This window comes from Accipiter gentilis, chromosome 16, assembly GCF_929443795.1.
Source record: "Accipiter gentilis chromosome 16, bAccGen1.1, whole genome shotgun sequence".
Taxonomy (NCBI): Eukaryota; Metazoa; Chordata; class Aves; order Accipitriformes; family Accipitridae; genus Astur; species Astur gentilis.
Window position 1 is genome coordinate 3,668,656 of NC_064895.1, and position 288,358 is coordinate 3,957,013.

The 288,358-nt window shown below is 39.6% G+C and overlaps 3 protein-coding genes across 5 annotated transcripts; 1 reads left to right on the forward strand and 2 right to left on the reverse strand.

Annotated features, from left to right (window-relative positions):
* Positions 1-50,560: 50,560 nt before the first annotated feature.
* HMGCLL1 (3-hydroxymethyl-3-methylglutaryl-CoA lyase like 1) lies at positions 50,561-138,433 on the forward strand. Of its 2 annotated transcripts, none has more exons than XM_049819408.1 (9): positions 50,561-50,726; positions 73,942-74,010; positions 75,023-75,130; positions 80,146-80,241; positions 82,020-82,168; positions 95,328-95,391; positions 99,872-100,060; positions 128,074-128,199; positions 133,085-138,433. In XM_049819408.1, exons 1-9 carry the CDS (start codon positions 50,604-50,606, stop codon positions 133,196-133,198), a joined length of 1,038 nt encoding a protein of 345 aa, XP_049675365.1. In that variant the 5' UTR covers positions 50,561-50,603; the 3' UTR covers positions 133,199-138,433. The 2 variants fall into 2 exon arrangements, with proteins under 2 accessions (XP_049675365.1, XP_049675366.1); XM_049819409.1 differs by having other exon boundaries at positions 50,592-50,722.
* A 3,135-nt stretch (positions 138,434-141,568) lies between these two features.
* GFRAL (GDNF family receptor alpha like) lies at positions 141,569-170,949 on the reverse strand. The gene is made up of 10 exons (XM_049819398.1): positions 170,845-170,949; positions 167,398-167,532; positions 159,843-160,001; positions 157,910-158,338; positions 157,139-157,195; positions 156,104-156,431; positions 153,784-154,043; positions 148,667-148,765; positions 142,634-142,715; positions 141,569-141,656 (listed from the first exon to the last, which is right to left on the reverse strand). Exons 1-10 carry the CDS (start codon positions 170,864-170,866, stop codon positions 141,569-141,571), a joined length of 1,659 nt encoding a protein of 552 aa, XP_049675355.1. The 5' UTR covers positions 170,867-170,949.
* Positions 170,950-176,278: 5,329 nt separating this feature from the next.
* Positions 176,279-211,941, reverse strand: HCRTR2 (hypocretin receptor 2). 2 transcript variants are annotated; one of them, XM_049819400.1, is made up of 9 exons: positions 211,775-211,941; positions 211,051-211,238; positions 195,792-195,970; positions 194,106-194,349; positions 186,768-186,883; positions 181,162-181,382; positions 179,671-179,792; positions 178,358-178,558; positions 176,279-176,714 (listed from the first exon to the last, which is right to left on the reverse strand). In XM_049819400.1, the coding sequence occupies exons 3-9, from the start codon at positions 195,939-195,941 to the stop codon at positions 176,521-176,523; spliced, it is 1,248 nt and encodes a 415-aa protein (XP_049675357.1). In that variant the 5' UTR covers positions 195,942-195,970; positions 211,051-211,238; positions 211,775-211,941; the 3' UTR covers positions 176,279-176,520. The 2 variants fall into 2 exon arrangements, with proteins under 2 accessions (XP_049675357.1, XP_049675356.1); XM_049819399.1 differs by lacking the exon at positions 211,775-211,941 and having other exon boundaries at positions 211,051-211,279.
* Between the last annotated feature and the right edge of the window lie 76,417 nt (positions 211,942-288,358).

A 288,358-nucleotide genomic window follows, 5' to 3' on the forward strand; every position in this document is an offset into this window, starting at 1 on the left:
GTTTGTTTGGACCTCTCTATGCTGAGTCATTTCGGCATGCAAATCCAACAGAAAATGGATGTGAAAAAAGGTAGTTGTTGCCTCAGCACACTGAATGGGCTCGGCGAAATGCTGGTCAAATGCTCGAATCAGTCTTGTAGAAAGGGGGGGAGCAAAGGGTGGGCAGGACCATCAGCTGGCTCAGACTGCTGTGGAAACCCAACATCAGAGCATGCTGAATTAGACCACATGAAAATCTTAGGAATGAAAAAGATGTTTTCTCCACCCCAGTGGTTATGAAGGTTCAGTTTCTAGTCACTTATACCGTGGAAGATTTGCACTTTTATTTTTTTTCATCTGTCCCTATTTGCTTATGAGCACTTTAATTTGGGCTCCTGTCTGGAGGCCAAATCACCTGACTTTTATCACACGAGCTACTGCACATCCAGAATTGTCTCTGTGGTAACAGATGACTCAAGAACTGAAGCGGACACTGCCAGTTCTTCCTGGGAGCTAGCCGAGCACCCAGTCGAGCCTACTCCATCCCATGGGAGTCTTGGCAGCCACTGTCATCTTCCACCCATGGACTATTCCTGCAGCTCCTCCTTGTCCTCTCTGCTTTCCCAGGTACATGGCACACAACCTATCATTCTTAGCCATATATGCCTTAACTAAGTATTACAAGGTGGCTTTCGGTTCTGAAGGATATTTGGGGATAAAGTGATCTTAATGTTGTCTGACAGAATTGTTCTTCTTTCAGTAGCATACTTAAATCTTTGTGTAGGAGAGAAAATATGCTTATGATTATGAGGGTCATTACCTTAATGGCTGAAGAACTCACGTGGGAGATGTGGGCTGTAATCCCCTCCAGCTACTCTGAACCCCACATTACCACATTTTGCTCTAACACTCAGCTTTTTAGGTAAAAGGGAACACTGACATGATTACCTTTTACCACCAATACTGCATTTTGTGTCTAAGACTGCAAAAATATTAGTTCACAAAGGAATTCATGGCATGAATTCCAGCTACATGGAGCCTTCTTTTCAGGCAAATCTTCCAAAACTGCTTTAGCAGTATCTGCTCATTAGCTTAGTCAGGTTTCCATTCAGCTTCTGGACCCAGAGACAGCAACTTCACTCTTGCTGAGCACCCTTGGGGATGGTTAGATATGTAAACCACTGGGGTTGTGCTCCTCAGGTTTTTGATGACTGTACCCTATACAGACGAGGGTCCTGGCTAGAAAGGGGACTTACACTTTTAAGTCCCTTCGAAGCCTTTGAAAGTATTATTGCTTGCTGTATTAGCTGAAAAATATTTTATACAGAATGTGATACTCCCTGGTTGCTTCAGGATATGTAATCTGGACTCTGAACCCTGTGGTCACTGTGAAGCCTCCCATTCACAGACATGTTAAAGGGATGTAGACCAAGAAAGCTTACTGCATTTCTCTGGTGTATGTAATGTGAGACCCTCACATAGTAGCTGATCTAATTTTCATCGAACTCAGCTCACTATTTTGGGGGATCTCACTGTAGAAAAGAAAGGAATTGCTTCTCCAACTGTATTTCAGCAAACAGCTTAAAAGTACATCAGGTTTTTCTCCTTGTCTTGCATTGTTAGCTTTAGTTCTGTTCTACAATGGCCAGTTAAAATTGTGTTTTCCATGTGACTGAAAGAATGTTTTTGTAACTGCAGTGCTTGAGAATAGTCTATAGCTAAAAATTAGTAAGACCATGCACATCAGATACGCAAATGCTTACAAAAACTTTGTCCATTTGCTTCACCAATGCATTTGAAATATATCTCATGAAACAGGATGGCAATTTTAGTCACTCAAACTACGCTTACTCTAACTTAAACAAGGACAGGGCATGGGTTTGTCTTGTTTCTGTGTCCATCCTGTTGTCCATCTCCAAATTGCTGGTTAATAATTGCTAATATTCTCTCTGGACATAGTTTTAGCTCATGCTACTTAGCACTCTCTCATATCTAGGCTCGGTTCAGGGGTATTATGGGCTAGGGGACTGTTCCCAACGGGCTGTATGGGTGAGGTCATCTTGCACAGGACTGGAGTGGACTTAGCTCTATGGACATGCACCATGCCAAACCATTTGTCCTTCGAGCCGCAGGGTGAGCCCTGGGTCATTTTATTCTTTACTATGGATGTAGCTTCTACTGACAGGAGATAGACCCACCTCCAGTACGAAAAGAGCATTCAGCAAGGATGAGAAGTTTGTTTCAGCCAGACAAGACCAGTCTATCCAGACTTCTCAAACAGCAGAGTACAGAAAGAGTACCCAAGTGAAAATGGCCATTTAGCAACAGGCCATTTCAATTTTTTTCCCCCTCCAGGTTGTTTTCCCACTTGATTTCACTCCGGTGTTTTAAACGAAGAGAGCTGGGAGAGGTGCCACTGTCAGCTGGAAAGGGTGGCAGTGGTGACCAACGGAGCGGCGACCCAGGACTGGCCATGCTTCCTGCAGAGACCAGGGAAGACTGAGGTTAACAGTAAAGAGCTGTAAAGGAGAGGAAAAAAATATCAACCTAATTGGGCAACTCTTCCCTCATTTAGAGATGATTCACATTTTCTGATTGAATCCTACTGATTTCTGAATTAAAAGAAAAAAAGTAAATTCAAAAGATTAATTATTCAGACTGCTTAACATCATGTTCCTTTTTCATTTTGAGTTGCACATGTCATATTGGATCAAATTCGTATGACATTTGATCTCAAGGGTTTTTTTTAAAATGTTCTTTAATATGAGTTGGCTCATTAAATTGGCTTTTAAGGTTTTTATATTCCTCCTAGGATATACAACTTTGCTTTTTAAGCTTAACTCTAATAAACTGTTTATCAGTAGCCATGTAATTGATTGTGATTAGCTTGCGATATTGAATTTCACAAGTCAAAGTTAAATTTTTTAAATCTATTTTTTCTATTTTTGTTCTCCTTTAAATTCTTTCTCTTTATTGCATCATGAAAAAAAATTGAAATACATAATTACCCTTAATCATATTGCTTATTTAATATTCTTTTTTTCTAATGTAGCAGAAATGATACAATCTTTCATATGATTAAGGAACAAAAAAACCCAATGTCTAAAAGAACCATGAAGGTAAAATTAAGCGAAAACCAGAACCAAACACTGAGAGAAATGCTTAACAGAAAAAAACCTTCTTTAACTGAAAAAAGGAAAGATATTAGAAGTCCTTTGTGTTCCACAACAGTCAGAAAATGCCAGGTTTCTGGAGAAAAAAAAAACACAACAAAACCCTGATTCCTCTGAACAGAATACCATAGTCTGGATGTCTTTGTACAAGCAAAAGGAAGATTTTAAACATTGTTTCATTAGCCTAGCACAGGATTTGAAAATTGACAATGCATTCCTTGAATCAACTTTTGCTGAAGATGGCAATAATGTAACTTTTGGAGTGCATTTTTTTGCTAATACAGCTACTTAAGTTTGCACAGCTGGGACACTTCTATTTTTTCCTGCAGCCTTTTCTTCCCCTCCCCCACTCTGATTTGTTATTGTTTGAAATTCTGAGAATGTTTTACACACATTTCCAGTGTACAACATTTGGATGCTGATAAACGAATGACAAGTATGATATAAAGCCTTGTGGAAGACCCTGTAAGGTCTACCCAGGGAGAAGAACACATCTGTCTCCAGCTGTGCAGCTATTTAGAAGTGAAATGACTTGTCCTGGGTTGGGCAGAGATGGTAATTATTTTTTTTGTTGATGTGAAGATCAAAGGTTATTCTCAGGAAGTAAGGACAAGGACTGTGGTATTTAGCAGGAAAGATTTATACAGGACATAATTTAGTACATGGTTTGCACATTAACCTGGTGCTAATGCATGTAGATGACAGAGAAAATGTAAACAGTCCTGATGTAAGATAAATTATAATTGGTGAAAAGCAAATTAATCTACTGGTCATGAATCTCCCACAAGTTAGCAGAATCTTGAGCAGCTGTTACATTCCACAATCACACTTTGAAAAGAGGCTGCTTGATCTGAGGATTTCTTGCTACAGTGCAAATAACTTGTTCCTCCTGTCCCAGCATGGCTTTTTTTTTCTTTTTCTTTATTTTTTTTTTTTTTTAAATGAAATCCCTGCTTTTAACAACATCATCCAGTCCTAGACTAATATAACTCACAGATTTCTTCCCACAAGAGTGAATCCTTTGGGTTTATGATTTTCAAGGTGCAAACGAAGAATACCCCACCCCCAAAACCACAGAGGTAGTAGTTTATAAGTGATTTTTCATAATCGAGTGTACCATGACCTCATGGTCAGTAGATGAGATGTAATGTTTACTTCTCCACAGTTTCCTGATACCAGGCCAGAAATCCATGAAATAGCTTTCTCATGTTTCTCGTTCCTAAATTTGACTTATATATGCAAATAGTTTTTCTGTGTTATAAGTTACTCAGTATAAAATATAAACAAATATACAAATTAAGTGAGCAAAAAGAAAAGAAAACTACAGAAATGAGGTGGAATAAAACACTAGGACCCCTTAGAGCAAACCAAGATTTAACTAAGATCAATGCATTAAGTATTGTTACACAAAACATTTTTCAATAATATTGACATGTGCCTTAAAGCTTTTCTGTCAAAAAACTATGAATTTCACTATCCATAGGACCTTAGTTCTCTTTGCTAAGTCAGATTCTGCTCAGATTTGTACTGTTTTAAATAAGGAAAAATGCCATGAGCTAAAATGAGCTATACTGATGTGAAACCAAAATAAATGAGCTTAAATTTATGCTTAAGCGTAAAATGCTCAACGCAGATTCCTATGACAAACAATAGTCTGTCTAGAGGACGTTTGGCCAAAAAATCATAGGCAGCAAAACCATTTCATAATTGAGCTCATTCACAAATACTCATGGAAACATGTTTTGCCATGTATATTAAAATGCAGGCATTTATCTCTTGAACACTTGCTAGGCTATGGAGAAACAATGACGAGAATGAAGTTCTAGACTTTTCCCCTTCTTTGTCTTTGTTTCCATTTCCATATGTGCAAGAAGGCCCATCCAAGGGATCAAAATATATGTTCTTCTCAGACGGCTTTGCTATGATCCAGGCATCAGATGTCTGAGGAAGGCAGGTAGTGGTGGATTGCACAGAGAATTCTTAAGCAGGCTTTGACATGGTAGAGAAGTTTTCACCATAAGCAGATTTGGTTTTCTAATTTTGTGCAGGCCCCAGTAAATCTCGCAGCATAGACTAATCTGCTATTACAGCAAGTGCAGCCAAAACCCAGAAATTCTCCAGCTAATTCCGGCTGCAAGCCAAACCTCACTGTTTCCCCACTGTACTGCCCTCCCACAGAACAAAATCTTACTGGATTCCCTTAAAATAGCAAATGAACTTTGAATTTATTGAGGGAAAATCAGGTCCCGCCAATGAAAGACAGGCTACCAAGTCTTCCTATGTGTTACTTTTAGTTTAATATATAAAGCCTTAATATAACATATATTTTAGCATCTTTCAAGAACGTAGATAGATGTAGCATTTCTGTATAGTTAAACCGGTGGGATGGTGTGGAGCAGTGGGTCTGCAATGAAAAGTCAGCAGAAGTATGGCTTGGAAGAGGAGACTCCACCGCTGCTCTTTTGCAGGTAGAGTAAGCAGAGACCAGCAGGTACAGTAAAGCTCAAAGTGATGAGATTACCAGTCATTACAGGACCGAGATAATTAAAAGCTGACCTGCCAGGAGCTTCAGCTACTGAAACTGTAGCTTCCTTATTTACCTCGGTGATAAAGAGCTTTCACGTTGAAAGATTTGGGTGCCAGCGGTCCTTAGTGTCAAATTGCTAAGAAAGGAGCGTGGTGAAATCAATAGCAGTGGTTTGTGGGCATGCAGAGATCGCTTCTATCGAACAAAGCTAGGTCATATCAGGTGGAGTAACTGCCGTGGTATCACTAGGAGAGAGACGGCTCTATGTTCTTTCTGGCTTTGCTGACAGTAGTTGTGATACCGTGCCAAAACTACAATAAAGGTAATAAAGATTGCGGAAGGGTTATATGTACTCCCGCTGATTAGTAGATATAGAAAAAGGTTCATCTACATAACTATCAATGATTAATTTTTAAATACCCTCTAATATGTCTTACATTGCCTGTAACTGTAACACTTTGGTGTAGAAAGTTTAAAAAGAAGCTCAAATCTTTCCTGTTCTCTCTTTCAGATCTTTTTTTTTTTTTCCAGAATGTTCTAATGCATTTATTTTTAATGGTTTTGCTCCATTTTACACTTATTACTCAGTTAACACTATTTTTAAAGTTTCCCCTAAGTAGGAGTGAAGAAAAATTGTTTTGTATTAATGTTTGTTCCACAGAGATTTATTTCTAGGAGAAAAAAAAAAGAAATTCCACACTTCTCTCCTTCAAATGTTCCACAATGACAAAAGGGCAAAACCTTCAAAAGAGATTTTGGAAAAAAAAAATTTAATCTTTAGCTTTCAAAAGATCACACAATGGACATTTATATAGAAAAGCATGCTGAATAAATGTATGCACAGTTAACATTTCAAGTACAAGGTGGATATTTGCCATGTACATCGTGTTTTCCAGGATGAATCTATTCCCTATGATTTTACCTTTGTTATATATCTTGTGGTAGAAGCTCATAAAAGTCCACAACATTGTTAGTCACTTAATAAAGACTAATAACATTAGTTGGCCAGAGCTGGGGAAAGCAACTGAAACAGTCCATGCTACTGACTAAGCCAGATTTCACAATAACTTTCAGCAAATGTGTAGAATGTGAATAAACTCCTTAGAGAACAATTTGATCTTAAAGAGAAAGAGAAAGAAAAAAAGGAAAGAAAAAAGGAAAGAGAAGGAAAGAGAAGGAAAGAGAAGGAAAGGAAAGGGAAGGGAAGGGAAGGGAAGGAAAGGAAAGGAAAGGAAAGGAAAGGAAAGGAAAGGAAAGGAAAGGAAAGGAAAGGAAAGGAAAGGAAAGGAAAGGAAAGGAAAGGAAAGGAAAGGAAAGGAAAGGAAAGGAAAGGAAAGGAAAGGAAAGGAAAGGAAAGGAAAGGAAAGGAAAGGAAAGGAAAGGAAAAAGAAGAGTGGCAATATAAGCATCCAACAGATTTGGAAAAACTTTTTTTTCCTATTTTCTTCTTGCAAATCTAGTAACTTCCGAGTGTCACAGAAACATAGTTGTTTCATAATGTCACTGGGGAGAGCATATTAAACAAATAGTGTTATTAAACAGAAAAATTTAACAGCCACTGCATCATCACATTCAGTCCACTAAAAAAAAAAAAAAAGGGGGGGGGGGGGGGGGAGAAAAAAGCCTCTTTCCTCCAAGCTCTGCAGCTCATACATTTTTTTTCTTTGCAAAGACGATGGCTGTAGATCTGTTAGTGAAGACTATTATGTATGAATGTTTACAGTCATTAGCCTTCAGGCAAAGTTCATCAAAGGAATACAGACAATTACTTTAAAAATACCTGTGGCACTTAAAAATTCCCTCAATGGCACTTAACGCATCCACTTTCAAACTGTAAACTAGTTCTACAGGTTACTGCAGAATTTGACTGCAAAGTAAGCCGTCCTGTGTGTTGTCCATCACCCTCCAAAACCATGGGTCTGCTGCTGCCTCGGTACAAAATTCCATGTAACACCACATTCCTCACCATGTGAATCACAGCAAGTCGCAGCTGCTAGATTTGGGTGGATCACCTTGTTTAGTAGCAAGATCAGCTGGCTGAAAGAAAGAAGGAAAAACAGGGTGACTTCTTGGCAGCAGACGTAAGTGACGTATGGAAATGTTTCTTCATACTAGTCATGGTTAGCTGGTGGAACTCATTGCTGCAAGAGTTCAGTGAGACAGGATCTGAGGGAGGTTGGATGTCTACTAATATATTTCTAACCCCCAAGAATTAGACTAGTAAAGCCTAAATATACAGGTGAGAATGCTAGGAGACATAAAACATCACCCATTTCAGGAAATAAGCCGGCTTATTATTCTAATAGATGGCTTGCAGGAGAATCTTCTGACATACTACATATTTATTTCACCAGTACTTGTAATTGGCTGCAAAACTGTGATCGGACCAACGATATTAGACAACCGATAGCGTGACAATTTGACAGCTGCTTACAATTTGGGTACATTTTGGAGCTTACCAAAAACTTCTGCAGCAGTTTATATCGAAAGTGAGTTGGTATTGTCATGTACATATCCCACCATTTTTGAGTCCTAACATTATTTTTAATGCTATGGTGTTCAGCTAGCAAACCATCTTAGCTTCCAGCTTCTGTGAACAATCAGTGTTTTATTCCTTAGTGACACAGAACCTTTGATCCTGATGATAACCTGATTTTGTCTGCTCTGCATGCCTGGAATAAGATCACTGAATGTTAGAAATGGTGGAATTCATGTGGTGAACTTATAACCTAGTTCACATTGCATTAATTAGATCTAGGAAAGTCAAAAGGATAAAAATCTCTTACTTTAAAATGCAAAGCAGTAAGAATAATTCATACAGAGGTATTGATGTGTATGAGAGAAGAATGTGTCAGGAGGAATCCTTACAGTCACAACACACTGTTGACACTGCTTTCTGAAATCTGATGTTCCTTCTAAAGTTATTAGTTTATTGCATCCATAGCTGTTTGGTGTTAAAAGTAGATTAAGCAAATTTCTATTGCATTTGGCCTGTGGATATCTGATGTGCATTACTGAACTATTACAATGAAGCAACAGTTAAATCATTAGTAGAAATGAAATTTGAAATCTGAAAAAATCTTAAGATTTAGCGTCAAGATACCATTCAGTCTTTGTGGCTATAATTATTCACGACACTAAAATATAACACTGGGGGTCTTCTCCTGTCCTGGTCTTGTAGTCTTGTTGTTGGCAACTCTTCACAATGGGAAAAGGCAAAAGAAGCAAGTTTTGCTCCAGAGCAGAGCCCTGCTTCCCTGCATCCCTGAGCAGAGTGTGGCTTAGAGAGAAGCATAGTTAAGAGTTCCTATGTTTCATTTTTTTACTCCTTTCTCCCCACATACAAAGGCCCTTTAATTTCTCATTTTTAAAGGATTCTGTCTCCAAATGATCACTCTGGGTCACAGAGGTTTAAGTTAACTTTCCAAAGATTTAAGAAAAAAAAGTATTTTCAGCCCTCCTCCGGTACAGCACTTAAATCTTTCTTACAATACCTGAGCACGTAAAATGGGGGAAAACTTATACATAATTGAAAACACAGGATCTAGCACTAGCAAGATTTTTAGGCAGCCTTATATAAGTAAGCCTCTGCATGAGTTTATTGGCTGTAACTTCAATGCCGTTCCAGAGGGTTGTCTGGTGGTGCAGCCTTCCCCATCACACCAGCACGGTCCCCTTTTCTGCTGCAGTGTATTTATCCCAACTCCCAGTCTCCGGCCCTCAGCTGTATTAATAGATACCATCTTTGAGTAGATATCCATACTTATTTTCAAATTAATCATTTACTGTTTATGCTTCTTTAGTTTTCGTACTTCCACGGACGAAAAGAGAACACAAATAGTTGTTTTCACATTTTGGTTTTCACATGTTAGCTCAGTGATTGCTTGGCAAATATTTCTTTGCTAGAAGGAGAGTAGGAGAATACCTAGACTGGGTTTACCATAAAACTGTATGGAAACATTGCAAAATCTATGCATCTGGGCCAATCTTCAACTGGTGCTGTGCAGCATAGTGGCATTATCTGGCCCAGCAAGAAACTTGCTTTAGAATAGCACTTCCACTGAGTGGTGGAAATTCTGTATTTCCCACTACCAGGGAAACTGATTGCTGTGTCCCAGTCTTCGAGCACGTTATAAACAACACCACACAGTCTGAACTGGGCAGCACCGTTTGGCTAAAACCAGAGAAGAAGAAAAGAAAGACTGACTGATGTGTTAAATAGACAGAAAGGGAAATTAGGTGAAAAAAATCCTTTGGAAATATTCCAAGAATAAAAGAAGCACTATAAAACCCCTCAAAAGTGCCCATTCTGTAGCTACGTGATTATTTGATTTGGTTTGTATTGTAATTTTATATTATGACTCTTGTATTGCAAAAAATGCTAGTGCAAAATGTTAAAAAGGTATTACTGTAGACTTAATGAATAAAAAGAGTTTATCTGGAGGATGAGAGTTAAATATGTGTATAATTCAGAGTGCAAATATACACTCACTTTGGTGTAGCAGAAGAAATCGAACATTTCGAGACTAAAATACAGCTTCTCAAGTTGCAATTTTACAATGATTTTCCATATAGTATATGGATTCAGATTAATCTTAGTTTTAAATTGGTTAGAGAGCCCTTCATTATTAATCAACAGATTTTTCCAAGTAATATATATTTTTTCTGCCTTCCTTTCTTTGAGTCCTTGCATTTAATAATGTTGGGATTTCCTCCTCCAAAGATGGATCTGCTAAATAAATTTGAATGAACTCAAACACTTAAAAAAAGAATGAAACCCGTGAAAAATACAGTCTGATAAGATCAGGAGTCTGACTCTATAATCCCCAAAACATGACAATTTGAAATTAAATCTGAATTGACGTCCTCTACAATTGTTATTCAGAAATGTTACCTCCTTTCTTTAGAAACCATTTCCCCAAGCCCATAACCTGAACATGAAGTTCATATAGGAAAATATTCTAGAATAAGGCTATTATTATACAAGCCCCATAAGTCCCACGGAATTTCCCTTACGAAAGGGAACTCCAGACTGGCCAGTTGGCTTTCCCGTCATCTTTGCTGGTAGAGACATTCAGTGGGGTTATTATCGTGGGTAATGCCCCATATGCTTCCTGCATTAAGAAGGTGAGGGGAGATGAACACCTGCCATGACATAACTCATAATGAAATTCACTCCGCAAGGTAGAAAAGTCCTAAAAAATGAGTGGAAAATCACTATTTCTGAATTTGAGAGTGGAGTTGGAGAGGGCACTTCCAGCCAAAAACCAATCAGGTTTTGAAATTAATGACAGGGACAGTCTGTATCTTGCATTTGCAAGATCACGGAAAAGGTTAGAAAAGAAAAAAGAAAGGAGTTGCCAGATTTTTAAAACAGGCTGGTGAGTTCTGGTTGGATGGCAGCACTGACAGGCCTCACCAGTTCCTTGGTGTTAAGTACCACGCAAACACAAACGTTCAAGAGTAAAAGTACATTCCCGTGCGCCCTACCACAGCTGGTTTGTAGAAATGGCATAATGAACTGACAATAATATAACTGCACTTAGAAGCAGGTTTTATGATGCCAAGTATGGTATGCATCTGCTAAAATATGACTGTAAAAAAAACCCAAAAGGCACAAATTACAGATCTCAACTCATTTATTTGACGAACGTGTGGGACAATCCTATGGCAGTAGCCGGGAGGCATGGCAGGAGAGGGCAAGGGAATCGCTTTTCCCTAAGCATCTGCTGTAACTCCTGCTGCAGGCAGGTGCTGAGCTGGACAGACCTCCGGGCTGACCCAGCCATGGGTTTTAATATTTTTAAAAATGAGCAGACAAAAAGGACATGGGAATGGAGTACTCCTCTGGTTTAATTTTAGTTGGTTCGTGCCGCATTTGAAACAGAACGACACGAATGCTTTTCTTTTTTTTTGAAAAACAAACTATGCTTTTACCTCTAAACTTTTTGCAGGTGTGATAGGGTGTATTTCACAGTGTGAAACTGAGCCAGTGTGAAAGTGCCCTAGGTGTGCAGAATGGAAACGCTGACAGGCTTTTAGCTATGGGTGTGCTAGCAACCCAACTGAACTGTAGTGTCATTAATTAAGCAAATGAAACAGCAAACAGAGAGAAAAATTAGCTCGATTTCAGTGGTCGCTTGTTGCGAATTTGTAAATGGGCTCTCTACCGTAGAGATATGTAAAATAATCCTCCTCTTAAGAGTTACGTGGAAAATAAAGTTTCTCAGCGAGCTAATTTTCCTCTGTTAACAAAGCATGGTTTCAAGCTATTCTTGTTAACCATCCACCCACTTTCTTTTCCTTCACCACCTCAGATTTGCAGATAGGAGGTACAATTACAGTCCTTTGTTTCATCCTGAGATCTCTTTCAAAATAAAGTCTGCTTTTATCCTGTTGAAACCTATGTGCTTTCCTTCATTGTGTAAAGCCAAAGGAGCTGAGGTCTAACTTTAAAGTAATCCTTTGTGTTGCTTTTTTTCCCCCTCCCTGCTTCTTTGTTGTACGTATAGCCGAACTCTGTGCCTTCAGCTGAACTTTTCCCCTGCTAAATCACACACTTCAAGCAGGAAAAAAGCAGCTGGGGTGAAATCCTGGCCCCACTATGCTTAATGGACTTTAACAGGGTTAGGCTTCCACTCTAGTGACCACTGCCCTTTGAGTTGCTCCTTTTAGTCCTACCCGAGATGTTTTTCCCTTCCTGGACTGGAAGTGCTCCAGTGCAAATTTCTAGTGTAGATGGTCTGCTGCAGCAAACAGAACGGCACGAATTTGCGCGATTTAACTGGCTTTGACCCTGGCACCTGACACAGTAGTGGGGTCATAGTCTAGGAATTTAAGTACCCCACTCCTAACATACATGCATTTCCTAATATGACTCCAAAAGAGTGAAGCTAAAGAAACCATGTATTTGTATTTGTATTTGTATTTGTTCTCCTCTACTGGCCTTTTTTCATCTGCCAGAGCATGCCAAGCAGACTAATTTTTCCAGTGTACTTCACGGGGTGTTCTGGACACCTGTAGCAGAAGAGGATGCTGCAAAAGATAAGAAAGGGGTGTAGAAATAAGGAAAGCCAGTCAAAAAAAAAAAAAAAAAAAAAAGAAAAAAAGAAAAAAGCAAGACAAAAATGACTAAGATCAGGTTGACAACTGTGGTGGGGATCTTGGCCACAGAGCTCACCAGGGCAGAGGAAGGGGTTTGTCTGCAAAATCATGTAGTGGGGTTACAGGGACATAAAGGTTGGGATGTTAATGGTGGAGTGCTTTTCGTGGTAGATTCTGCTTTTCCTTTCCTGCCTGCGATGCAGCTGTTGCCTGAAGGAGCCACGGGAGGTGGGATTGATGGCAGGCTTGTCAAAAGAGTGTGTGCCTGAAGTCTAAACCCTTCCCCCTTCCTCTGCCAGTAGCTTCAGACTGCTGATTTCCTGACCATCTCCTTCATTTCCATTAAGTAATACCACCGAGTGCGCACCGAGCCCTCAAGGCAGGACAAGCTTTGTGTTGGAATGAAATCCACAGGGGTGTGGAGATTGGAGTAGATACGCTTGATCAAATAGAATGGGCAGTTTCATATTTCTGTATCTTTCTCCTCCTTCCTCAGGGAGACCCAAGACGTGCACGATCACCATCCTGGGAGAAACTGCTTTTTCCTTACTCAGTATCAGCTCCTCCCTGCGACTGAGGCAGCCCCTTTCTGAAATCAGTGCTGTAAAAAATGGTTCAACTTCTACAAGCCTTCCTACTTCTGCCAATGAGATGTGCAGGGCATTCTGAACTTGTTCACAGAAAACTGCTTCATTGTCCATGTTCACAGAAAACTGCTTCATTGTCCATGGACGTAGGCATAGTCTTCCTACCGCCTATACTCATCTTCAGCTTAAAAGGAAGAGTAGTGAGTTCCACTGTGATCACAGTATCTTTTCTTCCTTTGCATTTCTCTTCAAATACTTTTCTTATTCTATTCTCCTGACACGCTAGGGAGCTGATTTTTTCCTTCCAAATCCATGCATGAGATTGATACTAACAGACATAGTAGACAACTCTAGTGTTTGCATTTTGCATAGGATGTTGAGAAGTTGGAGAGGCTGCAGTATGATTTGAGACCTGGAGAAACTGTCTAAACCCCCTCAATCTGCTTAGGTTATCAAAAAGAAGACAAAGTGGTGACTTGATTACTGTGTTTAAGTACATCTGGTGAAACGTTTTGACATTGTAAACTCATCCAGAACAGGAGTTTCATGAGGACTGAAACAACTAGCAAATGTCAACGAATTCAGAGCATACTTCTGGCCAAAAGTGGAAAATCTTTTTGGTTTGGCACTTTTAAAGCTAAAGCGTATCCCTGCATTTCAAAAGATTTTAATTTTAAAATTTAACTGCATGAAAAGAGGTTAAATTAAAGAGCCTACCTAATAATTTTGTATTGACCCGACCCTTTTGTTTGTTAAGGCAAATACTGGGCTGACTCATGTTGATAGTAACTGTTCCAGCAGTCCAGCCATCATTGTGTTAATTATCCATCCCCTGCAGTGGGCTTTGTACTCTGAAGCTGATGTAACAAAGAAAAAGCAACAAGACTCTGGAACCATCTGAGCATTCTTGGGTATACAAATAACCACTGTCTTCTACCAATAGGAAAGTTAGAGAATGGCCTACCCACGTTTTAATCTGCTAGTTTGCCTCCCATACACTGAGAAGGAGAGGGAAAATTTAACCAATTGTTATTATCATCATTGTTTTTCAGCCTTGGAAATGATTTAAAGCGTTCCTATCAGAACCTTCCGATGTTAGCAGTGACCTGCAGATGGAGTTTTCTCACACCCTCTAATTTTTATCGTTTCGATTTGAAGATACTCAGCTTTATAAAAAGTACTTGCTGAAATAATTATTCTGAAGATCCCTGCAGAATAACCAAAATATTTTAGTTCATTTAAACTCTCATGTACAAAGTTGTAGGAAGTGCAAGAAAAATAGACATCCAGGGCGAGATTGCTGAGGCAGTCAGGGAAATGGGTCCCTCAGGGAGATGACCCAAACTTTTTTCCTGAATGAGGAATCTCAAATTCAGGATCTAGGTGAGAGAAGGAAAAATTGTGAAATGAAAGGACGCATTTTCAAAATTCTTAGGAAGCAAAGTCACTTTGTGCTTACGAAGCTCTTGTACCTGCACTCTGCTTTTTTGGAATAAGTATTTGTCTCTCACTCCATAGAATACCAAATTTAAAGACAATAAAGATTAACAATATCCAGCAGCGTCTGCTCTATAGGCCAGCCAGCAGCTCCGGACTCCTCCAAGCTGTTTTGAAAAAGAAAGCATTTGGCTAATTGGACAAAGGTGCTTGGTGGAGCTCTAAAATAATCACTACCATCCCTCATCTTTCCCAGCCCTAAATATACATTTGAACTCTATCTTTTAATCCTGTTTTTTTTGGCAGAACATCTTTAATCTCCTGCCCTCCATACTAAGAAAAATTCATCTGCATGTGAGTTTAAGTAAAAGGTACTATTTATAGTAGTTTTAAGTGGTTTATATTGTCTAAATTTTTATTATACTGTCATGATAAATTCGCAGGCGTTTTTCCAGTGTTTTGCTTTGAATAGAGACTCAGATGTGTGCTCTGCTTACACTGTCTAACTACTGAAGTTGGATGATTTTTTTTTCTTCCTGTAACAAATATCTTTACCCCTTCCTATTCTTTTATAAAATACAATTTGAGGAGATTCAGAAACAGTTGCAAATTTGAATCGAATTTTCTTTAATTGTTCCCACCAAGTGAAAAATAGAGCCAAATTTTGGAAGTGAGAAATTTCCAAATGCTTTAAATCCTATGGTTTGGTTCACAGCAAGTCTAAGATTCCCTTCATAACCCCATTTTGCCACTGCCAATGCACCCATCGTTAGGATGTAAAGTGGTAGTTCGGATATTTGCTTAAAAGATGTCCTGCTCAAGGCATCTACCTGATTCTTTTTTTGGAGTGTTTTCAGCCTTTTCATGTACAATATAGTGTGATGGTTCTCTCTGCCACTCTTTGTGAATTCCTGCTTAAACTCTTAAAATATCTAAGAAATAATTATTTAATGTTACTTTGAGAGGAAATAGGAATTGTATTGTATTCTGGTTCTGTGGTCATATAGAAAAAGCAATTGTTTGTACAACCCCCTACCCACATGCTAAATTTTTGGGTGATGATTTCCTGGATACATTATGTTGAGTTAATAAAGAAATTTGATGCCATAGGGGGAGGTCTAAAAAGCTGGCTGGGTTAGTCACTGGCCTAAGGACTGCTTACTTCTCCCTGATCATTCCATAGGATCACCTGGTTTCTTAATGACTGTTCTATTTTGTTTTAATTCCATGGTTGTTGTGACAGAATAAATTATCAGATGTAGGAACAAGCCAAAGCATCTGGGTTCAGTTAATCATTGACCCCCTCAAGGTTTGCAGGGGGAGTGGCAGGAGTAGGGAGAAGGCTCTGTGGCCTCTGTAAGCTGGACTCAATTCATGGTAGGGCAAGTTTTCAGGAGTTTCTGAGGTATCAGGAAAGGACTTTTCTAATGAGAGATTGACAGACTGCAGGACACATTAAATAATCCTTCCGTTCTGATCAAGCCTTGCTGTGCCTAGTTTTGGGCCTCACACTTCAGGAAAAAAATGTCGTTCAAATAAAACAGGACAGCAGAGTGAGGAATCTGAGAGCTTGAAGACATGGTTTATCCGGAAAGCATGAATGAATTCTGTTAAGCTTTAAGAAGTGTACCTGGTGGGAGGATTTGAGATATACAAAGAGGAAGAAAAAGATCTGATTTCTCAGTCAGTGAGGGACTGGTCAAGAAGTAATAGGCTGAAACCGAAGTATGGAAGGTACAAGTTGCCAACAGGAAAACTTTCCAGTGATTAAGAAGCGAAGGACATGTTCTCACATGCCTGTTGGTGACAGGACACGTACCTCAAACAAGCTAGGGCTGACCCTCCAACACTATCCAATCTTTTACCGTATGTGCTCTGAATCAGGGAATTTTAAGTTTTGGTCATCCTCCTCCAGATGAATGCAGTAAACAGACCAGCGGCTTCCAAATTGGAAGACAAGGTGTGATCGCAAGGAATATGAGCTACCAAGCCCAAACTAATAAGCTCTATTTCTGCAGGACAGTATCAATACTGGTCTTGTGATTGGTCTGGGGAAGGGAGGAGGCTAAGGAGCCAGACCCATTCATGCACGGGACAGAGCTGATTTTCAGTTCCTGATACTCAGTGATATAAACACTGGGTCTAGTTAAGTTACTCACCCATCTGGTAGATGCTTGTGTTTCAGTCCCTGATCTAGTGGGAATGCGTTTACATAAAATAGAGCTTCAACAGAAGAAGCTGAGTCTGCTCACTTGCTCCCAGAAGAATTTCTAACTTTCAAGCCCTCCTTTAAAGGTAAGGGTTAAAATCCTTTAACCCAGAGAATTCATTAGTTACCGTCTAGATTAGTACTTTAACCCCTGAGCTACTGGATAAAAAGAGCAGAGGAACGCTCTTCACACCCGAAGTTTTGTGAAAAATTTAGCTTGAAGAAAACCAAATGAAACTATTGTATGAATTCAGCAGAATTTATACATAGTTTTAGAGTGACCGCAATTGAACTTGTCTGGGGAAAGGAAGACCTTCTTACCACTGTAAACTGTTGCTAAACTGGTCTTTTAGCACTTCTGATTATATTATAGTGTTAACACATTTAGGTATACAAAGTTAGATTTAATGTTTGCACATGATCTCTGCGAATGTGTAATGTCTTCCTTCTTTTCTGGAAAGATATGGCCTGACAACAGCTGTTACCCTTATGAGAACAATGTCTTAAGTATTGTTTAGATGTTTGTTGCTGTTTTAAATGGTTTCAGGAGACCACTGGACAACGATTCTCTATACTTCCTTTTACAAAGGGACCAAAAAGTTAACGGTGTCATGACCTAGAAGATAAAGAGCAAAATCAAAAAAAGACATCCTGTTTTATATTTAGGGCACAATATGCGCAAATACATCTTTTCGACTCAGCCTGCTGATATTAAAATGCCATACCAACTGCAACAGACATAAATGTTTATATATGACAATCCTTTTCCTTTTTCACCCATTTATCAAAGTGCCAGAGTATTAGAGCAGTCTCCCACACTATTTATGAATGATAAGAACAAGTTTAAAATAATATCTCCACCTTATTTATTGCTTAGCTATTTGGAGAGCAAATGTGGTCTAGTCCAAGTACTAAGTACTAGTAAACAGTACTAAGTACTAGTAAACAGAATATTGATTCCAGCATATAGAATCTACACATTCCTCAGACAGCCCAAACAAGTACTTATCCACTCCTTAATTCCCCACTACCCAGAGCAGAGAATGCTTGTTTTCTGAGCCATGGATCTGACTATTGTCCAGATTTCTTTTTTCTTTATTTTTTCTCCTCAGAGTAGATCTCCACTACGTGCCTATCAGTGATGGCATTGAAAACCAGCAATGTGAGGAAGGTGAGGCCACCACTGTAAAAAGAGAAACACAATAAGCAACGTAAGTGGAAGCCAGGGGAAAAAAAAAAAGTCTGCAAAATAGAAATAGAAGAGTATTTTTGGTATTTTCTCTTTCTGTGTTAGCATTTGTTGCTGTCACTCCTCATGTCAAGCAAGAAGTTTGCCCAGCTTAACTTACTTTTTTTATATTAAAAGAAAACAAAACTGGCACTAGTAAAGAGCTCTATGCGCAGTTTTTAATGGAAGAAAAAAGTTGTAAGAACCTCAAAAGCAGACGAAGGGCTCTTGAAGCCTATAGCTGTGACAATGCTTGTGGGAAAGTCTGGAACAGCAGGGAGGAAAGTGTCAGCCAAGAAACCTGAAAAATAGTCCAAACACTATCATAAAGTCCTTCTTTTAATAATGTGGTTTTAATTTTAATAATATATTACTATTTGGTTTGTTTCTTAGGGACCTGTGTTTATTATAAAGCATTCCTTGAAGCTGTCAGTCTATGGGAGCTCCCCTAAACTCCCTCCACATGCAGCTTTAGTGGTTTTCCTCTGTTTTGAGAGGGTACATTAATAACCACATACTACTATAGGCATTAAATAGGCCACCCACCCTCCAAGAAGTAGAGTCCACATTTCTATCCGCTCTTTATGGCAGCCAGCCTAATGGGAACAATGTCAAGGGGTTCAATGAAACACTCTGTGCGTTTCTCGACTTCTATCTTAGGGAGGATCTTTTCCTCTTTGACAGCTATTTATACGGTCAAGGAATATTACAGAGGAGCTGATTTAGTGCTGATGAGAAAGGAAGGGTGCCACCCGCCGTATTGCCATTAGCAGAACTGGTGTCCAGCCTATGCTGTTGCCCTTTGGTCACATCTGCATACATACGACCTGAAAGCTGCCCTAATTACTCATAGCTGTCGACTTTATCACTCACACATGCTGCACGACCACGACCTATGAGCAACATCTGCAGCGGTGGGAGCCTCATTTTCTGGCTGACTCCAGAGAGTTCATGCTTGCTCTCATAACTCTCTGTTCTTCCCGTCTGCGTCTGGCCAGCTCTGCTGGGTCTGTCCAGGAGCAGACACATGGGCAGAAACGAGATTTTTGAGGAAGTGCATGTGTGTGCATATGTGTATGTGCAATTTTTTATTACAAGCAGGGCTGGCAGCTCTGTTTATTTAAAGTTGCCTGACACTTTCCACTACAACATCTTATTTCCAGTTGCTGAAATTAAACTATTCGATCTGAAACGTTTCAAGTCAACAGCCCACCTCAGATTCAAAAGATTGTAAGGGCCGTGTGCTTATTTATTTGAACTTATCAGGCAAGCCCCTTCAGTGGTTTCCTGAAAGTTAAGGACACCAATTCATGGCTTTACAAGCAGTACGTTTCTTTTCCCACATTAAAAAGCACAGTTCTCTGGTGAGAACTCATGTCTTCACAGTAGCAGGCATGACTGCCAGCTCAGCCAGCATATTGGTGGCTGCTAGTCTACGGAATACTCTTTCGGTGATAACGTGTCCAAATCTGGCTGAGATTTAAGCCAACACCTCAGAAATTGCAACCTGCCCTGTAACTGCCACTTCGTTTGCTGTTGCTGCAGTTGCATGAAAGAACATGAACTGGTTGTAGGCTGCTCTCTAGTGTCTCTTGATTGACAGGGCTCCAGACCGTATTGCTGGCAAAACTCATGTATCATCTGATAGCTATCCTACAAGTCCTTGGGACGTGCCTTACAAGGCATTATGCATTCACCAAATATACTCATTAACTGCAGATTATGCTGGTGACCACCTTTCAATGATCTAAAAGGGCCAGGGACCATCCTCTAGCTCTGAGACCCGGTGACTTGGCTGCATCCATACCAAGTAACACTTGGCCTTGGGTCCCAAAATATGTGCAGTATATATGTGCACCTAATGTAAAAGGGGTTTTTTTTCTGGTATACCAAAATTACTGTACTGAGCTGGCTTTCTCTGCTGTACTGAATTCACCACACTTCCTGATGTGCGCAGGCATAGTAGCCATTTCTTTGATATTTCTCAGCGTTTAATAGCCCAGAACAGCAGACAGATGGAGCATGCAAATCCCTCCAGGAAAAAGACTCTGCGTGGAAGAAAGAAAGAAGGGTATTTATAGCGAAACTCAGATGTTGAGTAACCATCTATTCAATCAGATTGGTGAAGAGGCCAAAACCAAGGCACCTTAGAAGGACCAGAAGAGGTCCACCACAGAGGCAGAAAAGTTCTTGCTTACCAAAGCCCACCCTTCTCCAGCCAGAACCCAACACTCCTCCCTGCTACGACGCTGCTATCAGCAAATGCTGACAACATGACCTATCCCTTCTAGTGATAATCAACAAAGAAGACCACTCTAAGTGTGTTATCAAGTTACTTCATTTCTTCAAGTGGAAGAATTTTTGCCTCATGTACTGGGAGATCAAAAGGCAGTTACATAAGGTTTCTGTTCTCTTTTCTTTTCTGTTTTCTTTTTTTTTAAATTTCCTTTAAAAGAAAAACCCCAGACCTTCTTCACACATAAAAGAATTGTAATCCAATAGCATATTCAGATATTCAGAATTTAGGAAATTCCAGAACAAAAGGCATTCCCTGTTAGTGTTTATATGAAAAATATTATTTTATAAATCATAAATATAGAAACTACTGTATAGTTTACATCAGTATAAAACACAACCAGGTTTTTTTTTTTACAGAATTCTTAATCACAATATGCATTATTCTCTGTTTCCTAGTACGTCATCTTTTATTACTGCGTCTGCTTTAGAAAATTTTCTTGAACCGGATTTTTTTTTTAACGAGCTCTGTATTATTTGCCTAATATTGTTTTCCAATCAACTGCTAAAAAAAATCCTCAGTTTGATCCTTCCTTCTTTCTAGAATTGCTATTCATAAATAATGAACCTAATCACTTAGGTATTTTCCTACTTTATTTGACATTTTCTTTATGTAAGTATACTGAATTTTAAACCAATAAATTAAGAATTCCTTAATCATACAAGAAGAAAGTTACATAACACAAAGTAATACCAGACTGAAAAGCCAATCAATGGTTTCTAATAATTTTTAGTGTTGTGAAAAAATAAAATAAAACCAGTGCATGATGTTTTCAAGCAGAGCAGCTTTTAGAGAGCTTTTATCAACAGCAGCTGTCACAGATGGGTTATGTTAGTTAAGAAGATTCCAAAACAGGAAAAAAACCCCCATGCTTATATAAATGAGAAGAATATCAGCTTGATTATAATACTCTTTCACTAAGAGAATATATAATGCTGGGCTCATCTGTGTTTGCTTAGACATGAGTAAGGAAGTATAGACCATAAAAGTATAGTTCAGAGCACTTTTTACCATCTAAAAAACTTGCATCTATTCACATGCTCAATGATTAAACAGAACACAATATATCATTCTGCATATTTTGAGGACTTCGTAGGAGCCTGGATGAGAGAAGTGCTAAGAAGATCTTGAAGCCAAAGACTGAATTCTTTAGTCAAGGATAACACTTCATTGCCAGATTCATTTCTGAACACTATAGATATTTTTATCTTAATGTATTACAAATTGATGTAGTTACTCATTTTTATTCAAATCTTTACAGAACTTTAATTAAACAAAACTGTTCTCCATAGCATTAGCATAGACAGTCACAAACCAAAAGGTATTAATAATCTGAAAATGAACAGAACTTTGTCTGACATGATCTCACATTTTCTGTTTTTAGTCACGTCAGTAGAATTAACTGGAGCGTACACAGTGATTCCTGTAACCTGTGTTATAACACAGCTCTTCATGAAGTGAAAATGATGATGGTTATATTTGTCAAGTTCACTGCATAGTCACATGGAGGAACTAATTAGCATCAGAACACTGATTTAAGAAATATTTCTCTAGCCAAATCCATCAGCATAATCTAATAATAAACTCTCCATTTCAGTCTTTGAGATCAAAATTGTTCTTTATTCTGTCTATGTAGCGTAAAGCATATAGATGGAAAAACTCAAGCATGTTCTTGCTCTTACGTACAGAGTGCTCTCAGAATCACAGAACGGTTTGTGTTGGAAGGGACCTTTGAAGACCATCTAGTCCAACCCCCCTGCCATGGGCCAGGACATCTTCAACTAGACCAGGTTGCTCCAAGCCCCATCCAACCTGGCCTTGGACACTTCCAGGGACGGGACATCCACAACTTCTCTGCGCAACCAGTTCCAGTGTCTCACCACCCTTATCGTAAGACCTAGAACTCCTTTAGGTTCCACAGTTTCTGTTCTTGACAGACCAGCGGTGCACCTTCAGCGGGACAGTCAGTAAATGGTTTCATCTTCTGGAAGAAGGTAAGGATTCAAATCACTCGAGGTTAAGGTGGGACCTTGCCTGCATACCCTAGGTGGCAGAATACTCTGTGAATGGTGGGAGTACTACTGTCACTCCTTATCTGAAGAACAGGCCAACCGTTTGTATCCAAAGAGCAAATGTGATGCTTTAGGTGCCAACAGTAGTTTCAGCATCTGAATCCATCTTACAGAGCAGGTGAAGTACGTGTGAGCATCAGGCGTTTGAACACTCTCCTTTGGCTGCACCCCTCACACTCAACTAGGCTGATGGTATCCACACTCTCCTAAGGCAGCTAACTTTCTCCATTTATTGTATAGGGAATGCAGAGCCTTGACTCAGTGTTATGAATTCCATTTCCTAATACTGGCACCCGCAAGTCAGATGTATTTAAGCCAAATCAACGTGCTCTTTTCAGAATGTGCCCAAGCAAGAAAACCTCACTCACATGAAGTACACGTGACGCTATACTGGAGTTTGAACTGCACAAGTTGCCGGGTGCAGAGGATCAGCTGGAGAACAGCTCATCTCTGCATGCACTTAGCCATGGCTATACAGCTTTCCAAACTACTTTTTTTTTTTTTTTAACTTATAGCTGATATTTTGGTATCCGGACTATATTAGAAAGGTTTCTTTTAACTACCTGCCTGACATAACCATTGGCTTGCTTTGGGCAAGGAGGTGTTGGAGGAATCTTAGGAGAGTAGTTGTTGACTGTAATATGTAGGATAGAATGTTTAAACCCAAGGGATCCCAGTTTTGATAATTACCTTGTAAACTGGTATTTCCAGTATAAGCATGAAAGCTGAAAATGTGAAAAAAAAAAAAAGAATGGGCTTAGATGTCTCTGAACTAGAATCCTTTGGAGAACTCGATTCCCTAAAATGTGTCTCTTGGCTCTTTAAGGACTAAGAACTTAATCAGCTTTCCTGTTGCTGACATCCTCCCTTATTCCAATGGTCTGAGCAATACAATTAATTCAGAAGAGCTATAATCAGTCTGCACTTAGTTTGAAGTTAGCCACCTGCATTTCAGATCAGCCAAGTCCTGTGCTCCTAAAAGCATATCTGTTATTTCTAACACTTTTGATCTAATAAATACAGACAGTCCCTGTAAAATCCTGGCCATGTGTTATTGAAAATCCCAGCCTAAAGGAATCTGTTGGAGATCTATTCTTCTAAGCATGTCTGTAAGTTCTTTTTGGATATCTGCTAAGTATAGAGAGTTTTCTAGACTCTTTGCAAGATAAGGCATGGGCAATTCTATGTGGGAACTGTCATATAACACATTGTAAAACTTCTAAAAGTTTAAAATGTTTCACTGTATCAAGAGGTCAGAAAGATAGGAGATTTGGGGAAAGGAATGTGTTAGTTTGCTTTCAATAAACACAAAAGGAAGGGCCAGTAAGTAATGCATACTAAAGCTACTAAAGGATTAAAAGGTGCAAAATTATAAATAAAACTATAATAATACTTAACAGTAATTGTATCTTCAGTCCTAATGATTTTGTATATTTTATGTTCTTTATGTGCACAACAGCAATATATTTAAAACTAAAAGTAACGTTATTTTGATAAAAACTATTTCACGAAATTATAATTTAAGAATCATTCAACATTCAGAGATAATACAAAAGATAGGCATCAATAGGATCTGACCTAAATGGCTCATAAAACCAACAACTAAACAAAATAACAAACTTCAGTTCAATCTGATGGTAAAAGTGAATTTGTTTGTGAGGCCTTCAAATAGCCCAAAGAACCAGTAAAACTGAAATCAGCTATTGAATGTACATCAAGACATCATCAAAAGAACTCACTAGAATTAAAAGTGGAAGACATTATCAGTGAATTCTGCTTAGGAGTGAATGATGTAAATAGCAAGAAATCCAAACAGAAATGTTATTTATTTTTATTAATCAGTGTTAATCAAACACAGAGTAAGAATATAAGATGGCTATTTCTCAAAATATATTCAGAATGAAATATTAACACAACCCATCCTTCTGCCTAACAACAACTTTCTTTTTTTTCTTCTTTCTTGTTCGTACTGCGGGAGGATCTTAGCCTAGGTCTTACTAAGTACTAGCCCGGACCACAATGCTCTTTTTTTTTTTTTTTTTTTTTTTTAGTTAAGCTGCAATTTGCAAAGGTCTAACAGCTACATTTCCAATCATGTATCTGTAGTGGAAAAGCTAAGAAGAGCATATGTGAGAGGGAGCAAAGACAGCAGCCTTCTTGTTCTCACTTCCATCAAGTAAATGCTGTTTGGTAGACCAGAGGAGGAAATTCAGACTGAATGTAACATTTTCACCCAATCTCCTCTTCAAAAGCATTAACTTAGTTAGCAGAGTTGAAGTCATTCTGCCAAAACACTGTGTATCTTTGGCATTCCCAGATAATCAGACACAGAATATATTCCTGTAGGTATAATTGAATTCTGAAATAAGTACTTACTGTAGTATAAAATACACTTGGGCAGCATTTTCATTACAGCACTTAATCTAGCTGAAATCTGTATGAGTGCCTCAGAATTCCCCCAACGAGTATCACATTTTCAAAAATAGATTTGACAGATGTACAATAGGTCATGAAGTATTTAACAGAGATAACACCTCCAAAACATAATTACTTCCACAATGAAATGAATAAAAGAAAGGTGGAGAGGCTTCAATAAAATAAGTCTGAAACGCTGCACATTTTATTGAAGCACCTAAGAGAGACCGATCTTTCCAAGAAAAGAGCTGAACCTTATTACAAAGCGGAGGTGGAATATCTGCACTCAGGACATGGCTTCCAAAATGCCAATTATTTTAATGTGACTGTAGGACTTTTAAGACATAGATTGGTAGGAGAAGTATTTTAGTTGGGTTTTAAAATGAATTCCTACAGTCTATGAAAATGATTCTAATGATTTATTTTCAAAACCACCACACCTCATTACAAGACATAACAGAAAAATTCTGAACAGGTTTTCAATTGCCAAATTGGTTTAAGAACTAAGATAAATCTGGAACTTTTGGAACTTCTGCTGTCTTTCTGAGATTTCAAAATTTTGGAAAGCCATACTTAGAGAGACACTTATTTCCATTCGATCACTTCAGATGGTGTTTCTGTCTTCTTTGCCGAAGAGATTGTAAACTATGGAAAGCATATTCAGGTACAAAAAAATGTGCTAAAAAGACAGGCGCCTGACAAGATGTCTCATTAAGTATATATATGAATTCTCTTATGTCCAAAAAGAAACATTTAATAATATATGAAACAGAGGTTTTCAGCATGGAAAACTGGAGGGATTTTATACAAGTACCAAAATTAACTGATATAGTGTCCTTTTTCTGTTTATACCGTATCAAAGTGCTCCAGTGCCAGGTGTCTGACCTGTATAACCACTTATAGCTGTTTCTTAACTATGCAGTTTGTAAATTTGTTGGCTCTTATTGCCTCGTAACAGCTGCCAGGTGATCAGAATAGATTAATCTGCATGATCATTATCTATTTCTTCTTCAATAGCCATCAGCTGAATAGAGACATCTCTACTCGGTGTGATGCCTCCCGTCTTGAAGCTCTTCAGAAACGTCAAGACCCTGGCCAGCAGTAAAGCTTCCATTTCTCTCCTCCTCCCCTTTCTTCAACACAGGCAACCACCCCCAACCCACCCAAACCCACGGTGGAATTTACATAAAAGAGAGAGAAAATGTCTTGCCCCCCAGGCCCTGCTCTTCAGCAAGTGGAGTCAATGGAAGTTTTGCCAATGACCTCAGTGGGAGCAAGTACCTAAAAAATTCCTTTCTTCTAGCAGGTCAATAAACTTCTTGTCCGCACAATGGCCGCCACATATTGGGACCACGTATTTTTGCGTTCAGTTAGACTAACTTAACACTGGGAAAAGTTACATAGCCATAAATTTGGAAAGCTTTTTAATAGGGCTTTTAGGCATATAACCCCCTGCAAACCAGCAGAAGGTATCCAGCTGAAACCTGACGTTCACTCTGGAAGTGCTACTGAGGTACCATTTTCTTGTATGTTGGTGTGACTGCTAGTAGACATATGGGGGTTTAGATCAGAATAATGAAAGAAAACTAAACATTGTTTATTTGTAATATATGCTGTTGAGCATCTGAATTAATGAAACGGAATTTGTGGATGGATGGCATGTTAAGAGAAGCAGAAAAACATTACTGCTTATCATTCATCCTTTGACATTTATATTTAGAAGTGGCTGCGGCGGAAGTTTGATATGTCGCTGGTGGTGTTGTCTCTTACACGTTTCAGTAACAATTTCGACTTTGGAGGAGAGAGAGCAAATATCCATGTTATGCGTATAATTACAATGTAGACAAATTTAGGCAACGCTGTTTTCTAACTATCGGCCTACCTCGGTGCAGATGGGAAAGGGCACCGTAGACTGAGATTCCAGTCTGATGCAGTCTCTTCTGACTAGAGGAAGAAAAAAAGGCAACTGTGATGGAGTTCTGGGATGATCACATCTGCCCATAAGGGGCTGGACATCTATCTCTCTTTACGCTGAGCTACTGAGCAGCCATCATTTACATTAAAACTCTCAGTCCATTACCAACAGTTGACCTTGCGACCTGAGTTTAAATGCTTCACATCCCATTACTTTCCTCCCGAGTCATCTCCTTTCCTAATATTTTACAATAATGCATTTCAGCATTGTCACACATTTCTGGCTCCAATTCCAGAATGTGTTTCGGTTCAAGAAAACACTCTACTGTGTGCTTTATTTTACTTATCTCCTGAAATTAAAATGAAGCATGCCGTTACCGTTTGCTCTCCATAGAGATAGACTGAAAATACACTTATGTGCTTCTCTGTCCTGGGCTCTGAATGATGGCAGTTATTTTTTCCAGTCTGTTTCAAACAGAAGAACTAATGTAATCATAAATTCATTGAAATTAAATCCTAATAAAGGGTCTTCAGAAGAATGCATATATTCATGTTCCCACTTAAAAAAAAAAGGTTTATTATACTTGAAAAAGATATTTGAAGCATTCCAGCTTTCTAAAGCATTGCAGTATACTTTTGCAATAGCTTGTTACCCATTACTGAATAGATTTAATTATACTTTCTCTGTAGTAGAATTACAGTTACAGATGTTTTTTTGCTACTGATTGGAACGTCAGTAATAATTTAATTAGGTATTATGACAGTTTCCATGGCTTATACGTTAACACAGTTAAATTCTCTCTGTAAACTAATTTTGAGAACAAATGTTTCTGTTCAAAATCTTTTACAGTGGAAATGTTTCAAAGGTAGAAAAAGTTAATTATAAGGCTTTTTTCCCCTTCTAAATCCTCTGAAGGAGCAAGAACATTTTCCATGGAAATATGGTCAGTCACTGAAATGTCAAAGAGGCTCTAACTGTAGAACACTGAATGGTATATGGAAAGTATATGAAATTTAAACTACCTTACAATCTAAGTTAAACAGTACTATTTATTTATATAACTATAGTGACCCTCAATGTGCAGAAGATATGCTTTTTACTGTGTGGTTTTCTTGTATGCAAGAACATTGAATGGCTGTATTATTTTTAATTAAAAGCAATAGTGGGCCTACCCAGATGTTAAAAGGGCTTGATCTGAACAGTGTGTTGACATCAGATGAATAGAAGAGGCCACCTGCTAGCTCCACTTTTGGCTTTGTGGATGATTTGCATTCCTGTGGCCTGTTGCTCTGCATGATTGCTCTCAGCACTTCACAGCCCCATGAACTGTTTAATATCATGGATACCTTCCAGCCATGCAGGCTATCTCCTTTTGTAATATCGGTGCAAAAGAAAGAATGACCACTTGCATGATTCTGATGGGTAGAGCATGATGTTTTCACTTAGCATATACCACATCAAAGAAGAGGAAATGCTTTTCTATAAACTGGATTAAGATAAAAATTAATCCGTTCTTGCCTAAGAGCGCTAACAGACCTTTTTTTTTCTCCTTCTGAAAGATAATGCTTATCAGTTGAATCTGAGTACAATACAGTTCAGACTGTAAGCGGTACCTTTGTCTTTTCACTTGAGCACAGAATGTTTCTAGTGTAAATATGTGAAATTTAAATAATTTACTAAATATGTGTACTGTCTGAACACTTAGAATCCCTAAGTAGCATAAATGTATTCATGAACCCAAATGCAACTATTAGCCTGCATGTGCTTTATAGCTATCAGACTGCCAGTGCAGTCCTGATTTCTGTCAACTTTCCAAAAAACTATAAATATTTGAAAGTGAGAGGCAAGAAAAATGGAATCAAAAGGAAAAAGAAATCATTATAGCATTTTCCAGTAGGTAATGCAGAAAGAAAAGAAAGAAAAATTTCAGATCCGTGTTTTCATATATTGTCCTCTCTTGAGATTATACTTGCTGCATAAGACTGAGTGAAAATTTCTTATATGCTTCCAACTTGAAGGTTATTGTATCCTCATTCAAGGAGTGGAAGGATGCCATTATCTAAAAAAAGTCATAGTTTTTTTCCAGATTCTTTTGTATTTGCAATCTATATTTATTGTTGCAGTGATGACTTGACTTCATCCTTGTAGTAGACATAAAAGTGCATCCTGTTATGCTGTGATAAAAGATACATCCATTTATTTAAGTTCTAGAAGCAAAAGGTAACAGTTACTTTAAGTTTTAGTAGACTGCTGAAAAATATGTTTGTTTTTGTGGTTGATGTATCTTTTTCATTATGCAGTGTGATGATTTAAGGCACAAGACAGAAAAATAAAATGCTAATGCACAGCAGATTTACATACAAATTGTGCGAAAATTCAGTTCTAACTTGATGTTAAAAGATTTTTAAAACTTTGAACATATTAAATCGACTTTTTGCTATAACCAGACAATGACCTTCTTGCCAAATTATTTAGTTACTTAAAAGCTGGGATAGCTGAGACTGAAGCAGAATTTATATACCTAAACGCCTCTTTAGAAACCTAACTCTAAAGCACAGATTTTCTGACTCCTTACTCAGCCAACTGCAGTATATAGAATTCCTATGTATTTAAGCTTATCATTTCAAAGTTGCTTATGTATCACAAATTTTATTTCTCAGCATATCCACAGACGACTCAGTCTTAATGCTTAGAGAGAGCCAATATTTCATTTTGAATTCCAGAATATAAAGTGCACCTAGCACTGACGAGAAGCGTGGTTTCAGTTCCATCCTTTGGCTGAAAGGATCCGAATCTAAGTGTTTCTAAACTACCAGACTTTAGAGGTTTCAGGGAATAGAAGCTGTCAGTTTCTTCTGGTTAATTCAAGTTTTTCACTGTCTGATTAAATGTTTTCTAGTCAGTGGCTGTGATGAAGAAAGTCAGTAAGTCCATGGCCTGTTGATTGGTATTACCCCTGGAAAAACTATAGTGATGGTTTTAGGGAACTTCTGCAGTCAAATACAAGGGCTCAGCTCTGCTCAGGCAGGATGTGGACCACTACCACTGGACTACTGGCTAAACAGAAGGTACTTGGTTGTTTTTGGTTTTCTTGAAAGAAAAAATTGCCCCCAGTTTCCAAATTGTGAAACACCATCAGAGAGAAGTTCTCTCTTGAACCTGTAATTAAGCATCCAAAACTTTAAAAAGGATGAAGATGAAGATAATCTCCCACTCACAGCATTTTAATTTGGGTGCTCAGGGGTGTCCAAGACATCTGCAGCAGGTTCCACAGATGTCACAGGGAGACCTCTACTCCTCTAGACTGGCGGCCAGGGGACGATGGCATCTCAAATGGCACCCGGTTTTTGTAAGCAGGCATATTAAGCTTAGGCAGCTGAATACCAATAAGGGCGTTTAAGCTCCTGTGACAGCACTTATCTAATCAGTACAGTCTAGAGAGTGATTTAATTCACTTTGTGCCTGGAGCTGGGAAGGGCTTTTCCAGCTCCATGGGGTGCGTTGGCTAAGTCTTCACCAGCCGCCGCTGGAGCTCATGTGTCCAGCACATATGGAGACAACTGCATGTAGCCACATAAATTCAGGTGTCTCAATCATGCACTGAAACTTATCATTAATTGTGATATTTTCCTTCACTTTCACTGTAATCGGTAAAACTAGAAAGATTTAGAGGACACATGGCTACAAATGCAGATGTTGTAAACCACCTAATTGTAAGGTAACCATGGAAGCTGGGTATCGTACACGTGGGCTTCCGCAAAAACTGCAATTATTTGTGCACATCTTCTCCACAGCACCGGGGAAGTGCAGAGAGAAGAGAACAGACTGACATTATTCCACCAGTGAGCTGGCTTGCAGCGCTGGGTTTAACTAAGAGCTAATACAGCTCATGTCCACCACGCTTCTGGAGGGGCCCTGCAGTCCTTAAAAAGCTGAAGGACTTGAGACTGGCAGCAAATTAAAGTTTAATATGTACTGCAATTTGTATCTTTTAGAATCCTACATCACTTCCCCATCATAACTGTGTGTTAACTGCCATTACATCCAAGTATATGAAGTAATAAATAGGTCCCAAGTGCCAAGTAAATGCTAAAAAAAATCTGAGGCATTTCTTCTCCATGTGGGAACCATCTCTAGTGAACTATACTTCTGTAAAAGGAAAGTTATTAGTGTTGTTCTACAAGTGTTTTCCTTCACTAGAAAGCTGCTATGGAAAATGACAAAGAGTTTACTCTTTTGTTGAGTGCTCTGTAAATGCTGTATGCCTTCTCCAGATACAGCTTTGCAGATGGAAATGTTTGAGGTGAGGCTGAATGCTTTACTGAATTGGGACCTGCTATAACATGAGTTTTCTTCTCAGGCTAATTCTCTCTTGCTTTGCACTACTCAGGTGCTGCGAACCAGCTGCTGGACTAGCTGATCTATGCGGATTGAAATTCTCCTGCGTGCACGAATGCCCATGTCATGGTGATGGAAAAGGACTGAAAAGCTGTGTACCGCCTCACTTTTAGCCATGAAAAAGAAGCGGGCTTTCCCTGAAGAGGTGATAGTCCCGAGCGTTCCTGCACGCCACTGATCCCTGTATCTTTGGGTCTATGCACAGATTTGTGTAATTTTGAAACAGAGCTAACTTCTACCACAGTCAAAATAGTTTCTGCTGAACCTCAGGAACACTAAAAGTGACATAAAGTCATCTCTGCCATCCATACATAACAGAGGCTTAGGTTTAATCAGCACTAAGTAAGGAATTTAAGTAAAAGAGAGTAAGATTATACAAATTTCACTTCTAAAACAAACTAGATTATAATCCCTTTGACAATATCACAGAGACAGCTTTATGATAATATCTCTAAATATATCCAAAACACGATAAGGAGTGGATAGTGGATGTTTTTGTTGTTACAGCAAATGGAGTGGTAAGGCATGATGATAACTACTGCTATGCATTGCTATTGTATACATAATGATGGGGTTGTGGGGCACCACACTCTTTAGGGCTTATCTTTGTCTATTTTTAAGCAAAGTGTTAATTGAGTGCAAATGTGGCTGATTCTGTGATGTGAAGAACTGTTCTTTGTTGACAGTCCTTAGTCTCTGGATTGCTTGTTTGGTATTGGCCAGCTGTGGCCTTGAGTGATGAAATACCTTAAAATATGAACTGTGCTTTCTTCAAAGTATGTATTTTGCCTTCAGTATGGTGAAGCAATCAAACACTTAGACTTAGCTTACAGAAGAGAACAACTTTGCTATAATAAGTACTGGGGGGCCTCAGTTCAAGCAAAGACGATGCTGAGGAATGTTAAAAGCAGACACTGTTATCACTCCCTTTGAGTACTGCATTTACCTTCACCTATAGTTGCTTCAGATCCTCCCGCTCTAACCCTGAAGAAAGCCTTTCCTAAGTATAGTGACATAAGTTAAGGAGAGTGTAGCACTGGGGAAGGACAGAAAAGGGAATATCCCTATCTTCTCATTGCAGTATTTTTACAGAAAGTATATAGGCAATCCTCTGGATTCCATGAACATTTTAAATGATCTGCCTTCTTGGTAACTATTTGAAAACAAAACAAAACCTACCCCCACCTCCAGTTACCTCTCTCCCCCCCTAGGAAAAAGTCAGGATAGTTTCACGTGTGTTCCTGTGTTTGGAAAATGAGAAAATGTGCTTGTAATTCTTGACTGATGCGTGTTGACAACTTCTCCCCCAGCTAACTTAGCAGGGGATCAAACCCAGTGTCACTGATGTTCTGACATGAGATGACTATCACGTATAGATTCTTTTTGAGAAAGACCCTCTGTGTATCTTTCCACAATTTAAAATCTTAAAAAATTAGGACCTTCCTGCCTACAAAATACATGTAAAGAACTGGCCCCAACCTTGACCACACCCCCTTTCCCCCCTAATCCCCCACTCAGGTTGTACGTGAAAGCCCACTGAAGTCTATGGCTTCCCTGGATCTGGGATAAGGCCACTGAGGCATTAATTTCAACAGAGCTACTCAAAAGCGATGCAAATTCACAGGACTGAGCGCTACTTAGGTGCTTGTCCCATGCAGAGAAAACATCTTTCCTTCTCTCCCAGTAACAACTTGTGACCTGTATTTTCTCTTTAGTGTATTCTCTGAAGTATCTCACATTTCTTCTGTGTCCTTGAAAAACAAATGTAACGGCCATATTTGTGGTTCACGTTCACTCCAGTGGCATTCTTGCTTTCTAGCTCTTCTAAAATACTGGTCACCTATTCCCAGCTCTCTGACCTGCCCTCTTACCTTCATTTCACACCACTGGGGGAGACTGAAGCCTTCTGTGACTCTCTCCTTCTGAGAAGCATTTGGTTCCCTTATTCTCTGACTTGTATTTCTTACCTGCTGAAGGCGAGAAAGTTCTTCTCTCCTGACTTAATAATTTCAGCAGCTACTCTTAATGCTGTCTTCCTTCAACAGAAAAGGTGACCTCCCACACCTTGCTCACTAGTGCTTTGCAGAGATCCACTGGTGTGGGCACAGTGCAAATCTCAACAGCTGGAAATGGGTTGTTATGGGAAGAAGTTAGGTCCAGCTCTTAACTCCCTGAGCTGTGAAAGACAGGTGTTTAAAAAAAATTGATTACGCTTTTGAAAAAAAAAAAAGTCACTACATGACTGCCTCTTTATTTGTAGTGATCATATGAGCTGGTCAACTTTAAGCTGTATACATTCAAGTTGCAGTCGTTCTCTTTCACATACACAACATGGATTTATATGCATATATGAGGCTCCATCTTGTACCTGGTAAGGTGGTACAGACAATAAAGCTAGAAAAAAACAGTATTTGATACTTTTTTCTTGGTTTTCTGCGACTCTTTAGTTATGGCAGAAGACAGTTAAAGACATTCCTTAGGTAGTTCACTTGAGATTATGATAACAGGTTTGTTTCTGTTGTCGCTGGTGAGAACCAGTAGGAGATACAATAATTCAACAGTGGGTATAGCTTGGGTGGGCCATACCCAAGTTTCTTGCAACTGGTGACTGGAAAAGGGCAAAGAAGGAAGGAAAATGAGAAGGGATTAGAAATGGAGCATGTTATTCCTTTTCCTTCCAAAATGAACTTTGGAAAAACAAGACTCTGCTCTCAAGATCGTGCTCTCAACTTACAGTAAAGAGCCTGGACTGCCAAAACAAGGATCATTTTCCATCTTTAAGCCTCCTGTAATTTTTCAGCAAAACCAACACAGGGGAACACCCACTGAAAAAAGCAACTAGTACTGAGTTTGAAAAAAAAAAAAGGAATTTAAAATTCTGTTATCAGAATGAAATGTTTTTCCTAGACCACTTTATTGTGGTTAATTACCCAGTAGAAATAACCCAGTTACCTTTGAGGAGCTGATTTTTTTCCCCCTCTGCTACTTATATGCACATTAGCAGGTATCGTGAATCTGGAATATCTCTTCCTGAAGCATGATTATGATTATCTACAGTCCTGAAGCACTGCACTCTTCAGAGTTAAGAAGACAGAGCAAAGGTCAATGGAAGCTCAGCTCATGACTTTTTACAATCCAGCTTTTTCTTCAGCACACGGCCTGAGGAAGTCCAAACTGTGGTGTTTCAGTCTCGTGAATGGCTTTTGGCTTTCACTTCAGCTTGTATTTAAATCTGGATAACTGTTTTAAAGGGCACTTGAATTCAGTGTCCTTTGTAGCACACTGATCTGCATCTGTTTAAGAGGTGTTCCGTGTGCTTTTGGCAGATATTTCCAGCCATTCTGAAATGTTTAAAAAAGCCAGTTTTCTGAACTGCCTGCTGCTGTATATGCTGTAATTAAAATTTGGGCCTCTGAAGTTATGGATAAATTCTGTATTTTAGATGCACTTTGTTGTGAAAATAATAAAAATAAAATACCCCTCCAAAATATAAATAGTGGAGGAAAAAATATAAAAATATAGGTTTAATATTTTTATGGTTTATCTTTCTAAATTTGGAAAATCAAATTTTTGCTTCTTTTTGATGCTGCTGGGAGCCAACAAAATCAGTTCTCGCTGCAGCAGTATGGCAGTCATAAGGCCCAGAAGATATAATTTTAAAAGAACAACATCATTAATTTGGGGTAAACAAAACCACTGAGGATGTTTCTCAGAAAGAGAAGATTGAATCTTTAGGAGCTTATAGATTTTGACACTCCCCACTGCCACATGAAAGACATGAAATCAATACAGAAAGGCTGTTTCACCTTGCTGCATTATGCAAAATATATAGCTGAATAAATAAGATGGGGTTATATATATGGATGCCTCTTCTTTCCTTTCCGTTTTGCTCATTAGAAAATAAAAGCAGAAGCTGTCGTGACAGAGCACGAGACAGAGCTTGAAATTCGGAGGGCCTGAAGCTGCTTGTCTTTATGTTAACCTTAAACCACTTAGAGCAGATGCACAGCCATTCTAGAAAGGCACAGGTCACAGTCCCATACATCTGCCAATCCCATACAAAACACGTATCATCTCTTATTTCATATCTGTTAGCCTTGTACAAATGTGCAGTGCTTAAAGATATCAGGCATCCATGTTTATGAACCTGAATCACTGCTCAGATGATCTAATTGTGAAGAAGCCATAAGGGAAAGTGTTTTTTTGAAAATATTTAAAAAGGATCATTCACTGGTTGTGTCTGGTACTGCTTTCATGAGTAAACAAGTACCCTGTGTGTAATTTAGGTATAGTAGGTGTAGATACATCAGTATTTAAATACTGGTAGAAATATATGTGAACGTTGTGCAAGTTCATGTCTCAGTATTAATAATAAAAGATAATCTCAATGTGTGTGTGTGTGTGTACGCACACACGTGTGCAAATTTTCTCCCTAGAAAATATAGTCTTGGAAATCCTAATCTAGTACATTTTCACACGTATAGAGGAGGAACTATTTCTTCCAACTTAACATACATTATTAATATGCATTACACATCATCCTTCAACTCATATGCTTATAAAATCCAACTGGGATCAATAGATATCCTTTCTATGTAGGAACTGCTACATTGATTTAGATTTCTAAATTTACATTAAACAAGGTAGCTAATGTTTTTTAGTGTAATATAGGCTTGTTCTGTAGAAAAAAGTGGTGGTAACACTTCAACTGCTCAGATACTGGAGGTGTTTAGGGACCTATGGACTCAAAGCTTTTAAGTTTCAATAGCTTTCATATAAAGTTGGCATATAGGATATTGGGGTGTTTGCTCAAGCACTGTTTTGGCTAATGAGACCTGATAACATAATGAAATGCCTTTCTTTTTGCCTTGTACAGCTCCTCATTTTAAAATATTATGTGTCTTAAGCTGATAGTACTCAGCACCTCACAAAACAGAGTCCTTAAGCAGCACAGTCATACAGTTGCATTTCATTATGCTAACATTCAACATACACTTTTCAGACTTGATATCAATTTTATACTGTTCACATGTTACGGTGGTTTGCTGTTTTCAGGTTTGTCGCTTTTGCTTCACAGTAAGAGGCCAGTTTACAATATTGCACAACCGGCTGCACTTCGGTAAAAAGAAATATATTGCAGACATGTGCTAAGCAACCATCCCTCATATTGCTTTCCCATTGCACTTTGTTTCTGATCTGCCACGCCAGGGTTATTACAGGCCTGAGCCTCTTTGGAGCAAAGCCTGCCAAATGTGCTGAGCTCTGTCAAACTTGTGCGGCAAGTCTCTGAAGTACTCGACCGATGTGAGGGAGGTTTCATCCATACGGAGGCTTTCCCCTAAACAAAACGGATCAAATTGAAACCAGTTGTAATTTAGAGCATAAATCGTACATCACTTAACCGAACTGCAGTTTGCCTGTCATTTTTCACGGGGAAAATATGCATAACTGGTATTTCGTTGAGAAATACATAAGTAGAGTATAAATATAAAAGAAAATGCTTGCTTTAAGGAGAGACTGGTGCTTCATTTGAGAAAATATACTTTATCGTTAAGATTAATATAGGTATCCAAAACAGTATGTGTCTGCAAAATTCCAAAATAGTTTCCAGTTGGAGAGCAAGGCCTACCTCAGACTGGTTTTCACACTCTGTGACTTGTGGATCAGGGTCTAAAAAGTTTACATCTCAGTGGGAAATGTCCTTTATCTCCTTTCACAGCAGGTGAATCTGTCAAAGGTGAAGAATGATACCAAGAAAGCTCCTTCCAGCCCACTTTATCTTTCAGTCTTGTTTTGCTTTATTAAATTTTTTAAACAGTTCATCAGGTTAGTCACCAAGCTTTAGTCTCTATTATTGCACTAATTTTAAAATGATACTATTTTGTCTGCAGGAATAATGAGAAAAAGTCATTGGGGATCAGCTGTGGATATATGGCCCCTCCTTTACTCATGCTCTCATGGGGCCGATTACTCATGTGTTGGTTTAACACATCCCTACAGGCAATGTCTTATTGCTTAAGGTTCAGAAATATGAATAATAAAACTAGACCATAAGCTATTTAGCTTGCTAGAAATTAAATTTAACAGCTTCAGCTCATGAATCCAGCTGTAAAAGTACATACAAGGCATTAAATTAACAGGAACACATGGAAATCTACAGGATCATATTCCAGAGGAACCAAGTTTTGTGTTTGTCTTGCCAGATAATCTGGTAAGACTAGACAAAACAGATTTCTTTTTTTTTCTAACATTAAACTTCTTATTCCACTAACAAAATCCTTCTTTGAAGAAACTTTACTGCTGCAGAACAATATTCATAACCCTGACTTGTCCTCCTCTCATAAAAACACCAAATCTCTCAACTACGCAACTTCCTTGTCCCTGTAGCAAAAAATTGATGCACTTAGGAAGGATTAATTTCCCCAAGGGATTATCTGGGTTTTTTTCCAAATATACTGATAAATCCCACTAACAATATTGCATCTGCCTACAAACTTCTTGTGCATATCCTTAAACCATCACAGTCACAGCAGTGCTTCTAATGTTAGTATTTGAGAATATATCCATATAAAAACAAAACTAAGGACTAAAATCTTACATTTCAAGAGCAAATGCCAGTCCAAAGGGAGTTTATTTTTTTCCAAAGTAGAGACCTTGCAGCTGTTACTGATTCTATACAGAAAGCATTCAAACACTGCAGTAATAGGCAGCAGTATACAATCTCAGGGTAGATACAGGGGGTGTTCACTGCTATCATTGTAAGATACATTTTAGCCTTCTGTGGCAGAAGTTTCATGTAGGAAATTCCTGTGATAAATGCTATGACTGCTCTTAAGACAGTGATAAGTGAGGAAGTATGGGTGACAGTGTAGTGGGCTTCACAGAAAGGTGAACTTTGCATCTATTATGAATATATCAGTGAGGACATATTGGGGTAGGCCAGGTTAAGAGCAAAAGTGAGTATCTGGCAACTTGTCTTCCTCCAGAGCCTACACGCAACACCTGCACAAAAGCCAAATACTTTGTCATTACACAGGATTTCTTATTGTATGAGGAAAATAAAGTGCTGCTTCTCCCTTGGGGCAAATCCTAATTCTGCTTCTGAGGCCAAGATGCCTCCTTCTGCATTGCAATTGTATTTTGGCAGCACAAGTCAAGACAACAGACCTTGGTGGTACATCTCTGTACAGACCAGTGCACCAGTAATGGCTAAGAATGGGAGCCAGGCCAATGACCAGCTGCTAGCCAGCTCTCTTCCTTCTGCAGAGTACTGAGTGACACGAGGAATAGGATGTTCTGCTTACTTACCCCATAGCTCCCCCCAAAAGATGAACTGCTATCAAAGTCTTAGGTCATATCTTGTATGAAGTCAGTTGTCCCTTGTTGTCCAGATATTCTTTATATAATTACTGCTAGGCAGCCTTTTTAGGAGAAAGTTGATTTAATCACAGCCACATATCCATCAAATTTATTGTCTTCTGACATCATCTCTCATGCCCCTATATTGCTGTTGCTAGGTGACATGCTACCTATTGTGAAATCACAGCTGAGTAAGTGTTGTTCAACTTATCACGGTTACTGTCTTTTCAGCTATTATATATGGCCTTATCTTTTGTAGTGGTAGAGTTGAAGAGGCTTAGTTATGGCACTATAAGAGGGAGCAATTAAGTATTCCTTTAAAATTATGACCTGATTTGTATTCATATTAAAAACATAACATCACATATTGGTGCACACAATGTGTTTTGTTTACACCAGAGGTATGTATTAAGATACTTCTTTATGTACCTATTAAGATACAACTACACCAGGTGTAAGGTCTAGGTAGTAAGTAACCTGTCTCAGGATCTGCAATGCATTGGTTATTATAAGAAATCAGACAGTGATGAATAATTAAATCTGCTTCTAAGTGAAACTCTCTAATTCTACCTAGTGCCAACTGGGTAAATACTTGTTATGTTTTCTAACCTTTCCTTTACGGTTATCTTTTCATGCCTATGGACACTAGTCCTTAGAATTCTGCAAAGCTCTTAGCTTCCATGATATCTTATGCAAAGATAATAATCCCTACTAGTTAAGAATTGCCTAAATATGTATGGTATGCATGAATATTTTTATCAGTTTGAAATGTTCTGCCTGCCATGAAATTCATCCTTGTTTTTTTCCTATAAGGGAAAAATGTGACATACTCAATTTTAACCTTGGTTAAAAAGTCATACTTTTCTGATTTGTCATGATGACATGTGTTAAGAATCAAAGGAATAATTTGCTTTCTTAATGGTATGGGAATATAATTTGCAGTTTGTTTTTAAAAGCTGAATCACTGTTTGCAGATATCATTCCTCAGGAAATATGTTTTCAATTATACCCCCTCCCCTTTTTCTCTCAGACTAGCTACACAATCTATTTAAGCAAGATATATTAATTTTTTTCATAGAGATATTTCTCAAGCAGCTTCTTTTTTGAGTCTCCATTTTTGTTGGAATTGCTTACGTAATATGTAGAACAATAGGCCACTTATTTTAATGATGCTCAGTTAATCCTGAAGGTGTATCTCATTGATTGTTGACTTCATTCACTCTCACTTTGATTTGTGCTTTGAAAAGCCCAAATCATTGGTGTTATTCATAAAGACTGGTAAAACCCATTGACAGTAAAAATTTCATATTACTTTAATGCTTTAATTAATTCTTGTATTCCATGTCTGTGTACCAGCTGTACAGTAATTCATGACAGCACATTCCAGATAAACCACATTTTGAATATAATACAATAATTACCACCCTTAAAAGACCATATATGCGTCTACAGAAGGGTCCCAAATCTGCCTAGGCAGACTAGAGGATTAATAAGGGTGGTGAATTATTCATCATGCAGTGAATCTGCTCCTTAATTTAGCTGATTGCTTCACCTTTGCCAGCAGAAGACGCTTCAGCTGGTTTTGCCTCTTCCATACAACTCTTTTCTGGGTGGAGCGTTCATCAGTATTGACATTTTGTTACTTCTGGTTAGATTACGTCCAACTTTGGAGACCCCACCTATTCTTCTGCTCCTAGAGCCTGACTTTGATCTCCCTTCCATTTAAGAAGAGCTCATCTTACTCCCTTGGCACCATATCACTGTTCAAATCCCATAGCAACGATTTGCTCAGACATCTAACCGTGACAAAGAAAGCTTATTTCTTGGTTTTCTCAAAAGGTTTTCAGCAATGCGTCCGCTTCTTCATAATTAATATGGGAATTCATACAATCCAGTCATGACACAGATAACCAGAGAACAGCAAAAGATTTGATACTCTGCCTACCACATTTTCCTAGCTGTTTCTGTCTAAAAGAAACAGGGCTGGCTATTTTGTATCATTTTTTTGTCAATAAAAGGCTTTAAAAAAGCTGATTATTTTGTGATTACCTTTTAATTCCCGTATTTCTGTTCTCTTTTGTCATTTTGATAAATTGGGATAGGAACCATGTTTTATTTTACATCTGGATACAGTCAAGCTCAAGGCAAACATGCAAGTATTGTAATATTTTTGTATGTTCATAATTAGCATCTTATATGCATTAGCTGAATGATTGCTTGCTGGAAATCACTGTTTTAGTAGAAACAAAATGGCCCACAGGTACAACCAAATTTCTTTGGAACCTGCATTCCGTGAATTAGCATTCTGCGAACTTTCTATCCATACCATAAAAAACATATGAATCAGATGTGTAATCTATGAAGCGCAGCATCCTGTCCGTGACGGTAGCTGGCACCAGATATTTTACACAAAGGTGCAAAAGACCCTTACAGTAGGCAGATGTTGGATTATTTCTCCATTAAGGAGATCTCATCCTAAACCCTAATACTTAGACATTGTCTAAAGCCCTAAAGGATGAAGTTTTGTTTTCATTCCAGAACTCTTCAGAGTCTCACTAAGGTTTGCTCTTTGAGATTGTTTGTTGTGGAGCAGTGGCAGGAATTGAGTTATGTGGGCTCCAGATGGAGGTGCACTGTTGTTTCCCATACTGCAGCAATGTGCAAGAGCAAAATCTGCTCAGAGCAACTGGAATATTAAACTGCCTAGCTGTTAGCTCCTGGCAAACATAAAGGAGCAAAACATAGCTAGAAAATGACATTTCTCAACTTTTTAGAAATTAAATCAATATTCACCAGGACAGTAGAGGGCATGTTCCTGACTCCAGGCTATCCTGCTGCTAAACTCCAAATTCTTGCTACAAGACATGGGGAAGTCTGTGCATTTAGAAACAGTTGGACATACTTTTGTAATGGAAAAGCTTTGGCAACTTAAATGTAGTGGTCACTACTTCAGGCACAGATGTACCACAAGTAAACACCACTGTGTTTACAACGGGAACACAAGTTCATTGTCTCATGAACATGTGTGGTGACAACACGATGGCAAGGAGCAGAAAATGGATCTTAATGAGGCTGAAGAGCCAAAGTCTCTCTGGGACCAATTGTGAAAGAAAGTTAAAGTTTCCCTTCCTGGCTATCATGCACTGGAGCAGTCCTACCGCCTCTGTGGCTAAAATGCTGCCTCTCCTGTCTCTCTTGGGTCTTCTGGTGCCCCACGGTGACATGTTCCTCTTCTCTCCTGTTCCTCAAAAGGCCCACTAAAAAAGGAGTAGAAGAACTCAAACTTCCTCCATTAACACTACGCTACCTCACATCTTTGTTAGCTCTCTCCTTGAGCTCTGAATTACAAATCTGATTTATAATAATTGAAGATTTGGGTCAAATTATGTTCCTTAACATGGTATGTAAAACGTCAAAAATTTTAATGGAAGTTCTGTATGTGTGGGAGAGGAAAAAACTTTTTACAGAAATAATAAAGAATAGTTTTAAGTCCAAAAGACTATTTACCTGTTGTTGTCAAGGGAAACTACAGATTTTTAAGCATCTCTCTGCACTAGGACCAGCAATACTTAAAGGTCAAAGAAAAGTGAGAACTGTAACACTAATGTATTACTATAGAACTTAATAAAATACCCTATGCATTGTTTTTAATTCCTTATTACTCGAATTCCTGTCTCTACAGTGATCCATTGTCAACATTTGGTTTGGCATTTAGGATTCTCTCCTAGAAAATGGGAACTGTGGGTTCAATACTCTGAAGGCTTCTCAAACTCTGAGCTAGGAACTTCACGACTATTCCTCTGTGCTTGATGTTTCCTACTCGCCAAACTTCAGTGGCTACCTGTTCAACATGTGGACGTACTGCATAGCCTATAGGAGACATGTAAGCTTCCTTCATCGGAGTGGAGAAGCAAGTCTGTAGCTAAGCTGCTCCAAATAGGTAACTGATAGTGATGCGGACACCTACCTCTCTCCACTGACTGCAGAAAAACGCAGCTTAGCCGGCCTAAATCTCTCTAAAGGCTCATAAATGGTGCAATGCCTAATTTAAATGCCTAAAGTAGGAGGTTTGACTAATGCTGTCCATATCTATTTTAATCCTCTGCAGTCTCATGCAGGTAGACTGCTATATCTGTTTGTTGTGGATTAACCCCAGCCAGGTTAATCAGCCCCACACAGCCACTTGCTCACTCCCTCCGCTGTGGGATGGGCGAGAGAATCGGAAAGGTAAAAAGGAGAAAACTTGTGGGTTGAGATAAAGACAGTTTAAGAGGTAAAGCCAAGCTGTGTGCGCAAGCAAGGCAAAACAAGGAATTCATTCACCACTCCCATCGGTAGGCAGGTGTTCAGCCATCTCCAGGCAAGCAGGGCTCCATCACACGTAATGGTGACTTGGGAAGACAAGCGCCATAACCCTGAATGTCACCCCCCTTCCTCCTCCTTTCCCCCAGCTTTATATGCTGGGAATGACATCATATGGTCTGGAATATCCCTTGGGTCAGTTGGGGTCAGCTGTCCCGGCTGTGTCCCCTCCCAACTTCTTGTGCACCCCCTCTGGGAGGACACGGTGAGAAACAGAGAAGGCTTTGACGCTGCTCAGCAATAACTCAAACATGGCCATGTTATCAACACTGTTTTCATCACAAATCCAAAATACAGCACCATATGAGCTGCTATGAAAAAAATTATCTCCATCCCAGCCAGAACCAGTACCCTGTTGTACTAGGACCACACTGTCACATTTTAAAGCCATTCTTTGCAATCAGAAAGATGAGAAAATTTTGAATGTTCTTAAGAAATTCTTGTGTTTTCACATAATTCTGTAAGCTGACACAGACCTGAAAACCCCCATATGTACTACGTGAAACAAATCCCTTCTTGCCCTGCTATACAAACATCTGCTTTGGAGATGAATTGTGTTTTAAATTGGGGAAAGAAATCATTAAGGGTAGCATAGAATGGCTGATACAGCAAATGATGTTGTTGTTATGAAAAAGAAGAATATTGTTTTCTTGCACAGAATATTGCTTAAGCAACACTGTGGGTCCCTAAACAACAATAACGTGTTCTGCTTCACAATATGGCATCAGTATATTAATTAAAGATATTGGTCCCCCCCAATGAAGCTTACAGATACTTTCTTGTTTGAGATGCTGTGGACTCAAGAAAGTGCTTATTATTGCAACTCTAGCATGAGGTAGTGCACATTAATTTTTATGTGATTACATCTTGCATTAGTGATGAAGACAGAGAACGAAGCTGTAAAAAACCTAGAGTTTTTCCAAGTGTTTTACTTTACTGTGGTGTTGCTACCATTATGCTGAAAAGGGAATCTCTGAATGTTGATACCATTCCAGTATTTCCTATGTCAACCTTTCCTCTAGAGTCACAGTATTCGTTTGCTTGGTTCAGTCTTTGCTATTGAAGCCAAAAATCACAATCCTTTGTCCTAACGTGCATGCTACCAAAGACGATTTTAGATCACAGGACACAGCTGAAAAGTGCAATCTGACTCTGAAGTTAAATACAAACAGAAATGGAGAAATAAATGATGCACACATTTACTTGATGACCTCAGATTACTTGGTGTTATGGTGCATGTCATATTTGTTTTTATTCCACATGAAGCACTATTTCAATTTATTTTGCATTATTTAGTAGTATATCGTCCAAAAGTTTTTGTTGTGTTGATAATTTAACAACTGCATTCGGTTATTGGGGATAAGCATTTTAATTGTGCATTGTTTAGGCAAAATGATATGAAGTAAAATGAAAAACACCAAACTGCCATATTAAACACGAGTAGACTACCTTGGCAAGCACATCCTTTATGTGCAAACATAAACTTTGCTTTGTCTGTTCAGTAATACCTCTGCCTCTTTTACTGTTTGGTTGCCAAATTAGGCAAGTTTATACTGCACCAGAAGACTTCTCCTCCATTTATTTTTGGTCTTAGGTTGAATAATGTCGGTGACAAGAAATAGAAAAATTCTAGTGACAGACAGGTCACTATGCTATAATTTAAACAGTTACTATTGCTCTCAACAATATACTGCCAGGGACATAGCAGTTGAGTACCCCAAGTCATTTTTAAAGGACAGTTAAATGGCAAATGCCTAAAAAAAATTTTCAAACAGGTGTTCCTGGTATGCCCACAAAATATTTTTGTACATTAACTTAGTAATTAGAAGAATTATACCAAAAAGAACAGGAAAATCTAACTTTTAGGTTCATATCATCTACATATATTTGTGCTTTATTAGATAGTGCCTAATTAATTTTCACTTTCTGGGAAAGTTTGCAATAAGGAAATTCTATATCGGATATTGGTATGTTAGACATTAGTGTATTAGATCCTGGGGTTTGTAATAAAATCACCCCCAAGCAAGATAGCAACTAATCAATCTCTATTTCTCTTGTGATTTCATTGCCTAAATACACAGTTCCTTGGACTATCTGGGCTTCCCAGAAACACTCCAGTTCCACTCCATCTTCTTCCCTCCCCTTAATGCTAAATCCGCATCCTCCTCTGCCAGAGGGACACGCTCTCTAGTTATCTCTTTATCTACCTGCCTCAAAGCTATTGTCATGTAACCTTTAACAGAAAAATTTTCTGCAGTATATGATGAGATTTTATATTCATATTTGTAGACTGCATTTCATTTGTACCTTCCCTTTCAGTCCACTTCTAGCTTCCTTGGTGAATTTTTCTCTAAAGCTGGCAACAAATTTGCTAAGTATACTGGTACGAGACTTTCCTTGTCCGCACAGGTAGAAATCAGGTACAGTGCCAAATGTAGTGACAATGTAATGGACTTACTGATGTTAGCTGGCGTGGGACACATTCGAGTAAATGTAATCAATGCAGCTATCTACATCTGAGTAATTACCCCAGGCTCTCTGTAGTCAGCGGGGAGACAAATGCACACATTAGAATATGGCTCATTTGATACTAAAATACATGTTTAAAATGAATCAGAAGAACTGCTCCCTAAGAAAACACAGAAAAGGTGCAGGTCTTTAACTCTTTTCCTGTTTGGAAAGCACTATCCCCAGAATGCAGTGCAGGTACACTTGCCAGGTGGTTATTTTGTGCTGTTCTGCCTAAACTCTGATAAATGCTTTCTAATTGAGAAGAAACAGATATAACACAAAAGCTGTCCCAGCATCTCCTTATTCAGTAAATATTTCCTAAGCATGAGTTGTAGTTTCTCTTTGTACTACTTGATGTAAAGGGGCCACTTGTTGGAAGAGCAAGAAAAGTGGCCCCACTGATGATCAATACAATTTTGTTGGCTCTTAATAAACATAATGGGAGGAAGGAAATCAGAGGTTACTGTATATTGCACCTTATAATCCATGTAAGAAATCACATCAGTATTTATTGGCAAAAAAGACTGGATGGAGAGGAGAGGGAGATACTAACTGCATTTATGTGGAAAACAGAGATGGAAACATAGTCTGTGTAACAGTAGGCAAAATACTTGCTCTGAAAAGGAAAGATTTTCTTAAATATCATAATAGCACCTTGAAAATCCATTCAGGAACTGGCTCATAGTTTCTCCTGATAATGCCAAGTGGTAGGTCAGGTCACCGAGACGAAGAAATTACAGTCTAAACGATGGAGTCAGACAAGGAACACATTTGGTTCATCAGCATTTCTGTCAGTTATGGAAATATCTCAAATGGAAAATGTTATCCAAAAATAAGCACTTTCTGCTACAATTCTCTGCTGTCTTTGATATGCTTCATAACAATTATGTGTAGCTATGTAGTGCTGGTACTCTGGAGATCACCCAAAGGGCTCCAGAGTACCATTCTTACCAATGTAAAAGGCAGTGCCCTTTATAAATATAAAATAACATAGTTTATGATACATCCCTTTCTTTTATGATTCTGTGTATAGGTGTATAACTGTTGTGATTATGAAACTAGGTCTAAGCTCACAGAATTTCCTTCTTTTCCTATTTAATGCTGTCTAGGAGTATGAGAAAACAATCAAATTTTTTCAATTTTTTTGTTTGTGTGTTTCACATTGTAATCTAGTTGGCAAAAAACCTGCCATCTGACTGAATTAGTGAAAGAACAGAAAAGAACAGGATCCAACATCTGGCAAGACGTAACTTGGCCTTTCTTCTTGATTGTGTCTGTTTCAAATGCCAGGTGTCTATCACCTGGGGTGTAGTCTTACTTTGGCAAAGTAAATCTATTACTAACGCTCTGAAGAATGCCGTCTCTGAATGATGCCGCTGCTAATGGAACACTGATTTACTGCCACAACTGTAAAGAATCTTTTTAACATTGTGTTACACTTCCCATCAATTTAGATCAACCAGACCTACCATATGTGAGAAGTTATCTGCATTTTTCTCCAATAAAACTGAAATGATGAAAGCTGTGCTTTCCCTGAGGTATGATCCACTATTGGTAGCCCCATTGTTTTTTCTTTAGCCCTCATCATCTTTGTCAGGGCTGGAGCATATTATTCCTGCAATGCTTGCCAGAATTCTATGGCTTATTTGTTGTTTGAGACTCACCATATGTGTCTTTGATCCCTGTCTAGTAGGCACCTTGGCTGCTCGCCAGTTTGGCACTTATGATTATCAGCAGCATGAATAGCTCCCTTGCTTCTGATTCTGTCCTTCTTGCTGTCATCAAATCACTCTTTAAACAACTTTCTTATTTTCTTTTAGATGCTTGTAAATGATCAACCTATTTTTACCATGCCTTTCTTGGCCAAGGTTTTGTGTCACACTGCAGGAAATCCAACAGCTTGATGTTTCCATTCCTAATGATCTGACTGCCAACTACCTGTGTAATTGCATGGGAATAATAAGGAGTACAGAAACATCTCTCATGGTAATATTTGAAGTTTCTCTGCATATTACACAGATTTGCCTGTTCTTCCCATCTAGTAGGCTTGTTGGCATGACTTTTATGGGAGATTATTTATTTTAGTGAAAAGCATTCCTTTTAATAAATGTTTTAAATCCTTTGACCAGAATACAGTGTGAGCCAATGACAATGATAAATTCAGAGGAGTATCAGAATGATAAACAGTTTTAAGAGAGAGATGGAAAGCCAAAAGCCAGTCATGTGCAATTTCTATTCACTACCCTGATGCAGCACTAAACACATCTGAGTCCTTCCTCGTGTTCTAGTAAACTGAAGTTGTTCCAAAATGCCATTGTTGAACAAAAAATATGCGGAATCAAAATAAGGAACAGCACAGGGCTTATAAAGGTCCAGACCACAAGAGGCCCATGTACTGTTGCAGAAAGATCTGCCAGAAGTCTCCATTATTCATTACATGAGTTTGCAAGCTCTGGTATCAGTAACTATACTGGTACTACCACTGAAAGCAGACAAGGTTAAACAGCATATAGTACCATACCTACCTTTGTGTTAACTCACAAAGTTGGGTGGAGTAAGTTTTGTAGCCCCTGCAAGCAAAGAACAGTGTCGGCATGATTACGCCTGCCTAAGACGCACTCTTCTTGGAGCGACTTTCACACTGTGCTGTCCCACGTGACTCTTGTTTAGAAACAACAATTTGGTTTAGCTCTAAACCTTTTAACACACAGTGCTTTTTCGATAGATAAATTACCATGTCTTTCTCCCAAGAAACATGGGAGCTTCAGATGAATGTGTTTTATTTATACGTCTCTTGATTTTGAAACAACTGCTTACATGGAATTAGAAGCACTAGTTGAAATATGAAGTGCTAAATTGGCAAGGGTGAAAAACAAATTCTGATTTCAGGGAGAATGAGAGGTACAACAGAAAAAAACAGTGAGAAATTGTTGCACAAGAAGCCAGTTGATTTGGGATTACTTTGTAATGTATCACTGTTATATTTTCCTTCTCTGCTCCACAACACTGGGATTTCTGATAAAGATACTCCTTTCCGGCATATTTGGTGGCAATCTGAGTCTTAAAGCAGGTTTGCGTCAGAAAATGTTGACAGCGGACTTAGGCTGGAAGAGCACGCTGAAGCTTTAAGCCCCACAAAAATGGCATTCAATTTTGGCAGTATGTTTTATAGTTATGTTTATAATAACAGTGACAGACAAAGAAGCAACACTATTAGAAAGGATTTAATATGGAGAAGATAGCAGTTTGATGGCGAAGCTACCTGCAGAGGGTTATAATAAAGCTAATTTCAGAGATATTTGCAAGAAAGATCATTAAAGGCCATACAAAGTTTGACTCCATTACTGGAGTAACTTGAGAATAGCTCAGGTGGGTAGGAGAGGTATACTTTATACACACACATACTCTAACTCCTTGTAATTGCATTTTTCACCCTATTTCCAACTCGCTATGAAATGTACAGAAAAGTGGAAAATGAAATTATTTACCTCAATAAAGTGCTTTTCCCTTCCCATGTACCACTTCATAGATAATCTGTCTCTCACTGGGAGACAAAAGAGAAAGGCTTGATTTTTTGGCCAGCCTTTGTACATTTTATTCCTAGCTTCACAGGTAACAAGGCCAAAGCAAGTACCCAGAGCCAGCATTGAACAGTATCCTAGTGGAATTTTGAACTGTGAAAATATAAGACTTTTGAATTCAAAAATATTTTACTGGAAGAAGGCAGAAAAGATACTAACTACCTCAGATAGCGGTCAGCAGAGAAACCTCCTGGCACTTTTCTGTGGCCAGATTTGAAATGACAGAGATGCCCACCAGCAGTATTTTAAAATAAATTTTGAAATTGTAATTTAAATATTCCTGAAAAGCTATTATCCTCGAAAAACAAAAACTTCCCGGCCAATGAATCAGCATCCACTTTTGGTTTACAATGACATTCAGAAACAGGGAGGGTTTTGGATGCACAGAACAGCAAGCTTGAAATGCAAAACAGCAAAAGAAAAAGACACTGCTTGGAGAGCATCATGTCTACCCGTGAAGGCCTGAAACAGACTTGGCTGTAAACCTGATAATCTTTTGCAGAAAATGACTGAGGGAAAGTTTAGTGAATTTAACAAACTCCCCTCCCCCCGATACCCCAGAAAAGGAATGATCCAGAAAAAATTTCCAATGCATATGGTATTTCGCTTGAGAGTAGTCTGGAAAGTTGGCTGATGCACTGAACGCTGAAGGACATGACAAAATATAACCTGCTGCTTCTGAGAGCGCTGTCATAAACCTGAAAAGTACGCTATTTGCTACGTTCTAAACTTCTGCTACCCAAATGAAAAGCATAAAAGCAAGCGTGCACACGAAGCCTCTCGTCAAAGACCTGCTGCTACCTGAACGGCCGAGTGAGCAGGGCCGGTTTTATTCCCCACCGTTTGCACAGCTCCAGGATCCCAAACGGGCTTGGTCCCCAAGCAGCCCTGTCCCTCCTCCTCACTCCCCTCTTTCCCCTCAAGCCTTCTGCCAAAAGCACTGAAAGCCCAGGCCGGGCCCCATTTCCCCCGGGTGTGCGGCCTGTCAGGAGGGATGTGGGGTAAGACGGCTGGCTGTCCCCATGCTCCTGTCCGCCCCCCCCCCCCGAGCTCTGGGTCCCCGAGGAGGCCCCGATTTCTCCCCAACCCCCGCCCCGCCATGGCAGGCTGCTGTGGCGCTGACCGAGCCCGGACCAAAAGCCCCGGGCAGCCCGGTAAGGTGCGGAGGGGGAGAGGAGAGAAGACGCCGGCTGACCCGCCTCAGCGCCTGATGGCGGCGGGCTGAGAGGGCGGTCGCCACAGGGAGTGTGTGTGTGTGGGGGGGGGGGCGCGGCGGGGATGGCGGCGCGGCGGGCTCCCGCGCTCCGCCAATCACAGGCGCCGCTCGTGGGCCGGGCTGCAGCCAGTGGCTGCGGCGGGCGCGGGACCGACGCACCCTCCCCCCCCCCCCCCCTCGGCGGGCCGGGAGGCTGAGGCGACCTTGCGGCTGGAGCGCCGAGCCCGCCGCGCCATGGGTACGGTGCCGTCGGCGCTGAAGCACTGCCTCAGCTACCAGCACCTCCTCAAGGAGCAGCTGTGGATCGGGGATCCGGCCGTGCCGCCGCCGCCGCCTGCGGCTCCGTACCCCGGGCAGGTATCGCCGGGCGGGGGTGAGGGAGATGATGGGGATGGTGCCGGCCCTGTCAGGCGCGGCCGCCGCCAGGGGGAGGCCGGGGCCCGCCGGGCGCGGAGGGGCGCCGCCGCCGCCCCCTCAGCGCCGCCCCGCCCGTCCCCTGCGTCCCTGCCGCCCCCCGCCTGTTGTCTGCGGCCGGCCCTCGCCCCCCCCCCTCCCGGCCCGGTCCGGTCCGGTCCGGTCCGGTCCGCCGGTTCTCCCGCACGGAGGGGCGGGAGCTTCTCATCCTTCCCCCCCCCCCCCCCCCCGCTTCTGGGCCTTTCTTGGTCAGTATGTCAGAACACGGCTGGTTTTAAGCCATCTGGCCGGTTAGTGCACACCCGGCTGGGCCATCTCTAGCGGCGCTGCGGGCGGGGATGAGGCGGCGTGAAAGGAACGCACTCACCTCTGCCTGCCCTCACCTGTTACAACCCACGGTGTGAAATGCCACAACATTGTAGGGTGACATGTATTTTGGCGAGGCCGCACCATCACCCCTGCTGCCCGGAGTTTGTATTTCTCAAACTGGAGCGTGGTGGGCCCGTCTGCTGTCAGCTGGAAAGTCACTACAGCTGTAAGGGTGCGGAGGCTGAGCTGTCAACTCCTCTGAAGCAGCTGTACCCTCCTTTTGGCCTGGGGTGCTCTGAGTACTGGTAGCTGTACCCTCCTTTTGGCCTGGGCTGCTCTTGAGTGCTGGTGGGATTGTCACGGAGGGATGAGTCAATGTGGTTGCTCACCCTCCGGCCTGGCCTGTCAGCCATGAACAGGTGGGGAGAGTGGCTGGAGATAGTGGGGACCAGGAGAGGAAGTTTAGATGAGGAGGCACGTGGGTAGGCAGCCAAGTGAAGACCATAGGCCACGACTGTCCTAATCATGGCTGGGGAAGGAAAGAAATCAAGGAAAGGGAAAGCTACCAGTGGCTTTTAGGGAGAGGCCGCATAAATCTGGAAGGATCTTGGAGGAAGATGTCAATATGAAGTGCTCAAAGAAGGAAATAATTCTGAGCATGACGTTGCCTTTACACTATAACAACATGCTTATTGTTGGGGCATATTGTGTCTGAACTGTCATTCATTCGGCATCTAACTCCAGTAATCAGTTGGTGCTTCCAACATTAAAAACCATGAGCCAAGCCTAGAACAAAATTGGTTTAAAAATCATGTCTTAAAAAAATGCACTTCTTGTTCATTACATCCTTCTTCTATTTTTCTACCCCTTTTAGATATACGGGAGGTACACCTTCCATTTTTCTCCACCATCTGGAAGTGAAGTTTAATTATTAGGTAGCACGTAACTTCAGAGGTGGGGAGATCATGAAAAATACAAAATTCTGAGTGCCATGAAAGCTGGCAGCGTTGTAATTTGGCTTCATATGACCTAAGCTTGATAGCTCAAAAGCTACATGTTTGCAATACCCAAAGCAATACTGTGGTGAGCACAGAGCTTTGTATAGGTAAGCACCATACAGCTTCTAGCTATTGTAATTCCTTGAGAATAGTGTCTATCCGTCATTGAAGTTTGGGGAAAAAAATCAAACAAATTCCTTCAGTTGTTTCTGTAATAGTAGAAAAATGTTTTCTTGCCGTAAAAAGAAATAAGATAGAATGAAAGGACTGCTGTGTGTTAGGCATGAAACAAAGCACTATAATCCTCTTCATGTGCCCTTGCTACATTTTGGTGCATCATTTTCTTTCAAAAGATGTGAATGTTTTTTAAAAATTCCTTCAAAATACCTTGATATGTCACTTGATTGCTTCAGTCTCTACCCCCTGTCAAAGCATCTGAAAGGTTCAAGGGCTTTTGCAACAGAGAGGGTGTGAAGTCAAAGACAAGCAGTAATATCTTCCCAGAAAACCATAGATAAAAAGAAAAAAAAAAAGGTTTCTTTATTGTAATCGATGCCTGTAACTTTTGCTTCATTTTTGCAGTGCTCTTTAATTTTCATCACTTTTTTTCTTCCTCCAAGGATACAGAAAGATGGCTTCCTCAGTAAACAGCAAACATGAGAATTTGCTGCTTATCCTCCCTGTGCACATTGATGAGGTTGTAAGCTGCACAGTCTACTGAGCCCATTGACGTTAATTAAGTCTGGAGTAGGTCACTGTTAATGTTTTAACATTTGCTTCTGCATTACCTTGCTGTGATTTTTATTAGATGTTTTTAATGATTTTCTTTACGCAAATCTGTTCAAATTTCCATTTTTCTCACGTGGGTGCTTAAACAACCCATAAAGGTTTTCCTTATGCTTGAATGCATTCTGTACCAATCCTGTTCAAGAAAAAATACGTTCCTCTTTATGTGATCTAGAAACTATACTAGTTTAAGAGATTGTTGTAAAAAGTGGAGGTTTTTTGTTTTGCTCAATGTATGCAAGACAGTTGTGGGGGCACCACTGTAACCACGTTTATGTAGGTACACTAAGAAATAAAAAAGGGGAAGGGGCTTAAGGTGCAAGAACAGTTTTCCAGAAATAATTTAGTGCTTTCATGGCTGATGAAAATAAGGAGTTAATTTTCTTGCTGAAATCTTTTCAGGAGTTTTTCAGGATTTTTCTTTAAACACAAAGTAATATGTAGGTGTTACTAGAGTGTTGCTACCAGAGCTCTTCTAAAACTAAAATAATTCAGTTTTGTCTCAAAAATCCCAAATATATAAAAATTTGCTTATGTACTGTGCTGACTAATTTGTAAAGGTCCAGGTTTAACCACTTGGAGCCATATTGGAGACCAAATAATAGGTCCTAGAGTGAGTAGTGGGATGTCTTAGTCTTTGTTTTCCCTTCATTTTCCTGTTTCATTTAGCCAACAATTTTGTAGTATTTTTACAACTGTATTTGACTTTAAAACATAGGATTGCTTGAGGAGCAAAGTTACTGAAAAGGAGAGGTGAAAAACAAAAGGTAATTGGGCTAATGGCTAGACAGAAAGTAAATAGAATTTTCTACTACCTATTAGGATTTACTAATATCTATTTCACTCTTATTTAGGTTAGTCTGTTTTACGTTAAAAAATTATCAAACGCCTGACTAGTCAATGGGACACCACATTCCTGTTGCAGTATCTTCATCTTATTCTATTTTCTTAGTGCTTAATCTTGTTTGCTTCAGAAATACTGCCTTATATTTCATACAAGGGGATCCTAGTTCTGCTTCATTCTCTTAGCATTACCCCAGTGTATACTGTTTTTATTAATAGGTCTGATTAATTTAATATTAAAGGTCTGAATAATTTTACTAAAGAGGAGCTATAGCTACATGAGAACTTGTTAAAGACATGGATTTATATCAGAACTGTGAAATGTGCTAGAATCTACCTAGAAAGGAGATAGCAGTACATGGTGCAGTATTAGGGAGATTTCTACAGTGATCGAGATTGCTACTGATAGTGACTCATAGCACTTGACTGGAATTTGTAATGTATTTTGTGTTCTGTTTTGTAAAAAGCTAAGGCTGAGCAGGAGGGTGGAAGGCTGGCTGTTCATCCACTGCTGATGGTTGTCCTCTATCTTAGCAGGAACCTTCTGGCTAGAAGGAGAGATGGCCTGAGAGCAACTGACATTGGTCTCATCCTACAGACTTAATGTTATGTTTTCATGTAGGTTAAAATGGAATTTTAATGCATTAGGAATATGCTAAGGACACAGCAGGGAAGAGCTGGATGGCTAAAGAAGTGGTGTAAAAGACTGGGATGAAATTGAAGGATGCAGAATGATTAGGTACTTTGAGACTGATAACCCAAACTAGAAACTGTGGCATTATCAGTTAGAAGCAATTGAAGAAGAGAAGAACCTTGGAATACTCACAGACCATAGGAGGACTATGAGCTGCCAATACAGTACAGCTGTTAAAAAAAAATCAAGTCCTTGGATATATCAGATCAAGTATTTTGAGTCAAACAGGGAATTGTAGTGCCATTTCAAAAGACTGTATCTGAGGCTTGTTCAATTTTGGTTAGTCATGTTCAAGAAATTGAATTCTAGCTGGAACAAGTTAGTCTTGCACCACTGTAATGGTCAGGAAAATGGAGATGAAATGTAAAATGACTTTGGTTCAATTGATATCTAGTGTTAAGACCTGGAGGATGGGCAGGTAGGGAGGGAAGAAGAGCAAAGAGCTGCTTACAATAAAGGAATATGTTGCCAAACACAAACAAATGCTTATAATCTGTCTATATATTAGATACAGAGTAGAAATTTAAAAGCTAAGTATCGAGTGGTGACATTCTTTAATAGCTTTCTAATCAAAATAAGGAGTGTGCGTAACCTACATGATTTAGGTTTAGAAAAAGGATTATATGATGTGGTTCCCATAGTAGTGAAAATGGTTGGACTCTTAAGAGATTTTAAAGTTTGTATAATAAGGAATAGAGGACTAGATTTAATGATGTAAAGTAGACACAATTCCAAATCCAGTTTTTAATTACATTGCTTGTGTCGTGGTTTAACCCCAGCCAGCAACTAAGCACCGCCCAGCTGCTCACTCATTCCCCCCCCCCCCAGTGGGATTGGGGAGAAAATTGGGAAAAGAAGTAAAACTCGTGGTTGAGATAAGAATGGTTTAATAGAACAGAAAAGAAGAAACTAATAATGATAACACTAATAAAATGACAACAGCAATAATAAAAGGATTGGAATGTACAAACAATGCGCAGTGCAATTGCTCACCACCTGCCAATTGACACCCAGTTAGTCCCTGAGTGGCGATTCCCCGCGCCCCCGCTCCCCCCAGTTCCTATACTAGATGTGACGTCACACAGTATGGAATACCCCTTCGGCCAGTTAGGGTCAGCTGTCCTGGCTGTGTCCTGTGCCAACTTCTTGTGCCCCTCCAGCTTTCTTGATGGCTGGGCATGAGAAACTGAAAAATCCTTGACTTTAGTCTAAACACTACTTAGCAACAACCGAAAACATAAGTGTTATCAACATTCTTCTCATACTGAACCCAAAACATAGCACTGTACCAGCTAAAAGGAAGACAATTGACTCTATCCCAGCTGAAACCAGGACAGCAAGGCTTACAATACTTTGGAAAAAATAGAATTAGTTAAGGTCAGAGTGTCAACTTCAGTGTGAATATTCATCTTCTGCCACTTTAAATCAGTACATCCTACTCTACAACAGGGTTGTGGCTAAAAATAGCTAAGTAATAAGCACCTTTCTCTTAGACCCATGTGTTTTAATGTACCACTAGCTAGGTGTACTAAGAGGTATAGTATATTAGGAGTATATTAGGAGTTATATGTTTTGGTGAGGGCTACATACATCTACCACAAGCAAAGCAAAAATAAGTCAAAAATGAAACTCTAGTCTCTTGCTCTGCTGGACGTGGCTGATTCCAGGAGGTGTGTATCTATCTAAATAATGCTAATGTGTGCTACGTTAACTTGTAGGATTTTTGTCACAGATTTAGGCTATCATATGGGATGCACTACCCAGAATTATTAACAGTTGTTCAGTATATAATCATTGGAAAGCACAGTGTACATTATTGTCAGTTTTATAATTGAAGAGGAACAAAAATCCTACATGCTAAATACGTATAATACGTACAAAAGCTTGGGTCCTCTAATTTAGGCAGCTAACTTCTGTTTCAGTGCCTAGGTTGCAGAGATTTATATACTACATGCCTAAACCTCCAGATCTAAAACACAGAGCCCAAGATTCCCTCATCTCCTCACTGCATGGCACTCTTGGATCAAGAAATGCACACAAGTGTCTTACTTTTGCAGTTGTAATTTGCTGATTTAGATTGTGCAATATACTATCACGTTTTAAACATATACTAGAAACCTCTCAAATTTATTTTTAAAGTTACTCCAGAATAACAACGAAAAACCACAGTCCATATGACAATTATGTGTATTTGTCTTAACCACTTCTTGTATTTGATGGTTGATTCTTGATTCAAATTACAGCACAAAAAATGAGGCATATGGTGGCATTATGCTACCTGGGAGGAGAAGGCATGTCTGTGTTATTTGAATCTTTTAGCTACACCTCAGAGCAACTAATTTGAGATATACTATATTTCATGTTCTTTTTATCTCCTTGTAATTGTGTTCCAGGAACAAATTCATATTTGGAGGCTCTCCTTAAATAACTATTTTAGCTATTTTCCTTTTTTATTTAATGTATTTAGTTTAAGAAGTACTACAAAAATTTGCTGTCAACAATATTGCAAATGTATTATTACGACAATTACAATATGTAAGAAATACATCATAAATTACATTCAGTTTTTTTATCTTCTGAAAATTGCTTATAAAGTATATTTTTAATAGAGGAAAAAGAAGCTAGTTGTCCTGAACTTTATATTGCAGAATCCTTGTTTATTGACTTTTTAAAAGGATGATGTTATTTAAAGATATTTAATGAAATCAGTATAGAGAAAGTATATTAATAACATGGGGCAAAGATCTTGTATGCTTCCCCCCCCCCCCCCCCCCCCTTTACCCTCCATTCTTACTTCATCCTGTGTTTTCATCATGAATTTCCAAGGTATTTTGTCCTTTGTGTAGTTTAAGACTAAATAACTGATCATGAAAGGCCTTTGAAATTCCTGACTTCCAGCCCTTCATATTCCTCTACGTGCAGAGACCTTGTCAATACAGAACTCGGCAGATGGATCTTTTTCACAACGAATACATCAAAAGAATGGGACTTCTTTTGTTTTGTTGCAGATTCCCAAGGAACATTTATTTTCTTAATGTTCATAACATGTAAAGCATACAATGTTATTAAAAAAAGAAAATAAATAGAAGAATAAAGTAGAAAGGATTCCTGTAACTATAATTTAGAATCAAATTATAAACTATTAAGTTTGTATCAGGATGCTGTATCTTTTCTTGATGGCTTTGGAGAGGATCAAGACATTTGATACATCCTGACACTGAAGGTAATAAATAGAACACAAAAACACACTCCCACTGAATTTAACCAGAGTAGAGAGAGTTCAATGCTGAGCTCTTTCCAAAATGTTCTTTGAAGTTGAGAGGAGTTTCCCCTTTAGAAGATCCAGTCAGTAAACTCATGCCAATTTTTTCAGCCAGGTATTATTTGTGCTGCAGAATAACAGCTCAAGAACATTGGTGGATAAAATGTTGAAGAGAGAAAGTCCGAAAAGGCTAAGTGGTTGCCTTGCTAGAGGTGCCAAACAGGATGTTAGAAGTTAAGAGGCTAATAATAAAGTGTAAGTTTGACCTAAATGGAGCCATGACTTTTAGTTCTTTTGTGCCATTTGATTGTAAATAGTGGAAAGATAACAGGAGCTTTTTATTTGGTACAGATTTGTGCTATATTGGGATTATTATGTGGGTTTAGAACTTTATAATACAGCTGGAAATGTTGTAAAGGATTTTACAGATCTTGCTCTGCAAATTTGGGAATTAAAAAAACGCACAGGAAATTTTTACTCAGACCCAACATCTGGTTTTTGGTGAGATCCTGTTTTTGACTCGTCCCACCTCCACCTCCTTCAAAGCCTACATATGGGCACAGTGATGTTCATTTCCTCTCTTGCCAGCTCAAGGAAAAAGATTAATTTCAGACACCCCATGTGTCAAATCATCATTTTAAAATTCATACATCTTGAGATCATTCTTCTTAATTCATTTTCTCATTGCCTTGGCTGAGAGTAAAGATAAATGACTTGCCTAAGATCAACTGGATCCAAATTTAATTCCTGCTGAAATAAATGGGAATATTATCTTTGTCTCAGGTTTTAATAAGGATTTTATTTACAATTTGTGGATCTTCTAGCTTCTAGTTTGGGTAAGGAAATCTCACAAGTGCCTTATAAGACTGCTGTAGGACTTACCAGTTGGTCAGACATAGAAGTTTTCATAAAGCAAAATATTTACTTCTAATTAATCAAATTTTGTACCTTTGAACTGTCTGACAAAGTGACTAATAAATAGTAGTCGTAGTCATCTCTGTAGTGGCTTGGATCACGAATTAGTTTTTTTCACTATAGACTTGGCTTAAAGGTGGAATGCTGGCAACCTAGAATGAAGTTACACTTATTTTCTCAGTTTTAATGATAACACCTTTTTTTGGTATTTCAGAGGAAAAAGTTATCTCCAATTCTTGCAGCATCTGGGCTGGAAGATTCACTTGTTTATGAAAGCGTGTGTGAAAATCACACAATGAGAAACTGGTACAGTGTAGGTACAGTCCAGAGATAAAGCTGAAATGAGTTCTTGTCACTCTCTGCTCTTTCACAATGTAAATATTTGAGGTGTTTAACCAAGGTGATGATTCTCTGAAATTTTAGGAGTTGAAGGTTATTGAGATCCTTTGATGTGTCAAATGTGGAAGGAGTTACATTTAAAGAAGCTGTGGGGGACTTCAGAGAAGTAGTTATTTAGTACTTCAGGCTGTGTTTAATTCTCTTCTATTGTTTAGCTCTCATTCATTTAACAAAGGTGAAATATTTTCTTTAGCATTCTTCTTTTCCCCCAAATGTATGTTTAAAAAGATAGATGAAGTATGAAAGAGAAGTATTAAAGATGTCTTAAAGATGGTGTGTGGTATTGTGAACTTGCTGGGGAATGTGTACCACCTTACAATGTGTGCCAATGCACATCATAGTGCACATCATAGTGCATATGTGGACCTTGACATACAGTGTAATGAAGTACTGTGCACTCAGTAAGGCTTATCAATTAACTGAACCTCAGAAAATACTGGAACAGAAAAATATTAATTTTAAGAATGGAAATAAAAAGCTATCAGGCACAAATTTATAGGAGAAGGTTCTCTCTGGCTATCTAATCCATCCATCTTCTGGCACATAGAAAAACTCATCAGGATGTTCAAACTCTTAAGAAAATTTGCTTTATTGGCTGATCTGGAATTTCTGAGATATGAGCATGTAATACGAGGCCTGTAGCTCCATGATCAAAATCAGGCTTTCATACTGTGCTAAATACCAGTAAAGCTAATTCAGCATTTTTGCGTTTCAGCAAAAGGGAAGTATTTTATTACTGCTGTATTAATATACACTTATATAGTCCTTTTCGGGCAGAAATGTCAAAGTGGTGCACACACTTCAAAACTAAGTACTGCAGCGGAGATGAAAGTTTATTCTACTTTGTAATATGTTGATAGTGACATAAGTTGTAATGAATAATAAAGAATTTATTAAATATGAGATTATGAATCATATACAGACTTTATTTTTCTGACTATCTGGTCTTTTAATCAGTCGCTCACTCCAAAGGAATCAGAAAACTGATAAATTCATGATTTACATTTCAGGAAAATACTTTGAGGGATACTTTTAAGAGTTGCTTTTCAATCTTATGTTGGAAATAATCAGCTCATGACTTTTCAGACTTTTACTGGGTTAGACATAATAACTGATGATGAAGATTTCAATCACAGTTTGGGACAAAATTCTAAGAGATTGCAAGAGATGAAAAAGATGCTGCAGGTGATAAGAAGGAAATTATACTTACTGTCAGAATGTTGTTGTAGCTGATATTATTTTTAGATAATTCCCTTGTTAAATGGAGATTTATTTTACAGTTTGGTGTAAATGAAAGAAAGTTAATCCAATTGCTATATTACATTTGAATTTGTTATTTGGATTAAATATACTTATGAGGGTGTTTCTCAGCAGTTCTTGCAACAAAAACCCAGATTTATTACATGCAAAAAATGCTAAAAGGTGCATTAGTAAAGAACTGTGCTCTGTAGACATTTCTTCTTTGTTTGGCTGTTTTTTTTGTGCACAGATGTTAGCTGTTTAGTATGGGAATAAAGGTGTTAGTTTATGAGTTTCTTGGAAAAAAAAGTTTAAAGTCTTTGAATGCATGAGATGTGTGGACTGAAGCGCCAGAGGACATTGGTGGAATGTTAGGTGAAACCCATAGGGAAATAATTCAACAGCAGCATCTGGAAAGGAACTGTATGTGGCTTTAGGGTTTACTTTTAATGCAAGTAGTTAAGATGAGATTAAATATAGGTGTTAGTATGTGAGAAATGGGGGAGTAAGGTAAGTGATGAAGGCATATCATGTGGAATAGTGGGATTAGGAAAAAGATTTAACAGAATCCACAGCTGATCATGGCTGAATTTTTAAAAGCCTGGAAACATAATTTGAATTGAACTGTATGTTGGCTTCACATAAACCAAAACAGCTTACATGAAGAATTTATTGGGGAAAGAGAAGAGAGTGGATAGGCAAGTTCCTTGGCCCTGCCGTGTCTCATTTTTGCCTGAATGGCATGAAGAAGATGGAAAGTTAAAATGCTAAGGCAGATGGCTGTTGGCTATACAGAGAGGAATCAACTGGTGATTGAGAATTTTCTGTTGTTTCCTTGCCGTTTTTTGATATTTAGGACTTGATTCAATTGCCTAAGCACAGTTCTCTTGTGCCATGTGAGATGCCCTAAGGTAGCTGAGATGGCTTATAGGGCTGTCAGATATCAAACAGGATCTATGGGAGACCTGTGCCCTCTGGTGCGATAGCTGGAAGTCAGGCGGGATGTGTCTCAAATGCACTGGGTTCCTGTAATTAGCCTTCTGACTTGTGCCCTTAGTACTCAGCTGAGTTGTTTCATATGCTTTTGGCCATTGCTGACAGTGCTGAGAAGTGGCTTGATACAGCCAGCCATGCTTCATTGCTGATGCCATTTAAGATGCCCTATAATATCATACTTTACCTGCAGCTGCCAAAAATGGCACAGGTCCTGTGCCCTACACAGTGTGTTTAGGGAACCTTAAGACATTGTATGTGAATATATAAATTGACTGTATTGGGATACCTAGCACACCTGTAGACATAAATGTGTAGATAGCTAAGTTCAGGTGTTTCAAAGTCCAATTGAATCCTGCCATTAACAACTTTTCAAGAAATTTTGAGCTTAGTGAGTGGTATGTCTGGATTGCCATTTAGTCCCTAAGTGTTACTATCTGTCATCAGAGCTTAGAACAATCCTTTGGTCAAGACTATGTGTCACAGTAAAATGAAAGTACAGCAAATGGTAATACTATTAGATATTTTTTACTTATTCTGTGCTTAGTTAACACTGACCCAGTGGTCTTATTACATCAAGAATGGTGTAACATTCAAGGTACCATAATTTCTGACCTACTGTTGGGAAGTTATTATGGTAACACTTTGCAGATGTTATTTTTCTAATGAGCTTTATAAATTTTAAATTATCGTGAATGATGAGTTGCCAACAGTAGCTAAATAAATAACCATTAAACTACTGTCACTTTTATCAGTGTCTTTTGGGAAGAGACCTATGGAAAACATAGTGGTGAGCCAGCTGTACTTGAATTAAAGATTTCCTTGATCTTTTAGGCACAGCCTTTGGACACAGAAGGTGATTTTGATGAGAGTGATAATTGAGAATAGTTGATTTACTTCCAACTTCTTACTTGAGACCTTAAAGATCTATGCATAACTCACTTTCATTGACAATGAGGTATTTAAAGAGACTTACCTGATAGGGTGGATGGGCTGGCTTGTCAATGTATTCGTTTTTCCCCCTATTGATATCCCAAAGTACTATAAAGGGCAAATTACTTTCACATGTTGGTCTTGTAAGGATGATCATGCCTCTGCTTTTTCAGTGTGTGTGGAAAAACACCACTCTTTCTGCCTTCTAGAATTCTGTCTTCAGTCTTGCCTGTAAAACACCATACACACCATAATACTATTACCATAAATAATAGTAAAGGAAAGTGTGGGAGGTTTTGGCTCCAGTGTCATCAGTATGCTGTTGATCTCAGTTCTCTGTATCCTTTTCATCCAGCCCAGATGGCAGAGTATAATTGCTTTTCCAGGCTTTGACCAAGATAGGGATATGGATGAAAGTGAGTTGGCTGCAAATCAACTTGGTTAATGGAGAAATGCTGCTTGTTAGCCAAGGGAAGCATTTAGGGAAATAGAAAAAGGCAATGTATACACCATGTCCTGAAAATACATTTTTAATTTTTGCTAAAGTGACTGGCTGTGGCCTCTTACTAACAACAGAGGCCTCTAGTACCATTTATTATTAATGATTCCATTGTAACACAAGTCTAACTGTGGTTGTCTATGCCTCTGCTACCACCTGACTCTACTAATACATTCCCTTCATGATTATTTTGCTAGTTATTCAAAATTATCTGTGACTACAGCACATCTGTCTGCTTTTAGGGTGCATGAACTGTTAGCTGTAATTGACACTTTTATTCAAACCTCTGCGATTCCACATGCTCCTACATTTGTTGAAAATAGCATCAAATGTTTTTTAGAAGATGGGAAGTCATCTTGTCAGTAATAATTCAGAAAGTTCAGACTCATCCAGGAGACTGTTATTTGACAGATTTGGTCTATTTTTTTGTTCAGCCAAATTGTGCATGATTTTATGTAAAATACAGACATGAATATTAAAGAAGTGGTTTCTTTGTTTTCAGAGATTGTGAACAGTCTTTGGGCTTGATTGTATCCTTCTGAGTATTTGTCCTGTAATGCTACTACTTTTTTAGATCATCCAACATCATGGCAGAGAATTGGACATGGTTTGCAGTTGCTCTTAGAACTAGCTGCTCCTTCTGTTAGACATTCAGTCCCCAGTTCTTGAGATTTCCTTTGCAGGGCTGTCTAAACAGCAGTTTCAGTCTGCCTGTGGAATTTGCTGATCCACTGGAGCTCGCATTCAGCAAATTTTAAGCCATGACCACCAGAAATGTTTTGTGTGACTCTCTATTGACATGTAATAAGTTGTTGTCCTTGGCAGTATAATTAGAATGTAGCATGGACTGTGGTGATTTTGATGATCACAATTTAAAATGAGTAACTTTATGCAATTCAAGCATTCACATTTCTTACCTTTGCTTATTAAAGGGAAAAGCTTCTAGGGGTCTGTACCTACCTTGACATCATAGTAATTTTTATACATATTTTCCAGTATACCTTCACTTGCTTTATTTAAACTATCAAAATATTTGAAGAACAATAAGATTAAAAAACAAGAAAATATGTAAATTAATAATAAATCTAGAATGTTGATATTTATATGCCTATATTTCCCCTAAATATCTATTTCCAATATTTGAAATAATACTAATAATTGTATTTTAGGTAATAATGATATTATGTATGTTTCTTCATGAATATTTTTATTTTGAATAGGTAGGCTTAATAGATTTTGCTCTTTATCATTATGTAAGCTGGGAAATACAGCTTTTATTCATTTTTCTATCCTGCATAGCCATTACTGTGTAGGTGAGATAAAAACACTGGTTAAGTTGTGTTCTATCATTTCACTGTATCTGTGCTTTGCACAATTTTGGGGGTTGAAAGCAATATATGAAAAGTGACAAAGCAAGGACTTAATCAGTACTGAAGCTTAAGAATATAGGCAAGCAATTCATGGTTTTATATGCTGCTACTGGGAAGAACACGTGCCTAGTGTAGTAGTTCAGTGTAGATCTTCAATCTTGGAAGAAACACTGTTACATTCTGTGTTGTCTTCAAATAGTAGAGAAATCAAGAAGAAAATCTAGTTTATGAAGAAACTGAGAAGATTATAAGAAATACAGGATAATACTGTTGCAAGATCAGTATGGTAACCCATGTAATTTGTTTGACTAAGAGTAGTAGTTTCAGAATGCATTCCAAACCCACGACATGATAAAATAACAATGAGGAATCTTTAAGCCTGTTTACTACTTCTGAACTTGGCACTTCCTCACAAAAGGGGAAAATGAAGAGTAGTCTAAGAATGAACGCCAGTTTAGTCTTTGATGTGATATGAAAAGTACATCAGAAAACAGCTTTCATCCTTTCATGTATTTAAAAATGTATTAATAAATTATTAGAGCTTATTCTTATGCTTTTAAAATAAAATTGAAAGTAGATACCTCCAAACAGTATTAAAATATATGACTACCCTTTCAATTAAACTAAATGGAAAGAGCCAGGGTTTCAGTGCGTGTGTATGCATAGTTCAAGCCAAGTTCACCTGAATTGGTTATACAAGGCAAATTATATGTTGGAGGGAGCTGCAGGTTTTGTTTGCATCTCTGAGTGACTAAGCACATCCACTGTAAGCGAAAGGGTAAACTCCAAATCATAGAAAGCAATATTCAGCAGGTGTTTCACACAAAGTATGTAAGAGTTGACCTCTTCTGATCTAGTATAAAGGAAAACAGTCTGAGAAGTAAGGAATTCCTTCTCTTACTCCCTCTGTTAGACTCCTGCGGGCAGAGATCATATTGATTTATTAATTCTATAGCTCCTTTGGAAGAATGTGCTATTTTGTGTTTGGCCTGAAAGAAATGTCCTTTTATATAGAAAGGAGTTGCTTAATTTATTTGCTACGTCATGTTACATTTTGCTAAGACCTGGGAGATAATGTGCTGTGAAATCCCTTTGTACGCTTAGTACCCCTCCAGTGATTCTCGGTGCAGTAAGTGATTTAGCACAAGTGTATATCATGCCTCAGTTTTCTCTTTTATAAGTGGAGTTGTATTTGCGTATCAGACAGAGCTCTTTTACTGTTAGTTGGATTTTGGTGTATTTTTTTGTGTCAAACCCTTGTTTGTTTCTTGAACAAGGCATTATCCTTTGGGATTACTCTCATAGCATCTGGTAGCTGTAGCCTCCACTGGGTAAGGAGATGGTGCAGCAGTAATGAAAGAGAGTTAATGTACAAAGCACAAACTTTCAGGCGTAGTTTATGACTGCTGCTGCTGTAATCTGGAACATGTGATATTACTGGCCTCCATCAACAAAGCTTCTACTTAAAGCGCTAGTCTTTAACAACTATTGCACTTTCTTTTTAGGTACAGCTGGTGAAAAGGGGCAAAGAAAGGGAGAAATAGGCTGTGTTCTACTCCCAGCATGTATGACTTGGGGTAAAGAAATGCTCAAGGAGTATATATCTGAACTGGATGTCAGGGAGCAAGGATCAGATATTGCAATGAACTCTAGAATAAGAAATTCCTCTCAGTTCGATTGTCCGGGAGCAGTGAGGGCTGGCAGCTCCCTAAGGGAGGGGAGCTGAGGGTGGTAACAGGGCTAGCAGGTCACCAGCCAGGGCCCAGTCCCATAGTAGCTAAGTGAGGTGAGTGGGGTAGACCTAGAGGTGGTAGCCAGGTTCAAGCAAGAGTCCAGGTCCTTGGGCAAGTTTGTTGTGATAAGGGAGGTCCAAAGTTAGAGCTGGGAGTGCAGGTCAGTCAGTCAAGGTCAGGATTTGGTGCAGTGGTGGTAATCAGGGTTGGCCACGCAGCACAGTGACTATCAGGCAGGTCTGTAGTGATGAGAGAGGTCCAAGATCAAACTGGAAAGTCAGTCCGTGGGTGAAGGTCTGGATCAACATTGATCTGTTTACAGAGGAGTTACAGGAAAACAAGGAGGCAAGAATTCAGTTGATCTGAATTGCTTCTAATGCGTAGCTTGGGCAGAAGAACAGAAATCATGCCAATTGGTCCAAAGAGATGTTCTGAAATGTGGACAGATGCTGCTTAAATATCCATGTGCTATGTGTTGCCCTTCATATATATACCTGGAAAATGGTTGATGCGTAAGGCATCAGTTGCTGAGGGTATATTTTTAATTGAAATGATCTGCTACAAGGGGTAATGTTATTTCCCCTCTCTTAAATATTTATCTGTATTCCAGTGTTTCAGTGAGGAAGACCTTAGAAGCAAAGATGTAATGTGGCAGCAGGATGGATTGGGAATCATAACAGCGAGGAAGGGTGAAAACTTAATTTAGAGTGATGAAAAGAATACATCACCCACTGAGCTCTTGGAGGAATTCAGAAGAAGTTCCTCTGATTTCTCTTGATAACTCATTAATGATATATAGTTCATTTGAGGCAGATGTCTGCTTGGGATTAAGACATCTGAATTAGGACATAAGTAGGTGTCTACAGCCCCTGAAGTTCCTGTGATAGCCAGTGCAGACCTAGGACAGGACTCCGTTGCCTAAACATAGGTCCCTATTGCCATTTGAAACACATAGGATATACGAGACATCCTTAGGCGGTAGGCATACCCTGTACATTGTAAAATGCACAAGAGACCCATTTCCTGCTGGAGTGGTATTCAGTCCCCAAGCAGTTATACAGACTTGGTGATTGAGATCATCAGCCACTAGGTATGAACCTGAGGATGACCTGAATTCTTTATCTCTGTCACCCATATTAAATAAAGCTCCTTCAGCTGCAATGGAAAATTAGACAGCCAGCTTGCCTTTAGACACCTGCATGGGGGGAACCATATAGAAACTCAGTTCAGTTGCCTAACAGATGTGTCTAGTGCCATTTAAGATGCCCTGCAGTGTATAGACAACTTGATAGATTTGAAATGAGACCTACAGTAAATGGGCGAAGTGGGACCCATGCCCTTCCTGAGCAGCACTTGGAGGCCAGAACTCTTTTAAGTCATCCAGAATGGCTCCAGGTACATATCTTTAGACAGCAGGAATGAGCTGAGTTTTCTTAACCTTGAGCTGAATACCACTCTTAAACCTCATCTTCTGTTGCTTTGGAAGACCCATTCTAAAGGATTTCCAAAAGAAATAGTAATATATAGATGGTATTTTTCTTTTTTAAATTTATAACTGTATGGCCAGTAGTAGTGTAGTTAAGAGTGTGACTGGAATTTTCTAGTTTTGTGTAGGAATATTATTCTTAACACAGCAATATTTTTTTACAATGTCTTGAGCATTCCCTATTGTCATTTGTTACCTTTTGAACTGTCAGTTCATCAGAGTTCTGCTCACTTGGTAGAATTCTTTTTATGAAATATTAATTTCTAATTTCTAAATAAAAGTCATATTTTTTCTTATTATTTGTTAGTTAATATTATTTGCATTTCATGACCTTTGTCTTTACTATTGAAGTCCTCTTTGTAAACAGGATTACATCAAACAACTGGCCACTCCAGCAGCATAAGCATGTATAGTTTAGTTGAATTCCCCTGTGTTTAAAATCATATTTCTTCTGTTTTCATATGAATGACTTGTATTTTATTGTAAACAGCCTTGCAACAACTTAATAATTGTACTAGCAGATTATATTAGAATTTAATAATAATGGAAATTACAGTAGAAATGTTAGAGCTATTACTTTACAATAGAAATCCCTACAGTGAATTCTCAGTTAGTTCAGATAATTTCCTGATATATGTAAATCACTACTCTTTCATGAGCTCACACAAGCCCTCTAATAAAAGTTTGAAGCACATTCAAATTAGATTTGAAGAGATGGACTAAAGTAATACCTGTAGGTTTAATCCCCAGTATAAGAGAGACGTAGACAGACTGGATCAGATCCAGCAAAAGGCCATGAAGATGATTTAATTGATTGGAGCATCTGTCATATGAGGAGAGGCTGCGAGTGTTTAGCCTGGAGAAAAGAAGGCTCAGGGGGATGTTGTTAATATGTACAAATACCTCGTCGGGTGAGTAAAGAAGACAAAGTCAATGACAGGACAAGAGGCAACGAGCACAAACTGAAGTACAATAAATTCCATTTAAAGATCAGAAAAGTCTTTTTTACTGTGAGGACAGTCAACACTGGAACAGGTTGCCTGGGAGTCTCCATCCTTGGAGATACTCAAGACCCAACAAAACATGGTTCTGGGCAACCTGCTTTAGCTGACCCTGCCCTGAGCTGGGGTGGTTGAACTAGATGATCTCCAGAGGTCCCTTCTGACCTCAATAATTATTTGGTTTATTCCAGATAAGTTAACTCTGTATTTAACTAATTTCTGTAGTGATTTACTTGTATTTTATATTTTGCCCTCCTATGGACGATCTCCAATTGATTGAATTATTTTTTGAAGTAGGAAGCCCAAAATGACATCATGATTCTACTCATTAAGTGCCAGGCTACTGTCTTACCTGTGACATATCTGTTTATAGCCTAGGATTAGATTTGGAATTTAATTTTCTTCCTTTTTTATTTCTTGAGAGCATGATGTTATTGACTCAGTTTGTTATTTGTTTTAATATCCCAGTCCTTTTCTGTAAAATGTTTAGTCAGGTACTCTCTAACTTCTATTTTACAAAAATCTTTTTTCTGAGGGTCAAAATTATTAAAATGGAGAAATAAGCATGATAGAATTTGTAGAGGACAACATACAAAGATTCTTTTAATTAGTCAATCGGCATCAGATACAATAAGGATAGTCCTAAGTGTTGTGTTATGTATTGCTTTTATTGAAATGCATCATATTTATTTCTCTAGTATGTCAATGAAATTTTGAATTCCAGTCCTGTTGTCTAAAGCACTCACAACTCCTTTGTTTGTGGTATTTCTATGTTATCATTCAGGTCATGAATATGCAATGATATGATAAGAAAAATGTACTTAATGAAAACTTCTCAAGTGCTGATGAGTTTTTTGGCCTGTTCTGGGCTATCGTTCTCCCAGTGGTCATGTCAGCAGCATATGACAGAAGTTCTAGGACGAATACTCAGTTATCTGTACTGAGGTATATCTCTCAGGTGAATCTTCTTCATTTTCCCCCTAGTTAACTTGGGAATGAATATGTTTTATATCTGCCTTCCAGTAGCGTGAACTATATAAACAAGTCTCTGCAATACCACTTCAATCATTATTTGATTATGTACGAAGATTTTAATTTCTTCCTGTTTATTTCCTCTATGCCTTGTAAAGTTTAGAGACATCTATGTGTTCAGAAGATTGACCACTGTTTTCTTTGTTCTCCTTCCAGCAATTGTGTTATTTATCTCAGAGCATTCTCCCAGTTTTTGGGCATTTGTCCATGTCACTGCACATATACATATGGAGTTGTGATGCCACCTCCCTGCTGATCCTTGTTTAAAACTGCTCTGAATAATTCTTCTGGTGCAAGATGGACCTACCTTTGTTCAGTTGTCCTCTGTGCCAGAACACCACCTTGTGGAAAAGGAAAGCAGAGCTTCGTCTTTGCTTGGTTAGAATGAAAAGACCTGAACCTCCAGATTCTTCTCCCTTACTTTTGGGTCCTTTCAGTTACTTTGGAGCAGCTCTGGGTAATACTTGCCTGTGCTATTAGGGCCCATATGAATGAGCTGCATGGAATAAAAATCAGAAGGCTGAAGGAACCTCAGCACCTTTACTAGATGTAGTGAAGCAGTGACAGAGCTTAAAAAAGTGTGTTTACTTAATTTGATTACATTTATGGTTAAGAAGATTATACTGCTCTGACTAAAGGTTACTGGGATTTTCTATAATAAACTTGAATTTTCAGTTATTTATAGCTCAGGGAAAATGTTTCCATACAGAAATTTGGCATTCGGTGTCTCAAGCTGAATGGTATGGTTTTCCTTTTTCTAATTTTTTTTTAAAAAGACTCTTTGGCTGCATTCTGTTTTGAGGGAGGCAGTTTTTTGTGTTTTTATATGCTTTTTGTTCTCCCTTGGCAAGGCTAAGATACGTGGAAAAAACAAATTTTCCAAGTTCTTTGTCTTTTATGTCAACTATTTCCTTTTTGATATTTCAAACATTGTACTTTGGTAGTCATTACTTTTTAACAGAGCCACTAAATAATTCAGTAAGCAGTCACCTTGAAGTATTACCATAACTACTTTTTATGCTTTGTTACATGAAAATACTTCATATAATACAATTTAGTAATTTTTCTGAAACAAAATGATTTACCTGACATGTTTAGTGTTTAATGTAAGTACTTGTGTATTTCTGTAAGGTTTACCTTTTTTGGATTCTCTTAAAAGATAAAAACTATTTTTCATTTTTCTATTTATCTCTATTTGTATTTTCTATTTATTATCTGTAGACCATTTAATGCCATACTTGAAGGCATGGAAATTCTCTAAGTTTGTCTCCTCGTTGGTTCTGAAAATCCTTCCTTTTACCCAAGGGGATGGTGCACATTTGAGTTAGAGCTCAGGGAACTTGATCCCTCAATTCATGAAACCTGAGTCCTGGTTAAGGTCTACTGCCATCCAGATAGTAAACAGAGAAGTGTTTAAACTCCGCATAAGTTCTTAAAGGCTTCAGGCAGTTCTGTGGATTTGAAGCTTGCCTAGTGAATGCAGATGGCATTGAGCCTGGCACAGAATGTGACTGGTGGCTCAGGTGACTTCAGCTGTGTTTCAGGTGATGTCCAAATACTCTGCAAGTGTGATATTGTGATCAGAAGACTTCCCAAGAAAGCAGGGAGTCTCTTTTTTTCTTCCCGACAACACTGTTAAGTACCTATCTCCAACATATTGGAAGAATGTCCTAACAGCTAGTTTCTGAGTATTCATTCGTAGGACAGGTGAGATTAAGGTGAAAAGGTACTCCTCTACTCCTCTGATTCAGCTTGGGCTACAGAATGGAAAAATGCTAGAGTCATTTTAGCAGAAGATGGTACATGTACTCTTATAGTCTGTATCTGAGTTTATGCACTGTAAAATGCATAGATAGTTCACAGGGGCCTGAACCTAAGTATTCTGCCTCCCTTTTACTTGCTTGTTATCTGAGCTTCAGCAATGCAGCACAAGAGAAATTATTAGTTATGTTGGGGAGAAGGATGATCGGAACAGAATTTGTGAGATGAGTAAGAAACAGGCTGAGGAGGAAATAAGAGATAACGTTGAAAGCAGATTTATTAGACCAAAGAGACATTGCTGGTGGACTTCCCAGGTCTTTTTTTAAAACGTGTTTCTTCTATAGCACTAACCCAAATTTTTTGAGTTAATATATATTTGTATTAAAATAAGGTAATCATGTTAGTCCAAATGTTTTCACAAGATAATATCAAGGTGTTAAGATCTGCTGATGACAGAAAGACAGGAGACAGTATCAGTACCACACTGGATGCCACACAGGAGGAACTGAGTGACCCTGAAGACGCGAGGAATCAATGTAGTATACTATAGAGGAAACTAGATGAAATTCAATGCAAAGCAAGACTCTTCTGGACTCAGAGCCAAGATGTTTACTCTAAGCTGTTAGTTCATCAGCTCAAAGAGTGTAAGGATTTGTTTCTAGTACTGCCTTGAGTTTCCGCTGTGTGGCCCTTGTGAGAGTCGACCTGTACATGGTTCTCGGTGTTGTGTTCAAGAACAGTGATTTCAAGTTGGGAGTGACTAGTGGACAGGAAGGCTATAGAGAAATCACGGGGTGAGAGACCTGGACTATGGCTCAAAGAGATTGTACACCTGTATTATCACAGATGGAGAATAAAAATTGATACTTGAATGCCTTTCTGCAATGTCCCTTCCAAACTTCTGTCCCCTATGAAATCCAAGGGCTGCAGACATCCCCTGAACGGCTGTGTGAATGGCTACTGCACGTGCTGTAGCTATGTGAACTGTTCTGTAAAGACAGGTACAGCTCTTTGATTTCAGCAAAAGTTTTACCACAGTAGGAACTGAATAGGATTTACAGGATTTGGCCTAGAAATTGAACATTTTTGCCACCGAAGTTTTATGGACATTTTTCATGCTCTAAATTAAACTTTGGTTCACATAATCTATTTTAGCTCCTTTTTTTTCCCCAGTCACAACTTTACTCATAGCACAGCTGTGGCATTTGTCTTGTAACAAGAAGATTCTGATAATCATGAAATAACCCAGATTTATGCCTGTAGTGCTGAAGCGGTGCCATATTTGTGAAAATAACTTAAAAAAGAGAAACAATATGCAGCAGATGTGAAGGTTTTACCTTCACATTTAAGTAGGTTTATACTGTCAGCGAGTGTGGGCTTAGTACAGCCTGACAGAGTTTTAACTTACCAGATGTTCCACGTGATCAAATAGATACTATACAGCTGTTTCCCATTCTCTTTACTGGGCTCAGTTAAATACACAGTAAGTGCTCTGAAATATGTTTATTGTATTTTGGCTAGTGCTGCAGAGAGGTTACTTTTATCCATGGGCACTGAGAATGTAGGGAGAAACCAAAGGTGTTGTAGGAATGCTCATTTTCCGTTACTGTGAGGAGAAATTCATGGCCGTTTGGTTGAAGCAACCCTGCTGATACTAGCCAGGGAGGGATGAAAAACAGGTTTTTCATCTGGTTGTGGATGATGTGAGGCTAGTGGCTGTATCTACGCACTGCAAAAGTGACTTCTGGTCTCCGGGCGAGCTGTGGGGCCCACAGGCAGGAGCCATCGCCCTGGGCTGACAGTGTCGTCCTTACCATGGCGTTTCCCTCAGGGGAGGTGGTGGGAGCAGCTGTCCCGCAGGTAGCTTGCGCTAATCCCACCACGGACTTTCAACACCAGAGTGGAGACGCTGGGTCCGATTCTGGATTCAGTGCAATACAGAAAACAGGGCATCTCCAGTGCTCCTGGCAAGGCTGCCTGCGTCCCTCCTGTCCGCCCCTCCAGGCACGGGCAGCAGGCCCCAAGTAGGCCATTCGATGTGTTTGTAAAGACACACAGCTTTTGGGGGTCAGTCTAGGCCACTGCTCTGAACTGTTTCAGGACTTAAAGGCCCAGGTTACCTTAACTGCCACACCTGTCAACTTGATTCAATAACAGAGTAGCTAAATAATAAAAAAGGAAGTTTAATTTCCTTTGACTTTTCTGCTCTTGTTTCTCCTTCCTCCTCCTTCAGCTCCCTGTGCTCTCCTTAGCCCTTTGTCCTTACTGCTGCCTGCCTGCCTTCCTGTTACCGTCAGCCTCCTGCCTTTCCAGAGCTGCTCTTACACCTGGAAAATTCTTCTTCTTGTCTACCAGGGGCCTTCCTTGTTCTCCTTTAAATCCTTCTTTAAAACCTTCATCTTCAGGCAGAGGAATTACTTTAATCTTTAATAATCTCTTCAACATTTCTCGTCTGCTGTGTTCGTCTTGCAAATGTTTACAGAGAAGTAACTGTTCAGTTGAATTGAGAACATTCAATTAGACGTTTGGAGGACTGGATCGCTCATTGGGAAGCTTTTTGAAATGGGAATATTTTTCACTCTGTAAAACACAATGTTCATTTAGGGGTTTAGGTACATTTTTATAAAGTCGTGGCCTCAGAGGAGCTGTGGAACATGCACACAGATAACTTCTACTTTTAACTTTTATTCCCTAACTGAAGGTGTGGAACATGTTCTCACAGATTTTTAAAGGTGTATTGGGTCTGGCTGAGATGGAGTTAGTTCTCCCCATAGCAGCCCATGAGCACACTTAATGTTAGCAATATGACTTTATACCCAGAATCATCTGGGAGGACAAATACAAGCTGTACTTTGATCTTGGTGACCTTCATTGTTTTGTGGTTCAGTATTGATTTTTATTTCAGGAATCTGGACTGCCTGAGTACATAAAGATTGTAGAAGTTGGGCCAAGGGATGGATTACAAAATGAAAAGGTAATTTTTCTCCTTTTTTTTTTTTTTTGGTGTGTTTTGACAGATACTGGTGTTATTTTGATTGTGCAAAACATGTACATCCTGCTAATCATATTTCTTCCATTTTGTACTATAAATATATTTATTTCTTTTTGTATTGATAACTTTTTTGTATATTATAATAAAAGTATATAACTATTTAGCCAGATGTTAAATACTACAATTTCTTTCTATACTTAGTTACCTAGCCTTTCTGTTACTCAACTGCCATTTCTTTTTCTGGAATTTGTCTTGTCAGTCAGTAATATTCTGTCATGACATAATTGGCAAACGCCATGAAACACTGGCTATCTTTATAATATGTGTTTGTGCTACAAGTGCTACTATAGTAGGAATGGTACATTGGGTTTTGTCGTACTTTCTGCTGAACAAGCACGGAAAAAAAAAGAAATTACTCTTTTGATAATATTTGCCTGAAGAGTGGGAGGGAAGCATGAAAGATTGAAAGAGACTATGTAAAATAGGGCACATGTATCAAAACAGTCATCTGTTTCCACACAGAGCAGGATGAGCTTATGTGTATCGTTACTGATCTCAAAGATAGAAGTAGTATTAACAGAATGGAATTACTCTGCTTCAGCTGTGGAGCTTTTCTCCCCTATTTTTCTCTGGTTGGACTAATTCTGTGTTGCTGTTTCTTTTGTCGCTTCTTTGGTAGGTTGGTGTTTGGTTACTAGCTATTAGTAAGGCCAGATCTATAACCAGTTAAACAGAATTGCTTCCTCATTCTTTTGTGGTGGGCAAAAAATGGAGCAGGATCATGTATACTGCCTAGTGCTTTCCTTATGCTGTAGCTTCCTGCTGTCAGGAAAAGCTTCCTGCTGTCAGGAAACACTATAGTTACGGTACAATGTATGGGTATAGTTCATTATTTAAAAAAAAAAAAAAAATGATTATGTACTGAGAACATTTAACTTAAAAAAGTTTTGTACCACCTGAAATACTTTACTATAGTATGTCTTCATGTCCATAGGTGATAATCCCAACTGATATAAAAATTGAGTTAATCAACCGGCTTTCCAAAACAGGCCTGCCTGCAATAGAAGTGACCAGTTTTGTTTCATCCAAATGGGTGCCTCAGGTATGTAATATCATCACCATTCAGAACTGTTTCAATTTAAATGCCATTCCATGCAGTGGAGTTTTCCACTAGTATAGCCTGTATAATTATACAAGAAAATGGAACAGAAATAATGTTTATTTGTAAAATCAGATGCTGTTGGCAGACACCAGTTGTGCAGTTTTCAAGTTTTATGCTTTTATTCAGGTCAGCTGAAGTTGGGCTAATTATTAAAAAGTAGTCAAAATCAAAGAAAATTCTGAATGTGCAGAAAGCTGGTTAAATCCCTAACTCGTCAGCAGCAAGAATAGGTTGCTCCAGAAGGGAAGGACCTTCTGGTCCTGGAAGGAACTGGAAGCCAAGCATGATAACAAGGGGAGCAGAGGTTGTAGCTGTGTTGACCGAAGGGCAGTCCAACAGTCCGTGAGAGCAGAGCAAGTCTGGTGAGGGTAACCAGGACAGCCAAGAGTACACATACTCAGGTGAGTCTGCAGTGATGCGGCAGGTCCCAGCTTAAGCCGGGAAGTCAAGTCTGGGAGACATAGTCAGGATCCAATCAGTAAGGAACTTGGCTAAGCATGGGCTTGGTCGCTGCTGTGCAGCTGCAGTTTCTCAGGCAGGGAGGAAGCATAAGAGCATCTCATCTTTGGGGGAGCCTCTGCTGATCTGCTTTCCAGCTTTTATTGATGAGCTCCAAGGCTGATTGAGGCTTCCCAAGTTGCTGCCTTCCTATCAATGAGCTGGCTTTGAGTGCAGGCAGCTAAACTCCTGGGAGTTTAGCTCCAGGCCCTGCAACAGAAATGCTGGAAGTACAATTTGCCATGATTACTACATAGGGTGTGAGAAACCTTAAATATTGTGATTGCTCTCCAAACATAAATAATTTAGCAAGTGACTCTCAATTTGCCCCTTGGAGCAGGAGGGTAGGAATTTGTATGTGTCTATGTGCAAGGGACAGCAGTAAATGGGGAGTGCCACAATTGGTCACAGGATGCTGAGTGGGGATAAGAGGTGTGGGAATGATGGATCAACATCATGAGTAAAGGGCAACTGGGATACAGGATCCTGAGTGTAGACGTAATGATAAAGATTTGAGAATATGAAGCAGTTGGGATGCAGAATACTGAGTTTGACTATTCAGATGAACAGCAGTGGGGCTGATCTCTGGGGAACAATCATGGTGGAGGAGACCTCTTGGGGAAGCAACATCAATTCAGAGACCTAGAATCAGGGCAGGAAAACCTAGATGCACAGGGCTTGTGCAAATTGGGTAAACTTCTCAGGAGTGCTCCCTAGCACCAAACCAAGGGATTAGACTCCCCAGGCCTGGGGGTTGTATGGAGTGTCATGGAAACTTGACTCTCCATGAAGCCAAACACCATTTTTTAATGTCTGCTGCACTTGGTACATTTCTGTGTATCTATCCACCGTGCAGTCCTCCTTTTCCAAACACTTAACGTAAACACACACATACAAACATACATGCGCTTATGCGTTGAAGGATGCTAGTTAAGGAGAGATGTTGCAGATTCTATCCTGATTTCGAGTTTGCTCACAAAGGGGCAGTGACTTTTTGCAGTTATTAATATAGAGAAAATTCTTTACAATCAATGTTAACGTTGTACTGTGGAATGGAGGCAAAGAAAGTACTTGTGCATTTTATTTTGATCTTTATTTATGTAAACATTTAATTGTAACTAAAGAATTGGGATGGTTGACACATCATTAATATAATTTAATGTTGTTCCTACCTCTTTTCTACTCTTCTGAGAACTAACAGTCATCAATGTAAAAAAGGAAGGTAACATACCTTTTTTTCTTTTTCCCTAAATGAAATTTCATTTTCCACATTTGGAAGTGTGTTTGGGAGATCTAAATTTGGGACTTTTGTACATATAGTAGTATTTAGGCATGATAGTTATTTTGCAGATCTAGCACTCTTAGCAGCAGCCATACAGGGTTTTGATGAATCATAATAATTTTCTCATTATTTTTCCAAAATGAATTTTTACAATTGGTACAATTCAGCAGAAATCCTAGCCTTTCGGAAGTCAGCAGCAAAACTACATTGGCATTAGGAGTGCCTAGTTTTCTTCTGACATTTAACACTGCAAATTCAGGCTTAGTCCTGAAGTATAATATGTAGCTCCTGTTTTTGCAAACTTAATTATTCCCTGCAAGTAAGGAAATAAGTCAATACTTGTCTACATTATTTAAACTCATTTTCAAGAAACCACACGCTTGTTTGCACAGAAGCATTTGGTTTAGTGATGACCACACAAGTTATGTACAGAGTAAAACATGAAATTAATTCGAGAAAATACTTCCATTTTTAACATGTTTGTTGCTCATCTTCTGTCAAAACATATATAAAGTTTGTCCATTTTAAACTGAGAATACATCCTGGGCCTGAACTGTATTCCAGGCTTTCCTCTGAGAAAAATGTAGTATGATCATATTTTTTCTTATTCATGAGTTAGCAGAGCAAACTGTACAGCATTCTGAGGGACTCCTTTGGTTTATTTCAGTTCTCAGAATCGGCAGGGAAGGGTCTAAAGGAAGAATAGGGGAGGGGAAGAGAAGAGCAACAATGCAGAATTTTTTTGGTGTCAATGCAGGGGCAATGATATTGTGTCCGTTAAAAGCAACTAGGTTAAGTTTTTCCAAGTGCCATCAAATTTTGGCAGTTACAGCGACAAAGAATAATGTAGGTTTTTAAACATTAGAAGGAAAACTCTAACGCAAAGGTAGATTTTTTTTCTTTCTTGTTTAATTATTTCCTTTTCTTGTGAGCTATTAGGAGTACCAAATTTAGAACAGATTTGTCAGTTTTGGAAAAAATGAGCAATCCCTTTTTATCTTAAATTCATGTCTAATACTTTATTGTAATGGCTTAATTTGTGTTTAAAATGTTTTTTATTTAAAAGATAAGATTGTGTTGCTTTTATAGGGAGCGCAGTCTTGACTTTGTCTTTTCTTTGCTCTTTTCTTTTTTCTTTTCATAGGTCATGGGAATAGAATTCATGGTTATGTTTAGATCACTCATTCACTTATTTCTTTTTTTAGTATTTTAAAGCCCTTTTATGGTTTCCCATCCACTGTTTTGTTTGGCAGAGATTTTTTTACTGAAAAAAGCTAAAAGAAAAGTTCCACAGTAGCAAGGTGCCATATAAAACAGGATCCCACACCTATAATCTAAACAGCCAAAAATTATAAATACCTACCATTAGAAAGCTTATTTTTAAAGAAATTTGGAAAAGAAATATTTTATTACAATTTAAAAACTTATAACATGCAATATGTGTTAAAATGGAATTTTACTTACAGGAAAAATAATAATGGGACAAATGTAATACCTATAATATTATTTGGAACTGGCAGCTCTATACTGGTTGAGAAAAGTGTCATTTTGGTTTTCTAGAACATTTTAAGTCAGGCTGTAATTTTAAAGTGTGGAATTAGTTCTAGCATTTGCCATTTAATGAATCATTTGGTTTCAAACATTATTCCTTGCCATGAGAAATGTAGATACTATTTATATTAAATTAAGGAATGAAAAATTGTTCTTAAAAAACTAAGGCATTACCAAATGTTTTTTTTGTGAGGTTATCAGATATGTTAGGTGGTTACACTGATTTAGTTTATGTAGAAGCAATTACAAAAAGTTGCTTTGTGCCATCACTTGTTTCTTGATAAGAAATGAGTTGCGTCTGGCTATAGGACACTTTTCATACCATATATCCACTTCCTTATACATACATGTAGAGCTTACATTTGAGAAGGCATACATGCATTTGTCTGATTTTTTTAATCCATTCATTTTCATAGTAGGAAACCAGTTACAAGAAGATTCCAAGTTGCCAGTAATATTGTCACTTAAATCTGGTATAATTTATATCACATATTTAGAATTGTGATACTGCAAAGCTATCAATAAAGTATCTACTGAAAATAAGGAGTAATGAAAGCTTTGTAGTTCATATATCTTTTCATATGGTACAACTCAAATGACTTTTCATGAGTGTGGAAAGAATCAGAAATCCAATTTAATATTGTTTGCTTGGAAGATTTGCTTTTATGAGAGCTGATTTAAAAAGCATTTAAAATACACTATTCATTTTTTAAAACTCAAAATCTGTAAGACATGGAATATGAGGGATATGTTTTATTAACTGTATTTTTTTCAGGCATGCACACCATTAAAAAATAAACTCATTTTTTCTCCATTTCTTTCAAGAAAATGTGCTTGTCTGAGTAATCTACAGTTTATTATGTGAAAAAGTCTTTGATTCATCTCCTTGATTAGTACATGGGGTGTATTTAATCTTGAGTGAGAAAAGTATAACAGTATCTTAAAAAGGCAGAGTTTCTTTTGTGAAGGGAGACTAAGGAAAACAAGTACTTGAATAAAGTAATGGTCTTTGACCTTTGCTATAATAAAGAAGTATTTTCTTCTTTTGAAAGAAAATTCTAAGTATATTAAAAAGTTACATTATGCAGAGATTTTGCCATATTTTTAAGGATAGGCTTGTGATTAGTCTTTTCAAATATGCTGATTACAGTGTTCAGTAATTCAGGTTCACTTATGCTTAAGAAGTCACATTTATCAGAATGCTGAAGTTTTCAAGATTTGGAAGGTTTTAAAATGTCAGTTATTCTGTTAATTCCACCTATTGAGTCTACTGAGGTAAGTTTAAAAGTTGCAGTAACAGTTGATGATCAGCATGATCACAAGTCTACCAATTTATGATGCAAATTGTGATTTTACAGACACATACAAAAAGAAACACCATAGAAATCTTAGCCCCAATTCTGTATTCATATAGAACTGGAAAGCCTGCAACTCAAATACTCAAAAGTTAAGAAATCCAAAAAAAGAGTCCTAGTACAACATCAATTTAACCCCTTTGTTTTTACTCTTTTTGTATGAACTGTATGCCTAATGAAGGCAAAACCACAGTCTAAGCCCATTTCTGCTTAGCTATATAAAATCAGAAAATAACTGCTGATCAATACAAATTATTTATGTATTTTAGATGGCAGATCACAAAGAAGTAATGAGGGGCATTGAGCGGCATCCTGGAGTCCAGTATCCTGTTCTCACACCTAATCTTCAAGGTTTTCATTCTGCTGTAAGTGCCTTCATAGAAGATGTCCACAATGTCCTCTTTCATGTTTCAGACATTTTCAGTTCAGTACTATAAACTAGGTATTTAATGTTACGTAACCTGTCCTGTTAGAACTAAGCTATAGTTTTTTTAATTGAAAACTCTCAGTTTTCGTTGTGAAAAATGGGCAAATTCACAGAGTGATGTTAAACTCTCTATATTCATATTTTAATGGAAGTATTCATCAAACAGTCTTGGCAAGCTTCTATAGATAATGCTTGTGTATAAAAATTCTTTCTCCTTCTTTGACTTGTTGGTTCTAGAAAAGTTTCTGAAGAGTGTCTTCTCATTGGAAAGTAGTGAAGAAGAATGAGGAAAGAGTCATTTAAATGAGAATGCTTTATAGGAATGTATTAGACTTCTTAAATTCTACATTTCATTTTGGTAGGGTTTGAAAGTTTAAATTGTTTCAGTTCATGCAAAATAAATATTCAAAATTATAGACTCAAAGTGTTTGGAATTGCAAAAATGGACCAGTTCAGTCTTCTTAAAACATACACATTGATAGCCAAATCTTTACACTTCTTTGTTTTCTGAAAATTTTGCATGCTTCTATGCTTTTGTCTTGATATAGGACAAGTTGTATTTGGAAAGCATGCTGATTAATGGACAATTGTGGTGTAGTCTGCATATGAAATCTCTGTTAAAACAGAATCCTGTACGTAGGCGAGTTAACTATCAATAGATATACAGTGCTACAACTTTGTCTGCAATGGTAGCTTGTATGAGTTGAATTAAATCTGCTGTATCTCTATACCATATTTAGTGATACAATGAAAGGAAAACAACGCAAAAGTAGTTGTAGGTGCTGAGTTCTTTCTTGCTGCTATTTTTTTTTTCTTCCTTCTATTTGAAAGGAAATTTGTTCCCATAAGGGTTGCTGAAACTTAGATATTATCCTGCAGAAGCAGAGAGTAAAGGGAAAAGCTCCATTCTGTTTCATAGAAAAAGAGTATTATTCTCTCTGGAGAGTCAGAATTAATTAATTAGCTATTCTCCTAAGCTTAAATGTTTTCTTCTCCTATTATTTGGCTTTCAGCATTCTAGTTTGTCTCGTGTTAGTTGATAGTAATTACTGAGTACTGAGGTACTGAGTACAAGCTCAGACTAATTGCCCCTTCAGGGAAGTCACCACATTTACACATTTTCTAGACTGGTATTTGCTCTGAGACTTTTTCTCAGCAGACTCTCACATATACATTTGCCATATTATCCATATCAACTATGACACCGAGACCAGTGGAGCCCTTGATCCTTCAGTTGGCTCTAACAAAGAAATCCCTGTAGGTTATTGTTGCTGCTCTAGGCACATACAGGCACAGAGCTTTCCTAAGCATGAGAATGACTTCCTGGCATTCATGAGGAACAGGCTTTGTAGAGCGGATGGATATTTCAGAGTTGTTATATGATCTTTTCCTTTTCTGAAAAATGAATATGAGTACCAATCATTGTTATTTTCATATTTGGTTCATGTGATTTCCCACATCTTAATACATTTATCATTTATCACTTTAAAAATATGTTTACCTAATTGCAAAGAAGAGGAAGGAAATATGCCATAGTGAATGAACTCAAATCTGTTTGTATGTAATAGATTTTTTAAAAATTGGAATGAAACTTATGTTTTAGATGTGGATGATATAATGTACTTTAAAATTCTAGAATGTCATACAGAATTAAATGCTTAACCTACACTTTTAATATAGTGTTTTGCTTCTGGTTTATTGAAATGTATTTTTCAGATCGCAGCAGGAGCTACAGAAGTCTCAGTATTTGGTGCAGCATCTGAATCTTTTAGCAAAATGAATATTAATTGTTCAATTGAAGAAAGCATAGGAAAATTTGAAGAAGTTGCTAAATCTGCAAGGAATATGAATATTCCAGTGCGTGGGTAAATACAAAGATTCTTAAGTAATACAGAGTTATCGGAGTTGCTGTTACAGGTTTTTTTTTGTACCAGTAGAAAAGTATACTAGCAAATTTTTACATTTTAGATGAATTGAAATAATAGTCTTTATTGTGATTTTTTTTTTTTTTAAGATTAAATATACTTAGTAATTTTGCTCTGTGTTTTGTAACTACTAATGGTGACTAGTTTTTTCTGGAAATTGAAAAAAAAAGCAGTGTTTATAAACATACACATTCTATTATACAAATCTATTTTTATCATCACAGGTGACAGAATAAAATTTATTTTGTGCTGCTGAGAACTCATAACACTGTTGCCTTCACCTTAAAAAATACCCTGCATACTTTTATTTTATGATAGTATTGATAATGTATCACTTCATACACTGTAGAATTAAAGGTATAAAAGAGACAGAACAAATTGACTCCTAAGAAAAAAAATATTCTCGATATAAGTTATTCTGAAAACCCCAGGTGTTGAAGTGTGTGGAGTCTCTAGTCCATGAAACTCTGGAATTATCTAGCATTTATCTTTCTCTAGAGTATCTTCTTTTAAACTTGAAACAATTCTGAATGGTACTCGCCCTTGAACAATCTTTCATTTTCATTTTCTTTTGTGTTACACGGAGCTACTTATCTGAGATTATTTGTGAAGGTCCTTGTGAATGCAAAAAGGCTTACATAGGTTCAAGGAGAAACTTAGCGGTGAGATTCCTTGAGGATTATGAGTAAAGCAAACTACATCATGCTCAGAAAATACCTGGACTTGAAAACAGATGGAGGCAGATAGCTCAGAGATTAAGTGCTTGAAAACCTGTCTGGGAATAAATACTGGGATGTCTCTTTCCTCCAGAAATAGTGATGAGATAATGCTATTGCTCACTTTTTGCACAGTAGTTTGGTAGTTTGAGCATTTGTGTTGAGAAAGGGAGATCTGCCTTCTAGTTACACCTCAGCCTCAGAGGATCACAGAGTAACAGAATGGTTTAGGTTTTGAGGGACCTCTGGAGGTCATCTTGACCAACCCGAGGATTTTAACACACACACATCCAACCAAGGATAGCTCATAAATGCTTGGGTCCTTTCTCCCTAGCCTGGTTATATGTTTCAGATGGAAAATCACTGAATAGAGAAGTAAGGACTTTCACCGTATTAAGAAATCATAACTTTTAGCAGAGTTTAAATGCTCTAACTAGCTGCTAATCTGTCAGGTAGTCAGGGTTTGCCTTCCTGAGCAACTTCTCTTATACGAGGTCTGTTGTTTGAAAGTTCTCTGCCACCACTGTTTGCCACATTTTTCTGAAACTAAATTCTGAGGTGAGAACATAACTAGTAATTTGAGTTCTCCGGGAGGATTAAGCTCAGGGATGCCTGAATTTTAGGTCTCAGGTAGGTGTGGATAAGGGAATAGACAGTCAATTCAGAAAAGACAGCATGTGCATAGCAACAAACCTTAGGCACTGGTGATCATTTTTACACTAAACTTTTGTTTTCTGGTTTTCTCAGATGTGTAGGCATGTCAGGCAGTATCTTCTGTTTTATATTCCTGTATTGCACTAACAAAATTCTACCAAATGGCACAATGGAGGCAACCAAAGATCAAGAGAATCATCAAAACCTGTGCATTGTATATGTTTTTGGATAGCTATGGGTGTTAACAAATGGACTTTGCAACTGGTCCAGAAGATATAAACTGCAGGTGATGAAGAAGCCCCTGTGGTGTACTTTAGATTGATGTTGGAGTTTAAATGTTGACTTATCTGCTGTGCACTAGTTTTTACATGTTTGAGAAAGTGGCAACCTGCTGCTTTTCCTTCCACAGATTGTATGTCTAAGGCATTTGTAATATGCCAGTAGCAGTTATTCTGGCACTGATAAACTGACATGATGGAAATGACTGTTCCTGTGATAGGATTCTACAACATTCCCATACATTTGTTGTCTACTATCTGATGAACTGTGTGGCAGGGTTTTTTTCTGCACACGGAAGAATAAAATGAGAAAGCAGCAGGTTGGGAAGGCATGTACAGAGAGGAAGAAGTAGGAGGCAGAAAATGGTCAAATGGATGCAGAACACACAAAAAAAAGAAGAATATTATAACAATTAAGAATAAAAAGAAGGAAAAGAAAGCAAGGAGATGCAAAGAGAGGAGTATCAAGAACCAGGTAATGAAGCAAACAGAAAAAAACCAGCAGTACAGAGATGAAGAGAAATGAGACAATTGAACTCAGAGAAAGTACAATCAGATTATGTTTTGAAAGTGCTTACTTTGTGCATCCAATACAAAGATCTGTAATTTCACTTCAGTATGCAAACCTAGGCAAAGGTCACACAGTGCATGCAGGACAATTTTATTGAGTCTGTCATGCCAGGTGCAGTATGTTACACAATGCTTCAACAGTGAACTGCTTAATATCAGATATGCTACAAAGCGAACAGATTTGAAGTTGTGAATGAAACTGATGTAAGTTCACTTCAGCTATAGATTTCTTCCTTAAGCTTGCAGTTCTGAGAAGAGTGAATCATTCAGAAGTAGGAAGCCATTGATAGAATCATTTGATTTGTGGGAATATAACCAAGTAAAGAACCCAATTAGAGAGGATAAGTCTATTGAAGAGAAACTACATTTATGTAGTTATCTTCATCACAGGTTATTATATTGGGAACTAATTTATCCAGTGAAAATTACAGGTTGAGGCATCAGGAGATAAGATGCTAGACTAACATTTACACTTCAACAAATCAAAATTTTTAGGAGAGGACTGTCAGATATTTGTCCAGGGGGATCTAATATAACTCAATAATAAAGTAGCTAATCTGCTGAAAATCTGAATTGCAGTGTATGGAGCCTTATTTCATCAAAAAAACCTAACTGAGGTAATAATTCTGAGTATTAAAACATCCACTGAATATGGATTTCAGTATATGAAAATACTGACAAGAAAGTTTTGAGCATGCTAATAAGTTAGAAGATAAAAGAGAACTGGTTAACACAGTCTGTTTGGACTTTGAGTGCATTTTAAAAAAAATCCCTCCCGGGGAGACTTCGAAGAGGCAAAATAGTAATTAATGAGAAATAAAATGTTGCTGGGGATCAGAATCTAGACAAATACGTTTTCAAGAGAATAATTACCAAGTATTGTGATACATTGAGTCTTGTTCCTGCATGTTCATACTCATTCCGATGCACTCCTCATGGGTTGCAGAGTTAGAGGAATCTGTAAGAAGCAGACAGATTGAGACAGAATGATTGCTCGGAAATAATTAAAAAAAAAAAGGATTGTTTAGTGTCCATGTACCTCAGTACTTTCTTTTAAGCTCCAGTGTACTGTCTTCTGTTGAATAGAATTCTGAAGACCAGAAAAATAATAACAGGAGCACGAACATAGAAATGCAGAATTCAGAAGGACTTTTTTTGAATGGTAGATTTGAACACAGCTCTGGGAGGTAGACTTAAAACTTCTGCTTAGTTAAAAAATGAAAATACCCATGAAGAAGCAGCATCAGTTTTGAATGCCAAATCCAGGAAGTAAATAAATCTGTTTACGACATTTCAGCTGCTTGTGAGGGGGAGGATTATGGAAGCAGACTGTCATTTCCAACTTAATTCTAGAAGACTAAACCATAATTTTCTCTGGTACTAACACCCAACAAAAGCCTGCACTACTACTGGGAGTTCATTAGGACTTGCGTGGAAGTAGTTCATTACTTCCCAAACATTGCAGTAAATTTAGATGACTTGTGAGGTTTTACATTGTATTTAATGATATAAAGCACAGGGCTTCTCTTCCTCAATGAAAAAAGGTGTGGAAAAGATAATCAGAAAGTAAAACTTAAACAGAGATTTCATAGAAATATTCAGTGCAATCAAGGTGACTTTTTCCTGGCCATAAAATAATCAGAAAACAATTAGCTATCAAAGCCTGTGATTTATGATCTTGATTTATGATCCCATATTTAGCTGCTACTAGAGAAGCTGCTTTTAGTGACAGATAAAATAAATGGCATTTTTGTATCCCAATTCCATGCAAAATTCTCTAAATGCTGAGACAGTCAAAGTTGCTCTTTATGCCATGTTCTTTATGCTTTATATCCTGATCTCTGAGTATCACATAGATAAGTCAAGCAGGGGCAGAATCTGACAGTTTCAGAAATTGAAATTTGGGATTTTCTGTTGAATGACCTCAAACCCAGCATTTTGGAAACAAAAGGATGGGATGTTATGTAATTCATCAGCTTGACATTCAGTATTTAGAATTGATGCTCATGGTTTGACTGGTTCTTATTTAATTTCAAGGAGAAGATTAGTTTCAGGTTTTATTTTGCTGTGTGGCTTCTATTTACTGAAAATAATTATATATTGTTTACAACTATTGTTGTAACATGAGGCAAATCTGAGCATGACCACACAAGAAGTCTGAGCTTGTCATCCTAAATCTGCTTGTAGTTACTAGAGGGAAATAGGCAGCCTTCAGACTATGATTTATCGTATGTGCTTTTTAAAGTACCTGCCTTAGGATAAGATGAACTACTCTCTGGATGATCCGTCCTTTTGTCTGCAAAGGAGCTTGGGTCCTATCCTATGTTAGTCATCCTATAAGGTGGCCTATCTAAGGCATAGGCTGTAGATGATTATCTTTGATATCAGAAGTTAGAACAGATGAATCCCATAGCATAGGCTAAGGATTAGCACCTTGTAATTCATGTAAATTACAATAGATCAAAGAAATGTATTGATAGGCTTTGTACTGCAAGGTAACACAAAATGAAGCTGTGGGCTATATGGACAGAGATTTGTACTCTGCACTGAGAATCAATGTTTCGTTTTTAATCAGCCTTTTAGGGATTGGCTACCTTTAAGGAACCATGGCCAAAACCTGCAGCCCTTGCTCAAGCAAGGTCCCAGAACTACACATTTTGGCTTCTTGTAGGCTAAATATTTTGCTTATGTAATAAAAATATTAATATGCATAAATTGTATTTATATTAATTTCAGTACAGAGATTGTTTCTTTTCTAAAGCACTATTATTGTTTAAAGTGTTATTTATTTGCAGGAAATGGATAATTTTGTGCCTTGCCCTAACTCCTTATTTGTGCAGTTGAAAAATACTTCCAAAAATAATTTTAAGGGGTTCAAATTTTATTTCCTATTTTTACTGGCAATTTAGAATTTATGTAGTGAGCATAAATCATTGGCAATCCTTGAATCTTATGAAAAATGCACTCAAATAGTTGAAACTAAACTTAAAGCTTTTGCATGTCTTACTGTTGCTACAGCTGCGCTAACATTGACTCGATCATCATCCAGAAAATTTACGTTGTCAGCTGTTGCATTTAGAATCTGTAGCACAGTACGCATTTTTCTAAATGTTTACTAAATTGGTTCAAATATTTATGAAGAATTGAAATCTTGTGTATGGTCTTAGAAGTTAGACTATTTATTAGAGTCATAAAGGTGGGTTTGGTTTTTTTTTGTACATGCATAAAAACTTTACAATAACATCTGGGACACATTCTGTGAAGATACTGAGCCACATCAGTTATAAACTGTGTGGTCAGCTAATTACTACTACGCATATTTTGCATGTGAATTGACACAAAATACTGCTAGTTTCAGAGTTGCATCTTTTAATGCGTAATTCAGGTACTATTAAAAAACCCACATCTTTTTCAGTGACTAAAAATTAAGCCTAACAGCCAGGATTGATGAAAAACTGTGGCAAATGGTAATTGCAAGTGGTCACTTAGACTGTGTTTTAATTTAAATGTATTTTTAATGTACATATGAAGAAAATGTTAAGTAAATTCTAATTAAGCTAGATTCTTCTGCAAGTTCATGTATTCCAAAATTTAAAAAGACGCAGAAATAAATTGCAATTAGTACAATAGAACAGCAAGGAAGGACTTCTGTTTCCCCCTTTTCCACAAATGGTACTTCACCACCTACTTTGTGTCCTGTGACAGTGAAATAAAGTCAGACTATCTCCCTCTGAAACATTCAGTTCTGTATAGGACTGTCTTAGTCCTAGTAAAAATTAACTGGGAATATAAGAGCTGAAAGTTGTAAATTTTTTTCTCTGCCAAAACCCACTTCTCCATGACCAGCAATTAAAAGCTGTATTTATGTCCCATTCCTAAAAACTTTTAATTTGAATAGCCCTTTTGAGGCTGTTGGACTATTTGCATGTGCAAATATGAGTGTGTATGCAAATGTTTAGAGTTTCATTCAGTGTTAGAAAAACAGATGCAAATGTTTGCTGTAAAATAACTCCAGAAGCATTTCCTTACAAAGCTGCTGCTTCATAAAGCATATGTAATACACATTAATTCTAAACTGGTGTATGTCATTCCTTTGTTTATAGTCCTGTGTCTTTTAAGAATGAGCAGTATGGTGAAGTTTGCAATACATAAAAGCATATTGAAATGTATCAATATTTGGCTTATGTCTGTTTGTATAGAATTCAAATACTGGCTGATATACTTGAAATACAGCAGTATTTTTTGCTGTGACAAATAGATACCAAGTAAACAATTATATGCAACATGATTATTATTATTACCTTTTATATTATGTTATAATAAAGGTTACAGGTTATGACATATGTAATTCCTTGTTGATTATAGAAAATAATTATTGGTTTACTTTGATGCTAATACACAAGATAAGACACAAAATTGTGGACACTTAAAGAAAAAGGATTTATTTTAGTTATCTTTATCTTGTGATAGTGATATTTGGATTTATTTTGAAAAAAATACACGTGGAAGAACACATCAGTTTTATTTTAATATGCTTTATAACAAATAATTCTGGGAACTAATAAGTCTGTTTTGTTTATAAAGAAATGTCCTGATTATCTGAAACTTCTGATTATCAAGACAATCTGATCTTTATAATTCTGTTCAATAATGCTCTTTTATATTACAGTTCATCGTAAATACCTTAATTCAAGATATTTGGATGGCCTTACAATACTATATTTTGTATACCTAATTAGAAGTACTATGAGATAAACTCCAACAATTCAGTTTTGCACGATTCAGTACAGTTTAAAGCTGCGTACGTTTTATGAATACAGGCAGAAACTTTGAACTTACATTTTCTGGTATTCTGGAATACTTAGGGCTGGAGTACACATGCATTTTCACATTGCTTTAAACCCCCATTTTTAGACTACACTGTGTAGTTTAGGATAATCGCAATTATATTGATAATAAGGTGATTTATACCATTATCACTTCTGTAGATAGTAAAACAAATTTAGCACCTTTGTGTCACTAGAAGTGATCCTATATTTGAGATTATGGGAACACCAAAATGTAGATGAACATTTAATAGACTTGGAAGCATTTTAGTATGCGAATGGTAGATAAATCTACAGGGTTACACAAGCCAGCTGGTCACAGTCCCCTGGAGAAGTTTGAGAAGCCAGAGACTGCTGGGATGTGGGGACTTGGTGCATTTCTCTGAACTAGTGACAGGTTAAGAAAAGGATGTAGGAGCCATTACTAACTCTACCATTCTGGATGATTGCAGTATGTAAGAGGAGAGACTTTCCTTAGGAAGAACTTTGTACCAACTTTTACCCTTTTTTTTGTGCCTGCAGATAGAAAATATTATTAGTAGGCCAGAAGAGCTGCTTTTAAAAAAAAAAAAAAAAAAAAGAGGGATACCTATGGGAAGTAAAAATGATCCCTGTTCCTTCTTTAAGGGTAGCGTAAAATCAGACTTGAAATGTTAGTATGAAATTGTAGGGTAACAATACAATGTGTTTACTAGTATGTTACTGATTGCTCCATGGATAATTTGATACAGATATTAAAAGTTAAGTTGTTAAGTGGCCCTTCATTATAGTAACAGTTTTGTTCTGTTTTTAGAGAAGTCATTTTCTAGAACATAGTTCACAACATTATTTTCTGGGCATTCTAAAATAATAAATATTACTATATATTACTATAACAAATATTACTATGATAACAAATAATACTATATATATACACTATGTATATTATTATATATACTTTGAATAGCAGATATATATTACTTGCAACTGGGCACTAAATAAATGGAAAGATTGTTTCTTTTTTTTTTTTTTTTTTTTCCCCCCTAAATCAAATGTAGAAAAAAAATCCTGGCCTTGTTTACACATTTTGGGCTTGGCTTGGAGATTCTGTTTCTGGAAAAATCTCCTTTCGTTCTTCTTTGTATTGCCCCTCTCCTTACAGTAAAGATTGCCTGGTTTTAACAAATGGCTTCCTTTGCAAAGAGACAGAATATATCAACCTTGATATTATGAGTTCAGCAAATGATAGGCATATACATTTTAGCACGAACATCCAATAAAAATAAATACATCTGCAGTGAACATGGTAAATTATATGCAAACTTACACTATAATAATAAACAGGAAACAGCAGCATCTGAGTCTGCAACTGGCTTCTCAGGAGGCTCCATGCTTCCAGCTGTGGTAGCAGCTGTGGATCTGGCTCTGGAAGTCTTGCTGAAACAAGCTGACAAAGGGATGATTACAACATGGAGTTCAGTTTCTGCTTGGATTCATTTTCCTTTTAACACACTTTGGTTATGGAAAGTTTGCTCATTTACCCTCTTTGCGGTTTTATATCCTGCACTTCACAGTCATTGGGCTGGTGTGGTGATTATCACCATTCCTAGTGACCCTGATCGTGGGGACCTTATAGTGTCTATACTATTTGTGGAAGATTGCAATTTGGTTTTGGCTTACTGGAAGAAATTGAAAATTCTCTTCCTTCTCCCTCCCCATCCCCAGAGGCTGTTCAGCATTTTTTGTCCAAAATATTACACAGTAAAGTTGTTGGGGTTTATTTTTTTAATTGTTTTTATAGGCATAGAAAACAATTTAGGAGAAGACCAAATGATACTCACCTGCAGTGAAATCTGTAGAACATGCAGAATACTGGGTAAACTCTGCCAGGTGAACCAAGTACAGAACTTGTTTTTATCGCTTTTTATTAAAGGGAGGAATTCTGATTTCACATAACCTGAGTGAGCAAAACAGTATTTACCCATGTGTTCCTAAAGCAGCTGTATAGATACGTTCACTTATTGCAGGTCCTTTTTTCCACCTCTGGTTGCATGGGCTCTTTTTTTGATTGCACGCGAAAGATATAATTAAGCTACAAAAATGTCTGGCCTTGAATCAGCAAAGATTTAAGCACATAGTTAGAATTAAACACTTCCATTGCATAGCCTGCTTTGTGAACTCCCAGATAGTTGCTTCTGCTCTCATACTGTGGAGTGTCTCTGGTGAATATCCTGAGACCAAGATAGTCTTTTTCATTACAAAGTCTTTTTTTCTTTCAGTCCTGCCATCTTTTTAGAAAACAGCTGTATTCTCCAACTTAATTAAATCCCCAAATTAAATCCCAGTTGCCTCTGTAACTCAGTGCTCAAATTGTTCCCTCTTTTTCCCTCTGCTGCTTGTCTTCATATAAGATCTTGGTTTTTCTCCTAAGGAAAAATAGATACAGTATGCTCTTCCTTCTGTCACTCTCTTCTCCCTCCCCTAATCCTTTCTCTTTCTCGTCTGCTGTCAGAGCAGCAGGAGTTTCTTGTCTACTTGCCATCTGTACCCCTTCCACTTGCCCCAGTGACCCCATGTTCTATTCTTTCTCTTATTTCTCCCCTCCCTTATTCTCTTTCTTAACCTCTCATTGTCCTCTGGCTCTTTTCCACTGCAACATAAGCAAGCATGTGCTGTTTAAAAATTGCACCGTTGACCCTACTTGGTTCTTCATATCATATCTCATCGCCTATCTTTTCTTCATTCCTAAGCTCATTGAAGGCGCTGTTTATAATTACTGTCTGGAGACCCTCTTCTGTGATTCCCTCCTACAACTCCTACACTTTGGCTTCTGTTCCTTGCTTGCAACTGCAACAGCTCTCACCAAACTCCCTGATGACAAGATCTCAGAAACAGTAGTCTTATCCTCATTCTTCTTGAGTTGTCAGTAGTGTTTGCTGCAGTTGACCAGAATTCTTGAAACTTGTGTCTTTTGTTGCTTTCTGTGGGTCTGTCTTGTAAATTTTGTTCTTTCTAAGCAGTTCTGCAGCATGTTTCAAAGTCGTCTCCCATTTTGGAGGGGTGTGGGTGGAGGTCTTGGGGCTCTGCTTTGGCTGGATTCTCTTGTGCTTTTAATGCCTTATGGGTTATTTCATATACAAAAAAGAAAATGTAACAGCCAAACGTCTCTGTAGGTAATAGATCTACTTTCCTATTAAAACCTGTTTCCTCTCACTTAAGCTTATTGACTTGGAATCACACAAATGCAATCACAAAGCATCCCACCTGGCACTGCCTTAAGTCTAGATGTCTTAGCGAATGCTCAGACCAGACACGGGATTATCTTCCCTCTTTCACATAGACATGCATATTTTCTCCTTTCATATGCTAGGCTCCCTGTACCCCTGCTAGCTGTGCTCAGCCCTTGCCTACATCTGTTCCAGCTTGCATTACTTTTTCTACAAATGACTCAAACTGTGTCTCTTATTTCCAATAAGAATATAGCAAGACCTTGTCAAGTGGAATTCATAGCTTATGTCCTCTATTAAAAATGCTTTTCCTGATATATGTTTGGAGTGCATTTTGCTCTTTTACAGCCTCATTTTAAGCATTTCGCTTTCTTTGCTATTGCCATCAACTGTGTTCCATTTCTATTGGTCCTGTCCATTCTCCATGGAATCCCAATGCTTTATTTTGTATTGACACTACCAAGAAATTTAACGTTATCACCACATTTTATCACTTTTTATGCCAATTCATTAGATGAAAATATTAGATAAAATTCTGCCAAGCTCATCCTTGGTGACACAAACAATTCTTTCATTCTCCACAGGACTTTGTTCTCTTTCTGGTGGAAAGTTCTTTACCTGTCAAATTCTTTCAGTAATCCCTATTTTCTCCAGTTCAATATTGAATATCAGATGCCCGGATAGATTATATCTATCATATTTTCCTTGTTTAAAATGTCAGTCTAGTCACAATGGTGTAAGCATGCAGAATTCATAATCACAAACAGATTTGTACATTGTAGTAGGCAGATTCCTCAGGTCACCACATACTTTTATACCCCAGCAGGCCCAGCTGAATTATGCGAGTGCAGGCGAGTTTCTGCTCGCTGGTGTGAACCGCAGGGAGTATTCCCTTGCTCTCTAGATACCTTTTGGCCTGCTTTTACTTTTGTTTGCCCTACCCCATTCCAGATGTCATTCATGCCACATTATCACTACCAAATGCACGTCTTCTTGATCTAATGTATGTAGCTGTTAGGAACGTGTAAAGATATATGTAATTAAGGGGAATGTGCACATATGTACTGTATGTTTTGCATTTACTTTGTATTTAGTAGTGTTCTTGCTCTCTTCATAACAAGTGCTGTGGCTGATGTTGCAAAATAATTTCAGTAAAAATCTGTGTATTCGCTAGCTCTAGGCACTCTACTATTATGTAAAAAGCAATCCTCTGGGTCTGAAATTTTTCATGCTTGGTTTCATTTGAAAAACTGCATATGCATAAAAAAAATTAAGGAAATGATCCTGAATTGTTTTTGAGTTATGTGTCACTGAGAAGCAGGGCAGTGTTTAACTGTTAACAGTAGCTACTTTTTAAATCTTTAATGTAGATAAGAAAATTTAGAAATTTGAAACTTAAACACTGACATCTAAATTGGAGGTGATATTTAATGAAGTCTATGGCCAAGTTTCAAAAACCTGGTTTTCATAATGGCATACAGATAATTGAAATCATGCCTAGTAGGCATCTGGACTAAAATTATGAGCAGGATGTAATGGACCCAACCACTTTTGTGGAAACAAAATTAATTTCCATTTCTTTGTCAGGGCTAATCAAGTTCTTTTTAGGTTAAGGTTTGCTTCATTCTTACTGCTACTTCCAGTGTGCCAACACTGTACCTTCATATAAGGGATGGAATATGTTCTACATATTAAAATGTTGTAATTTTTTTCACAATTTGTTTTTGCCTGTTACTCATCCTAATTTCACATTCTGTCAATCAGTTTCTCCTTCCACTGCAAAGAAACAGTACGTCCTTTACCCTGTGGACCTTGACTACATACAAACTGGCATCTGTTCAATCCCGTTTGCATTATACAGTGTCTAGTTTTACATTATATCCTTCAGTGTTGAGGGAAAGGGAATGATGGGGGATCGATGAAGGCTCTTGTTCTTCTATTAAGCAGTTGAGCAGCCTTCCACTGGGACCGGGGCTCTGCCTGCCTCTGAATCTGTTGTAAATCCCTCTATAGCCACACTTAGTTTGATTTTTGAGTGGCTGTTTCTGGTTAGTTTAATCCTATTCCTAATCAATTTAAGATAAACAATTCGAAGTTTAATTGGAATTTCATAGCTCTTAACCGTCATTAGAAAAAGGAAATTTAAACCAAATTCTACACTAACACAGCATTAAGACTGAACAATGGCGACTTGATTGTGGCTTTCAATTTTTGTGCTTTGTGGAGCCAATGTCTGCTGAGAGACAGGGTCTGGCTTCTCGGTTTCTTCTTGTCCCAAGGCAGACTTAAACTACAGCTTGCAGTGGTGCTATAATTCTTTTGGGGCACTGGACAGAAATGCCAGTACAGAGATAGAGGGTGAAAGCTATCCCATTCACCACAATTCTAATGACTTAGGAGATGGTGGGGTTGTTATAAGTTGCTTGTGTTCATGTGTTGCTCTCTATGATCTGGGTAGCTGGCACAAGGAAGAAAATTACATCTTCCTCTGAATACCTTGTGTGGGCCAGACAAGGCAAAACTTGAGCTGGCTCTTACAACTTCAGAAGGAAATACCAAGAAAAATGGAAGTCTCCTGCAGCAGCATTAGTTTGGCAGCATTGCCAGTCCTTTAGAACTTGTGACATACACTGAGCATAAATACAGCTATAAATCTCTGTTCTGTAATTTAAAAAGAAAATTGATAAACCTGCTGTTTTCATCTAATGTAATTTTTTCATTCGAATATTTATTCTACATTCACTGGCTTAAATATGCGAAATTATATTTAACCTTTTTTATGTAACTTGGATGGATACAGGTACACATAGGTAAAACAGAAGTATCTTTCTTTGTTCTTTTTATTGTAGGTATGTGTCATGTGCATTGGGATGCCCATACGAAGGAAAAATCACACCAGCTAAAGTTGCAGAAGTAAGAGTGAACTTCTGGCTTGTCTTTTTAATGAATCAAAAATACATTTTAAAATGTCTATAAGTAATGTTCTCTACGTAGTCCTAAAAATATCTTTAACTGATAAAATTTAAGGAAAACAAACACAAAACATAGCTAATACTAAAACTGGGTGTATAACCTCACTCAACCATATGCAGTCAAGTCTAAGGAAAATAGTATGTTTTGATTGTTATCAGTCTTGAAGAAAAATATTATGTGCTATTTCCTCCAAGAAGAAGGTAAGGAAATGCTTAAGGAAATAGACTCGAGCACATATGTCAGTGGACCATGTTGTACGAGATGATTTCCAGCACAACCCCTTGCAAAGGGTATCTGCCTTTAAATCCATTTTATACTGGCGTAAGCAGACTGTGCTGTCAGCTGGTAGAGCCACTGCTACAATATTGTGCTTCTGGCGAGTGTCATGTGATTGACACATGAACCAAAACTCATCCCCAACATGATTTCCTACTACTTAACTGGCTCTACTGCTGTGGTGGAATAAGCTGCACCTTCCCTCCCCACCCCCGTTTCCCATTTAGGATAAAGGAGAAAGACAGTGTCTTAGTCCAGCCTTATTTTCCAGAAGAGAGAGAGCTGAGTGAAACGCAAGTGTTAAGTTTTGCAGGAAGGCAAAGAGGGCATGAAAGCTGAAATGGACAGTAGAGAAGAAAGCGGAGAGAATTCAAGAGGCACAAGGCAGAACACGCTGGCCTTCCTCCTGGAGAAAGCTTTGTCTTCTCTGTTACACGTAATCACCTACTTCTGGTGATCTAGCAGAATCTCCAAACCACTGGTTTTTTTCCTTTGTAGCACTAGCAGCTAGTCAACATTGGTCTGATATATTGTGTTCTGCATGTGTGGCTTTCAGGTCATGTTCTCCTGCATCATCTTCTAGTATACATTCCAGATGGAACTTGGGATAATACGTCTCCCACAGCAGCCACATATACTCACACTCTTTGAAAAAAATAACTAAATTGGAAGGTATTCAGTGTTTCTAAATTAATTGGGTTTAATATGAAGTGAAAGTTAGAAGTGACACAGCTTTAGTTAGAGCGGTGATGACAGATTCGGCTGTGCTGTTGGTAAATTGCTTACTGCAATATCGTGTTCCCCAACAGGCTTCTTTCCATGTGTTGCTTGTTTTTTAACTACTCTCCTTGCACAGAAGAGCTCCTTTTCAGTTTGCCAGTGGGAGTGCTACTTAATGTTCCAAACCTGCAAACTTCTGCTCACACAGATATTTAATTTTCTGTCTTCATCCTAATAAGTGTCATCTTGTGTAGCTGTACACCATTGTGTATGTGTTGGAGAATAAAAGCTGCCTCGCTGAAGTTACTGAGGCCCTGATGCAGCAAGCACTGATGTTTATGTAGAAGCATCTGATTAGCTGTTAATGGATTTTACATAAACACATGTACTCATCCTTTGCTGAATCAGAATTACCAAAATTACTGGCTGTGTTGCTAAAGCCTTTCAGAGAGCTACCTCTCTGGTCATCGTCTTTCTGGGGATGGGAGCGTGTGACTCCCTTGACTGTGCATTGTAATCGGCAGGTATTATTGAAGGGTTTGAACTGTTTCTTCTGCAGTCAATGGTAGCAACCAATTTTTTTATTTATTTATTTAAGCAAAAGATTTTTTAACTGAAGCAAAACCAATTAGGCGAGGTGGCTCATTAACAAGACTACATGCATTTCTAGCTTACTAGGTACGTAACTGTTTTACACATAGTTATCTAGTGAATGCAAACTTCAGATGCCTTCAGACTTCTAGAATCCATCTGGTACATCCATATGGTTCTTTATTAAAAAAGCCACATTTCTCATCTATTAAAATAAACTGCAGAGTCCTTTTTTATCACTCTGCTTTTTCTTGAAATGAAGTCAATGTTTAACCATTTATCATCCTGTGGTTTGAGAATTTCAACCTTAGGCAAACAAGACTTGTAAGTTGTTGGAAGCACTGTGTAACACCCCTGAAGCCAGTTGTGTTATCCATTGTCTTCCACTCACATACTTGGCTGTTTTTATCTTTCTGTCTGCTTTTTTCTCTCCTTAGCTTCCTTCTAACCTCGAGCAGTGAATTCATATGAATATTACCCAGCACACAGGCTGATCAGGCTACGGAAAATGTGCCTATTCTTATTTGAATGCTGTTGCATTATTACAAAGTTTCCCTTACAGCACAAGGACTGCAGTGTGTTTTTATGTTTATATTTGCTTAAAATCATGTAACTCAATTATGACCTTTTGTATTCAGTTTAAGAGTATAGTTTTAGATATTATTTCCAGCAGTAGGATTGTTCACATGCCTGAGGGGTTGCAGTGCTGGGTCACCAACTCCCGTTTTGATCAATGCTTGGTGTCACGGCAGTGTTCCCAAGGGCAGTAGCACAGGACTCATGCATAGTAAAACTGCTCAGTGGTGCAGAACACAACCCTGTTCAATCAACAAAGCTGCAAGCTCGTAATCACATCCTGATTACACTGACAAAACAGCGTGTTCTCTTCTCCCCTGCCCTCCTCCCAAAAATCCACATTGAAAACTTACAAAACTGTAACTAATGGGCTGCCTCCTACTATGGTAGGACAGAAAATTCAGTATGAAAAACTCCCATTCAGCTTCCAAGCATGCACATTCTTCTTGAAATTAAATATAGATCTCTTTTTAAAGGTCAGTTTAAGGTTAGATTATGACAAGTCGGTGATGATGCTCAGCTTGTTAGCAGAGTTCCCCCCTCTCTTCTTTCATCTTTCAGAATTTTATTTTCAGAAAGCTGAAAGACCTAAGGACTGAGCATGGGGAAGGAGTGAATGCAGTATGATTTCTAGCAGTTGATCACTTTGTCATCACTAAAATGGTCATCTAGAAAAACTCTGAATCATGAATTGAAAAGAATGTGAGAAAAAAATGCCGTCTTCTTCCTTTATCTTGATCTTAAACAAACACTGAGTTTTGGGAATTAACTAGAGGTAATCCACCACTAACTGCAGATGATACTTTTTTTTCTTACAGCAGTAGTCCAGTTAAAACACCTGCCATGTGTGGATGATATAAAAATACGCTGTGAGATAGAATCCCTTATTGCAGTCTGGTGAATGTCCCTTTCTTGAAGCGTGTATTAAATTTATGTTGATACAAACCAGGGGCTCTTTGACTTTAAAGCACAAAGGGTTTTACTACATTTGCAATAGTCATAGCATTTCCAAGCTTTAAGCAGGACGATTCAGACTACTTGAAGTTCTTTTTCAGCTGTTCTTTGAATTAAGTGAACAGCAATATTCATCCAGCACTTCCGAGACTTTTCGTCTAGCACTTTGTCAGCTTTCTCAGACATATTCACAGCAATCCCACTGATGAAATCTTGGAATTGCTTTAACAGCAGAGTGCAGTGCAACTGAAGATCTCTTGGAAAAGGGTCATATTTTCTCATTTCTAAACTGTTAATTCCCAGATTGGGATTCCATTCCAGTGGAGCGGCCTTTCGGGACTGCTGATACACAGTGGGAAATGCTAAAGGGGACAAACATACTCAGCAGCTGAAAATAAGGTGAAACCCTTTCCAAATAAATTCAACAAAACTAAGATGGAAAGATCCTACATTCAATTTCTAAAGCAATATTTTTGGTGCAAACATAATTTTGTGCTTCCAAGTGTATGTCTCTCACTATACAAACGTTATGAAGCCAGACCTCAAATGTCTTACTCATACAAGAAGCTCCTCAAAGACATAATTGCAGAAACATTTAGGGCGCTGCTTGCGTAAATGAGAACTATTTGTATAAGGTTTTGTTTGGTGTTAAGAAAAATTTTAAAACTTAGACTAGAATATTAATTAAGTTACAGTTTTGCTTTGTCAGTGTTTTAATGTTTGATTTCTTTAAAAGCAAGCAAAATTAATATTAGCTACATGTTAAAACTTCAGTTTCCGTTGATGTTTTCAGTGCCAACAGAAAGCAAAATCAGGCTTCTTGTTAATTATTTATTGTCATAGTTCAGCCATGTGCTTGGGTCTGTGTAATAAGCAAACAAAAGGGCAGGTCTTTACCCTGCACAACTTGTAAGCTGAAAATTACATGGAGAAAACCAAACAGCTGGGAAATCCCCAGAGAGAGGAAAATGTTGGGAAAGGACTTGACAGAAACTTAATTCATAGTGTAAAATCTTGCTTATTTGGATTCTGGGGGAGAGTCAACAAGCAAGTTTTTGATGGATTTGGCTGGGTTAGTTATTCTGTGTACAGAAGCAGAACTATAAATTTAAAATAAGAGGATCTATGTGACGTTCTTCTTGGGTGACAATTTTCAAGAATGAATAGAGGGTTTCTGATACATAGGTCTACCTCGGTGGGTCAAAGCCTGAAACCTGTACAGAATTGTGTCCAATGTATGTTCTTGACCCTATTTTGTATTCTTTCATCTTGACCTTTTCATGTTTCTTCTGTTTCTAATCAGGTATCTAAGCGGCTGTACAGTATGGGCTGTTATGAAATCTCTCTGGGGGACACAATTGGTGTGGGGACTCCTGGAAGCATGAAAAGAATGTTGGAAGCCGTTATGAAAGAAATTCCTCTGAGTGCTCTTGCTGTTCACTGTCATGACACATATGGCCAGGCATTAGCCAATATCCTCACAGCCATACAGGTAACTCAGGTTCTCATTTTATAGATATGATAGTGGTAGTCTTAGTTTAATTCAAATGCACAACTGTAAAACATTCCAGCCTTAAAGAAATTACTAGAAAGGGAAAGAGTCAGTCACTAAACTTTCAGAAAGTATTGCTCACACATCGGATTGTCTACAAGTATTACTGCTGTTGCTTTTGCAAGAAAATTTCAATTCTTATCTACTTATTACCTTCAGTTGTATGCAAAATCACTAAGAAACACCGGTGATAATTATATTCCATTGATTTTGGATAAATGAGGGAGATAAAATATGATTATTTTCTGATGTCTCAGATTCCACTTTTCATAGGAGCATCTCTGTGTTCGTTGCTCACTAAACTGTCTATTTTACAGAAGTGTCTAAATATAAAATAGAATAATGCATAATTACAGCTTGATTTCAGATGGATAAATCTAAATTATTGGTAATTATGTACACAGAGTGGTCTAGATAATTTTATCACTGTTAACACCCCTTCGGTATGCCTTTTTTATCAATTAAATTTTCCAAATAAGATTAGCAACAGCTTCATATCCTATTTAGTCTTCTTTCAAATCTGTGACTAAATAATCAGAAATAGTTAATTTCCATAAGAGATATTTATCCCTTTGTGTTAATATTTTTAAGAATAGGACACAATACAAGAAACAGACTACAAGTTCTAATGTTGTTTTTGTAAAGATATAATATTGAAAATTTTTTTAATGTGTACACGCATTCCTAAGGAGACCTGTTTTTACTAAATGTTACAAAATCAAAAGCTGTTTACAAATCGTAGGCCTTTATTGTTCTATTTTATATTTGATGGCATCTTCTGCTTCCTTGCAATTCAGGCAGCAGTTTTTAAGGTCAGCTTTCCTTTGTCTTGACTTATTTTGGCAGAGCTCGTATTATGTTGTTTAAAAATAACAGCAGTGTGTTAACAGTATTAGTGATATAAATAACAAGAAGGAATAGGGAAATGTTTCAATATGCAAATCTCTGCGGGTATTTGATAAAATACTGAATGACAAGGTAAAAAAGGTTCTAACTTTTATTCACAGTGTTCACTGTTGACCCTTACTTTTACTGTTGCAAATGTGTGTGTATGTACCATGGGATAAATAAATTGCTAATTTCACAGTTAGCTTCAGTTGCAGCTGTAATAGCTAAAAGCATGAAAACTCCTGAGCATGGGAGGAGTTCGCCATAAAAATACTTGAAGCATTGTTTTTCAAATCCTTCCTTAAAATAATTGCTGTCATGGTGCCTACTAAACAATGAATGATGGCTGTGCTTTGTTAACCCCAGGATTTGTTGTAAGTGATTCTTGTTTCAGGTTTACCTCCTGCTCCTATCTTTTTATTTACTTCTTAAATTAACTACGTAAGAGTTAAAGGGGAAAAAAGCTCTTAGGTACCTAATGTGCAGTTCAGGCTAATTAACGTGTTAAATTCAAGAGAGCAATAGACCTAAACAAAAATCCCTCTGCAGCCTTCTCAGATTTTTGGGAAGCCAGGGGTGCCTGAGACCCACCAGAAAACTTCCCTATGTGCTCAATTTCTGCTGCAGAAATTCTTCTGGTCAAAGAAACAAGGTGGCTAGCGGTGAATGATAGCTAAGCAATACTCTTTCTAAAACAGGACAACTTCTAATGGTAAAGTGCCGCAGCCAGCGGATCAGAGTGCCCACCAGGTCACTTCTAGCCCCTGCTGTCAGGCTTGCCTGTGCTTTCCTGTCTGCCAAAGATACCTGAATGGCAAAGTACTGGAGTAAAACCCCTTGTCTTCAACTCAGCCGTTTGTTTCATAGACCAGATTCTCCACAGATGCAATTCCCGTCTGTGCGACCAACACAATATTTCATCAGGAGTGAAATGTGTTTGAGGGGTTATAGAAATAATGGGCTACGTTTATTGTTTGAAAACAGTTTTCGAGAGCATTCAGCAGGCAGTTTACACTCTTGCGAAGACATTGCAGTCTACAACCTCAGTCTGAGTACTATTGTATTGTATATTGTATTTCCTAAGAATTAATGACTGACAGCTGGAAAGCCACAAATAACTCTGCACTAATTCAGGCATTGCTTCGATGGGAGATCTCCTAGGAGTGGAAAGAGGTGCTGGTGATTCAGTAAGTGATTTTTTTATACAGATCACATTGTTCCATGCAGGATTATACTACCCAAAATATTTTCTTTTGTTTGGGGCTGATCCAAAGTCATCTAGAACTGACAGGCCGTATCTGTATAAGAAATTAGCAGGGAAGTAGTCTTGTAATTTTAGTATTCAGTTTTATGTGTGTTGTTTTAGCAAAAGGATAGGTAGTGAAAGATGGGAGAGAGATTAGCCAACTTTGAAGGATAAGTAATTTTTTAGGTTGTTGAAGTGAATAATATAGATAGAAAGCATTGCATAGAGAAAGGAAATTAACTTTCTTTTATGAAGAGAATCTGTGTAAAAATGTGAGGAACATGAAGTGATACTTCAGAACAAAACAGTAAACATTTCAAGTAGAAACATGACTGGCTCTTGATTAAATGGTTTAATATAAAAATATCAGAGTATACAATTTACCAAAGAGACAAATTCAGAAGATGGGAAGTGATGTGGCAATCTAGTTAGAGGTTGTGGTATTTTGAGTAAAATTACATATGTGCGTTAGCTAATGTGACAAACACAAAATGTAGCTAAAAGAAGTAGTAAAACATTTATAGGAAATTGTTACAGACCTCCAAGGAAGGGTAAAAAGATGGGTCAGGAAAATTCTGTGCTGGAGAGGCCCCAGTAAGGTAGACCATTGATCTGAGGAGATTTCTGTTACCTTGACAGTTGACTCCCATAGCGTGTACAGAACGGGTGAGAAAGGGGAAGTTTTTTAATGGAAGTGATACAGAACTCTTCTTTTTTTTTTTTTTTGCATAGCTTGTGTAGTTGCCAGAAATAGCTTTGTTTGTTTTCATAGCGCATATCCAAACATGAGAAAGAATATGCTAAAAGGCAAAGAGGAGTTTTGGCCGGTAGTGATACCTCAGTGAATGAAAAAACCCCATGGTAATCCCATAGAATTTTATCAAAATCAAATTGCTATTGTAATTCATTGATATAAACTGATCCCTGCACTACTGGGATCAAATCCCAACTTAGAGAAAACAAGCATAAAACTCTAATGACTTAGGGGGAGCAAGGATTTTTACCACCTTGTGTAATCATTTCCACCTTAATGGACACAATGAGGTGAATGAGATTGATGATTTGCCAAATGAAATTACTTTTTATTAGTGCTTCCTTTTCCCAGAAAACAGGAATTTTGAAATAAAATCCACACTTTAGTACCAGAAACAGAATTTATCAAGCCTCTAATTAAGCTTTCAAGGTTCAGACTGCAAAATCCAGATTTCTGAATACGGGTTTTCATTACAAACATTATAATATATCCCCTTACAGAGAGTTTAAAATATTTAATAGTGTCTTTAAGACCCCTGAATTTTAAAGATTAAATAAATTTTTTTTTTTTTTTTTTAAATCCAGATAGAAACGGCTGGCTACTGACCTCTTCCCTTCATCACTTAACTAAACAGATTCTAGCCCCTTTGGTGCATGCTGGAGAGACTAACCAACTGGCGTATTTTTGTGCATCCAGTTTACTTGCGTAGTAAGGACTAGGCTCACACAAAGGCATTCAGTGTTGATATGGCTAAGTTTTAAGTGCCAGAGCCAGGAGAGGAATCTGAGCATAGATGCTGAAGTTCATGGTTTATTAATTCACAAGGTTCGTTGTGTTACAGGCATAGAGTTCACAATGGCCAGCAGCTTGAGATGGTAGAGCCTAAGTTAAACAACTGAAAAAAGACTGTGTTTAAAATTCCCTCCTCCGTGATTCATGTGATCTTACATGTGAAGCCTTAGGTGAGCTGAATTTTCCACCCAAAACCACCTCCTAGATGCGAGTACCTAGCTTGTCCTTTTTTTTTTTTCAAATACAGGATTTGCTGTTTGTGGCTTGTTGAGCTTGCCTGTAGTGACGGGATGCCAAGACCCCTTTCAGACGGTGGTTGGAGGCCAGCTTGCTGCTAACTTCTCTCGTCCAGGAGTTGCTTGCTGCTAAGGACCCTCAGTGGGGGCTCCCCATCCTTCACTTGGCGGTGGCTTTAAACCTGAAGCTCTTGTGTTTGGCCCCCCCCTAAACTACTCTGCAGCAGCATTGCAGTTGCACTTTGCTCCCAGTCTTGCATATCCCCGATTCTCACCCTCTGGCTTGACTTACTGGATTAGCCTCAGACCTGGGTGGTCTGTGACCGATCCTGGTTACCGTGGTCAGTCCTGATCTGATCTTGAATCAATGATTCAACACTTATTGGCATTTTTCGGTGAGGCTGCCGCCACTGCCTGCCTAGCTGGGAACTCTTGGCTCCTCACTTGCCTTCCTTTGTGGAGCAGTCTGTCCTTGCTGCTGCTCGGGACAGGCAAGTCTCTAGAAGAAGGACTAGCAGCCAATATCTGGAGCTTTAAGGATGGCTCTGAATGGCAGGTAGTGGAGTGGGTGCTGAGCTGGGAGACCCAGCAGCTGTGAGAGTTAGCGGGTCTCGTGTGCTTTGATCTTGGAGCTCAGCTGGAGGCTTTGTCTCGCAGAGATGCAAGATGTTGCTACCGTGTTAGATCTGGGAAGCACTTCTTGGTGTCTGGGTGTACAACAGTTCTGCACTGGCAACTCTGTTGGGTCAAAAAAAAGAGTCCAGAAACCAGCCTGAGGAATTGGTGTCTGCTGTCTGACAGAACTTAAAACGTCTCTTTTATGTGTCAGACTACTTTCACTGCCATTCCCCTCTTAAGTTTTTAGACCTGTACATCTGTGACTAACTGACCTAAAAGACTATGCCCGTAATGATGAATTTCTAGATAAATACAGAATCTGTAAGAATATTTCTGTACTAGAAGATTCACTTAGCATTTGTATCCTGCAGTCAGTTCCATTGCCTTTGATTTGTCTAGCTTGTTTTAATAGATGTCTGCAAGGATGCAGGGCTCATGCTAGCTTATCCCAGTGAATGACTAGTAGGTACGGCTAGAAGCCATGTAAGTTAGAGTAGCTGAATAGAATAGAGAAGTGATAAAAAGGAATGACAGTAAAATGGCATGAAGGTATGGATAGCAATGGTGGGAGGCTGAATCGGAAAGCAAACACCTGTGTATACTAGTCACGTACAAATCGTTCTAGGGTTTCTGCTGGTGATTTGTTACCTTTTTATGGACTTATGCATACAACCGTGTCACAGTTTAATCTCTTGATTTAAAAAGAAGCAACAGGAAAATTTTTTTGAAGTACGATTTTACAAAACTTTATGTTGTAAAAACTCATAAGTTCATTTTCCTTTGGTTTCGTTTTCATGAGCTTTTTGCCTTGATTTGTTCTTTGGAGTTCATTTCCAAAGAGATACAAGGTTAAAACCAGCAGTTTTCTCCTGGATTTATGTTGAAATTCCCCCTTTTTCATAATTTTAATGCAAAACTATAGCTGGGCTGTGATCTTTGGAATGGTTGCTTGAACAGGGCCACAAATTAAGGGAGATTTTAAAACTAGATGAGCTTTGTTGCAAAATGCTGTATTAGAAGAGAGAAATGAGGACATAATATAAGTGAAAATTAAACAGTAAACCTAAAAACTCTTGGTTCCCTGGTTTTCTAAGTATGAAACAGCAAACAAAAAATTCACAGCATGCTGGGTAACAAAACAAAGACTTTAAAAGAGAACAAAAAAAGCAGGATTAACTCAAAGGGTCATTAATTCAGGTACACACATTTATTTATGTGCTGATATAAATGATCAACCATTTGGAGCATCAAAATTTAGGACTTTTGATCTGTCTACAGTCTAGGTTTAACCAACATCTGAACTCCTTCATTTTCTCTCTGTAAAACAGAGAGTATGCACAGGCCCTGAATAAAGATTTAAAAGCTGTCTCCCAGCTTTATCTACCATTGACTTTTGTGCATTATGTTCATCATTGGTAGTTCAACAACTTCTTCCTAATGACCATTGGTAGGATCATAAATTTGCTCATACATCTACATCTCTCAACTCCTGTCTAATTCATTAGCAACCTGAAATTGAACGTTCAAGATGGTATCAAGAGAGAAAAAAAAAGACACCATATCATTCTTTATTTCTAAGAAATGCTGTCTTTTTAATTCCCTGCAAAGCACAATCATTCAGAGCTATAGTGTAGTAGAATAAATTGACACTTCTGCTATAAAGTAGCGAGGATAGATAAGCAACCATGAAAAAGCGTGAAGCCTTGCATGTACTCATTGTGCTAGACTGAGCTAGGAATTTCTCATGTAACAGTGAATATGAACTTTCTAGCTGAAGAAGGCAGTCTAGCCGTATTTGTCTGTTGTAACACAAATCAAAAAATACTGGGTTTGGAGAGTTATATAGCAATTGAGGAAATGAACTTGTATGTAGTGGGCTGGCAAAGTTCTTGCTTGAATAATACATTAAATACCGTTTCGATTTTGTTTTATTATCGGTGGTGTGCTGGGGTACCCACTGCCTGGCAATGAAATTATTTACATCTGAACTAATTTTTAACAGAGCAAAAATAGTCGTGACTGTTTAGTTAAAATTTCAATACTGTACTACAGACAGATTTTTTTAAGCCAATAGGCAGGTATTGTATGAAATTAATGAGGTACAGGAGGCAGGAACCATAACATCTTGGCTTGTCTTTTCCTGATTTGGCATGTCACTGTGCACATCACTTTTCTTAATTTTCTTATTTGTAAAACAGGAATAAGCCTCATCTCTTTTGGTTTGTGAAATGCTAAAAAAAATCTACGGAGGAAGAGCATCAGACAAGTACAAATTATTATTATGAAGTCTAGATTTAAAATTTATTTTTGAAATTGAAGTTTAGAAACTGAATAGCTTTTAAGTTTGGTATAGAATGTAATTTTGAGATTAAAAAAAGCTAAGGTATATGAGTGGGCAAGTGATCAAAATACATACATGTCCAGTGAAATTAGCTGAGTTCTGTAACACTCCATTTCCCTTCCCCTGCATGGCCTGGCTCTCCGAAGAATTTATGTAGCACGATGCGAGGGTAGGAAAGACTTGCTGTTATGAGCATGCACATGTTTTGGGATCTTGAAAAAATGTTAACATTTTTGCATTCCTATTTTGAGAAACACCTAGAAATGGAAAGGTTTCAGCAGACCTCACAAGTTTACTTTCCTCTGCTGTTTACAAAGATATGCTAGGAAACTGCAGAAGACTTAACAGAGATCTCCAGAAACTAATTTCAAGGTTCAGATAGGGAAACATTAGAAAACACAGCTTGACTGAGAATAGCTGTACAGGCTTCAGGAAGGGCTGGTCATGCTTCAATATTTCGCTGGAATTCTTTGAGGCAGTCACTGCCAAAGAAGACAAAGGATATATAGTGGCCATCATATGCTTTGATTTTTCAGAAAACAATTTACAGTCTTCTGCACTGGAAGTTAATATTAAGGCGTGGAGGCATGTAATAAGTGGAAAGTTGGCTAAATGGCAGGAAACAAATGGAGTTATGAAACAGAATTTCTTCAGGCTGGAAAGTACCCATCAGCAGGGTTGTGGAAGTATTGGCCTGTGGGTCCCAGGTTTTCCTGCTTAAATGAATAATTTGCAATACCATAATGCTGATGTTAAGGGCGGTTGTTCTAAATTGTAGAAATGAAACTTTTCAAATGTTAGATTTCCATTGTGAGAAACAGGGTGGCTAGCACAATATGTAAGTGTAGATCTGTGTAATATTCTAAAACATCCAAAGAAAAAGTTTGGGATCAAAAGAAAGAGTATAGGAATACACATAATTTTAGGTAAAGCAAGAGATTGTTTATTACAACATGCCTGTCCTTTTAAATAAGGGTCTTCCTAGAGCTTTCTACTTTTGGATTTCTCTAGGAGTTAATTTATCCTAGGCACTTACCAGGTATTTTCTGGGTTTGCAAGTGTAAACAATACTTTTGGAATTATTTGTCAGCAAACTAAAAGAGCTGTTAGCAATAACACAAGGTTCTTTAGAAAACACGTTTGCTTTTTTGTTTCTGTTTACTTTTATTCCCTTTTCCTCCTAGAAACAACATAGCACTTTGGTAAAGCTAGGAATTAAAAAAATGAAATGTTTGAGCTGAAGGAGTACATGATATTAGGGAAGAAAAGAGTGAGTAAAATCGTTTAAGACTGAAAGCTAACAAGACAGAGGTGAATAAGACTGTGTATCTGAAAGCAGGTAAGTTAGGGGGAAAATGGCAGGTGAATTGTAAAAAGGTACAAGACTGCAAGGTTTCTGTGAAGAAAACTTACAGAGAGGGTGTGTGCTTTAGGAAAGTAAAAAAACACTTGCGTTTTATCAAATATTGCTGCAATGAGCAGTCAGCTAGTTACTTTTGTAAGTGAAAAAACATACTGCGCAAATGAATAAATCAGACCTACACATGGGAAGAAAATGAAAACAGGCATTCATAGTGAAAATCTGAGAGATGTTTTCCAGTATTTTCTCTGTTGTTTTTTTTTTTTTCCTTTTTATACGTACTGATTTTACATTGTTGACTGTAATTTCGATAAAATAAGAAAGCAAGCAGATGAACAGGCAGTACCACTCCTGCTCTTTCCTCAGATCAGTACAAAAGAAGTAACAACCCTATTTTTATTGCTTTCTGCTGCTTTTTGCAGGATGTACATAGTATGCAATTTCTGAGGAGCTAAAAGTTTTTGACCATTCTCCCTATGATTCAGAAAAACTCGATAGCCTGATAGTTCAAAAATAAATTCCTCATTGCTATTATTACGACTGTTACCCTATTACTAGAAAAAATTTTAAACAGTAGACTTTGTTTCAAGATTTTTATTTTTTAAAATTTTTAGGATAGGAAAGGGAATATATTTGTTATTGTATACCGAAATAGCAGTCAGAGTCCCAATAGGTAACCTGGATGGTTTTGTGTTTTTTGTTTTTTATTTTAAATGTAATTTAGTATATTGTAAATGATTAACAAATAATAGAAATCTACATTGTTCTAACTGCCTCTAATGTGATGATTGAATTTCAGAAGCTTTCAACCCTAGTTACTGAACCAATAAACCTCAAGTCTAAGTCTGTTTCAGGATACTAATCAGACAAAGAGATCCTTCATCAGTTATAGATTATTCTCGTCTCCAAATTCCCTCACTAGACCTGACTTGGAGCAGTAGACACAACTTCCCTTTGGCTTACAGTCAAACCTCAACTGTCTTTTAAAACATTTTTAAGCCTTGAATTTCTCATGCAAATCTACGTATCTCTTTATATGTCTGCAAGTTCATATAGATTTATCACCCTAGGTCTAAATGGAATATGAATGGAGAAATCACTGCAGCAACTAGAGAAATAAAATTTGAAGTGGTTTTAGTTTTCTATCTTAAAGCCAAAAATAATTTCTGTACTAATAGCATTGAAGCTGTAGATTTATACAAAGAATTCATTTGGCCCAAATATTCTATGGTCTTTTCTCTTTTTCTGTGCTTGCATCCTCCTTGCATAATTCTACTTTTTTTATTTGAATGCTGTTTTATTGTAGCTTTCCTAATCACATCTTAAATGCTTTCATTTCTGAGCTTCCCATCCTGTAAGTGGCCTTCATTTGCACATTTCATTCCTCAGTGTTGGTGGTACATTTCAATTTCAGCCTCATTGATCATTTTCTGATTCGTTAAATCTAGAAGCATTAAGGCCATACTGGTTTGGTTGACCAGTACCTAACAGGCATTGTAGTATTGCTTTCATTACTGTGCATCCTTCTCCTCTTCTGAATGCGCATCTTCCCATGCAAAAATAAACAGATTCAGAAAATTTACTTTAAATGATTCTTCGGTCTTCATCAGATTCTGTTCCACTGCATCATTCTTTAGTTGTCGTATCTGGATCTATAGTTTGTAAAAGGGAAAGGAATTAGTATTAATAGAATACAAGAAGACAATTCTGTCTTATTTCACCTTATGCCAGCTAGTAAGAGGCTTGCAAAGTTGTGCTTGCAAACAAGGCTCACACAAAACAGCATTGAATATAATTTAGATACAAAACCAGCAGATAATAGGTGCATTTGAGGATAATACTCCATACAGACTGTTAGTGTCTGCCTCCCGTCTCCTTTGTTCTCCTTTGTAATGCCTTTTTGCCATTCTTTGCCTCCATCAGTGCTTAGGCAGAGTAAATATCCTGCTGGCAGCTCACTGGCAAGAAGGAGAATGATGTGAACAGATACTGTGCTCCTACATTCACCTAATCCTAATATTTTCCCTGGCACTTACGTTAATTTTTTCCTCTTTTTCACTATTTTCCTAGTCATTGTTTGATAGTTGTAAGTCCACATGGCCAGAGCAATAGTCTTTTTACAGATCTCCTTTTATCATCCCAACTGTGTCTTGTTTAACTTGACTATTTAAATGACTAAGAGTCAGCATCATCCAGTTCTGAAGTGGACTGGGCAGTAATCCAGCTCTTTCTGTTACAGACAGACATTCATTTTTTTGGACTAGAAACAAATTACTTCCAAATGCTGGAAATGTAAGAAGGCTTTTCAAAAAAGGTTTTCAGGTGTTTATAGAACAAATTAGTATAAAATAGTTTTCAAAATGCTAAGCCCAATTTAAAATAAATATTTAGTACTTTTAGGAATTGTGAAAATATAGCACTAGAAAACTGAAGTCACTGATCTGTAACATGCATAAAAAATATGGTGAGGGTACATTGGTGTCAAATTCCTCATGCATATTTCTGTTGTGCCTCAACTGGATTGCATGCATAAAAAAGGTAGTATTGGCGGGGTTTTTTTTGACATGAGACTACATGGCTGGCTGTAGGTTTGATGAGATGACTGCCTGTAGCTATCAGAAATTGAACTGATAACTGTTATTTCACAACAGTTTTTGATTCAATTCCTGAAAAACAGTGCCTACATTATCAAGATGACTGGAAAATGAAGTTTTCATTGACCTGAAGGTAGTTTTTTGTGCCTCACGCAGCCTCGCATAGGCACTCTCTCATTCACAGAAAGACAAGCTAGTTCTCCACAGCTGTTACCTGTCCCTTTTGATTTTATGGTGTCTTGCTTGTCTTTCACACACTTTCCAACTTTCACAACAAATGAAATTGGATTTCCACAGATAAGTAGCTCACACGAATTGCTCCTCTCAGAACTGCTCCATCCCTGCAAGCCCATCCCATTCTCCCTTCTCAGCACCCCTCCCACAGCGTGCATTTCTTCATCGAGTTCTCTCATCAGCTGTCATGTTAATTTTAGATAGGAGACTGCATCTATTATTTTAGATAATAGACTTTGCACTCCTACAGTTGCTATATCACTCCTTTAAAGTGTTCCCAGCCTCAGTACCTCCTGGCCTTTCTGGCACTAAGGCCAATTGATGTGATAAAGCTTGCATCCATAAAATCAAATTCTTACCCTCCAAAACAAGGTCAGCACTTCCAGGCTGCCAACTATGAACGATCCCTAAATGGTGCTAGTTCCCAGACTGTGCCAGAAATTGTTCAGTGGAACACTACCTGGCCCTGGCCGAGGCTGTGCCGGGGACGGTGGCAAGCGTTACACACAGTGGACAACCGAGTTCCAGCCCTGAAGCCATTTAGTTTATGGGTCATATACATACATAGCCACAAAAGAGCACGAGTTCCTGTGTCTTAACAGCACAAAAGAGAGATTTTTTTGCTGTCATTCCTAGTGGCCGTCCGAGGATGTCTCCCGAGGTGAGATTTCAGAGGTTCTGGTCAGCTCTGAGTGTGCTGCTGGCATCCCCGGGGCTCTCACTGCCGAGCTGTTACAGGTCTTCCTAAACATCCCCGCCCTGCATCCAGCTCTCTAGCTAAGGTAGGACTCCCCACATTGCATGTCGTTGCTTCGAGGCACGGGGGCGTGAGAACTTGAGGAATCCATCCCTGTTTACTAACATGACACATTTAAGCGGGTGTGTAAGTTCTTCTGAAAAGCTGAACTGTTTGGGCTGAGTTTTTTCACAGCACTGTAGTTCAGGGCAGATATCCATCCCACGGGATATCAGCTTGATTAGTAAAAGATTGGCAAAGCTATATCAGCTTACCATAGGATCTGAATATGGAAAATGTTGGCCAGTCCTTGTAACCGACATGGCTAACATGCCAATTTAAACTAAATTTCTGATTTAAATACACCACAAAAATCAATGTCTATACTTAAAAATAGTCATCTCGGACATGTTCTAGATTAATACTAGGTTTATGTTCATTAGACCACCTATTAATTCCTGTGATTAAGGTGTACTTATGATGATGATGATGCTAGGGTATATATTTTTAGATATTTTCTAATCTAGAACAAATGAATATTCCACTAGTCGTGTATCTACCTTCGTGTTTTCAGCTAGTCCCCTTCTTGATTGACTGTGGTACACTTACTCCTTTCACTTTCCCTTTGTTTTCAGCTTACATGCTGCACACTAAAAAGGTATGTGATGCAGTGACAGAAATAACATACAATATTTCAACCTAATTTTAAAAACAATTGTGAAAGAAAAGTTTCAAAAGTTTGATGAGGATATTATTTTAAGTACCTTTAAAACCAGACCTTTATTCAGGATTTAATTCCTCATTCCATTTTTGAAAATAAATTATTTCTGTAAGAGTTGCTTGACTTGTTTTTAGAAATTCTCCCTGTAATCATATTGCACTTTAATCAGGTTGTGACTGTATATGTCAGCTGGAAGAAGATAAATGGCTTTTAGACATTTTATTTTAGACATTGTATTTTTCTACTCAATGAAAATTACTCCCCTTCCCTTTTTACCCTGAAGTAGTTTTTCTTAAAGTTCAACAGCAAGTGTAAAATAAGGACAGAATCACTACAGTGTTTCCCACTTGGAAATTATTTTTTCTTTTCATTACCTCTTGCGATTTGTGAGTGTGTCTATTCTAGTTTCTGCCTGAAAAAGAGGGTATTGCATGGAACCTGCCTTTCAGACCCAAGCAAGGGTCAGAGGAGTTTACCATGGCAGGAGCAGTCCTGGGAAATGACAAATCCCAGTGTCTCCAGTAGGGAAGCGCAGTGTTTACAGTATGATGCTTCCTTCCTTTTTGGGCAGCTCTACAGACAGCTGTGCTGAGGGGGTGGAACTAAACCTCTGGCCATTCTTGCATATTTATGGCTCCTCGGAACCAAAATAAATGAAGCAATCAATGAAGGAGGGAGAGTTACTTCCTATTGCTGAGTTACATCGGGTGGCTTGAAACAAGCCCTCAGGGTGTTTCCTAAGGTAGATTAAACTGCAGAAAATCTGGAGAGGCTATGATCAGACAGACTGAAGTTCCTGAACTCACTCTAAATGAGTGTGTTGGGTGGATCTTTGTAGCCATATGAGAACAAGTGACCATTTGCATCAGTGGAATTAGTTGAAGATGACTCTTCAGTTAAGACAGAAACCAAAGCTGATGTGGTACTTGAAGTATGACAGTCATCTTTTCTTCATGTGCTGTGCTGAAGCAACACTGAACCGGTCTCCTGAGTCAATTCATTTGTCATTTATCTTTTTTTTTTTTCATTTGAAATATTACAGTATAAATTGAAACAGCCAGGCTTTCAGAAGTAAAAACTTTCTGATCATTTTTAAAGATAAATGAATGATAGTTTTATATGCTCCGTAATTTTTGCCAGCTTGCATATTTTCCTGTTTATTTAGTTTTTTTCTCCTTTGTTGCTTAGTGTAAGTGCTATGTGGTGACAGATTGTCAGAGGCAAATGATGTGATTTGCTTAACACAGAGTCCTTTCAAATTCATAAAGTAAACAGTTATTGAAAGAAAGATTGTTCTCTGATCTTTGTTCATAACAGTAAGACTTTGCTTGCACTAAGAGTTGCAACAATAGGTAACAATTTTTAATTTGATGTAGTATCTTTTCCTCTAAAGAATAAACTGAGCAAACAGAATATAAGTAGACTCAGGAAGGCAATATAAAAATGTGCATCTGTAGCAAAAGATAAGATGCCAAGTTGAATGCCTTTTTTTAAAAAAGGAGAGTTCTGTCTTTACTCTTGGCAGATATATTGGATGAGCAATTTGCAACTGTCTTTTTTAAAAAAAGAAACTTTATTCAGAATAAGGGGGGAAAAATTGCAAGACATTACATTTTGTGGCTTCCCACCTAGCTATTAGCTTGGCTTCCCACCTAGCTATTAGCTATCAATTAATTAGTCAATGTATTGGAAGGGAAGATTCTTTTGGAGGTATTGTAATGTGATATGGTATTGCAATGTGATGAATATTACAAAATTGATCCAGTTATAATGGAATAGTAGAAGCTGAGAAACTCACACTTTTTTTTAGTTTCCTGCATTATGATGAAAATCATGGTGAAAACTTTATTTGAAATAAAGATTCACTCTGCCTATGGCGTCCAAAAAGATGCCCTATTTGATTACATCTTCTTTGGCCACATTACTGTAATTATTAACAGTTTAATCCCATCCTGGAATTCTACTCGGGATGTTATATTTTAGCACAAAATGGAAAGTTCTACTTCCTTGCAATTATATAGATGAATGTCTAGAACATATATTCCAGAGCTCTTAAGGAGAGGTCGCTCCTTGGTTCTAAATCCTTGCAGTAGATGCTGTGGTTTTCCAACAAGACATTACCAACAGACCATTTGTCTGAGGCTTGAATCAAATTAAGCATGTGCATAGCTGTTTGCAAGTTCAGGGGCTATTTAGTGAGAATGTATTTTAAGAAAAAAAGTACTGACAGAAATAATACGCTATTTTTTTTTGTTACAAAAGATGTAAAAGGGAATAATCAAATTGAAAGAAAACAGAAATATCTTGTACCTTATTATACCATAATGTCTACTGCAATATTGCCATAATTTTTGCTTAACTAATTGGGAACCTAGTCTTTAGTTCCTCTAGAGAATGAGGTGTGCAAGAATGAATACATTTGGTTTTGTTGTTGGGTTTTGTTTTATGGGTTTTGATGTTGTTGTATTATTTTTCCTTGCAATGATTTTCAGAGCACAGATACTAGTGAAGAAAAAAAAGAACAGCATAACTACTGTAAATATTTTATAAAATGTCCATCTGAAGCCCCTCAACCTCTGGTAATTAGAGGCCATACTGTGGAGATTGACAGGGTAAATTGCCAGTTAATGTTTACACAACAAAACATATGCCCAGTACAATATCCTACACTGATGTTACTGAAACCAGAGTCCAGAAATGTACAGTGGAAACAAGACGTGGTACTTTTCTTGTGCCAACACAAACAGCAATTACAGCACAGTGTGAGAGAAGTCATAAGAAATACTACTGCATATCAGTAGTTCAACAAAGTCAGCACTTTTGTGTAATTGCAGGGGAAAAGGGCTGAAAAACATTACAGATCTCAGCAAGAAATGGCCCTTTATACTTTTAAACTGATCCTTGATAAAACAATGCCGGGGTCATGAGAAGGCTACTCTGCCAATTTTGCTTCACTGTGGGATCCATTGACATCTGGCTGAGCTGCGGAAGCTGGAAAACTTCTTTAATATTCTCTTGACAGTAAAATGGACATGTGGAACACATTCTAATCTGTTAATCTTTGGTGCTCCTGAAGAAAAAGCACATTTGGCTTTATACTTTGTGATGATAAATATTAAGTCTCCAGATCTAGCTGTAAATAAGTTAAAAGCATTTGAATGGAGAATGCAGTTCTTGTTTTCCAAATATAGGAGAAGATCGATATGCACCTGTGTAATCCAGATGATGTAATAAATGCCAGGAGGTTTTTTCTAAGGGTAGTTTACCATACGTCTTGGCAATCCACTTTTCTTTATGCTGAGTGTGTTTTGTCAATGAATATCGGGAAACAGAATCTCTGAACTTCCTTACATCCTACATACTAAAATAGAATAAAGTATTGTTTCATTTGGGGATTATGAAAATAGAATTAAGAGAGATTCAAAATAGTTATGTCTGAATAAAAAGTGCAGGTTTTATTTAACAGCATTAACTGTACAAATTATTTTTGGCCTAGCATTTAAATCTAATGTGGAGTGATAATGAATGATGGAGATACACATCTATTCAGCTTGAGGTAGGATGCACAACTCTTTATTTGTGTTGTGAGATACATGTCCAGAAATGAGAAGAGGAATCTCTCACATTAGAAAATAACTGCTATGAGCATATAGTATGTATTGTAAGTATGAAGCATATATTGTGGCTATTATTATAAAATGCAAAAGATACCATGGATTATGGAAAAACTAAACTAGAATTCAAAATTCTGCACATCCTTGTAGTACATTTTAAATTAATCTGAACAACTAAAACAATGCATAAAGATAACACTTTTATACACTTGATGAGAGTTAAAATGATTTCCCAGTTCTAAGTAGCAAATTATATCATTATAACACATGTACCCTGTTGGAAATGTGTGACTTCCTTTAGAAAAGTTCAAGTATCTTCTTTTGCAAAATAAGTAGCCTTGGGAATTAACAGAGCTGTTGCTCTGCTCCCCACCTTCCACCCCCCCCCCCCCCCCCAAAAAGAAGAAAACCATAACAACAGTTAAAAAGATGAAAACAGACTTTTGTTCTCTGATACAGTCAGGTCCTTTTCTTTCTGCCCACTTACTAATGAATTCTGATACTTCATTGATTGTTAGTGAGATCTGCAAGAGGAATCAAATCGATGAACTCCAACTGCAGATTACAACTAATAATAACAATACAGTCTTGGAAGTCCATGCCCTTGCTCAAGCAAGCTCCCAGTGAATAATAATTTCAGTAAAGTAAGAATTAGTCCAATCCAATTCTGTGCAGTTGAGGAGTTTCAAGAGATCTGGGGCTGTATAAAATGCCAGACTCTTCTTGAGAAGTTGAACTGTGCTGCTTGGGCTTTATATCTTGTTGTTGCATAAGGAGATTGAAAGTGCAGCAAAATCTGATTGAAAAGTGGAGGGACAAAGATGAAGTTAGAGAGGGGCTAGATTTCTCAGGGCTGTGCACAGAACCCACCACCTTCCTCATGTTTCTGAAATAGCTGAAAACTTCAGCTTCAGCAGGATCTTCCATTTAGATGTTGTCGTGTTTGTGAAGTGTAGCATAGTTTTGGTTTCAAATGAGAAAAAAAGCCATAGACAGGAGTTTTGTGGTTCGGTGCCTGGGTGTCCCACATTACCCAATAGTTAGGACATTTATTTAGAAGGAAAGTGAAGAAAAAAACCTGAGCCCTAGGTAGGCTAGTACCGCTGCTTGACTACTGGATGTATTTGTGTTTGGATGCATGTATGGGGTTTTTTTAGCTCCACTGCTGAATCTGCTCCATTTCTAAGTTAGCTAAATCTTTCTGGGTTGGTTATTTGGGGGGGGAGGGGGGAGGAGGGGGGAGGTTTGACTCTAGCCTAGCTGTTAAATAGGTGAAATGGGAAGGAAGACCTTATAACAGTTACAAGAGTAACCTGAGCAATTTTCTGGAAAGCGTAGGTACTGACATCAGAGGAAAATCCTTGGAAGCATGAGATGGGAGTAGTCACCTACTTTAAATTCTAATGTGCAACAGATAATTTAATACGTCGTTACTGCCATCATGTTTGGAATAGTAGCCAAAACCTTCAGCAGATGTTCTGGTATGTGGCAGAGAAAAGGGAGACTGGGATTGAAGGATATTTACCAACTGCCTTCCCTCACTTTGTGTATCATCACATCCAGGAGAAACAAGTGTAGGTCTAGTTGTCAAGGTGTGAGTGGGAACAGTACTATAAGTCACTAATATCTGAAAAGGTCTTTTCACTCTAATGTGGAAACTCGTTATGCAGTTGAGATGGGAAGCACTGGGTGAAGCTGAAGTAGCTGTGGAAGAAAATGTCATCATACTAGAACTAACAGGCATCGATCTTAGTGTCCAACAGATTAAACTGGGGTCTGCCTTAGCATTCCTTAGAGAAGGCTACACAGAGGAAGACAGAGAAGAGGCTGACCTTACCGTACATTTTCAGACACCTGAAGAACCCATTAGAATGCCTGATGTCAGGTTGGGGTCTCTCCACCCATGTCGGTCCATTGAGCTTCCCCAGCTTCCATGCCAAGGAGCCAGTGGGGGTTCTGAGGCTGGGAAGACCACACATGTTGTGTGGGTGATCAGCCCCAGACAAGGAGCTGACACTTCTGTAGGACTCCACAGCACATCTGGAGATGAGCCCTGGGGATGTCTGGGAGGTCCCCATTTTTGCTGAGAGGCAGGTGGGTGTGATTTTAGAGATAACATGGGGAATGAAAGTCAAAACAAAGTGGCTTTTGTGGGTGGGTGATGTTCCTGGCTCTAGGGGAGTCAGGTGCTGCTCTGTGAGGGCTCTGGCTGAATTGAAGCCAGATGAGATTTTAAATGCTGTTACTATTTTGTTCCTTTAGATACCCTGATGCTGACATACCGTAATACTACTGTGGAATGAAAATAGTTCTGCTCTGTTTTCCCAGCTTTCTTGTAAACGTCATCATTGCTACAAATTTATTTTATAAAAATAGATGTTTTCTGCCACCCACCTATTTTGTTTGCTCACATTGCTACAAGCTAGTGTCCTCTGCCACTTGGTGCATCATGCTAAAAGTGTTCTGTTTACACAAAGTGAGGGAAATTAGACCTGCAGGAACAGTTTTGGCCACCCAGCTTAAGCCACAGCGTGAATCAACAGAAATTGGTTTTCCAGTAACTAGAAGGGTTGGGAGTTGGTAGAAGCTAACCAGGACTGAAGAGCAAGATCGAAGGAATTTGTAGTTTCTTTATAAGGTATAGATACCAATAAAAGGGGTAGCTAAGATAGATGAACTAGGTTTATATGTTCCCTGAATGTAGGAAAAAGTAACCTTTTCAGATACTGTGATGCTCTGGTCAGATTTGCCATTTTCATTGATGGATTCACATGTTCCACATTGCCCACATGCACTTCAAATACTAGATCAGTGCCTTTCCCTGATTATCCATACTAGCACTCTGTCCTCTTTCAATATCGTAACTCACAGTGAAGTGCGCTCTCTGCAGCCTGCATCTGAAACATCGATTTTTACCTCGGGTTCCATCCTTCATTCAACCCATTCTCAGCTGATGTCCCGTAATTCAGCCGTTAGGGTAATTCAGCCGTTAGCATAATTCAGCCATTTTATTTTAGTGGGTACTTCTCTACTCTGCTTATCCTCTGTGAGCCATCCCTTGCAAAGTGAGTAGATTTTGTTTCTTCATCAGACCTTCACTGTCAGCAGTTCCAATCATGCTTTCTCCAGTCTCAGCAAAATTTTCCTCTCCCAGAGCAACCCTCAGTAACTTTACCATCAAGTTAAGTAATCCTTTTGCCTTCCCTGTCCATTCAAATCCCTCAGTTTATTTTTATGCGTTTACAGTGGCTTGTAGCACATGACAAAAGCCTGGTTGTCACCTGGCTGCACGTAGGGCACAGACCGCCTGGCACAGTTGTTGCATCTCTGGACTAAATGATTCTCTCCAGGCGTACCCCGAAGCTGCCCTTTGCCTTTCCTCTCTAGTTCCCCCTTTCCCTCCAGATCCAAAGATTATTATCTTCTCTGCTCTACCTGTCTAACCGGTCTTCTGACTGTGTCCAAACTCAAATCTATAAAATGAATATCGCGCATTTTTAGATCAGATTATTTCACAAGACGTAGCAAGCAGACGAACTGCGAAACCACCAGAGATTTACTTGAGAGCAGCAACTTCTGCTGAAGAGCATCTGAGGCAATAACTTCAAACCAGCAGCAGCTGAACTGGGAAATCTGGCAATCCCCTGAGTTGCTTGGGGAGGGAAGGAAAGGAGACTGGAAAGTCACTCAGTGCTCTGATGGTCATTGCATCTTCACGGGCTTCAACGAGACCTTGAATGTGTCTCCTGCTCCCCCTGCAGTTTGTGGTCCTTAGCAAGGGAGCAGCTCGAATTGTGTACAACTCTGAATTAGCAAACCCCAGTGTCTTGTAAATAAAAGACTGCGCATATTCAAAAAAGGAGCAAAATCAACCTGCGTAGGCAATATTAATAGTGATTTGTGAACATCTGCTTCCCAGTATTAATTTTGTTATGGCGTAGGATTTTTATTAGGACCGCCTAAGCTTTTCAAAATTTCAAAACCAGTCTCGTGTTTAATAACATTGATTCCCCCTAAACATCCAGAAACATTCTTTGAAGAACTGGATCTGTCACACGTATCTCAGCTGCTTGAGCCCTCCGGTGAGCGGTGTTTTGTGCAGGTAATGCACTGTCAGCCAGAGACACAGATTTTCCCAACTCATTTTCAGAGAAATTGCTTCACAGTTCTTTGCTGAGGTTGAGGGAAAGAGCGTGGTCAGCTGCTGCTCTCTTGACCCTCGGACATTTTAGCTACCAGACTGACCAGTTCCTGGCATTGAGGTGGCTTACGTGCCTAAGCTCGTAACTAAGTCCAGACTGTGTGATCTCTTAAAAGCAGTATTCCTCCTGTGCCAAATTTGACAGTGCAAAGCTAGAAGAGTATCTCCAAGACGCTCATGTTAGAATTATTGAATATTAGCATAACAAAGCGTTTTTCTTCCCCAAAACTTGTTCTCGGAAGTGGCCAACCCCATTTTTCAGTAAAACTTTCCAAAACAATCCAGCCTGAGGCAGAGACAAGGCATGGAAAATATAAGCTCCAGCAGTTAAAGGCTGACAAAGTAATAAACAACTGAAAGTAGGGCCTTATGATGGAAAGCGTTAGGGAACTTTAACTCTAGATGTCATTGCCAGCTTTGCTTATAATAAATGTGTCAGTAGCAATATGAAAAGATGTGTACGATAACTTAAAGGAATGCTGTATTAACCTATTTTATGCAGCACGTCTGCCCGCACATTGCTTGCATCTCAATATTTTGGGAGAAAAGGATTATTTTTTTATTTCTGAATGTATTAATTTTCTAACTAAACGAACTGGGAAATTACAGCTTTTAATGTAACAGTGACACCCTGTGGTCAGTAGTGATGGAGTGAACTCTGAAAAGTAGTGTTTTCTTTTGTGATGCATTAATCTTTAGCAAGAGCTGAGAGAAAAAGAAGCAGGAAGGAAATGCAGTTAACTTTCAGGGTTTTCCACAGAGAGATGTCCCATTTTATTGCCTTGTAAGTAGAAATTTATGCTTCTCATTGCTCAAATACTAAAATAATATTTCTTTACATACATTTGTTTTATTGAAATAAAGGGGGATGTCAAGCCTTGATTTTAGATAACGTGGTAATGTAACTTGCGGAATGGTCTCTCTGGGCATCCACCTCACAAAGCATTGCTAGCATAGTATTTTATATTTCTATGGTTATCTCTATCTCTACAGGAGAAGGCATTTGTCCTGATGGCATACCAAGTAGTGCTGGGTAGCAGACTGATGCCAGAGAGACGCAGTAATATGACAGTACCACGCCAGGCGTGCCAGCTAGGCACTGGCAGGGCTGCAGGATTCAATAGTGTTAGTCTTGTGCTGCCTTTTGCGTGGACAACTTTTGACCTAATCTGTGTAGGTCCTCCTTTTACTTATGCCTCCCTTCCTTCTCCCTTCCTTGAACAAATGCTGAACTAATACAGTGATTCTTTGTCATATCTACACGCACTTATCTTTAAGGCACTGTGGTACTGAACTTCACGTGCTGTGGCCCCTAAACTTTGTGGGACGACAAATCTTCTCCTGTTTAATGCATACCTGGGATCCTTGATATTATGGTTTCAAAATCTCATAGTTTAAAAAAAATCCTAATTTATGAGAGACATGGTTTATATATAGCTTCTGATTTATACCTCATGCATCCCTGAGAGTTACTGATGCTGACCTTGGCATTTTTAAGAGAGGGGCAAAATTAAACTTCTGTCAGATGAAGCCACGTTTAAAGATCAGTAAGGAAGGAGACTGACTGTCCCAACAAGAAGTTATGGGGAGGTAGTAAAGCAAACTGAGGAACATGAAGCATTTATTATTCACTGGCAATAATGGTTTCCTGTTAAAACTGGCTATTTGACAAAGGTGATGAATTTAATTCCTTCCTCTCTCATTGGGGAATTAGGAAGTTAGCATGGGACAGGAACAAAAAGTCTTCTGCCTTCTCTAGAGAGCAAGATAAAGCTAGCCAAAGCTAAAGTTTGGAAGGTGTTCAGGAACCACTGTCAGGAATTTAGTGATTATCAAAACTCTGCAAGTGTCAAAAAAGATTGGAGCACTTAAGTTGTCCTGGAAGCCAAGCCATTGTTCACCCACGCACATGTCCCTGCGTAAGCAGCTCGGTGAGTGCTCGTCTAGGACATATGCTACAAAATAGCCGCAGTGCAACTTCTCATGAATCTCAGCACAATTTAGTGCCTGTCAGGAAGTGACGATGAGACTGGCCTTTTTAAAGATCGCATATTGACAGTGAATGTTTTGCAAGCTCAGATTGCTGAAAGGCTTGAATCTCATTATTTCCTGTAAAAGGCTGACAAATATTGGACGTGTGATGAAGGAAGAGGCCTTGTTTTACACATTATGTCAACTTTTAGCTTTTCTTTTAGAGCCTCTTATGCTTTTAATGGCTGCAAAAGCAAAACAGCTTCATAGCTGCTCAAACTTGCAGAGAAGTTATTTATTAGGTGCTATTTCAGACTCTGTGCTTGGACAGGCTGGGCTGTAATATTAACCTCCAAATTAGTTAGTAGTGCTGCTGAAGGATGTTTTCCAACATCTGGGTTTAGCACTGTTAGAATGGAGCTTGGAGTATGGATTATTTAAGTACTTTTTGAATGAGGCCACACTGGAGATGAACTGCAGTGATTCTGCACACAAATCGGAAAACACATATTTGCCCATACCACAAGCAAGAGCAGACAGATGCAGCTGAGCCTGCTGCTGAAATAGCAGTATGTTGCAGTAGACATCTTATCAGATGTGTTCTGAAGAGGACCTTAAAGGGCAATATCTTAAAGGCAGAGACACCCGCTCATTGCATATAAAGAGCACTGATTTGAAGACATGTCAGATTTGGAGGTCAGTCAGAGCTGCTGTATTATATACACCATGTCAAGAACTTATCTACAACTGGCTGAATGCTAAAATGGCAAATCCATCCAGATGCAGATACCATTATAGTGTCATGGTTTAACCCCAGCTGGCAACTATGCACTACCCAGCTGCTCGCTCGCTCGCCCCCGGTGGGGTGGGGGAGCGAATCGGAAGAGTAAAAGTGAGAAAACTCACGGGCTGAGGTAAACACAGTTTAATAGCTAAAGCAAAAGCTGTGCATGCAAGAAAAGCAGAACAAAGAATTCAGTCAGCACTTCCCATGGGCAGGCAGGTGTTCACCATCTCCAGGACAGCAGGGCTCCAGCACGCCTAATGGGAACTTGGGAAGACAAACGCCGTCACTCTGAATGTCCCCCTCTTCCTTCTTCTTACCCTATCTTTATATGCTAAGCATGCTGTCCTATGGTCTGGAATATCCCTTGGGTCAGTCGGGATCAGCTGTCCCGGCTGTGTCCCCTCCCAACTCCTTGTGCCCCCCCAGCCTCCTCGCTGGTGGGGTGGGGGGAGAAGCAGAAAAAGTCCTGACTCTGTGCAAGCACTGCTCAGCAATAACTAAAACATCCCTGTGTTATCAACACTGTTTTCAGCACAAATCCAAAACAGAGCCCCATACCAGCTACCATGAAGAAAATGAACCCTGCCTCAGCCAAAACCAGCACGTAGAGACATAAACATGTTTATACGCTGCTTCTGGGAAGTAATGGTTTAAGTGTCCTGTACTAGGATGAAAGCTGCCATACCGAGGATGTTACCAATGTAAAGCTGTGACTAGGCTTTCTAATTTTTCTGTTTAGCCAGAATAGTCAATGGTTCAAAAGACAGAGCAGTTATCACTGTCCATCATCTGGAGGTTACTGCTCTCACTGCTTACCCAGCAGATGACATCATTTTTTATGCTCTTGCATGTATAATAGAATAAAATGACTGAGCTCACTCCAGCTACCGGTGGAGGTAATTTGAATTAACTCAGAAGAGGCTACCTGAGAATACTAGGCTATGCTTAGGCAAAGATGTGTATTTCGTGTTACCTTCATGTTGCTGTGGTATTCCCATACCCCTCCGTGTATTCACAAACATTTTGAACAAACAATAATAAGCAACACGTACCCCAGTGTTACGAGATCTGCATTGCAAATGCAGAATTATAGTGGTATCACAAGTGTTTGTACAGGCATATCAAGAAATTACTATGTATATATATCCATTGCCTTTAGAAGACGCACCCTTTTAATGCTGGCAGTATGTTGTTTCTTGGGTTTTCTCACAGTGAGAGCCCTGAGAAGCACTGCAGTAGGCTACTGATAGTAACACAGGTGACACTCCACAGGAGGAGGTTCTCCCGCCTTGAACTGCCAAACTTTTCTGGGTGTTTTCAGATGCCACTTTAATTGTCACTGATGCAATTTAGTTGATGTTTTTCCCATTTTTGCACAAGGACAAGCCTTTCAGAAGATAATTCACTGGGGTTAGAAAGTGACTGCTTATAGGCGACTAAAGCTGTTTCTGAGTCTGTTGATCCTCCTTAGGAGTTGAACAGCTGTGATGTACCTCAGCACATTTTTTTCCTGTAGCTTTTATCCCCATTTAAATGTTACTGAAAGTAAGTACATCAAGAAGAATGCTCTAGCAGTTATGACATAACCTGACAGCTGGTGGGAAGATCCGTGAAGGACACTTTCTTCTACCTTTTCATCCCTGAAACAGTCATTTCTGATGGAAATCTTAAAGTCAACCTGGAAGAGCAGGCATGGTAGTGGGATGCATCCTTGTATCATACCAGTACTTCTACATATTAGTCTCCCTTTTCTCTTCCCCAGACCTTCACCACACCGTAAGATTTTTCCATTAAGAGGCCTTAGGTGTGTTTCTGCAGGGAAACCTGTGAGCCCAACAGCTGCCACTGTGGAGCTTGAAGCAATGACTTCCAAAGTAAATGCATGAATCTTACCAGCTAGTGCAAAAAGAGACAGAATTTCCAGTTGAAAGCTATCATAAATGCATATCCTCTGTGTACTGGACACAGATGTGTTGTATAACACATTTTCTGACCGGTGGGTTACACAAACAAAGTGTGTGATAAGTGACTGAAATGTGAAACATGTACTTCGGTGATTCACTCCATAATTCACAGATTAGTGAGCTTTAAAGTACAATATCCTTTCTTAAGAGAGTCTCAATGCATGAGCAATATTAAACAGTACTGTCTTGCTTGTCACAGTTACGCACCTCAGCTCCTTTGAGGTCTGTATGACAGGCTTTGAGCAGCAACCTAGCTGTGCTGGCTTTGGCTGGGAGACAGTTCATTTTCTTCATGGTAGCTGGTATGGGGCTATGTTTTGGATTTGTGCTGGAAACTAGAAGCAAACACAAGAAAACATTCGGGAAGTTTATTTCAGAACTAAAAAACCGCACTCATGGGTATATTCGGTCTGGGGACTTGGCAACTGCAACACGCAGGACATAATCTTTTGCCTGCCTTGCCAGCTGGTTGTGTGCATGGCTGTGAAGTAGAAAGACAAGCTCCCAGCTTAGCCTGCAGGGACAGGTAGGTCCCTCAGAAGGAGAGCCACAAAAGTTAGCTTGCTCTGCAGTCAGGCCTCCTCTAAGCTGATCTTACTGTCTTGCAAATGTAACAGGCATGGTTTAACCTCTGAATCTCTCTGGACCCAAAGTTGGAGGATTGAAAACTTACCTCTACACAGGAACTTCTGTCCTGAATTTGAGCTGTGGTTGCACCTTGATTCAGTCTGCTTCTAAACCTTTGGTGTACGTCTGCCTAAATTAGCCCTAGGGGGAGGAGAACCCTCTAGTGTGCTTAAAGTAGAGAGAAGCTGGTGTCTTTGAAGATCTGATAACCTCTCTGCCTAATATCACTGCCTGCCTCCGGTTATCTACAGAGCTTGAATGCCTCCAAAGGCATCTAACCTTCTTCAAGGGGAAGTCTGAAGAGTTTTCTCTAACAAGGGAGACCTGGTGTTCTGGATCACATACCTAACAAGTTAAAACAGAAGAAAAGGGCTTCCCAATTTCCGCTTTATTTTAAAATCTAATCACAGAAAGAAGAGGGTGCAAAGCTCACTAAACAAGCCAGTGGATATCACAGGCTCGGTTTCTTTCCCTCCCTGACCAATCTCCCAGGGAAGGCTTGATCCCATAGGAAATTTAATATTATCTGTTGGGCAGAGTTGGTAACTGGTTTACTATTCTTTATCATGAATATGCTGAGAGAGGATCAGGAGAGAGAAGGAGCTTGGATGCAGCTAAAGAAAATAAAAATCAGAGCATTATGAGTTTATGACACCTAGCTGTTTTTTCAAGTCTTAATTTAAATGAGAAAGCTTAACACTGTGCATCAAGTACTGCCTTAAAAAATACTCAAAGCTTGGAATCTATATCTATGGAGAACTTCCATGATATCCAGGCTATTCAGTTATTCCAAGCATCTTAGAAGCCAGGCTTTTTGAATGCTGCTCCAGGACTGTGCTAGGGTATGAAATTTGCTATTTAGGGGGTTGTGTTTTCTTCTAGACTGGTGAATATGATAAACAATGGGTCAGACTTACCAGCATAAAGTTCTTTAAAATTTATTTCCAGTTGATTTAAACTCATGATCTGGTTCACAGATCTGCCAAAATTTAATTCTTCCTTACATTGTGGTGGTCAATTTGGGTGTGTCGTGGTTTAGCCCCAGCCAGCAGCTAAGTCCCACCCAGCTGCTCGCTCATTCCTCCCCAGTGGGATCGGGGAGAGGATCAGAAGGGTAAAAGTGAGAAAACTCACGGGCTGAGATAAAGACAGTTTAATAGGTAAAGCAAAAGCTGTGCATGCAAGCAAAGCAAAAGAAGGAATTCATTCCCCACTTCCCATGGGCAGGCAGGTGTTCACCATCTCCAGGACAGCAGGGCTCCAGCACGCATCACGGGGACTTGGGAAGACCAACGCCGTCACTCTGAACGTCTCCCCCTTCCTTCTTCTTCCCCAGCTTTATATACTGAGCATGATGTCACATGGTCTGGAATATCCCTTGGGTCAGTCGGGATCAGCTGTCCCGGCTGTGTCCCCTCCCAACTCCTTGTGCCCCCCCAGCCTGCTCGCTGGTGGGGTGGGGGGAGAAGCAGAAAAGCTCTTGGCTCTGTGCAAGCACTGCTCAGCAATAATGAAAACATCCCTGTGTTATCAACGCTTTCCAGCACAAATCCAAAACATAGTCCCATCCTAGCTACCATGAAGGAAATTAACTCTATCCCAGCCAAAACCAGCACAGGGTGAAAATCCCTTGTAATCTTCCTCCAAAACAAGAACAAAAAATTTATTTACATGGTGGTTTTATGTTCTCTAATAAAGAGGAAAGAAAACGAAATGAAAAGAGAGAAAATGCTAGGAGGGTAGTTCTTTGTGGAAGAATAGCCGTTAATATAAAATACATTTGAGAGGCTAGGTATCCCTAAATCTTGTGGATGACATGTAAATCAGATGCTAATATTAAAACTTTCATCTTGCAAAGACTCATATATATATATATGCTTAGAATTACACATTTGAATAAACATATTGATTGTATTTGGTTGCATGTAAGCCTTTGCAGGAATAGATACAGACTACTTAAAAACAACATGTAGAGAGATTAAGAGAGAAAAGACATAAAACTCTGTTTTGCTCTAAAACAGCAATCATCTTATCTGCCAAAATCACATGTAATGGACCATTAGTTCTCTGTTCCACATCCTGTGTTTGAAGAGTCTTACCTTATAAAGATGTCGGGACTAATGCTGTTGAAGGAATTTGCTCTGAGAAACACATCCATTTTTGGAGAAATGTGTATTTTATCTGTGGTAACTAATATGTATAGCCTGCTATTTATGAATAATTATAATACTCTGTGCTGACGTTGCATTTTTGTGTTGCTATCTTCCAGATGGGAGTTGCTGTAGTGGATTCAGCGGTTGCAGGACTGGGTGGTTGTCCCTATGCAAGAGGTGCTACTGGAAATGTAGCCACGGAGGATGTGATATACATGCTTAATGGTCTGGGTATCAATACAGTAAGATATTTTTACTTTCTACTTAAGACTTTAAGGAAAACAAAAATATTTTTCTGGATAAGATACGATACATACCTGACAATTACTTGTGCTGTACAATAAAATATTGGGAGCAAATAGTAGTTTTTGCAAACTCACTGCTTTAACATGGCTTGACACATAACATGAATGACGTTGTCTTCACTAGCAATTTAGAGTTGAACTCGTTTGCGTATTTGGCAGGAATTTGAATAACCACCCTCTCCCTACCTGGAGCTATGAGGAGCTCAGCAGCAACTGCTTTGAGTCATTGCTCTGCCTCAGTAACCACAAAAAATCACTCCTATAGACATTGCCCCAGAAGGCTGATCAGCTCTACAGTGGAAAGACTGAGTGGACCTCAGCTTTTTTCACAGAGCTTTGGATTTGGTTCATAGTGCTTATTAATTTTTTGTCAATTTTTATGACTTCAAAGTAGAAAAAAATTGTGGTGTTTGGAGACCAAGCACAGGGCATTCCTATTTCTCAGGTATCCACTTAATATATTTCTAAATTGTACCAAAGTCTGTTACTGGCTAGCAGGCTTCAGAGTAATTTCTATTTCCATCTGTGTTCTTGGAGGAGAGAGCAAAGCAGCTTATCCACACTGAGCTGCACTTTAATAAACCTTTCCAGTGAGCATCCAGACTTGAAGAGCACACATTCAGCATCCCTGGCTTGGTTGACATGTTAATTATTCTGTATTCCTGGGAGTCAAGTAATGCTGCCTTCTTCAAAGAACATGCTTTTTGGTCTTCCTGTTGGTCATCATTGTTCAGGAAATGTGGCATAATGAGTTTGTTCTAACTCAAGCAATACAATGTCTTTACCTTTAACTTAGATGTAGACTTTGAGAGTCAAGCTCAAAGGACAACGTATAAAGAGCTGCCAAAACTGCAACGTGTGTAGTTTGTATTTAAACTACTGCAGAAAGAAACTGAAAGGCCTGATGTCTGAAATACAATGATCTGAGTTACTAGGGAGCTTATTACTTGTCTCTCGGTTGCAGTTCAGTGTGGTACACATGCTGATGGAGTTCCTTGACATAAAACGATCATGGAACTTGTTTCTGAATTGTACATACCCTGAGCGCTGTTCCATCATATTCAGTACCTGACAGAGTTGTCCTGGCTTCAGCTGGGATAGAGTTAATTGTCTTCCTTTTAGCTGGTACAGCGCTATGTTTTGGGTTCAGTATGAGAAGAATGTTGATAACACTGATGTTTTCAGTTGTTGCCCAGTAGTGTTTAGACTAAAGTCAAGGATTTTTCAGCTTCTCATGCCCAGCCAGCAGGAAGGCTGGAGGGGCACAAGAAGTTGGGACGGAACACAGCCAGGGCATCTGACCCAAACTGGCCAACGGTGTATTCCATACCATGTGACGTCACATCTAGTATAGAAACTGTTGGGGGGTGAGGGTGGGAGATCACCGCTCAGGGATTAACTGGGCGTTGATCAGCGGGTGGTGAGCAATTGCCCTGCGCATCATTTGTACATTCCAATCCTTTTATTATTGCTGTTGTCATTTTATTAGTGTTATCATTATCATTATTAGTTTCTTCTTTTCTGTTCTATTAAACCGTTCTTATCTGAACCCACGAGTTTTACTTCTTTTCCCAATTTTCTCCCCCATCCCACTGGGTGGGGGGGGAGTGAGTGAGCGGCTGCGTGGTGCTTAGTTGCTGGCTGGGGTTAAACCACGACAAGAGTTCGCTGTAATGTTTATCTGGTTTCATGTGCTTCTTAGATTGGTCTGGATAGATGTCAGATACCTGTTTAGAAAAGGTTTAATCCAAGTGTCCATTGTACCAGTGGACTCCATTTTGAACTGTTCATATGTGGTTTGGGATAGCTTTTTTCAGGAAGAAGGTGTTTATTCTTTTGAAACAACACAATCCTTTGGAATAAGGAGTAGAAATCATGCATTCCACTTTACATTGCTGCGCACTTTAGACTTAGGCTTTCCGTGTAGTCTTTCCTTGGCCAAAATACACATTGACTTTTCCAACTAACTCATAGCAAAATGAATCAATTAAATAAAAATAGTCTGATTAAATGAAATATACCTTGTTCCAGGCTTTCTGGTAAGATTTATTAATCTTTTAATGATCAGGTGTCCAAGCAGGAATCTAGCTTGTCCTAAAGGTTGATACCAAATCCCATGGAGGTAAGGATCTCACCATCAAACATTTAGTTCTTCCTTTTTAAACTATGCAATAGCAAAACACAAGACTTTGCTCCTTGACCCTTTTCTGGCCCATTAAGAAAAGAGTAGTTTACTGGATGAGAGACATGGACCCTCAAAATTGCTACCTTCCTACCTTACTATATAAGCTTTGGTCTTTGCAGTGCTCATTGGTTTTGGTACCATGGCTAATTCTGTAAAATCATTATTGCAAAAATCTATTAATATGTCCCTTTTTGTATAATGGCACAAAATAAAATTATAATTACTAATGCTGTCCATTTGCAAGGAGTGCTTTCTCATGTTCCTCTAAGCTATGCACTAAAGCTTTCAATTTGTTGACTGAAGTCACTTAAAGTGTCAACCAAAGGATGGACAGTTTTTAAGCGTACATTATTGAGTTCAGATTGACTAGATACATCAAAATAATGATTGGTGATTGTTCTATACTGTTCTTCAGAACACATAACCAAGAAGTGATGCGTGAATTGAATTTCTAGTAGGATAAATGTGAAATAATTTTCTAGGAGAGCCCATCTACAAAGAGATTTATTGGTTGTACCATGGTAATGGATAGATAATTATGTCATAGATCATTAATGCTTATGAAACTTTGTAGGGAGACATGTACTTTCTATAAAAACAGTTTCTGTATGGTTCCTATGTAATTACAGTAATAGTACTTGTCCTTATGATGCCTTCAAAGTGCTTGGCAAACAATGAGCCTTTCTGAGAAGCAGCTAAGTACTGTTAGCCTCACATTACTGACACCGAAACCGAAGTTCAGAGAGATAATAGACCTGATATTTATGAATGCTGAATGAGAACTGATTAATTGCAGTCAATGTGAGTTAAAGGGCTTTGCCTTCTGGCCGAAGCTTTTCTGACTTAAGGCACTTACCCAAGTTCACAGAGACTATTGGAGGTACTTGTCTTCATGTTCCATGATTTCATTCTTTGGTGTCAAGGAATAATTCTGGATATACAGAGTGCTTACCAAGTACACTTATCAGAAGACATATTGACTCAACAACCTTACAAACACCTGTCGCTACTCTTTTCCCATCCCCATCTGTGAGTCATGCTTGGGAATTCTGGGTTGTGCCTTCACGGTAATCCTCTTTGGTTCACAACGCTTAGATAAGACAGACAATTTAAAAGGCAGAGATGCTTGTATTCCATTTAATGAATGTGAACTGTGAACATATGTTTCTTATCAACACATATATCACATTATGCAGTGTTACAGTGCTGAAAATGTGAATTTTGTATAGTTTGGGGTTTTTATTTTGCCGTCTTCCATAATCTAACTACCAAGTATGTCTGTGGCAGTATGTTTCTCATTTCTTCCTAGTAAAAAACCACAGGTGCTCTAAAAATTTTTTAGATTACATTTTGTGCAATAGCACTCTACAAACTAAACCTAAGTAATGACCAATAAGCAGAATAAGCTGAAATCACCCTTGTTATAACTGTATTAAAATGAGACGGTTATAAAAGGATGCCTTTCAACAATATGTTTTAAATGGTGCTAAATATTAGAGCTGATTAGAAACTTTGAAGCATTTTTTTTTCAAATTAAAAATGTTTTTGATTACATTTCCATGAAGCAATTTCTATTCTCATTAAGATTTTTAGCCCAATTCCAAGAATGAAAAAGGCAATGCTTACAGAGAACATGGAAATAAGTGCTAGATCCGATTAAAGGATTAAGCATCTAAATCAGGTCTTGGTCTGACCTTTAGTGCATAAATCTGTAAGTGTTGTGAAACTGTATTTCTGGTGCAATACATCTTGTACTCTTTAATGTCAAGTGACACACTTCTCCCAGTTTTATTTGACTGCTCAGTGTTTTGGTAGTTCAAAGTCTCCTTTCACATCCCTTCTCCAGGAACTTTACTGGCTTCTAAATTCCAACTCTGGAACAAGTAATTACATCACTTATATGATCTAAATCTCAAACTTTTACTATACATGAGTAATCCAGGAGACTAATACTGAAGTATTTTTTTCCTCTTTAATCAGTGATCTGATTCCATTTTAGCGATCAAGCAGTACTGATCTGTATCTTACGTTAGTTAAAAAACAGTTGGTTGCTTAAGGAATGTTTTTTTAGCATGGGCAGATCAAACAGCTGAGCTGCAATTTTTTGCTCAGTTGTGCTAGCAATGTAGATTGTAAGAACTCGGTCAAGAAACAGATTATGTTTATTCAAGAGAACGCAGGATCCTGTTTCTCACTGAACTCAGTTGCCGGTACAAGTGTGTTTCCTCCATTTTCCTGAGCTGCAAATGGGATACTTTCAAGCATGAAGTTTCTCAGCGTTGGGTGATAAATAACTACAGCACATATGTAGACACTATATTTTTTTCCCCACTTCTTCTAGTTGCTATTCCAGTTCTTTATTACAGATTATTTTGAGTTTGAAAGACTTTACTCAAGTATTTGCTCTAGTGCTGTAAGGATAAGAAATCACTCTCAAAGCAGTAGAACCTTCCAAACAACTGGAAGCTGTAACTATCGTGTAAGTCACTGTAACTCTACTAATATCCATTACTGACCTATGACATGAATCAGGCCCTTGGCTTGCAAAAATTAGACACTGGAGCAAAAAAACTTGGGAGTTTAAGCATTTTAAACATGTGCATTTATTATTCTTAACATTTTCCACCTCTTTTTTAGGGAGTGAATCTTTATACAGTGATGGAAGCTGGAAACTTCATCTGTACAGCTTTGAACAAGAAAACAAACTCAAAGGTTGCACAAGCTTCCTTCAATACTGGAACTATCAGTTAAATGGAATTTTTTTGCAGCTTAATTACATTTGTCATCTGCCTTGACCAAGGACATTTATATCAAGAAAACAAATACAAGAAAACCATTTCAGCAAAGAACCAAAATAGAATGCATATATAACTTTTTGTTATGGGAAGAGTTATTGTACTGTACTGTCTTGTAAAGAATTGCCTGATTTGTAAGTAAGAAATAAATGACTAGTACAGAACCCTGTGCTTAATACTTCTACAGATGAGAAAAATGTATAAACACTAGGACATTTTAGCATGTTTTGAATTGAATTTTAGTTTTTTTCAGGAAAACTGGATAGAAGCAGCGAATACATGGTTAATTTTTAATCGAGATTACTTTTAGAACAGTACAAATATTTGCAGTAGTTTAGGAGATCCCACACTGTGTGTGGCCATTCTGTTATGTGTTTTATTTATCTGACTCTTTACTTTTCATTTGTCAAGTCAGTTGTGTTACGAACATGGAGCCAAATCTGAATTCACCATAAGAATTTTTTAGCAATAGCACTTTTTAATTTCTGTTGTGTTTAACATCTGTTAAGTTATGGATGACTTTATCTTGTTCCAAAACCTTGTGGTGAATGGCAGTCTGCCAGATCCTCCACATCTAATGTAAATTTCCTTATTTGTTACATATGTTAAATGTGTTGTAGTTGCTTTTTTTTTCTCAACTGTATTAAAACCTAATTATATGAAGCAATTAAAATCGGCAAGGTTTTCAACCATCATTCAGGGTGGTAGTAGTGTAGAAGGGGCTAAATTTTTGTCCAAGGTCTCATCAAACAATTTGATTTTTTATTCTACAGCCTATGAACTGACATTCTCACTTAGAAGTCACGAGTTTTTGAGGATAATAATATTCTGCTGGACTAGCTTACACGAAGGGAACCACTTACAACTTTTCTCTGTGCTCTACTGATAGTGATACTGTTCTTTTAAATGTCTTAGCTCAGCAAGATGCCAGTGAACTGCACTGGCATTTTTAGATCAATAATGGACAAATTCAAAGAAGAGCCTTATCCTATCTAGAAACGGTTCAAATCTGCCATGAAAATATTGTCATTTTTTTCAGTCTGAAACGTTGGTACTGTTATTGGTTGGTTGTGTAGGATCCTTCTGTAATTCTCTGTGTACGTAACCTTGATCTATAATTTTTTCTGAACATAGCCTGTTAACATGAAAATCAAAAATCCTTGACTATGATCTTTTTACATATTCTCCATTTTCCTCCAAAATATGAAAGGTTGGGAGAAGGTAAGATGAAAGAAAGTGAAAGATAACATGTAAAGAATGAAAAGGCTGAATCATTTTTGTCTGGAACTCACCTCTGCCAAGTTACAGCTGAGTCTCAGTTTGCCTTTGAAATTCTGAAGTGAACTTTTTCTGAGATCTTTTAGCCAGTATTGTAGTTTAGAATTGTTCAGAGCTTAAGAAAGTCAAACTTTGCATGCCAGGTATCTCAAAGCTATAAATCTGATATAAAACTTCTATCCTGTTTATGCTGTAATGATAGTCAAAACTAATATAAACTACATTGTTTCATTCTTCTCATGGTGTCAAAGAATACACAAAGAAATGCGTTCAGGTGAGGAGGAAAAATCTTGCCTATCAGTCCAAAATACTAAATTGCACCCTTCACTGCGGTATCTAGTAAGAAGAATTTCAAGTGCTCCTAAAGATGTGAACACCCTGATTTGCTTGGCCTGCTCTGGATGCACAGTTGGATCACCACAGAAAATGCTCGGTCCTCATTTTCCCATGTTTCAGCTGGGGCTTTGTTATTTAGCAGCCACTGTGGCTCATGTATCAAAACACAAACTTGAATAAAACCAGGTCTTGAACCATTCACAGATTTAAAAATTCTGTAATGGATTATATCCAATGAAGAAGTGAGGAAATCTGCAGCAATACTTAGGCTGTGCTTAGTCTTAAGATTAGTAGTTAAGCCTAAACAAGGTACCCAAATTGACATCCTAAAGCCTCCCTAGTTCAGGTGCCTTTTACCCTTGAAGGTGACTCACCACGCTGTAAAACTTTACTGTTTAACAGTAAAATTTCCTCTACAGTTTGCTTCTGTGCAGGCACAGAGTTAGCTCATTTTGAGCTAAAGTATGCAGTTCTCGTGTTGGGCCTGATGAATTTCCTTCTACCCAAGGTGCATTTTTAAGCAACATGAGCAAGATGGAGATTCTCAAAGAATGAAAGTGAAGTCACCCCTTGAAAAAAAAGTAGTTGTGATGCAAGCCACCTTTTAAATACTAGCCTGAATGTTGGACTAAACAGTTGATCTGAGGCTAGCTTGCTGCACAGCCTGGGGAGATTGAAATGCACATTTTTTGGCATCCTAATCAATGGATCTGACCATCTGGCTGTATACAGAACTGAAAAAGCATGCATTTGCTAGTAAATTGGGATGAAGTTGTGCCACTGGGTAGGATGGAATTCAAAATTCCTGAGATCAGGAAGATCACAAGAAAAAAAAGTCTCTGCAACAGATAAGGGGTTTTTTTCCTTGAAGATGCTGCTGAGGGCTTCAACTGTAGGCCAAGCCAGGAACTGAACTGACACTGTCTACTTTTTTCTAAGTATGCTAACTACAACATCTTGGAGAAAAGTAAGTGGTTACACTACTACCTATGTCGAACATGGACTATAGACTAAAAGAGCTAGCTCTGCTCGGTTCTGTGGGAGTTCTAGACATCTCTGTTCCTAATTGTCATGAAGGATTTCTAACTTGGCACTAGGAGACCCTTACTCTCTGGAGGATTTTTCAGATGACGCCCCTGTGCATAGTGCATCCTAGGCTTCTCGGCATAGGGGCCGTTCAGTTTGCAATTCTAAGGCTCTTAACTCTCCCTATGCACTGAAACAGGCTACCTATTAAATCATGGGGATGAACAACCCCAAATGCCTCCGTTCTTTATTGGGTCTGTTGTAGAAACTACTTGGGAGCTTGTGGAGATGCAGGTCTGTTATTCTATAACGACGTGAGCGTTGGAAGATGAGCAGTGACATCTGGAGCCCATTCTTTACCTGCGTGTTGAGCTTCAACCACCCAGTGAGTTACAGTAATCCGGGGTGGAGGTCACAGACAAATAGATTGTTTGTCAGGATCGTTACAAGGGAGGAAGAAACCTAGAGCCAGATTCAAAAAACCCCAATGTTTATATGCCAGAAGTGCCACCTGGGGTGAATTCAGGCCTGTGGGTCCAGGTGAGCACTCCCCATAAAATCCTTCTTTACTTGTAGTGTGACTGAGAATCCTGAGACATCTCATGTTCTCGCTACGAAAATTTGTTGGGCACATGAAGTGCTGCTGCTCTGCTCTCCTGGGCTGGCATCATTTTGACTGTGCAGAGCATTTTAATGCCTAATCTTTGGCTTCACAAAATAAGCATATACTGCCCTTAAGATCAAGGGCTAATCCAGTGGCTATGCCATGGGCATGCATCTCTCACACAGGCAGCCTTGACTTCAGCATATAATAAAGCAGTTGAGGCTACATCCCTTCAAAAACATGGTCATGGGACGGTGTTACTGCTCTCCAGTGCTTCTCACTTCCTAAATCTTTATGCTTATATTCGGAATGACCCATCGCTAGTGGTGCCTGCTCTTTTAGTCCCTGTCAGTGTCCCCCACTGAGTACATCACTGTCACTTCATCCTGAAGTAACTCTCTGGCTCTGGAAGGTTTGCAGCCAGGTGTTTGGCTTCCATAAGCAGGTGTTCTTATTACTATGTCATTGTAAAAATTATATATACCTTTGTTGAAAGGTATCAAGAAAAAGCAACAGAGCGCTGAATATCATGAGCAGCGTTGGAATGAGGGGACACGCTGTCTCCCTGTTTTGCTGATGGTCCTCTCTAAGTGCTGAAAGGGGATAGCGTAAACTCTGAGAGCTTGCAGGAGAGAAGAAGTAGTTACTGACTGCCCTTGCCGAATCTTACTGGAGACAAATTAGATGTACCCAGATATTTACTTCTGTGCATTGGAGACAAATTAGATGTACCAAGATACTTCTGTGCTTTGGAGACTTTCTTCTGTAGCTCTCTATATCAAAGTCGCTGCAGAGATCTCACAGAACAACGTGGAGATCATCTTATTTGTGCTACGACCATGGAATATGTAAACTGGAGTTCCCAGGGCAGTCTTTGGTCTGTGCACTGGTCTGAACCCGTGAAGGTTCAACAGCTGACCAATGTCATATTGCTGGAATTTTCTTTAATAGTTTCACAGTAGTTTTTCTTTTTCCTGTGCTGTTGGGAATAACTAGAAAGTGAAATATTAGCTTCTTTGGCTGGTCAAGATAGTATGTTGTTCTAAAGGCATGGCTGGTGTGCTTTATGGGAGGAGAAGTTGATCAATTCCGTTAGTAATGGGCCTAATTGTTCCTCAGTGCCTTTCACAAGACAGCAATGCCATGGATCCCGTACATGGATAGTGGTAATTTCTTCCAGCAGCAGCTTGCTTTGTAGTTTAAACTTCTGTGTATTACAGCAACTTGGCTCTGGACCAGCACTTTAATATTTCATTTTCATGTATAACCTGAGTTTATGGAAATAAGAAGTGAATAGTCTGGTCTTGTGAATAAGTCCAGAGAGGCTTTGGCTAATTTTCCTTTCTTAATAGCATCATTTGAGTTCATAAAACTTTTATTATTGTAATAAGCAGTCACAAAATGAAGACTGCAGGTCTGTGAGGTAAAATTCCTATGTTTAGGATCAGTGCTGTTGAAATGAAATAACACTTGTCCAAAGAGCTAGTGTGAATGTATAAGATCTGCCTATTTTTTCAGAGTTATTTTTAAGGGGTAGAAATATTGTTTAGTTGCTGTGATACCTGAAAATGAGTATTCTTTGCCACTGAATGTTTCTGTGATTTCTCAGACTGCCTTAAGTTCTCTTTATTGATTGTGGAATGTCTAGAGAACTGACTAAACAGAAGAATCATTCTGGAGAAGTGAATGAAAGATGCTTGCTTTCCAGTTCTTGACTTGCTGATCGATGCTTTTCTTTTGTTATATTTTTGAAGATTATTTTTCTCTGTGGTCCTGCTCTAATGCAATGTTGATCTGCTTTGCTGCAATAACACAGCAGGCAGAAGGACTATGGCCAAAGTCAACTTGGCCCTTTGAAACCAATGTCAATGAGATGATATGTTTGCTAAGGAATTGTCATGTACCCTCTTGGTTTTCTGCATTTGTGATTTTGCAATGTGTTGTTAAAGCTGAAATAAAATCTATCTCAGTGTTTACTGAAACTGATATGCTCATGTATTCTGCCAGTTTCAGCAGCTCTGACTAACTATCTCGCACATACGGCATTAGCAAATACAAGCTGTCACTCTGACGTGTACGCCTGTGTTGACTTTGTTACCTCGTAATCCATTTGGAGTGCATTTTCTTAGGATTACCTTTTTATCAGTTGTTCCTGAGTGCTTTTATAGCTGACAAATCTCTTCTAAGTTACTAGGGAAACATTTCTTCCCTCCATTAACTAAGCATCAAAAGCTACAGTCAGGACGGGGGGTAGGAGTCAAAAAATTCAATGAGGCATTATCTAACTTCGTATGTACCATTGCAGAGTAGAACTCTGTGCCCTCTAAGTGATGTCTAAGACCGCCTACACACTTCATGGGGAGACTGAATGACTTCAGCATGTGGTCTGAAACATCAGCATGTTGATGAGGGAACCTTCTTGGAAAAGTCACAGTAAAATTCCCTACCCTATTCTACCGTTGAAGTGTGAAGTGCCTCAACATGAGCTGCAGTTAGTTATCTTCACCGGCTTGAATCCAACAGCTAGTGTTTTCCCTTGTGGAAGACACCCACAGTAATTTTTTTGAAAGAACTGAATGGTGTTCACTCTTTTAAGGCACCATCTTGGGGATGGTGTTGGTGCTGCTTCCATCCATTTTCTGAGTTACGAGCTTGATTTGACGACTAGCTCAGAGTCCTGGGAATCCCAAATTATCAATGAGACTTAATTTTCCTCAGCTGGGAGTTAGGTGCAGATGTCTCACTTCAGGAGGAAAGATTTTAATGATGAAGCTCTTACAAAGGTACTACTTCTTCCATCACAAAACTGTTCATGAAGCAGTTAAGAGTCTAATCATGATCACCTGAATACAGATCATCCCAGCAGAAATTAATTTATTTAATAATTAACTCCTAGATACAGTTGACAGAATACAGTGTCACTAGGAAATAGAAATCAAAAGACTACATTTTACATTTTTAATGGAGGAAATGTACTTTTCCATCAAGCACTAAAGTCAGCTCTAATGAAGAGAGCCTGTAAAATTACAGAAGCAACACAATAGCCACTAAATGTCTTGCTGTCTTTCAGAGTAACTCACATACCTACCCTCAGTTTCAAATACATTTTACATACTTGTGTGTGTGTGTCTAAGCACATACATGAGTAGAGTTCCTAGTATATAAATGATAGAAACCAAGAAGTTTATAAGACAGAAAGTTACAGGAGATGTTTTTATGATTGAGGTTTTGTTAAATCTGAATGTAAATGGATCTCTTCAAATGTTGTGACACAGAGGGTTCAGCATTGCATCATTTTTTTTTTTTGAAGTCAGACTGAAAACCAACACAGGGTTCACTTCATATGTATATTTCCTATATAAAGAAATGTTTTTATCCAGCACTGATGAGAACATATTCTCAACAGTATTTTCAGTTTGAACTTTTTCCTCTTCACAGTTTTAAGATGAAGAATATAATCTACTACTTTCAAAGTACCTACTTGGTGGGAGGTAAACTAAATGCTGCAAATTGCTGGACCGGTAAAGGAGATTGTTTTGATTAACAAACTAACCAACTTCGCACTTTTCTGTTGTATTTTTGTCTAAAGGCTAATATAGTAATGAGATAGCATTTGATTGCAAAACAAGAAGGAATTTTTTGTTTTATGCAGATCCTAAAGAAAAAGAAAATTGATGTTGTAATTATTGTTAAAAATTTCTAAAAGTCTCCCCAGTATAACTGCACACTTAAGATTTTGCTCTCACTCTAAATCATTTCACAAGCTACCAAAGCCAGAAGCAAAAGTCACACTGAAGAGCAGAGATTCCTGTTCTTCTGATCACATCATAAATTTCTAGCCCTAGATCTGAATCAGTCATGGTCAAAACAAGCTGAATTCAGTGGAACCAGCAGTTCATTCCTGATACTGTTTGTTGTGTGAGTTACATTTAGTGGGAATTCAGACAAAATACAAATTAATCAAATTCCAAATAAAATTAAGTCATCAGATGCTATCATAACAAGACAATACATATGGTACTACTCATGGGTACAGTTGTATGAGAAATGCCAGTCCATTACCCTGAGCTGACCAGAACCAGCTCGTTGCAAAGATATAACAAAGACAACTGATTGCTAGTAAATAGAAGCTTAAATCTAGCAAAACAACTCAGCTACAGGGAGAAATCCAGAACTCGTAGCCAGAAAGTGGGATCCAGAGTGGCGTGTTAGGGACCGTGACTCCCAGTACAGTGCACGGGGGGGAATTAGGCACTTTGGGTATTGCCTAGAGACAATTAATAGGAAACAGATAATGAGAAGGGTTGTAACTTCTCCCTCGAGAAGTAGGCACTTCAGCCCCAGGCAAGTCTCTCCATTGGGCGTTCAGACCACAAAATGCTTTCTGAAATTACTGTATTCAGATTGTCAGGGCTCGCTCATTTCTCTTTGAAGTATATTGGAGGAGAAAGAAAAAACAGTTTCAGCAACAACATGGCGGGGTCGAAGCATTAGCCCGGGTAGTCAGAGTTTATGTCCTCGTCGTTCTGAAAGAGCTTGTAGTCCTGATCTCTTCCTACCCCACAAACACTCCACCGTGAAACTACAGGCAGCCTACCTGCGGCTGCTGCCTTACAAGTACCGCACCAGCTACTTGGTACCTGGGAACCTGGTGTACAAAACTGCCACAGATGTACTTTTTAAGAGCTCTCTGACATGTTTCTGAGTGGATGATTTTTTTTTTTCCTTTCCGCCAGCTGAGTTCACATCAGAAGGGTGGGTTTTAAAGATTGCCGCTGCTAGGGAGATTCATGCTGATACAGCATTTATACCATTATCATTTGCATCTAAAGGTGTAGGAAATGTGCAGCTCAGGACAGATCTGTGACTCTACACAAATGGGAGAGAGTACAGTTCTATTTTATTTTTTTTTTAAGCTTGTGAAAGGTTTAATACGTGTTAATAAATATAAAAATCTTTCGTGTGCTCAACTACAAAATTGCGTAATTTATAGTAGGTTTTCTAATATATATTTTATTATCGCATATGTACAACAGGCTGGCTTTCAAGAATAGCCTTAAAAAGCACAAGCAGCAGAGTAGTTCATCTGTGACTTTTATAATGGACCATAAATGTTTCAGAAGAATGGTCTGGCGAGGGACTTCTTGACTGATGTTTTGTTCTGCAGGCTCTGAAAACAAAGAATGTGCAGGTATTTAGCAATAAACTATACAGATTTTGGTTTGAACTTTGGCTTAATTGAAATCAGTGGCAAAATTCCCCTCTTTTTATGATAAACACTGTGGTATAAAATAATTCCCTTCACTATTATTCATGTACTGTTCTTTCTTCCATCCCCTCTATTCTTTAAATCCGAGTTTTATTTATATGCTGATATTCCTGTAACTGCAAACCTAAAGAGAAAGCCTCTGTTCCCATATATCCTTGACTTGCCTTTTGCATTTTTCTGCATGATTCCTCTTTGATCTGCCTCTGAATTTAATAATGAAATTTGACTCGATATCCCTCCCACTATATATAGCTCCTGCTACATCATGTTCTGTTACCTATCATCTGACAGTGTAATTCTTGAAATCTGGCCATTTAATTTGGTCCAAGAAAATGTATCATTTAAGAAAAGGCCATGTTCATTTGACTAAGTGAATGCAGATTTCTGTTTTCTTACCAAGCATTGGTGTATGGGCAGTTTCTCATACTGTGTGTGGGGAAATGTTTACAGAATCCTATCAGCAAAAATGGCGTTTGGCAAGAATATTAACTACAATAGCAGCATTCACGGTTTGGTTTCTAAATATGTTATAATGCTGAATATTCTCATTTCCTTTCTGCATTACCTCTGCCTGCTATAGGGCTAGGAAGGTAGCCTCACAGAATTTTTGAATTCAGATTTCACCTTCTCCTGCCATGGGACAGGAAATGAAACCTCCCGAAGCCTGGGATCTCTGCATGAATGGAGGGCATTGTAGATACGCATCGTATTTCACTCTTTCTTGCTGACACCCGCAATGTCAGTTCTTTCCATCACTGGGGCATGCTGGACTATTTTTAAAGACAATCGCAGTACCAACCTCTTAACTAAGCCAAAACATTTTATTTTCTGCTTTTCCAATTTCCTAGAACCAATGATTAATATCCCTCTAAAATTACCTGATCTTTAGGACAGTCAGCAGGACTATTCCTAGGATGAGAACAATGCAGGAGGAATAGGCAATAATGTAGACTGTTTCACCTATAGGTAGAAAACAGAAAGCAGACCTGAAACATTTACTTCTTCAGTAATAAGAATCAGATTCGAGATCTGCGTTGGAATGCATACATATGCAAGCTAAATCAGCAATCAATTCCAACATCAGTAATTAAAAGAAGGAAAAAGACCTAAATGGTATGCCAATGGTAGGAATAACTCTACCTTCACCAGCTGGTGCAAGATCATTTTCAGACTCCTTTCAGTAAATACCAGCTCCAGTAGCACTGCATATGTGTAGCACTACCTTTTACTCTTCCACTCCAGGGAACTGCAACAGCTTGTTACTCTGATTTGTCTTTTGGAGTATTTTCCTGCTGATTTGAAGGTGTTAATTTTCATCTGTGTATCAGAGGAGACTTGGTTCTTACGTACTTGCTAGACCTCTTTTCCTTTTTCACATATTGCCATAATTGCAGTGTGCAGCAATACTTGATCTAGAATCAAATGAATGTAAAATGGGATCTAACACTGCTTCTGGGCCCTGTGCCCGTGGAGTTTCCTCTTTCTTTTAGGCTTCTCACCAAGAAATAACTTAGGCAGCTTATGTGCTAAAAATTACAAGTCTTGAAAAATGGAGCTGTTTCAACTTTTGTTTTCCAAATGAAGGGAAACATTTCTCCCGGAGGAATGAATCCATCAGTTTTGATCGAATATTCTGAAGGAAAAGCATCAGTTGAGAATGTAACATAAGCCCTGAACCTGCCTCGGGGAGGCTAGATGACTTGACAGAAGGACTCAAAGCCAGAGCCGCAAGCAGAAAACGTGAGACCTTTCTGTTACTTTCCTGTTGCACTGATTCTGTCGTGTTTATACAATTAAACTCAAATACAAATAAACTCAAACGCAGAGTGGGAAAATATAGCCTTAGCTGTTCCCAAGGTGTTCCATCTTACGTAGTCAGTGAACTATTGACTACAGAAGAGGTGGAGTCCCATCCCCATCCCCCGGCCACTCACCTGGTCTGTGAGATGGCCAAATTCTTGTCTCTGAGTCAGTTATCACTTATTATATATTGTGCATATGTTTGTGCATATGAACACACAGACCCTAGATGAGACATTTCTGGACACACGGCACATATGCGACAACTGTAGTGTATACTGTAATACAAACACAGGTCGTATGGGTACTGGAGCAGCTCCAGTAAGAGAGAGTGAATATACATTCTACAACGAGGCAAGCAGTGGGCAAGAGCTGAGCAAGGGATTGCACCTGCTTGGTTTTTATTATTATCACTTTTTTCTCAACAGCTATCCAAAAGTCAAGTTTTGCAACAAAAGAAAAATGAAAGCAATGATTGAACCCTCACAAGTGCACAGAGTGAACATACCACTTAATGCAGCAAGCTACTGAAAAATATTTAATGTGGTGAATTTCTGAAGGAAGAGGGGCGAGGTCTGTCTTAGTCTCAGTGCAGGACTGCTAATATCATATATTAAAAAAATGGATCAGCAGTTGGCCCTCCTCTCAAGTTACAACTTTTCTTGAAGATGATGAGTTTTAGGAAAAGAATAATTTTTAGGCATTTTTTGCAGTTTCTGAATCTTAATTGTACACTCAGTCATTTTTTTTTTTAAACTTTAAAAAACTTTAAAACTGCAGGGGCAATTGTAGCAACAAAAGTTTCCTAGTTTTTTGAAGTGGAAAGTGAGGTTCACACATATTTAAGGCAAATGGATGGTTTTTTAAGTACATCACTAGGAAAATTATTAGGAGCGACAGTCATGGATGGTTGAGAACAGGCTAATAGCATTTCACCAAAATGTAAATTTTTCTTTAAAAAGTTGGAAAAAAGTTTCGTTTTGATAAAACAAAACACTCTGAAATGACCCAATTAAATCAAAATGTTCTATCTTGTTTGTCAAAACCTTATAAAATGCTATGGCCTTGGTGAACTAATTGCTGGTAAAAGAGATATTGATTATAATATTTTCAGCTCTATGGGGAACACAAGAAAGGTGTTAATGATGAGATCATGCTAGTGGCATGTATTTTCTCCTGTCTTCTTAGAAGTGAGGGAATTTGTAAGGCTAGGAGAGTGCACAATTTTGTGGCTGAAGAGCTAATTCTTCATTTCATATATTCTTTCTGGTTTAATCACTCGAATGTGCTTATTCATTTACCCTTAAAAATGTTGTTGGGGGGTGTGTTCTCGATAGGCACTCTGCTCTTCTCTAAAAATCCAAAGGAATATTTTATATAAATTTTCACTATTAATCTATATCAAATCAGTTCTTGAAAAGTGAAATAGTGCTAGGGAAGTTAAGAAATATAGACATGAAATTTTGTCTCTGTTCATCCCAAACCTTGTCCACGAAAACTACCAGAATTCACATTTCAATTCCTGTATGACATCACAGGCTGTGTTATCCCATTTTACTCTCTGTATACATGATACCGATCATCTGAACATGAACTAAATAAAAATGAGTTAAGGCTTAAAAGACAGTGCCCTAAACAAACAATAAAAACCCTGACTGAAATTAGGCACGTTTGTAGTTATGGATCAGTAGACAACCTCAGCTCTCATGCTGTGTGCTCATTCACAGTTCACTGTAGATCAGAATAATTTCCTGTTCTTAGCAGAAATTATAAAAAATGTAGTGTACATAACATGCCTATGTCGTTACTCTTCTAAGAAACAGCTGTCCCTATTTCAGTACTTCTCTTCAACTGACCGACGTACAGAAGAGCAAACCTGGTTTGGCTTCTCCGACTAGATGGAGAAAGGGATACAAATATCTGCACGTACCACGGAGAAAGAAGGGCACACGCAGCATCTGAAGACACTCTTGGGTAAATCTACCTGCTTATGTATACAGAGTGAAACGACTGTGAATATTCATCGGACAGATTAATTCCGGCTGGTGCTCGGAAGTTTCTTGGCTACCCACAGCTTGTCACAGGCTTTTTTCTACATTTATAAAACAATCAGATTGCCAATGTTTCATACCTTACAAATTAAAGTTGCTGGAGCTGAACTAATCTCAGTTCCCACAGCATCTGGTGTAATTATAGATAAACTCTGCCAATTACTTGTTTATCTAGATTCTCAGCACGGCAAAACTCCTCAGTAGGAAATATATGATAACTCTAAAATTTAAGATGAAATGAGATTAATTTCAACAGTTTGGGGTCAAGCCCAATTTTATTGTATCTCACACGAACAGGATAGGAGTTCTGTATTTCTAGCTTTCCCTTCCAGCCAAAAAAATTCCTTAGCTCCAAAGCTCTAAGCTGATGCAAGTAAATGCTTATCTTCACACATGAATCATTTTTCAAATTCAAGTGTGGGAAGCAATCTTTTAAATTATGTGGATCTGTAAAATTGTGTAGATAATTTGCATAAGATAAAGTCAAAACCAGGCTGAAAGTGCATAACGAGGTAGGCAATAACAACGTTTTTGAAGTTTGGAGAATTCTTTTTTGATTTTTCTCTTTTTGATGCTGTTTCCAAAATTACATAAAATTCTGGCCTCATCTAAGCTTACAGCAAAAGTATCCTTAACTTTTATATGGTTCGGACTCTGCCCACGTCACGTCTTGTTAACAGGGTTGTATCAGCCTACAGACAACTGGTTTGGCCTGTACCCTCCTGGGTATGTGAATCAGTGTAAATCCACTCAAGATTTTTAAACAGTCCTGTTACCACACCAAAACCTGGAATAATAGTCTTCCAACTGAACAGGGTTATATTTATTTGCAAATATATATGAATATATGTATCTATGTTTAGATTTATTATTTACTATGAAAGACTCCTTTTATTAAAACCAGTCTTATCTGACAGCTTGATTTGCAATGCCACAGAATAGAATGGAGAAATCTTACTGTTTTTTGAACAGTAAGTGGTTTTTTAATTGTAAAATTAATATATATATTTTTATATATAATATAATATAATTATCAAATTAAGAAACGGTTGAAGAAATACCAAGTTTCTTCTGAGCGTGTTCATCTGCAGACAGTCATTAGTTTGCTTTGGTGAAAGACATCCTTGTGTGACAAGGATGACATCCTTTCAGTGACAAGCTAAATAAAGGATTCTTCTGAGATTTTAATGTAGGGACAAGACATTGGCAACTCGTATCTCCTGCTTTCCAAGCAGAAAATAGCCAAGAAGCAAATATCTTCAAATATCTTCACACACACAAAAGGCCATATTTGATGACTTAACCATTTTGCCTCTGCACCCTGGGATTCTTCTTGGGATTTGATTTCACTAAAGATAAATATTTTGTAAGGATGATAACTCCCTTTGCAGCCTGAGTAATGCACATTTACTAGCATATGAATCTAGGATACTGGGTTAGATTTTTGGCAGTGGGATTTATGAAACAATTTGCAATATGTTTTTTATCATAGGTAGATATCCTGAATCGGATTCTTCTCCTTGACCTGGCTTCCTATGAGACGTTTATAGCTTAGAGAGTTCCCAGCTAGTGTACATGACAGCTCCAACAGAAGGAATATTTTATTGTATGGCTTAGGCTGGTCAGCATTCTTTTTATTTTTCTAAGGCTATCCAAAATTCTGTTAAGAGTTCAAGGACAGGTTTTTGGAAAGTATTCAGACTTCAGTGGGAACAGAATTCACTGGGCGTAGGCTGCATTTTGCAAACATTAATCTGAATCTCTGAGGGAAAGGTCTGCAGTTAGGACTGGTCACACGGGTGAAATATCTCACATTTTACATTTTGTCACTTAGAGAAGGATTTCTTGCATTATAACTTGCATTATTTAACCACTAGAGTCTCGTTCCAGCTAGAGATTCAGTCTCCCCCTGTAGCTGGCAAAGAGAAGCCAATGCTTCCAGGCCACAGCAAAGGCAGTCTGAAAAGGTGTGATTAATCTTCCTCTGAGGGTCCCTGACTTTCTTCTCTGGCTACATAGAGCACTTAGATGACATGCATGATTCTTAGGTAAGTAATTTTAACGCTAAATTTACAGCTGAACGCTTGATTATTCACATGCAGGTCTCAGGAAACCCATTCTCATGAATCTATTTTTATACTTCCCAGGTTGCCCACTTCAGCAATAGTTGAAGGATGGAGATGATAGAAACCCCTTCGTTTTGCACTGCATTCAGAGCTTGAATTATTTTTTCACCGATAAATGTGTTCAGTATGAACAGTTACTGGAAACTAATTCATAGGAATGCCTGGGGTATTGTGATCTGCCCCATGCAAGGTAGACCAGGTCATTCTCCTTAGAGCTGGTATTATGTGCACTAAGCTCTTAGTGTTCTCACTCTGTAATTAGGCCCTTTGAAAGCAAATACAAAATTAATATGATTTCAACCATATGAAAATTTGTATATTAATTCAATAGCCTTTAACTTTATGTCACTTAATTGCTCCTGTAAATGCATGGAAATAAAGCCAGATGCAGCATTTCAGCCCATGGGATATCCTGATCAGCAATTGCATGCCCTTCTCTTGCCTGAGAAGGTAAAGTCCGATGGAGTGTAACACAAGACCCTTCTCAGACCATTTACTCTGGCTTCCTAATTTTGTTGTTGTAACTACTATGGCACAAAAAGTCAAGAGAGAGGAGAGAAGTAGGTATGACATCAAAGCTAATAATTTGTATTAGACATTATGACTGCTACTCTCTAATGACTGTATGGAGACTCAGGCTCTGGCAGGTGTAATAGCTTAATTTTCCCCAATTATAATATAGTGATTGTGAGACATCTATTTCAAAACCACTTATCAAAGAAATTGGTTCGGTCTCATTATCTTTATTTTGTGGTTATATAAGCTAAGCCAACCAGGTAGAGAGATTTTTCCACATTATGTTGAATGGGGGAGCAACAGGTAGGTCTCACTTGCCTGAACCCAAGGGACTGAACCTGTTGTCTTCCCGGTCATACACGAGGGAAATCTCAAGAGTACGTCTATTAAAATCATGGAGCGATTTGCCCAAACTCACCGTTAACTGAAGAAGAATGTAGCTGTGCTCTGGAAAGCTTTTCTCCTGGGATTCCTGTATTTACCCAATGAAAACCTTTCTTCTTAATGGAAATTTGACCTGAATATTGGAAAGAAAATATCCATTCAAAATATTAGGTTAAAATAATAATTTAAGTGAATATTACTGTTTGGTGTTTTGATAAGGATCACAGAATTTATAAAGGCAGCTATTTAAAAATATTGTTTACTGATACACAACAACCAAAGTGAATGAAAGTTCTCCCTTTGACACGTCAGTTATATCTCCCTTGTAGTTTGTCTTATGGGGGACAAGTGTGCTTTAAAAATACTCTCTGCCTCAAAACAGCTTAAATTCTCTTTTCACAGAAACAATTTTAGAAATAGGCCCGTGTGGTGGGTTGACCCTGGCTGGACGCCAGGTGCCCACCAAAGCCGCTCTATTGCTCCCCCTCCTCAGCTGGACGGGGGAGAGAAAATATAACAAAGAGCTTGTGGGTCGAGATAAGGACAGGAGAGATCACTCACCAATTACCGTCATGGGCAAAACAGACACAACTTTGGGAAAATTAACTCAATTTATTGCCAGTCAACCAAAGTAGGGTAATGAGAAATAAAACCAAATCTCAGAAGACCTTCCCTCCACCCCTCTCTTCTTCCCAGGCACAACTTCACTCCCGGATTCTCTACCAAACGCCCCCAGTGGCGCAGGGGGGCGGGGAATGAGGTCAGTTCATCACACGTTATTTTCTGCCTCCTCAGGAGGAACACTCCTCACTCTTCCCCTGCTCCAGCGTGGGGTCCCTTGCACAGGAGACAGTCCTCCATGAACTTAACCAACATGGGTCCTTCCCACAGGCTGCAGTTCTTCATGAACTGCTCCAGCGTGGGTCCCTTCCCTGGGTTGCAGTCCTTCAGGCACAGCCTGCTCCAGCGTGGGTCCCCCACGGGGTCACAAGTCCTGCCAGAAAACCTGCTCCAGCGTGGGCTCCTCTCTCCACGGGGCCACAGGTCCTGCCAGGAGCCTGCTCCAGCGCGGGCTTCCCACGGGGTCACAGCCTCCTTCGGGCATCCTCCTGCTCCGGCGTGGGGTCCTCCCCGGGCTGCAGGTGGAGATCTGCTCCCCCGTGGACCTCCCTGGGCTGCAGGGGGACAGCCTGCCTCACCAGGGTCTTCCCCACGGGCTGCAGGGGAATCTCTGCTCCGGCGCCTGGAGCATCTCCTCCCCTCCTTCTGCACTGACCTGGGGGTCTGCAGGGCTGGTTCTCTCACATATTCTCACTCCTCTCTCTGGCTGCCATTCCTGTCTGTCCCAGGAACTTTTTCTCCTTCTTCAATCTGTTCTCCCAGAGGTGGCACCATCGTCGGTGATGGGCTCGGCCTTGGCCAGTGGCGGGTCCGTCTCAGAGCCGGCTGGTGTGGGCTCTGTCGGACACAGGGGAACCTTCCAGCAGCTTCTCACAGAAGCCACCCCTGTAACCTGCCCCGCTACCAAACCCTTGCCACACAAAGCCAATACAACCCACCAAACCAATATAGACTTGATGAGAAATGGGTAGTAGTTTGAAATAATTTCCAAAAGGCAAAGCTTACTCTCCAAATGAATTGCTAGACCTCAACTATTTCACAAAGGCGTGTCCTCTTTGTGGGCATAATTTCATTAATGTATCTGAAAATGTGTATCTTCTGTTGAAATGACAAATAAAAGGCCTACCTAAGTAGAACAGTTTACAGAGCAAGAGGCTGAACCATGTAAGAATGTGCATGGTCACTCACATGAACTGTAGGATGAGAAGTTTTTATTCCCTAGAGGAATGAAACAATACCACAAAGACTCATGTTTGCAGCCTGGAACGTCATCTAAACAGCAATGGACTAAATCTCCTTGTAACGTGGTGACTTTCTGTCACTGGCATTTTTGCTTATTCCTTCTGTGACACCGATCCTACATTGGCACCGATCCACTCTGTGCTTCTGTCTCATACAGCAGCCAGTTATTCACAGTCCTTGCCTTTTGCTGAGTCTGCAACAAGCTTTAATCCTGTTAAGTGCAGCCCCAAGAGCGAAGATTGGTAGGAAGGCAGTGCCGTGCAGGAGTAGGAAGGCGTGGTGGTGTAGGCACCCCTTGCGGGTCTGTTCACACCAGTGCTAGAGGCGAAGATCCCTTTTGCTAGCAGTGGGTATCCGCCTATTCAGAAAGACTTCGATGTTAAAAGTCGTCACCACTGTAAGAGTGAAAGTTATCCAAAGTTCGCAGCCAGGCCAGCTGAATAAATTTGCAGGAGGGGTTGGAGGAGGTCTGCAACAGCACTCGCGCCACAGCTCTGAGCTGCCGAGCAGATACTGGCATTTAACACGGCACTTTACAATCAAACCCGTAATCATCTCTCTCTTCAGTTTAGCTGCATTACAACTAGGCATCTAGAAAAAACAAAAGCAGGATTCACAAGACTCTGCAAACGTTCTGTAGAGTAGGTGCCAACCCTTTACTCAGGCGAAGGCCCTGGATTCCCAAACTGTTGTTTAAGTAGCAGGAATTTGTTTCACCACAGGAGCAAGCCAGCTTCTGTTCTTTGATCCCAATTAGGTTAGGGAAATTTCCATCACAAAAACCATTTTATCCTGAGACTGCTTCAGGGAATGGCAAAAGCTGATGAGTAGTTATTTGATTATTATGCCACGAGAGTCATCTTTTTGCTTTATAGGTAAAGAATAACACAATGATGTGATCACTCATTTGGACTATTAGATGCAGCCATAAAGCAAACAAACAAATAATGCTCATTAGCAAAACACCACCAGTGCAGTCTTAAATCTAACAGTGTTATGATTTTTCCAGGGGATTTGGCATATGATTTTTAAACTTTTCTCAGAGTCCGAATTTTAGTAGTGATTAACTAAGCTTAAGGGCAGTGTTTCAGCAACTTGATTTTAATTTTTGGGTAGACTTTGCGTGACAATAAAAAAATACACCCTTATTAGTGGTAATATTTTGGCTGTTAAACTAAAAAATTAGCTAATTCATTCAATGAAATGCATGCAAGCAATTAATATATGTTTTTAAAAGCAGTCCATCAGATGCAACTATGAAATAGCCATTGCTTTTCACTAAAATCTTTAGATATAGTTACGTCTCCCAAGCTAGGTCGAGAATACATGTAATTACATATAGAAGCTGACTGGCATTGGGCATGATGCACTAGCACGTAGTGTATCCTAAGAGGATTTATATAGCAAAGTAACTGGTGTGATAGATCAAAGATTTAAGGAGAAGAGGGTACTTTGGTCTTTAATCTGGTCCATCGACCAGACGTTTGGATGTAGCTGGAGCATTGAAGAGGCGGCAGATGAACCTTCAGGTTCAGTTTTAGGCTGCAGGAGTCCAGGAACCACCCTGTGATGTGGAACCACCCTGTGACGTGACCCACGGCACTGTAAGTGGCCACAAGCGGGATTTGCTTTGAAGGCACGCTCCTGATTCAAGCTAAACCATTAATATTTGCTCCCATATTGCCATTCATTGCACTAACACTTCTCTCTTAAACAAAGACTTGGCAAGGACTTTTATATTGAACAAAAATAAGATCTAGCACGTGAAAGGTTTTACTGGTTCTGAGAAAGTACATATATTTCATGTGAAATACCCCAGTGCTTTTACTGAAGGCCAAATACTGAAACCTCCATTCACAGCAGCTTTTTGTTTGAGAGGTCCTATTTCAATCACTCAAGTTACTTTCTTTGGAATGAAGTCTGTTGCTCAATGTGTGTTAGCTATACTAATATTTAGACTCCAAGAGAGAAAAAGACAACATAATGTATCATATTGCATAAGGTATCATTACAGCGCTGTTTAACATCTTTTATCGGTGACATGGACAGTGGAATTGAGCGCACCCTCAGGAAGTTTGCCGACAACGCCAAGCTGTCTGGTGCGGTCGACACGCTGGAGGGAAGGGATGCCGTCCAGAGCGACCTTGACAGGCTCGAGAGGTGGGCCCGTGTGAACCTCATGGCACTCACGAGGCCAAGCGCAAGGTCCTGCACGTGGCTCGGGGCAATCCCAAGCACATATACAGGCTGGGTGATGAGTGGATTGAGAGCAGCCCTGCGGAGAAGGACTTGGGTGAGTTGGTTGATGAGAAGCCCAACGGGACCTGACAATGTGCGCTCGCGGTCCAGAAAGCCAGCCGTATCCCGGGCTGCATCCGAAGCAGCGTGACCAGCAGGTTGAGGGAGGTGATTCTCCCCCCGTACTCCGCTCTGGCGAGACCCCACCTGCAGTACTGCATCCGGCTCTGGGCCCCGCCCTGCCCCATAAGAAGGACATGGACTTGTTGGAGCGAGTCCAGAGGAGGGCCACAAAGATGATCAGGGAGCTGGAGCACCTCTCCTGTGAGGACAGGCTGAGAGAGTTGGGGTTGTTCAGCCTGGAGAAGAGAAGGCTCCGGGGAGACCTTACTGCAGCCTTTCAATTTATAAAGGGGGCTTATAAGAAAGAGAGAAAGACTTTTTACCAGGGCCTGTAGTGACAGGACAACAGGCAACAGTTTTAAACGGAAGGAGGGTAGGTTTAGACTGGACAAAGGAAGAATTTTTTTACAATGGGGGTGGTGAGGCACTGGACCAGGTTGCCCAGAGAGGCCGCGGCTGCCCCATCCCTGGCAGTGTTCAAGGCCAGGCTGGATGGGGCTCGGAGCAACCTGGTCTGGTGGAAGGTGTCCCTGCCCATGGAGATGGTCTTTAAGGTCCCTTCCAACCCAACGCATTCTAGGATTCTGTGATTATTTGTAAAAACACTGTACCAGAGTACAACACTAAGCCAATGACAGGAAGGCTTTGGACGATTTCTAATCTGCATAATATTATAGGTCCCAGAAATGATTCTTTTGTTGTTATTCCAGCAAACTTCTGTAATGAGACATGTAGTTGATATTATTGATTTGCTACTAATATAAAATATTTCCCCAAATCAGAGAAAAATTTTGATTTTGATTAAAAAACCCAAAGATACAAACCTTGCTGAAATCAGTGGCAGCGAAGGTATAGTACAGATTTGGTGTAAGCCAGCATTTTAATACTCTTTAAAACGAATTCTTTAAAGTATTACGTGTTACTCACGTAACTCACTGAAGCAGGATTTGCTGTGAAGCATGTGATGGAAAAGCTTGCACAAAGACTGCTCCGCAGCAGGTAAATTCTGGCAGGTACACTCCACACGCAGCATCGTGCCCCAGTTGCTAATGTAGGCTGCTTTGCAATCAGCAGTTGCAGAACAGGGCATGTCACCTTTGATTAAAGTTTCAAGACAAGCTTCCTCATCGTAGCATTTTTTTGTCACGTGTCTCCAACACTTTGACCAAAAAACTGTGTATTTTTTCCTGGTGGATAAAAAGAAGAAGTGTACAATGACAGTTTAAAAACTCGCTTGCGATTTCACAAAAAGACATTTAAGGACTATCGTGAAAAGAGAGTGTATTCCCAAGGTACCACTTAAGCATTAAAACTCACAATATTCAGTGATAGGTGGCCTAAATGCTGCTGTGATTTGCACCTAATTAGTTTGAATGAAATCTGCAAAATTGTAATTTGAGGAAAAGATTGGTTTTACTGAAAAAGTTTCTGAGAAAAAGCAACTGCACCTCTAATCAGCACCTGTGAAGATTTTCCCAGGGTCCAGCAAAAATCAGTGTGGATCTAACAGCCTCAGATCCTCAGAGAAGAAATGTGGATAGAGGAACTAGACCAGTCATCACAATGAAACCAAAACAGGTGCTGTTCTAGTGGATCATTTTGTTGGGTGGTATGAAGGAAGAATGAACATTCAACTTATTTTACATAAAATAATCTACATCCGATGCCAACCCATACTCACCCCAAATGCTAACAAAATACAAAATGATCAGGGAAAATTAGAAGTAATTCAGTTGACCTTAAGGATTAATTGATAGCAGAGATAAGTTATGAGAAGAATTAACTTGTTTCCCAGCTCAATAATCTCAAATTATTTCTGTTTATCTGCTCTTAGGATAGAATAAAATTGGCTTTTAATGCACTGTGTATGACAATAGAAAATATATAGTAAAAGTTAACTAAGAAATCTGTAGGTATTAATTAAAAACCAATTTATCACATTAAATTTTAGGGGACGATAAAGGTAAACTGTTGTTGTATATTATACATTAGTATATTAAAACATTATTTCCTTAATCATAAAATTAGGCTATAAATTTACTGTTGAGATATTGTGTAGCTGTAACAAGCAAGTCACATGGAAAAACACGAACTGTTACAATACCAGCTAGGACATTATTGTAAATATTTTCATTACACAAGCAAAGGTTTCAAAGCAGATGCCACCTCTGTGCTAATAGAATTATTTTTATTCACCTCCTGATTTATAGATATGGCTAGCCATAATTTAGAGACTAATTTTGCCAATTATATCCACTTATTGTCAGTGCCAGGAAACGTTAATGTTCCCAACATAATGGGTAATTCAGCAAGTCTCCATTAAGATATTACATGTGTACACATGCACATGCACAGATATACACTTGTAGCCCAATTCTTCTTGACATAAAAAGGGGCAATTCCCACTGACGTCAATCGGAATAGCCTGCAGAGAACTGAAAGCATCTCTTGGCCTCCTGGTTTGTTGACTGAACGTTAATTTGAGCACAACTTTGAGGGAAAATTCGGGTCTAATCCACAAGGGAACTGGTGACTACGCTGAAAACTAAAGTGGGCCAGTTGACCATGGACAAACGGTGGCAATTAGGTAGAACTACGAATATGGGCTAATCCTGTTGTGTGTTTTCTAAAGTAAAGTCAGATCTTAAAACTGCACTAGTCTTCATGAGTTTGGTGCTCTGGGCATGTTTCAGGGCAGCTTTTTTTCAAGTATCAGTATGCTTGAGATGAAAAGAATAAGACAAGAGTTTTCTGAATGGGTCGAGTTGGGTTTATGGCTGTTGGGTACAAAGGGTCAGACTCTGCGGTGGACGAGGCAATTACTTCAACCAAACAAACTTTGCCTGGTCTGCTGCACAATTTGTGCAAACTGCTAGAGGGCAGAGGTGCAGACTGGCAGGCATTATCTGAAGAAAGTGGTAATGAAAATACACAACAGCACAGTTTGTCAGGCAGAAACAGTGTTAAGAGTCATGAAAGAGGCAGAAGCAAAGCCCAAACTAGATTCTAGACCTTTCTGAAAATGAACCTTTTCAGTTTACTTGTGGAATTACTTGTGGAATTACCAGAGCTGATGCAGACATCTGTGAAGATGTCAAACACAAGTGATAATATACAATAGAGACAGTGCAGAAAAAAATTTTGCTATAGGTGAGATATATGGTGTATATATATATATATATAAAAATTATTTGATCTCGTCCTTATTCACAGGCACATTACTGGGCCAAATCTTTCTTCTACTTACCTGCACAATTCATTCTCTTCACACGTGCGGATTACATTCAGACATGATGGAGGTGGAACAGCAGTAACTGCACAGGGCTTGCCATGGAGAAGTTCTTTGGCTCTGTGGCAGGATTCATCAGGCTGGATACAATCACAAAATGTCATCATTTGGGCAACTTCAAAAGGCATGTTTCGATAGAAGAACCTTATGGCTGCTTGACATTCTTCCATGTTGCACTTCTTATTTACTGAACAAACCTTAAGGTACAGGGACAACTGTTTGTTACAGACTTCATCTTCAACACACTCCTTGTTCATCTCCAAACAGGTCCTGTTTGCTGTGTATGCTAAAAAGAATAACAGTTTTTAAAATGAAATCACAAGAAAACCTTTCTCAAGTGATGGTAGGTAGTCATCCTGCCTGCAACATTCCCATTAAAAACAAGTTTGACTCCCCAAAACTCTGAGCTAGCTCTTCCAGCATTGCCTCTTGTAAGCCCACTGTGTCATCTTGATACTTCTCCCTTCTACTGCTTGGCCCTCATAAGCAACCCTCCTGCAAGTTTCTGCCCCTGTCAGATAAATAAGGGAGAAGACAGTGAAACTTCTAGTTTCTTCGTGGTATGTAACAGTTTCTGGAAGCTAGTGGCTTGTGGATACCTGAAAATGCTGAAATCTCCAGCACGCAGTCTTATGCTAGACTACATAGTAAGTAATGGAGAAGGGAATATAACTGGTATTTCTGTGCTTTTAAAGCTAGTTTCTGTATTTCTAGCCTATGCTATAAACCTTCCAAAAAAATCTAGATAATTCTGACCCTAAAATGTTTATGGGATAAGATTTGCCTCTGTAAATTTAACAGATCAGGATTGTTACCTAACATTTTTGGAATTGTATCTACCCAGCTTAACCGAAAATATGTTGGATCTATTGACTCCCTACTCTTCAGTAATTTGAATGAAAAGTATTCATTTTAATTTTGAGCTACACTGTACACTATCTGAAAACAGAGCTAAAACCATTTCTTAGGATTCGTAAGTAAATTCAGACCTACCTTGTTTGGAGAGAGCAGATAAACTCCATTGTAATTTTGTTTCCATACTAATATGGTCTAGAAAAAAAAGATACAGGTACAGGCATAAGTGATAAACCAGGTTGTAGCTTAGTTTTTAACTTTAAAGTATTGGCTGTGTTGCTGGCGTAGTGCCAGTAGCAAAAAGAAACAAGAATAAAAAGCTTGACCAAATAGGACCTGTCAATTTGTTAACAAACTCTAAAATCACTGTTGCATATATTCATAAATTTGGGGGGTGAAAGCACAGTTTATCAACGGCTGCTGATAACATTATCTTCATATATATCCTATGAGCTCAAGAAGAGTTTTTAGAGCTGCTCAGAGCAGTATAAAGTCAGATTTCTTGTGAATAAAAGAAAGCCAGAGGCCTTAATGTGTTCATCAATGCACCCGGGTTTCAAGCTCAACTAACTGCTTGTCATGATCTAAAGTCAAGGCAAGAAGGCAATAACTGTTATTACAAAATGATTGTTATTTGTCTTACGTTGTTTCTACTTTCAGTGTAATACTAAAAGGGACTGATTTGGATCAGGTTCTATCAAATTAACACATTGAAGGACAATGGTATTTGCAGTCAGGCTATCATTTTGATATCAGATCATTCATTTGAGTGTAAATAAGCCTCTTAAAACTATCCTGTTCCCAACATTAAACATGTTAAACAGCAAATGATTAAGGAAACCTTTCTCACAGACTTGTGCACACTACTGTTATGTATGAAAGCATTCAGACTGCTGGAATACCACTAACCTGTGTCGGTGTCCTGATTTTTCTCACCATCCTCATCATCATCATCATCATCATTTTCACTAGCTGCTGAAGCTTGGTTCTCTTGAGAGTATTGTAAACAAGGGTTGTTAAAGATTCCCTTCCATATTTTAATGCATCTCATCTGAAGTGGATCTGAGCACTTGCACTCTCCCAGCACTGTTTTCTTCAGTTCTTTCCACGCTGACAAACACTCCTGGTTGACCATTGGGAGCCGGCATTTTGCTGCGTCTGCCTGGCATGCTCGCTGGAAACTCTTATACACTAAAAAGCAGTAAGGGTCTTCTCGACAGCGTTGTTTTGCAATACTGCAGTCGTTCTCTAGCTCTTCTGGGTGTCTTTGGCCTTGGGTGTTTCTGTTTTGCCTAAAATTCCCTTCAGTATCTGATCTTGAGGGAGTTTCCAAATATTCTGTGCAAATAGGTACAAACTGAGATATAAATCCAATGAAAGATGGAGCATCATCACTGGTCAGCTCAACACAAACTCAGGAAAAAGATAATTGCCTTAATGCAATAAAATGAATGAAACAAGCCTAGTTTCATTCTGAGTTTATGGAAATATATAATTTCAGAGTCTTGCAGACTAATGAATCTTCCTCGTGCTTACTGTGTCCTGGTAGTTGTATAATGCAGTCCACTTTAACAATTCAGCTGCTAACAGTAATATGAGAAACCCTCACTAAAATTACTGCATAAAGGGGTTCACCTCACATAATTTTAACCACCTACAGATTGGACATATCATGGATTATAATCTTAATTCAATGCATAATTTTTAAAGAGAGAATGGCAATTCCAGAAGATGGTTCGTTCATTACCTAAAATGGTCACTTCAGTTAGACAGGGAGAATTACTCCTGAAAGTATCCACCAATATGATAAGCCATCATCTGTAGGTAAAACTGGTACTAGTGTAACTCCATCCAAATTTTTGCTATGCTGGTCAGAAATGTAATCTCAATCAGCAAAAAATATAAAATTACTTCATTTTTCTGGAAGCAAAAGCAACTGCTTCAATGACATTATCATCAGGTTTTAGATACCCACTCTTCTTGTTTGGGGCAAGGAGCAACAGATCAGGATGCTATTATTTTCTCTGCAATAAAGCCATATATTCTACCACTATATGATGTATGCTTGGTGCCAGCACGGAGTGATGGATCCGTGCGAGGAATCAACCTTGCAGCTCACTTTCCAGACTCTCATTTGCTGGCTGATTCTACCTCTCTTATGTCAGCTTTGCTAATCATTACTCCAGGAGACGTTGGGTCAGAAACTGCAAGCCTTTCATGCACCAAGTAATTCTCAATTATAGAGGCAGGCTTTCTGAAGGGAAAAGAGTTCTCAGAATAATAAAAAGTAAACTTCAAGGAGTTGGATCCATTGATTACAATAGAATTTTTTTTGAAAGGAGGCATTTTATATATTATGTACAGCTTTATGAAGGTAGTAACTGTGTTTCCCACATCCAGTAACCTCTCCTAGATGTAGTGAAGATGCTCCTGTAACACAATGTGACACAACTGCACAACTGTGCATCCCCATTCACGAGGCGGCTGGCTGTGGCTCTCTATACATAACATAGATCCAGTGGCACTCGCTCCTTGGGCAACAGGTAGCCCTCAACACACATCGTATTTTCACTCTTGCTTTCCACTGGATTGAGCAAGAGCCTTAGAAACCATTTTAATTTCTCACATGCATTTTATTGGGTTTGTTTGTTTTAAAGCAGATATGGCATTGCTTTCATATGCATGTTGGAGTGTGAATATCATAGAAGAGACAAAACTAATGTTTTGGGGGAATTACCAGATTTGAGAAATATGCAAAGAAACTTGAGTCCAGTTAAAATGAGGGTTACAAAATTATATATTTCTTTTTGCTCTTCATAATTAAAACTTCATGTTTAGTTACCTTTATTAATACTGCACTGTTTCCCAAGCAAAGTCGTGATGCTACAGACATCATCTGTAGTGCAGACACAGTTTTTAAATTCTGGGTATTCATCAGCCAGGACCTGGATGATTCTGTTGCATCCAATAGCATCTTCTGCCTTGCATTTATTACCTAGAACTGACCATTAAAATGATAATGTTGTTAATGTTTATGAACGCTTAAGGGGTATGATTACATAAAACAATTCAATTGAAGCACAAAAATAATATGTTTTGCCAAGAGAAGATGGTTTGAACTTGGTTTTCTTTGGAAACCTGTGATAATTTACAAATTTTAAATAATATTCAGAGTGATATAATAAAGTTGTGGGTAAAATATTACCTCCTTTTATTTGATCTGACCCCTTGCCAGAATGTCTCTTCTCATTTCAAAACCTAAACCTCATAGCTTTTATTCTAGGGAGATGAGGCGCAGAGACCAAACTAAAAAGCTGCAGAGGAGTCACAGAGCACATCCTGAACTGAGGCACCGAGATACTCATCTTGGTCCTGTGTAGAAATGAGGTGCCTGGTACAGGGACAGGAATTCACAGTGGTGAATTCCTAAGGTACTGCCACGTAACGTAGTAAGAGAAGGGACATAGGAGGGCAGGCCCAGTCCCGTGATAACGCTGATGCTAACCCCATGCTGCGAGATGGCAGCTCTGGTTCAGATCTCTCACTCACGTGAGGATGATATAAACCTACAAACGCCTGGCCATTTGGATACGCCCTTGGGCTGCTATCCTATAGAAAAACTTCACTGCCTAAGGTTGGCAATGACGACAAATTTAAAGTAGTCCGAGAATATTCTGATTTTTAATTTTTTTTTTAATAATAAAAATAAGGGAGATGTTAACATAAAAAAAAAAAATGTGCAGAAGCCTTAGTTTGCCAGTCCAGTTTCAAGCCCGTTGTTTGCGTGTGTACTTGGACTCAATGACAGTCACACAGGCTGTCAGATCACATTTGCCTTGTATGCGTAGTAAAAATAAAGAGCATGTACTAGTTTGTGGTACAATGGTAAAGCCATCAACCCTCTACTTTATGGACTAAAATGTTGTAAAGGTATGTCATTACTTATTACCGCTTAAGAAAGTTACAAGTTACATAAGTAGGAGTTAAATACCATTTACGAACGTTTTATTTTGTGAAAGCCATGGTCTACCTTGTCAAAATGGGTATGCAGTTCCCCAAACCAGCACATTTTCCACATTTTCTCTCTTCACCTCGTAGATATTAAGTATCTCACAATATGTAAGATAAGGAGTATGAGCCTCACAAGATCCAGGCTGGTCGTGGGGCAGCACGAGGATAGATTTTAATCTACTGAGCACAAATGTTATTGTCTCTACCCTGTCAAGGGTGACGTCTGGCTTTCTGCCTTGCTGCTTTCCCGTTGACTAGCACGGAGCAGCAGAGACTCCGTGCTCTAGTAAAACTGCCAAGCTAGCAGCCATGTGTCACCGCCACCATGGAAAAGCTTGAATGTGATCAGTTTTAATGTCATTTATACGTTGTTGACACAAACAGCAGCAGAAGGCAGTCGAGGTGAAGGCCTGCAAGAGGAAGGAGTGCGTTTTGCCCGTGCTTGAAGGAATGAATATCAGCGATTCCAGAGTGCACGTCCCCATCCTGCCACCCCCAAATCCTTTTTTCAAACAGTGTCTGCGTTGCCCTTTCTCCAGTTGCTGTTGCTGACTGAGGGGGGCCTGGAGATGTGTTAAAATGTGCACCGCTACAGGGGGTGTACAGCAAGAGCTACAGTTCCCAGCCTCTGCTCCCACTTCACCTCTTGTACCAGCAGAGGAGGAGGTGACGGTGCCCGGGCTTGCCTGTATCCCTCCAACCCCATCTCCAGCTTGCCTTCTGCGTTTTTAGAAGCAGAGCATGACCCTACACCTTAGCTCTCACATTTCTTTCTTTTTCCAGTAGCCAAGGAGCTCAGGAGCTGGTCATCAAAATAGGGTGCAAAGTAAGTGGCGACATGGGAACCATGGAGGCCCATGGAGGTGGGTGGGTGGATATTCTAGTCTATATTTTATCAAGCGAGTAAGGGATTGTCCTGGTTTCAGCTGGGATAGTTAACTTTCTTTCTAGCAGCTGGTATAGTCTTAAGTTTTGGATTCAGTATGAGAAGAATGTTGATAACACGGATGTTTTCAGTTGTTGCTAAGTTGTGTTTGTAGTAAGTCAAGGATTTTTCAGCTTCTCATGCTCAGCCAGCAGGAAGGCTGGAGGGGCACAAGAAGTTGGGAGAGGACACAGCCAGGGCAGCTGACCCAAACTGGCCAAAGGGGTATTCCATACCGTGTGACGTCATGTCCAGTATATAAACTGGGGGGAGCTGGCCTGGGGGGTGGATCGCTGCTCGGGAACTAACTGGGCATCGGTCGGCAAGTGGTGAGCAACTGCGTTGTGCATCACTTGTTTTATATATTCCAGTTCTTTTATTGTTATCATTATTGTCATTTTTTATTGTTATTATTATCATTATTTTTTCTTCCTTTCTGCCCTATTAAACTATTCTTATCTCAACCCACGAGTTTTACTTTTTTTCCCCAATTCTCTCCCCCATCCCACTGGGTGGGCGGAAGAGAGCAAGCAGCTGCGTGGTGCTTAGTTGCTGGCTGGGGTTAAACCACAACAGGGATAATAAAAGAATTTCAGGAGGCAATTTCAGGAGGACAAATTCCAGGGGCAGAAAAAGAACAACAAACATCAAGAGGGGCTTGTGTAAAAATCAGCTAATTTACAAAATTTATGACTGTTTTCTTCAAGGTCCTGAGGACACTTCAAGGGTGGAGGTGAGTAGAGGCAGGAGAAGAAGAAACACAAATCCTGGTATATTTTATGCCGCACCCCAGCCTCACTTAGCTCATCTGTCTTCATGACACTAACAAATTGTTGTTAGGAGTCAGGTACAGGGGCTGTGTTCATAGTGGCCCTGTGTGCTGCGAACCCACCGTGCTGAATCACAGCAGCTGACAAGCAGGGGGTGAGAGGCAGGTTGTCCTATACAAGGGGCATAGACAGAATTGGGAAGCCCATCAGATTTAGGGGGTTCCCTTGCCTGGCCCCTTGAAAGCTGTGTAGAAATAACCTATTATCAGTATTGGTCTGTTTGTACACTGTGTTGATTCAGCTGTGATGAACAGTAGAAAATATTTTATTGCTGGTTTTCAATTATTGTTGCTTTACCATTGATTAGTTCTAGGTAATATATTTTACCTTATGCATGTTCTTCCAAGACATTTAGAAAAAAATGCTCTCTGACCTAATGCTTGGCAGCCATTATTCATAATTTGATTTATTTATATGCACATAATTTATGTACATGGGACCACAGGTAGAAACATGACAGAGTAGAAGCTGACACTTCCATGGTGAGAATCTGTTCTTGCACAGTCAGCTCTTCAGCCATCAGTGGGAATCGCATCAGAGGACTGCAGAGGAAAGTACTGGTTTTCCCCTCTAGCACTGGTGACACCACACGTGGAGTGCTGTGTCCAGCGCTGGGCTCCTGAGGACAAGAGGGACATGGACATACTGGACTGGCTCCTGCAGAGTGCCGCAGGTGTGATTAATGGACTGAAGCATCTGTGCTACGAGGAGGCTGAGAGAGCTGGGATTGCTCAGCCTGGAGGACAGAAGGCTCAGGGGCATACCAATAAACATATCCGTATAAATACCTGCTGAGAGGGGAGTGAGTAAGGCAGCGACAGACTCCTCAGTGGCAGGACAAGAGGTACAAACTGAAGTACAAGAAATTCCATGTAAAGGTCAGAAAAAGCTTTTTTAATATGACAGTGGTCTAATGGCAGAAGAAAAGAGCAAGTGGAAGAAGGACTGGACTTGGACGACTATAAACTGAGACTCTGAAAATGCTGCTGTAGTACTAAGGGAGCAGTGATGGACAGTTTGACAGAGAAAGGAGTGACTTATGCAGTCATCTGGAGAGTGTACCCAGACTTGCTCTGAAGAGCAAAAGGTGGAGGTCTTGATAATGCACAGATTTAACTTGGAGGTTACAGCCTGAGGGACTGAGTCATTGAGCTCATACTGCAGTGTCAGAACGTAATTATCATTTGCAGTTAGGTTTTTCACAGAGAAACTAGCAAAAGGAATATTTGCCCCATTGCCTATTGACTCCAACACATTCATGCTCAGCACTGAAGGGCCTTTTCCATTCCTACAGCTCATCCATGAAGTTTTCAGTCCTGCACATGTAGAGTACTCTTGACATACAGTATAATGTTATTCTTACTAATAATGCTGGTAGATTTTCTGTCACTGTTTCTGTGGGCTCTCTGGGAGGTACCATCAGCTGTCTGACTATGGGTTTACAGCCTCTGGGGTCATGGCACCTAATAAACACATTTAGAATGATTTGTCCTAGACCCAACACAATATCTGAGTGCCCTGCAATGTTGGAAGTCCTTGCCAAAGGCTATTATCCTAAGGAAATCTACAGATGCAAAATCAAACAAGAAGAATTTATTTTCAGAAGGTTTCTCTGACCCAGTTACAAATACCATTAATATCAATGAATAAGCACATAGGACAATAAGTGAGGGAAATGGCATATTACGGGACAATGCAATAAATCCAAAGGGGAGACCACAAAAGTCATCATGCTGGCCCACTTCGTCTGGTTGCAGGGTATGAAGAAGAATAGGCTACAGTATAATTCCCGATCTTTATGTCAAGTAGTCTTGGTGCTAATGCCTCTGTGAATGATGTGAGACAAGCAAATTCAACTTCTGATTTGGGGGGAGGTTTGGTTCTACAGAGCTCATCTTTAGGTCACTGTCTTGAGCCTGAAAGTACTGCAGATTCCAATGCCTTTTTTTCAAACAGCAGCCATATCTTTTGAAACTGTTCCACTTCACATAAAATATTTAAAAACTTGATAGAACGTGAGCTGAAACCCAGTTCCTTTGGGGACTGTTGTAACCATTAGGTTATCATTTATTTTTCATTTACTCTGTCTGTTCTTCAAAGTATTCAGCCATTCTATGGAAAGCAGATATGTATCTGGAACAGGACACACTAAGAAGGACCCCTCAGAGAATTTTCTGTTCTAATTATTTTAAATACTGCCTTGTGACTTGGGACACTTGGGTTCAAAACTCTGCAAAAAAATCAGACAGACAGAAGCATTCAGGTAGCTCACGCTGCAGGTGAATGTTCTAGCAAGGGGCTATTGACCATGAAGTCAGGCAGCATCTTCTGCTGCCCAGCTTCTCACACAGACCAAACGTGAGACGGGGTCCTGATGTCAAGACAGGCAGAGGGATATTCACTTTACCAACTCTGCTGCAGCTGAAGCTCAGAACAGATTATGGCATCAGGACGTGGCTGGTTTTGTTCAAATATAGTCAATATAAGGAGAAGGGAGGTTTCTGTGGAGATATATAGATATATATATATATATATATATACACCTCTGATTCCCAGTGACGGAGAACCTGCCTTACGGAATTAAGTTACTAGAAATGGCAGTTATGTACTTAAATACCCTTGGCTGCATTTATGAACAGGATCAAGGCATGTGCTAGGCTAATAGCAAGTGACTGCATCTGTACTGCTGCATTTCTGCATGGTAGCTGGTCTGGACTGAGCAGCTGGACTGTGAAGACAGCGCTGGCCTGGAGTCACTCCCAAAAGGCAGTTCTGTGGGGCCACCATGGGGGTAAGACAGTTTAATTGCATGGATGCATGCTGCCCCATGACAGTTGAACTTGGGGCCAGAAAATAGTGCCTGGCCCATTTTATTTGCTAGTACTGATGTAGCCTTGGCAAATCAAGGCCCTTGACGTTTATCAGTCAACAAAGGTGTCATTACTAGCTTGGTCTAATGACACTACCAGACTGTACTGCTTCTCTTCTTCTCCTTCCATATTCACAGCACCTGGCAAGTGAATACTCATCATTTAACAGCAAGGTCTGGGAGGGATTTAAAGAAAGAGACAGATGGTGACTGATACCCAAGATTTGCTCAAGAAGATCATAGGCCTTCAGAGAAAGGAACATTTTCACCTGAACGACAACAGAGATTAGGATGAGTTTCAGGACAAACTTATAACACCTGGTCTTCCCCCACTTAAAACATACTTTACTTGGAAATGGTGCACCAAGCATTGAAAGTGCAATGAAAAGAGACAGAGACTGATTTTTCTGCTTTCATTTATGTGAGAATCTGTTTAACAATTCAAGGAGGCTTAGTCACATCGTAACCTACACTTTATCGAACCATCACTCCCTGCAAGTGAATCACTCTGACATATTGGTACCTGTCGTGGTTTAACCCCAGCCAGCAACTAAGCACCATGCAGCCACTCACTTTCTTCCCCCCGCAGTGGGATGAGGAAGAAAATAAAAAAATTAAAAAAAGTAAAACTCATGGGTTGAGATAAGAACAGTTTAATAGAACAGAAAGGAAGAAACTAATAATGATGATGATAACAATAAAAAAATTACAATAGTAATAATAAAAGGATTGGAATATACAAGTGATGCACAATGCAGTTGCTCACCACCCACTGACCAACGCCCAGTTAGTTCCTGAGCGGCGATCCCCCCACACCCCCCCTAGTTTCTATACTAGATGTGACGTCCCATGGTATGGAATACCCCATTGGCCAGTTTGGGTCAGCTGCCCTGGCTGTGTCCTGTGCCAACTTCTTGTGCCCCTCCAGCCTTCTCGCTGGCTGGGCATGAGAAGCTGAAAAATCCTTGACTTAGTTTAAACACTACTTAGCAATAACTGAAAATGTCAGTGCGTTATCAACGTTCTTCTCATACTGAATCCAAAACATAACACTATACCAGCTACTAGAAAGAAAATTAACTATCCCAGCTGAAACCAGGACAGTACTATTCACTGAGTAAATACAATGTGCCTCTCTACAACACAGCTGTCTTTGAGGCATGCTTTATTTGATTTGTTTCTTATTCTAATACAATATTTGGAAATTTCTCTAAGTAGCTACTACATTGTTTTTGGGTATCGTGCAAGATCATAGAATCATAGAATGGTTTGGGTTGGAAGGGACCTTAAAGATCATCCAGTTCCAACCCCGCTGCCATGGGCAGGGACACCTTCCACTAGACCAGGTTGCTCCAAGCCCCGTCCGACCTGGCCTTGAACACTGCCAGGGAGGGCACAGATCAACTCCTTTGAATTGTGAAAACAAGGTTGGAACTTTTTTTTCCAGCTGCACGCTGGCTTTAACAGGATCCCACAAGAGCATAATTTCTGCTGAATTTAGAGTTCTTGAGTTGGTTCAGACTCTGACTTTGTTCATAGCCCAGAAATTTCTTTTATCACCTTATTGAAGAGACAGTGTGACTGTTACTGAATATAGTATTGGCCATTGCCAAGGATTTCAGAAGTTGACTGTGTTTTGCCATCATTTTTTCTTTGAAATCTCGCTGACGTCATTCATTTACCACAGCAATATTATCATAAACTCTGAATATGCAACCATTCAGCAATTCAAAAGAAAGCTGTGTACACCATAAAGAATTACCTGAGATATTACAGACATCTTCAACAACATTCCAGACGCTCTCACATCCATTTGCAGCATTTATACATTGTTCCCTCAACTGCAGGCAGTCAGTAGTCTGGGCACTATATATACTTGTGAAGTACATGAACAGCACTGTAAAAACAGAATATAATGACTATTTAATACAACAGATATTGTACTGACCTTTTCGTTTACACTTAGGTTATAACAATATAATTTACTGTAGTTTATCTATAGATTCAAATTTTCTACCAAGTTACTTTTTAACAGAATAAAACTTTTCCTCAGTTTCACAACTGGAAAATTAAATTTAAATTTTAAATTTTCAAAGTTGCCATGTGGCGTATTTTGTATTGTTTTTACCCCAGTACTGTAACATCAACCATAGCTATAAATCAGTCTATAGATATGTAGAAGGGACTGCAGTTGTGAGATCCATAATAAATTATAGAAAGGAAGACAGTATAAAATTCAGAGGAAACAGCATTTTACTTGGACTGCAATTTCATCAAGCTAGAGACTACACAGGAATTCCTATAAATAGACCATGCGAAAGAGATTTGACAGCTACACACCTGTTAGATAACAAATGAGATTTTCTTTCATAATACAGTACTCTTCACCCTCTTTGTTTTTACTTCACAGGTGCATCATTTCTTGGAAGCAACCCCCACATTTATGTCTTTGTCTGCTTCCCTGAGTGCACTGAACCTAAAAGCCAATTTAATTGCATAAAAAAGTTCTGAAACTGAAGACTGATACGAAGGTTTCAAGGTAAAGAATTTTAAATCAGCACCACCTCTGGGTTGTCAGTAGAAAATTAAATTGCCTTGCTAAGAAAAGCCAAATCAGTTGGGGTTTAGCTCTTTCATCAACATTCCCATGGTAACACAACCTCTAATTTGTAATCATGTGTCTTAATTTTCTATAAAATTAAGTTTCAGACACTGATTTCAGGCCTTATCAAACTAGCTGCTGAACACCTGATGGAAGTGTTTTCCTTAGGTATTGAAGGACACGGCATCTCCCAGACCAAGTTTCCTTTTTTTCCTTATGTTCAGGTAAGTTCATATGGAATTTGAGGAGTTTCCAGCACTGTTTAATTCCTTAAACATCATCTGCAAGAGGTATGAAATATTCTTTCAGGACTTGTCCAGACCCCACCCAGAGAAATATTTCCAATGGTACATTTGGGAAATAAGAAAATAAATATCAAATACCACTCTTAATAATCTTAAAGAGCCACTACTGTTTAGAGGTGATGCCATCCCTTCTGGAAATGATGCTTACCTGGGATATAACAGTGCCGCTGCAGGGAACACTTTCTGGAGACGTGTTGTTAAAGATTAAGCAACACTTAATAACTGACAGGTGTAATAGCATTTGATGTGCCTCAGATACACAAAAGAGGCCACACGAGCTTACCATAGCTGGTGCTTATTCCTGCCACTTCTCTGATCTATGCAGGGTTGCTTGAGAGATCCGTGATTTCCAGCCTGAAACACTCTTTTAGGCTGCTTCTGTCAGTCAGCCTGGGAGACTGATCGATAGAAACGGCTCCTGCCACTTGACATTGAGGAATGTGCAGCTGGCCCATCCAAAGAGACAATTTGGGCTCATTATGATAACATGTTATTCCTGGGACTGTCTCCGAAAGTTGTCTGTAATTGTGAAATTACTCACTATTTATTCGGATGACAGAGAAAAAAATGTTGCCAAATACCTTACAGGTGAAAATGACTCTCTATATAAGACAATACAGAATTACAAACCCAGGAACTTTTTAAGAAAGGGGATTTTGCTGGATGACCATTTAGCTCTTTTGTTGGTACTAACACGACGGAAGATTTATGCATGCGATTAGGATCCGCAGAACAAAGACTGTGTGCTGCGTCCCTCCTGTTAAGACTGCTTTTCAGAACCACTGGCTGAAAATTAATAGTCAAAGGAGGACTGATTGAGCAGCCAATTAGCAGCTCCTGCTCCTTTGTTAAGATTATTTCAGAGTGTGTTTATTTTGAACCCACCTGGAAACTGTGCCCCCCAAAAGGAGGAGGTGCTTTTGCAAAATAAACTAAGTCAAGGATTTTTCAGCTTCTCATGCCCAGCCAGCAGGAAGGCTGGAGGGGCACAAGAAGTTGGCACAGGACACAGCCAAATAATATTATTTGCAAAATAAAGAGCCGAGTGGCATAATATTTGATTGAAGCTAATTCAGTCTAAGAAAGGGCTTCTCCAGATCTAGTGGCATATTATGGATGGGTCTTTTGTTTCGTCAGCAGTACACGGGGGGCATACCATGGCAAGCCTACATGAAACAAATTCCAGAATCTGTTCCGTTGTAGCTTATACAATTGCTTAAATAAACAGTTATTACTTCAGTCATTCACTTCAGTTATTTACTCTAGTGTTTGGAGTACTCAGTGACTGTTTTCTACTTAGAAGAGTTCAGGGCATCTAAGAGTTAGTTTGTAGCTAAAACTCTTAGAGGGATCCATTTTGATATGAGGATACATGAATTTAGATTTCTACAGGTGTCTGTGTTTTTGTGCAGGTGTTTATTAGTTCATTCGGTAGGTGTAACATTCCCTGTCCTGAAGAATTTGTTGTCTAATGTGAAAAGGGCGGAAAAAGGACGTTTTAGCACCTTCATTTTGCAGATTGGGAACTGAGGAACAGAAGAACTACAGTGTCTCCCCCAAGACTGCAGAATTCTCATCTGGCAGATAATAATGAATAATGGGAATCCAAGATGTGGTTTCTATCCAACTGCAAGAGCAGCAAGATAGCTAGCTCCGAAGGAGAAAGGCAAACTGTAGTTGCATATAGTTGAAAAGTGATAAAAGACAACTTTATTCTAACAAAACCCTGGGCAGAACTGCCTACAGAATGTTTCTAACAGTGAAACATGAGTTCAGAGCAATGGGACGTGAAAGAGAACAAACACAAACACAGTATGCAGAGAGGGGAAAAGGAGAATCAAAGAGATGATTAAAATATTCTTGTCTCAGTGTATTCTCTTCTACCAATTCCTCCTGTACCAGCTTTGTTGCTGTGTTGATTTTCCCTTTTTCCTCCATCCAGACCCAAGGGGAAATGTCAACAGCCCGCCACGTAGCGCTGCCGGCACGAGACGCTTTGCCACTCAGCAAACAGGTGGCTGTTTACCTGGGCACGGCGTCCCATTTGGGGGTCTCCTCGCCGGTTCAGCGCCTTCCCCAGTGCCTCCCCCCCGCCCTTCCCCCCTTCAAACACTTTACCCGGGGCTGACGGCATCTGCCCCCCAGCCAAGACCCCCTCTACGAGGCCTCCCGGGAGAAGAAGACGCGTGGGAAGGGAACCGCCAAGGACAAACCCGCGGAGGGGAAGTGGCGTGGGGGGAGAAGCGAGGGTCCCGGCTCGGTTGGGGTCTTCCTCCCTTCCCCACCTTGCCCCGGCACTTACCCAGGCAGAGGAGCGCGGCCATGGCCGGGCCGCCGGCGGCCGCAGCTCCCGGTACCGGCGCGGCCCCGCCCTTTCAGCACCCACGGCGGGGGACAGCGCCCAGCCCGGCCCCGCCCACGGCGAGGGTGGGGCCGGGGGGCGGGGTCGGGGAGGAGAGCGGCCGCTCACGGGTCTGCTTGTGCCGCGATCGCTCGGGTCCCATCGTCTACGGCAAAGCGCTCGTCAAATGCGTTTTAAAGAAGTGAATTCGTTCGTTTTCGTCTCAGGGGTGGAGGAGGAGGATGACCTGTTAGGGGGAGTGTCGTGGTTTAACCCCAGCCAGCAACTCAGCACCACGCAGCCGCTCACTCGCTCCCCGCCATCCAGTGGGATGGGGGAGAAAATCGGGAAAAAGAGGTAAAACTCGTGGGTTGAGATAAGAACAGTTTAACAGAACAGGAAAGAAGAAACTGATAATGACAACACTAATAAGATGACAACAGTAGTAATAAAAGGATTGGAATGTACAACTGATGTGCAGGGAATTGCTCGCTAGCCGCCGACCGACACTCAACTAGTCCCCGAGCGGCGATTCCCTGCCCCCACTTCCCAGTTCCTATACTAGATGGGACGTCCCATGGTATGGAATACCCCATTGGCCAGTTTAGGTCAGGTGCCCTGGCTGTGTCCTGTGCCAACTTCTTGTGCCCCTCCAGCTTTCTCGCTGGCTGGGCATGAGAAGCTGAAAAATCCTTGACTGTAGACTAAACACTGCTTAGCAACAACTGAAAACATCAGTGTTATCAACATTCTTCTCCTACTGAACTCAAAACATAGCACCGTACCAGCTACTAGGAAGACAGTTAAGCTCTATCCCAGCTGAAACCAGGACAGGGGGAGAGGAGCTATGCAGCACGCCGGACACCAGACCAGCGGAACAAATAACTGGTCTATAGTCTAGACCCGTGCCGGCCTATGGGTCTGACTTCAGGAGTTTCACTAAAATGTGTCAAAAAGCAGTTCGCCATGCAAAAGTCAGCAGCTGACTTAGGTGCTTAATAAAAAATAAATCAACCGTAAAGCATACAATCATACACCTGCTGGCTGCACCAGATGCTCTCTGCTTCTGCACTGGAGGGAGGAGGAAACAACAGATCCCTATTGATTTCGCCATGCTACCCATGAGTCTTGTTTTCACAATGTGCTTCTCCCATACAGAATGTTTTTAATTGGATCGAGTCCTTGAATGCTTAAACCAAAAAGATATCATAACACTTCCAGCATAGCTAGCAGAGAGAGAGAGAGATATAAAATGGGTAAAATACTGACTCTATTGGCAAAGCAAAACTTCAGCCAAGTCCAGATTTTCCTTGAGGTTTTTTTTTTGTTGTCGTTGTTGCTGTTTACTTCAGGAAAATTCAGCCTTGCATATAATTTCTAATTTTTTTTTTTTAACTCAGATTTCAACTTAGTTAACTTACTACATTCTTTCTTTAAACTCCTAACACCAACATTGCTAAATACTTGCCTTTTTTTTTTTTTAGAAAGTGTATTCAACAAAATAAAAGAAAATAATATTTCATCCAATATATCCAACAGCCAGAGAAAAACCTTACTGTAAAAGGAATAGCCTGAGAGATGAATATAACTTTAGTTGTGAGATAAATTTTAGATTGGAGAGCTAAATTCGTCTGGGCCTTAATCGGTTGTAACATGCAGCAGTAGGTTGCAATGCCTCTTAGAGCAAGGGCTGAGTTAAGCTAATGTTTAGTGCACTCTCCTTCCTATAAAGCACTCTCCAGGTTAATGACATGTATCACTTTTTCTTATATCAGAGAATGAGATGGCAGGCTCTATGCGGTCAAGAAGAAAAGGAAAAACATTGTCTTTTTGGAGGTAAAGATGGGGGAGAAATTACCTTGCAGTCATTGTGACTGCAGGGCACAAGCTTTTCACTACTGGACAACAGGAAAGGAGCGGGAGGTCAGGATATCAGAGCTCCAGACTGTGAGATACATTGAGAGACAAAGTACAAGAGTGATGGTGGCACAACAATTTATGTATGCAGCAACGAATATATTGGGATTTAACCTCCATGTGTAATGACGCTATGACCAAGCAGAAACGATGGCATGAGAATTCCATTTCTATGCTCCTGAGTTGCTAGTGGAAACAGTAGAATACCAAAGCAGCTAGAGGTAACAGAACCCAATAAAAGCTCAGCCTTCAGATCATTTTCAATATTTATAGACTGGATAAGAAATGCTCATTCCTCACCTGACCTTTTTTGGATGGGTAAGAAGCCCAGAAGCTTCTTTAAGATGCTTTCATTTCTATCACATGCAAAAGGCATTAATTCCATATTGCTCTTAAACTCTTACCCTGTCTTCTCACAGCCCTTTCTATCTCCATTAATATCCACTGCTCGCTATTGGGTTTGTCTTTACGGAAAACTCCCAGTGATTATTTTCATTCAAAAACAAATCCAGCTGGATAATCTTTTGAGTGTAACCAAATATAAGGATCTTTCTGCAGTAAAAGGTCCTAGAACTGTCAAAACCCCCTTCACTACTTTACCCAGATAGACAACATATTTTTAAATGCCTATGAAGTTTTTCTTACGAAATGGTGCCTGAAAACATATCTGAGCTAAAGATGAAAATGTCTAGGTATTTCTCAAATTTTGTAAAATTAAAGAAATAAATACAGATGAATATTTGCATCAAAAATATTTATTTCAAAACCCCAGAAATTTTTGAATGCATTTTTTTTTCATCAAAATAACCAAATCTTTAGTTTATAATCATATTTAACCGGTCTCTAGCTTGATGATCATATCCTCTGGCAAGAATTTGTTAACGCTTTCTACCTATCCTTAGAATTTTAAAACCTGGATAAGCTCTGATCATATCACTTGTGTCTAAGATAGGCTATTTACTCAACAAAAATCTGGTCAGAGAAAAACCCAGAATCATTTGTCAATGAATGTCTCATCTTTTATTTATATTCTCCACACAAAAAGTACTGTTAAGTTGAAGTTATGGCTAAAAGAAATTCCTAGGAATGTTGGAATATTTTAATTTTGGGGATCTAAGTGAAAATAAGAAAAGAGAACAAAAGAGAAATTTTTCTCTTACCAAAGAGAAAATTAAGGCCAGAACCTCAATTTCTAACACATCCCAGGAGACCTGCAGGAGTCAAAAATTACCAATGACCTTTAGTGGTGTTCTCACCTTAGACTAACAAACACAATTTATTCCACTGACATTAAAGGTAGCGGCAAAAAGAAGATAATTTGAGTTGACAGTAGTATTCAGCCCACTTTAGAAAGATGCTACTTATGGTTTTTCCATGAGCATCGCCACCCCCCCACCCTCCCCATTCATCTCACAGGGATCTGGGCAATGCACCTGGCAAGGCATGAGAATTTTGCTGGTCTTCCACAGTGACCCATGAACTTTTATGTTTGAAAAGTATCCATACTCCCCTTTTATGCTGACAGAGTTTTCTTAGATGGCCATTTACTTTCTACTTTCTTGCTCTCTCTTCAAGGAAAGGATAAAAATACATTTTCTGAAAAGAAAGTATAGATTCGCAAAATTTTGACATAATTGATGTTTTTCAACAGCGGGTTGAGGCAACATTTTATGGCACAATTAAATGGTTACTGATAATTACTTTGCAGCTAGATTCCTATACTAGTTTTTAACGTTTTGACCTTTTATTTACTTATATGAAAAGAAAAAATTAGAAGACTTTTCAAATTCCATTCTCCTATTTCTTTGTTTCAATTCAGCAGTTATTTGTTCCATCATTTCAAATGATATAGAAAAATGGTATCTTGTTCCACACAGTTTAAGAATACTACATTTTCTGTGGCTGAAGAGCAAAAATAGCCTTCTAATGGCAAAGGAATTGCAATAGCTGTGAAATCAAGCCCTGCTGTACTTTCCACAATTATTTGGGTTTTCTTTCTTTAGAAGAGTCAAAGGAAAGTAATTTCTTGAAATAGCAATGATATTAATAGCTATACTCAAAAATTAAGCTTATACATAGGACTATAAGAATTCCTATGATTTTATTTGATGTTTAAACATTCTTTCCATTTGGGTGTTTCTCCTTATTCTTTTCTAATAGAAAAAGAATATTCTCCTTTTTCTCTTTTAATAGAAAATGAAAACTTTAATATACAAATAAATGTGATTTTTTTTCTCTCACCTTACACCAGTGTAAACTAGTACTAAGAATGTCAAGTAAAACAGCTGTTTGGGAAGGCTAAAGCATGAAATGATTAAGCATTTCATAAAACTATAGCTGTCATGATAGACAGTACATCGCATGACATCAGGTCAAAGTAAAACCTAGGAAAAATATTTACATAACTTAATCAAATAACACATCGTCTATGAATAACTGCCTTTTCCAAAACATTTCAACCTGTGAGAATGTCTTCTATGTGAAATGCTTTTTACTGCAAAAGAAGCCCTCCCTCCTATCTTACCTTTCCTTTTGAAAAATCTTAACCAAAATGCAAGAATAGTGCCACAGGGAGCTTGTGGCTCAGGTTCTTATACATTAACTCTTTCTGACCACTAGGCCACGTTACCCTAGTAGACTAAGTCTCCAGTAATGCACCATCCTCGTTCTTTAGGAGGAATAACTACCATGCATGGTAGGAAGCCCCAGGCCAGGGAGCTTATTCCATAAACAGAAAATGGGTGAGTACTTGATCTACCGGTCCCATGAGATATCACCTCCATAATATCCACAGAGAAACATTTTATTTTAATTGTTGAAAAGGCAGTGTTTTCTTAGCATATCAATCTGTGAATTGTTTGTATCATTAGTATTAAATGGCAGCTGAGAGAGAAATTGTGAAATCAAGCAAGATAACCAATGTTTTCTATTTTTAAAGATCCTTGGAGATCTTCGAGAGCAACACTTGCAGACATTACTGACTAAAATGAGCTACCAAAGTTAAAATGTCCTGTCCTTCAGGGGTGCTGACACTTGTTATTCCTATTGGCCTGAGTAGGAATTTGAGCTTATAGCACCTTTGAGCATCACATAAGTTTTATTTAAGTAGTTACTTTTTAGGCACTCGAGTCTGAAGGAAAAAGATAATTGGCTGTTTAGTGTAATCTTATAAAAACATGTGTGACTTGCAGCACTTTGGGTTCACATCTTAGAAGCATGTCTATGCTTAGAAAAGTAGCTCGGAATCTCCTCAAATGTATCTGAAGTGAAAGTTCCATAATGAACATAGAATTTACTCCAAGTGAATTAGCAGAAAAAGAAGTGCAAATTAATTCCAGAATATCACTAGTGCATAAGTAAGCATTCCTTATAAATAAATGTCATTCATTTATAGAAACAGAATATAAATAAATGATGTTTGAGACTTCTTTCAAATACTTACAGTTCTTTATATGATACATTTTAGAACATTCCACAGCATCTAAAATATATAAAAATAAATATCTACACTATTTACAAAGTGTAATACAATCCAATCTTTAAAAAGACTTGTAAAGACATGTTCTTTAGCTCATGCTGAGGTAAGTAGGTTTCTGTAAGACTGAGAAGAAAAAGGAGAGGCAGTCATTTTGATGGAATCCCTTTGTCCAGTCGTTGCAGGCTGTAACATGCTAAAAGCACGTGCCATTCTCTGGTGGTCTTACATGTATTGAGCCAAAGTCATCCTTGCTGTAACTCCATCGAGGTAAGTTTAGTTAAGCTAGGGACGAATTTGTCCCACTCTGCATTCCCTCTGTTGTCAGTGTCTTCTGCAGAAACCCTCACAGCTTCATCTAAATTTGAAGTCATGTTCATCCCTGGTATGTGGAGATGCAGTTCCACTGATTTCAACGGGCTGAGTGTAGCTGGGATACCTGTAAGAAAAAATCAAGATTTTAAGGTGATTTTACTGTTTGTATCAAGTAGCTGGCAGGCTTCCCGGTGATTGTCACTATGCAGGTGATGAACTATTAACAAAATGGTCTGCCAGAAAATGTTCCAAACTGCACTTGCAAATTTTAAGTGAAGACTTCTTGACTGAAGTCTAAGGGGATTTCTGATGTATAAACATTGATTTTCTTACTTTTAAACATTTTTAGTGTGTTCTACTACTTATATAATACACATTATTTGGTAGATTGCTCTGTGGTTCCTTATCCAGATGCCACTGTGAAGAGCAGAGCACTACAGCTTCCTGTGTACAAGTCAATCATACAATAGTTTGGGTTGGAAGAGACCTTTAAGGATCATCTAGTCCAAGCCCCCTGCCATGAGCACAGGACAGGCAGGGAGAAGAGAATGATGACAAATAATAGATATAGAGTAAAACATAATGTACAACCACACTGTCACCTGGGTTTCATGGATACAACCTTGCTTGTGCCATACATACAGGAATGGCAACACTACTGGAAAAGAGCAAACTGAATTCAGGAAAAAAACCCACACTCCTCCTACAGTAAGTGAAAAGAACAGACTTCTTCAGAGGTAATTTATTTATTTAATTCTTTTTAGATATATATTTCAGAACAGATTAGCTGTCCCTGGAGATACTAACTTCTCTGTTATCAATGTATAGCTTATATAGCCCTAGACTATAGTGTCTGAGATAACTTCTAGAAAACCAATGTTCACATCCCTAGAAGACGAGGGATGAATCCTGTACTTGCAGTGCCTTGCAAAGTCCTGCTGGGATATAACATATAATGTAATGAGAAATATCAGATAATAGATTATATGCCATCTTCCATCTATTCACAAAGCTGGGGAACTGCACGATCATTTCAATGTTTACTCAGAATTGGGAAAGCTCGAACAACTTCTGCCTTTCATTTCAGACTGCGTTCATTTCTTTATCAACCTGTACTGAAGAAAAATCAAGAGTGGCTTCCCAGTTGTTCCTGAATATATACAATAACCCACCCAACAGGAAAAAGAGCAGAAAATGAGAGAAAAGAAATTAATGTGAATTTCTTATTTGATCAGCCCAACTCACACCAGAATGCATGGTAAGCAGATCATTTGAAAGAGTCAAGGACATTCAGGTAGTTCAATCTGTACACCCAGTTTTGGTTAAAATATTTGTTATAAAATATACCACAACTTCAGAGAATTAGCTCTGAGTAGAATATAGCTGTTTATAAACACATTGCAGCTCCAAGGAAAATGATCTTCATACTTTCAGGTACCTGTTCTTTATTTAATTAGGAGTCTAAAGAAGTAGGGATCCAAAGAAAATATTTATATCTAATATGATTACTTTACTCCCTCCCCAACTGCAACTCAACTTTTAAAATAAATGAGATGAAATTGTTTCAATATATAACCAAAGTTGTAGCATATTCTATGAAATATTTCTTGTAAATTCCTTTTCTTACAATCAGTTCTTAATTGTAAACACCCTTCTCTCATTGCATTGTGCTCAGATTCAAATCTTGTATGCACAATTAAATTTTACTTCCCCAGCATCAAAAGACACAGGGACAAGTATACTACCAGTGGGTAATAGGTGCAGTACCATTTGCTGGAATTGTGTTTATGTTGGTCAATACAACGTGTTCTGAAAGTTTTGAAACGTTATCAAAATTGCTGATCTGGGTAGTCAAGGATTTCCGACTTTCTGTACTGGCATGACCTCTGGTGAGCCGTTCATCATGGTGACTGCGAATGCCAAAGATGCAACAAGAAAATGCTGCTTTAAATTCTTCTCGGAATTTCCCTGTCAACCACAAAAAAACATTAATGAAAAAATTGTACATAAACCGTGTTTCCTCATACTTTACAGATTAGAAAAAAAGCAGCTATCTAAAGCAAAATTAACCCAAACCTCCCAGATGTTCTTCTAATGCAGAAGTAGGAAATCACAATTTCAACATCTTGGAGAAGGACAGAAAAAATATAACCTTTGTAAGAGCATATGTAAGGTGTGGTAAGGAGCCTAAATTATTCTTGGCTAGACAGAATGGAAAAACTAGAATGATTTATGAAATTATGTCATGGATAGTCTGTCGATTAATAACATATCTAACAAAAACAAGCAATTGAGCAATCATAGGCTTAAATGACTGAATCATTACCTGACATACGAAATGAGAGGTCATGGCTAATTTGTATTTCATCTTGAATACATTTTAAAAGAAGATTCAAAGTGTTTGAAAGCCCATTAGTGTGCTTTTGGGGCTCAGAGGAAATTGTTCAGATCATCCTCACACCACACAACACAAAAAACCTGCAGCGGGCAAATGTGCAGTAAGGATCGACAGACTTTTGCCTCCCTGTATTTAGCTGTAATACCACCAGTTTAGGTCCTGATTCTGCTGTCCATAGCCAAATAAGCCAAATACAAATTAAGGCAAATCTTTACTAGTAAGTAAATTGCCTCCTGGCTGGTTCTTTGGCCTTGAACCTAGTTGGCACAGTCTGGTCATGCAAGTACTAGTAAAGACTCACAGCCCCCAAAACCCGATCGCTGCGTATAAAACGTTAACTGGGGACAGCCCCTGGCCTGCGCTACCTCCCAGACAGCATCTGGGGAGTGTTTAGGGGAATGATAATTGCTTCAGACCAAAGTCATGCCAGGGACTTCTCTACCAAAATAATGGCATGGACAGTCAAATTCAAGCACTTGGACTCAGGCCCTGGCATTGTTTAGTTTAGTTATAGGTAGATAGCCTGAAGGTAATGGGATACGTCAGGCAACTTTTCCAAGAAGAGGATCTAGCTCCCACCGGAGGAGCTGGGCTGATGTTACACAGTCATTAATCTTACTTGCTATGGCTCATTACATTCAAACTATACATTAAACTTGAATTCTAGGTGACTGTAACTTACCACTGAGGAAGTTATAAATAATAGGATTGGCTGCACTGTTTGCATATACAAGCCAGTGTGAGAATGTGAACCAGGCATATACAGTTTCTCTGTCATCAGCATGATTAAACATCCCAAAAACCCTACAGAAAAAGAAAATCAAACCTGAAAGATGGCAAAATTAGAAATCATATAAAAGGTCTGGCAACTTCTAGCTTAATTTTATCTCTGATGACCTATCTGCAGTATCACAGAAAAGCTGATTTAACAGTGCTTGCTTTCTTGAGAGAATGAAGTCCCCTCCCCATCCCTCAGCCTCCCGTCTTAGTGGTTTAGCACAACAAAGACCATCAGTACTTTACTTTGCAATGGTGAAGATGTATGACTTTTCTGCTAAGTAACCAAAGTCAGCCAGTGTCAGATAAATCAAGACAAGATGGGAAAAGTTGCTTTTGACCTATTCATGTCATTAAGGTTCCCAGCTCCAAGCCCTGCAATAAACAGGGGCTCTGGAACTCAAAAGGCACTGAACTGGCCTCAAAACCGAGACCACAGTAGTAGCTTCTGTCCTCCAGAGAAATCTGCTTTGCCCAGATTCCTTACACCTAACTTTTGCCATTGAAGTGAAAATCTAACTATGGGCCTACTCTGCTATTGTAGTCGAGGCAGGCTGTGTAGTTCCTCTGTGACTCAGATCACAGGTGGCCTGAACTCTCTTCTGGAAATACTTCTTTCTCTCCACATTGCCTACCAAGGGACTTGAGGATGAAAAGTACTTAAATTAGGCCTCAGGGAAGTGCCAGACTTGAGTGGGATGTATTTAAGCCTTCATATCCAACTTGAAACTATTCCTTAAAAATAAAAATGTTCATCAAGCACCAATAACAGGCTGGTTATTGTTCAGGATATTAAAATCTTCTGCTATATGTCATTATTTATCGAATTTCCAGAGGGCTTATGAGATATAACTAAACCAAAGCCTTAGCCTGTCAGGCACTGAGTGTACACAATTACATCTCAAATGAACAGGAGAGAAAAGGGTAAAAAAGTAAAGCATAGCTTCACAGGCAAACCGAAGGGTTAGCTTAAGGTCTCAAAATTGTACATGAAAGGGGCTTGGGTTTGAACCCAGTGTTTCCCAGTCCTCGAGGCCAAGCCACAACACCACACTCTCCTGCTAACCTTCAGCTGGTGCTTTTGGTAAATGCACTTCTACAGCAAACAAGCTGTAATCCCATGTAAATGACAGGTTTTAATGAGGAGATAGGCTAGATCATTTTCATGAAGAAGAGCTTGCTAATAAGCAAGTTCCACTGTCTGGCCTTTAAGTACTACAGATAGGTTAGATATATTTTTTTCTTGCAACTGTATGCTTATTTTCCATTTCTTTATTGTGAAACAAATAAGCTTACCCTTCAAAAGTATCTGCCAGAATAACAGGAATCATGTAACAGAAGATTGTTTTTAGACAGAAAGCTTTACCAAGTATTTACATTTTGGGATAAACTTTACCTTTTCAAGACATTGAGGATGCTAATTGGTAGATAGCAAAGTGCAAAAACCAGGAGGACAACCATTAGCATACGTGCTGTTTTCCTTCTCGCACGAATCTGTTTTATTTCAGCTGCCACAGCGCTAATCTTTGACTTTGTGGACTGTCCCAGCCCTCGGGGCTGTGCTGAGGACTGCAGAGGCTTCCATTTTTTCTGAACAACAGAAGAAGTTCCTGGGATCTAAGAAAGACAAAATAAGGGGCGCTTTGAAAACCTAGCACTGTGGGTAGCTATAACAAGAAAAATAGACATGTTGACATACGCAATGTAAGCTTGCAAGGAGAAGTAGGGGTTTTTTATTAAATTAATTGATGTAGCTGCAAGAAACAAACCCAACTTCAGACACACTTGAAGGACAGCATAAAAATTTGTGTTTTATCCAAATGTATCAACTGATGTATTAAAATTTTCTTTCCACGTACTTTGTCTTGCTCATGTCTTCAGACTCTCACACTTACCAATCCTGTTTTTGAAATTATGTTGCTATAAAGTTCTACGTTAAACGTTTTGTTGTATGACAAAGTAGTTTATCCTATTAATATGCTGCTAGTTTAAGATACTAAACAGCTTCTCTGCACTGGAAAACAAGGATTTAAAGCCTACATAGTTTTAAGTGACATAAAACTTCCAAATATGGAATCTAGACTACAGTGAAGCAGCTAAAGAAATCACAGCTGAATTGTGGATCTCCCTGCAAAGCCCTTCAAAACTGAATATATATACAGTGATGAATAGAGGAGAATCATGGAAGAGTGCCAAGACATAGGAAGAATTAGGTTGGCCAAAGACACCTTGCAATGGCTAGATGTAGCACCATGCTATTAAAGAAAAAAAATAAACCTCATTTTTTTGTTTTTTTCTGTGCCCTTACATAAACCAAACTGAATAAAGCAATTTTTCTTCAGTTCTTCAAAATTATTTCCTGCCTGCAGCCAAATGTGAAAGACTACAGATGGCAAGGACTTTCTTAGAGAACTCTATTACAATGACATTTATAATGTTTTCAGTGTTGTATATTGTGAAAACCTTTAGGGTAGAAATAGAGTTTTATTCATGTGTAGTGCTATTGTCTGTGGGGTGACTTCATAATTGATATTTAAATGCAAAATTCAAATTGCCTATGATAACATTTTAAAAATTAAGGCTTACCCACACAAACTGACCAGAAAAGAATGAAATTTTGGATATTTAATTCAGAAAAAAGTAAGCTAAAAAGGGAATCCTTGTTCTAAAATAAAAACATGCACATTCAGAATTATTCCAGAATAGCTATTATGTTGGTTTGCTTTTTGGTTGGTTTTTTTTTTTTTGTGTGTGTGAATAGCTTCCTTGCACAGAGAAACCATTAATTTAGCATTTATGTGCACCTCAAACCTAATTCCAACTATTGGAATGTTTTGGCAAAGTTATGTTCTAATTAACAGGAAATCAACGGAGCAGAATGGGGGATACATTATAACACTGATTTTTTACTACTGTGTCTATGGACATAAGACAAAAAAAATCCCCTTGCACTTAGTTCTACTGCGGGTTCCCACTCATTCAGCTGAAATCAGCAGTTTCAGTTTCATACCTGGACATGTCTGTCCTATTGCAAGGGATTTACCCTACTCAGCTGTGGGTCTAGTACTGCAATGTGTCTTTGCCATGTATTACTGAGATAATATACTGGCTTATCAGGGGTGCTTTGATATTCTGTTCTTCTAACTTTGAAGCAGAAGTTTTTCCTTCCTTTTCAGTCATACTGAGTTACCACATTGTAGCAAGAACTGGAGATGGAAGCAGAGAAATTCGGCCAAATCTCTCCCTCCTGATTATGCCAAAGATTCACTTGAGGAAATCATTGAGCAGCTTTCATGGTAGCTAGATGCAATGAAGATGAAGAGAAACATTATCTTGGCTCAAAATTGTGAATGGCTATTTCTACAGAAATGTTAGCCATGCTTTTTACATGGTTTTGTACATGTGGGTGCAGGTAGAAGGGTCTTTTCTGGTATTTAATCAGTCTTTAATAGCAAGCAGTGATCAAGGGCAGGATTGTATACAATGTACAGTCTCAATGTACTACATATTAAATTGTTAAATCTTCAGGAATTTGTATTGACAACCTTTCTAAAGAGCCTTATTTTCCTCAGTCTTTACCGGGCATACACCTGGGCTTTGCTACTATTACACCAATAGGCAATAATATAGCAAGAATTTTACCAAGAAAAAAAAAAAGAGATATATGCCCACAGATGCATAGCTGAACCAGTACCATCTAAGGACCATAACACTTCAGAAGTGTGCGTGTGTGTGCGTGTATACAGAAATATTTACAAAGATGCATTTATGTAAACACATATCCATGTAATACAAGTGATAGGACAAGAGGAAAGGGCCTCAAGTTGCGCCAGGGGAGGTTTAGGTTGGATATTAGGAAAAATTTCTCCACCGAAAGGGTTGTCAAGCATTGGAACAGGCTGCCCAGGGAAGTGGTTGAGTCACCATCCCTGGAGATATTTAAAAGATGTGTAGACATGGCACTTAGGGACATGGTTTAGTGGTGGACTTGGTAGTGTAATGGTTGGACTTGATGATCTTAAGGGTCTTTTCCAACCTGAATGATTCTATGATTATGTATGTACAAGTATACACATGCCAGCATATACTTGCTTTTCAGTAATGAATCAGTTATGAAGATAATTGTGGATAATTTGTGTAATTCCAATGATGCACTAAAATCCCACTAGCTGTGTCCAAACAGGTACTAAAAGTTGCAATTCTTTTCTTATGCACCTTTCCTCTATCCCCTCAAATTATTATCAAGGGCTTTATAACCAGAGGAAATCTCTCCAAATGCAATAACAGCTTGCAAAGATTGGAAGGTGCCAAATTGCAGCTGCCAAAATGAAAATGGGTAGGGTTTCTAATTATTCATGTGAGTAGGCTTTAGTGTCAATGCATTTGGACATCAGTAAGTGGAAGCATACAGTATGGAATTTGATAATACAAATTATGTATCAACACTTTCATCGTAAGTCAATTCAGTCCTATTTATTTGTTCAGAAGTTACTTTTCATCTACCTAAAATCTGCAAGAAAACATAGCCTTCTAAGTCACTACTTCCTTGCTAATAATTAAAATGAATTACTCAAAATCCCTGGTATTTGTGGCATAATAGTTCTTGTCTTTACAAAGATGAATCATGAATTCAAAGATTGTAAAGCTTATATTCAATGATCTGCTTGAAAGACACAGTCAGTAATTTTAAGATCTATTGCACAAAATACGGTAAGGATAGCTTGTAAATCTATCTTACCTTTAGTCATCTGAAAATTTACAGGCACAACACGCTCCATTTTAACAAAGAACCTTTAGAAAAAGTGTAAGGCATAGAAAGCATCTACTGTTTGCTGTGTTGTTTCTATCACGTACGTCTGGAAGGCTTATTGTACCTTGCAATAGGATCACTATATTTCACTAAAGTTCTGGCAAACAGCATGATTTCTTAATTGAAACTATTAGCAAATAATACATTTAAAGCACTGCATTCATTTGCTTTACATGACTAATTATGGCACACCTGTTGCACTTAGAAAAATGCCTGATGTCTGCAGCCAAGTCACAGTTGATAATAGATGTGCAGTGGTTTTAATTTCACTTAGTGCAGCCTCTTATACATAGTGCTATCATCTATGCTAGGAAAAGAGACATCTGTAATTTTGCATCATTGACAGCACTAAGCCTGTAGCAGTATTTGTCTTTTTGCCACTAAAAAAAAAGGATCATCCTAACCTTGTCAGCGTGGAAGATGTATAGGGATTAGAAATACTGTGAAGAAGAAATAGGGCAGCTAATACAATTACGGGGGGGGGAAACCCCAACAAAACAGGTTGGTTTCCAGTCATTTAACTTCTGCTTTGAAGCTGAACCAGCATTTTCAACCTACGTGCAGGTTAAGAACAATTGCTTTGCGTTAACTTAATTAGTGGACAGTTTGAGGGAATAGGTAAGTTGTAAAGAAAGTACAGAAGAGAAGGGTAAGGAATATGGTGACAAGGTAATTGGGTGCTACAGGATGGATAACTATTCAGCAGTGCAGGGCATCTGAGCAAAGCCTTTGTTCTGGTGAAGAGCCCGCTCAAATTGTAAAGCTTAAATTTTACCTTCAAACTATCTATTTAATCTTATAAATGTGAGAAATTAAAAGCAAAAATAAAAATTTAAAGATAAACGGCAAGATAAACAGCAACTCTGGTTTAACCTAATCTGATTAGAAGTGAGAATAATTGCTATTATGCTGTATGGATGATAACAAAATGCCTTAAAGCAGATTTGTTTTTTCCTATATTTTAGTTATTGGCAAGAGATACGATTTGTCAGTGTAAGATTTGGTTTTTACTTTTAACATATGTATATTTAGAAATCTAAAGTCTACTTGTGAATTCTCTGATGGATCAATTAGAACTGCATGAAAAATGCTCCTTGATGTGGCAGATATTACGCCCTGGCCAGGACAGCCTCAAATTTGGATGGTATCAGACCTAATGGTGAGAGAGAAATGATTCATATCTTGATGGAAATGCCAGCCATTGTTAGAGCCATTTGAGAGGACAGAAGAGGGAATATCTTGCATCATGTCTTCAACAGGATGAGTTTATTGTCCTTTACAGAATGACAGGGCAGGAGGTGGCAGAGGACTACAGCTATAGAGAAATCCTGGACAAAGCAGAAGACAGCAGAGAAAACCATAAACTGAGGCATGACAGATTACAGTTCACACCCAGAAACTGATTCTCGAGCTGACACCACTTTGAATCGTTGGAGGGGGAAAAATGCTCCTGAAAACATTCACATCATTTTTGCCACTTTGATTCAAATGTTCTTTGTGTGCCGCCTTGCTTGGGTTTTTTTGTTTCATATTTCTGTTTTCTTTCCTGTATTTTTAATGCAAAGCTTGAAAAAAACAGATGTTCACATTAGAAATCATGCCAATTATTTGTCAATGATTCACATCAAATGTTAACTGATAACAGCCAGCTTCACATCAGGCAATTCCAGTCTCACAGTTCTGATATCTGGACTTCTTAGTCTAACTTCTGTTCAGATTGGACCTGCTATGAACCTGAGACTTTGTAGAGAAAAATAAAAATGAAAAATTGTACAGACTACTAACAAAATGAGAAGGTCAATTTTAACTTTTGGCTGGTACAGAAGATTTTAGCGGTATAAATACGATCACCTAAGGTATTTTGGTAAGAATTTAGATAAAATGGGAGAGATCTTTCTTTTGCCTATAATCAATCTTTCTGTTGCCTTTTTCTCTCTTCCTCTCTCTCTAAGCCCTTCCTAGACATGAGCAAGAAGGGGTTTACATTCAGCCTGACTGCCTTCCTTTTTTAATGCATCTCAGTGCCTATCCAAGGTGGCTGTCAGCCAACAGTGTCACTGAACATGGTAACAGTGCTGGATGTAAAAATCCAAGTCCTGAGTGACAACATGGAGCGTATAGAGAAGGTTGTACATAGGAATCTGCACATAGTCACAACAGCAAGCAAAGAGAGCTAGTGTTAAGTGACTTACCTGGCGACACCACAGCTTTCGAAATATTTGCAAATAGGCCAACACCATAAGACACAGTGGTGCCATGTATGTCACCAGAAAAAAGCATGTATGATACATTTTGGGGTAAACCTCAGCTGGAAAGAGAATTCAAATAGGAAAAGTGCATTTAAATATACATACATTTCAAAATCACTGTAAGCCAAATTATTCATATAGTTATGCATGTGTTTTTCAAACATAATAGGTTATAATGGAAGATGTATCCAATAATATTATGGTCAGGATCGATTTTTTAATAATTTCTATACACATTCTGTTTCTATTATAAACATGCTTTTATCTCAAGCATCTCTTATATCACATTACTGCTTTCATATCACATTATTACTTTAGGTATGAAGTCTTAAGAAGTTTTGGGTTTTATTAAATCAGTGAAAGACAGAAAATTTCATTACCTAACAATAGCTAACTAATTATCCAACCTGCCTTATCTTTGACATATTTAACAGATTGTGTAACTGCCTTTAGTTTTAATTCTGCAAAGGTTACTATGTATCCTTGAGTAAATTGCACAGTCTCTCGCCTATGAACAGAGAATGTAGACTACAGCACACGGGATGCTGGTGGGAGGAGAGACAGACATCACTTTTTGGTGGCAGAATAAATGTGATTAAGACTCAGTGATTTATTATTACGATTACACTTTTAAAAATAGAATTAATTCAGTCAAACTTAGGCAATTTCCAAGATTATTTTTGACTCAGCTTTAACAATAATGAGTTTGCTACAATTGTGTTATAGTTGCCTGTGCATCTCTTTTCAAAAGACAATGCATGAATGTTAATTGCTTAGAGACAAACATCTTACAAGTGTTGTGAGTGTGTTGTGGTTTAAGAATATTGTATCATAAGCTTCATCATTAGATTATAGCCGAATGTGCAGTGGGTGCCTGGAAAACTTGCTTTTACTTTTGTAACATCAAATATAGTCTGGGATTACCAAATGTTGATATTAATTACAACTTAACATTTATGGATGGCCTCAGAAAAGGAATGAACATTATGGAGAGTGACAATATGTAGCAGAAGAGAAAGAGCGCACTCCATGAACAGTTAGATTGCATGGTAATCCTAACCATTGCATTTTGGCTAGAGTAAAGAAGGAATGTTTATGTTAATTTCCAGAACTTCCAAATGTCTCAGGATGAGAAGAACTGCAACTGAAACTCTGTATTGATTGTAGTGAAAAAAAAAAAAAAAAAAAAAAGGAAAAAAAGAGTTGCATGAGATCAAAAGATTGGTGAGTCAAACTGATTTTCTGCCTCTTAAAGTGACTGTGGACCCTATCAAACAAGAGGTCCCTCTGCATGCCAGGAGAATCCCTGAGAGTTTGATTAGACAAGGAGATAGAAAGACTTGGCCCAAACCCTCGCAGCAGGGAGGAGTACACACGCCATCATGGTAACTCCAGGCTCACCCCCAACCCCAGGCTCCAGTAATATCACACTCAGTGTTGGGCCTGAAAGTGCCAGCTGGTTCACCAGTCCGAAAAACCTCAGTACCAGGCAAATAGAAACTTGCTACAGCAAAATCCAGCCCATGTTCATCGCTAGAAAAGGTAATAGAGATGTTGCCATTGACATTTGACAGCTTTGGTGGATCAGGGTGCAAAAAATTCAGATGAGCAGCATCGGGCTCCTTACTTGCTCTAAGATCCTATAGCAAATCAGCTTACCACCTCTTAACTAGCAGCTGCAGCTACTAGCTCTTGTCAATGAACCTGGGGGAGGCAGACGATTTGGGGCAGGTTTTTTATAATTGGTGATAATCTGGGTTCGTACATTGACTGATGAACTCAAACTTGGTTTTGCGCTCCAGAAAATGCAGCCTCGCAGCAGTCCTGTCAGACAGGGAAATACCGACACGCACGCTTCACAGGTGGAGAGATTAAGGAGAAACTGGAGTAACGTGTCGTACTGGGATCACGGGAGGTCAGAGCTGAAAGTACATTCTTTCTGCTCAGAAGGAGGTGCCACCTGCCTCATCAACGCTCTGCAGGCAGCCAGGCCCCTTTCAGGTAGAAGGACGGGACATATTTAAAAGGCCATCTGGAGTTTATGGCTTCCAATTTAGCATTCCAAGTAAAGTGAAACATTAAATGAGCCTAGCTATCTACAAAGAACTGATGGACCAGGTTGGAGGAAGATCCTAACACTTGCCTTTGAAGTTTAGCCACCTGGAAAGTGCCAGCTGCTAAACATCAAAGGAAACCTGTCCCTCCTCCACCCAGGGCAAAGCCCTTTGTAGAACTTTTCCCTAAGAAGCATGACCCTGTTTAGCTTCTCAAGCCGAAGAAAAGCTTTAAAGCTGTTTGACAATCACAGCAAGCAAGAAGGAGGAAGGGCTGGTTTGGGATACTGTTCATTTATCAAGCGAGTGAGTTCCAGGCTCCTTGAAGGAGAACATCAATCAGTCTGTGGTGCTGGTGATTCATCAGCTGCCTGACTGGGGCTGCTGAGCCTCTTACTACCCAGCAGAAGAGGGGAAAAGGGTCCTTGCCTTCCACGGACACTTAATGGGCTTCAGGACAGGGGGAGATCGCTCTTAGCTGGAATAACCATCTCTTTAAGAAGAAATTAATGATTTTCCCATCACTGGCCACTATCTTACTGAGAAGAGAGAAGGGGACAAAAAGCAAATGGGTGGTGACGGAGATGGGACTGGGGCGAGGTCAGCGTTCCTACTCGGAACCGGTCATACAGCACAATTACCCCACCCGCTAAAGGATCAGTATGCTAAAACAAGCCACCTTCTGTCTGCTGCAGGGTTATTAAACAAATGTTAAACTTTTCTAAAGCTTCCTTCTCGGCACTGTGTTCCAGTCCCAGGCTGCTGCTCAATGAAGCAAGGAGGTAGAAGATTGAAACTACGGCTCCTGGATTTTTGCCAGAATTTTACTATAGTTGTGTAAATACATATATACATACACATATGTATGCAAACTGAAAACAACCCAGACTCAAAAGGTTTTGCTACGTCTAGCAAATGAAATATTCCCTTAAGCCATAGGTGCATAATGAAATTGGTACTCTCGACAGCTTACCTAAGAATAGGGAAAAACAACAAGACTATCAAGTTTCCTGAGCATCAGCAGAGGGTTCCCAGGTTTCCTGGCCTCAGGAAGATAGCTGTGAGATTTTGGAGTTATCAATACAAAGAGGCAATGCAGCTAAAAGAGTATACTTTTAGAATAAAGCTTAACAAATAGGGATGTTAGGAAGTGGGTGCTCATAGTAGAGAAAATTCAACCACACAACACAGTCCTTTCCAAACTATGTTCCTATGTCAGCACACTTACAGTTAGCTAATACTAAAATTACATTTTCAAACCTGATATATTATGTTTGAGTTATCGATTCATGACAACACCAAGCTTCACTTTAGTATTAGCAATGTTCTGACTTCTTTCTGCATTAAAATGTCCCACAAGTTTTTCCTTAAATTCTGAACACTTTGATAAACAGGATGTATAAACCTTCATGTAATAATGCAATTTCCAGCGATTTGCTTTCCAGAATTAAGACAATATGTTTTTGTACAATTTTATGAGTAGTCTGAGAGGAAATGGAACACAAAGTCTTCCCTTTGTTTCCATTCATCCGTGTAGTTCTGGGAAAGGATTATCTCCATATTCTTTCTATCATTTGCAAAGGGGTTGGCTAATGCACTTTGGCTAACGCTCGTTTCACGAACAGCTCTAAGAGAATGTATTTAGCTGACTTGGACACATGGTGAACTCATTTTAATATAAGTTGCATCAAATTCAGCACATAGCAATTACAGACTATTATAGAACTGTGGCCAACACTGGCTCCTTAAGTGAGCCTGCATAGGTCACATGTTGGATCCTTCTGCATTCCCAAATAAAATATTGTTATTAGACAGTACTCAAAATGAAAAACCCTCAGCCTAGAATTGGCAATGAATTTTATATTCAGGAATGCCAGAAGCAATTAAAAAGAAATTGAGCCCTGTTTTAGGCTGAACTGTTGCTTCATTTGTAGTCGCTGGCAGCTCTCCAACAACATGCTTGGAATCTTATTAGTCAGGGTGGCCACTATTTCTTCACTGTTAAGGAGCCCAAAGGCCCAAGGTGCTGATCAGACCTTCCTTCCAGACGCTCATCAGACTTGTACGGATTTCAGCAGCTGGACCTAAGTCTGAGTAGGGTACAGTGCCGTCTCCTGCTTTGGCATCTCTGCCATTTTCCTGGACATGCCTTCCTGGTAGTCCTCCACAGCACCTCGTGTTTCAGTGGCCCTGAGTTCCCCGAATTAGAACAGGCTTCCAAAACACTTTGGAAAGTGTCATTAAGCACCCTGTTTTTGCAGTCCCACCCTTGACAATTCACAGCTTAACATCCTTGGGACATACGGTGTACATGATGCTCTGCAAAGATTTCATCGGACGTACCCTAATTTCAGACACCATAAATTATATGTGGTTCTAAACAAAGCAGTAAACACCCAAATATAATCCCTTTCCTCTAAATTGACTCTCCTATCGGATTTGCTTAGGCGTCTTGAGTGTGTGCAGTTTCTACATCTCCACTTTCTCTTTGCAAATAGAGCTTATTCGTAAGAGCATGAATTTATTTCTCCTTCAGCCTCCTCCTAGTTAGCTTGCTTTGACCCTCAGTATTCCCCTAGTCAAAAAAAGGCAAAACAAAATCCAACAAGAACGCAACCATTTTCTTTGAAAATACTAGCCCTTGATTCCTTCTGGCCTCAAGGCTCACTAGTCTTTTCAAACTGCTGCCCTGTTATCCATGTTCTTTTTTTCTTCTGTTTGGGGGGCTTTGTAATTTCAAACCCTGGTTTTCAGTAGAAAAACTGTATTTCTAAGCTTTGGCTCAACTCAGTGTCCTTAGACATTTTCAGTTGAATGGAAATTATTTGTAGCTAATGACACCTTATTCTCTAGGCTGAAAGGGATGTTAAGATATACACATCTTATATTTTATCCTCATTGATAATACACGGTTAACTCTACATTTACTAAGTAATTCCACAATTTGAGCAAACTACTTGTAACTTAACGCATAGAAAGGTTCTTCTCTCAAGTTACTGCGATAAACTATTATCAGAAAGTGGAGAGGATTATTTTTTATGGATAGCTGAAATGGACCAGCAGAATAACTAGCAATGGTGGTGCATTATCTTTAGAAGAATAATTCATTAAAAAGGCAGCAGGATTGTTATCTTGCAGTGGAATGAAAAGCTTCCATTTCAGAAAACTTTAACACATTTTTAGTCTGAAATTATTTTCATTTCAGGCTCAGTATAAATTACAAAAAAACCAAACTAACAAAACAATTTTGGAGTATTTGCACTTCATTTCTGAAGCCACACGCAAAAAGAACTTAATTCTATGCACAACTACTTGCCTTTGTTATACCCCTTTCTACCTCTCCAAACATCCAAGTGAAGGCTTACAGCATAACCCGAAGATCAATAGGTTTCATTTGGGACAAATGTACTCCATAGGAGTAGAGTCTTGCAAACACACGGAAGTTGTTTTTCTTTTGTATAATGGGTGCTCCAGCTCAGGTGTGTCCGGGGGCTGCAACTGCTCCAGCGCAGCCCTGAATGACAGGCAATCTTTAAAATAGTTCCAAGGCTACTACGGAGTCTGTAGTTCAAAAGCGACGCTCTCCTGGGGGGAATCAAAAAGTGGCCAATGCAGATCTGGAAATTTTGAGAACGCGTTCACTGATGAAACGCTCTTCTGACTCCCAAATTAATTAACTACGTCATTTTCATTTCCTAGGTTGATTAAAAGAATCTTTGCTGCAGATCTCACCTCGAAGCGGTGAAGGCACGGATAATTAGCTCTGCAGCCACAACGAGTGGACACAAATTGTACTTGGAGTGAATGCTGTGAAAGAAAATAGTCACACAGCATCCAGCAGCAGACTGGGATACAAAATTGTTCACAGATGAAGAACGAACACTAGAAGAGCAGATGTGTCCTCTCCAACGAGACAGCAAGTACAATACTCATAGTTTAACAGAGGCTTTCTCTAACCTACAGACTTTCAGCACATCTTTGGCTGCCACGAGTGCCAGCCAGCTAATGGTCTTGTCCCGGAGGACTAACTGGGATGAAGGAGACAAAGAACAGGGAACGTGACAGCCAGTGTCTTCTCATTAATGCCCTGGTGGCCCTGCGGAGACCGTTAGCGGGGGAAGAACTTCCAAACCAGCACATAGACAAGCCCTCAGCAGTTCAAGCTGCTTAAGCTAATTTATCACGATAATTAAGTACAGGTGATCTAGTTGTATTTTATCTTAATCGCTCACAGGGCTGGAATCCTCTTCTACAGAGACAGCTCTGGGAGGGAGCTTGAGTGTGTTTTAGTCCGACCTGAGGCTATTAAACAGGTACCTTTTAGTTATATGTTTTGGCAAGCCTGGCTTTATTTTCCTGTGTGTGAATAATGATATTACTGATGGTCATTATATCCAGTGGCAGAGTCACAGCGTGTAACTCCTATGCTCTGTTAGCATTGGAGCTATGCCAAGGCCCACCAGAGTTGAGTCTTAACCATTCGGGTGGGCGGCTAACACCACTTGCTGTGAACGGAGTCAAAATAGAAGTAGTTATTCCCTGGCAACCCTTATGCAGCTTCTTACAGCTGAATTCAAATACAGAGCAAGTTAGATTCAAAGTTAACCTGGAAAGGCAGAATTACACTTCTTGGATAGAATCATTTGTAACTGATTACAATTACAAAGTTATTTAAATGATCTTGTCCGTGATAAATTTCAGATTGCAGGCTAATTTGGTACCCCATATTGATGACACCTCTATAAATTCTGTAATGACATGCAATTTACATTGAAGTCCCAGGAGATAGCTATAAAGACTAGTCAAATATCAGCAATTAGCCAAAGCAGTATATCAGGTAAACAGAAATTCTGTTCTTGTGTAGTTATTTCTTAAGGCCAAATACTGAAGTCTTTGTAAACCTGCAATGTCCATCGATCACAGAATTATACAAGCATAGGCATTTAAGGGTGGGAACATTTCTACCCTCTGGGAGACATTAACACGGTCAAGACATAAGCCAGCCTCATTCATATAAGCTTGGTTTCAAATGTACTTTAAGTCTCACCAATATAAAAGAAAATAAGATTTCACAGTATTTGAAGAAGGGTAGTTCTAGGAAAGCTTATATAATTAAGAACATTTTGTGATATGTTTATACAACTTGACTGCATATTAAGATGTCCTGAATATTTTTATTACATAACATCAGTACAAATTCAGTCTTTATGGTCAATGACACACTCACCTCCCCAGTGCTCATCACACACTGTGAACAAGGTGGTTTTATTGGCTAATCCTGGGAACACACTGCTGCACTCCATAACAATAGCCTGAGGAATCATTATGATGCAGGACACAATCCAGATAATTATAATGCTGTTCCTTGCTCGCTTGGCTGTGCTTTTAAACATCAAAGGGTGACAAATTGCATACCATCGATCCAAAGCAATGCAGCTAAGTGTTAGTACAGACACAGAGACTGAAACTGTCTAAAGAAAAGGAAACATTATGTAAATGTAAATGTAATTTTTTCAGAGCTTTAAAAATTATTTCTTGTAAGTTTTTTTCCAGAGTTTTAAAATATTTTTCTGTTTTCAACACAGTTAGCTCTTTATCTGCAATTATTAAATAGAAATTATTCCCAGGAAAAGACTCCCTTTTAAATCACTTCTTACAGAATTACAATAGATATCCTCATCTGCTGTAGTCCCACTAGATTCAACAGGAAAATTCACAGATTAGGGTGCTACCCAAACTGAGTAGGTACAGCAGGGTCAGATTCTGAAAGAGCATAGGTATGCAACTTAGAATTTGCAAAATTTTATCTAAAAAATTCCTTTGAAAACATTAGACAACAAATTAGATCTTTTTTCTTTGTGGAACGATTTTGTTTGTTTGTCCATTTTCTGTGTTATATTTGGATACCATTTTGCCTTTTCCATTTTCACAGGAACAATGGAAATTTAGGGTCTCATAAAAAACCCCAAACAATCAGCTTAAGGCAGACGAAGTCATTTTACCTTCTATTCAGCACAGGAGATAACCTATCACTTTGGTTTTATTCTTTCACTCTGTAAATAGGTCATCATTTCACTTTCTCTTTGGATTTTCTTCCACTAGAATGGTGGCTTTGAAACAAGTTTCATGATTTTGATTCTTTCGAGTAGATGACACAATGTGGCTCTTCAGCCAAATGGGTATCTGCTCAAAATATAAATTGTGCTGAGGCACAGAGCTGATCACCTGCATACAGTCAGAGTTCTGCTTAATTCTTTGGATTTATAATAGCTGAAAGGCCAGGAACTTGTCATTCTAGTATGCCCAGTCAGTTAATCTAACCAGCTATTCTTAGAAAAGGTATTTGTCAATAATTTTGATGCAAATGATCTCATAACTAATTAACTCCACCAGTAAACGAGTGGTGGCAATTATTGCTTAAAGCAGACAATCTGAACAGCTCCCAGTGAACCTGGATACTTTGACTATTTCTAAAGAATGCAACGTAAGCCATGAAACACATATGAAAGCCCAGATTCCCTTCAGAAGTTTGGATTCTCTGTCCCGGACACTTGTATAGCGGTTTAGGTCCACACACACGGAGTATAAATTACTGTAATTCTATTTACAGACATTTTTAATTTTTTATATCCCTTCTGAATTATTAAAAAAGATCACAAAAAGTGGAGAGCACCAGACAAATGTTCCAGAAAGTGTATTGCCCAGGTCTAACAATCAGATGGACCAAGAACAATATTAAGCATAAACATAGTCACAAGTGGAACAGTCCTTTAATCCTCAGCATGTACCCTGAGATACCTACTTCAGTAGCAGGGATAGACTTCCATCAGATTATCACTATTAGGAAGATGCTATAGTTCTTTCTCTTTTTCATAACATGGGCCATGTGTACACAAACACAGTAAAATAATACCTGTAAGTAGGGAATCACTTTGCAGAGGGGCTGCCCAAAGAACCACGTTTCTGTGATGTCCACTACCAAAGTTGCTGGAAGACAAGTAATTGTAACCAGAATGTCAGCCAGAGAAAGATTCACTATGAAATAGTTGGTAACTGTCCGCATGTGATGGTTCTTCCACACTGCAATGCAAACTGAATTTGGAAAGACAAGTTAGTGAGATGGAAGTGACTTAGGGAATGCTTCAACAGGAAAACACTTAGCTTTGGAGAGTTAAGGAAATGTTTGTGTCCTTTTTTTAACACAGAATATTTGAATATGTAGTTCAGTGTAAGAACCTTGTGTTTTCTTCATAGTGGAAACAAGAGGGTACATGTAGAGAGAATCTCAGTACGCAAAGAATAGTTTTCCACAGACCACAGCATGGGAAATAATCTGATATATAAAGCAGCTTATTTTCCTGCTAGTTTATCTTCACTAACTATTCACACAACTTTCTTCATGTCTCTTTTAATCCACTGGCTCTAGTCTATGGCAATACACATCTCCATTTGTAAAAGTTTATCTTTTTCTTATGATAGCATGATGCTTAATTCAAATTGCTGCCGCACGGAATCTTGTAAACTGTACCAAGACAAAGATCACTTTATAAAATATTTTGCCGGGCATAATATATCTATTGCATCTGCAGAGAATCTGTAACGGATGTCTGGGTAACTGTGATTTGAGGTAAATAAATAAAGATAATTTTTTGCAGCATTAAGTGCTACCCATTTTAAATGTGGTATATTTTTGATGATGATTACTGTGATTGAAAGCAGCATGTAGCAGACACTTGACAATATGTGCCCTTAAAGCTTGTTTTATATCTTTTCCCTCTTTCAATTTGAAAGGCTTTTAGAAATGAGGCAGATCAGTCCTTTAGTGCAACATGGTTGCACTAAATTCATAAGCTAATACAGTAAGAGTCTGAGAAACTGGCCTAAAAATAAGATTTTTAATAACTTTGGAAGTAAAACCCTAAGAGATTGTAGCAATCAATAGCTTTTGAATGTTTTAGATTCAGTCACCAAAAGCTCTTCAAAAACTGATGCCCAAAATTTTCCAGAAACACCACAATGCTTCTTGTAAGAAAACAGTACACCTCATTGTACATCAAAGGTTCTTCTCCTGTAAACAACAATTCATCCATCATGCAAATCCAGGTGAAGATTCAAAGTCTCCTTAATCTGCCAGGATATAGCACTATGCTTAATTTAGATATATTAAACAGATCACAGAATGTTAAAGAATAGAGTTAGAAGAGTCCTCAAGAGGTTGTCCAAATCTAAAATGGAATTGGCTAGAGTTAAGCCATTCTCTTATTAAACTAGCTAAAACAGCTGGAAAAAAAAAAAAATACACAGACTTTAAGGCACATAAGCTCTTGAGATAAGATGCTTCTTTAGATCCTAAGAAGGATGGTGTGCCTGAAAGCTTGTGATCATCTTCCAGCTGCATGAGTTGATCTAATAAAATATATTTACTTCATCCCAGAAATCTTGTCTTGTTTAAGTCTTTAGACCAACACTACCACTAAGCCTTTGTTGGCAAGTTTACATTTTAAAATCTGTTACATTTGAAGATACCATGAATGTGTTGCAGTGTTTAACTATCTTCCATATTGGAAAAAAAAATAAAAATATATCCTCTAGTGTCTACCTACTTTTCTTTTGCTGCTATTTGTATCACTTTTTTTTTCCTGCACACAGGCAGGAATGAAGATTTTTCCCCTGCAGCAATGCTTCACATACATAACGACTGTTGTTACATTGTTCCTCAGTTTTCTTTTCAGACTGTACAACTTCAGAACTCTTTTACTCCCAGTGATTTTTAGAACCTCTGCAAGCATCCTTGTTGCTGTTCTCTGGACACTCTTCTGACAGGATTGCATCTTTGTGGTCAGAATGCAGCGCCCAAAACGAGCAGAATACTCATTCAAGACCTTACTAGAGCTTTATCAGGAGCTGAGATTAGAGCACTTCTTTGTGAGAGCTATGTTTAGACATTTTGGGGTAATTTAGGACAAAGAGAGAGGCAGAGGCTAGGTGGCCTTCAGTTTCTCTAACGGAAGGTAATTTTATCAAGTACCTTTTTAGGATACAGGCTTCCAAGTCATATCTAAACCCCCTGTTGTGCCACAACAGATGTTCTTATAACACACTGCAGACATGGTTCCAGATTCTATAGCTTGTATAAATTTAATCTTTGCTATGTATCAATCATGCTCTTGTAAATACAAGTGAAAACCCCTCTGCAAAGCTCTTCACTGTTCTTGTACGGGTTTTGGAGAAAATCTCCACAGTATCCATTTCTTCTATTGTTTTCTTCCTAAATACAGCATTTCAGGTTCTCTTAGCTGTGCCTGAAAGGCAAGGCTTATAAATCAAAAGCTTGAAGGAAGCAACATATAAATTGTATTTCCTTCCCATTTGGGTGATTTAAGTTACTTACTAAAGTAATTATTTCTATAGCATTGCATGATAATTACAACATAACTATCCAGAGCTTTATCGTTGTCACTTGGTGCGTGGGATTACTACAGTTTTAATTTACAGTCTGACAATGCAGAGGCAGCGTGTAACAGGTAATACATTGCTGCCCCTCTGGAATGTTGTTCACAGTTGGAAATGCAATGCTGGAGAAGAAGATTGCAAACACCATTTCACTTACAATAATGCTAACACTCTGGGCTTTATACTTACGGCTTGTTCTTTGTCTTGAGTGCAATTCATACTGAAAGTATTTTCCTGTCTTGTACTCAGCAAAAGTTAATATAAAGTGGCAATGTTTTTCTGTACTTTTTGTGTCTTATATCAATAGGCAAAAGTTAAATGAAATGTTGTTTTCAAAGTTCAGAGTTTGGCTACTTTGTACTCATGCTATGGTTTCGACCGTCCTACGTTCTACCCGATACAGAGAGGTGCTTTGTTTTCAGCATGTCAGTGTCTACAGGGGCCACGTTTAAGCAGATATGTCTGCTCTTTGGCAAGGCCTATTCTCATTCCCGTGTTGACCTGTTTGGGGAAAGGACCTGAACATAAACTTTATTTCTGGTAAAAAAATCCGTAAGTTAACAAACGTGAGGTCAATCTCATCGGCAGCAAACTGTATCAGATATCAATTCACAGCATTTTGCATGTTGTGTTTAAAGCTTTCTATCAGTATGAGCAAATGAAACCTCGTGATAGCCCAGAGAGCTAAGAAAATAATTACCATTTTCATCCTTGACACAAAGAAAGCGAAGTGCCAAACAGAAGTTGCTAAAGGCCATACAGTAAATCGGACACAGAGTAAGAAACTCGGACTCTTAATTGCCAAGTCTGTATTAAGCCTTCCAGATCACGCTGGCTTAACTTGAATGGAATTTAGATGAACTCCAGTACCTGCTATTCCTCAGAGAAATATAAAAGACTATGCCCCTTGCTACTCAGGGAGTAGCAGTACGCAGGAAAGCCGATGCACGGAAAGTAGCTCTGAATTCCTATGAATTCTACTCTATGGGGGCAAGAGGCACCTGAAAGGTGGAAAAAAATAATAATTTACAAGCATAGAAACGCAAGGTAATTTGTTACTGTAGATTTCTCTGCTTATGCTTGTGTTTCCCCTTTCGGCCTCATCCATTCTTTGTGGCACAGACCATTTTCCATTCTTTGTACGACACATAGCACAAGAACATCTTAATTAGCAAGTTTACATACTACCATAATAATGAAATATCCCAGAAACTTTTTCCATGAATGTATACCAAAAATGACTTTGTGTAAGAAGTCTCTGAAGTGAAAGTATTTTAAAAACAAGGCAGCTTTTTCGCCCACTGGTTGCCCTCTGCTAGTTGCAGGACTGTTTTCAACCTGCACAAGCATTGGTAATGTTTTCTTTCAGTGCAAGGCTAAACTGAGCTGTGAGGCTTTGCTACAAATTATTTGACTAGGACAGAATGGTATAAATGACAGAAAGTTAGTTCAATGTATTCCTTCCAGACTCAGGGTCATTCTGGGTCTATGACAGTACAAGGTTATTCAGTAGTCTTGGACAACAGCTTCATTGGTATCCCAGTGATCTAGCAGATCATAGAGAAAGATGCTCTAGCCTGTGTTCAACTATTATTTTATAGGTGTGCAAAATAGTTTGACTATGCCGCTGAACGTATTATAACTAGTTACGCATCAGAAGTAAAGAAGTTTGTATACTCTCCACTCTCACTCCTTTAAAATGCATTTTCATCTCAGGTGGTTCCGTAGAGAAGTGGAGGCATTGAGCTCCTGCATAAACCCGAAAGAAACATGTTAGAGAAAGGAAATTCCATGGAGTGGGAAATGCCATCTGCCTACCCAGAGTGAAATAGCAGAGAGCTGGGGCTTTCCCCTCAGCTTGGAGAAGGGAAGCAAGGATGAGCAAGGTAGTAAAGTTTCTCAGCTGGGAGTGTATTTTACCAAAAAGTGCTCCAAAGTCATAAACCAGGAGATGAGGCCAGCACCAGCCTTCCTAAAAAAACTTGGGAGACACCACAGAGTTAACAGGGTGTCTGTTTAGGTAGGGCACAATGTAGTGGCCCAAACCGAGCTCTTCAGACCTCTGCTGAAAATCTATGAAATAGTAAAAATAGCTCTGAATGAAACCTCGATTTAACATTATATGCCTATCTTTTATGCAACCTTTGATGTTCCCAGCTATCAATAGGAGTGAGGAAGAAAGTAGGAAAAATGGTATTAACCCAGGCACTGAAGAAGACAGAACTTTAAAAAAAAAAAGTGGGAGAGAAATGTGTAAGAAAGGAAACTGAGAAATGTGCTCCTACTGTGCATGATTTTCCTAATTACCTGCCCAGTGTGTTTTATCATTTTCTGTATTGTAGTTTTTATTTTATAAAAAGTTTCAAAGCTACAGTCAGTAACTTTGCAGCAAATGAAATCATGCAGGCCAGCTTTCACAAAGAGCAGCTCTTTTTCCAATGGTTATTAATTAATCCAACTCTCATAACTCCTTCATCTCACTGCTGATGCTTTCAATTTTTTTTTCTGCCAGAATCGAGAGAAGAATTTTAAGCAAAATAATTGCTGTTCCCATCTCTGCCACACAGTGTCAGTGAAGGCTTGGAAACTAGCTTGAGTTGCCAGGCTCACACTTTGAAAAACTTGGGGAGGTTTTTCCCCAAGCGAGGACAGTTCTGCCATAACGAAGCTCGTCTCAGACCCCATCCTCCCAACATGCACCATCTCCCTCCCCCCCAAAAAAGTCTCAGAGGCAAGTCCCAGGAAGGACTAAACATAACAAATTCAAATCAAATTTAAGACAGCTGCTATTAGAAGTCAATCAAGAAAGCTTCATATACCTCATTATATTCCTGGAGAAAAAAACCTCTCTCAAATATGACGGTAGGGTGAGATTGGTATTTTTCATGTACAAATTTAATCCCTGTTGGCTTAGTGTCCTGGGGCATTTTAATTACAGGCTGTAATGCTATCTATTCGATTAGCACAGCTCATTGTATCTCAGGCTGAATATGAAAACAATACAAAGGCTCCAGCTGGTATAAAATGCAGCTGCTTGCCTCCTGGAAGATTTATGTTGTCTTGAGCATATTAAACATGGTGCTGCAGTCCTTCTGCCGGCAGACTGCTGGTTCAGCTGTCAATTTGTTTTTCACATGTCAACCCTAAATCTTTCCCTAACTACTCTAGCAGTCTTGTCAACCTCTTATACAATGGGTCATCTTCCAGTGTGACTTCTTGGCCAAAATAGAAACATAATTTCCATAACCAGCAATACCTGACATTTCCTTATATAAAAGAATGACACTACCTTTTATCTCATTTTTGGGCAATAATAAATCCCAGATGGATGTCAACAAAGAATTACCATTTTTCACACTAAACTTCAATGATTTTATTTTGCTTTGATAATTCAGTATCACAATTGTTTGACTAAAATACCATAACATCGCCGTCCAGCAGTCATTTGGAAGTGATGCTGTGATTATAAGCACTGGTCATCAACATCTCCAAATGCATGAGGCAGAAAGCTTCTAAAGAGCTTTACTCCACAACATTTTACAATCAAACACTGATAAAAAAAATGTGTTAAATAGATTGGAGTTACACATTACTTATTCTCTACCTCCTACCACCCAGCAATGAATTGGTTCTTCATATGGCATTCTCCCCCTTGGCCGCCTTTGGTGATGCCATGACCTATTGCAAATCAAGGTCTGGGTGGTGGGGTGTCAAGCAACACAATCATGTTGAAAAGAAGGCTGAGTAGATAAGCTACCAAATGGGATTCTGGAGAGCTAGAGCCTCCGTGGAAACACTAAATCAATGCGTACTGTTGGAAGGAAAAACGCTGTCATTGAAACTACTTTCATTATGAACAATTCCTGATTGAGGATTCTTCTGCTTTTACTTATGAGTCTAAAAATTAGATGCCTAAGACTAAGCTTATTTTATTTGTTTTAGAAGGCTTTCCACTAGTCTTTCAGTAACTTTGTTGATGATCTTGAGTAAGGGGTGAGAAGCACTTTAACTAAATTGCAGAGTATATTTAATTAGGGTTTTTGAAACCAGCAGTGAGAACAAAAGATCTAAAACAAAGCGATCTCTTGTGTGAATAGGAAGATGATACCTACTTCTTATGCTGTCCATCTCTTATCCACTGTTAAGCTATAAACTCACACATTACTTCATTTTTTACATAACTAATATTATCTGAAAAAAGGACTCCAACATAAGACCAGGTTTATGTTGAAAAAGTAATAGAAAGAATGACACAAAGAAAAGACACTTTTTGTATGGTATTTATTATAAAGGAAATAGTGAAAAAACTCCTACAGCTGGTATGCCCAGCAGATAAGAACTGTGAATATGTGATGCGACAGCTGAAAAGACGGACAATATTCTGGGCTGCGCACACAAAGGAATTACATAGCCTACCAGTGCGGTGATAGCTCCTCATCAACAGGACACACTAGATGTGTCAACAGATTTGAACAAAATCATGGAAGCATGACAAAAAAAGCAGGTGTTAGGTCATGCTCCCAATGTATTACACATAAACAAGTATATATGTGTAGATTCCATCACTTTTTTCTAGTAAAACTCTAGGAGAAATACTGAAACTGTAAGAAATATAGCTGTGTAACACTGAACATAAGAAATCTTAAAGTATTTTGTTGAATATCAGCTTCACTGAAATGTACTAATGGGGAACTGTCTCCCACAAAAGACAGTGAGAGTCTACAGAAATAAAACAGATATACAGCAACTAGTTTGCTTGCAGCAATATATTTTCTGAGATTTTTTTCTAGCTGCCAAGTGCTCTGTTGTATTCAGGCTTTTCAAGGGACTTATGAGTTGGGGGGTGTGGGTTACTCATGTTCTCCAACCCACTTCTGTATTTTTTTCTACTGACTCATTATTAAGGTGCTAGAGAAGAACAGAAGAACTAAATTCTGCTTGCTGGAAGCTTATCTCTACGGATTACAATTGGGAGTAATAGCACAACCATCTAATTGGCACAGGATTCATTTTCTCAGTCACATTACATAATCTTAGACAATTAACAATCTTACGGAAATGGGAGTTATTACCAGAAGATGAGCTACGCTATAAAAACAGACTGCCAAAACCACCAGGCTTGGTCAGCTCTGGAAGAAGTGAAAGGTACCATCACATTTTCCTGAGCTAGCTGTACCGATTAACACAGACAGATTGGTTTTAAATTGTCCCACCACACACACACAAAGCATTACAAGTATTAATTGGCAACCCTGGTCATCTCTGCGGAGCTGGCTACACCGAATGACCAGTTATTTCATAATCACATTTGATATACTTACTTTTCTATCCATAGTAACAATAAAAAGCCTACAAGATCCTTACACACACTTCATGTTAGAGATGGAAGGACCATAAACATAGCTGGCATACTGCACATGACACTACAATAAAAAGATTTCACACTTCATTATGATTCAATTTAAACCTGCATGACTCATTAAAATCAAAGTACGCTCCATGGCTGAAATGCTGTGCAACTTTGAAACCATATGCTTCAAAACGCATCCGTCCATCAGTGTAAAATGGAATTGCACTAGGAAAAACCCTTCCGTGTCCATGTCCGTTTCCAATGTAGATGTAAGAATGCCTTTTATTTAGACTACACACACACACACACACAAAATACAATTCACTGTGCTAGTGAAATGCTATAGCACAAGCAGGGATCAGACTCCTGGGAGCAGAGCTTTCCCAGAAAGATGTGACACCTCTTTTGGGGGTTACCTCTTCGCCTGGGAGCTGCATGTAAGCTCAGGCTCTCACGCTTACCTCAGGCAAAGACCACGTTGCCGGTATGCACGTGCCCTGCTGATTTTGATTGTAATTTCCACCCACTGACTTGACTTTGTGGCTTAACCTCAGACCTGGTTCATCACTATGGATTTGTCTGGTGATTGTTGGAGGTGACTGAACCCTGGGGTCTGACATCCCCAGCCCTACCACGCGCTCAGGCGCTGGGGGACTGTGTTGGTAGGTACACTGCCCTCTCAAACTTGCTGCTGCCCTCAGCTCCCGGCTCTCTGTCCTGGTTTCAGCTGGGATAGAGTTAATTGACTTCCTAGTAGCTGGTACAGTGCTATGTTTTGAGTTCAGTATGAGAAGAATGTTGATAACACTGATGTTTTCAGTTGTTGCTCAGTAGTGTTTAGACTAAAGTCAAGGATTTTTCAGCTTCTCATCCCCAGCCCGCGAGAAAGCTGGAGGGGCACAAGAAGTTGGCACAGGACACAGCCAGGGCACCTGACCTAAACTGGCCGAAGGGGTATTCCATACCATGTGACAACATGCCCAGTATATAAACTGGGGGAAGTGGGGGCGGGAGGAGTCACCGCTCAGTGAGTGACCGGGTGTCGTTCGCAGGTGGTGAGCAATTGCCCTGCGCATCATTTGTACATTCCAATCCTTTTATTATTGCTGTTGTCATTTTATTAGCGTTATCATTATCATTATTAGTTCCTTCTTTTCTGTTCTATTAAACTGTTCTTATCTCAACCCATGAGTTTTACTTCTTTTCCCGATTTTCTCCCCCATCCGACTGCAGGGGTGGGGATTGAGTGAGCGGCTGCGTGGTGCTCAGTTACTGGCTGGGGTTAAACCACGACACTCTCCTTCCCCTGGGGAACGGTCCATTCTAGCTCTTCTTTGACAAATTCCACTTGTGAGACATACAGTAAGTAAATCAGCTGCTAAAGGCCAAAAAAAAAAAAAAAAAGTTTTCACTTGACAGGCAACACGGGAAAGAAACACTTTAAAAGCAAAGCAGCATTCCAAAACCTTCCAATTTTGGGAAAGATGGTGAGTTAAAGCAGGAAATGACAACAGCTTTCATTTTATTTGGTAATGCCCCAAAGACACTCCTGTCTGGAGTACTTCAGTGACCTAAGGGAAAGACGTGTTAGTCTCTGTTCAGCTCCTGGCAGACAGGGCATTACTTGGAGTTGCACAGTTGCTGAATAGTGCTGCTGAGTTTCTTTCTTTCTTCCATATGTAGACGATTCTTTCCAAACATCACTCACAATATAAAATTAATACTAGGAAGCATATCCTGCCACCGTCAAGGTTGCACGTGTTTGGGGTCTAAATAGCAGAGATGGTCTTCAGAACTATCACTCGAACAGCTTTGAGAATGTGTAAAAATAAATGGGCTAAGTTCTTTAGAAGTTTCACACATTTATCAGCAGCACATCTTGAAAGTAAAATGAAACAAGAACAAAACCAGCAACAGTAAACTTTGCTATTTGCTTCCTAGGTAATCTGTCAAATACACGCTGTGTGCTTTCCCTTGCCCCTCACTGCCACCTGGTAACGTTCTGGCGTTGTAGGGGAATTCTGACTAACCAGTGATAGCTCTTCTGCGGGAGCTGCCGAATAGCCAGCCTTTAAGTCAAAGTCTCTAATACATCAGAGACATATTTTATCAGCAGTGCGATAGACAGAAGAAAGGAAGAAAACCGGATGGCAGAGGAGTCCTAAATTTATACTTTCCAAAATGTACATGTAGCCTCAGAAGAAAGAACAATAACGCTATCAAAAGTAGTTATGAATTAAACAGAATATGAGACTCCCTATGGAAAGGAAAATATTTTTTTGTTTCTTTCAATACTTTTTAATGGGTTTTGACCTGAGACCAAGCACTTTTCTACTTGTTCAGATTCCAGTCCTCCTCCTTTATCACTGAATGAGTTCACAGCAGAACTATTGTCCTTTGGAATGACATTAGAATACAAGTAGCCAAACTGCCTCTTATTTTACTTTGACTGAAAAAAACATGTCCAATGACTTCTTTATCCAACTATAAGGGCAGCCTCCAGGCATGTATAACTGTCATTTCTTTTAGAAGACCCCACTCCCAGTTTTCTCTCCCTCCTCCCCCTGGCAGCGCAGGGGGACGGGGAATGGGGGTTGGGGTCAGTTCCTCACCCCTTGTCTCTGCCGCTCCTTCCTCCTCAGGGGGAGGACTCCGCACTCGGCCCCTGCTCCACCGGGGGGTCCCTCCCACGGGCTGCAGTCCTCCACAAACTTCTCCACTGTGGGTCCTTCCCATGGGCTGCAGTTCTTCACAAACTGCTCCAGCGTGGGTCGCTTCCACGGGCTGCAGTCCTCCAGGCACAGCCTGCTCCAGCGCGGGCTCTCCCAGGGAGCGGCGGCCATCTTGGGGGGCATCCATCCCCCTGCTCCGGCGTGGGCTCCTCTCTGCCCCGCTCCTCCTCCCCTCCTTCCTCACTCCCCTCGGTGTCTGCACAGGGGTTCCTCTGCCGTTCCGATCCCCTCACTCCCTGCAGGTTTGTTCCCCTTCTGAACTCTGTTCTCCCAGAGGCGCTACCGCCGTCACTGACGGGCTCGGCCTGGGCCAGCGGCGGGTCCGACTTGGAGCCGGGGAAGCTTCTGGCAGCTTCTCACAGGAGCCGGCCCTGCAGCCCCTGCCCCGCTACCAAAACCCCGCCACACAAACCCAAAACACCAAGTAATTTGGACAAAATTAAATGTAATAATTTAAAATGTGATTAAATTAAATATGCCTCATCTACAGCAATCAAATAGGATTCATGAAGATCATGGCACCATTTAAGAGAATACACGACTCATCCAATTCTACCAACACATACATGTATGCCTAGACCTCGGTATTCACCAGACCTTTAAAATGGTAACAGAGCAGCATTTGAGACAGTTGCTGATTGATAGGCATTGATTAGGACTCTGGTGTTAGAACTATACACAAACCTTTACTTCTCCAGCCCTAAAAAATCAAACTACAGTAAATAAAAATTGAATGCTGTTGAGCTCTATGAGTCAGACTATGAATTCTTTGAGGAAAGGACCACATTTGGGTTCTGTACAGATTTCAGCACAACTAGCAGTTATTGTAAAATAAATAATAAATAATAGAGCTCTCCAAAGAAGACTAATTCGCTGTCAATTAGATTTGTTTTCATTCCAAGTTGGAAAGCAAGACAAGTTATCACCAAATGGTGTGAGTAAAGAAAGTTTCTGAAATCTCTCACTGACGTCCTGCACGGTCTCTTAGCCTCAGAAGCCAGCGGTGCTGAGGACTCGCAAGGTGGGTGCTGGCAGGTTGTGTGTGCTCAGGATCTCAGCTCCTGCCAGCTCTGGGAAGGGCTGGCAAGAGGCCCAGCAGCCCGCTGGGTGGGACACCAGAAGGCTGCTTGTTCTGCCTTCAGTCTCTGATCGAACCAAGGGATCTCTGCTGTACATTGTGATTTTGATGAATGCACGTTCCCCGAGGAAAGCATTTCGCTAGAAATGTTCTGACCCTTGCGAATGAACAACTTAAATGAGGACCATTCCCAGCCTTTGCCTGTATAAATGGAGTTAAATGTATGGAGCTGTACATTACTCATTAATCCCTTGTGGTCTTATTCCGGTTATTAACCGCTGCAACTGGTTAGTGTGGAATGATGGTGTCAGTAACCAGAGACCTCCATACATCCCCAAAATATCTTTCCTTCTTTAATTATCTGGTTTTCTATTTTTAAGCAAAGCTTTTAACACAGTGTTTTCAAATAAAGAAGAAACAGGTATTTACAGTCAATATACATTCTCCATTAAGAGGTCCTATGGTTTGCACTAGCTGTGCAAAGAAGTTGCAAGAGTTTCATTGCTGTGCAGTGGTGAAGAAATCTTCTGGCCTTTGCAAAACAGAAAGTGCTTACCCTCCACACCTATGCTGCTCCTAGTGATAAATAGTGACTGAGTGAACAAGCAAACGGGAGAAAACATACTGATGTTATAATCTGGATTTCAGATTCTCTGAATGTTCATGTAAATCTGTCCTAAAAAACTTCTTCAAATCTGTTGCTTCTCAGTGGCTTGCTCTGAAATCTCTGGTGAGCAGCCAATGTGGGCACACATGAGAATCGCTGACATGAAGCACTCAAATGCAATAATGAAAATTGCATTCAAATGCAGAGACCTGCTAACGGTTTTCATTCTAGCTGGTTTGTGCAGCAGCTGGGACAGTGTGTGTCAACTCTCCTAATTAAATTGAAAGCCAAATAGCAATGCAGACCTTGTTATATGCTACTAGAAGTAGAATTCCTGCAGTGCAGCTCACTCAAGAGCCCAGTAGATGTCAATCAAAGTTCAAGCTTCATATTCTACACTTGGTTGTTAATTAACTGTCAGAATGCTTCAATCTAGTTTATTACTAACAACTGAGGGATGTGCTGTGCCTTCCACTTGCACAGATGTTATTGCTGGGACACAATGAGTCTCTTAATCCCATGTGAATACACAAATCAAAATATGAGGCAGAAAAATAATTTTTCAGTACCACGTAGGGAAGGAAAGGGTCTTTCCTGGTTACTTAAGTGCTATTTGAATAGGATATAGACAAAATAGAATCAAAGCATTGATTCCACATGCCACATAAGTCCAGCAGCACTGGTCAAACATAACCAGAGGAACACACTGCATCATTAAGGATGATAGTCTGTTAGCCACTAAAATTCTCTTTAGAATCACTTCTCTGCTTCAAGAAGGTCCATGACTAAATCCCAGATTACCCTTGAATATGGATTTTTCAAGCAGGAGAAATTAGCTTCTCGAAGACTTCAACATGCGCACTGTTCTCTATCAGATTTTCACTCGTAGTCAAATATCAAGTTTCACAAAAATGTCTTTGGAAAGAGCATTAGACCACATCCGTTTCTCTCCTCAAAATCATGCGAGCCTGCAATCAGTGCAGTATGAGCTTTCTTGCATAAAGATGAGATCGTGTACAGCTAACGAGGACCTGCACCTGCAGATCCCACAAACAACCTGCCGGTAAACAGAAGCAGCAGTTTGGGTGGGTGAGGTCTATATAACGCACAAAGGCAGTTTAAAGAGCAAACGGCTTGAGCAGAAGCAGTCCGGTAAAAGAAAAGGTGGGTGGACAGCCAAATGCCAGCTTCCATCCCAAGCAAAAAGATAACGTACACAAATGTCAGGGAGGAGCGGCTCTACATCATCACCAATATCGTCTCTATTTGCAAGTGCACAGAGAGGAAAGCTTTCCTCCTTGTAGCTTCAGGGGGAAAAAAGCATCAACAGGGTGAGGACTCTTATAGCTGAAGATTTGACCTTGAATCTTTAAAGGCAAGAGGACAGCCTGTTTACAGAACGGGAGGAGGCAAATAGGTAAATGCGGGTAGTTCTCCTAAAACCAGCTTTGCTCAAGATCAGAACGAAGGATGCTTTTCTCCCTAGTTTAAAGCACAGCCGCTTTGGGAGGGCTAGTACCTTTACACCGCCTGTCAAGGTGGCTGCCGAGCAAACACGCTCAGACTTCTGAATAGCTCTAACGTAACCTCTTTGGCTGAAAACTCACTGGTTTCGCCAACGTGACCACTGGATGCTTAAAGGCAGGCAGCGCGCCCTTCCACAAAAAAAAAAAATTAAAATAAAATTAAAATAGCATCATCAGTCCGTTGCAAGGAAAAAAAAAAAGCCGTACAAAATTTTGCCTTGGGCTGCAGTCTTATTTGCCTCGGGAGAGCTTGCAGATGACAGCCCCGACACACATAGAAACCTTCTGAAAAACATGAATGGAAGGACCCGTATGGCGGGGCCGGCCGCGCTCGCGCGCCGCTCCGTTCATGAAAATCGTCCCCGCCCGCCCCGAAGGATGGCAATGGCCGGGACTCCAGCTAAGCGGGTCCTCAGGGCGAAGCCGCCTCCCCCCTCGCTCACACCCGCGGAACTGACGAAGACCGAGGTCCCCTCCGCTCCCCCGATTGTCGGCCAAACGAAGAACGACGGCGGCGGGGAGGGAGCGGCGCCCACCGAGCCCCCCCCCCCCCCCCCCCCCGGCCCGCAACCCTCGGCCTCCCCCGCCGCCTCCTTCGGGGATGAATGGGAGCGGGGAGGGGGCGGGGCCTGAGGCTCCGCCTCTCCTCGCTTCCCTCAATGAGAACCCGGGAGGTCGCCGCCCCGCCCTCGCCCCTGCTCCCCCTCCCCACTCCCCCGCCCTGTCATTCCCGCGCCACACGGCTCGCGAGCGCGGCCGTTGCGCCGGGCGGGAGGCGCGCGCCTTGCGGGCTGAGGGGGCAGCGCCCGCCGGTTCCCCTCACGGAGTGGGGGGAGGGGGCGGGTGCCGTTCCCGGTCCTTTACCCCGCGCCCCCGGTGTCTGTCCTTCAGGAAACACCGCGCCTCGGTCGTTCCCAACGAGGCTCCCGGGGGCTCCGCCTCCCGGGCCGGGGTTGTGAGGGGGGGAGCAGCCACCTCCCGGGCCGGGGCTGTGAGGGGGGAGCAGGCGCCTCCCGGGCGGGTTGAGAGGCGGAGCCGCCGGCCGGCCTCGGCGGGCAGGGCGGGACGGGGACCGGGGAAGGTTCAGTACCTCGGCCCGGCGGACAGGGACGGGAACCGGCTGGTAGTCTCCCCCCCCCCCCCCCCCCCCCCTCCCCGGTTCTACCCCACCGGCTGCCCCCGGTGAGCTCCGCCAGGCCGTTCTCCGCCTGCCCGGCCCCGGCAGCGAGCGGCTGCCGCCGCAGCGCGGCGGGGAAGCGGTTTTCACGGCGTCCCTCAGCAAAGGCCCCTTCCGCGCAGCCTTAACTTTCCCCCCCCACCCCCCGCCACACACACACCCCCCCGCTGGGGACACCATGTAAAAAACCATCCGTGCAAACCCCCGTCTCGGCGAGGGGGAACGGGAAGTTTCGGGAGCTCCACTCACCCAGGACGTTCCCGACGAGCGCCACGATGAAGACGACGATGTAGCCGGCGATCAGCGCCCATTCGTAGTCCTTGGGATGCAAATATTCCTTCCAGAGGTATCGTAAGAACTCCTCATCGTCGTAGTCGGAGGAAGGGGTTAAAAGAGCCTCCCGCGTTTCGTTTAGCTCCGACCCGCTCGTCCAATTCCTGCACGGAGGGGAACCATCCTCGGGTTGAATCCCGGACATCCCTGGTGGTTAGTCCGGGGGCTGGGGGAAAAAAAAAAAAAACCCAACAAACCCAAACAAACACCCTCCCCTCCCCCCAAAAAACCCAAACAAACCGACAAAAAATAACCCCAAACCCCAGACCCTCTCAGAGCATCCGAGCTTTCTCCCGCCCGTCCATCGAGGCTTGTGGTTGCCAGTGCGAAAAAGCGGGGTGTGGGGAGAAAAAATGACGCGGGAACTTACGGGAGCCAATGCGGGAACAAGCTGGGGATCCACGTCGGTCCCCAACCCGCCCTGACCAGCCTTTTTTCCCCGGTCGAGCGGGGGGGGGCGCTGCGCCCCCCCCGCTCGACCGGGGAAAAAAGGCTGGTCAGGGCGAGTTTCATGCCCCGGGGGGCCAAACTGCACCTGTCCCCGCTGGAAAAGTCACGTCCGTTTCGGACGACGCCGATTTTGGGTTTCCCAAACCATGCACCTGTACCTCCCCACCCCCCTCCCCGCATCTCTTCTCACCCCTCTTCCGACTCTGGTTGCCTTCGGTTTCCCACCCTCTCTCGCACAGGCACTTCTTATTATGTTTCTAAATTCAGTATTATATCTATTCCAGATATTCGCAGATTAAAGGCAGTGGAAGGCTGCTGTGGAAGGAAGCGCAGGGTGAAAGGAGGTGTTAAAAACGAGTGGCTGTCTCCTTTCTGTGCCCCTTTGAAAGCTGGGCTGATTATGGGGCTAAACCAGAGGAATTAACCTCGATAGGAATATCCCTGAGACCACTAATCAGGCAAGCGTGGGGTTTCATCGGATTTGAAGATCGCTGAGAGCTCCCTGTAGTCCGGCATTCAGACGCCCTGCTCTGAGGTTGTTTCAAATGTCCAGCTTGGGATCTCGAGACAGCAACTGCCCCTTAGCTATGCTGAATTGAGCTGAGCTGGCAGAAAACAATTCAAGCTAGCCCAGAAGTGCTAGTTAAACAGTGTGATAGGATTCCTGGCTTCTGGTCATTGCTTCTCGAATTATTTGCCCAGTCTACAGTTCCTGAAAGAGAAGAGGTAGTTCTGGACTTGTCCCTCTCTGACTGAACCCCCTCCCCTCTTATTCAGTTAATCTGTTTACTTCCTAGCTGAATAGTTTAATGAGTCTGATATAAGCACCGCTTCCATTGTGAAATGGCACACCTCGCTCCATTAAGCATTTCGGTGCACGGTCTGCACCTCCATAGGAATGGAGGAACTATTATGGTGGGACCCTACTTCCAACACATAAGCATAACAGAGAGGCAGATATTAATGAACGCTGTAGGGCGTAGTCCTAGACAGTACTTTATGTTCCTGAATTGTTCTTTTTTGGTGTGCAGCCTTCTCTACTGCCTTCAAAGTCCAATACAGCGTATCTGTGCCTGGTATACCTGCACCTATTTCTATAGATCTGCTCTCTTTGCTTTAGTTCCGTGTAAACCAAAGAAAAAATCCCTTTGCTATTCCACAGGGAAGCTGAGTGGGCTTTTTAGGCTACATACGTTAAAGAGTGAGATATACTCAGATATACAGGTAGGATCAGCACCTATCTTACATAAATTAGAAGGGTAGAATTTGCAAGCATCATACATATAGACACTCTGCAACTAATGAAAACATCTAAGGTTATATTAGTTGAGGTATGAGTTTTGAGAAGTGATTTAAACTCTCCTGAGAATGTGGGAATGCAGGTCTACCTGGTACACAGAAAGAGACGTATTTAAGGAGCTTGTCATGGTCATTGCTAGTGGTGAAAAGACTTCGAGCATGACCATTTGGTGATCAGTAACAGACAACCATGCTCATGCTCCAGCTTGATTCATATGTTAAAATGCTGGTCCATAATTCCGATATTTGCTTCCAAGTTGCCATAAAGTCTGAAACAGGTAATACCTTTCATGACATAGAGTGCTTTTTTCTTCCCCCCCTCACCAATAATAAGGAATCGAATTTAAAAGGTAAAAATATTAAGAAACAACATGGTTTTATGAAAAATACATCTTAGGGCTCATTATTTTTTCAACAAGATTACAAGTTTGATTTATAAAGACATGAATAATTGATTATGCAGATTGAAAAACTGCGTAAATGGTATTCCTAGAATACTGTAAGACATTTGCTTTGATTGATACTGCACATTCTGATTAGGAAGACAGGATAGTAAAAAATCAATACAGCACACATTATAGAGATTAAAAATGGGCTAACTAACAGATCTCAGAACTGAATGGTACACAAAGAATCATCACTGAGTCTGTGCATTTCTACTGTCAGTTCTTGGTTCTGTTACACTCCCTGTTCAATGACCTTGACGAAGCTGACAGGTGATCCAAAGATCAGGGGTAATCAGCTAAACATGCACTTTCATCACGGATCTGTAGCTGGAAAGCTTCCTGTGATCTTTGATGGTATAAATAAGTATGCCTGTGAAAACAGATTAAGATATATAGAAGTATGAGTGAAACTTGACTAAGCAAAAATATTCACTGCGTACAAAACTCTGCTATTGAGGAAATACTTATTCAATTGAGGCATTTTAGCTGTACATTTTAAAATCAAGATCGGATACCTTTCTAAAAGCTAAGTGGTAGCTGAAATGCATATTAATTCAGAAAAGTCACATGACCAGTAGTATGCAAGAGGTCAGACTAGATAATTATGGTAGTCCCCTCTGGCTTTCTAATTTGTGAAAGTGTGTTAGCAAAATAGATTCACCTGATGAATTTTAGTGCCGATTTACCTTTGCTTTTAATGATACTATTTGCATCAAGACTAGTGCAACAGTTTAAATCTGTTCCTTTCATATGCAAGTGAACAGCAAATGCTCAAAAGCATGTAATTCTTATTTTGTCGGCTTTTTTTTTTTTCAGTGCAAAACCTGTTTAACATGTGGTTTTACAAACTTCTACAACAAAGAATATACCAGCTATGCAGCACTTAAAAGAAGCATAAATTCAAGGTTATATCTATGAACCTTCTTATCTCAGGAGAGTACTTTGTTTAGCTAAAAGTTTCACATACATTGATATCTCTTCTAATCCATAACTTTCCATCACTAATCCAAAAATACTGAAATGAAATTACCAGCCCTAGATAATATGCCTTGTGGCTTTCAATGCCACTTATTATATGATATTAGACCATGTGAATATAAATCAAACACTATTTTATGCTTTATTGCATCTGATAGCTCACAGGAACTGACGTTCATAGAGAGCAAACCAACCCTACTTCAAGCATCCAAGTTTATTGCTTTGTCAAACACATTTTGCCCCTCCATAATAATAATAATAATAATAATCATAATTCTATTGCAGACTTGCATTTTTATTAATCACACAAATAGGCAGCATTTTTTCATATCTTAGAGACTAGCCCTTTCATTTTAAAATCTATTTGATTCAGAGGATTAGTTCTATACCAGTCTAATAGCATATTAAATTAGGAGCCTTTTATCAAAGCAGAATGAATTTTAAAGTTTCTGAAAACTTGGGTTAAGAGGTAGCTGAGCCAGAGGGTTTCTGTTCAGCCTTTGTGGAACATTTTAATAGCTGCTTTCATTCTTGGGAAGCAAACCACGTAAGCATGGCTGCTGGAGAGAAATAGACTGCTGTATTGGCAGTAGAGATAGATTGTGTGAATATGTCCTTCCTTCCCATCTTCCTTTCGCTGTTCTCATTTAACAGCTTTTCTCTGTCCCCTTTCTCTCTCATAAGGAGCATGCCACATGACAGTTCAATAAAAACCCACCAGTCTTCCTGTTTATTTACTTGAGCAATCCTGGTCAGTCATGTTCCAGATTTTGTCTGTGAAGCCCCTCTGGTATCTTTCCTCCTATAATGGTATTTCAAGGTGGAAGTGCTGCTTCCCCAGCAGCAGCACTAAGAAGCTCCTGAGAAGCAGATAGGCTATCATCAACTAAATAGTGAAGAAGGGAAGACGGTAAATGAGCAAGTAGACAGAACCAAAGAGCAAGAGAGAAAGACTGATAGAAAAAGCCAGGTTTGGAAACCTATACAGCCATAAAATTCAGTGGGGTAATAAGGGTAGTAACTACTAGGCAGTAAGATGTAAAGAGCCACAAAAGAAAAATTAATACCGTACTTTTTGTGAAAAGAATGGATGAATCAGCAAATCTTACAAATGAACATAACAATGCTCCAACACATAATGCATTTGCAACACCACGTTTCCTTTAGGTCCCTTCTTGTCTTAGCGTTAATTGAGTAATGAATTGTAGGTTAAAGAGGCAAAACTAGTTTTAAGGTGAGAGATATTATTCAAAACAGCTGTTGAATTTTTGGAACCACTGGTGATACAAGAGGCATCCAGCAATTAATCTTGTTTAGCCAACCTCAGGCATTTTTCTCTTTGTGTGTAGAAAGCAGGATCCTGTTCAGCAAGATCCTGTTTTAAACAATGCAAGAACTTGCTAAGGTACCATTACCTAAATATAGCAAGCATATCAGCTATGCTCTATTGATTTATTAGCTCATGAGCACCATTAAAATGACGCAAAGCTACGAAAACTTGCTGTTTCTAGCAGTGATCAGATAAGAAAGATCAGCCATTCATTAGATCATGCCATCTTCATTATTAATATCCACCAATGCAGAACATATTTGAAGTGAAAAAGTCTGATTCTAGTCTCATTCACAGTACTATAAATTAGAACTGCAAGTCAGTAGAGTTATGCTGCTCTAATACAAATTAAAATAATACACTGCATAGTTGTGCAAATACAGATGAATTGAAAGCAATATGATAAAGTGAGTCTTGGTGAGAATTCTGTTGTACAACCTGCAGAATTGCCTAGCATCATTCCTGTATGTTACAGGCATAATTTCCAAGGTAGTACAATTCATATATACATTTTTAAAAAAAAAAATACACTGCTCCTCCAAGCTTTTCTTGGGCCATTTGCTTATTAACGGCCAAGTACTACAATGAGTTCAGAAAAAAAATTGGGTTTGATATATAAAAAAGAATGTGTTCCATCTGCAGTATTCACTGTTCCACCAAGTCTACAAATATTTAAAAGCAAACACATTTAATGATCAGGGCACAGATCCAACCTCAATGGAAGAAATTACAATACACCTTTTCCAAAGAGGTCTCTGAACTGTATACGGAAGCTGAAAGAGGGATGTCTCTTAACTCTTTTTTTATAAGACGAGGCACACCCAATGATAATTTCGGTCAGCAAGTTAAAATAAGTGAAAAAGAAAAAGCTCTTCTTAACTTCACATTTATGTGAATACTGGAAGTCATTATAGAAGCCAAGGCAAATTTTTTACAAGTCCATCAAAGCTGTTAAAGCAGTTTGGATGCAACATTGCACTCAAGAGCTCTGAAGCCACAGAAAATATAATTCCAAATAAAATCTATTTCTTAAAACTAATTTCCATAGCATCTGCTCCTGACCCATTTTGAAACAGCACAGGATCTTTGGTGTGATCTGCGACAAGGTAGATGCTTTCATATTAACTATTTCCAGGAATAAGAAGGAAGAGGGACGAAGCTTTTTTTTTATAAAGAATTCAGTTATTTTGGAGGAAATAAAGGCCTTTCAAATGAATTTAAACATTGTATTATTTATTGTAAAGTTTTTGATGGTGATTAGAGCTCTGGATCTGCCCTTTATGTCATGTAGCAAGGAACAATATTCTGCAGAATGTATGTTTTAAGTAGACAAGATAGATTAAGAGTGGGAAGCAAAACAGTGGCAAAGATGGTTATAAGTGACATATCACTTTCAGTATATCACAGCTAAGTGACACTGACCTATATTACAGGCTATGACTTGTATTTTCCATATTCAGGTTCACTGACCTACTGACATAAGATCAGACCAAAAGTACTATATTGTCCCATTGCTTTCATCAGACTGTTTCTTTGTTTTCTAATCCCTCAGAAAAGCAGGTCATACTGCATGAGGTCAAAAATCCCTCTAATCAGTGTTATATCTCTGACAGTGGCCAGGAATAGGTGTGTAGAGGAGAACATAAGGGTAAGGTAAGTTTGCAATGACATGTTCTGTCATGTAGAACTTCCCATTTTTGAGCAAGTTAGCAGCTTCCTGAGGCAAACCATTAGGTGTGGTTAATAAACACATCTTTATGTTTTTTCCCCCAAAATTTTGCTTAATTGTTTTCTGAATCCATCTGAACGTCTGGCTTCCACTGTAATGATTTCCATGGTTTGTTACACTGCTCCTCCTTAGCTATCTTTTAAGCCATTGCTGGATAATTTTATTTAGTTTGTTGTTCATATATTATAAAAATTAGAATATTTCCCTTTCCACTTTTTCCATGCCACTTGTGATGCTCTTTTCCTCAGTCAAGTCCTTCTTGAGAGGATCTCCATTTCAGCAATGTTTTTATTTTTGTTACTCAACTTAGCATCATCAGAAGATTTTGTTACCTTTTATTTTCATGCCCTTTCCTAAATCATCCATGAATAAGGTGACTAATACAAGTCCAGTGTAGGTCTCTGGATCTACTGATAGATTTCTACTGGCAACTTTTTCCATTTTCATAAATAATTATTTATTTGTACTATTTTTCTTCTCCCTTTGAACTGGTTAGTAACCACAAGAGGACATATGAGATGATAATTTAGCTTCATAAAGAGTATTTCAAAGATACTGAATGTAGAAAACATTTTGAAAACACAAGTATACTTCATAAAATTTAAGGGAATTGTAATAGGCATGAGATGTGTACCTTCCCTCTTCAAAAACCATAATGATTCTTTTCTATTATGTGTATTCACGTCTACTACCCCTATTACATTAAACTGCAAAGTATACAAAGTGAACTTACGAGTCCAGTGTTTCAAAACGCTCTGTAGGGCCTGTAAAAGTCTGGCTACATATTTGACAACTTTCATGTCTCCTGTATTGTTTTCATCTGGAGGCTACATTTTTTAGTTACTGGCCAAGGCTGAGCCAATGGCTGTCAGTGACGGCAGTAGCGCCTCTGGGAGAACAGAGTTCAGAAGGGGAACAAACCTGCAGGGAGTGAGGGGATCGGAACGGGAGAGGAACCCCTGTGCAGATCCCGAGGGGAGTGAGGAAGGAGGGGAGGAGGAGCGGGGGAGGAGGGGATGCCCCTGCAGCCCGTGGGGAGAGCAGACGGCAGGCTGTCCCCCCCCAGCCCATGGAGGGGAGCGGGGGAGCAGATGCCCACCTGCAGCCCGGGGAGAGAGGAGCCCACGCCGGAGCAGGGGGATGGATGCCCCCCAGGGTGGCCGGGACTCCAGGGGGAAGCCCGCGCTGAAGCAGGCTGTGCCTGAAGGACTGCAGCCCGCGGAAAGGACCCACGGTGGAGAAGTTCGTGGAGGACTGTCTCCTGTGGGAGGGACCCCCGGGGGAGCAGGGGCCGAGTGCGGAGTCCTCCCCCTGAGGAGGAAGGAGCGGCAGAGACAAGGGGTGAGGAACTGACCCCAACCCCCATTCCCCGTCCCCCTGCGCCACCGGGGGGAGGAGGGAGAGAACTCTGGATTAAAGTTGAGCCTGTGAAGAAGGGAGAGGTGGGACGAAGGCGTTCTAAAGTTGGATTTTACTTCTCATTGTCCTACTCTGATTTGATTGGTAACAAATTAAACTAATTTCCCTAAGTCGAGTCTGTTTTGCCCATGACGGTTACTGCTGAGTGATCTCTCCCTGTCCTTATCCCAACCCATGAGCCTTCTGTTATATTTTCTCTCCCCTGTCTGGCTGAGGAGGGGAGTGATAGAGCAGCTTTGGTGGGCACCTGGTGTCCAGCCAGGGTCAGCTCACCACAGTTATGAGTATCACCTGGTCTTGGAAAACTTTGGGGACTGTTTTCTCTAAATGACAAATACTGGTATACTCATTCCTATATCATTTCTACTTAGGAACTAGTTGATACGAGATGAACTAGGTACGACCTAGTTTATGTCCCTGGTTTTAACCCATTTCCTTCCTTCCTTCTGAATATCATGGTCATGTGCTGGCTGCTAAAGTGATGTCCAGCTTTTGCAAGCCCCTGAACTCTTCCAGGGAACTGTCTGAAAGAGCGTTAGGGCCTGTGCCAGTGTCCTATGTAACATAGTCATAACTTCTACATCTTACTGAGTATCTTCCTTCCATTTGAAATCCTGCCTGCCAACATTCTCATTTAAAACAACCATTCCAGGTAGGTAATATATCTTCTATTCCAGGTTTCAAGCCTTTGCGTAGAAGTATTTGTACATATGATCTTGTTTTCGTGGGTTTTTTTGGTGATCTGTTTAAATGAGACCCTATTCATTTGGACTTTTTTTGCTGTCACTTGTTTGAATTTTGTTTGGTTTGGCCTCTATATTATACTTCATTTGAGTACAGTGTTCTGTAACTTCACTACTAGATGAATCATCTGAAAGGGTGTAATTTTCAGCACATTGGCTTTCAGAGCATTAGTTTAAAAACTTCCCCATAACTATTTTTATTTCATCAGTAGATTTCATTTTCCTTGGACAGAGTACGTCCCTCATATCAGTTCCATTTTTTCTTAGTTTCCCCTGTTCCTAATTAATTGACTCTGCTCTTCTTTATGCCACTTCTTAGACACACATTGACACTCCACACTCTCTCTAGCCCTGTGTATGGTACTGAGAACATTTCTCAGTACATCTTTTCATAGAGATTTTATATCATCTGTTGCTACTATTCTATAATATGACATCTTGAGATTTCCATTTTTACGTTATCAGAAAACAAGACAGAAGTATTTTGTCCTGAGAATAGTTCACAAAACATTAAAATAATTTGTATCCATTTCTTTGTCCATTCTTTGCTATTTTGTTTCCTAAGGTATGATTTCATATTCTGTTTATGTGCTTATATTTTCATGTGGCATTTAAAAACTTTATGGCTGCCTGGGTAGTTTATTCCATACCTACTTCATATTTTTTCTAGCTTAATAAAATATTTCATTTAGGTAACAGGGAAGATATTACTTTCCTCCTGTTTTTAATGAACGGCTGCATGAATATTTTTCTCAGCCATTCAATGAAATGCTAACAAGGGCTTTTAAGGGGCTATACACTACTTTGCACTTTAACGTGCAGAACTTTGCAGTAATTTCCTTTATTGTTCTGAGGCTTCTTGTGATAGAAAAACATGCTTTCTACATCAGAAATTGAAGATACAATGGCATACAATTTCTGAAGAAAACAAAGAATTTCTTGCATGTTTTGATCTGACCCCTCTTGGACAGGATTCTAATCTTTCAGTCTATGGGGTGAAAGTGCACTGTTGTGCCGGACTAGACTGCCCTGATCTGTTTTTATTCTGCAGCTTGCTATTGCATCTATAAAAATATATTTACTAAGGAGATTGTTAGCACGAAGTCTGAGACTGAACACCAAATCGGTGAAGAGCTTGATTGCTCAGGCTCTAAGATGATGCTGGGCCAAAAATAAATAAATAACAGAAGTTGTCTCTGCTGCAGAATCACTAAAGCTTGGACCTTTAGTAGTCTTCTCCAACTCCACCAGTTACATATTTCAATGTCTTACCTTGCCTGACTGTGCATTAAAGAATATTGTCAGTACTATTCATTATCCAGTGTCCTATTAGACAGTGGCTGGCTCAGATATTTACTCCGTTAAACACCGTAAAACAATAACACAACTTGCAAAAAGAAGAAAAGATAATAAAATAAAATAACCCCCAAAATGCCAAAAAGGAAAGGAAATGTTAAAAAGCCTAAATACAGATCAAACTTGTCCCACAGAAGTCAGCCTAGCCTGAATACCAGATGAGTCTTTTAGTGAATTAAATCCATATTTTTGTATCTCAGTGAAGTCACCTTGCATTTTATGAGTCAAATCTGGCTTCAGTTCTCATGTCTGACAATACCAGTCCTTATGATTAAGGACGGATTTTTCTCTTCCCTTTGCCACTTGACAGCTTTTGAGCCTCAGATAATTATATCTATGTCTACTATCTATGATTTAAAATAAAGATATGTGTGTACTTTGCAGGATAGGCCTATTATATATGGAGGCGAGGAGGAAAAAGTAATGTAAAGACTGACTGTTCTACCGGTAAAGGCGACTGCGGAAGGATCAGACCAGTGACCAGGCATATGCAAACTTACCCACCTATTGTACTGTAGCACCCCGCTGGGTTTGGCAGGACCCTGAATGGGCTCAGACATGTGCCACTGCAGACATGACTGTTGATTTGGACCAACGGACTAGAAACCCATCAGCACAGGAACGTTCCTTGCCTTTGCCTGGGCTTATAAGCAAGCTGCAAGCTGTCAGATTCATATGTGTAAACAAATTACTATCATCTCTCACATTACTGTTATGTTTAGGGGCACCAGCACTGAAAGGGACAAGCACTTATTTTTCTGTGAAGTTGAAAGTGTGAGGCAGTGCTTAAGATGGTTAAACCCTGGTTAAACCACGACAGATGCATTGAGTGATGGGTATGAACTGGAGACCATAGCAGACCTGCAACCTTGGGACTCTTGCAGTAACGCTTTTGGGAGGGTGTCTGAGTCTATGCAATTCTTCCAGTGATTTGTGAAGATAAAGAATCCAATTTTTTTCAGGATGCCAGGCTATAAACAAGACTTTTACCCTGTGATACTGTTAATTCTTTCCTCTTCTAAAATGTAATTATATTGGCTGCATATTTTTCATTTACTGTTACAGAACAGCTTGCAAACAAGGCAGCCATGTCTCAGTTTAAGTTCAGCTGGATCATGATTGGCCAAGATCTTCATCTAAAGGTCTAAAGACCTCATGATAAAGCATGAGCAGACCTTGGAAAAGTATTATTTGAAAAAGCATTATTCACTTTTTTCTTTCCAAATTTCCTACCTCTTTAAATGCTTAAGCGAGATGTTCCTCGCTGTTTCTTCAGTGGCTTTTTCTTCTGGTTTTCAAAAATCTAGGTGTAAAAGCCATTTCTTGTGAAGCATGGCTGAGCTCTTAGCATATTCACTGCAAGCAGGATTATATTTAATGAACTTCATGAGGATTCTGTTTGTTTATACACATCATAGTAAGTTGCTTGCAACCACTTATAGAAAACTGTCATCACTTAACCCCAGCTTCTAGTTACTCATCTGCAAATTGAGTTCGTGGAACTTCCTTACTATGAATGTCTGTAAAAACCAAAAATTTAAGGTGCTATAAGTGAAGGAGGTGAAAGACAGCAAGTTGAATCCCTGAATTTATGAGTTGCATAAATCCTGGTGCTGGTGCACTGACTGAAGTCCAGACTAAGTCTGTTAAGTCTAAACTAAATGTACCAGAACTTGAAAAAATCTGTCCCTTCCTTTAGCTGTTTTGTCTCCTTTCTATAAATTTGCTTAATCATTCATTTTGTGTAAAAATAACCACAAATTATTCTGGCTTCAGAGTATCTACTCACTTCTACAAATACCCAAATAGAGTTGGTTTATAACCTGTGTAAAGATATATGCATTTTATTATAAGACTTATAAATTGCTTCCTCATTTTCCATTCTCCTTGCCAGAGAATAAGAGTAAGCCAGACCATGAGATGGAGAACCTACACTGAATAAAGAACTGTTATAAATGCACTCCAAATTATTAGTTACATTGTTGTTAAAGTTCATTGAAGGTCTCTAGATAATATGTATGTGCAGGGAGAAAGGACAGTTTGGAGAATTACACAAGAATATAGTATCATTAAGTAGATTAGTGGTGTTGTCTCATCAGTAATACTGTTGGAAGTGCTAGTCAATCTATCGTTCAAAGAACACGCTGCAGGTTTTGAAGATCTTTGTAAAAGGGTGGTGAGTATGATAAAGACAATGAGAACATCTTTGAAAAGAAGTTGAAAAATGGGGGTATTTTACCACAGGAAACAAATCAGAAAGGATATCAGTAAAAGTGTGCCAAAAAATGAACAGCAAGAGGAAAGCAAATGACATATTTCTGTCCTCTTTAACTCATGGCACAAGAAGGAATCACCAAATGAATTTAGTATTGGGAAATACAGAATAGATGCAATAGCTTTTCTTTGAGCAAGGTAAAAATAGACTGTAGAACTCATTAAAGTAAAAAATTTAGCTACCTTTTAGAAGGTGTCATAATTCATACAGATAACAGGAATATCCAGGCTTGTCACCGTTAATTATAGCCAAAGGGTTGGCTTAGCTTCCCTGTGTTAGAAATTAGGTGAAATTCCTGAGGTTTCCTATGGAAAATTAAACTACCTGGTATCCTATTGCTCCTAGGTTAACACATTATGAAATCTGTTCAATAAATGTAATAAGCTGCACCTTAAAAACAGCTAAATTTCTTTTCTCCACAAATCCAGCTTACTGTAAGTAAGCAAATTGTCCCAAGATAAGCTATACATCTACTGTTGTTGTAAAATAACAGCAAACATGGGTGATTACAGTTGAACTGAATGTTTTCCAAGTTACACTATCAGTAGCAAATGAAGTTTCAAAGAAAGCAATTAAACTATATTCCTTCCTGAATACAACATTGTAAACTTCTCTGTAGATCATTAAGAAAACAGGTTTCACCTTCTGTTGAAGCATCAGTGCAAAAGCTGCATAAATGTACACCTCAGAACATAGAAATTCCAACTCAGATTTGCAGATCTGTGCACACACACGTTGTGCCTGTGTGATGCAGGCAAAGTAAGCTCGCAGACTTCTAGTAACACGCACATTCTTAAAGTCTGTACTTGGGTCTTACTCAACTCTCTTTTTACAGAGAATATGAGAAGCTAGCATAAGTAACCTGGAAACTGTCCTAAATTTCTCTTCAGTAATTCAAGACATTTGCACAGAAACAGGTTACCCATTCCCAGATCCGTTAACAGAGCTTAACATTGTAGGTTGAGAGCACACTGGAGATCAAGCAATGCTCCAGAGAAGAGGACTGACACTGCCTCCTGTGCATCAATCCATCTCCTAGGAAACTAGTATTTAATTCATTAACCAAAACCTATTCCCTCACTTTACTAGAGACAGGTTAGTCAGATCATATTTTTCCACTCTGTGAGGAGTAATATAGTGAAGAGGGAATACACTTTCCCTATCAGCCAAATACCTCTTTTTGCAATTAATACCACTGCAAGCAGCATTACACTGTAGTGTTGACAATACCCTGGAATGTGTTGAACTGTATTGCTGTAATACTGTACTGTATTATCCTGTGACTTTCAATACTTTTTCTTTCAGCCTGTAGTGTAAGATGCGGATTTCCTACATAGATGGTTTGATGATTTTCTTCAATTTTCTTCAAATATTGCCATTCCACATGCCCAAAGATACACAGCTTCTTTTCTGTTCTATAAACTGTGGCGTTTTCTCTTATTATATACTAAATTATCATTCCACGACGCATCTAGTGACCAGGTTTTGAACCTAAATTTTAGATTTGCTCTATGAATAATGTTTTGCTGGACATTCATTCATAGGCAGTTAAAAAAAAAAAAAAAAAAGAAAGAAATTATTTGCTTTTAAGCAACAATACCTAACTTGACTGCTGAGGAAGTTTCACTTTGTATCAGAATTTATATTATTTTTGGAAACTTACAATTATTTCTGTTGACTTCTGCTTGTATTTTTATTGTAAGACAAACATTTATTAAGCAGTAATAAATAAAATAAATATGTGAACAAATCAAATATGTGTTATTAAAGATTAATGAAGTACTCAAAACTGCAGTACTCAAATAAAATAATTTGATTTTTACAATAAACTGTTGTCTGAACAGGCTTCTGGAAAATATATGACATATATAGGGATGGACCACAGAGCAATGGGTAGCACCCTTTCAGTTGTTCACCTCTGCTCCGCATGTTCTGCTAAATAGTCTTTGACTAGTTTTGGAAAAGTTCTGCTGGTTAGAGTGGCAGTCGAGTTCAGATGAGCAAAGCATTTACAACCTGCTTGTCTGTGCGCTTGCCCCCAGAGTGCCTACGCATGTGTTTAACTGATAAGTGAAGTAACGAATACATCTGTAATTTTAATTAAGCAGGGCCAGGGGCTGTTCTCTGCTCCTGAGTTAACATGTCACAGGCTAACTACATCAACTACTTTGCACTCAGCTTTGGGTGTCCTTTATTACACCACTAGTGGTACTGGCTATATTATACAGGAAGCGAAACAACACCTAAGCAATGCCCGAGTATGGTTTGGAGGTTAAAACGGGGCAGGAACCATTTCCAACACACAGTTTTCAGGACACCACCCATTTTCCAAGAGAAGAGTGAGTTTATCTGTGCTGACACATGCCATGCCACGTCAACTGGTGGCATCAGAGGAAGGTTCCTGGCTTGTTTGTTTGTCCCTGGATCCTCCCTGTTGCACTTCTGGAAGATGGATGTGACATTTTCATTTTTGCGGTCAGCAGAAATCTTCCCCGATTGTCATGACTTTTTAAAGATGACAGAGAAAGGCCTGTCAATGAAATTAGCCATTTCCTTCTGCATCACTGCATTCATCCCATCCCAAAGAGCTGAATTTGCATAAGAGTTCCTTAACTGTGTCTTCCTTTGCTCTGACTAGTGTTCACCGTCACACCCTCTGCCACTAGACACAAGAGCCCTGAGAGCAGGCTGCACCAGTAAAGACTAAAAGAAAAATGTTATTGAATACTTTTGCCTTTTCTGTGTCCTTTGCCACTAGGTGAGCACATTGAGCACATTTTCTTTTAGTTTTCCTTCTGCTGTTGCTGTACTTTAAGAAACCTGGTTTTGTTCATGGACCTCACTAGTTTCAGCTCCAGCTAACCTCTGGCTTTCCTAACTCCACCTCTACGTGCTCAGACAATCTCTCTGTATTCCCTCAAGCAGCCCATCCCCATTTCCACTTTCTCTGTATTTCCTTCTCATTTGGCCCAACATGATGGCAAATCTGCTTTCAGGACTGGACAAGATAAAAATGATCATAGTCACCTGATGGGAAAGGCTTAACCAGTATGAATACTGCTAGTACAAATGTGTTCATAATTTTTTGAAGAGTTTTTAAGCTGGGTCAGGAATCATCAATTCTTCACAGCTAGCATAAAACTTTACTAAATAACCCATTATGCGTTCTCTTTGAATCATCACAACCACTTTCATGTCCTTATTTTCCATCTGGATGCAGGTGCAACTGCCAGGTGACCCAGCAGCAACCAGATTTTGGGTTGATGATAGCTGAACTGTGGTCTACCTCTTGCTGAAGGGGCTAAAAAGTAAGCAGAGACCTGCCAGTTACTTCTCCTGTGGATTCCAGCTGCAGGTCCTGCCACCCATACCACAGGTTGGTATTTATTTCCTGCTGGAACACACTTTTTGGCTGCAAGGTGTTTAATTGCCAGCTGGGGTTAAACCACAACACAAGTGCTATACGTATTATGTTCAGACGAAGTTTTTAGTTAAATGAAATCAGGTAGTGCACATAATAAATCATACAGTTATAAATCAATAAAAGCCCATGAAAGTTAGAACAAACTGCCTTGTTCTTATTCCAAAATGCTGAGTTTAAAAGAAAACCACAGTAGCCTGGAAAACATAAGAAACAGATTTAAAAAAAATGGTCATCTTTGAAGAGCTTATTGTGGGAACGGACAAGAAAGAAAAATGCAGGAGGGCAAACAGGAAAATAGATATGTGCAGACCTCTCTAATGACCCTAAGAAAATCATTCACGCTCCTGGAAATCAAATATGTGTCTCCTGATTCCAAGCCGTGTGTCTCTCTTACACAATGGACCTTTGCACCTCAGAACTACAGGACTGTGACCGGTGTGACAATGTGGCCCATTAAAAAAAGAGGCATCCACAAGCCCGAGCATTTTAATATATTCTTTACACCTGAAAGTATATTCTTCCCTTGAAGCAGTGGATCACAGCAGAGCTATGACTGTGTGCCCTGTTATTTCAGCTGTTAATCAAAGCCTCCGTTCCCTGTACTGGATACCTATTGAGGGTTACACACAAGGGAGGCTGCTGGAAAGGCTTGAACAGATACTGCTCTTAATCAGCACCTATTAAGGCTTCTCTCAAGCTTAGTTTGGCTCCTTGGAACATGGGGGAGTCACTTAGCTGTGTCTAGGTCAGGTGCTCACAGGGGTGATGTTTAAATGTAAGACATCCTAAGTGCTGGTACAGAAACCCACTGTGCTTCAAGGCAGGCAGCCAACTACCATTGCCAGCAGCTCACAGCCCCTCATGGGAGCTTCCATCTGAGTAAATAAGTGGTATTTATCATGAAAGTGAGGCTATGTCTATACTAATAAATTAGTATTCCAGACACAATTCTCTAGCAAATTGCATTGATACTACTTAAACTCTTTTACTTTTCAAATCAGGGCACCCATGTCCAAACTGTATTTCAATTCACTAGTGTAAGCCTAGGCACAGTCTGAATGTGTACAACTCCTGTCAGTGGTCCCTGGAAATTTGATATCATTCTCAATGAAACCAAAAGAATTATTTGTGTTTGAAGAAAGGCATGTGGCACAACATCACATGAATACTTCCTTGGATGCAAGAGCACGACTAGACAGATGACAGACTACTATAACTCAACGATTTCTGTTACGGAGTAGTCCAGTGATGTTCTTAGAGCAAGAGATAGCTTAGGGCCATTCTAAATTATTCCACTTGCTCACAGTCTCAAGGCGCGTTCAAAGCCAGAAACTAGAATTGCAGAAACGTGCCAGTGGGTCTAGTTAAGCACAGGGAGTTGCCTTTTCTCCCAGCAGTGCCCATAAAATACTTCTTAAAAAAACAGGTAACCTTCTAAATGTCTTGACTTAGAGCTATTTGGTTTTGAATCCTACCCAAGCATTCCAGAAATTTTTCTTGGGTGACACAAGAGATGCCATGAAGTTTCTAGGGAGCCACTTGAAAAAATGAGTTTGGCAGTAGTTTCAACTATAAGGAAGGAGTAATAGAATCTGGGCTACAACCCACATATTTCTTGCATTTAAGTTGCCCCCAGGAAGTGAAGGACTGTTATTAAATTAGTTGAAGGATTCTGGTTTACAAAGATGTGAGCTAAATAAACCAGACATGGGACGTCTCACCTTATCAAGCACTGCCACAGATGGAGATGGTGCTGATTCTAGTCAGTCATGTACTTACTTCTGGGCTATAAAACTTCAGGTGATAAAATTGCTGGGGAATATCTTAGGGGGGGGGGGGAGGGGGGGGAAAAGCATCAACAAAGAAAAAATAGCTCAATTTTAGAGTTGTTTAAACCATTAAAAAAAGATCTCCCCTCCCTGATTCTTTATTTCCAGAAAGACACCAGAGTTCTGTTAACAGTCACATCTTCAACATAAAAGATAGCTCTGGGCACTGGAAAGGTATACGTACAACATTTAGCACATTGAGATTTACTCCCCCTCACCTTCCCTAAAGCAACAGCCTACAGAGCCTGAAAAATGAGCATACTTGCATTGATTCAAGTGACAGGCTTATATTATCTGGAGTGAATAAGAAAAGAAAACCTCTATTTTTCTTTTTATTTCTTGAATGATTATTTATAAAAGAGGTAACAGAGGTTAAAAAATAAAATGGGGAAGGAATTCAAAGTGATATTAGGCTGACAGCAAAAATTCACAGCCCACAGGGTTTCTGTGTTAGGCAGTAACATCACTCCCTGCAACATAGATGCTTAGATAGAGCATAGACAAAGATTTAAGGAACCACTATCAACTCATGGGAAGCTTACAATGTGTTTCTATTTGAGAAGAATTTGAAAGGTTTCCAGCATGCTGATGGCAGGCACATTTCAGACCCAACACAACTCCATTTCATTTGGAAAAAAAAAAAACAAAACAAAACCAGCTATTCTATACATTAGGATACAGGCTTAACACAGCAAATTATTGCCTAAAAAACCAAAGAAAGATCTCACCTAAAGTCTCCGTAACAAAAACTATTCAAACTGTCATCAGTGCCAATGCATGGGTCCAAGCAAAGGAGCCTGAATGTCCACAATACAGAGTTGTTAAAATTGTTCTTGACCTGGTTTTTACTAAATAATTCCTCTGCCAAACAATTCCTGGGAATAGTTTAGGAGGTAGCATAGGCAAGGAACTATTCCCAATAGACTCTATGAATAACGAATCCTCCTGTCTTAGAGACAGCTTAGTAATACAGAGGTGGCCAAACAGTGCCAGTTCTCCTCAGGGCTGGAAAATGAACCTGGACATTTTTACTTTGCTAACACAGGTGTAACCTGACAACATTTAGAGCATATCACCAATGTAGATTTATTTTTAAGTATTCTGTCTAGAAGCTGGCTTTATCTTCCATTCCTACTGTCACACAGAAAAATTAGCTTTCAGATCCCCTATGAATACATAAGCAGCATCTGAGAATAGTAGTTAAAGTAGCTGATAGTTAAGATGTTAGTGATGGAGGAAAAAAAGATGCCCTGATCTCAAGGGATCTAACATCATCACTAAGCTAATGCCATTTAAGTATGATAAAAAACAACCCTTGTAATTCTCCCACCTGCAGCAGAATTGTATTTCAAAAAGAAGAATCAAGCAGTAGCATATCTGCAATATGTGCTAAATAATTTGCTTTCTCCACTGACTAACAATTACATTTTTACAGAACTGATTTCCTAGACAACCTAGTGAGGGTTCTGTGATTTCGATGATTCATTACTTTTTTTGAGCTGTTAGTCAGTAGTCGGGAATTCCCATGACTGTCTCCATTTTGAGAAGAAATGGATGACAAAACCAAGATTATTCTCCATCCTACATACAAAGCCTGTTTTCCCTGAGCACAAGAGGAACATGACCTTGCTTTTAGTTTCCTCCAGTCATCTTCTCAGTCAGTTTTGCACCCACCTAGCTCCCTTCCTAGAACCATGTGTCTGACTGCTTTTCATCCCATCTTTTTCTCCTCATGGGTATACATTCTTCCAAAGAGTCTGCATGTCTCTTCAGTTGCAACCAGTCAAAGGGAAACCTCTCACAAACTGTAAATCACCTCTGCCCTGGCTCTGATATTTGGCTAAGTTCTTCAGGAGATGTCTTCTTCATTTTTCTAGCTGTTAATCTGTGAAAGAGTTTTGAATGTATTTGTACTTGTTGAATGTATTTTAGAAGAAGGCTGAACTAGACATTGTGTTGCTTAAACTGAGTTTGTTATTGCCTCTTAATCTAAGACCCATTCACAGCACCCAATAACACCTTCTAGTCCAAGAAATATCTATGTGCCTTTCATTATTTCCTATGATTAGTCATGACGCAAGGAAGCTGTTGCAAGTTTGATGACAGACAAATTCAATCAATGTTTCACTGTCTGATCATCAGAAATTCTTCTGAGGAGTGATGTTTTTCTGGTGGATTGGCAATTAGCACTTTTAAAGGACCCGATGATGATCCAACTCCAGACAGCTTGAATTGTGCCCTCAGTAACTCAACAGGAGTTGAACCCACAAGTCACATCAACTAAAAAATCATGTTCTAAATTAGACTTCTCCCTGGGACCGTAAGCGATGAGGAGTATGTCTAATTGTGTCATTCACGTGGTAGCCACATTAGCCACGAACTAGCTTCACAAGCTGTCAGCAGATAAACTCTGGGAAACCTGTCTGACCCTGAAGGCTGTGTAGACATCTGCCAGTGGGAGACTAAGAATAAGAACAAGGCCAGGAGCATGCATGGGGACTGGGAAGAATTCACTATCATGAAACTTTCCTGATTTGTGTCTGTCTTAAAAGTTAATAATACTAGCATTCCCAGTAATCAGAAATGGAATGCAATACAAAAATTGGCTCATTGTTTACATGGTCCCAACTTTGTAAGGATTAGCAAGAGATCCTCTGGGCAGGCAAGTCAGGAAGCCCTTTGGCTCTGTACTGAATGCAGGATACCTGCAGGACGGCTTTGGATGTGTGGCGGAATTATTTATCCTATATTCCTCCAAAGATAGAACACAGATGCTAGATACTATTTAATAGGCAATCACCTCTTGTCATATGTTTTATTATCTATGGCATAATGGTCACATTTATCCCAAATCATTTAGGTTCTGAACTGAGACATCCAAGTGAGGATTGTCATCCTCCTAGGCTCAGAGTAGAGGGAGACAGAACAAGGCAGAAAACTCTCCAGAGAACTGAAATCTTAGACAGGCTTGTCTGGAAGCCTTCCCTGACCACAGAAGGAACTTGAAGAACCTGTGTTTTGAACTTAAGTGCCTTTGTTAGTTGCTTAAAAATAGGCAGAAAGAAGGTTTAACCCTAGCATGACGCTTGAATGGGTGCCCAGTAAACAGAAATGGTTGTTGTGTGCCTGGTATATTGAACTTTGTGAACTGTAATTGCTAGATCCCAACCTGGACTCAACACACATAACACAGATCTTTCACAAAAAAAAAACCAGAGGTGGAACTTCATAGTGTTACCAAGCCAATTCTTTGTTAAAGGAACTTTACTAACATATCAGATTTCCTATTTATATATAGAATAGAACATAACCCTGAATCCACTTTAGAAATTTCTGGTTTTCCATTCTGTGCATGAGAACTGTATTCTCTTCTGTTTGATCCACAAATACCAATGTAGGATCTTCCTTTTTCTTCTGTTAACTTTTTTTACCTATGTTTAAAAGATTTACGTGTTATGTAAGTCTGGTTTTGCATCTTGTGAAATTTGGATCTTTGAGTTAAAGAGCTACAACCTGCACCTTAAATGTAATTGAACACAAATTTCATCTTTGAAGTTAGGTCTAATTTTGCTTTTATATTTTTAAACTAAGATTCTAAACTACTACAGGCAAATATCTTTCTCTCGTAACTTTTTCATTCTGCTACTACTCACATTTTGAAATTGGCTGGTCAGAGCTGACAATATAACCTTAGGCATACTTGTTTATTGCAAGCATATTCTGTTTTTTAAATGTGGGTGAAGTCTTCTACTTCAGACAATTTTAATTAGCATACAAGACAAAATGCTATGCAAGATGAGTCTTATCATTAATAAACTGGCTTAATAAAATGTAATTATTTTATATGTATCAATTCTTTAAAATGTAGAACAATATATACAGCATATTCCTAGCTGGTAACTTGTTCCTCAACTTTACGTTGCTAATACATGGAGGTTAAAAATTGTTTTGATAGATTATAAGATGTTGCATGTTCTTACTTCCTGATTAGTTCACTGCTATTTGTAATATTAAGATAAGAATTTGTAATCTGTTCTTTTCAATATTTTGTCTAGGTTTTATTTAGCAAATATTTCCAACAAAAAATTTAATTGTTAGAAAAGAAATGGCAGCCAAGCAAAAATAAGTGCAGATCTACTCAAAACAAATACATAAGGGAACAGAAGTGGGTATCCATATGTCTGAGAGGTTTTTGTCATTCTCTTTGTTAGCTATAGTCAACTTGCATGACTCCTGAATCATGAAATAATTTTTAACCATAAGCAGGTGGAGAAAATGGTCAATAATTTGAATGCTTTGCACAAATTTAAAGATATCCATGGCTGATAATGCATTTGAAAGGATTTGTGATCTGCCAATTCCCTGAAGGTAAAGCACTACCTACGATGAAAAACTCTTTTTTAAGAAAAATTGAAGTGCAATGAAGAAGAAATAAAATAGGTACAAAATGAACAATTAGGAAAATATTAGAAATATGTCCAATATGCCTGCAAACCTGTGATTATTTTTATTCTTTAGACTCCTGCTTGGCTTATCAGCAGAGGCAATGCTTTGTGCTTAGCCATGCAAATTTTCATATCAAGAAACAGCTGGTGTTCAGATAAAGTACTGGAAGAAAAAGAATCCATTCTGTGCCAACTGTAAGGTTTATTTCAGAGTGTACTTCCTGAAAGTGTGTCATTAGCACAGTGAGTTAAAGGTGACACCGAGAGGTAGCTAGCAGGGAATTACCCCCAAAATAAAAAAAATAATAAAAAAAAGCAATATCAACTATATATATATATTTGCCTCCTTTGAGCTTTTGTTTTCTGACATGTATTATGCTATTTGAATCTTTTAAATTGTCAAAGTGGTTAAGTGTAGTTTTAATTATACCAAAAGGAAAAGGTTATCATTCTCTTTCTTTCCATTTTCCTGGCCTTTTTTCATATTTAAAATGCATTTTTATGCAAATGCTTCTATTTTATTCATCTGTAGCTTGGCAAGTCTTGTCTATGCTAGTAATACATCAGCCCTCCTTAGAGTAAAATCTATTTCTGTGCTTTGAAATAGCTCTCTGGTGTGCGGAACTTGGACCTTGTGCTTGTCTTTTACGGTATAATATCTTAAAGAGCACAGATGTGGAAAAATGAAAGCAAGAATCAAATTCTGTTTTCTTTTACATCCAGACATCCCAGGAAAGCCAGCAGAATGAATTATATGAGTGAAAGCCAATTTTACGAATACCAAATTGGTTTAGGATGGCATCCTGACCTCGCTGGATTGCAGCCGGTCCCTCCTCAGACACAGCTAACACTGATCTATCATCTAACTCGGTCGACAGAAGCTCATGTATTTTGTGAAGTTCTGGAGCTCATCCTTGCAGCTAGCATGCTACTAGGTTGCCTGCAATTAAGCGAGAAGACAAGAATGGCAACAAATGACGCTCTACAAGTTACAGCACATTACCGCAGCGCGATGCGCACAGCCCAGCCTCTAGGAAGGACGTTCTGCTCCAGCTTGCAGACGACTAGACGTATGTGCAACGTACTACAGGCTTTCTCGTACAACTTGAGCATAGCTGCCAACAAGCGTTGTCATGCGTCCGCTCTCACACAGGCACAGCTGTATGTGTGGCCACCGTTAGTAAGCGTTCTTGCTTTGGACAGTGATTTCAACAGTTGCTTGCGGTACATACCATTACATTACGTACCTGTAGCTAAATGCCACACCTAGGGTCTATACAGTACGGTGGAAGGAAAACAACAACACTGAGGCAAAGTAAATGTCCATCAGGTGTGGTGTTCTTCCTCAGTTGCTGGCAGCAGATGCCCAGGAAGAACATAAGAAAGCAACAAGCATATAATGTTACTTCCTGCAAATTAATTTCCCAGCTTCTAGCAATTCTTGAACTATAGTATTTGTATTCCATAACACACTGGGTTTTGTTCCATAATTTTGTCATTTAATCCTGTGTATATTTTCAACATGCACTGCCTGCTTCGAGAAGGATTTCCAAAATTTGACTACTTATTTTGGGAAATTATAATGTCTTTTGTTTGTTTTAGGTTTGTCATGAGGACAGTTAATGAACAAAACACTGGTTTTAATTCAGCAATTACCACTTGGCCATGATAATAACCTGAAAGAGAAAATTTATGCTTCGTGGCTCACAGAGTAATGACACCATGGCATGACTGTGTTTGTGTTTGCGTGATTGACTAATACTTATAAAAATAAACTAAGTTGATTTCAACAGTTTTCATATTTAGTATAAAGAAGAGGATACATTTTTAACCAGAAGAGTTTGTCCAGACCAACAAAATTTAGTTGCATTCCTTAGTCATTAAAAGGTTCAAATGAACCTGAATTACACAACTAGGAAGAATGAGTATTCTAGCCAAAAGATCATCTTGATTTAGCAAGACGTACATCCAAACCATATGAACTTAACAGTGTAAAAAGAGAGCGATCCCTTTGACTGGGAGATCCTGCTCCACCTCTGAGGGCAATGGCAGAATGATATGCTTCCATATAACTACAAAAATTTTGAAGCTACTCTAAGAATGATTATGTGTAAATGCCATATTTATGTCCTTTTTACGTCTATTAGATGTCCACATGTGTGTACAGACCTGTAGGTGGGAACAGAGAAGCTGTGTCTGTGAACTGCCTGTCAGTATTTTCTTATGGAGAGGCTGTCAGCGCTTCCTTACTGAAGAAGCACAGTATGGTTGTGTTGTGGTTTAAGCCCAGCAGGGAGCAAAGCACTACACAGCCACTCACTCCTCCCCCCCAGCCCCAGTGGGATGAGGAGAAAATATAAAGAAAAGCTCGTGGGTTGAGGCAAGGACAGGGAGGGATTACTCCCCACTTATGGGCATGGGAAAAAGACAGGCTCAACTTGGAGAATAAACAAAATCAATTTAATTTGCTACTGATCAAATCAAAACAAGGATAATGAGAAGTATGACCAAACCTCAGAACACCTTCCCCCCACCCCTCCCTCCTTCCCGGCTCAACCCCACTCCTGGTTTGCTCTCCCTCCTCCCCCCGGAGGCGCAGGGGGACGGGGAATGGGGGTTGGGGTCAGTTCCTCACCCCTTGTCTCTGCCGCTCCTTCCTCCTCAGGGGGAGGAGGACTCCGCACTCGGCCCCTGCTCCACCGGGGGGTCCCTCCCACGGGAGACAGTCCTTCATGAACTTCCCCAGCGTGGGTCCCTCCCATGGGCTGCAGTCCTCCAGGCACAGCCTGCTCCAGCGCGGGCTCTCCCAGGGAGCGGCGGCCATCTTGGGGGGCATCCATCCCCCTGCTCCGGCGTGGGCTCCTCTCTGCCCCGCTCCTCCTCCCCTCCTTCCTCACTCCCCTCGGGATCTGCACAGGGGTTCCTCTCCCGTTCCGATCCCCTCATTCCCTGCAGGTTTGTTCCCCTTCTGAACTCTGTTCTCCCAGAGGCGCTACCGCCGTCACTGACGGGCTCGGCCTGGGCCAGCGGCGGGTCCGACTTGGAGCCGGGGAAGCTTCTGGCAGCTTCTCACAGGAGCCGGCCCTGCAGCCCCTGCCCCGCTACCAAAACCCCACCAGACAAACCCAAAAGAGGCTGCCAAAGCTATTAGAATCTCTGTGTCAGCAATAACTATTAATAAAGAATGACATTGGATAAACCTTGAGAATATGTGGAAAAGTATTATCTGGATTTTTTAAATTAATTTATTTAATACTTGTCTTATATCTCCTTGATGGAATAAATTACTGGAGTTAACATCATAAAAACAGGAATGAGAAACAGCAAAGAAATACTCCATACATTTAACAATTTTCTGCAATATCTGAAAAGAAGATGTTTGTTAATAATGCTTTTTCCTAAAGAAATGGAAAAGCTGCCATTTATGGTATTGAGTATGCTAGCCTTTAGTTTTAAGACAACTGTTATTTTAGAAAATAAAGGAATGGAAGGTCAGCATAACTGGCATATGCAAGAGATAAAAATGGTAATTTTACTAGCAGATAATTTCATAGAAAACTCTTAACTTTGTTTAAACTAGACTACTTTGTAGCAGGCTTTTCCCTTACATTGACAAGAAAGCATGGCTAGAGAGGAAGAGTAGTTAGGGGTCCATTGAACATTGACTATTCAATGCTGGCACAGTATTAGACACAAATCATTATAGTTTAGCACATCCTTAAAGTATTGTTATTGCTAGGGACCTGTTTTGAATTATGCTGGGAAACACATAATACGGTCAGCTGTCATTAGATAAAAAGAACTTGACATGGTAACTGCTTCAAAGTCCCTTCCAAGACATCTAAGGCTTGCCAAACTAGGCTGAATGAATGGTCTGAGGGATTATAGGAGTTCCTGGGGAATTTAAATTTTTAACAGAGACAGAAATATATCCAATGTCTGAAAATATTGATATTCTGCATTATTTTTCTTACCTCAATATATTCACTAAAGTTCTGAGGTTTTTGCTACATATCCTGATCAGCTCAGTGAGCATTTGATGCTTGCTATTTTAAAACCAAACTATCTTTAACACTATAAATGACATTTCATATCCTTGCTGTGTAACCTTAATGTAGAATGTAGAGGTTTACATCCAAAAAAGCAACCTAGAAATCCCACAGTTCAGAACTTCCCAGCTTCACTAGGCATATTCCTGGTCAGTCAGAAAGTTTCCTACAGGAACCCAGTCAGGCACCGCATGTGCTCAGAAGTACAATGGGATGGAGAGTGAGTTATTCATCTCATCTTTAACCTCCTCTGTGACCTAGTTGAAGAGTGTTCAGAAAAAAGGCTTAATAGCTCTAGGAACCTGACGTAAACTCCAAAATATTGAAAAACTAACCAACAGGCATGAACAAAAAGCTCAGAATGTTTTAGAAAGTGTTTTATGATTTCAAACACAGGATAATGGACTCTAAACCATTGTCCCAGAGGACACATATCATAGCCAACATGTTTTTAAGCTTTGAAATATTGTTTAGCCGTGCCCATTTAAAATATTCTTTTTTACTGCTCTGTTCCTAAGATTGCTTCTATCTTGACTGTGGTCACACTGCCTCCTTTCCCTACTTTGCAGTTTTTGGTTTGTGAGCATTTTATGCTTATTGATTTTTTGCTTCATACTCCTTAATTAGCCACACTGGCCTTACTTGCCCCCTTCTTTCTTAAACCCTTGTTGAGATCAATTTCAATTAAGGATGGGCTCATGACAAATTTCTGATCAGGATCTTGATTAGGAAAGCTCAAGCTGTGTTCAGGTTTCTGGTTTAGGGACTTGCTTAACTCTAACCATATCCACTGAAGCCTGTCTTTGCTTTAAACCTTGTTCTAAAAACTTGACATTAGACAAATGGGCCTTATACTATGGTCATGCAGCATAAATCCCAGAATGAGGGATTTACTAAAAATCATAACTATCAGACTTTCTACTTCTTTCAGGGTTGAGAGATTACAGAATACAATGCTCTTGTGTTGTTCCTTAAATTCAGTATTTCTATTTCTGTTTCCCAGTAACAGTCCAATACTTTAAAAAAACAGTGTTGCTGAAAACCAAGACATGATATTCCTTTGTTTGGGCATCATACGTAGATTATCTTCCTCATTCTTGGTGTAGGACCAGTTCTACTTCTTTCCTGTTTCATTTGAGTTTTATGGCTTTTGAATGAACATTTTGTGGTTCATTGCAGTTCGGGAGATACAGCTCAGCTTTCTTCATTACTCTGTATTTTCTACTTAGTTCTTTTAGGGCTTTATTTATTTCTGATATTCCATATGAAATGGCTTTTCTTTCGTGGACATATGGAGCCTCAATGTGTTTTCCTCTTGATGTGAGCTGCAAGCATCACAATGTTTTATATTCGCCTTAAAAGAAATTCCATATGCCATGTTATAGCTAAGCCTCTGAGCAACCTGACCCTGGCTGACTTCAGCAAGTTTCTGACAATAAAAAACCTATAATTTTTTTCTAATCATGTCATCTTACAGATCCAACTTAGAGCAAAGTAAATTACCAGCTTAAAAGGCACAAGTAACAGTATCTCCAACTTCTGTGAAGAGGTGAAGAGGGAAGGGATGGAAATCTGTGACTGATGGAAGGCTAAGGAAGGATGGAACTTAAAGCACTTTGTCAGTTCTTAAAGGTTCTTCACATGGACTCAGACTCTTAGATGCAGATTCCTTCTTGGAAAAAAAAAGCGTTAGCTTTAGCCTTCTGTTTATTTATTTTCCATTCAGTTGAATCAGCCTGTGATGACTCAATTTAAGTTTAGTGTCTATCATCAGATCTTCACTGAAGCTCTGACTACTTTCTAGAACTAAGTCTGAAAGAGGATCTGCTCTCATGAGTACATTGTCATATCATGAGTAACTGATGTTGTTCACATTCCTCAAAGTAGAAACTCCCATGAAGAGTACAAATACTACAGGAATTATCTCTTTAACAAGATTGTAGGAGTTTCTATTTTCACTGGAAACTGATCATACAATAGACTCCAAGCATTTTCCTATAACATGTGCTTTTCTTTTCCAGACTGATTTTGGTCCAAACAGATTCTATTTTCTACTTTTCATCATTTTTATTCCTTTAAAGTTTATTGCATTGCTAATGCACAGGTTTACACTATCTTCTTTGCTTTTATTTTCGTTTTTCCCAGATGGTACTTTGCAACACATTTCACCAATGTATGCATATGGTGACACAAAACTTCGCTGCCGTAGTGTTTAGTAGATTGCTTCAGGGTACTCTTAGCATGTATTTACAGCCCTTGCTAGCATTTTAATCCCTCCAGCATTTCCCTGTGACAAACAAAAAAAGAGCAAAGGAAGTTTCCAGCTGGTTAGGAGTTTGGCTTCCATTATCTCATCTTTGATCTGTCTTGATTTAGGGGGAAGGCACTAGCAATGGTTGCAGGAAATAATGAAGCAAGACTAAGGTTGGACATTGAGGTTTTGAGGACTAGCTTAAAGGCAAAGACCAAGTGTGACTTTCAGCACTGTGTAAGCTTGTGCTGCCGATTCCGATACCTCAGCGGTTAATACTGCTTTATTTCTGCCGAGTCACTTCACCAACTTAAAGTTTTTAAACTACTTTTTATCTGAAAGAGGTTGATATACAGCTGAGTTTTGTTTGATGATGAAGTACAATGAATTTAGGTATGTGCGGATCCACAAGGCCCATATCCAGTTTTGCCCTTCCTTAATGCCTGAGGTAGTATCCCCAAGACAGGTTCACAGACCTATAGCTCCTCTACATTGCATGGGAAGTGCCATGAGATGTTATGTGTCTAAGAGTCAGATTCACAAGAGAACACAAGCAGAAAAGAGAGAAGCAGAGAAGGCCTTGACCCTGGGTAAGCACTGCTCAGCAATAACAAAAATATCTTGGCATTATCAACACTGTTTCCAGCACAAATCCGAAACAGAGCCCCATAGTAGCTACTATGAAGAAAACTAACTCTATCCTAGACAAAACCAGCACAAATACACCGCTGAAATTTGTTTCCCCTTGGGGTTAATTACCTCCTTGGAGGTCTGAGATATGTGTTTCAGTGAAACAGAAATTTACAGATCAAGTATTCTCCTGATTGCAGGTGCCTTTAAGTAAAGAAAAACTCATTCTTTGAAAAGGAGTTCACTGTAGAGCCAGCCTTATTAAATAATGGTCCCGATCATTACTTAATTGTAGTCCTCCCTCTGTGTGAAGAGGTTTCCATCGGTATTTCTTATCTCCCAGGAGAGAGACATGATCAGTAGGCTAATAAACTTGACAGATTACAAGACCATCTCTGCTGCTGCTGCTGTGCCATGGGGCTAAAGGGACACAGCAAGATTCTTCAGATGGAGGAAGCATAGGAGAAGCCTCTCATTCCAGTCCTTGCTGCCAGGATCGCTTCTGCATTTTGCATTGAAGAGTCTCTAGAAAAATTATGGTAACAGGACTAGACCTCAGATTCCCACATACCTCCCAGCTGACTGCTGCGTTATGTAGTCAGGTTCCTTCTTTCGGTACCCATTCTAGTGCCAATGCTTTTGGCTGCTTGTTAACCCAATTTCAATAGGGTGTAGGCAGCAGATTATTTAGGAGCTCCCTGGGACTGGATTTGTGTTCAAATATGTAGATTTGAACTTCCTTGAGACACACAGAAACTGGAAGCAAGTTTCTCATTTCAGAGGTATTTCAGTCATCTGACAATTTGATCGGTAGGATCTACCTCTACTCTTCTGCTACTTTACAAAAAAAGTGAGCACTGCTCAGTGGGCAGTCACCTTCAGCTAGAGAATCAGTGTTGTGATCCTCATTTATCTCTTTCCATTGCCTTTACGGAGACCCAAAAGGTTAAATTTAGAAGCTCTGAATCATCCTGCTGGGGAATTTGGAAAAGATGTTCTGGACACAGTCCTAAGGCCTTTATTTGCACTGTGTTCTTCTAAGAGCTACAACACATTACGTGTGTTTTGCATACTTTTACATGGATTTGGAAGGATAAAGCATCAAATATTGTATGGAAAACACTGGGAAAATAGTTTTGCATCACACCTGACAAAAATGTAGTCTTTTGAAAAGACTTATTTATTGATTCAATTGATCATCCTTGATTTTTCCTAACTAATAGTTCACTGATAATATCAAGAATCCAGACTTACATTCATTTTACAAAAAAACTGTAAAAGAATAATGAGGTAAAATTTAGTCTAACAGTTACTGATTATCATTTATGGCCAATAGATACATGCAATTTGCACATTTGCCTCCTGTGCAGAACTTGCTTCTTGTTTAAGCATTTGACACACACTGAACAATAACTGTACTGTCCCGAATGTTCACATTTCACATCCAGGTGCAATCGGTTTTTCAAACTGTGGCCTACATAATCACTTACTGCAGTAAGTCTGCACTAATCTGTAGGCAGAGCATACATAGCTTAAGCCAGAAACTGAGTAACGGGGATGAGTGGGAAGCTCTTTATTCCCTTTTTGGCTACTAGAGGAAATGAAGGAAGGACTAAGATGGAGGTGGTGGTAGTTGGAAAAGGGTGTCAAAGTCAAATGCACTTGGAAAGGAATGATCCCATGGACCAGTACAGGCTTGCAGCTGACAAGATGGAAACCAGTTTGTCAGAAAAATGCCCCGTGGTTCCTGGCAGGCAGCAAAGTGACCATGAGGCAGCTGACTGTGAGGCTTTCTTGAGGCAAAGAAAGCCAATGGCATCCTGAGCTGCATTAGGAAGAGTGTTGCCGTTAGGTCTAGGGAGACGATTCTTCCCCTCTGCTCAGCTCTGGTGAGACACCTCTGGAGTGCTGTGTCCAGTCCTAGGCTTCCCAGTACAGGAGAGACATGAGTATACTGGTATAGGTCCACTGAGAGCCACAGAGATGACAAACGGATTGGAGCATCTGTTATCCAAGGAAAAGCTGAGAGAGCTGGGATAGTTAAACCTAGAGAAGATTTATACACATATATCAATGTGCAGGTCAGGGGTAATAAAGAAGATGGAGCCAGACACTTCTTAGTGGTATGAAGGGAAAGAACAAGAGGCAATGGGCATAAATTTGAAAACAGGAAATTCCACTTAAACATAGGAAAAAACCTGTTTTACTGTGAAATTCATCAAACACTGGAACAGGTTGCCCAGAGAGACTTTGGAATCTTGATTCCTGGAGACATTCAAAACTTGGTTGGACATGGTCCTGCAGGACATGCTTTAGCTGATCCTGCTTTGAGCAGAGGGTGGGACTAGGTGAATTCCAGAGGTTCTTTCCAACCTCAGCAACAGCATAATTCTGTGCTTCTGTGAATTGCATTCCCTGCTCCAAGGCTCATGGATGCGTCTTATGCCTTCATTGTCCAGAACTGCCATTGTAGTTTTGCTAACGTGGCAGGCTGCCAGTATGAACTTTACTCTGTTTCTTTGGCTACACAGTTTAAAATGTGATGATTCTTCAGTGAAAAAAACAGAGAATCAAGGGTTGTTTTCATGTGTAGCTTAAAACCTGTGAAGGATCTACTTCAATTCTCATGACTGCAAAGCACCAGTGGCTGATCTCGCCCTGTATTCATGGATGACTTCCACACAAGGCATTCTGACTTTTAAGTGTTTTGTCTGAGTATGGACTGCTATTAAACTGGGAGAATGTGACCCCTCACATTTTTCCTTTGTGCATGTGTTTGGTTTATGTGGCAATGTTCTGATAGCTGAGGGGGAGGCGGCAAGGGTGGCTTCTGGGAGAAGATGCTAGAAACTTCCCCTGTGTCCGATGGAGCCCATGCCAGCCGGCTCCAAGTCGGACCCACCGCTGGCCAAGGCCGAGCCCGTCAGTGATGGTGGTGGCGCCTCTGGGAGAACGTAAATAAGAAGGGGGAAAAAACCCTGCTGCGCAACAGCAATTGCTGCTGGAGAGAGGAGTGAGAAAATGTGAGACAAACAACTCCACGGGGGAGCAGATCTCCACCTGCAGCCCGGGGAGGACCCCACACCGGAGCAGGGGGATGCCTGAAGGAGGCTGTGACCCCGTGGGAAGCCCACGCTGGAGCAGGCTCCTGGCAGGACCTGTGGCCCCGTGGAGAGAGGAGCCCACGCTGGAGCAGGTTTTCTGGCAGGACTTGTGACCTCGTGGGGGATCCACGCTGGAGCAGGCTGTGCCTGAAGGACTGCAGCCCGGGGAAGGGACCCGCGCTGGAGCAGTTCATGAAGGACTGCAGCCCGTGGGAAGGACCCACCTTGGAGAAGTTCATGGAGGACTGTCTCCCATGGGAGGGACCCCCTGGGGGAGCAGGGGCCGAGCGCGGAGTCCTCCTCCCCCTGAGGAGGAAGGAGCGGCAGAGACAAGGGGTGAGGAACTGACCCCAACCCCCATTCCCCGTCCCCCTGCGCCGCCGGGGGGGAGGAGGGAGAGAATTCAGGAGTGAAATTGAGCCAGGGTAGAAGGAGGGGTGGGGGAAGGCGTTTTTAAGATTTGGTTTTATTTCTCATTATCCTACTCCAATTGGATTCATAATAAGTTAAATTAATTTCCCGGACTTGAGTCTGTTTTGCCCATGACAGTAATTGGTGAGTGATCTCTCCCTGTCCTTATCTCAACCCATGAGCCTTTCATTATATTTTCTTTCCCTTGTCCGGCTGGGGAGGGGAGTGATAGAGCGGCTTTGGTGGGCACCTGGCACCCAGCGAGGGTCAACCCACCACAGTGCAGTATTTTCTTTTATTTTAGTTCTTATCCTTGAGCAGGAGGTAAAATAAACAAGAAGTAGCTGAGCTGACATAATTTAGTTCTGACCCAGTGGAATCACTTTTGCAGGCTGTCCTTGCCAAAAGCAAATTACAGGAGGCACCATTTATTATTGGTGATCCTTGTTCTAAATCCTGCAGGCAGGGAGTTGGTTTCATTGTCTTAGGTGACTTAGTGATTTGCTGAGCCACATGGCTCCTGAATTTCAGTAAATTCATTGGGAACAGGTTTCTTGGCAGAGCTGAAAAAGGTACTTAATTGTAGAAGCTTACAGGCAATATCAGATTTTATAGTTAAGATTTTGCTTGTGTCTTTCAACTAGTGTTGTCAGATAGATTTTATCGGACCTTTAAAATATTTCTCATCTCAAAATGTAGTTTAACTGCAAGACATTTGTCTTCTTTTCTTCTTTAATAATTGCACCTTTTCATACACCATTTAAAATAGTTTAATAGTATGATATTTTTTTAAATTTATGTTCTTAGGAACATCTATCATCATGGTGTTTGAGTAGTTGTCTTCCATTACTGTGGGCTAATACTCTGGGTCTTTTTCTTTCATCATAGAGCTATTTTTCAGTTACTGTTATGGACTAATAGTTTAGAAAGTAGCTGTTGCGTACTAATGAATAGGTGTATACACTGCTTTTCTACAAATAATATTTGTTGCTTTTGTACAAGTTGTAGCAGAGTTGTGTTAATTTGTAGAGATTCCATCAGCAACACATAGTGCTTTTCCTGTTTTTTATCCACATTAACAAACTGTGTATGTTCAGATTTTAATGCTTAGTAATCAAAGAACACTTTGTCATTTAAAATATTGGATTATTCAGATTGTTCAGCATACTAGGTAGATTAATGAATTCAGAGATTGAAACTCAGACCTCAGTTTAATACATGTGGATGTGCACGACAGCATAATTTTGCATGGTAGAAAACAAGTACCACATCCTTACTTGTTAACAAACTTAGCAACAGCAAAATTCCGAACGCTATAATTCAATATAAAAACCAATGATGAATATATAGAACTCTTCAAACATATTGTATTAGATTTACTGCTGCCACATGTATAATGAAAAAGGAAAAAAAACAGTATTAAACATTACAAATCTCAAGATAACTTGAAAAAGTATTTGGTTTTTAAAGTTTAAATAATCTTTAAATTAGAAAAGTTGAGTAATAAAGCCTTGAGGTATTTTTAGCCAAAGAAACCCTGAAAGACTGAGGTTCTAAGGGCTGAAGATCCACCTACTATTTACAGGTAGAGTTTGCAACATCATCAAGAATGATCTGATGGTTAATAGTGGCTTAAAGGAGGCTGCAGAACTCAGAAACATCCACTGCTAAATTCTGCAAGTATCCTTCCAGCCCATGCCTGGCTCCTGCTTGAACAGGAGAGACGCATTTCATCACAGTTACCAAACCTCAGAAACTTGGTTAAATCTGACTTTTTAGATATTCATTTTACAAAAGTCTGTATCCAGCATAATTCCAAAGATCTACATGCGTTAAGAAGATTACAGTCTACACAAGATTGGATTTTGTGGCTGTAGTGGTAAAATGGCATTAAATGTTAGATGCTTGGTGATTAAATAAACTGTTGTGCAGTATGTGTAGGTGACGCATCATAAACAGATTTGGTTTATATATATTTATACATACACACACACACACATAGATATAGGCATAGATAGATAGAGCTGGGTACACATTTTCTGGTGACAGAAATTTATAATTAAAATAGAGGAGGAACACATGCAAAGAAAGAACGAATTTACTTCCTTGAAAGAGAATTCTTTGGGGGACAATTCTTATTTTATGAAGGTTTATTAATCCAATGTACTAGCAGACAGGAGAGGAAAACAGTCATTTCATTTGTGAGTTCTACAGAACAGTTTTATGTAACAAAAAGAGAATATAATCCCATTATTTAAAATGTAACTAACTTCTACATTTTGACTCAAAATTGACCCATTACTAATGAATGGAAATTGACATAGAAAATTTGTGCAGTTTACTGTAAATATTTAGCCAATAGAAATATAAATCTATGCTAAATTATGAATATTTAGGAATTAGATTTACTGAAGTCATCTGCATTAACAGAATGGGATTGGGAAAATTAATGAAAAGGGCATTTTGGTCACTGCTTTTGATTTAATATCAGCATAACTACAAGGGAGAAGCAACACCTCTGATAGCATATATGAACAAGAAAGCAATAAGCTTTGGATGAATCACTGCAAAGGCTCTGATAAAAATACACTGACCTCACTCTGACATTCAATCAAAACTTCAACCTTTTGTTGTTTGTAAAAACTTTTCTTCAAAATGTGGTAATTAAAATAAACCAAAGTAACAGATTGAATGTTATGTGGGATTGTTAATATCTCTGGTCAACTGATTTATTGTCTTACCTATTAGCATATTCACTCACAGATGACAATTTACAGAAGTTTTTTGTATGTATGTGTCATATTTAGAAGTTACTTAGAATAGCATTTAAGTGAGTCCTCCAGTGCTAATGTGTTCAATCAGAAAAACAAATCTAGAAAACCATACCTATTTAGAAAATGGAGAAATACATTCTAAGAAGTTATGAATTGAAGACTTGGACCTATTATTTGTCCAAGGCTCCCTTGTCAACTTAAGCTCTTACATTTTAAGCCCATCACAAGAAACCTAAAATTTAACACCCCATCTCTATGCCTCAGGACAGCTGATAGAAAACTACACTCAAATTGAGAAGGTGCCTAAAGCTACCTGAGAAGAAACTCAAGGAAACAAAAGTGTCTTAACACCTACCCCTCTTGGAATTTTGACAATTAAGCCAGAAATTATTTGGTTCTGTCTACATTAGCAAGTAGGGAAGTCTGCTAAGACCCAAATTCATCAAGGAAAACAGTTGGTGCTGAGGAGCTGACATCCATATGTTTCAGAGGGCTTTTCCTGGGAGTCGGGTGGCTTGGTCCCTGTAACTGTGGGGGTGTTGGTTGACAAGAACCTCACTATGACCTGGCAACGTAGGTTTGCAGACCAGAAAGCCAACCGTATACTGGGCTGATCAAAAGCAGCGTGGCCAGCAGGTCGAGGGAGGGGATTCTGCCCCTCTACTCTGCTCTGGCGAGACCCCACCTGCAGTACTGCGTCCAGCTCTGGGGCCCCCAACGTAAGAAGGACGTGGACCTGCTGGAGTAAGTCCAGAGGAGGGCCACAAAGATGATCAGGGAGCTGGAGCACCTCTCCTGTGAGGACAGGCTGAGAGAGTTGGGGTTGTTCAGCCTGGAGAAGAGAAGGCTCCGGGGAGACCTTACTGCGGCCTTTCAATATATAAAAGGGGCCTAGAAGAAAGCCGGAGAGGGACCTTTTACAAGGGCACGTAGTGAAAGCACAAGGGGTAATGGCTTTGAACTGAAAGAGGGTAGATTTAGATTAGAACAAAGGAAGAAATTCTTTGCTGTGAGGGTGGTGAGGCACTGGAACAGGTTGTCCAGAGAGGCTGTGGATGCCCCATCCCTGAAGCGTTCAAGGCCAGGTCGGACGGGGCTTGGAGCAACCTGCTCTGGTGGAAGGTGTCCCTGCCCGTGGCAGGGGGGTTGGAACTAGATCATCTTTAAGGTCCCTTCCAACCCAAACCCTTCTATGATTCTACGATTCTGTGACTGAATTCTCGCTAGTGCCTTCCAAAATAGAGCACATCTTCCAAAATAAGTTCAGTTTGTGTGCACATGATGTGAATCAAAGCACAATCAGTGAGGAAGCTTCAGAGATTCTCTTGCAAAGTGCATTCTCAGTATGAGTGGAAGCACCGATGTAGATTCATCCTTTGTCTACTGAGGAGCCACAGAGTCTAGACTCTTCTCTTCAGATGAGTTGTCTATATTAATTTTTAAGAAAAGCTGCACAGATGGTGCTAAACAGTGCCTACTATCAAAGGGCACAGTTTCCATATCTTAGATGACCTGAAGCAGTAGGCTACATCATCATGCTCCTCTGCTCATCTCATCTGCTCATCTGCTCTCTGATACACGCAGATATGAGTTATTTTGCCATAGTGGCCCAGCTTTACTGGGGGAGAGCAAAATCCTTCTCTAAGACAATATCCTGGCAAAGAGAAGCTCAGAGTTAAAAACTTTCATACTAAAGAGGGCAAGATCTCCCCATTCTCTGGTGAATAAAAACAATTCCTCAGTCCCAACTTAAGAGAAAATGTCAGGAAATTTATTATTGGAGGAGCTGGATCCTGCAGATGTATGTTAAGGAGCATTCTTTAATTGCCTGCCATGTGTGATCCCTCACTGGATATAAGCTTTCATTCACTGTTTTTCTGGATGGATCCTCATGGAAAGATGGTACTGAGTCTCTAAGATGGAAAAAACTTACAGTGTGCCCCAAACCAAACAAACTAGACACTGAAAATTTCATAGCCAAAGTGACAGAGGCTCAGAGGCTCCCAGTAAGTTCAGGCACTATCAGGTTTGGGTGCTCTGAGCAATGTTTTGGACTCTAATTTTGACTGTAGACATGTATTTAAACGCTGCTTCTGAAAAAAAGGTGTATAGTTTAAATGTGTAACACTTACCCCTTGTGAGAATGAATGACTAGTATGAAAAATGAAGCATTAATTTATAGCAAGCAATTTTCTTTGCTGGATGTTAGAACTTTTATTACCAAATATAGTAGGGAGGTACAATTGATTTTTTCACTAAGATTTCGTAACAGCAGCAGATGTAGTCAAGTGTAACTTCTGTAGCTCATTCAGCAGTTCACCTTAACCTGTGGTTTAATCCAAGGTTTAATCACATCAGAGGTGTGAATTATTTCAGCAATTATATCAGGACTGACTGAGAGCCAATACTGCAGAATCATCAGTATGTTGAATATGAACACATAATCCCAACACATCATCTGCTTCAAAAGGTGGCAAATAGAAAAAGTATTTTTAGGCAACAAAAAGCAACTTTCATGCTGTCTGACTGTAGTTTAGGAAACTACATTAGGAGATTAGTCATATTAATTTCCCACCTAGTGAAGAGGGAGGTTCCTTCTCAGATTGAGTCACGGTATGTGTAAATGGGGAAGCCTGAGATTACTTTCAAGTTTTGTCTCTGCTGATCAGAACTGAAGCATGCACCAGCGTGCTCTAATCCTGCCTCCCTCAGGAGAGAAACCAGGCCATGGAGACTGACAGACATGGAAGTATCTGCTGATGAAGGCTCTAGCTCAGCCACGTGATGATGCACCCTCCAAGATGAGTCTACATAGGTCCTTCCAGCACCCAGATTAGGTCCCTGATACTGTTTAGTTCTGGGTTTCGATACTTTTAATACTGGGCATAGCATCTCTCACTTCCCTTTAATTTCTTTTCTCTTCCCACAATTTTCCTCTTTCTCACCTTCTTTGTGGTGCGTTGTTTGTCCCTTCATACCCAGACTCGCAGCCCTCCGCTCAGGGTGTGGCATGGCAAATATGGGATAGCATACAGATGGAGAACATGGAGAAAGAATAAACAGAGCGGTTTTTTTGCCAAAGTTGACTGACCCTGGCCTGGTAGTGTTGACAATGTCTCTTCCAAGGTTAATTTAACAAGGCTCCTTCTCCAGAAGGTGAGAGGGTTTCCTCTAGGGGAGTTAAGAGTAAGTCTGAATAGCGTTCTGGAGGCTCTTCTTCATTCACTGAAGATAGAATGTCTTTAGAAAGATTAACCCCAATTCAGTGAAGTCAGCCTTTTTTCTGATTACCTTCTATTTAAATATGGTAGGCTCGTCAAGTCAGGGCCTTCCTTTCATGTCCGTAAGCACCAGAATTACTTGGCAGCAGTAGATTAAATACATATTTAGCTTTTATAATTAATAACTTACCTTGTGGCAGAGTTAAACTCTGACTCAACGTTCTGGACTCTTTCCTTTTGAAGCCTGCAAGGAATAGCCATGTGGTCCAGGCAACCCACTGACTGAACTCCAAGGGTGTGTGGAAGGAGAGACCATCTGCTCCTTTAAGGGTGTGTAGTCAAGGACCATTTCAATGCAAAAAAGGAATAATAAGAAAAGAAGGAAGCCGTAAATAAGAACATACAGAGACACAAACTTGACAGACAAATGTAACGGAGACAAAGACAAGAAAAACCGGTTAGTCACAGTAGTTGGTGGGCTATCAAGAAGCTGCAAGCAAACCCAGACTTTGCAGACCTGAGGGTGGAAGATAACGGAGGGGGATCGGCGGACCTATGCACACTGATGAGGGAATGTGCAGGGGAATGGGGACCAGGAAGGAACGAAGGGAGAATTGACAGAAAAAGGTATAAAAGAGGCTGGTTGCATGTAAAATGTGGCTGGTCAACGTGGTGATCACCACAGTCTGTTCTGTCCTTTTATGACATCCTTTCTTAACCAGCTCTCTGCATGACCTCACCCTCTGTCCCATGCTGGAGCAGGACCCATGGCTGGAGCAGGACCCCAGTTCACAGCCCGTGTGCCTGGTGCCAGTTGGGAGTGGGGGAAGTGGCTGTATCCCCCCCCAAACCAGATGTGTGGAGGGTGTGCATCTGTTATTCAACAGCAGACTCCAGGCTGGACTCACCAGCACATAGGAGGCCCCAGGGTGGAGCAAAATTTCAGGTCCATGGGCTGCTGGAGGTGGTGGCCACTACTAACAACCCTTAACAAGAACCACAGTCCATTTTGTAAGACAAATTTTTAATCATTAAATCTTCTGTTACTCTATAAGAAATAATTACCCTCCCTTTTGGAAGCAGTTTGAGAAATAAGTATCAATAATGAGGTAGTCTATGAATTTTGTGTATTCAAAATTACTTTTGGAATAAAGTCCTTAACCTTTCCAAGAAATATTAGTCCACATAATTTTTATATTTAGAAATAATTATACAGTTTCATAGACGTAAGTAAAATGAAAAAGTAATTATTTCTACAATAGATCTAATTACAGAATGGTTTTAAGGAAAATGGAAATGTCAGCCTTTAATTAAGATCATGTTGGACTCAAATTCCAAAATGCCTGTTTAATAAAAAATAAATTTTCCCTCAATGCAGTGTATACTGAGGAGTTATAGTAAGAAGTTATCACCAAAACAGGAGAGGAAAAGGAAAGTTCCTACATTTTATAAGATTCATCCACTGTTGTTTCTGGTTTTATTGATATTTTGCTGCAAGAAATTATTACATAGATTAAATGATCACATAGAAACATACTTTTTTTCTCTTTCTTTTTTGCTTCTCTTCTAAATTTGGAGAACTATTTTCCAGTTGTCCAGACATAACACACTAGGAAAAAAAAAAAAAGAAATTCAGGTGTCAGGATGGCTACCTTTCTTAGTGTCCTGGGCCACCTAATGCTATAGTACTTAAAAAATGAAAGACCAAGTCCCACATTCATCCTACCAAACCTTGAGCATCTCATTTCAGAACACATTCTAGATTTTCTCTATAGCTATCTAATCCTCAATTAAAATCCAGGTGAGAGGAGATGTACAGAATACAGCAATCACCTCCAAACTTATTATTTTTTGCATGCAGCCTACTGATGTGGGATGAACCGGTGGACCAAGCCTTCAAGAGTTGATCGTGGAATAAATATATTAATTTTGTCTGCTTTTTTGTTACTTGCTTCTTTATAAATTTCTATCAGTAATTACAGTGGCACAGGTCCAGAGTACACCTTTTTGATATGCAAGGGCTGTTACATAAAAAGTAAAGCAGGGATGGGTGGTTGTAAGGATGTTCTCTGATGGTCGGTGTTCATCAGCACAGCTCTTTAGCACTTCAGGATGGGGTGCAAAGCACCAGGGTCCTGGAAGCATAGGAGACATTGTTTAATTGAGAACAGGAGGCAGGAATATTAACACTTTTGGAAAAGATTACTGAATTTTGGATGCCTACCTGCAGAGTGAGAAAATGGATAAGTATCTAAACTTTAGTCGAAAACTTCTGGAGATACCAGTTCTTAGCACTCTGGAAAATCAGGCTGAAGGCATATGAAGCTGGAGAGCTGAATCTGAGCAGCTGAATCGGAGCAGGATTACCGAATGTATCAATCTCTGCTGGTAAGACCAGCCTTCAAGTATCCCAGGGCCTTAAGACCAGGGGGGAAATCTGGAGCAAGGAAGACTTACCCTTGGAGGAGGAAGACCAGGTTAGGGAATATTTAAACAAACTGGACATACACAAGTCTATGGGACCTGATGTGATGCACCCATGAGTGCTTGGAAGCTGGCTGATGTTATTATAAGACTACTCTCAATTGACTTTGAAGGGTCAATCAAAGGAAGATCCTGAGGACTGGAAGGAAGCAAATGTCCCTCCTGTCTTCAAGAAGGACAAGAAGGAAGACTTGGGGAACTACAGTCTGGGCAGCCTCACCTCAGTTCCTTGGGAAGGCGACAGAGCAGCCATTTTCAAACATATGAAGGACAAGAAGCTGGTTAAGACTAGTCAGCATGGATTTACAAAGGAGAGATCATGCCTGACAAATATGATAGTCTTCTACAATGAAATGACTAGCTCAGTAGCTGAGAGAAAAGCAGTGGATGTTGTTTATCTTGTTTTTAAGAAGATTTTCAACACCACCTCCCGTAACACCCTCCTCAACAAACTGGTGAAGACTATACAAGTGAGGTAAACCGTTGGGCTCAGAGGGTTGAGATTAGCAGCATGATGTCCAGCTGGAGGCCAGTCACCAGTGGTGTACCCCAAGGGCTGATGCCAGGGCCAGTAGCGTTCACCACTGTCATTAATGACCTGGATGATAAGGCAGGGTCCTCTCTTATCAAGTTGGCAAATGATAGAGAACTGGGAGGAGTGGCTGATACACTGGAGAGTCGTGCTGTCATGCAGAAGGATCTGGTCAGACTGGAGAAATGGGATGATGGGAACCTCATGAATCAGTTCGACAAGGGGAAATGCTGAGTCAAGCTCTTCGTGAGGGTACTGAACATAACTGGCAGGGGTTTTGTATGGTGGCATGGGCTTCAGGGGTGACCTGTGCAGGAGGAGGTCAAGGACTGCCCTGTGCTGGTCAGCTGGTTTGAGCCAGCTCAGCAGCAGAAAAAGCAGACCCACCATGTGCCAAAACTAGAACCAATCAGATGAGTTTATGGTGCCTCTGCAAAAACATATTTAAGAAAGGGCAGTGACCACTAGGAGACACAAGAAAAATGCCAGGGCAGGAAGGATGCCGGAGCAGGAGAGATGCCAAAGTAAAAGAAGACACAGAAGCAGAGGCAGGAGAACTGCAAGCTGAAGAAATGCCAGGGCTAGAGGCCAACCATCTGGAAAGCAGGTAGAGAAGGCCATGGGAGTCCTGGGGGAGAAAAAATTGTCCACGAGCCGACAATGTGCCCCTGTGGCAAAGAAGACCAATGGCATTCTGGTCTGTATTGGGAAAAGCATTGCCAGCAGGTTGAGAGGAAGCATTGTTCCCCTCTGCTCAGCTCTGATGAGACCACACCTGAAGTACTGCACCCAGTCCTGGGCTCTTCAGTACAAGAGAGACATGGACATACCAGAACAGGTCCAGTTCAGGACCGTGAAGATAGTTAAGGGACAGGAACATCTGACATATGAGGAGATGCTGAGAGCTGGGATTGTTTAGCCTGGAGAAGAGAAGAATAAGGGAGAAAGGGAATCTTATCAGTTTGATGGGATATATGAAAACCTGATGGGAGTGTGTAAAGAAGTATTCAGTGAAAGGACAAGAAGCAATGAGCAAAAATTGAAATATAGGAAATGCCACCTAAACATATAAAACCCCCTTTTTTTTACTGCTGGGGTAGTGAAACACTGGAACAGGTTGCCCAGAAAGGTAAGTCAGAACCTGACTGGGCACAGTCCTGTTGACTTGCCCTAGCTGACCCTCCTTTGAGCTGGACTAGATGATCTCCAGAGGATTCTTCCCAGCTCAGTGATTCTGTAATTCCGTGATTCTACAGTTAAAATTCTTAAAAAGGCTGTTTCAGACATTCTGAAAGCATTTACAAATTTGAGTTGAACATGCTATATGTGGTTCTTGTTTCTAGATATATGTCATGGTTTAACCCCAGCCGGCAACCAAGCACCACCCACCCACTCACTCACCTCCCTCACAGTGGGATGAGGGAGAGAATCAGAAGGGTAAAAGTGAGAAAACTCTTGGGCTAAGATAAAGACAGTTTAATGGGTAAAGCAAAAGCCGCACGCACAAGCAAAGCAAAATAAGGAATTCATTCACCACTTCCCATCGGCAGGCGAGCGTTCAGCCATCTCCAGGAAAGCAGGACTTCATCATGCAGAATGGTTACTTGGGAAGACAAAACTTCATAACTCGGAACATGCCCCCTTCCTTCTTCTTCCCCCAGCCTTACATGCTGAGCATGATGTCTTATGGTCTGGAATATCCCTTTGGTCAGTCGGGGTCGGCTGTCCCGGCTGTGTCCCCTCCCAACTTCTTGTGCCCCCCCAGCCTCCTCGCTGGTGGGGTGGGGGGAGAAGCAGAAAAGGCCTTGGCTCTGGGTAAGCACTGCTCAGCAATAACAAAAATATCTTGGCATTATCAACACTGTTTTCAGCACAACCCCAAAACCTAGCTCCTAGCAACTACTATGAAGAAAATTAACTATCCCAGCCCAAATCAGCACAATATAGGAAACAAAATCATCAGAGGATGAAGTAGTAAGGTCATCTTTAACGCAGCAGCTCAGTGGTAGTAGAAGACCTCTGCTCAGTTTCCTTCTCTGCTTAAGTCTGTTTGAACCTACCATAACCTACCTCTCAAGGAATTCCTGTGGAAGTGTCCTGAAGCTTAATTCTGGGATGCATCACTGTCACTCTCTTGCTGGAAGTCTTCTAATTTTCAGGTTGTGCTGAAACACTAAGCATTATTGAAATTACTTTGTCAGGCACTCATTAGGATAGTCATAAGAACGGACTTCCACAAATAAGTTTAATTTCCCATTCTGAAGGTGGGTTTTTTCCCCACAGATAAGCAGCCATAAAGGATGACTGGGGATAACCCACTCGATACTTGTCCTGGCAGAATATTCTGCTGGGAGGTCAGAATGCAAGTTCAGTTTATTCTCACTGAGGAGGATTGAAATCCAGATGCCAAACATATTGGACATGTTCTGTGACCGCTAGGTGGTTGTTCGAAGGGAGATTGCTTATATGATCACCTTCACTGTGGATTTAATTTCCCTTTTGTTTGTTTTTCTGGAAAATGCCTGCAAGGGACTGGGCCACTGAAAGCAGGTCAGGGACTGGACCACTTTTATTGTCCTTGGCAAGAAGGGAGGTATTGTTTTGGCAAGAAAAGATGAAAACAAGTTCAATTACCTTATTTTAAACTTATTTTTATATACTTGAGTGCTGAGTCAAAGAGTCATCTGTGAAGGTAACTGTAAACTGAGGCTCTTACTCTATAAATTGGGTTGAATTCACAGAGAATGGAAATATTAAAACATACAAACAAACCAACCACAGACCTGTGATTTTCACTCAAGGTTTGTGGAGTGCTGTGGTCGACTGAAATGCTATTTTCCTGTTATGAACACTGTTACAACATATGACTACCAGAGCACTTAAAAATATGTTGGTTTGTGTGGAAGCACTGATAGCAATTCCACTTCCATTGACTAGAAATTAATCACTGTAGAAATTGCTATTTTTTCTTCCTTTGCCAAACTATTTTAGAGAGGTACTAACAACAGAATATTATGTACTTTTTGCCATTCCTTTTCTCTTCCCATTTGCTCACAAACACAGAGAAACTGATTTCTGTTAGCTCCTGCTAAATACATCAGCTATGATATACACTGATAGCCATGAAAATCTTAAAGTGAATATGAAGATGGAAAATGTATGACAACAGAATATGTTTTTAATTGTATATGGGCCTTCAGCGATAAAGAAAAGGAACATCACGGCTGGAGCTGCTGATATTTGGCAAGTAGGTCACACAGGTGGAATGATAAAAACGCTAGTTATAACCATAGACAAAATTAGATTATTTGGTGGAGGAGATTGTATTTGATAACAAATGCATCACCATTTAATCACATTCCTCTCAGATTACTGAACCTTTCCCTGGATGCCCATCCTCTTGATAGCTTTCTTTGGAGAAGGGGCATGTAATCTCCTGCACTGTTTGCTTTCTTGGGTGTCTGTACCAATTCCAGAAGGGCCAAATAAATCGGTTTTCACAAATCCAGTCTTGATGGAAAGGGGCACTTTTATCCTCACCTACAGCTGTTCAAGGCACCAAAAATATGCATAATTTAGAGGTTATTGGAGATACAGGGCCCAACATCCTTCACTGAGATGACCAAACACATATTCATCTTTCACCCTGCATTAGTAAGAGTACAGACTGGACATAGCCCCAGAGGGCGTACAGGAAGGGGAAACAAGGACAGGAATCAAAGGAGGGTCATAAAAGCATAACTCAGACATTTAGGGACAAAAGCAAGAAGGTCAAACACCATCTGCAGATAAAGCTAGCTAAATACATAATGGATAAGAAGAAAGGACTCTACAGGTGTGCTAGGAATAAGAGGAGACTCAGGGAAAATGTGGCACCTTTCTGGCTGGGGAAGAAGATCTAGTAATGGATGATACAGAAAAGGCTAAAGTACTCAATCCTTTTTTTGTCTCGGTCTTCGCAGTCAAAACTGGCTTCCAGCCCTTCCCATGTGTAGTCTGAGATCATAGAATCATAGAATATTTTGGGTTGGAAGGGACCTTTAAAGGTCATCTAGTCCAACCCCTCTGCCATGAGCAGGGACATCTTCAACTAGATCAGGTTGCTCAGAGCCCCGTCCAGCCTGACCTTGAACGTTTCCAAGGATGGGGCATCTACCACCTCTCTGGGCAACCTATGCCAGGGTTTCACCACCCTCATTGTAAAAGATTTCTTCCTTATGTCTAGTCTAAATCTACCCTCTTTTGGTTTAAAACCATTACCCCTCGTCCTATCACAACAGGCACTACTAAAGTGTTTGTCCCTATCTTTCTTATAAACCTCCTTTAAGTACTGAAAGTCTGCAATAAGGTCTCCCCAGAGCCTTCTCTTCTCCAGGCCGAACAACCCCAACTCTCTTGGCCTGTCTTAACAGGAGAGGTTTTCCAGCCCTCTGATCATTTTTGTGGCCTCCTCTGGACCCGCTCCAGTAGGTCCATGTCTTTCCTGGGCTGAGGGCTCCAGAGCTGGACGCAGGACCCCAGGTGGGCTCTCACCAGAGCGGGGTAGTGGGGCAGAATCCCCTCCCCCGACCTGCTGGCCATGCTGCTTTGGATGCAGCCCAGGACACGGTTGGCTTTCTGGGCTGCGAGCGCACGTTGCTGGCTTGTGTCCAGCTTTTCACCCACCAGTGCCCCCAAGTCCTCCTCAGGGCTGCTCTCAATCCCTTCACCCCCAGCCTGTATTGGTACTGGGGGTTGCTCCAACCCATGTGCAGGACCTTGCACTTGGCCTTGTTGTATGTTATGAGGTTCACATGGGCCCACTTCCCGAGCTTGTCCAGGTCCCTCTGGATGGCATCCCTTCCCTCAGGCGTGTCAACCGCACCACTCAGCTTGGAGTCATCTGCAAACTTGCTGAGATAGAGAGGGGTAACTAGCAGTGGGGGAGCAACAGATTAGGGGCTACTTAGAGAAGCTGGTAGTAGTGAGATCCATGGGGCTGCATGAGATTCATTCAAGGATGTTGAAATATCCTCACACCTGCTATTGTGAGGAGGTTGACTATCTTCTGCAGAAAGCAGATGACAACTGGAGAAATTCCCTGCCAGCTGGAAAAAGTCTAATGTTATGCTGGAAAGGTCTTGGAACACGTCTTGCAATCCATTTCCAGTTACTTGAAAGACAAGAAGGTGATAAGGAACAAGCAGCCTGAACTTTTCAGTTGCAAACCCTGCTTAATCAACACGATTGCAAGTAGGTTAACAGGTGATGATAAATCAAGGGGCTTGGGTGGAGGGTTGAACTGTAGGGCTTTAATCCAGAGGGAAGTTGAGAAGCTTGAGGATGAGCCGAGAGACGCTTCATAAAGTTCAGCTAAAAAAAGTGCAAAGTTCTGCTCCTGGGGCAGAATAACCCCATAATAATAACAACAGGTTGGGAAGTAACTGGAAGCGTAGCAGCCTGCTGAAAAGGACCTGGAGGTTACAGTGGATGTAGGATTGTGTTACAGTCATACTACATATATACTAAGATTAAAATGAGTTTTTCATCTTTCTTCATGAAGTATAGAGGAGAACTGATCATGGCTTTGATGATCTCAATGTGAAAGACACTTATTTTAATATCTTGCATTTTTTCATTTCCTGTGAACTTTTCATGTCATTGGACCGGTCAGTAATATTTGTATTAACTTTAAAAAGTTAAGTTCCTACCAAAATAGTCGTCACTTCTAACTTCGCATTTAATATCCACATTAAAAAATGGGAAATTATTTTAATTTACATGTTGAAACATACTTCTAAACTAGCAAACTAAACAGTTTTGAGATTCAAAGGCCAACACATGCATGCCACTTATTAAAAGCCTCAGATGTCTGAAGAGGAGGTCTGGACTAGACTAAATCCCAAACTGTGCTCAGGAAGTGCTTGGGGCAGTATTGGCTGTGGGAGGCTACCAGGTACAGTTATAACAATTATAACAAGTTTAGACAGTTGAGTCGCCGTGCCTGTTCCTTTTACCATGCTACTTAATTTACTAATCTGGAGATAGCAAAAGGGGCTGAGAAGGCCCAGTACAGAAAACAAGTCCCAGTAGGCAACGTGGCAAAAGGAAGCTTTAAAAAAAAAACATAGGAAAAGAAAGTCTGTAGCCCAGTGCTACATCTGGAGTAAAAAGGACTTCACATTTATATGTAGAAAAGAAAATTTTGTTTATTTATGTTTTATGAAGGGCAAAAATGATCTGGCAGGATGAAACAGTTTCAGGTCATGACAGCACGTGACCCAGAGAAATTACTCCTAATGGTCTTAAAGAGGGGAGCCAGAAAGCTCTGAGAACATCATCTAGTTGAGTGCGTGATACATTAGTAATTAATCTTTGAAAATGGCAAAAAAATCCAGAAGACATCTGCTCACGTGTTTCTAATATTTAGACGTGGTAAAAAAGGTGAAACATAGCATCACTTCTAAGCAACGTAATAGCTAATTCAGTGCCAGCAACAAAGACAGCTCATAACTGACCAGCATAGAGTGACTGACTATATGCTCCCACTTCAACCCTTGCAGGAGGTTCAAAGGACAGTCTTAAAAGAGGGCAGAGTCAGAAAAAAAGGGAGCCTTGTGATGTAAAGCTTGAAAAGCACACTCTATTCAGCTAATCAGAGAAACTATGGAGAGAAACCTTGTCGATAAAAAGTAACGGGTACTTACCCAAAGTGGGAAATAGAGAAGTTTTTCAGTCCTACAGACAAGGGCATGAGATAGCACAGCTGCTCGAAGTTGAAGCCAGGCCACTTCCCTGAGGATGAAAATTAAACATTGGAACAGTTCATCAGAAGAGGTGGGGGCAATGTTAAGCTCTTGCAGAGATATTGAATTTCATTTTAAAAGCCAGCCATTGATCCATCTCCTGGGAGCAATCCTGTAGTCAGGGTTCAGAGCAAGCCTGCGCAGATCGCTATATAGTCCCATGGCAGCCCTTGAGTTTCTCTGTGCTGAGCTGCCCCAGTATACTGACGTGACACATCAGACTGGGTCAGAGCCTTCGGCGTGTGTCCTGTCATGCCCTATGTTCAGATCCTGGCCAGAAGCCCAACGCAGGCCAGTCTTTCTGGAGCTACCAGCACAAGATAAGTCCCATTTGGAGCTATATGCACCGCTAGTGCTAGCCCTGCAGGGGGTTAATTCTAGCCTGTTTCAAACATTTGGGTTTGGGGCATTATAGGCTTGTTTTGAATTTCCTCCTTTCCCTGTCGTTCGCATTAGTCTTTGGAAAAAAGGACTTCTCATCTTGAGAAACTCCCACTTATCTCCCACTGCATACATGTTCAAAAAATAACTGCTCAGGTTGTACATTAAAAACAAGAAACGACTCCTCCCTCACACCAGCCGAATGCTTTTGCAGAGTTTTTCATGACTGACTGTTGGCAGGCAACTGAAAATACCCCTACTGTGCCTGTGAAAAGGAGAGGTAGAATGAACACTTTAATGATTGCTAAGAAGACCTGACAACAATAAAAGGGGACAATTAGCAATAATTTAAAGAGCAGCCTGTTGTTACAAAATGTCATTCCCAAATCCAGTTCTCTCTTCTGAACTAATAAATGCTTTCTGGTTGTCCAGGCCTAAGCCTCCCACCAGCCCCCAACACATTGTGGCCGTGCTAGGACATTATTAACATCATTAGCAATCTGTTAGTCAAAGTTCCTAGCGAAGGGGTTTTGGAAAACCCAGAGGTTTTGCCTGTCGGAGTAAATAGCATGGATTGACTGACATAACGTAAACCGAAGGCCAGCTGACACACACAGTTCAGTTCTCATCCTCACAAAACCACATCTGAGCTACACTGGGATTGATCTACAGCATGTGCTAATTCCTGAGCTGGGACACCGCTATTACGCCCAGCCATGCCAGGGCGAAGAAATGAACGGTGAGGAAAAAAGTGCCTGGGAACTTGGGTCTGTGCACTAGCCCATTTAAAGAACTAAATGAACATATAGAGGTAGGCAGCACAACACTAACACTGTCAACATAGCTCTACTAAATTACAGTGCTGTAAAAAAATCCAGTGTGGCTTTGGACTTGCCTTCTCTGGTTGAAAGCAGAGGGCCCAAACTTAAAATGTTATTATGGACAGCAAGCTTATTAGGAGGGAAATATGTGGTGCAACCATAATTTTAGTGCTACCCAGCAGTCTCTTTTGCCTTTGTCTTTCATTCTGTGAGTGCTTGTATACTAATATAACGTCGCGAAATATATGAGAAATAGCTTAAGAGCCTAATTGGTAAAAGAGCATGCTAATACACCAATTTTCGATAGCAGATGAAGCCCAGAAGCAAGAAAAAGAAGCAGAAGGCTGAGCAGGGATTTGATAAGAATAGAATCCATGCTGCCATATCAAAACCAAGAAGTGAAATATGATTTCAGTTCAGTTGCTTTATAAGTAAAATAATTGTTGGGATACTGGAGATCCGGGATGTCCAAGTAATTGCATGCCTAAATGAGCAGAAAAAGGGTAGAAGTAATCAGCCAAAATAACGTGTAAGCAGACTCCAGGCAAGGAGATGTGGGAGTCTTGCCACCGGCTGGCCAGTTCTGAAGGAGAAGCGATGCCTTTCACAGACCATGCATGTGAGGAGATAAACTGCAGTTGTCTGGAAAATATGAGTAAATCATGCCTGCTCAGAAATCCAAGCATCAGAAGCCCTTGGGGTATTTGGACGCATGGCTAATAACAAAGTCAGACAAGCATCTTACCCAGTCTGCCCCAGAAATTACCAAAAGAAGTGATGACTACATCATTTCTGCTTATTATTTGACAATCTACTCTGATGAAATGAAAGAAATGACCAAAGATGTCAAATTCAAATGTATAGTGCTTCAAGGCTACTTTTCATTTGTACAAACCGCACACACACCCCCGCCCCCCCCCGCCAAAATAGCTTTCTTAAGTGCAGAGGAGATGCAATGGAAGGGTTTTGACAGCTCTAACTAGCTTAAACTGTCACTAGAGAAGGAGTGGGCCTCATTGTTTGACTCCAGACCACTGCTGAAGCGCAGAAATTACCTGTAAAGTTTGCGATGCAGCAAAAGGAATTCAAATGTACATCAATGTAAACATACTTTCTCAAAATCCCCCAACTCCCCAGCTTTTAAATTCCCTTTTAATCCTTCTAAACTCATTACAAGAAACTAATTTCCTGTAGATCAGAAATCACAAAATAAAACCAGAACATATTAACACGTCTCTGCCTTCCCCAAAGACTAATCAGCCTATGAATACTACACCCGTTCATCCCAGACAAAGATACACTTCATCAATTACGACAAAGATGAAATTCAGTTTGAGATGAAGTTATCTATGCAGGGATTCAGTCTGAGATGAAGATATCTAAATTAATAGGTGTCTATAGGCACATCAAGTGGCTCATTTCAGTCAATGGAGGTATTGTCATTGGTGCAGGGAAAGCAATTCAGCTCATTCTTCAGCAGAGACCTACAAAGAAATTCAGCTGCCTAGACATCGATGTCAAGCATCATTGCAGTTGGTAGTTGGTATAATACCTGGTTTCCCGTTGTCTTTCCAGAAGGATGCAAGTCTCCTGTATAATCCGTGTCCCTCAGTAGGTATCTTGCACATCCCAGTGTGTCTGAACTGGCACAAGGGGACTGCGTAGAGGCAGCTGAATCCTGCCCACAATACTTGGTCAACTACCTCACTCCGTTGGCTTTAACGGAAACTTCACACACAGCACACCTAGATATCTAAATGGAAGTCCTGAACTGAATCCTTCCTCCAAAAACTGTTATGGAAGCTGCGTAGGTGATAAGAAGCACGTGCTGTACACCAGACCCTTTGCTATTAGCTGACAGGGTAGATGAAGTATACAGTTACATGATTTCAGCAGAAAAATTAGGACTAAGCGAAATGCAATTGTATAAATAAATATGTCTTAGTTGGGATATATCCCATGTTTTATTTTAGGTGTTAGAGGGCTTCAGAAGCTTATAGAATGAATGGAGTTGCTGGAGTAGAACAAAGCAGAATAACTCAGGTTGGAGAGATCTCAGGAGTCTGTCGTCCCATCTCCTGCAGGGTCAGCTGTGAGGTCTGACCAGGTCGCTCAAGGCCTCCTTCCAGTCAGGTCTTGAAAAACTCCAGGGATGGAGGGTGCACGACCTCTTTTGGCAATCTGGTCCAAATGAAACAGAACTCCAACTAGAACTCACATACTTTGTGTGCACCTTTGATAGTGTTATTTAGGGCTTCAGTTTCAGAAACACGTAGGCATTGCATATGGTCCTGAAGACACTGAACAGGAGGAAGGAAAGGATTTAATCAGATATCCACAGACAACGGCAAATCACAAGGAGTTTTGCAATAGGTGTTTTTAATAAGATCAGCCTGGATACTACATTTCTGTTTCAGGACGAGAGGTGAGAAAAACCTCACAACAGGTCATGCGAGCAGTACCTGAGGCCTGACTCCCACCTTTGCCCTACAATTAAGACTGTAGAGTGTCCCATGCAGCTGCTTTCAAGCAATCAGATGGCAGATACAGAAAAGGAATGTGGGATTAGACGAATGAAAGAGGAAACTAAAAAAAACCCCAAAGCTCTTACCAACAATATTTAAAACAAACTGGGTCTTGGACTCTCTCCAGAGCCAAGCAATCCATTTAGCAAAGAAGGAGCTATACTATAACTGGGGACCATATGTGGGCTTACAGTGATGTCCACTACAATGGGAATGTTTATTCTGTCATTACTATATTATATAGTCGCTTCTATTCTTATTTAAGGAAAAGAACCTACAATTTTAGGAAGAAAAACTACTCAGAAGACCAGAACTCCAGATTTACATGTTTTATTTGTCTACCAGTACTTTTATGATGACTATTTAGTCATCTGCAGGTGTACGAGGTCTTTTCTATTCACAGTGGGTTTTATTAGAGATGTGTTTTCAACAAGGACAGTGACACTCAACCACTACCAAAAGGCTTTCTGATAGAGGACCAGGTAGTTCCTACCTCACCATATAGGTGTTATGTTTAAATTTGCTCATTTATAAGGTCAGAGAAGTATATTGAAAAAAGCCCCTAGTACCAAGAAATTAAAGTCAGATACATCAGAGAAAGCAGTATATCCAGATAATGAATTGTGGAGACGGGTTCATGACCGAATAGCCAGGAACTTTAGAAGTAATTCAGTCAGTTTGAGAAACAAATTGTTTTTGGCACTTTACACCATTATATAATGGAAAATTTAATTAAAAATTAAGAAACTTGTCCAACCTTTGTATTGCCTGGCCCTAGTTTAGCTAGGTCTGTTATAAAACCTTTCTTTTATGAGGGCAAATTACATTCTGTCTGTGAACTATGGAAACATTTCATTCCCAGTTCAGCTGTGGAGACAGAAGCACGGTCACTGTCACCTCTGCCTCACTAATGGCTGTGTGCCAAAGGAACACGGAAAACATAAAAAACTCCAGGCCACGTTCTTTCCTCCTCTGCTATGACACCTTTAAAAATAAAGGAATTCTTTATTTGAAAAAATGGGGAATCTTTTGCATAGAGCATGGAAAATGTCAACATCCATAAGAAATACATTTCTTCTCAGACCCTTAAAATTATTCACAAGATTTTCAGTTCATTAAATCTGATGTTACCACATATGTTCAGATCAGTGTGGAATCAGCAGCTATTAGTTCTTAGAGTAGTAATTAACATTCATACTAGAATCCCCACCAGGAAGGATATTGTTGCTGTTTGCCATTTGGGATCAGTGGATTGTAAGTGAATTTTTACATGAAGCGATACAGTACTTTGCTGCAGGCAATACTGATTCAGTACACTGGAGTTTCTTTAAAACTGCCAATTTTCAGAGCACAGAAAACGTACAGCTAATTGAGGTACAAGCAAGCATTGATTTTGGAGATTAGTTCTTGACTGCATAGTTTGTTAGCTGAAGTAAATGAGGAAGAGTAAAGAGAAAAGGAGGATAACAGCTAGGCATATTAATAATACAGTATTACCTTTTAAAGTTAAGTTGACTGTTATTATATAAAAACAGCAGCTGGCAAATACAATCAGAGCACAGCACAGAATGAGTGTAGAATGGGAAACCGTTCCTCCAAAAGGCACAGCATCTGTTTTCGTATCATCCGTCCTCAACGAGCAGCTGGAGCAGAGAGGCGTTGCAGCTTGCTTCCTATCCCTTTAACTCTTCTGGCGTGATAAAGGTCTGGGTACCCCCCAAACTCCAGCCACGAGTACCGTCTCACTGCAGCTGCGCTTGCATTTCTCTCCTTCAAGCTGCTTTTTAGCTCACCCTGACCAGTCCTTAGGATCCAACAGAGATGACTGCGAGGAAGGGGGATTAGATGGAAGAACCTGACTCACAGGAGAGATTAAAAAATAAGACAATAAAACATGCTCACCATATCTTCCAACAAAAGAGTCAGAGCTATTGAATAAAATGCGCCCCCCCCCCCCCCCCAAGAAGGTAGCTCGTACCAGCGGAGGTGTAAGCTGTGAAAGTCCCTGTGCAAAAGTGATGAAAAGATGTGAATGCTAAATTTCATATAGCTCCAAAAAAGTTATTAGACATGTCCAAGGAAGAAAGATTCAGGGAAGGTTTATTAAACACATATCCACCTCTTAATAAAGAAACTCCTGAGCTGCAGAGTGCTGAAGGTTCAAAGAGCATCCTGACGTCCTTGTACCCTGGGCATCTCCCGACAGCCGTTGGGAATGGCATGATGGAGATGGTCTGGTGCAGTCACACTTTCTGTTCTCCCTCTCTGTATTCCCCTTCTAAAATTGCTAACAGGCTTCAGACTCCCTCTTTAACGCCCAGATAGCCGACCCCAATAAGTGGCAGAAGTTGAACAGCAAATACACCTCCTGCTTCTAATTTTCCACTGTAGCTGCTGCAGAGAAGGCAGAATATTGCCCAGCATTTCTCCAGTAAGAATAAGGAAATGAACATTTTGACCAGATATGTTCTCCTGCAAGCAGTTCGCTTCAATGCTTGCATGAGTACTAATGAACACTGAAATGAGTTTCAGCTGCCTTTTCCTGTGGAAAACATCCTGGGCTCTTGTATGGGAATGAAAACAAAGAGATCGTGGAAATCCTGACTGCATGCAGCTAAGTGAAAAACATTGAATTTGGGGCAAGATTGGCTATATAAACATCTGCATAGCACCCTCAAAACCTCTTTGAATGAAATCTGTTTCTTCAAATATTTTGCTGAACATTTTCAGTAAACATTTCAGAGTCATATGATGGAGACAGCTAAACCTTAGCACACACTGTATCACACAATGATTGAAATGTATTTTGTAAACTCATTTAAGTCTAACAAATGCAAAAAAACCCAGATAGAAAAATATATATTTATGCAAATGTTCCAAAATAAGAAGATTTTATATAAATGTAACAGATACAACTATGGTTTTAAATTACTGTAGCCCACTGAAGAAACCTTTATACTTGGTAATTCTGTTACAGTAAACTGGATCATTTTAAGCATATAGATAGTTAGATGTGAGATCCTACTGCATGAATTTAAAGGTCGTGGCATCATCGGAAAAGTGATTTCCCAGCAATGTGTCCTGTGCCCTTGGCTTTATTATGATTTGTCCATTCTTAATCTCTCTGTTTACCAGTTTGGTATCCTTGCTGGCTACATCATGCATTTTTAGAGCAAACATTACAAGTCAAAGGATGATTCTTTGGAAATGGAAATCTGAAAGTTTGAAAGATTTCCCACCTAAGAAAAAAAGTCACTAAATATCAATTAAAAGTGAACTGGCTTTTACTATTTAAATGTGTGTGCACATATTTAACTGTAGGATTAATCCAGCTAGAATTTTTCATTTGGTCCTGACTAATTTTCTGTGACTCTCTCCTTTGTAGAAAAGTATGAGAGCTGTATTGATATAGATAGGTCTAATCTCCTAAACAAACAAGTAAAATGGTAATTTTGAGGAAGAAAAAAAGTGGCTATCTACTCAAAATATAAGAGCATTTTAGGCTCTTGTGTACCTCTATTTTTAAGGACACTGATACTAAAAGTGCATAATGTAACTTGTAAAATGTCAACCTCTGTAGCATGTAAGTCAAAAACTAACAAAACCTTATAATATTTGTACCAGTATTGGAGAAAAAAGCAAATGAGGGAAGACAACGAAGTTATACAGTCATATTTTTAATAACAAGCTATTTTTATTCTCCAGATACCAGTGCACTAAAAATTTTACAGCGAGGTCCCTGCTTACTGGGTTTTGTGAAGAAATCAAATATTTGACATATAAACCAAGAGAGCTAGTTAAATCCCTCCTGCTCCTTTTCTAATTGCAAATTTTGTAATAAATAGCGTACCAGAGCAGTACTTCAACTTTTGTTATAAATTGCTGTGAAGAGGTCTTGTTGTGCAAACACTATAAACTTTAATGGTTACAGTGAGAAGACATTTAATTATGTGGTTATATGGAGGCATCTTCACGTTTGTGATTGAAAACAAAACTTAACTGTAGATTTTAGCTGGGTGCTTTCATTCTGCAAAGATGTAGGCTTCTTGTTAAAAACTAATGATAATAAAATGCCTTTGTATAAGTTTTAATAATGAGGAGTTTAACCTGCAGACAACAAATAGGCTGAATAAGTTGCATGCAGAGAGTTTAGAACAGAGGTTTGGTCGAAACCCTACAGGATCTTTAAACCTTCATACTCCACATAAATGTAGTGATTAGAGTCCTCTGAAATGTTTCTAAACACACTCATTTTGGCTGCTGCAAAGAACTGAGGCCTGAGGAATCCATGTGCCGTTTATTTAGGCAGTGTATAGGCACTATCAGCCGTGTCCTACATGTATTGCATTCAAAGCAACGATACTCTAGAATGTAAACTTCTATATTTACAATCATTGTTCCCTAGATGCATACTGTTTAATCTTCTTTTATCTTCTGAAATCTACGCAGAAGAATAATATTAAAAGTCCATTATCCAATGCACTTTTGCTCCCCCGGTGGTATTTATGGTTGTACTGTTAACTCAGCTGCGTCACTGTAAAATCTGGAAGAGCTTCAAGGAAATCAGTGCAATTACTCCAGATTATTGTTGTTATCACTTATATCCAAATGTTGCTTTTAGTCATGTAAGACGTTTAATTTTCTTGCATGTTCTCATTTCTACATAGTGGTGAAAAGAAGCCATTATCAAAATAAAGTAATGGCCTGGAGCCTTGGAATGGTTATGAGACAGGGAAGAGATCAGAAATTGAGAGTTCGGTTCTGGTGACCCTGACATCTTTGCTAGTCATAAGTACCTCCATCAAATTCAGTGAAGTAATTGGTAGCAGAGTAAAGCTATTGAGTGAGAGTATCAAGTGTAGTGGAAGTACTCTGCAGTTGCATGCTCTAACAAACCAAAGTTCAGCAAAGTTTCTTCAGAGCTTCCAAAACATTGTGGCTTCAGGGCAACAGGATGCTTAGAGTATAACTGTAACCATAAGAAAAGGAAAAGCAAGGAGAATATATCAGTTCTTAAAATTAGACAGGTCCTTAAATCCCTTTTGAATTTGGGAATTACATTTTGACTGTGTGTGTGTATGCAGAAGGCATGATAGGAAGAATGACAATAAATTAGGTAGGCTTAACTGAACTGCTATACAAAATGCACTAGGTAGCAGGTGGTAACATTCCTATTTCTGCCTCTGTCTGAGTTTAAGGTCAGAAGTCATGTATTACATTTTATTAAGACATTGGAAAACTGCAGAAACGCTCCCAGGCTTGCAGAAAAACGTTCTGTAATTTGGATTAGCTCGCAGATATGTGAAAGAAACTGGAGATGCTCTGTGGTCTTTTTTAAAGCTCTGAAAAAAACAGTGCAAAACGAAGGCTTTGCTAAGCAGAAAAAAAGAATGAAAGCTGAAGAATATGTTGTATAAGGAGCAGACAGTATTTGTAGGTAGAAACTGCATATGAAGAAGGGAGCAGGAAGACTACCATAGAAATGGGAGATCAACAACCACGACTTCATGATACACTGACGAGATGGATAAACTGCCTTGCAGAGAATGAAAACAGGATGTTGATGGTCAGAAAACATTTACATTCCAACGAAACCACTACAACAGGCGGGTAAAAAACCTACCACTCCTTTGTACAATAGCAATTCAGCATTGGTCTGGTACAAATGTCAGAACAGAAGTGTGTTAGGCTCTGTGTGTGTGTGTTGGGATCCTGACACCACAGAGCTGAAATAAACTTAATAAAAATGGAAAATATAATCTCTTTGTAGGATAGAATTTGCTCTAGGTTTCTCTTCACCGCAGCCCTTGGTGTGACAGATTCCTATTAACTGGGAAGGAGTGGATTGCCTGCTGGGTAAAGTGGGAGAAGGTGTTTTAGGGGCTGACTCCATCTCTATAGCTGACTTTCTGTGTGACCTTGAATGAGCCATTCAGGGCCAAATTTACTTCTTATGCTTTACTCACAGTTTCCATTAAATGGGTCTTTCCCCTTCCAATAATGTAATTAGAATTAATTTCCCCCTTTTCAGGGATGAATCCATTTGGTCTGAATAATGTTTCATTTTCTATTAGCTCCATTCATCTTAACCGAGCTATTTACAGTGTAAAGTTAGCTGCTGCTATGCTGGGCAAAATCGGGCTCTTTGCATTGCAGAATTTCATGCACAAAAATGATGGTAGAAATGGCAGTGTGACTCAGGCAGAGACAGCAAGACTAATTCATTGGAGCCTTTAAAATGCAGCTTATAAACGAGAAAAACCGGTGGCATCTGGGTTTAGGTAGATGCGGTAATAGTCTTTTTGCCTCCTAGATGGAGCTAAAGCACTTGTCTGCTCTATCTTGGCTTGTGGGTTGGGGGAAAGCAAGTAACGTGACAAACAACATTGCCTTCTCTTGCATTTCATGATTAGTATTGCCTGCGATTTTATCTATTCTTCAGAACGCATTTTACAGAATAATAATGCAAAAAGGTTGGTCTCCATTCTGCAAGGACAATCTTTTGTGAGAGTAAATCAGTCTACAATTTACAGAGCCTTTTTTTACCTCTCTGCAGCCAGGCAATGCTGCTCACGAGATAGAAGCTTCAGCAAGCACTGCCAGGTATCCAGTTCAGCTGCCTGGAAGATTAATTCTGTTTTCTTCCCCCTAGTCCTCATAAAGGATAGCTAAAGGACTTCTGGCCCCAAGATAGAGACTGAACATATAGTCTAGACGAGACCTCTTCAGTGTTTGCAGAGGAAGAGATGCCACGATGTTGAAAGCAAGGAATTTGAAAACAAAACCTACAGAACAAGAGACTGTCATGAGCTGAGTGTAGACACAAAAGCAGAGCAAACCTTGCAGCTTTATTTACTTGCGAACAAATGCAATCTAACAAAACCTAGCAAAAAAACCTGCAAGAGTGAATACAGCAGTGCCATTCACATATATCTATATTCTCTTTCTGGGAAGGTCGTACAATGTTAGGAAAAGGATATTCCTCTTTCAGAGCTCTGATGAAACTTCAGTTAAGTCTTAAGCACATACATAAGTCTGGATCTTTTTATGCAGTTCAGTACCAATCAGTATAGTAATTCATTTAATTTTCACAACCTCATTGGTGGTGAACATCAGCATTCAGTGCACTCCGCATGCCCACAGTTTGGGATGAAGAGACCAAATGAAGGAATGGAGGAAGCCTATCAAAACATCCACAGGGTCAAAGTGGAAAGGAAAGAGCCAAAAGCTCTTCACGTTGTACGGCGGAAAGACCAAAGACTTAAACCAGATGTGACCAGAGTCTACGAACATTAAAAAAAAATAATAACACCATACCTAAAGGAGAATTTGTCACCGTTTAAGAAGAGAAAGAGGATAGAGAGGTGGCTGGTGGCCAGCGCACCAGCTGCAGGTCAGTGTCAACCAGCATCTGGGCAAAAGATGCTGGCGATTTGGAAGATGAAGTAGTAAGTGACGCTGCTATAGCAAGTCAGCAAAGTAGAGTCGCTGCAGAAGAGAAGGTCAGATCCTTTCCTCTGGGTTACTGGCCTTCTGTCTGTGCTTTTGGACTCATGAAACAAACAGATCTGAAGTGCAGCCAAACAGGTGCTGCTGGATCCTTGAGGCCGGCATCTGGCCTGTCTGCATTGCTTGTGATTTTAATGGCGTTAATTTATTGCAATATCTTACGATGGTTTTTAATTATTTAATTTGCTGCTTGAGATGGTTTTTAATTATTTAATTCATGTTTGTTCCCTCATGTTGCTGCATATAATAATCTATGACACTGATCCTACAATGACTTCCTTATTGGTGTGCCTGTTTTCCACTGTGGAACTGCATAAAGGGTCTGTGTGTATGGTGTGGACTTGCCTCATTTCTTTGAATTAAGCGATAATTATCTGTAAAAACTATGCACTGAAATATATTTTCATTCAAGTCTATAGGGTTTTTTAACTCTCTCATAGGAATAACCTGCAATATACCTGAACTAATCTACAGAGGTCAGTTTAATGCAGCAGAACAGAGTGGAAATTTATTAATGTGAATAGGCAAATGTAGTATATTCACTTGGTAATGAGTAGAGCATGTTGGACAAGTCATCTATAAATGAATATGTAGACAAATCTGTGTAGCCAGCAATTCTACCTCCTTGTAGGACTGCAAAAACAATCTTTTTTTAAAAATTATCTTTAAAGCCAGAGGTCTTTATTTACCCCATCCTTCTTCCCCCCAGGGTTTTTTTCTCTTATCTCTAACAGAGTCCATGTGTCTTAGAGAAATGAAAACTTTTAAATTACTACTTGCTATTAAAAATCAGGTATTTATGTTGTGATGCTAATCATATGCTATGGAAATGGAAGTATCTGGAAATCAAGCTCCATTTTTAAAAATGGACATATGTGATCATGTTTTTACTACTTACAGGCTTATACCAAGTTCTCACAAGACAAAATCTTTTGAACAGGTTTGAAATTCTAAAATTTTGGACTGCCATGTATTTTTATTCTGTGTCATACTCTGAATCTGGAAACCAATGACAAATAGGTTATTTTAATGCTTTTTTTTGAGCCCTGATTATCATTAGAATCTGGTCCATACCTTCATATAGGAATGAAATAAAATTTTTAGCTCAGGGCATAATCCCTCCTTGAATTTCCTCGTGTGAAGTTGGAGTGACCATGTGATACTTTGTTTTGATGTGTTACAGCTTGGTTTATAGGCATACATGCCTTGACCCTGCTCATTTGGAGTAATGTACTCTACACAGTATCTTTCATAAGCTAATTTTTTTAATCCAGATGAGGTCGGTATCTGGGACCTGAGGCCACAAAACATAGAATTTCCCTGTAAGAGTCATACCTCAACTCCAGACCTCCTAGTTGAGTGGTATTATGCCACAAAACAAGATCATGTGAATTTCAGGGTCCCTCTCACTATTTCAGTTTATTTCCTCCTCCAGGCATGCCTAAATATTGCAAATACACAATCCTGCTTAACAGCCAAATTCCATAACAACTCTCTAGTTTGTACACTGTGGAGTCCTCTGAAAAATTAGTCATCAAAGTTGGAAATATCCCATGCCCTATAAAACATGTTAGTGTTTTGTAACTGTGTCATCTGTGTTTTGGCATGGGACACAGTATAAAGCAGACTAAAATAAGAAGCATTACATAAGCCTTTAAAGAACATCTACGTAGGCCATATCTTGTCATCCTCCTCTGGCAAAATCACTATGAAAGTCTCGGCCAGTTTCTCAAACACAGCAAATGCAGTTCATACCATCTTGTAGACCTGGTGACACAGCTGAGAAAACCTCTTCTAAGCTGTACCCTAATGTTTACATCTGTTGTCCTTCAAAAGATCCGTGCTTATGTATGCCCAGATGTTTTCTTTGTTACTTTAATTTAAATGTAATTTAAGTATGTTTTCAGAAAAACATGTGCCCAAAGGATTAGCATGGCGTTAGTGCATTGCATTTACTGGAGTTCGAACAATTTACATAGAGACTTTGTCCCTGCGCTTTGACAGAGCAGCCATGGACCAGGATGCGCTCCAAAGAGGGAGTGTCAAGGCAGGTTGAAGGTTCAGCAAAGACACCAAGCCCAGAGGTCTAACCTATAGCTGAGCACAGCTGAAAATGAATGTTAATTAAACTGCAATTACTTTATGACACGATTTGCATGTCAATTGGTGATAGAAGGGAACAAACACAGAACTGATGTCTGGGATCGTTGGATTATCCGGCCGTAATGGTCTGTGGATACAGAGCTGACCGGCTTTGGAATAACTGCAGCCTCTACGAACTGGAATGCCGCAGCAAATCCAAGGGAGGGAAAAGTAAGAAGGTGTTCAGAGGCTTTTCTTCATGACCGTTACTTGAACTGAAGCTGTAGCTGATTGACACTTAAATAAAACACCTGTTGTCATAGGAAAAGGGATTCCTCCTGTGCTATCGACCAGCTGTTAGGCACCAGTCAGCATAGCAAGACCTGCAAAGAAGGAAAAAAGAAAGAAAGAAAGGGTGAGCCAGGTATGAGAAGCAGAGCAAATAGACAGCATGCCGGGACTGAGACCACTGGGAATGCTGGTTTTGCAGATTAAAATGCTGCACAATTTTACGAGCTAGAAATCACTTTGGAACACAGATATACCCATGGACAGAGAGATCAGAAAATTAAGTCGTGAAAAAGTCAATAATAGCTTTACAGTCTTAAGAACGATGCTCAGAACGCTGTAACAGTGCTAAAAATGTTTGGTGAGAGACTGCAGAGAGATAATTGTGTGGATGTTTTGACTTATCTTTTAAAACTAAAACCAAGAATCAAGGAAGACAGTAGATATGCTGCGGATTTGGGCAATCTGGTATCCACATTAAAAATCAAGGATTAAAAACTTGATAATAAGAGGCTTGGTTATTTTGTGAGGTACATTAGTTCAGTTTCTAGGAGAGTCTGTTGAGAGAAAGTGAGTTTTGCTTCCAAATGTTAAAAAGAATTGGTAGGGAAAGCTCAAAACCATGGTCAAAACTATGATGTTGATAAAATGCAGAAAAAATTCAAAAGCGAAAAAAAATCCAGGACTAGGAGACAACAAAACTATATTGTATCCAATGAAAATAATAATAAATGTTTTATGTCAACCTGAATTTTTTTTTATTTTATTTTTTTTGGCCCCTCCAATTTTTTATTTATTTATTTATTTTAATTAAAGAGGGATTTTCTAGCTGTGACAGGCACAGAGTGGAGTTATGCTCTGACAGAAGAAGTGCTTATGACTATGCTTTTGGGAATAGGACAGTTCCACCAGTTCACAAGGAAGACAGACAACTTCATCGCAAACTACTAAAGCAGAAAAGGAGAAATCTTAAATAACATTTGCTGAATACAAGGAAGTGAATATGAGGCCTACTTCAATACATTATAAGACACTGTGAAAGACATTAATTAATACACTGCATTGTATTTCCGTCTCTGATGAGCAGTTCCAGGCAACCCAACAAAGATGGGGTACTACAAATAGTAAAATAGTTCAAACTCTAGGGTTGGCTGGAACCTAAGGTATAAGTATCACTTGACGTTACTTTTACAAGCAAAGTGGTGCACTGTGGATGGACGAGTGCATCTTTAAGAGGATCCAGACAGTAATACTAGCAGATTTAAGAGGTGACAAAATTTAATGGATGCGTATTTCTTGCCTAGAGACAACATTAGGACTGGAAGGAAACAGACAACCATCTTGTATTTTGTCATGAACATACAGAGAAAAATGCAAAGTCTGTGAACAATATTTTGGTCACCCATAGAAGGAAACTTTTCAGACTTGAAAATTCTATTTTTTAGAAAATGTTGTGACAGACCTCTGCAGTTTTAAGGTCAAGAACTACATGGTCACAATTACCAGCCTCTAAGAGCTAAATCACGCCAGCAAGAATTGCAATAAGGTATTAACAGCAGTTTTTACAAGGCGTAGCATGCTGAAGTTTAGCATATGAACTAATGGGTCACAGTACATGCCAGCGTATTCGAATGGATTTAGTACCAAATAGTAATCACAAAACAACTTATGACCCCCCTAGGATCCCTAGCAGCATCAGTAGTCCAAGTCATGCTGTAGATCAGGGTACTGAAAGGTATACGAAGCTTAACAGCTTCTTCCAGATTCCCATGGTGTGACTAATTCTAGTTAGGTTTGACCCCAGGAAGTAAGAAAACGATGAAGACTGCAATCAAATAAAGGCTGGGAAAGATGTAGAAAGACTGGATCCTGGAGGGAGGTACACAGATTGCAGGAAGGAAGAGGCTGGAAGTGCCACTGTGACACCAATTTGTGTGCACAGGGCTGATGGGAACCTACCTGCAGCCACGCCGCCTTAATTTAGTTTTATAAGCCCTGACTTCTCTGATGTTATTATTCCCTATGCAGCACACAAAACAGGAACCACGCTGCCCACATACAGACAGAGAAACACCACAAGGAAGTCCAAACAGGATACAAAGATCTGAGACCTGACCCCGATAGGGGAAAAGAACTGCACGTGGACAAAAGCTCATCTTCTTCATTGTGGTGGAAGACAACAGCTTCAGAGGCACAAATTTGAGATTAAACCAATGGCTAAACAATAAATACAGTGGGGGTCCAGCTCAAATGGTAACATTTTCATAAGTGCCTAGGTGAATATAATATATAAAAAAATCCCAGATTAGCTCTATGTGTTTTCTATATCAATACTATGCATGTAGGGCAGCAGGGATGTACCAATTATGTCTCAAAAGCTACTATAGCTGCATTTGCTCTACACTGCACCACAGCTGGTAAATGTGTTTCAGTAAGGCTGGTGCATATTGCTTTCATGCATCTGTCATTCTTCCAGTCCTGGATCTGGCTCAGTCATTGCTAGCTTGAACACTCCAACGCGCTGCACAAGCAGGCACCTAACTCGCTTTCAGGACAAAATTTGCATTTTCAAAATGGTTGTATTTTTTCCTCTAAGAATTACTGGGACACGCTTTCTCATACCTATGTCACATAGGAAACTGCAAAAAATTGTATTTGAGTGAACTAGTAAATGTATCTATTTTTTTCACAAGAAAATTGTATTCTGTTATCATGAAAGATGATACATCATTCTTCCATGTTGATCCATTATTGAGAAAGAATCTTATTCCTACATATTGTGCAATGTAGCCATTAGATTTTGGAACATATTTAATGGAAAATATAATAGTAGACTACAGTGATCACAATGATTACAATCTTAGAAAAGGATTTACAAGCTATCTCCAATCTCTCGTCCACAAACAGCCAACCTAACGTGAGACTAATTGAGCAAAACCTTTAGAGGTCAACAACAACATCCAAAGCCCTTCATTGCTTGGCAATTTGTAGGACAGGGCAGTGTTACACCGTAGAAGTAGTACACTGTATGCACATTCCAATAACAGACCCAAATGACTTATGTTGTAACCAAACGCTGATTGTCAAGTAAGATACCATAAGACAGATAACAAGAGGTAGTCACATGCTAGATGGATTGAACCCCTTGATACTTTTAAGGAGACACTATTTTTTATTCTGTCCTACAATTTTCCTCTGGTATAGCAGAGGAATTAAGGTAATTTTTGATGAATTTCACTGATGTGTATTGACTTAGAGGGCCTTTCTCATTACCGCATTCACAGTGAGAGAAAATAGGTAAGTAATTTAAGTAAGAGCCACTCAGCACATTGGTACACGTGTCTTTTCTGCATCAGTGAGCATCTGACTTTGCAAAATGCAGATCTTCAGACTCTTCACTCTTTGTGGAAACTGGCACATGAATCCAAATTACTAGTTTGAAGAAAATTCACATATCTTTTCTTTTGTGGCAATGAAGCTGGTGTAAGGAAGGCATGAAATGTCCTTCAAACTCATCAGGTGATTGTTAGATACTTCTGCATTGTTCTTGTACTGAAAACTGATCTCTAGACTAGAGTAAAAAGAGCACTGGTTCTTTCAATGCATCTTCTACTTTTTTTCTTAAGTTTCTGTTAAGAATCAGTGTTTCCTTTCTTTCTGCCCACTCTACACATACTAGCGCATACATATATATATGCATATACATTTGCTTTAACTTTGGAAAACAGAGGTTCACAATAAAACCACCTTCAGGGCAGCTCAATTAATTTATTTTCATGTACCGGAAAAAGCCATATATTATAATCTACAACAATGTCTAAAATCATCATATGGCAGGAGCTTTTCCTTAAGAAAATTATGGCAACAGTCAAATGGAAATAATTAAAATTAAGTCATTAGTACTTCATATCTGAAAACTTTTAATTGATATTTTTCTCTCCTTTTCTGCATGATTAATTGTGACTTTTAATGACTGTTTTTAGAATAAGAGAATAATAGTTTAGGAACAGTTAACGCTGTTGCTATAAGCAAAGATTTGGCTCCTGAGGCTATTGATCTGTGACTCTAAACACTGGCTCGTGATCCAGGATTATCAACTTTACTGTAAGTACAAATGCCTAGATGCTTGTTAAGTTGTACTTTTTTATGTTTCCTAAAATGTTCTTCAGGATGAGGAAGAGGGAACTATTTCTGATGTGTCTGAAAGTACTGCTTGTGCAAAGATGTGGGCTTAAGGGTACTGAAGGACAGAAGTCCAGATAAAGGCAAGTGTTTGATACGTGTTACCTGCTCAGGGCTTTGAGCAACCTGATTTAGTGAAGGATGTCCCTGCCCGTGGCAAGGAGATTGAACTAGATGATCTTTAAAAGGTCCCTTCCAACCCAAACCATTTGATAGTTCTATGAATCAATGAATTTTGAGAAAAGATCTTTCCAGTGCTGCAGAGTTCATTTCCCAAATTTACCTTGGCCTCTGAATTTGCACTCAGTTCCTTCAACTGTTGTATTTTAGGATGAGAAAGACATCCTTTTCCACGGCAGCCTTTGCAGTTTGCCATTTTGCTTATGATATACTATGCAAAAGGTGCACTCATTCTTCATTAAGTACCCTAAGCTGAGAATTAGCTTCTGTCTCAAAGTATACCTCCTAGAACCAGCAACTCCTTTATTCTATCTACAAAAATCTGAACAATATCTAATACAAACAGCTATTAAAAGCATCTCTTGCTTTTACCTAGAACTTTCCTAAAGTTGATGGCGTGCTATTTGAATGCATCTGTTAGCATATTATGTTATAGAAAGGACCTTGTTTGAGGTGGAAATCAAATTAAACTCTAGCTATTTGTTATTGAAAGGGCATTTTGATTCATCTTGTAGCTATCTTTCTGGAAGAAAGGAAGTGTTCAAGAATGGGCAAGGAAGGAGGTTATCTGAGACAAGTATAGTGTAACAAAACAAGTAAAGGGGTTTAGGACTTCAGTCTGCTGTAAAAGACTTTCAGTTATCTCTTTTAACTGTGCTAGTATCTGGGGAGTCAGAGTTACACCATAGACATAAAGAGACACACAGAGATAAAGGGTATGTCTGAACACCCAGAGAAGCCAGAATTCCACCATTTTCCACTTACTATCTCCTGACCTCCCACAGTTTTTTGCACACAAATTCATAGGTAGGTACAGAGATTGACTCAAATCCAGAGGTCTCTGGAAAGTGAGAAGCTGAGAACACTTGGCACCCCACCACGTAACTAATACGCCGCTCTGTAAATACATGGATCAAGCACAGGCAAGGTCAGCAGCTTTTCTGCCAGCAGCTACTCAAAATCAACTCTTCACAGGCATAATGGTGGCTCTCTAGCACAAGAAGAGCAGAGGCAGCGTTTGCATTCAAAGACTTAAGAAGGATAAAGAGGGAGAAGATATGTGAAGCTGAAAACGCATGCTCACATATGAGTGGCAGGACTATTATTACACAGTGCACATCTCTTCCCAACCCTCCCTTGGTGACCCCCACAACTTCTATAACTGGACAAAGTGAATTTTCTTACAGGGAAATAACATTAAGATTCTTCTTCATGTTAGCTTGCTCATTGTTTAAATTATCTGACAAATGACTTAGTGAACAAGTTGTGTAATGGTAAGTAGTCTTCATTATCCTACAGTATTCACCATTTCAGAAATTTTACTTTAAAAGTCACACCTGATTCCATTATCAGTAAGACAAAAAATGTTACGGTGGCTCTCTTTGTGTTGCCCTCATGACACACCTTGGCTTGAATTTTATGGGCTTATGGCAATAAATAAAAATGAAGACCTGTTCAGTGTCCAGCTGCGTTATTTCAGAAGTCTTGCTGTTGTGTGCTTTCTATCTTTGCTTTCTGTTGGCAGAGCTGGGATGAGCTATCATACCAGATGATAGGGCAAACCTGTCTCAGATTTTATTTACTACTTAGAGTACAACTTGTGTGAATAACACAGTTTGGGAACTATTTAATTCTAATTAAGGATGATATTTACACATCCCTTTCTGAGGTAGAACTCAGGATGAACCCACTCAAGAAAACAGTGTCTGCTAAGTCCAAGAAGACCTTTAGTAGGAATGAAACTTTTAATATTCATGAAGGAATATGTGTTTTCCTGTGACATCAGAAAATAAACTCCCTTCTTTAGCAGAGCAGGCCTGCAGGTAGGGGGAGATACAAGTACGCCAAGGAATGATACTTCCTTCATCTGCCATAGAGATGGCATCATGCCTGAGAAGTACTGCAAAGAGGTAACTTAGGTCAGATTTCATACCCCATGACTTCATTGAAGGCCTGTTCTTCATTCTACCTTAATCTTACATCGATTTCCATGGAGATCAGGTTTTGAATGCATTCATCCCTGAATGACTTCCACTCCTTTGTTATTAGGCAGGTGTGCAGCGTGCAAGAAAACCACCCCAGAGAAATTCTGCATGCTCACATTGCTGCAATGAATATGAGCCTTTCTTGATATTTTGTAAGCTGCACTTTCAGGTGAGTCAACAGGGAGTATCCTTAAAGGGATAGCCATGCCCATAAACAAGAGCCTTGACTAACAGACTTTATAGTCCATATGGGGTGTGCCATCTCTGAGGACAGTCTAAGAAAGTTCAGAAGAGAAGAATATAAAATGTAATTCTAGTGAAAACCCTTTTTAATGTTTTTTGTTGTTGTTGTTCTGCAGGCAAACATTCACTGCAACTGTGCCACTGTCGTTAATATAGACTTGTTCTTGATTTTTTCCCCCTGCTTAGAGCTCAATATTTTACACTAAGGAGAGCTCCAGGCCCCACTTTCTGGCATGAATATAGAAATCTCCTTGGTCATTTCAGGATAAATTCAGAGAAGAAATTTTAGAGAAGAATTGATCAATCCCACTTTGATATAGTTCGCATTCCCTTAACAGTTTATCTTGCAGATTAGTTATTTATGAGACTTTACTGACACTTGTAGTTGAGACCTGAACCAGGTGTTTTTAAGAGCAATACTGTGATTCAATATAAATCAGTGCAGCACTTCTTTATAAAAAGATCAAAGCTGAAAATTTAACAACATGTACTCAACCTGCATTCAAAAACATGAAGATGCCATTACAGAGCACACAAAATTTCCGAAACAGAAGTGATAAAATGAAAGCTCCCAGCACACGAGTCATATTTTCTCTAGGGTTGAGGTATTCACAACTGAGAAGAAAGCAAGAGGGTAACTAGGTTAGCTGTAATTCAAAGAGGATCGCGTGAACTAACAGCTGGATCGGGGAGCCTTGGTCTCTGCTCCCTCCCCAAACATCTGTACTGGAAGGTGATCAGATTGGAACAGAAGCACGTACTGCTGCAAGTGGAAGGTACACAGAGGGATTCCTCATTTCACCATTTGTAGCCAATTACCTGGACAAAGCAGATGTCTAAGGCCTAAAATTTACCCATTTGGCCCTATCGAGTCCTTTGAGGTGTTGGTCAGAGTCACCAGCTCATTGCTCGAAGGCTTCTCAGCTTTAGCCCTATAAAACTCACTACCACACATTTGACAGCTATATCTAGAAAATACTGAGTAGAATTTTAACCGTGGCTATTAGATGATTACAACTTCACACAAAATTACAACATTAACAGCAATAAAACAATATTTATGGATGATGGCTGTGAGTAATGACTCCAGAGCGGGTGATCCTGGCTTACACAGTGGTATGGCAAATAGGTGACAAACACACACGAGCCTTCTGTCCGATCTTACATCACTGCAATGCAGGAATATCACCGTGAAGGCCAGGGGATTTGCTCATATGTAAAACCAGTGGAAGAAGAAGCAATTTCCTCCAGATACTGTGATCATCATTAATATGCAATACGCCTAAACACTTAATGCCCAGCAAACTTTGTACAATAGCTGCACATTTAAGTATAATAGAATACTTTGTGTTCATTATTTGTCTTCTTTCCTGCATGTGGTTTGTGAGAGGTTATGAAGGGTTAACTACAGTTAGGAGGCAAGGACATGCTGGGAAACGTAGCCAGCTGTTGAATGAAGCATGGAGACATGAGCAGGACTATTACTCGAGGCTGTTTCCCTGCCTAAAAAACAGGAAGCATCATCTTCTGGATCTGAATTTTTAACAGCAGACCTTTGAAGTGACTTCAAAGAGATCAGGTGATAAAAACAGACAGAGGAAGAGAAGGGAAAGGCTGACCCTGGCCCACAGGAGATGCTGGGACACAGGGAGGGATGGGCTGGGGTTGCAGACGGGAGCCTGGCCAGTGGCTCCAGTCTCCAACTAACACTGGGGGCTAATACAACAGCCTCCCTCTAGGTCTGTACTACTGACTGCTTTCGGGCAATCAGTACATGCTGGTTTGTTTCACAGGGAAAAAATGTTCCTCATTGCTGATGGTCTCTGCCTTGGGAGAGCAGCACCCCCTGACTTGCCCTGCTCTAAGGCCACGGGGTGAAGGAAGGATCCCGAGGCTCTCAGGAGTAGTAGCAGAGCAAATCGGGCTTAGGAGAGGTTTGTGCATCCGCGGGAACAGCAGCTGGGGCTAACTGTGTGTTTTCCGTGAGGGTATATTGATAAAACTCTAGCTGAGAGCAAAAATATTCTTTAGGATAAGTACACAACATATCCTTCATATCCCCAAAAATTTATTCTGAGTTTTTCCACAGAATATTCTTAACGTGGAGTGGAAGGAGAGCAATCATTTCCTTCTATTTCCGAAAAGTTTAATACAGCTGCGGTATCTCAGTTGGCAATTACAGAAACATTAGAGATACAATTAAAAGAGTTTTCTGAAGGTTTTATCCATTATCTCACAAGCTCATGAAAAATCTTATTATTAGCATAGTTGTCATTAGCAAGATTTACTATTTGAAAAAAAGCAATGCTTAGACATTTTAACTGCCCAGATTGGTACTCTGGTGTGGCTGGAATATTAACAAGGTGCAAAAAATCCTTTCAGAACATCTAAAACTAAATCTAAATTAATTTCATTTAACTGACGTGTCAACTAACTTATTTAATTAAAGGACCATCTACTATTTCGAGAGAAAAAGAAAGAACTATCTCATGCAGTTCTAGCACAATGCTATTAATTTCCAGCCTAGAACAACAGCGTAAACTTTAAGTACTCATCTCATTTAAGTACTCATTTGATTTCCTTCATTTTGCTTCATTTTGTGCCTGATTGCATAAGAGGGTTGTTTGCTTTTTTTTGGGGGGGGTGGGGTGGTGTGTCTGCAATCATTTTGTGGAACATCTTTAATGTTCTGTGCAGCAGCAGCAGTTCACAGATCACAGGCTGAATAATGCTAAACTAAATCAGGAAACGTTAAATCTGTCAAAGCAAGACCCCAGAGCAAACTTTGTACCCACAGAGATGGCTTACATAGACATAGTCTGCAGAAGATAAAACAAAGTTCTAAAATTCGCAGTGCGGCTCGCACGTTAAACCCAAAGGTTACCATAAATAAACACCGTGCATCCCTTGAGGATACTCGCTCAAGGAAGATTGTTGCACGAGAAGAATAGCAACAGCTCCACGTGCAGCAGAAGGTACGGCTTCAGGCTTCGCGCAGGAAGGGGAGAATTGAGGTTTTTCTCTCTCTTCCCCCTACAGAACACCTTTCTGCCTCCTGTGGCACATGGTAGGCACGTGCCTGAAGCTGGGGGTTGCAGGCAGGAATGGGACACACCACCCTGGGCTGCTGCAGGAAAGTCTGACTCCTCGAGCTTCAGCAGAGCAACGAGGATGCTGGAGGGGCCACGCAGCAGCTGTTTGAAAGTGCCCCAAATCACGGTACGATGGGAGAGAGATGGGAGTGTAGGAGACAGACCTAAGTGCTGGTAGGCAGGTGGAAAGGCAGCTCCTCTAGCCTTCCTGATAAACCAGGCTCACAGGAGAATTCAGGCTGGAAAGGACCTCGGGAAGTCCCCAGTCCGACCTCGTGCCCAAAGCAGGACCAGTTGTGGTGGCAGCCCAGGTTGCTGAGGGCTTTCTCCAGTTGTGTCTTGAAAAACCCCAAGGACGTAGATGGCATCTGGGCAACCTGCTCTGCAGCTGGGCCGTCCTCGTGGAAAGGTTCTCCTTATGTCTAGGCTGAACGTCTCTTGTTCCAGTTTACATCCTCTGCCTCGTGTCCTCCTTGGTTCACACACGTTGCTGTGTATCTACTACCCAGCAGTAACGCTTTGCTCCTTTGGAAAGCAAAACAAGGAAGGTTTGATAGTAACACTCATGCTAAATCGATCTGCATGGTTAATAACTACTTTCTGTCTTTAACCTGTTCCACAGAGCTGGGAACGAAACATGTTTTCCATCTCTGACTGTGTTTTTTGAGATTTAGAGGGTAGATTCCGCTTCAAAACCACAGATGAAAAATGAAACCTTTCTAGTAAAATAAGTTTCAAAATGATATTTACAAAGTCATTCCAGTCAATCATGTTTGGCTGTTGTTTATGTTTGTCATTTTGTACGTGCAGGCTTATTTGAAAGCCAGTGTTCATTTTGAACTGGATGGGCTGGAATTTCCACTTCCAGAATGACTGAACGCAGTGGTCAAGCTGCTTCAGAAATTTTTTTCTAAATCTTTTCAAGTTGAAAAATTCACAGAAATAGCTTACCCTGAAGGGCAAAACGAAAATGAGAAATGAAATGAAAAAGCTTTCATTTCAGGGCATTGGTATCTTCTTCCAAAAAATTTTCAGCTAAAAATCCCTGCCTAGCTGTAGTCTGTGCAGTTCATATCCAGTCTAGTTAAAATCTCTTTTTTTTTTTTTTTTTTTTTTTTCTTTAAGGAGTGATTAGGTTTTTTTTTTTTTAAATTATCGAGATGCAAACTTAAGAAGATTCACTTATGCAATGATGTACTGATAAAGATATAGGTGCACGGGAGTAGTTTAATGGCATGATAAACAATGAAAACATACAAATAGTAAGACTGATAAATAAAAGCCAAAACCACTTTGATTTTGAGTATTTCTGGTCCTATATAGCTACTCAGTTCAAAGTGCTTTAAAGAGCGTTATAATCAGAGAGGTGCTTAGCACTTTATAGAAATCTGTCCCTTTCAAAGGGTTTCTTACTGGTTGTCTTAAAATGCATTCCCAGACTTTTGCTGCTTCAGTGAACCCTGGGTACAATATGCAGATCTACAACCAAAGAAATTTGTTACAAAGAAGGAAAACCAAAGCAAAGTGCCTGATTTTGAAAGAAGCTTCAGACCGATGGTTGCGTTTATTGGTGCTAGTCCAGCTGTTCGTAAGGGAGCGGAGCGCATCGTTCCGTAGTCAAGCTTAGCCTCTGGCTTACAGCAGGTATTTCAATCACTTGTTCAATTAGTGCGGCCGCTCCCTCAGCACAGCTCAGCAAACACCTCCTTAAAACATGGGGAGATACTGGCACAGGCTTGGTGATAAAGGTGCTTGGCTCTCAGCCTCTTCACCAGTTGTTAACAAGGGTACCTTGAATTTGGCCCCCCTGGGAGCTCTTCCATAGAGGAATCTGCCTCTATCTGTGGCTAGCAAGAGAACAGGCGGCTGATGAAGAAGTACAGTGAACCCCTTCCTGACCCTGCAGAGGGTGTGTATATCTTCTGGGTAGAATTAATCCTACAAATGTTAAGCAATATTGCTTAAAAAAAGAAACAAAGAATTACCCTTTTATTGCCACAGTAGATTTCTTAATGCAAAATCAAACAGGCTAATTTAAGAGCACCATTGAAACTAATACAATGATTGTGGAACAAGTCACGTAGAAACCTCCTTAGTTAAAATTTCAAAAAGCCAAAGATATTTATTCAGAGCTGCAAGTGCTGTAAATTACAACGACTAATGTTAAAAGAGATTTACGCAGCACAGTTGTTCCCATCTTTTTCACAAGGCTATAAAGTTAGACCCAACCTATTCAAATAAACCTAGTTGTAAGTTACAGAAGTATTTCAGTCAAATAATGAATCAGGAGAAACTTATTCAGCACTCTGTCCTGAAGGTTATAATGCATATAACTCAGAAAATTAAAAAATTGAGACATTAAGGGGCAATTTAGGATCTCTTACCAGCTAGACGGAAAGGAAATGAGATGGCAGCAGCCAGCTGTACAACGTGCACAGGGAAAGTATTGCGACTCGTCCCTGGCAGCTGCAGAGAGGTAAATGGAAATTTTTTTTAATTTTATTTTTGCAGTGGCGTTGCTACGTACTGGGAAGACCAAAAAATGGACCAGAAACCAGATCAGCAAAAGCACCACCTGCACAACACCCTTTTTTTTTTTTTTTTTTTTCACATTGATCCAAATTTTTAAGCCTCAAAAGCCAGCCTAGTTTCTGTCTGACTGGGAAGTCACTGGGGCCCAGTCAGCTGTCAGTATTACAGTCTTCTAATCAATCACTTAAGTTCTGCTTTTAGTCACGCCTAAGTGGCCTGAATCTTGCTGGCAGAGAGAGCATCATCACCCCTCTCACATCTATGCCTTTCAAGTTTCCGAGTTAAGCTGTCCTCCATTTATAGCACTCGAGGTACCTGGTGCATCTCTGCCCGGTCTCTGTGTGTCCCTGGTCGGTGTAGAAGGTTCACACAAAGCTGAGGGGAAACCAGTAGCTCCTCAAGACTCCCCCTGTAGGAGCACCACTGTTGGAGCTGAGCCATCAGGTAGCAAAACAGAGAAGGACAAAAAAAGAGGGGCCTGTTGACTGAGGCATTTATTCAGGGGGAGAAGGAATCCTGCCTTTTGGTCGTTGCATCCAGCTCTGCTTCTTTATTTTAGCTTAGAGGACAAATGGACGATATAAAAATGTGGTTGCGTGGCTTGGTTAGAAATCAAGTCTTAGCTGGCTACATAAGAAACCTGTGGAAGAACTGCTGAATCTTAATCTCCCAAGTGCTAGTCCAGTCCTTCATTTAAAAATATTGCCCATCCTGAAAATCAGGATTTGGAACTGCCCTCTCTTGGGTGTAAATCAGCATGGAAATTGCCTCAGTGTTATTTAGATGGAGCAGCTGTAGGCTCTAGTAATAGCTGAAAGTAATGAATACATTATTAACTGTGTTTTACAGCAAGCAGGACCCATTCATTCACACTACTTTTATTTTATGATTCATCTCTAGTTTTTCATCTATACAGGGCATATGCATCATGTACATGAAAAAAACCCAACCAAAAAGATATTTGAGAAAATCTGTCATTGGGTTGCTCTTTTCTATACCCTTTCTTCTGCTGATGATCCTTTTATGCCTGCATCATCATCATACTGAAAGCAAATTAATTATATGTTTCCTAAGTATCACTTCATATAATTGATTAGTAGCTAAAGTAAACCTCAAAGAACACTCCGTTCTTAAGTTTGGAGGTCGGTGAGGAGCCATCTGCAAGACCAGAGCTGTCTATAATATGACCTTTTTTCTGAGGCATTTTAGTACCTTGTCAGGTCAAACACATAAATATTAATTTATTTTTCTTTAATCTAGTTCTATAAATATTATAGATACACAAAAGCCATGGGCTATAATCAGTTATCATATGAAGACTGGTATCAAACTAATAGATGGGTACCAAACCTCAGAAACCATGAATGGCTCATATGCCAGTTTTGTCATCTCTTCTCTGGTTCTATCTATACTTTTGCCAACACAAAAGAACAGAGATATCTGAGCCGGCTTTGAACCATGGCACTTCAGATACTTTAGCAATCTCATTATAAATGCAAAATTGGCTGTTGCTTGAACATTCCTCTGGAGTATCATTATGCAGTGATGCTGTTGCTATGCTGTACCCATAAACGCATGGGTAGCAGTGTGGGGAGGAAAGGAATTTCTTTCAGGAAATGAGGAAAAAACTGAAGACCAGGTCTTTTATCATTGTTGCGTGCGTGAAATTTTCATCAGATGAGGAACACTGCAAATCGGACTTGCTTGAGACTCCTCAGAAGTGCTTACAGGAGTAGAGCTATCACCTCACCATACTGATAAGGTCAGATTCCTGTTTCTTACGGTTCTATGTCATTTTGTGTTTTCTACTGGAGAAATGACAAATCACACCACTGGTCCCTTTTCCTGCCTCCTCAGCGCTTCTCCCTGCCACAACAGTCTGCTCCCCCCTGAAAAGGGACTTCAGAAGTATCAGTGGGGGGAGATTTTTTTGCTTCTTTCCCTTTCTGTGATATTCATGAAGATGTTTCAGTTTCGGAAACTGCTCACCTGCCAGTAACAGAAACCTCACCAAGACCTGGCGTGGTCATTCATCAACATCAAGAGAAAAGATTTTGGGACTGGATTTTCTAATTATTTAACTTGACACTGCATGAGTCAGAATAGGATGCAGGTCTTCTACCTCTAGATTTGAGCTCCACGCTTGAAATAAATAAACAGAAACAATTCCAGGGAGGATAATAGGGGATACCTACAGGGTGTTTGGTCAGGAGTTCATCCAGTCGCTGGGAAGGACTCAAAACCCCGGGTGAGGTTCCCCCTCCACTGCGTGCTGAGCACCGTGCTGGCACAGCCTCCGCCTCACCTCCGCGGTGCCCCGCGTGGGCAAACTCAGCTCTCCGCTCACGCAAATAACAGAGGGTTGTAGCTTTTGTAATTTTCTGAGATTTGCGTTCAAAGACTAAAGACGCAGGTAAACATGGTGCTCCGTGCGAAATGCTCGCCTGGGCTTTACAACGCTTTTAGTTGTCACCTTATTTTGTTTGTCACTTCAAAGCGCTGCAAATTTGGCTTGCTGCTGGCAGGGAATTAAAATATGCCAATGTTCGTTTTGGCTGCCTCAGGCAGGCGGAGGGACTAATATCTTCTCTTCTCTGATTCTTCTTCCTGTTTAATTAAGAGATTTGTAGGCATGTATTCAAGTATTATGACATAAAGGCTTTGACCTACATTTCCTCTCACATTAAAACAATTTCTAAAGGGTTCAAGGGCATAATGTCTCTTGCTTCTCAAGTAAGAGGAAAAAAGTATTCAATTACTCGTGAAAGAGCACACTAAAATATGCTTCATGGTATACTTCTTGAAACTTGAGGTAGCTAAAGTTTGCAAGGTCATGGCTTTTGTGTTTCCTATAATTCTGGAACCCAAGGCAATCGTGGTAATGGAGTTATTTACAATTCAAAGGAAGAGAATTTATTAATTAATAAAAGGCATTTGATCTTGGGGAAGGAAAAATTAAAATTTATTTTGAAAAAGAGACACAAATACATTATTCCTGTTCTAACATAAAAATGTATTTTTAATTTAATTTATTTATTATTCAGACTTTCTAAGACTGGCCATCTAAAGACGTCTATAGATTCCTGATGTTCTTCTGAAAATAAGATCTCCAAGTTGTCCGTATGACCAAAATTCAGTATGTTATTCCCTGGAAAGATGACCTTTCTGAAGTGCAGACTCACGTGTGAACCCTGGAACTCTCATTACGTGACTGAAAGTGTCCTTTCCAAAATTACACAAGTAATTTTCAGGCTTTACAGATTTGAAAAGTATTTATGTCTCTCCCTTAAAAATCAGTAAGAGTTGAGCACAATGAGTCTTTTCAAGATATGCTTGTTTGCAAAATATAAGGAGTAAGTCTTCAATTTCCAAATCCCTGCCATGATTTTTAACATTTTACTTCAAAACTGAGCACGAGAGTTATCACATCTGCTGTTGTT

Bases quoted from the DNA above. Each gene is read 5' to 3' on its own strand.
- HMGCLL1 (XM_049819408.1), top strand. From the start codon at position 50,604: ATGGGTACGGTGCCGTCGGCGCTGAAGCACTGCCTCAGCTACCAGCAC. The intron at 100,061-128,073 runs GTAACTCAGGTT...GCTATCTTCCAG, and splicing joins ATATCCTCACAGCCATACAG to ATGGGAGTTGCTGTAGTGGA. The intron at 128,200-133,084 runs GTAAGATATTTT...CCTCTTTTTTAG, and splicing joins ATGGTCTGGGTATCAATACA to GGAGTGAATCTTTATACAGT.
- GFRAL (XM_049819398.1), bottom strand. From the start codon at position 170,866: ATGGCCGCGCTCCTCTGCCTGG. The intron at 167,533-170,844 runs GTAAGTGCCGGG...CTGTTTTTACAG, and splicing joins GGCCGCGCTCCTCTGCCTGG to TGCTGTTCATGTACTTCACA. The intron at 148,766-153,783 runs GTGAGTAACACG...TCCAATATTCAG, and splicing joins ATCCTGCTTCAGTGAGTTAC to GTCAAATTTCCATTAAGAAG.
- HCRTR2 (XM_049819399.1), bottom strand. From the start codon at position 211,279: ATGTCCGGGATTCAACCCGAGGATGGTTCCCCTCCGTGCAGGAATTGG. The intron at 181,383-186,767 runs GTAAGTCACTTA...TGTCTTTCTTAG, and splicing joins GAAAGCTGTGGTGTCGCCAG to ATCCCAGGAACTTCTTCTGT. The intron at 176,715-178,357 runs GTACTGCACCTA...TTTTTCTTACAG, and splicing joins AAACACAATTCCAGCAAATG to GTATCCCAGCTACACTCAGC.